We start from the raw sequence: 256863 nt of genomic DNA, 5'->3' as shown, positions 1-256863 counted from the left end.
GGCCGGCGGGGAGAGCAGGGTGACGTCAAGGGGCCGAGCGGCGTTTCCGATTGGCCGGCCATATGGAGCGATGATAGTGAGACTGAAGGTCTCCACAGCGACAGCCAATCAGAAGTAAAGCACGCCTTTCATAAGGTTTTCATAAATGGGGAGGTTCCACCTTAATAAATACTTATGAGGACATAAGTTTTAGATATACATAAACCTGTATTTAAAAAAATAAAATAAAAATAAAATAAAATAAGAAAAGCAGTCTTTTTATTAATAACAATGCCCTATTTTTTTAATTTCATTTTAGAGAAAATGCCTTTTATTAGACTATGGAGAAAACTTAATATTCTTTCATTTAAAGTCCTTTTTGTTTAATCTTACTTTTCGAGTCACATATTTTTTAAAGGATGTATTTTTTTCAGAAGAAAGAAAAATGTAAGAAAAAAAAATCAAGATTAGTTTTTGTTAGATAAAAAAAATGATATTTTTTTTAGTAAACATTTATCAAGAAAAAGTCTTGTGTTTTAGGGGTTAGTTTTTGCGGGTGAAAAAGTAATCTTTTTAAAAGAAAAAGTCTTCAGAGAAAAACATTTATTTTTGTAAAAAGGATCAAAATTTTTGAGGAAATAGATCACATTTTGAGATTTCTTGGCTGAGAAAAAGCATATTTTGTAAAAAAAAAAAAAAAAAAAAAAAAAAAAGTCATTCCTCGATAAGGATCCTGTTTTGGGAGAAAAAAAATCCATTTTATTTTTACTTTTATTTATATTTTTTATTCTTTTCTTAGAAAAATATTGTTTTTTGAGGAAAAAATATTGCCAACATTTTTTGGGAAGCCTTATTTTTCAAGAAGTGCAAAAAACAAAAAACAAAAGTCATTTTACGAGAAAAGGGGGGCCTAAGGAAAAATAAAACAATTTGCCTTATTTTTTCGAGAAAAAAGTTGTACAGTATTTTCCATCGGGTGTGCCAAAACATACTCCTCTGTAGGACCAATCATACTTCAATGTTTTGTCACTGCGTCCATGAACGGTGCTGAAGACATGACAAAAAATAATGAGCAAGCAAGCAAACAATCATTTAACATTCGGGTGCTCTCAAACGCTCTTAAAGATTACAAGTCGAGTATGGCTTTCATAAGGGGCGAGGTTCCCCCTTAAAAAGTACTTTAATTAACCCCAAATAAAGTTCAGATGTCCTAGTAAGCTTTTCAGGACATTTTTGTACTCACATCTCATGGCACAAGCCACACAAGGTCCAAAGTTTTTTTTCTCTCTTTTGTCTTCCCCAAATTGAGCTGAACAGGTTGTAGACCACATTCATTCATGGGGGGTCTCAAAATTATTTATTTTGGTCTCATTTTTTCAATCCCAACAACCTGGCATTTGAAAAGGGGTGTGTCAGCTTTTTACAGAAATTGGACAATAAGTACAAGACAATCCATTTAAATAGTTTACTGATTTGGCAAAGTTGTTAAAAACAGATCACTATGTCATTTCACAGCTTTTTTTTTTTTTTTTTTTTAAATACAAGAAGCATATGATTTATTAATAATGCTCTACAAAACATGTAGTGTGAAACATATCCAAAGTCATTAAGCCTACACGACAGTCCTCGATATACAGTTGACGAAACATATGCACCGAAAGCAGTTACTAGAAAGGGAGGAAGGGGAAAAAAATATGCTAAGAGTTTGGTCACTTTCGGGAAATAAAGATGCAGCTGGAAATTTGGCACATTCATAACATGTCAGTTTATAGGGTTAGTCCATTAGAGAGGTGAGCTCGGGGCAGGGGAGCACATGCAGTGAGCAAACTTGGCTGCCGAGCAACAGTAATGCACGTGCTATACTGTACGACCTCTCAGAAGACCTACCACCCCCTTTCAGGCTGGCATGCGTTTGGCAACGGGCTTCACTCAGGCTTCTCTTCTCCATATTCTTTTCCAGAAAAAAACCCCTCATATTTTTGAGTGAAAGTTAGAGGAAAAAAGGTGTATTTTTTTTTTTTTTTTGCAAAAAATGTCCTATTTTTTATAGAGAAAAAAAAGGCAAAATTTTAAAGAAAAAAAAGCCTATTTCTTTCCCTATTTATTTTCTTTTTTTCAAGAAGTCCTATTTTTCTTGTCTATTTTTAGAAAACTTTGTTGGGGAGAAAGTGAAGATAATTATTTTGGTGAAAAACTAAAAAAAACCAAAAAAACTTAATGTACATTTTTAGAAATGTCAGTCTGAGAAAAAGCAATATTATAATTTTTTTTACAAGAAAAAAAACCTAATGTTTTTAAAAAAGTTATATTTATGATAATTTCTTTATAAGAATTTTTTTCCCCCCCAGAAAAAGAGTTGTATTTTTAAGACAAATTTGGGGGGGGGGGAAATGTGTATTGTTTCAAGAAAAATGTCATTTTGTTTGTGGGAAAAACAGGTAATTTTCCCTGGGGGAAAAATGCCATAGTTGAACTAAAAATTGGACAAAAAAACCCCAACATTTTAACAAAAAGATTTAGGGGAGAATTATTTTTTGTGTGAAAAAAGTAATTTTGTTAGGAAAGTCAAATTTTCAAGAAAAAGGCCATACTTTGAGGAAGTAACTTTGCCAAGACAAATGTAACAATTTTGAAAAAAAAAAAAAAGCATTTGTCTTTTATATATAGATATATATATATAAAAAGCATTGTTTTTCAGGAAAATTATTTTTGGGGAGAAAAAGTCTAATTTCCTGTCGGGTACGGCGAAAGGTGTTCCTCTTTAGAAACATCCACTGTTATGTTTCGTCACTGTTTCCATTTAGGACGCTAAAGGCATCACGAAAAGGAAGGAGGAAGTGGCCAGCCGTTTAAACATTCGGGCGCTCTTGAACGCTCTCAAAAGATCAGAGGGCAAGCACGGTGCATTCATGCGGCGGTCGACTCAAAATGCACACACACAGGCTCACAAGCGATGGAGAACTTTTGAAGGCAAGCGCATAAATACGCAAAGACACTCCAGCGATGAGAAGATTTTCATAGTCCCACTTCTAGAGCAGCAGCCTCCCCTCTAGCAAATGTTAGCACTTTTAGTAGCTTCATGTCAGTAGTCATTGGGCAACAGTGCCTGGCTGCACCCCCTTGTTGGCCAGGCCGGGTCGCCTGTCCACCCGCCCGTGACGGGATTAAAACACAGGTTCAAACCCTCCCTACGCTCACGTTATGTGCAAAAAAATCTTCACGGTGACCAACATCATCACCACTGTCTTGGCACTCGTCGACGTCAGTGAGCAACGTGCAAACGTCGCGTTAGACGACGACAGATCCCCCATGAGAATTCAGCAGGAAACTGCAACTTCGGCTTCTAATCAGCGACAGGCGTTGCTGGCAGTCATAAGGGCTTGTCGATCACAGTCACACCTACCAATAAAAAAAAAAAAAAAAAAAAAAAGAAATAATTTTTTTTCAAGAAGTCATGTTTTGAGGAAAAAGTCATACCGCCGTTGCTCAGATGTTTTGTTTTTTTTTTGCTTTAACTTGAGAGCAAAAAAATGACATGGATGCATGGGTCACAACAAGCAATTGTGAACAAGTCTTCCAAAAACCGGCCTTCAAGCTGTTTATTGCCACTCCCAGTTGAAGTGTACTGTGACAGTAAACATCAAATAAACCACATAACGCCTCACGGAAGAAGAATGTGTCATTAGATTGCCTTTCATCCTACCATTAAAAATGGTTTATTTTGTACAACCCACCCGCATAACTGCGTCCCGTGCTCATGCAGCTAGGCAGCAGTGTCCACTTGTCCGAGTTGGGGTTGTAGAACTCCACCGACGCCAAATTACAGCTGCCATCGTCGCCACCCACCACGTACAGCAGGTTGTTGACAGCGCACACGCCTGCAACACACGAAACATCATGCGGCCGCCATCTTGTCAGCGTGTTATGGAAAGCTGTTTTGAGAATTTATTCATTATCAGTTTTAAGTCCGTGTTTTCATTCATTGATATATCATTCTACGCTCTTTGTAGTCACTAGTCAGACAACTCAGGACAAGTAGAACGACTGTCTTACTTGTAACATATTTTCCACTACTGTATGACATTTTTGAGCACCAGTAGAATGAATAGGGCGCACTAGTAGAGCAACTAAATGTGACTAGTGAGGCAAAACTGTGCACTAGTCGACAACTATGTGGTACTTGTACTCCTAGTGACATTTTTAAATTCCACAAGATCTCCCGCTTTACTACAAAACCCGATTCCATCGAAATTGGCATGTTGTGTAAAATGTAAATAAGAACAGAAAACAATGATTTGCAATTTTTGACCTATATCAGGGACCTCGTTTGATGTGTGTCCTGCGTCTGAGATGCACAAACATTAGCAGGGACGCACGCATGAGGCATATAACACGGCAACATTCCTAAAATAAATACAAATAAAAAAATAACAGTGATATTAAAATGTACGACATCTGATTTAAAAACAATGACATATCCCAAATGTTTTCGAGTACATACATGGTGTTTTTTTTTTTTAAATTCATTCAATTTGGCAGGCTTTAAGACATTTTTTGGCCCTCTTTAGTGGGTTAATGACTCTATACCTACTCTATGTGCCAAATGTTTAATATTTGTTTAGGTGCAATTTTTGCGAACAGAACCTGAGTCTGATTTACATATATTTTTTATCTCAAACTTTTCTTTATTGTTCCACATTTAAAGGCCAATTTTCAATGTTCTTTAGAATTCAAAGTTAATTGTTATTAAAAAGGATGTACAGTGTTCCCTCGCCACTTCGCGCTTCACGGCTTCAGTGCTTTGGGGGTTTTTGCAAAATATTCATTAAAAAATAATATATCGGCAGCCATATTGCGGAAAGATGCGTTGTTTCATGTTGATGTGAGCGAGAGGTTTCCCTGCATGCCAAACAAAGAGATGAGTGGACTGTCTGTACTGTACGGGCACTCATACAAGGCGTGTGATTGGTTCCCGGCGCGACATCGACCAATGAGAGCACGAGTGGATTTATCCCGTGAGCTGATTGGTTGGGCATCATCGCAAATCCTCGGGCAAATCCTACTTTGCGGTTTTTCGCCTTTCGCGGGGGGTTTTGGTCCCAATTACCCGCGAAAAACGAGGGAACACTGTACTTGAATTATTATGCTCTATAATATTATATCAGTGGCATAAAAAAAAACCCATCAATGATACTGTCAATCAATATATTGAGAGAGAGCAAGCGCAATGCATACAAATTGTACAAATAAAAATCTGCAATATAGCAGGACCGAGAAGCAACAACCGTTATATGGCGGAGGATTACTGTATATCCGGGTTAGTCACATGACGTTCCGCATATAGCGGAGTGTACTGGTAAATAGACCTAAAGCTGGATATCAAGGAACCATTTGAAACGGCTTGCCATTGTGGGGCGCTCCCTCCCCAGCCGGCCTCACCTGCATTACGGCGACACATGTTCATGTCGGCTACCTGCCGCCAACTGTTGGAGGCCGGGTCGTACACTTCGCAGCTCTTCCTCACCAAGGGGCCGTCATGGCCGCCCACGGCGTAGAGCAAACCCTTCAGCATGCTCACGCCTGGCACAGGAAAAAAAATCTGTTTAAAAGGGCAAAACCATAAAGGTGGAAGATGAAGAAGAAAAGGTCACCTGCACCGCTGCGTCGCGTGCCCATCTCGGCAATGTAGCTCCACGTGTTGCTTTTGGGGTTGTAGGCTTCCACGGTGCTCAGACATTGTCTGGTGGCCCCGTCATAACCACCAACGGCATACAAGATCCCTGACAAATACACAAAATACATACCTTTACTGTGGTACCTTGATTTATGAGTTTAATCCCTTCCGTGACAATGCTCTTAACACAAAACATCTGTGTCACAAATCACCTTTCACCATTAAAATTAATGGGAATGACTTTAATCTGTTCCAGCCCTCCTAAAAATACCAACAATTTTTTTGTAACATGTTTATTGATAAGACAAATAGCACTCTACACTATTTTATTTAAAAAAATCCATACAGTAATAACATAATTAAATATAATGTAAAGAATTAAACAGTTTGTGCATCATGATTTCATACTTCAATACCAATTGACATTGTGCGGCTCCCTCCGGTGTGCATGTCTTGGCCACCAGGGGCCAATACATCATTTATGCAATAAACACTTGATGATGGTCTCTTCTAAGTAAGTTGTAATAATATAAATCTGTATTTGCAGAGGATAGAGAATGTGAGTATTGTTATATCATCTGCCTACATATGTTGCGATACTGTATATGTTCAAATCAGGGTTACAATTACTGCAACATCAATGCTAGTTTCGGTAGCCTGTATATTGGGTTTTGCATTGTGTTAACATTACGCTCGCAGACTTTCCTAATTTATGTGGTTTGGTAAAATACTAGAGCTGTGCACAAATCAGTGGTGAGACAAATGGGCCTGCAAAAGCAATCATCGAATCATAACAAATCTTAGAATATCATAACACTTACTTTATTCTGACAATAGCTGCAACTGCGGTCACCCTTGCATTTACTTCAAAAAAAGAAAAACATATTTCACAATTTTTAGCCTGTTTATTGTCAACACAATTTTGAATTACCGCATTGTTTCTGTGTTTGCGCATTGTTGAAGTACGTTTTTGCACTCATGGATCACAGATGCAAACAGCGAGACGATGATCTCCGCATAAGGAGGCAACTAATAGCTGAGCCCGAGCAGCTGCACGGATATTCATTGCAGCGCCACAACCAAAGCAGTCATCGCTAGAGGGGGACGGAGACCGCGGCAGAATGAATGGAACAAAGTTGACCCAAAACAGCGTGGCAGATGACGAGAGCTAACTGGCTAGCCAGCCAGCTGGTCTCAGGCAACGTGGATTGACAGACAAGCTGAGACAGGCGCAAATGCAACACGGGTTCTACTTTGGGCCACGGTACGGCGATGGATGCCGGTTAAAGTAGGCTATTTTAAACTAAAAAGAAAAACTTTTCTGGAGAGAGAAGCAGTAGCCAAAATGCACCACTGTACTCTTTTTAGTTCAATAGATGGTTTTCAAATCATCAAATTGGATTTTTCATTTGTTGCACTACGACATCTGTTTATGTCCAGTGAGCAAAGGGTCAGCTGTTACAATCCCGACTTCGATTGTCCACTGTCCAAGTGTCCTTGGGCAAGACACTGACCCCAAGTTGCTCCCGGTGGGCCTGGCAGCACCTTGCCTGGCAGCAGCTGCCCATTGGTGTATGAATGTGTGCGTGAACGTGAGCCGCTATAAAGCGCTTTGGGGACCATGATGGCGCAGATAAAGCGCTATATAATGTACCATTTATTGCAGAATAGTAAAAGGAGTAACGAATTAATTCCGATTCGGAAGTCATTCGTCAGTGTCAACATGAATAACGAATCGGGATTTAGAGCGAGAGTCTGAGCCCTATTAAACACACGTTTGTCATATGCTTAGTTTGACAGTAAGCTTCACCTAGGAGGTGCAATAAAAAGCTTGAAGCAAACACTTGCCAACGTTTTTTGAAGAATTGTTCACTATCTGCCTAACTGCTGCTTGCTGTGATGTTCACTGCCAACATCTCGCACTTGTAACTCATCTTTTGCTTGCAAGTGAAAGCAAAACAATAATAATAATAATAATAATCAGTTGGGCGACGGCTTGAAAAACACAAGTCAATTCACTCATAAATTGGGTTACCACTGTAGCGATGTATTTTGTATAAAAAGGAGAATGTAAAGAAATAAACTGGTTTCACAAAGCATTTTTACCGTACGTCTTGTTATGGTCATGTGTTGGATGTGTGCCATTAAGGGCGTGGCCTAGTGGGTGACAGCAGGAACTGGAGTCAGGTTGGCTGGGTTAGTCTGCGTGTGAGTGTCTAGGTGTGAGCTGTGGCCTACAGCAGCTCCTTGCGAGTGTTCTCATTTTGTATTTGTGTGTTTGACTGTTTGTCCTGTTCAATAAAGAGCCGGAAGCACTTGCCCTCCTTGCCCACATGCGAGGGCATTAGAGTACCTTAAATGCTAAACTTTTGTTCATTTCACTCGAGCGGCGGCATAGCCGAAGCTCGCTCGTACCTCAAATTTTGCCTCGAATGTTGGGGCACTGGCACTCACCATTAACAACACCCACTCCCACGCTGCTACGTCGCGTGCTCATGGGCAAGACGTGGAACCACTCGTCCGTCTTGGCGTTGTACGCCTCAACGGTGGACAGACCTGCCAAGATGCACCGCAACAAGGTTGAGCAAGAGAAGCCACTGCCAAGGCAGAAAAAACAAGCGAGATAGAGGTAGATTGCTCTATCCAGCTAGACTACTGATGCTTCATGCTAGAGTAAATCTCTCTCTACAGTGGGTACGTAAAGTATTCAGACCCCCTTAAAATTTTCACTCTTTTTTATATTGCAGCCATTTGCTAAAATCATTTAAGTTAATTTTTTTCCTCATTAAGGAGCACACAGCACACCATATTGACGGAACAAAGCTTTCCGTACCCACTGTATATTTCCCTATAAAGGAGAAATATAGCAAGATACAGAACTAATATTTTTCAATATAATATTGATTTAAGTGAAAAATTTTAATGTCAATGTAAATTTGTTTTAAATAAATTAGTTTTTTTTTGAAAGTATGAAATAAATGCTGTAAATGTAGTTTTAAAAAAGCCCAAAATAACTATTTGTCAATTAAAATGAAATAAAATGACAAAACAAAAGTGAAGCTTGTTCAATAGTCCTTAACAGCTTGTGTTGCCTTCAGCCCACAAAGTTCAAGGGTACCATGCAATCAGAATCCAATTTTGTTTCTACTGTTTCGTGTATAATATAGGTCAAAATTTGTATGTTTGACCTGGTTTAAGTTTGACATCCATGCAGTTTGTCGATTTAATGTAAAAGTCTTTGAACACTAATACTGCTTGCAAACAACAGGATTTGAAATCTCCAATTGTGCGATGTGGTTTCGCCAAATCATAGCCAAGTATCTGCCTACTTCGTGGTTGCTACACGTCCACTCATCTTGGGAAAAAGTGCTTAGTGACAAGCGGCGTCAAAGCTTAAACTTTTTTATCACCTGCCAAACTCAGAGGAGTTGAATAAATGGCTTCAATTTATATTGGGAGAAATTGCTAAGCATTTCAGAACCACAATTGTGCTGTTTTCAGGCCTATTTCGTGGAGGACGGTTCCTTAAATAAACTTTCATACACTACTGGAATTGCATTTCGGAGTTTGAAGCGAGCGAGCCAGCTGGGCAGCTGCCACGCCACCGGGCCATGTAAGTACAGTACAGTACGTATATAAAAGCAAATGTATTCCGGTTTACAACAATACTTAACTATTGTTGAATGTACTGCGGTCACCGTTGCCAATATGCGCAATAGATGAACGCCGTGGTGCAAGCCGGTGATGTTATAATGATCAAATGGGGCCTGCTTTCAAAATATCCTCCTCTCTTTGACTTCACCCATGTGACCCGTCCCCTCGTCTGTGGGTTGTGACTTGTGAGTAGTGGGCGAACAATCCAAAGCTTAGCGAATTCTGATTCACGATGACATCAAGACAGAAATTAATGCGAGGTCTCTATGAATGCGAGATATCAGCATTCGCCAATGGCTAATCAGAGCTGTTTTCCATATATAAATTAGGGAAGATGAGTGATCCAATCAGAGCAAAGCTCATGTACATGTCCCATAATAATGAAAAATCAATCGTCTCAACTGCCAGGCATACAAAGACCAAAGGCAATAGCTAGAAATATGACTGTCTGGCCATTTTAAACCAAAATTATCTTGCAAACCAGATAATAGGACATCAAAGATGATCAAAAATAATGGAAAAAACATCTGATGGCACAGCACCTTTCAAGTATAAATAACACACTCACACAAATGCAGTAGCGGGTGATGGTACCTGTGCTTCCGTCGAAGCCCCCCACAGCGTACAAAAGGCCGTTGAGCACGGCGGCCCCTAGTGTGGATCGGCGGTCTTGCATGCTGCTGACGCTTGTCCAGCGGTCCATCAAGGGGTCGTAACAGTCCACCGTACGCACACGTAGGGAACCGTTGAAGCCCCCCACGGCATAAACACAAGTGCCCACGTACACTACGCCTGAACACAACACAGCAAATACAAATATTCCTTTAAACATTGAACAACTAAAATATTGTGTTCAATGCCTTTTATATTGAAAACAGACTTAAATGGACTACAAATTTAACTCCCCATATGCATTTTATATTTAATACAGAGTAGTATGTGTTTAACAAACATGTATCTTCATGTGTTAGCAATACTACTATAGCTACTGCCAAATTTGAATACAGTCCTTTAGTTTTTTGTTGTGGAACGATGGATGACTGGTTAGAGCGTCTGCCTCACAGTTCTGAGGACCTTGGTTCAATCCCCGGCCCTGCCTGTGTGGAGTTTGCATGTTCTCCCCGTGCCTGCGTGGATTTTCTCCGGGCACTCCGGTTAATTGAAGACTCTAAATTGCCCGTAGGTGTGAATGTGAGTGTGGATGGTTGGTTGTTTGTATGTATGTGCCCTGCGATTGGCTGGCAACCAGTTCAGGGTGTACCCCGCCTCCTGCCCTAAGATAGCTGGGATAGGCTCCAAGCACTCCCGCGATCAGCGGCTCAGAAAATGGAAGCATGGATAGTATTTTGTTTTGAAATTGTTCTTATGTACATTGTTTAGTTATGGGGGCTTTCTATTTATATATTTATAAAATGTTCTTTTTTTATCTTTTACATTCTTTGTATAATAGGAGGAAGACTAGCAAAAGACTAGCAAAAATTTTATTTCTCAGTGTTACCGTTATGTTTTTACTGTGCACATGAAAATCTTGAATCTGCAATTTGCATTTACTGCAGAGCAGTGATTCAACAGAAATCATTTCAACAATCGTCTTGCAAGATGCATTTTATATTCAATACAGATCAGTGATGTAACAAAAAAAAAAACTTGTTTAATGTATTTTATATTTAATAAAGAGCAGTGATTTAACTTAGTGTTTGAATAAACTTGTACCATAAGACGTATCTTATATTTGATACAGAGCACTGATTGAATTGACAAATTGTTCATATATATATGTGTTGTTTTTTGAGTAATTCCCAAGCTGGTGTACCCCCCCTTTTTTTTTTTTTTTTTTTTTTAATAAGCGGCCTATGGGTCAGTTACAATTCTGCCTAGCACCACGGACCATGCAATTGTGGAAAATAGGGAAAATAACAACAAACCCGGTATCATAATTAATTCTGAATAATTTGCATTGTATCAAAGCTTATTAAACAAGCATCCTTGGATCCCGTGTTAATAGTAAGCAAGCTATTATTATTATTATTATTAGCATTAGCCTCCTTGGCTTACTACCTGCTCTACACCTGCGGGTGGGCAGCTCGGCCACCTGGTACCAGCGCTGCTCCTCAAAGTCGTAACATTCCACACTGCGAATGGCCTTGGGCGCCTGGCCGCCGACCACCACCATGACCTGAACCCAAGCAGCAGGTTGAGTGAAGACGTTTTGTTTCTCCAAATGTGATGGTTAAACTGGTTTATTTGATACCTTAGGGCAACAGGCGGGGGTTCGGATGCGCGTGCGTGCAGTCTTCATGAGCGCTCGCTGGTCAGCGGGCAGCAGGTGGTACTTCATGGCCTCGATCAAGTAGTCCTTACACGCGCTGCTGTTCTTGATGAGGGACTCCTCCTCCACGCGCTGACATCATAAACAGAAATATATACATAAATCAGTTGATAAAATGTATTTTCAGGAGTTGATCATTTCTCGTGGTATGTTGGTTTATGCCCCAACTTGTGACTTTTTCGAGTTGTCGCTTGGCTGTTTTTTTGCTTTGTGCCGTAAACCAAAAGTTAAGCTACGAACTTTCAGATACGTTGCCGCTCGAATGAAGTGAAAAAAGCCATTGTAATGCCCCCTCGCATGTGGGCAAGGAAACCCACAGTTGCACAGGCACGTTCAGCTGTTCATTGAACGGGACAAACAGTTAAACTCACTAATCGCTCGTCTAAAAGCATAAAAGCATAATTGCGTAATACCTCTTTGCTGTTGTCCAATTCGATCAAGTTGGATTGATCGAACTGGACTCTTCTTGTTTGTTCATTCTTTTTTTTGTTCTTGTTTTCCAAAAATCTTCAAACATGACTTGGGCAATTATGCTATTAGGCTAATGAAGTACAAAATGAGACCACTCGCAAGGAACAGTGCCGACTCACTGTGGCACGCCTCTTAAAGGCACACTTCCAATACAAAATACTACATTACGTATGATAATTACACTTAATAAAACCATTTTATTTATTTATTTTTAGATTCTCTTTTATTATATTTTGTTTTTATACAATACATTGCCATTTCGCTTTACTGAACTACCTCACCAACAGGTAACATAAAACGGTTGTTTTTTGGGGGGAGGGATGGAACAGATTAATGGCATTTAAATACATTTCAATGTGGAAAATGGATTTCATAAGAGTAAACTGAGTTACTGTACGAGCTTGGTCACGGAATGGATCAAACTCGTAAGTCAAGGGACCACTGTAAAGTGGAACCACTATCTGCATCCACTTTGTGAAGCCGATTGACCATTTTGCCCCATTTAGGAAATAATGGAAGTAGATATTAGCTTAGTCAGCAATGTTCTTTGACCAATTTTAGTGTTATTGCTATTATCGCAACGTGACTTTCCTAAACGGAGAGGATGGTCTGAGCATGCGGCGTCGCTTGAATGTATGCTTCAAACTATGGCAGAACAACTGCGTGCACAACCTCTGTCGCTCTCCCAAAAAACGCTAAGCAGGTGAGAATGGGACGGCATCTCATTTATTAATTAAACAGGCAAGAAAATGTAGAAATGAATTACACAAAAACAAAACACAAAAAAATAAATAGAAAGACACAAAAACACACAAATATCACAAACTAACACACACAAAAACAGAAAAATAAAAACAAAACACAATCGGACGCAAAAACAAAATACAAGTCCCACAAAATCACACAAGGCAAAAAAATATATAATTAAATAAAAACCACAAACAAAACAAAAAAAAACAAGAAAAAACAAGCACACATACAAAACAAAAATAGTATTTTAGCATTCTTGACTGTCACACTGTCTTTTTTTCTGTCGGAATAAGAGCTCTGAAAAGCCAAAGAAAAAGATAACCCAAAGTTAATCCTTATATGCTGGTCGAACTGAAGTCTAGTGGCAGTTTTTGCCGAATAGCATTTTGAGGTCACAGTTGAAAATCTTCAAAACAAACAAAAATTAACATTAACCAAGCAGGCAAAATGTGGCAAGTTGTCGCTCAAAAACAAATAAATAAATAAATAGTAGTTAAAGACTGGGGTGATACCTGCACCAGGTATTCTCTGGTGAGCAGGGGCAGGCGCACGTGCTCCATGAGGTGGGCCAAGTGCTCCTGGCGCACATCTTTGTCATGGTTGACCCACGCGATGACCGATTCAAAGACCTACACATTCACAACAACGTCAGGTGCGTTACTCTTGCCAGTGTGCATGTGTTGCGTGTGCGTACTTTCTCCTCTGTGGGAATGGCGAGTTTGTCGCTGGCGATGAGGCTGGAAACCTGCTCCATGCCCAGATTGAGGAACTCCTCGCTGCCGACCACCTCAGTGAAGTGTTGCTCTGACACGACAACAATAACCTTTCATTACACAGCACGTGCGGCAAATACAATGCCTGCCTAAAATAGATGCCCCTTTTCTCCCGTAAGAAAAAAAACAGGTATGTGTAATTATCTCAGTTCATAGACGCTATTGTTTCACATTGACATTTAAGAGTTAACTGCTGAGCCCCTTTGAAGTTAGTTGCTAACAAAAAACAGCAGCAAAAAAACCAACCCCAAAAAACAATGACAAAAACACCCCCCCAAAAAATACACAAAGAAAAACTAAACCCACACAAACAGCTAAAGCACCTGCGTAGCAGTTGGCCTGCGTGAGTAGTTGCGAGCAAGCGTGCAGGTCAGCGAAGGCTCGTATGCCCAAGCAGTTGGACGGGTGCAGCTGAGAGCTCAGGAAGTCGCAGCACGCCTTCCTCACCTCATTCAGCTGCAGGAGACCCGCGGCCGGCAGCAGAGCCTAACAAAAGCACGCGCACATCCACCCAAACAGACATACAGACAGACACACACATATAGCCCGACAGTCTTGTCAGTTTTACAGTAAACTTCAACAGAGAGTGACAGATGCAATACAACTTTGTTGTATTGCATCTGTCCTACCTGCATGTCCTACCTGCACATTCTCCTCTGTGACTTGTATCTCCGCAGTGTAGATGTAGTCCACTAGGAGTCCCAGAGTCCACCCGTCCATCTCCTTTATCCTCACGCGCTTGGCTCGGCTCTCCGTCATCTCCCCTGTTGCACATAAACCATTTTGCTTCCTCGTAGGGAACCTAGAAAAAGGTGTCAAAGGAATGGAAGGGTACCTGTGAACATGGCGTGGAAGTACGGGCTCCCGGCGGCAAGCACCACGCGGTGAGCGGCGATCTCCACGTCCTCCGCTACGATTGTGACGTCACACAACGAGCTTTGACTGTGGGTGAAGGACATACAATGGATAGAAAGTCAAAACACACCAGATGTTTGTGGAAAAAAAGAGATTCAAATAAATAATTTTCAACATATGAAATAATTTTCAACATACTATGTTGTGTTTTTTTAAGTCCTTTGATGACAGATTTAAGAATGAAGTGGCAGATTTAAGAACAGATGTCGACCAAAATTATTGGAAAATTGAGATTTAGTGTTGGACGGAAGCTACTATGCTTTCTCAGCACTGTCAACGCAGCTTTGAACAAGTTACGAAACAAGCTAAATGAGCAAAAGACAATTGTGGACTGACTTATTAGTACCTGCGCAGCTCGTTCATGACTTTGAAAGCCTTCCTCATGTGTCGAGGGTTGAGCGTGACCGCACCTTGTCTCTCCACGCCGTCCTCTTTGTCCAGAGCCTGTGGACAAAGCCTTGTGCACCTGTAACATGCACACACGCATTGCAATACCCAACAGAGATGAAGTCACACTCCATATCGCACATTACAGAAACAAACAAACACCCCGCCTCCTCCCTCATCTGCAATTGAGTAAAGCCTCCCCAGGCCACTATATGAGGAAATATAATAAATGTGGACAGTGTATCAATTTGTGCACAAGTATTTACAGTATTCTTTTATACTGTACATACACTACTTGCAAAGAGTTCAGGATATTGGGCTTTCGGGTGAAATTTCAGACTGAACCTAAAATGCACTTTAACCGCTACAGGTCGACTTAATTTGACCTGTTGCAAACTTTGAACAAGTCCAATTATTGAATGCTTCAGTACTTTTTGCACAACTTGCCATTGTCTAACAAGTATCTGAACGGCAAAATTCGCAACAGGTGTTTGATCCCTGACAAGTTCAGAGGACTTCTATGCCTTTCTGTGACTCCTTCAGCCTTCCTGTATCCTTGTTGCAACGTGCTGATGTCATTGATTCATGAATGGACCAATAAATTTTCAAAGATGTCCACTTCTATGCCTTTTGCTGACCGTTCCAGTCGCTCTGTATCTCCGTCGCAACTTGCTGAAGACAATTTCAACCAGGGGTGTCAAACTCATTTTTGTTGTGGGACACATAGTTATGGTTTCCCTCAGAGGGGTGTTATGACTGTGGAACCATATAAATGTGTATGCTGAATTATTAGATTATTTGGTGTTTTATAAACCCATGTGGGCTGGGTGTACATTTGTATGCATGACATGAATTATTTTTTTTTTTTTTCAAAAATTTGGTGTTTTCTTATATTCGCTTGGTTTTCATACAGTTGAAAAGGTCCAAATGCTTAACTATTTCATACAGTTGAAAAGGTCCAAATGCTTATCTTATTTTAATATTCTTGCAATTTCTCAATGCTATTAAAAATGAGGAGAATTTGAAACTTTGATGCAGAAGAACATTAAATAAATGCAAATGAATAGCTTCCAAGGGCCATATGAAATAATGTAGTGTCCCATAGAAGGCCCCCGGGCCTTGAGTTTGACAGATTGCTAAACTCAAATCTAAACTGCGCATTCGTGTTCTGCTAAAATAAAATACGTACAACAAAGTGTGGTTAGTGGTAAAATAGTAGTAGAAAATAGAAATAGTAATATAGATTTGTATAAAAAAGAAAAAGAAAAAAAATTGGAATGCCTCACGATGCACAAATAGCACAAATTAAAATGCCCTGGAAGCACTCGTGTCATTACTTTGTCACATGGCACACCCACACAGCCATTAAAAAAAAAGGTGGAAAAAAAATCCCAAATAACAAGAAAACATTTCGGCAAGAAGATGCTAATGCAGGTTTCCAACCACCAGCACTTCTTTTGCCACCTCCCCCACGCCGCCTCTAATGCGGCACCATCCGTCACACGTCAACAGCAAACGTCAACACACACGTTCTCATTTAATTACACACGAGTTCTACTTACAGTGGATGCGTGTCCATCATTCCGCTTGTATTCAACGGCTGCACACTTGGCCCTGCGGCATGCACCATTCCATACCCGCGCGGTGTCTTCGTCCTCCTGGTCCCGGGTCGCGGGTGTGGTGACGGGGTGGTTAGTTACACTGGAGCCCGACCGCGGTGACTCTGCGAGCGGACACGGAAGCTGAGGCGAACCGGCTAGCCTGGGAGGAGAAGAGGGAGCTAGCTACTAAGCTAACAACTTCGGACAAGGGGAGTGACTGGAAGGCTAAAGGGGAGGTTTTTTTTAATGTGCCCCCCGTGTGTCCCTCCTTGTTGCTGGGTGTGTTTGTGTGAGAGAGGACGGGCGAAGCTACATAATATTTTTTTTTCCTCCATTCTCTTTACTGCCCGAGACGCACAAACAAAGAGGAGACATGTCGGCAAAGAGGGTTCTCGAGACGCCTACAAGGAGTCGCTCAAGGAAAGCACAGCGTCACACAGTGGTGGATGTGCGTTAGTGCATGGGCACCATGTTGTCACCCACCTTATGCTGAGTGTATGCAGTGTTGGGGATGTATATTTTTAATATCTATCTAATATAGATAATCAGATTTGTTTTTCACAATAGAAGACGTGTTTAATCTCAACAAGGGGATATTACAAGAAAAATGCAATTTGAAATGAGAAAAAATATATATTTAAAAAAATTGTAATATTATGTGAAAAAGGGGATTTTAGCATTGTCACAATTACACTCATTTTAAAAAAGTAATTTAAGAGAAAAGAAATGCAATACTCGGGGGAGTAAGTAATTAGGAAAAATAATGGCTATTATGAGGAAAATAAGTAAAATAAATCCTTTTATGACAAAAAGATGGGATTTTACTGGAATAGTCGTAGTATTATGATAATTTATTTTTATAATTTTCAAGAAAACTAAAACTAAACAAAATTGTTGAATATGTGAAAAAAATTTAATTTCTTTACAAAAAAGTGGTCAGCGAAGAAAAAAAGTATTTACAAAGAAAACAAATGTGTGAATAAAATAAAAGACAATGAGAAAAATCGTAGTAATTTTACATTAATGTCACAATATAAAAAAAAATTCATTCTGTAAAGAAAAATCAGAACATTATAAGAGGAAGGGAAAACAATATTTTAATTATTATTTTTGGACATAGACGAGTGTATTAAGTAGCATTTATCCAACCACACTCATTCAACTGAGATCTAAAAATCACTTAAAGTTGAAAGAATTCAAAAGGTTGGTCTTACCGTCTCACACACACACAATCATGAGATAAAACAGTCATGTTGCACATACAAAATGGCACCCTATAATGACTGAACGGGAGATAAGTCAAGTCAAACAGTTGGTCTTATCAATGTATATATATATACACACACAAGCTTGAGTTAAACAAGTCATTTTACAATACGGACAACTCACACATCAACTACTGTTGCTGATTTAAGCACGCCAACCCAGTTTCATGTGGAGATTAGCTCACCAGAGCCTCTTTGTTCTCCCCCCTCTCATCCATCTGTGAGTAGTGCAAACTGAGACAGATGATAGCTGTGAAGACGGCCAGAACAAGTCTGTCATGGTGTGAAGTCACCCAATGCATCTGAAGTGAGATGATGTCAGGAAAAAAACGGAAAAAAAACATGCAGACACTCTTGTCAGTGTTGAACATGAGCTCATTCGGACACAGCAGACATTAGGAGGAACTGGCCTTTAAATCTCAGTCTTTAACATAGGGGCGTCCAAACTTTAAACTGAGGACCTCAAATAGAAAAATCGAAGGATCAAAGAGCCACATTGAAATTCTCCGCATTAATACCTATATGTTGTCTACACACAGAAACAGAGAATAAGAAAATGAGTTATACTCTATGAGAAACACACAATAGTGTGAGATCAAAAGCTGTCATTTTTTTACCAAACCTGAATATTATGAAAAAAAAGGGTGAAATTATTAAACTATTAGAATGGTTGCAATTATACAAGCAGTAAAGTTGCAACTTATAAGAAAAAGGATGCTATATTTGGAGAAAAAATATTTTGGGAGAATAACGTACAATATGAGAGAAAACGTTGTCACAATGTTGAAATAAATAACATTTTAATTGTAATTTTTACGAGAATAGAATTGCAGTATGATTAAAAAAATATATATTTCAAGAAGGGAAAAACATGAGAAATAATTTTTCATGACAAAAGTTGCAACATTACAAAAATGTGAGTACTGTATTATGAGGAAAAAAGAGAATTAAGTTACAATATTATTTTACAAAAAATATCAAGAATACATCAGAATATTATGAGGAAAGAAGTTACATTTTTCTTTAAAAACAGTTACAATGAGTAAAAAATGTGAAGGGGGAAAAAAGATGGGAGAAATATTTTTACAAAAAGAGAATATTACAACACCAAAATTGGAACGTGGAAAAAAAGCTATAATTTTTAGAGTGGCAATGAGGATTTTTTCCCTCATTTTAATTTTAAATTAATATTACCAGAAAGTCAATAGAATATTATGAGAAAACAAATTGTAATTTCAAGAGGGAGTGGGAAAAAAAAGTCCTGAGCTTACAAGAACACCATACATTACAAGAACAATTTCGACTGCTTTATTTTTTATTGTAGTATAACAACTTCAATCTCGTAATTTTACAGCCTCAGTCTTATAATATTCCACATTTTTCCTTCATCTTAATACTCCCATTTGTCCAGTGAGTGGTCAATGCTGTTCCACTCCGATCCTTTAGGTGGCAGTATTGTCCATTCCGAATTGGGATCCAACGGCCTACTACTGTTGTTGTTGTTGTTGTTTTTAACCCTCGCCATTGCAGCTCAATTTTTTTCTGGATTAGGTTGGTCACAGCCCCACTTGGCCTCAAGCCATGTAGCCGAAAGTCAACCCGCACTGACAAATGTCGGCCCACGCACGTCTAGACAAATTTATAAATTTTTTATTTTTTTTCCCCCCACCTTATATGAGTTGTCCTTGGCAGAGGTAATAACACATATAACAAATCTCCAGTTCAGTGCATTTCATCAAGTCTGCATCGTGATTTGACTTTTGTGCATAGTCCAAAAGCATCCCATTAGTTTGGCTTTAAAGGTGCAGGGAGGCAAGCTAGCGGACGCCTGCTCCAAGAACGCCAGGGGTCCGGGGGGCGGCAGGTCGCTGGGCTTGCGGTGCTGCATACTGACGTCCTCCAGCACTTGCTGCCAGTGATGCAGCTTGGACAAGTGCTTCTGCACCAGCATCTCCTTCCTCTGGAGCTCGTTGCGCAACTCGGACACGTCCTGGAAGGCAAAGCGAGAGCGTAAAGACGCAAGATTTGGCCGGCCAAGTCGAGTGTTGACGCAATGGAGTCGACTCCTCTGATACCTTGAGTACGAGTTGGGCTGCAGCCACCCAATATTCTACCGATTATCCCATAGATTAATCGGATAAAAATTATTTTGCATTATTAAACAGCAATAGGGGGATTAATCGGATAAATAAAATATTTTGGATTATTAAACAGCAATAGGGGTTATGCACAACCAACGTCCGCATTTGGCAAAACAAGACGAACGACTTCCTTCTAATCAGGTAAACAATAATAATATAAAACATTACCTCCTTAACCACCTGCTCTGGCTTCTGCACAGACAACTGAAGCCTCTTCTGCAGGAAGAAGCACTCCGTCTGCCGGGCCACGTCCAGGAACTTTTGAATGCACTGGTCCACACCTGTAACAAACACAAACTACTAATTTAAAGATCCAAATGCTCACTAAGACGTGAGATTACCGTTACACATGACGAAAGATGCGTTCACTGACCGGTTCGGATCTCCTCCTGGTCAGTTCCGTTCACGTAGTCTTGGCTTACTAACGACGCGAAACATGCCTGAAAAAGAAATGAAATGGTTAAATGTTTTTTTTTAATTGCACTCAATTTAGCTCATTAATCATTCTGTAAAGTTGTTGAAATAGAGTAAAGTTGGTATATTAAGAGACGACAGAAACGGCTATGCTAAAACCAGTTAGCACTAGCAGCTAGCTTTCTTTAACTTCTTTAGCGATTTACCTCGAACGAGGCCTCCAGTTCGTCCACCAGCGTGTTGCTTCCTTGACTCCGGTTCGCCGGACCGGGGAATCCGGGCTGGCCCGGGCCACCCGCGCCGGTTACAGGGTGCGCGGTTGGCGGCTGCTGACCGGGGAACATACCGCTCATGGACGACGCCATTACCGGTGGCCCGAAAAGAGTGTGAGGCAGAGTTCCGGATTCGGTTTACGCATGCGTAAATTCTGCTCATACACCAACGTGCCAACGTTGTGGCCATCTTGGTAAGGGCAAGCTTCCCATCAAAGCCAATTCATGTACATTTAAAAATAAACTAAACTAAATAAAAATTTAACTTTAAAGTCGACTTTAAAGTTCAATAAGCAGACATTTCATTATAATAATAATGAAATGTTATTGTATAATAATCAATTCATAAATTCCTTTTAAAACATTGGTAATGAGGAAAACAGTAATTGAACATAAGCAGATTGATTTAACATTTTCACCAGTAGGTGACACTGTTGAAGTAATTGTTCCTCTACCCTCAGCAACTGATGCAATAAACAGATATAAATGAGTCTTTTTTGAAAAGATATTTTAAGATACTGAATCAATTTAAAGATGACTGGTTTACTTATTAATTGTGTTCATTCATAAATACAAATTATACAAATAACTAGACAAAGAAGCCTTCTTGTACATGTTTATTACCATTTAATTTTCTGAAAACCTCGATACAAGATCGTTGTATTTTGACAGTCACAAAAAAATGCATACTTGCACATTTTTATTAAATGTTTTAAATATTGAATTCATTTAATGACTATTAATTGAATTAATTGTATTTTCAATAAACAAAGACAAATGAGAAAAAGAACTAGATATAAAAGCCATCGTGAACACGTCGCTTTAATGTTATATTAAAATAATTATTTTATTCATGAATTGTGTTTATTAATGATTTAATACTAAGTCATAAAATACTGCAACTAAATTTTAAAAAGCCACCTTGAACACATTGTTTATTACCATTTAATTTTCTGAAAACGTGGATACAAGCTCAAAAGACGGCGTTTTGATATTTACAAAACAATACAATAAAACAAATATTGCACATACAATGTGATTATTAGCTAAATTAACATTTATAATGTAACAAACATAACACTACAAAGCTGCAAGACCAAAAATAAAAATATGGAGTCAGAAAATGTCTGTTTATGTTTATCGTGGCTCAAGTATAAAACTAGTAAAAACAAAAACAAAAAAAAACAAACAAACAAACAAACAAACACAAAAAGACCCAACCAAACAAACACAAATTAAAAAACAAAAAAACAAAACAAAAAACGAGAACATAGCCAGCTATCTCTCATATTTGGCTGAAGAAAACATTGGGAATACAAAAATAACAAACATTAATTTGCATTTTCAACAATAAAGTCCCCTGGCCCATTTTCTAAATATTTGCTACGTGCTTTATTAATTAATTTGATTTGTTAGTTTAGTGAATTCAGGCCTTCCGTAAAGTCAACACTTTGCTAGTAGTGGAACATTGAAACTCAAACAGACCAACAAATTAGAATTCCACATTTAGCTGGAAAATAAAAAATACAATTTCAAAAATTCAGCAAGAATTTAGTGCGGAAATCAGAAATGTAACTTAAAATTTGAAGGCAATAATGGTCAGAAAATGGAGCAAAACTGTCGGTTGAAAATCAAGACTTTCGTGAAATTTGACCCAAAATTTCAAAGAAATTGTGGTCCAAATATTTCACACAATATTTGCTTAAAAATCAAATAAGAACTTAACGTGAACAATTTGGACGGTTTTCTTCATGGTTCAAGGAAACTCTTATCTGAAAGTCATACAAATTTAGCAAGAATTATTGGGAAATGTGCACTCAAACGACACGCTCAAATGTTTCACAACAGTTTAGCTTGAAATGGGAACATTTTAGCGAACCTTTCAAGAAAACTACAGTCAGAAATTTTAAGAAAAACTATCAGTTAGCTAAAAAAGTAGAACTTTGACCTCAAATTTAAAACATTGGACGATAATTTCGTGCAAAGATACATACATCAGACATGTATGTTTTATTTTATTTGGAACACTAATTTCCGCGCGAGTTGCGGGAGGTCGGAATAGTTTGAGCTAGTCTCTTTTTCAGAAATAGTTTTCTCATGTTTGACAACCTTTTATGGACGTCATTTTACACGAACTTGACACTACTTAATTACAACATGCTATTTAAATATTTTAAAAAGGTAAAAATTGGTATGTATTCTCTTTTTCGTTTTTCGTTTTTTTCACTCTTAAAACCATATAGTACTGCATGTAGACCACATGAAATTTTAGCACAAATTTCTGATGTTTGAGCAAAATTGTTGTACAAATTTTGGAAATTCCAAATTGTTGGAACTAGCTACATTTTTAAAGTACTTTCTGACATTTCACAAACTTTTATGGTTCTCCTTTTTGCGCTAATGTGACAATACTTATAACATGACCTGAAAACGATTTAAACTTTTAACAAGGGCAAAAGGATTTTTTTTCAATTGGATTACCCTATACAGCAGTATGAAGACTTGAAATTTAAGCTTACATTTCTGATGTTTGAACAAAAGTGTTACATGACTTTTGGAAATTCAGAATTGTCCGATGGACAATGGACATCCTTTTGCACTTAATTACTACAAACATTTAACAATTAGGCTAAAAAGGGCGAAGGTTTGCATGTATTGCGTTGTCGGAAAACCATATATAGTATGTAGACCACTTAAAGTGTAATTATCAAATTTCTGATGTCTGAGCAGAATTGTCGTACGACTTTCCTGAATTTGAAATTGTCCAAACTGGCAAAATATTACAAATAGGTTTTTGATGTTTTACACATTTTGCTAGACTTCCTTTCAGTCCAACATGACACTATTTACTTACATCATGACCTGTACACTATAAAAAGTTTTCTATGTATTATTTTTTTCGCGTTTTTTTGTTGTTTTACAATTGGAAAAAAAATCTAAGAAGCTGGCTGATGTTGCTCATTTTGAAAACAGGCTACCTACGGCTCAAACAGTCTTATGTAATGTTTTTTGTTGTCATATGTATATATATGTTTTTAGCACTGCAGCTTGCGTATGCTGCGCGAAATCCTCTTGAAGTCGCGGCGTCCCTTCTGCCAGCGCTTGAGCGAGGTGACCACTAGGCGTCCGTCGTCCATCTTCTGGCCGACCACCAGGTAGGCAGCGTTGATGTCGTTGATCTCATCGCAGACGCAGCGCAGACCGTCTTTGAGCCACAGCGCCGTCTTTCGCAGGTCGCGCTCGCTCACGCCGTGCAGCTTGTAGATGGTCTTGCTCTTGTTCTCCGGCACGATCCTGGTGTCGCCGTCCATGTACGAGATCTCCTTCACTTTAATTTTCAGAGCTCGAGAACAGAATAATATCATCGTCACAATTCAAATAGCCTTGGTGCTTGGGAAAAAAGAAAACATAATTCAGTGGAAACTCCAAAGTCCGACACAATCTGAGGCTACTAGCTTTTTATTTATTCCCGTAAAATTGGCTGAGCGACAGCTGAAAAACTTGTATGTCGGTACCACTGCATATTTCCAATCACAACAACGTTAATACTGAAGCATTGTCAACCGTAAATGAAATGAATGTTGGAGTGTTTGCTTACCAAAGTCGTTTTTACACAAATTGTCCACTATTTCGTTGTCATTTTCATCGCGTTCCTTGCAGGCATCACACACTCTGGGCACTGAAACACCAACAAACAAAAAGAAAAAGTGACTTGAAGCAGAAAATGGAGTGCACTCCCTCGCTGCAACCAGCAGAGGCGCTGTCGAGTCACTCTCGACGAGTTTGGAAATCATGACAAATACAAAATTGAAGTTGCTTAGTGAAGTTGCTGCTTTAAATAGTAAATTGTATTGTCTATCTATTAGACTTTTACATAGCTGGACTTTTTTTTCGAATGAAGTTGTAAAATGACTACATTAAATTATAATTTTGGGGGAGAAAATTCCTGGAATATTATGAGATATTTCCTCTTTGAAAAGAAAATTTCGTTCTTGTCAAAATGAGAATTTTTTTTTCTTCTTCTTTTTGTTTTGTTTCTAGAAAAATAGCGTTTTTTCCCCTAAAAAATGTGCCCTTTCCTAGTGCAACCTTTTTTTCTTGAAGAAATTAGCAATTTTCCCTAAAAAAACATCACTTTATTCTTGTCAAACTGTCAATTATTTTTTCTCAAAGCAGTACCATTATTTTTTAAAGATTTTGTTTTTACCCCTGGAAAAAAAGAACACAAATTCTCCTCAGAGGTGACTTGTTTTGTGAATTATTCTTTTAAAAAATGACTTCCACTATTGCTTTTCTTTTTGTAAAAAACAAATAAACAAACAATCAAACAAACACTCTTTTTCAAGAAGAAATACAACCTACATTTGTCAGATTAACATTTTATCTTGAAAAAAAACATTTTATTCTTGTCAAAGTATGACTGTTTTTTTTTCTTGTGAAAATACGACTTTATTTTCAGAAGATTATGATAACTTTATTCTTGTTGGTTATGGCTTGTTGAAACAACTTTTTTTAATAACCATTAAAAAAACAATTTCTTTACAGTGTGGCCTCAATACTCCTCATTATATTTGTTAAATATGACTTCTTTCTTGATAATTGCACAACCCCCAAAACAGCCAAATCTTCTGAAAAGCTGTGTAGAATTAAAAACAGCTTTGTTCTAAAAACATTGTTTTTGTTTTTTCATTATTATTTTTCCTAAATTTCTTTTCCATTTTATTTGACTTTAAAAAAAAACCCATAAAGGATTCTTCTCGAACCCCCCCTTATATTTGATCAGATTATGACTTTTTTTCTGTGCCAATGCTCTTCTTTCTTTACCTTTTCCCTTCAAAAATGTAAATATTCCATAAAGAGTTAATCGTTTTTTTTTTTGTCAAAAAGGTAATAAATATATTCTCAGAGTATAAGTCTTTTTTCCTTTCCAGTGTCGCCTTCTCATATTAATGATTTATGAATTTTTCTCTTGAAAAAAATCCAACCATATTTTTGTCAGATCATGAATTATTTTCTTGAAAAATTCTCTTCCCCCCACAAATATATTTTTACAAAAAAAATATATATTTTTTGAGATACAAACAATTTTTGTTCTCAAAGATGCAGTTTAAAAAAAATTCTCCCAAAACTTTAAAAAAAACTTTTCATTTGACTTTTTTTTCAAGAAAAAACATTCTTTTCGAAAAAAGTAACCACATTTTTGTTTTTATCCGATTTCTTTTTTTATTTACTTTTTTTCTGAAAATGTTCTCCAAAAATAATCAACCTGTTTTATTCTCAAAACAAAATATACATAGTATGATTTATTATATTTGATATATACTCATAGTATAACTGTTCCTTTCCAGTGTGGCATTGATAGTCCTTGGCATATTTATGATATATGACTTTTTTTTCCTTGAAAAAAATGCAACCTTATTCTCATCAGAACATGAATTATTTTCTCAAAAAAGGCAATATTTTTTTTCAAAACACTGTATTTGTTACTTGAAAAGAAGTTTATGTTTTTGAAGAAAAACATTCTTCTCCAAAAAATAACCTTATTTTTGATCAAATTTAAATGTTTCTCTTTGTTTTTTTTCCAAAGTTAAAATCTGTTTCCCCCTCTCTGTTAAATCAGAGATCAACAATTTTTTTTTTCCAAGAATTTTTTTTCTTACCCCCCTCCTCAAAATAGAACATGTACTCTAATAGTATCATTTTTGTTTCCTTTCTAGTGTGGCCTTCATACTCCTTTGCATATAATAATTATGCATTACACTTATATAGCACTTTTCTATTAATATAATATTAATAAAATATGGCTTTGATAAAAGAATCAAAGGAGTAAAAGTAAAGTAAAGTAAACCCCCCTCCATCATGGGTGTTGCCTCCACGATAAGTGAAATCCGCAAAATATAAATACCCTATTTAAACACATCCTCGGCATGTTTTTATAACATCTATGGCATTTTTTCTTTAACACACTTTTAAAACAATACAAACACATTTGAACACATATATTGAGAGTGAGCAATTGCAAAGGATGACAAAGAAAATGCACAAATATTGTAAAAAAAAAAAGAGTGACAACAGTAATAACTAACTGACAAAAAAAAAGTGACATACAGGGCCTGCAAAAACGGCGATCTAGCGGGGGTTTAGTGTACCTTCTTTGGTGACGGGCACCATATTGCGGAGGTCGGCGGGCGGGATGCAGAGGTCGTTGTCGTCGTCGGCGGGGAAGGCCTGGCAGTCCAACATGGGGGGCCAGGGGAAGCCGAAGGCGGCCATGATGGGCGCGCAGCCTCGCTTGACGCCCTCGCACAGCGAGCGGCACGGCCGGACGGCCTCGTCCAGGTCGGGTAGGCAGACGGGCGCGAAGAGCGAGCACAGGAACTTGCGGGTGTCCGGGTGGCAGCGCTTGTGCACCAGCGGGATCCACGAGGACGCCTGCTGCACCGCCTCGCTCATGCTCTCGTGGCCCAGCAGGTTGGGCAGACGCATGTCGCTGTACTCCATGTCCCGGCACAGCTGCAACGAGGCCGGGATGGCCTTGCACTGGCTGCGCTTGAACGGCCGCTCCTCCTCTTGCAGGGGCCCGCCGAAGTCGAACGGGCCCTGAGCCGCGGCCGCCTCCAGGGACGTCAGCAGCAGAGCCAGAGCCAAAGCCGGCATCATCGTGTGTATGCGTGTGTCAGTGGACCGGGTGTGTGCTGCTGGGGAGACTTTTAATTCAGCGAAACCTCTGGGAGGAGTCCAAACACATTCTGCGGGGACCAGGGGCGTCGCTAAGAGGGTCATACAGTAGCTAAGAAGGACATTTTCACATCAATACGTTTTTGTTCTGGATTAAAAAAAAATAGATGAAATCTGCAAAGGATCGACCAAATATTTATTTGATCATTTATACAATTGAAACCAAAAGTTTACATAGACTACATAAAAAGACACATACACTTTTTTCTCTCTCACTATTTGACATGAAATCAAAAAAAACTTGAAAAACTGCTCCTGTTTTTGGTCAATTAGGATTACCAAAATTATTCAATTTGGTAAATGTGAGAGTAATAAGAGAAGGATTTTTTAAAAACATTTCTCATTACTTCGTCAAAGTCAGAAGTTTATGTACATTTCATTAGTATTTGGTACCATTTGCCTTTAAACGGCATCAAATAGGTATACGCCAGAAGCTTCTGACAATAGTTGGCAGAAATTTCCTCCTGACAGAACTGGTGTAATTGAGCCAAGTTTGTAGGCCACCTTGCTTGCACATGCCTTTTCAACTCTGCCCGTACATTTTCAATATTTAACCCTATAGGCTTGAGATCAGGGCTTGGCGATGGCCACTCCAAACATTGACACAAGTAGTATTTTTTTTTTTATTTTAAAAAGTGAAATAGAAAACACCACTTAATTCTAAAAAAAAGTATCACTTTATTTTCTTTCAGATTATTAGTTCTTGAAAAAAAATTCAACTTTTTTTTCCAAATGCTTTTTTTATAAAAAAATTGCAAATTACTTTTTCTAAATTGTTTTCGACTTTCTTCTCGTCAGATTACGACTTTTCCCCCAAATAAGAGTTTAACTTTGTGAGTGACAGCTAATTTTAGCACAAGTCTTATTTTTATTCCAATCTCATTTCCCAGCCTTCATGCTGGAAATCATAACAAAGCTCGCTTGACGTGTTCGCTTCACTGCTGTCAAATTAGCGAAGCCGTCTGTCTCTCGCGGACTGTTTTTAGAGGCGTGCTGCAAATAGTTGGGAAATGTCAACTGTGGCGTTTAAGTCCGCTCAATGGAGCGTTCATTTTCCATCATTAGGAATATTGTGGTGCACCTCAGCGCACCCGGTGGTGGGTGCGGGGTGCGGGGTGCTGGGTGGTGGGGAGGTGAAACCCAATCTGGGCTCCACACTTCTGCTTTTTCTCAGGCTCCAACTCCTCGTTTCCTCTCTGGAGAATGGGGGGGTGGGGGGGGGGGGAACAAAAACAAACAAACAAACAAACAAACAAACACACACACACACACAAAAACCTCCAACAACTCATTGGTTTGCGTGCGACGTTTGTCGGAATTTGTCGCTAAACACTTCAGTGGATCCAAAAACCAGCAAACTGCATATATATATATTTGTGTTGTGACCATTGCAACATTTTTTTTTTTTTTAAATTGGAAAATACAACTTAATTCCCAAAATGTAAGATTTTATTCTGGTCAAATTGGGACTTTTATAGTTTCTAAAATATTTGTGACTTTTTTCTCAGGAAAATCCACCCAAATTTCGCGAATAATTTTTTCTAAAAACCGCAACCTTAGTTATTGTCAGACAAAGACTTTTTTCTTGAAATATATGAATCAATGCTCAAATAATTCAATTATATATGATATTACTGTAAAAATGACTTTGTTCTCAAACCAATACAACTTCTCCAGAAAAAAAAACTACTTAATTCTCAAAAAATACGACTTTTGTTAAAAAGTATTGTCTGTTTTTTTAAAAGGATGTTTTTCTTGAAAAAAAAAGAATTCTGAAAAAATAATACATTTAGTCTTTCTCCTTTTCTTTAAGAGTACTTACAGTATTTCTAATACCAAAATGCAAATGGATTTTGTTTTCAATGTCTTTTCACACTACAATTAAGGACAAGAAATGGTCTGCACGAGACAAATCTGCAACATGAATCACCTTGGCTTCATTGTTGAAGTTAAGGCCGAGTGTTTTATCGTTTTCACGTTTTAAGACTAACAGTGCTTAACTTCATTTTACACTTGGAAATGACCAAGAGGAGACTTTGTGTTAACAACGTACAGGCCGTCAAAGGTTTGATGTAAACTGATCCGAGGCCTGCGTTTACAGGCTCGCCAGAGGGTTCTCATTACTATTCTGTGTGTGCGTGTGTGTGTGTGTGTGTGTGTGTGTGTGCAGCATCGCAGTCCATTGGTGTAAGCACCTTCTTCCTGCACCACCTCTCCAAATTCAAGAGGCTAAATGACAGCCACAAAAACCTAGATGACATATGCGCCACCTTTTAATGAAAGCCAACAAAAAGGCTCCAGAATCACTTCAAAAGAACCTGTCGGCCAAAAGATCTCAAAAAGATGTAACAAAATGACACAGGCCAAAGAAATTCAAGAACCGATGAGAAATAAAAGTATTCGCCAGCTATCAGTTTGGAAAGTGTGACAAAGCCCTTTCTAGGGCTTTAGGATTCCAGCAAACCACGGTCAGAGCCATTGTCCACAAATGGAGAAATAAATGGAACAGTGGTGCACGTTCCCAGGAGTGGCTGGCCTACAAAAATTACCCCAAGAGCACAGCAAACGACTCATCCAGGAGATCACAAAGGAACCCAGGAAAACATCTAAACAATTGCTGGCCTCCCTTGGCTCTGTGAAGGTGAGTGTTCATGATTCAACAATAAGAAAGAGACAGGGCAAAAATGGCATCCATGGTAGTGTCAACATGAAAACAACTGCTGGCCAAAAATAATATAAAGGCTCATCTTACTTTTGTAAAAAATAAAAACATCAGCAACAACAACAAAAAAAAACATCCAAATGATCCCTAAGACTTTTGGGAGAATATTCTACGAGACGAAATTTGAACTTTTTGGAAGGTGTGTGTCTCGTTACATCTGGCGTAAATGTAAAACAGCATTTCCGAAAAAGAACATCATACCAACCAGTCAAACATGAAAAGAAAATGCTAATTTTGAGATACATGCTTGTTTGTCAGGTACAAAAACGGAGATACATGTTTGTGTGTTGGATTGAAATACAAACTAACTGCAGTATTTGGAGGTGCAGTTTTTTTTTGTTCAGATTAAAATGCCCGCCGGGACCTGGTGTGACAGGCACCCTTGAGTCAGGGGTTAGGTCCTTTGAACCCTGACCCTCACTTAAAGTGGCTGCTGACCTTTACGCTGGGAAGCTTCTTAAATATATGTGACTATGTTTTACGACCAAAGTACACACTCATTCTCACGGCGGCTCTTTTGGGAATGATCGCCACCTGATCTGCACCGCATACTGAGAAAAGACCCCCGACAGCCCCCTCCAAATTGGAACATTTCACTTTTCTTTGTTTTGGGACACTCAATTTTTCATTTTTGATAGCGTCTCTACGCTGTGGGCATTGCTATGATATGTTGCAATGTATTAACTATTCTAAAAACTTGGGAGTTCAGTGCGCATCAGAGGATTAACCCCGCTTGCGCGTCGCTTTTTAATTTTCGGCTTTTATTGCGACGCTTATTCCGAAAGAAGGCGTGGGATTGTCAATTACTGTGACGTAAAAAGGAGTTAACTACCGTAAAACGTAGTAAACAAAACAAATTGTTCAACCCTTCAAATCGAACATTTGCCTTTTTGTAAACACTGAAGACGATTTAGAGTCTTCGACGACCCTAACCGAAGACGATTCCCAAACAGATTCGGAGTCTCCGATCGCAAAGTAGATGTTTTCGTAGAAACAGTTTATTTTGAGTATTTGATGACACTAATGTATGTCTTTTCACAAATACTTAAGACAAATAAGTGTCCAACAAACCTCACGCACATGTTTTGGCAAACAACTAAGGTATTTTGGGGAAAAAAATGCCATTTAGTCTTCCGCAAACTTAGCGAGCATTTTTGGAAATATAAAATAAATAATAAAATACTTCGAACCTGACATACTGCCTGTGTATTCGTAAACATCAAAGACAATTTCGCGCCTTCGATGAACTGTCAAATTTTCATGAATACTGAAGACGATTTAGAGTCTTCAATTGTCAAGTACGTCTTCAAACCTAACATGCGTTTACGACAATTCAGAAGACAAGTTCGAGTTTTTGACTGATGCAACGTACGCTTTCGCAAACATCAAAGACAATTTAGTCTTCAATGAACCTAACGTACTTTTATGCAAACATCAAAGATAATTTAGAGTCTTCCATAATCCTACTCTTCAGGTTTTGAAATGATGCTAAGCTAACAGTTTGTAACAACTGAGGTCTCCGCTAACCTCAAACGTCCAAGGTTTTTTTTTTTTTTTTTTTTTTTTTTTTTTTTTTTTTGCATTGTGACTGCTGACAGGATTGGGCATGCAGTTTCGGGACTAAACACGAATGGACATTGCTCATTTTTTCGCGGAATTTGCAAATCATGTTCGACCTATATTTAATTGAATACACTACAAAGACAATATATTTAATGTTCAAACTGATAAACTTGATTGTTTTTAGCAAATAATCATTAACTTTGAATTTTATGGCTGCAACACGTTCCAAAAAAGCTGGGACAGGGTCATGTTTACCACTGTGTTACATCGCCTTTTCTTTTAACAGCATTCAATAAATGTTTGGGAACTGAGGACACTAATTGTTGAAGCTTTGTAGGTGGAATTCTTTCCCAATCTTGCTTGATGTACAGCTTCAGATGTTCAACAGTCCGGGGTGTCCGTTGTCGTAATTTACGTTTCATAATGCGCCACACATTTTCAATGGGAGACAGGCCTGGACTGCAGGCAGGCCAGTCTAGTACCCGCATTCTTTTACTACGAAGCCGCGCTAATGTAACACGTGCAGAATGTGGTTTGGCATTGTCTTGCTGAAATAAGCAGGGGCGTCCATGAAAAAGATGTTGTTTGGATGGCAGCATATGTTTCTCCAAAACCTGTATGTCCCTTTCAGCATTACTGGTGCCTTCACAGATGTGTAACTTACCCATGCCATTGGCACTACCACAGCCCCATACCATCACAGATGCTTTGCGTCCATAACAGTCCGGATAGTTCTTTGCCTCTTTGGCCCGGAGGACACGACTTCCACAATTTCCAAAAACAATTTGAAATGTGGACTCGTCGGACCACAGAACACTTTTCCACTTTGCATCAGTCCATCTTAGATGAGCTCGGGCCCAGAGAAGCCGGCGGCGTTTCTGGGTGTTGTTGATTAATGGCTTTTGCTTTGCATAGTAGAGTTTCAAGTTGCACTTATGGATGTAGCACAGAATTGTATTTGCTGACATTGGTTTTCTGAAGTGTTCCTGAGCCCATGTGGTGATATCCTTTACACATTGATGTCGGTTTTTGATGCAGTGCCGCCTGAGGATTTGAAAGTCACGGGCATTCAATGTTGGTTTTCGGCCTTGCCGCTTACATGCAGTGATTTCCCCAGATTCTCTGAACCTTTTGATGATATTATGGACCGTAGATGATGAAATCCCTAAATTCCTTGCAATTGTACGTTGAGGAACATTGTCCTTAAAATGTTGGACTATTTTCTCACACACTTGTTCACAAAGAGGTGAACCTCGCCCCATCTTAACTTGTGAATGACTGAGCAATTCAGGGAAGCTCCTTTTATACCCAATCATGGCCCCCTACCTGTTCCCAGTTAGCCTGTTCACCTGTGGGATGTTCCAAACAGGTGTTTGATGAGCATTCCTCAACTTTCTCAGTCTTTTGTGCCACCTGTCCCAGCTTTTTTGGAACGTGTTGCAGCCATAAAATTCAAAGTTAATGATTATTTGCTAAAAACATTTAAGTTTATCAGTTTGAAAATTAAATATATTGTCTTTGTAGTGTATTCAATTAAATATAGGTCGAACATGATTTGCAAATCATTGTATTCTGTTTTTATTTATGTTTAACACCACGCCCCAACTTCATTGGAATTGGGGTTGTACATTCCAAACGTGGTCGTTGCTGGAATCCGCATCTGGTGATTACGACTTGAGAGTTGAAACGGAAAAGTGACGAACTTGCTTTGCGTCAAACACAGAAGAGCAGAACGCTTTGTTGGCCCACTTTCAGCTTCTGTTCCTCTGCCAACAGAGCGCAAGAGTGAAATCTAGACGTCCTTTCCCCCCCCTCGCACTATACACTCCAGATGGACAAAGGCGAGAGGCTGACTGATCAGCTGTCAATCACAGGACTGACACATCCAGACACGCAAACGTCCATGCCTGCAAACTGTTTCGTCTTCAGTGACTCTAAACGTATGCGTTTTTATTGACATCAACGACACTTTATACTCTTCAATTAACTTTACGCGTTTTTGTAAACATTGAAGACGATTTAGTCTTTGACACACAACATATGCGTTTTTTTTAAAACATCAAAGACGAGATCGTCGTCGACAAATCTCATGTCAATAGATCAAAGGCAGTTTGCAGTCTTAGAACGGACCAAATGTATAAACCACGTACAGCAACGAATCTTTAATACGATTTTTCACTAAACACAATTTAGTCTTCGATGAACATACTGTATTATGTTTTCGTAAACAACAAAGACAATATAGTGTTCAATGATCCTTGTAATGTTTTCCACAACGCAAATCCAATGAAGTTGGGACATTGTGTTAAACATAAATAATAACAGAATATATTATTTGCAAATCATGTTCAACATATATTTAATTGAATACACTACAAAGACAATATATTTAATGTTCAAACTGATAAACTGAATTGTTTTTAGCAAATAATCATGAACTTAGAATTTTATGGCTGCAACACGTTCCCAAAAAGCTGGGACAGGGTCATGTTTACCACTGTGTTACATCACCTTTTCTTTTAACAACATTCAATAAATGTTTGGGAAATGAGGACACTAATTGTTGAAGCTTTATTGGTGGAATTCTTTCCCATTCTTGCTTGATGTACAGCTTCAGCTGTTCAACAGTCCGGGGTCTCCGTTGTCGTATTTTACGTTTCGTAATGCGCCACACATTTTCAATGGGAGACAGGTCTGGACTGCAGGCAGGCCAGTCTAGTACCTGCTCTCTTTTACTACGATGCCATGTTGTTGTAACACGTGCAGAATGTGTTTTGGCATTGTCTTGCTGAAATAAGCAGGGTCGTCCATGAAAAAGACGTTGCTTGGATGGCAGCATATGTTTCTCCAAAACCTTTCAGCATTAATGAAGTGTAAGTTACCCATGCCATTGGAACTAACACAGCCCCATACCATCACAGATGCTGGCTTTTGAACTTTGCGCCCATAACAGTCCGGATGGTTCTTTTCCTCTTTGGCCCGGAGGACACGACATCCACAATTTCCAAAAACAAAATCGGACCACAGAACACCTTTTCACTTTGCATCAGTCCATCTTAGATGAGCTCGGGCCCAGAGAAGCCGGCGGCGTTTCTGGGTGTTGTGGATAAATGGCTTTTGCATTGCATAGTAGATTTTCAAGTTGCACTTACGGCTTCAGTGCCGAACTGTATTTACTGACAGTGTTCCTGAGCCCATGTGGTGATATCCTTTACACATTGATGTCGGTTTTTGATGCAGTGCCGCCTGAGGGATAGAAGGTCAACATTAAATATCTTGTCTTTGTAGTGCATTCAATTAAATATAGGTTGAACATGATTTGAAAATCATTGTATTCTGTTTTTATTTATGTGTAACACAACGTCCCAACTTCATTGGAATTGGGGTTGTAAACATCAAAGACAATTTACTGTCTTCAACAGACATTTTTTGAACAATAAAGAATTTATAGTCTTCATTGAACCATATATGTTTTTTGTGAACATCAAAGACAATTTACAGCCTGACAAATCTTATGTGCATATTTCAAGAACAACTTGCATGCGTGAATCTGATGTCCTGATGCATTTTGTAAACATCAAAGGCAAATTACAGTGTTCAATGAACCGAATGAAGTTTTTGTGAACATCAAAGAAAATTTCAAGAACTTAGTGAACCTAACTTAACTTTTTTGTAAACAAAGACAATTAACAGTCCTAGAACCAACCTTACATACATGTTTGAACACTAAAAGTTAGTGTTTAATTAACCTAATGTATACATTTTAAAAACATCGAAGACAATTTAGTCTTCAATGCACCCTACGTTAACCTTTTGACTGGTAATAATTCAGTTTTCAATTAACCTGACGTACGTGTCTTGTTAACATAAAAAACAAATAGGAGTGTTCACTGAACCTTTGTTTTCTAAACATGAATGACAATTTAGAGCACTCTGTAATCCTGACGTACATCTTTTTGGAAACATCAAAGACAATTTACGGCATGGCCACAAATTCACGTACCTAAATATCCATTATAACGTACATTAGGAGAACAGTCGGTTGTTGAAGTTTCTCAAATCCGCACTCACGCTTTTATGCGTCACATCAAATGAACTCAACATGTGGTCCTAATTGGGTCCTGTTTAATGCCTCTTAATTTGCCTTGCCGAAAAACAGCCGGGGTCCACTGTTATTCTCGAAAGCCATTTTTAGACAGGGGTGCTTTAGAGTCAGGGACACATAGGAAGGGTCTCGGGGGTTGCTTAGGGGTTGGGGGCAGGGGGGTTGGAAAAACTTGACCCTGAAGTTGTTTGGCCCACCCCTTTTGGTTCCCAACAAAAGCTTAAATGTATGTCAAACCTGAGTTTGTGAGGGGCATCCATCTTCTACGATGCTTTAAAAGAGGAGGGGACAGGGGTTGGGGGTTGTGGGGTGGGGGTGGGGTGTGTGTGTGTGTTAGACGTCCTACAGACCCCATCCATCACTGAAGGATTTTTGGAGTGGAAGAGGAGGGGGCGTGGGGGGCAGTGGGGGGTCACCTGCCCCTCTGTTTCCAACTCCCAAACAACCCTTACTGCTTTCCACAAGGGTTCAGAGGTCACCTGACGTGGTCGTCACCGACACTCTTTTAAAGAGTTGACATTCACACTTTATTTCAGTTTAAAAAAAAATTGTGTAAAAATAGTCGATATATATATTATGTAAATATATTTTTTTCCTTTGTTCAAATTTAAGTAATTAATTTATAAATTGACACCCCTTTTTCTGTTCCCTTGTATTTTTTACTTTTTCAATTAAATGATTTCAAATGTTCAAACTGGCAGTACAGTCAATATATTTAAAATAATATATTATTTTTGGAAAAAAATAAATTTATAAATATTTAGCATATAAACATTTACATTTTTATATTACTTTATAATTTGAAAAAATGGATGGACGGATGATTTTTGCTCCCTTTTTTGCTATTTTGAAAATGTAATTTTTATGAATATGCAATGTATTATACTGTATATATATTAAAATACAAAATATATTTATAATACTATAGTAATACATTATAAGAACATAACCTTTTTTAAAAAATACATTATTGTACTTATCTTGATATTTATATAATAAAAACATCATATATATTTTACTTTTTTAGAATTTACTGTATGTTTCAAATTTTATCTACAAATTGGCATTCATTCTGCTCCCTTTGATTCTTTTTCATTTTAATATTTTCATATTATCCATCCATCCATTCTCTGCGCCTATCCTAGCTGTCTCTGGGCGAGAGGCGGAGTACACCCTGAACTGGTCGCCAGCCAATCGCAGGGCACATCGAAACAAACAAACATTCACACTCACATTCACACTTACTGGCAATTTACAGTCTTCAATCAACCTACCATGCTTGTTTTTGGGAGGTGGGAGGAAACCGGAGTACCTGGAAAAAACCCACGCAGGCACGGGGAGAACATGAAATCTCCACACAGAGATTTGATTCCCACAACCTCAGAATTATGTGTGTGGCTAAGCAATCATCCACTGTGCCACGATTTTCATATTATGAATATATTAAATATATTATACTAGTGCAGTGCAAATGAAAAGAAACTAATGTTTTATTCAAAACATTTGTACTCTTTTAAAAATTATATAATTATAAATATATTAATATCATAAATATTGTAAATTAACGTTACTCTACATATAGTACACATTCATAAAATATGTCCATATAAACATAAATATACGCATATAAAAATGTGAAATGTATTTCTAGCATTAAAAAGTCTATTAAATACATTTGCATATATTATTGATGTTGCATATGATTGCATTTGGATATATTTTTTGGATGATGATGATATATTTATAGAAATCTAATAATACATTTTCAAATTATTTACACTTTATAAAGCAAAAAAATTCTTCAATATGTGACAAGATGAATAAAGGGAACAAAAACAGATACGCACTCGTGCCACATTTGGACCATCTGTTTTATATCATGTAGCAGCAGAAGCACAAAAAAAAAACAAAAAAAAAAACCCACGACTTGAGTGATTTGATTGGATCCAAATGTGACGCTTGAGGCTGCTTCGTGTATCCAACTTTGACCCGCTTTCTCCTGAACGCCTGCCGCCAACTTAACTTCCCCCCTGCACCAACGCCCCCCCCACCCTCCAGCCAGCAGCCTTGGCTAAAATGTGCTCTCAGGTTATATTCTGACAGCTAAAGTTTCCAAAAAAATATTACAGTAACCCTTGCTGGGTTCAAACTGTGAAAAAAAGAATCAGACGTGACAAAATAAACATACTTCCTATTGTCCAAAAGCTGGCATATAGCGGCTCACATTTGCAAAACCTGAGATAGGTGTTGTCTAATATACTTATTTAGTAGCCATTTTATGTAATCAGCATTGTAAAAAGATGTTTGACAGATCTTACATACATCTGACGTGTAAATACTGGACAATTTTTCTTTCGCAAACCTAACGTGCATGTTTTAGTTAACAACACCGAAACATCAGATTCAGTCTTTGCCGAACTTAATATACACATTTTCGTAAACGCTGAAAATCATTTAGATTCTTAAAATCTAACATATGGGCATATATAAACATCGTTTGCACATTTAGTCTTCAATAAACCAAATTTTAGTAAATGTTTAAGACAATTTAGTCTACCACGAACTAAAACTACTGTTTTCAAAAAATACAGACGACGATCTAGTATTCGAACTTAACCTAATATGCGTTTTTTGGATGCCAAGGCTTCAGCGAATCTAATGCAAGCATTTTGGAAAGATGCTTTAGTCTTCGATAAACCTGAGGTGTCTTTTAGTAAAAACTGAAGATGATTTAGAGGCTTTCGAACGCAACGTACGCATTTACGTAAACATCAATGATGCTTTGGAGTCTTCGATAATCATAATATGGGCTTTTTCATAAATGAAGATAATTTAGGTTTTCAAACCTCCATCCATCCATCCATTTTCTGAGCCGATTCTCGTCACTTGGGTTGCGGGCATGCTGGAGCCTATCCCAGCTGTCATCAGGCAGGAGGCGGGGTACACCCTGAACTGGTTGCCAGCCAATTGCAGGGCACATAGAAACCAACAACCATCCGCACTCACATTCACACCTACGGGCAATTTAGAGTCTCCACTTAATGCATGTTTTTGGGATGTGGGAGGAAACCAGAGTGCCCAGAGAAAACCCACGCAGGCACGGGGAGAACATGCAAACTCCACACAGGTGGGGCCGGGGATTGAACCCGGGTCCTCAGAACTGTGAGGCTGACGCACTAACCAGTCGGCCACCATGCCGCCTGTTTTCAAACCTAAAAAATGCATTTTTGTAAACATGTGAGTCGATTTAGTCCTGGGTGAATTTACCAATCTTGTTGTTGTGATTGCTGTGGATGATTTAGTCTTTGAACTTAATCTAATTTTTTTTTTTTTCATAAACATTTGAGATGCTTTAGAGTTCTCAACAAACCTAGTATACGCATTTTAAGCAAACAACACTAAAACTTTGTAATTCTTGAATGAAACTCTGTCTGGCGGAAACCCCCTGTTTTGGTCAATATCATAATTTTCCACAAATTGATACTGTAGGTCAGTGCTGTCTGTTATTATTTTTTCTTTTTTTACAAAGTGTTTACCAATTTAACACATTCACTGCCATTGACGGCTTTAGAAGTCAAATATCCCTGTTAACTGGGAAGGCTGGCAGTGGATGAGTTAAAATGTTAAAAATGTCTTGCTCTCTTTGACGATGCAATGTTAATGCCTCAACAAACATGCCTTTTTTTTGGTTGGTTTGGTTTGGCTGAAAAGTGATGGCTTTGAAGATACAAGGATTTGGAGGCGATACATGATTTCTTAAGCACTGAAGACAATTTAGATTCTTCACACCGAATACCTGTGATGAATGTAACACAGGCTTTTTCTTAAATACTGACATCGATTTAGTGTCACCTAACCTGATGTAGGCATTTTTGTAAACATCAAAAATAAGTCTGAGCATTCAAAGACACTAACGTAGGTGTTTTCGTAAACAACAATGATGCTTTAGAGTCTTCGAAACTAAACATTGAAGATGCTTTGACGTCTTAAATGAACCTACCCAACCTGTTTTCAGTAACACTCAAGATCATTTAAAGGATTCAAACCTAATTTACGTATTTTAGTAAATACTGAATACAATGTGGAATCTTCAGCGAATCTCACATACAGTATGTGTTTTCGTAAACCTCATCAACAAATTTAAAGTCCTTGACCAACATAATGTGTTTTTGGTACAGGAACACAATAGATGTTATGAGGTTGGAATATGAGCTGCTCTGAAAGCGCTTGATGTTATTTTATAATGACGTTGAATGATAACACGCCAGCTTCTCCGGGGTCCATCAGGAGCATGCGGAAAGCATTGAGGGCGATGTTCCACATGGTTTTCATGAGAGGCGGGGTAAGGAGCGCTGTGATTAATTACCTCCACCAAGGAGGTCATGCGTGCTTTCCGTGCTATTTGTTTGTTTGCGTGTCCATCAACGGGATTGCACAAACGCCCACCGCCGGAGGAAGAGGCGGGGGTCCCACACGTTCAAACTGTACTCATATTGCCCTTCATCTCTGTTAAATGTATGGTGCTGCCATTGTCCTTCCTGTTAAAACATTGCTCACCATTGCATTGTTACTGTACAACTACAACATTAAAGCACAACACAAACATTTTTTCATCTTTCGTCATCGATGTTGAAACAATGTATCATCAGCATTAAAGCAATTGTACTACAGTAGTTTTCCATAATTTGTCAGCAACATTAAAGCATCTACAAATATCTATCATAATTAAGGCACGGCGGACGACTGGTTAGAGCGTCTGCCTCACAGTTCTGAGGACCGGGGTTCCTTCCTTTGCATGTTCTCCTCGTGCCTGTGTGGGTTTTCTCCGGGCACTCCGGTTTACTCCCACATCCCAAAAACATGCATGGTAGGTTCATTGACTACTCTAAATTGCCTGTAGGTGTGAATGTGAGTGCAAATGGTTGTTTGTTTGTATGTGCCCTGCGATTGGCTGGCAACCAGTTCAGGGTGTACCTCGCCTCCTGCCCGAAGATAGCTGGGATAGGCTCCAGCACGCCCGCGACCCTAGTGAGGAGAAGCGGCTCAGAAAATGGATGGATGGATAATTAAACCACCAACACAATGTATCGTCAACATTTGAGCATGTACACTGTTTTTTTTGTCTTTTTGTACATATTACATATTGTAAAATATACTGTATGTAATTGCATCATAAAACTGTTCTTATGAATGAATGCCATTTATGAGAATGCAAGTGAGCTAGCTGTTGATCAGCGTTGCCCAGGAACCGTACTAGCACAAGACACGGGGGCGCGTCACTTAAATGACAATGACATAGATCAAATATAAACAGAATTGTTCCATATCTAACACACCATCGCGCCATCAAGATGACTGCAGTTGTTGCAAGCGGTGCTTTCAGATAAACGCCCAAGCCGCCACGCAGCATGTTTGAGGCCGCTAGCAGCAGCCATCGGAGGCTCGGAGCACGCGGGCCAATCAAAACGGCCAATATGCTGTTTCACCTTCCCGAGGCGCTAGACTTACTACAGGCTCCGGAGCACACAAGTGGAAACCCACTTAAGTCTTGGCAGAATACGCACAAGGCCAGATGAGAGGTAACGCCCACATTTTAGGGTTACCCCACCCAAAGCGCGCACATGGCCAGAAGACACGCAAGTGATGGACTGTGGACGGCAGAATTGGCGCAGAGGGAAAAGGGCGGGGAGCATGTGGGAGAATATAACCCTTTCAGAATACATCATCAATATTAAAGCACATACACTATGTTACAGTATGTTTAAGTTTTCCCCGTCATTTTATTTTCCAAATGCAACCAAGCACTTTTTCTAAACGTTGCCCACCGACTGACTGAGTGTGTGATAGCGATCTACTTAAGGCCAGCTGTGTGTGTGTGTGTGTGTGCGCGCGCTATGGGAAGGGGTGTACCTGACACTCCCCCGCCCATCCCCCACCCCCACTCGAAAAGCTTTTTTCTATTTGGCCAGATCACCTGATACGGTGGGAGATCTCCATTGGAACCACAAATAGGAGAAAAAGAGCGAAGCCGCACACCGACGCGAGTCAATAAATAAGGGCGCACCTCCGGGTGATTACATGGAAGGTCATGGCTGCAGTGTTTATTGTCTCTACTGAGACGTCTGGTAGAGATTTCAGCAGCTGCACGCCTCAATGTTTGCTTGGCCTGCACAGTAAAATAGGGGAGGGACACTGGATGAACTTCCACCATTTAGTATTATTCTTGATGCATATAGATATCCATATTGCAGAGTAACATGACATTTGTATGAAATAAAATATCCCCCTCTCTTTTTATTTTCACCCTGGTCCCCTTTCAGATCAAGTTCCCTATCAGCGGGCCAACAAGCGAACGCTTGGTGAATTGTACTTCTCTATGAATGCTTACGCTTGGCTGCCCCAAGCCACTAGACCCTTCATATCGCCGAGAAACAATCCGAGCAAAACTGTTTTTCTGCATTTAAATTAGAATAACAGCAATCCAATCAGGACAAAATCCGGCACTCATGGGCTAGACTCAGGGTGCTGAAACAGCAGCCTTGACAGTACCCCCCACTCCCACGGGCGCGCCACACGGCGCACGAGCCAAGCATCCGGGGTGGACACGATGGAAGTGTCCGGATCAAGGACTTGCACAGGATCAACCGCGCAGGGACCCAACTCCACTCCTCCAGACCATAGCCCTCCCAGTCAACCAGGTACTGGAGGCCGCGATCCCGGCGACGCACATCCAGGAGCCTGTCCACGGCCCAAGCGGGATGACCACCGACCACCAAGGGAGGAGGAGGGAGTGGCACAGAGGACTGGAAGAAACCGGTTTTATCAGGGAAACATCGAAGGTGGGGTGAATGTGGCGTGAGGCAGGGAGCTTAAGGCGTACCGCACATGGATTTACCACAGCCACAATCTCATAGGGGCCAATGAAACGGAAGGGGACAGTTTTTTTGATTCAACCTTGGGTGAGAGATGCTTCGTACTGAGCCACACTTTCTGACCAACCGTGTAAGTGGCCGCAGGGATGCGTCGACGTTTGGCTTGTACCTGAGACATGGCAGAGAAGGGCAGCGCGGGGCTGCTTCCAGACCTTGGAGCACCGGCATATGTGGGCCTGCACTGAAGGAACTGCAAGCTCAGGCTTCTGCGATGGGAACAGTGGAGGTTGGTAGCCTAAGGAGCATTGAAAAAGGGAGATGGCCAAGGAGGTGATGGGCAGCAAATTATGGGCATCCTCAACCCAGGCAAGGTGGGTGCTCCATGAAGCGGGACGAGACTGGGATATGCAACAGAGTGCTGTCTCCAGCTGTTGATTGGTGCGCTCACATTGCCCATTAGTCTGAGGATGATAGCAAGAGGATAGACCAACACCTATACCAAGCGCTGTGCAAACCGGTCTCCAAACCTGCGAGGTGAATTGGGGCCCGCTGTCAGAGACTATATCAGATGGGATGCCATGCAGGCGGAAAACGTGCTGGACCAACAGGTCGGCAGTCTTCTTGGGAGATGGAAGCTTAGAAAGTGCCAGGAAGTGTGCTGCTTTGGAAAACCTGTCCAGCACAGTGAGAATGACTGTGTTCCCATTTGACAGGGGAAGCCCAGAAACAAAGTCCAGGACGATGTCCGACCAAGGGCGTCTGGGAATGGGAAGCGGACGCAGTAAACCAGAGCTTGGTTTAGTGGATGTCTTATTTTGAGTCCATACTGTGCATGCAGAAACAAATGACCAGGTGTCATCTTCCATGGTAGGCCACCAGAAGCGTTGCAGAAGCGTTGCAGGTTCGCAAGCAGTTCTCATGACAGAAATTGCTCCATGAGGTGATCTTGGGCACGGTCCAGTCGATGCTGGGGTTATGGAGCCTCCGCCAAGGCAAGCCAAGCACGATTGGAACTTGAAGACAAGGGAAAACATGAAAACTTAAAGTCTCAAGATGGTTACCTGATAGCTTCAGGGAAACGGGAGCAGTCTCTTGCTGGATATGGGTGATCAGCGGGCTTCTTGGGAGTGGTCAGAGCCTGAAGATGAATTTTCATCAGTTTAACTCGGCGGTGGTCAATGAGATTCTCGTCAGCTCCAGAGTCTACAAGGGCTAAAAAGTGGGCAGAGACAGATCATTCCAGCAGATGGTTTTCTTCTGAAAATGGACAGAAGAGGAGGAACTTGCATTCTGACTCACCAACTCTTCCTTTATTGGAGAGTCTGCCAGTTTGATGGACGTGTGGGACAGTTTGCGATGTAGTGGCCCGCCTCTCCACAATACAAGCACAGATTAGAGGTTCTCCTGCGTGTTTTATCCAAACTTGAGAGTTTTGTTCGGCCAAGTTGCATGGGTTCACTGATCTCGGGAATCTCTTTTCATCTCCATGGAAAAGGAAGAGTATGACACACAGACGGCTGACCATTTCTCCCATTCCGCCGTGGCCCACGAGAGCGCTGTACCCCGGAGACAGCCGATTGAACTGCGGTTGCTGTTCAAACACAAGTGAACACTGGACCAAAAAGGCGTGACAAGACCCTAGATTGCCGTCGTAAGGGGCTGGTGCGGGTACATACGGTTCACGCATTACGTGGGTGAGGGGGCAGTGGGAGCGGTGGATGCTGCAGCAGGCGGCCGTGCGCAAGGTTGGAGTGAGGCAAATTGATTTTGGAGGTATGTGAGAGCTTGGGAGAAGTTACATACCTTTTGAATCAGCAGGGTGAGGGCTTGGTTGTGTTGCTCCAAAAGCATGCTCTGTCCGGTAACTGTTTGGCGAAGGGGATCCGTCTCCGCTGGGTCCATGACAGGCCAGACTATGCTGTCAGGATTCAGGTTGCAAGTTGGACCCAGATGCAGAGAGGACAGGGAGGTGAGTTTGAGGTTTATTGCAGCTTGGAAGTGAACAAAGGAACTCCGAGAACTAAATCCGGGATTGGCAGGGTTCCAACGAAGACCGGTCTGGCAGGGTAGTAGCCCGGTTGTCGGTGGGCCGCAAGAGGTGAGCACTGGTTTGCAGAGAGCAAGGGTAGATGGCAGACTGGGGACAAAGAACAAGAATTAGGTCGAGGTAACTCACTAGGTCTTCAGGAAGCAAAAGGGCTACAAACTCAACGTAGAGCGTTGATAGTCTGGCGACAAGATGGCGCCTACCAGTGTGGCCGCCTCGGTAACGCGGTCTCTAGTATTGTCTTTGTTTTTGTGTTTTTCGTCCGTCTTTGGAGACCTTACACGACTCACTTACACAAGGGGAGACCTGCTAACCATCAAGGAGGCTACTCCGGACTTTCTGTCACCAATTTTCGAAAATCCGCTCAGTTTTTTCCCCGAGTTACTCACCGGAGCGGCGTCCGCGGTTTTCGGCGCATGGATGCGGAAGCGACGCCACAGAGGAAAACGAGCCGGCATTCAGGTGAAACTCCGCAAGAGAGGACACAGATTGGCGTTCCCGTCGATCCACCTCGCGAATGTACGCTCCCTACCCAACAAAATGGACGAGCTTCATCTTCTGTTAAAGACCAGTAAAGACTTCGGACGTTCCGCGGCCATGTGCTTCACGGAGACCTGGCTTTGCGACGCTGTACCCGATGGCGCCGTCACGCATCCCGGCTTCAACATTCATCGAGCGGACCGCGACAGGGAATCATCGGGAAAAACGAAGGGCGGCGGGATATGCCTCCATATAAACGAAAAATGGTGTACGGACGTCACGGTGCTCAGCACACACTGCAGCCCGCATTTGGAGTCGCTGTTTCTGAACTGTAAACCATTTTACTCGCCACGTGAGTTTGCATCGTTTATACTGGCTGGAGTCTATATCACACCGCAAGCTAACACGAGCGCCGCATTGCTAACGCTCGCCGAACAGGTCAACGAAATTGAAAAAAAACACCCTGACTCACCCCTCATTATTCTCGGGGACTTTAACAAAGCTAAACTCAACCACGAACTCCCTAAATACAAGCAGCACATCGACTGTCCTACCAGGGAAAATAATACTTTAGACCACTGCTACACTACGGTAAAAAACGCATACCGTGCTATACCTCGTGCAGCCCTGGGCTCGTCTGATCACTGCTTAATTCACTTAATACCGACGTACAAGCAAGAACTTAAATGTGCGAAGCCTACAGTGAAAACAGTCAAAAAGTGGACCAATGAAGCAAAGATGGAACTTCAAAGCTGTTTAGACTGCACAGACTGGAGTGTCTTTGAAAATTCAGCTGGCAGCCTGGATGAATATACGGACACTGTCACATCCTATATCAATTTCTGTGAAGAGGTTTGTGTACCAACAAAATCATTTCGGACATTCAACAACAACAAGCCGTGGTTCACTGCTAAACTTAAGCAGCTTCGCCAAGCTAAGGAAGATGCATATCAGAGCGGGGACAGGGCCCTGTATAATCGAGCTAGAAACCAGCTTACTAAAGAAATTAACATTGCAAAGAGGATCTATGCAGCAAAGTTGGAAAAACAGTTTAGCGCGAACGACTCGAAATCAGTCTGGCGTGCATTCCAATCGCTGACTAATTACAAGCGACGATCCCCCCAAGCTGAGAACAATAGCACACTAGCCAACGACTTGAATACCTTTTATTGCAGATTTGAAAAGGACAGTTTCACTCCACACACCCACCCGGCCGCACCCGCGACCACAACCACACCTCTGACTTCTGCGTTAACCATCCATGAACAGGATGTGAGACGCATCTTCAAACAACAGAAGATTAACAAAGCAACAGGACCGGACCATGTGTCCCCATCCTGCCTCAAAGTCTGCGCGGACCAGCTCGCTCCAGTCTTCACTCAGATCTTTAACAGATCTTTGGAAATGTGCGAAGTTCCATCCTGCTTCAAACGCTCCACCATCATTCCAGTCCCCAAGAAACCTGCAATCTCTGGTCTGAATGACTACAGGCCTGTCGCTTTGACATCTGTGGTCATTAAGTCCTTTGAACGTCTCGTGCTGGACCACCTCAAGAGTGTCACAGGTCCCTTGCTGGACCCCCTGCAGTTTGCCTACCAAGCAAACAGGTCTGCGGATGATGCAGTCAACATGGGACTGCACTTCATCCTAGAACACCTCGACAGTGCAGGGACCTACGCGAGGATCCTGTTCGTGGACTTCAGCTCAGCGTTCAACACCATCATCCCTGAACTCCTTTCAACCAAGCTTCTCCAGCTCAGCGTCTCACCTGCCATCTGCCAGTGGATTTACAGCTTTCTGACGGGCAGGACACAGCAGGTCAGGCTGGGGGAGGCCACCTCATCCACACGCAGCATCAGCACTGGGGCGCCCCAAGGTTGTGTCCTCTCTCCGCTGCTCTTCTCTCTCTACACGAACGACTGCACCTCAGCGAACCCGACTGTCAAGCTCCTGAAGTTTGCAGATGACACCACTGTCATCGGCCTCATCAAGGACGGTGACGAGTCTGCATATCGACAGGAAGCGGAGCGGCTGGAGCTGTGGTGCGGGCGACACAACCTGGAGCTGAACACGCTCAAGACGGTAGAGATGATCGTGGACTTCAGGAGGCATCCTTCGCCACAGCTGCCCCTCACGTTGTCCAGCTGCCTTGTGTCAACCGTCGAGACCTTCAAGTTCCTGGGAATTACAATCTCTCAGGACCTGAAGTGGGCGAACAACATCAACTCCGTCCTCAAAAAGGCCCAGCAGAGGATGTACTTCCTGCGGCTTCTGAGAAAGCACGGCCTGCCACCGGAGCTGCTGAGACAGTTCTACACAGCGGTCATCGAATCGGTCCTGTGGTCTTCCATCACAGTCTGGTTTGGTGCTGCTACAAAAAAGGACAAACTCCGACTGCAACGGACAATCAAAACTGCTGAAAGGATTGTCGGTACCCCCCTACCCACCATTGAGGACTTGCACGCTGCCAGAACTAAGACAAGGGCGTGCAAAATCCTCTCGGACCGTCTGCACCCCGGTCACCGGCTCTTCCAGCTCCTTCCCTCAGGTAGGCGCTACCGATCAACGCAAACTAGAACTAGTAGACATTCCAACAGCTTCTTCCCTCTTGCGATCAACTTCTTAAACACCTAACCTATAATTCCATTACAACAAGCTGGCCATTTTTTGACTTGAGTTCGTTGTCACATTTCTGTGGGGCCAATTATGTATTACTCGTGCACTCACTGTAGTTGTCTCGCCATGCTGCACTATTTGCATATACTGGCCACTCATGCCAGAGTAGCATCTGCTCCATTTGCACACTGATTGAGGAGTATCTGTAACATTTGCACAACCGACATTGTCCCAGATGATCGCACTACTCGTCACTTTAAACCGCATACACTCCTTGAAGTCTCAGCGCCCTTTGCACAATGGTCATTGCACCGGACTATTGCAATATTAGTCGTTCGAACTGCTCTAAGTGCTAGAGGACTCTGCATCTTTTTGCACAATTGTTTTTTGTCAATGTCTTTATGTCCCCAAAGTGTTCTGTAAATTGACTGTTTGTTGTACTAGAGCGGCTCCAACTACCGGAGACAAATTCCTTGTGTGTTTGGACATACTTGGCAAATAAAGATGATTCTGATTCTGATTCTGATTCTGACAAGTTGGGAGTCCCACAGCGTCTTAAGAGCAGTCAGGTGTAGGATGACAAGGTACAGCTGCTAGACTCCAACACGTCAACCCTGCAAAGCACTCATGACACACACACAAACACACACGCACGCACGCACGCGCACACACACACACACACACACACACAACCGGGCTGGACTCAAGGTGCTGAAACAGCAGCCCTGACAATATGTCTGCGGACCTCACTGATCTATATCACCTCCGATGATCGTTGGAAGAGGGCCAGTCTGCCATATTGGCAAACACGCCAGCGAGCTTTGCACTTGCACGAAACTCAAGATACGCCACCATTTGTAATCCAGTGCACATTGCTCAGTCGACAAAAATAGAGTCCTTTGTATTTGCATTCAAACTACATATTTGGTAATTTGTCATAGAGAATAAAGCACTAACCTACGTACTTGGTCATTCATCATCAACATTAAAATACTTAAACCATGTATTTATTATTTTTGACGTTAAAGCCCTTAGGATGTGATCATTTGTCATCAATATTAAAGCACGTAAAATATATGCATTATATGCTCAAATAGCTTAAAAAAATATCTTTGGAAGGTCACACATCAAAACAGACATTACATATAAAACACCTTTAAATAATGAATACTTTATATAAAATAATTTTGTCATGTTTTTTTAATGAATTAATGATACCACAGAACAAGGTTGCTTAGGTTACTAACTTTAACCCAACCCTTGATATTTCTAAAACCAACAACCACGTGAACAAACTTTTTAAGTTCATACAAAACAAGCAATTAAATGTTGCGTCATAATATATTTGCCCTTCATTTAAAAGCGTAATTAAAAAAATTGTGGGGAATATTGCAAGTTTCATTTCCTTCAGGAGTGTGGTAATCAATTTTGAGATGAACTTCCTTCTGTATGTCGGGATTGTGAGTATGAAGTATGATATGGTGATAAAAGTGAAAAAAAGAAGACTAAGGTAGTTTACACCTATACATTCATACGTAAAAGTATTTTGTTGTTTTTTTAATCCATGATTTGATGATGACACTCAGTAGAAGACAAACCTCCACCAAGGCAAAAACAAAAAAAAGAAAAAAAGTCATTTGTCTTTGTCAGATAACAGACTTCTTCCTTCACGGAGAATGACAAATAGAAGGGCCATTGCTATATCTGGGAATAGCTTTTTTTTCTTGGTTACAAAGCTATGTTTTACAAACTGAATGCACTAAAGCTAAAAGTCTTGTTCATACTTGGATTTCTGCCTCTAGCAGGCTTGCGGTGAGGGGCCCAGAGTCCAGTCTGATATCCCCCACCCCGCCGTCAGTTACGACCGGAGAGATAGTGAGCGATGACAGTGACTGGGAGAATGTGGGCGTCATGGCTGTCGGCGTGAGTCCCGTGTTCCTAGTCAAGGGGGAGTAGGCGTACTTGGGGTAGGAGGGCCGCCGCCTCAGGCTGGGTGCCCGAGAGGGTTTGTAGGGTGGCACGGTCTGCAACCCCGGCCGGGCCACGGATGTTATGAGTGGAGGCGGGTGCGGCAGGTCCTCGCGGCCCCCTTGGAGCTCCTGGTCCGGCAGCATCCCGATGTCCGTGAAGACCGACGCCAGGGTCTGGAAGCATGGCTCCCAGTCCAGCAGATAGTCCCATGTGTAGCCCCCATCCAGACGCTCCAGAAAAGACAGAGAATCTGCAGATTTCCCCTCTAAATCCCTTTCTCTAATTCTTACAAGTAGACTCTTGCCTCCTCCTTCCTCTTTGAAGTGGTGCAGACTTTCTGCGCTGGCCATCTCCGACACCAAACACATACCGACTGATAAAAACTGTCCTAGCCCCACATCCACAGAGCGACAGGATGCGGCATCCCCATCCGGGTTTTCCAAGGTCCGGTCCTCGGCTTGTTCATGGCAGGGGTACTCGTTGATCCACTTGATCTCCTGATCCTCAGCCGTCTCGCCTTCCGCCGAGCCGCGGCCGCTCCAGGTGGACGGCGTGTGGCAGTTGGACGCATCACAGTTTTTCATTAAGATTCTAGGTTTCATACCCTGCAGAGAGATGGCACAATCTGGTTAGTGGCAGGCTTTCTGAGGGTATCCTCTTTACACTACTTATTTGGTCATCATCAACATTAAAACACTTACATGAAGTACTTGACTATCATCAACATTAAAGCACTTACACAGTTTTTCATTAAAATGCCAGGTTTCATGCCCTGCAGAGAGAAGGCAGAGTCTGGTTGCTTCAGGTTGGTTTCCATCTTTTTGAGGCCGGCCTCTTTGACTTTGAATCTGAGCACCAGGCCAACAAAGACAATAAGGAAGAGCAGAACTATGGCAAATGAGATGCTCAGACTGAGCATGTGGCCGTTGAGAGGCAGCCTGATGTGCTCCTCGGCTGAGCTGGAGACATTGACAAAAACTTGACAGGAAGTTCTCCTGGACCCCTGTCGGGGACTCCTGGCGGACACGGACAGCTCTAGCACGTCCTCATTGCTCCGTCTGCGGAACATGGGTCGCGACGCATAGATGGCTCCGACGGTTTTGTTGATAGAGAAGAATGGCGGTGGGTCCAGGAGGGAGTACTCCACGATACCATCCACGCCTACGTCCTGATCTAGTGCCATCACAAAGCCGACGGTGTCCCCGGGCTTGGCGACTCCTGGAAGGAGGAAGCGGTACTGCTTCTCGGTGAAGATGGGGCTGAACTCATCCACTCCTTTGACGAAAATTTGCACTCGGACTGTCGCCGCCTTTGCGCCTTTGTCCTGAGCTTCCACAACCAAGCAATATTTGCTCTCATGTTCATAGTCCAATGTCTGCCTGGTACGAATGTCACCAGTGCGGGGGTCCACGGCCAAGGGAGACTCTTTCCTCTCTACCCCGTCAAAATCCGTGAAACAGGAGGACAAGACGGAGTAGGTAAGTTGTCCATAGACGCCCATGTCTTTGTCGACACCCCGGATGGAGCAGACATGGGTGAATGCCGGGAGGTTCTCCAGCACGGAGCAGTTAAACGTAGGGAACAGGAAGTAGGGACTGTTGTCGTTCTCGTCCAACACCATGATAAAAACCATGGTGAATGCCACTTTCCGATCATCCGGAGAGTCGCTGCTATCAGACACTCGGATGGTGAGGGTGTATTCTGAGTCTTCCTCGTAGTCTAAGGAGGTGTTGACCACCAGAACTCCAGACTCAGGATCCAGCTTGAGGTGTCCTCCACTGTTCCCAGAGATGATGTCGTAGTGCAGCAGACCGTTGGCTCCCAGATCGGGATCACTCGCATTGACCTGAGCCAGGCTGGTGCCCACGTGGCAGTTTTCGCTAACTTGAACGTGATACTCTGTACTCGCAAAAAACGGCGCGTTGTCATTACAGTCCAATACAGTCACCATGACAACAACTGAGCTGTTTAGACGTGGCATCCCTCGATCAGAAACACTCACTGTGAGCGCGTAGCTCTCTACGGTCTCGCGGTCCAGCGGGCCACATATTACCAGCTGGCCGACATTTTTCATCCGATTCTCCACCTGTGTTGATTTGACTTCTAAACAGAAACGCCTCTCCTCATTTCCTGCAACAAGGGCATAGTCCAGATGTGTGTTTTCGGAGCTCCAGTCTTGGTCGGACGCAAAGAGGGTCAGGAGCGTGGTAGCAAACGGTGCATCCTCTGAGACGGTGATGGTGTAGATGTCCTGGCTGAAGAGTGGCGTGTGGTCATTGGTGTCCAGGATTAGCACGTCAACTGAGGTAACAGTAGAGAGGACAGGATCTCCTCCGTCTTGGGCCTCAATGAGAAGACGTATGGGGTTGCTGTTCGCGGTGGCTTTGATGGGTTTATTGGTGTAAATTGATCCTGAAAGACAAAATAAAGGGTTAGCACTACAAGCTGGAATGGCAACTGGCTTGGCAATCATTTTATAGCGTTTATCGTTGTTTTCACGTGAAACCTTCAAAAATAATAAAATAAAAAACCTTGGATTTAACTATAGACAAAACAGTTACCAGTCAATTGTCACAATTGGCATAGGAGTGATATACGGGTTGATCGTCACAAGTGGAAAAGGAGCTCAATGTCGTGAGGTACTGAGGCTGAGCTACCCTTGAGCAAGGCACCGCATGCCCCTTTCTGGCTCGCTTTTCCACTTCAAAATAGTACCATGGGAAACTGCAAAAACACCTTTTCCCCCCCAGGTCTGTGTGGGTTTTGACAATGTGTTTATGTGCAACCTTTTAAAGTACAAAGATAAATGCTTGTCATGAAGTCAACATACCTGAAGTAAGGGAGGAAGTATTACTGGTCAATTATTGTACCGTCCCGACTGGCATCGGGGTTCTGGATAAACTTCAGCAAGGTTTCTAATGCCATTCCTTATTGTCATTCCAGAATGGGACAGTGGGAACAAAAAACACTGCACTGAACACGAGGGTTTCCTGTATTTACGACTCGGCAGTAATGAGGCAAACGTTATCTGAGGGCTGCAGCCAAGTGGAGACTGTGATACAGTCACAGCAACATGCTAAGCTAACGTTAGCCGTATACAAATCTGCCCAACCAGCAGTGGCTTTCGTCCTCCATGTCTCACAAATAGTACATTTGTAGTACATATTTGTGTGTACCCTGTAAGTAAGTGTGCCCTGCAGTGGAAAAAGGGCATGCCCAAATGTGAAAAATGATCTCTATTTATATAAAGTGTTAGGACCGCTAATATGGTCCCATAACACATGAACTGTTAACATATCCTTTCTCTTGTTAGCATTACTCGTGTGACTCCTTTATTTTAACCAAAACCATGTGTAGATCATTACAACACACTCGAGTGGCAGTAACGTATTACCCCGCCAACCGATTTATTATCCGGCTTCAGTGCCCTGCTCTGCCGAATTTTCGACATGTTGACTTGATTAATTTTCAAGTGAATGGAAGGAGGCCATTTTACCAAGAGAAGTCCTGTATTGGATGACAGTATCAGTTACACTTTTTGCACTCCTCAACAAGAAGACAGGCGAATGCATTGTGCTCATATTTAATGTTAAGGTTCTTAAAGCCATGAATTACTTTATTTAATTTTTTTGAAGTGTTGCTTATAGGTAAGCTATATGAACATGAATTAAAAATAACCAAACCAAACCACCAAAAGCTACTTGGTGGTGATTCTTTACCAAGGGACATGCATTCCAGAATTTTCAGTAGATTATGCAGATCCGTGTGTTTTGACAATTTTCCAAAAACACAAAAGAACCCTGGATCCGCCCATATACCAAAGAATTAGCATTCACTGTCCTAACTGGCACAGGGGTTCATTGCCGGAGTTGGGATTGGGGTTCATTGTCGTAAGTGACATAGGTTTTTATTGTTGTAAATTTCATAGGTTTTCATTACTGCAACTGGCACAGCGGTTTGTTGTTGTAACTTTGTTTCGTCACAACTGGCATAGGGCTACTTTTTTACAATTGGCATAGCGGTTCTGGCATAGGGCTGAATTTCCCCTTAACCATGGCTCGTTAAGGTTCTTACCAGAGTGCGGTTGGACGTAAAAGCCTTGTAAAAGAGATGAGAGCAGCCTGTAGGTGATCTTGCCATTGAGTCCAGAGTCTTTGTCGGTGGCAGACACATTCATGACAAATGTGTCCGCCTGAGCCAGTTCGGACAACTCCACCTTGAACAAAGAAGGAATAAGCAGACATATGACACACACTTACCGACACTGTACCCCAGATAATTGCTGAATGATGCCTCATCCACTTGAATGAACGCCACACCTCAAATTATGCCACATTTCCTTAAATTGAGGCCTAAGCTATTATAGACGCCATGCCTCAAGAGTCATCCTTCGTCCAGTAGAATAATTCATTAGATTGATTAGATAAACACCATATCTCAAATGTGTGCCACAGCTCCTTAGATCTGCTCATACAGACCTCATAGTACAAATACTCAATAGTGCATTTTCCACCTAAATGATTAAACACCTAAAATCATGCCTTAATTATTTCGTGGCCTTCACTCTTACTGTACATGTCGCATCGTCCATTTGAATACATTAACAGCATACCTCAAATCATGCCATAGTACCTGATATTGTGGCCTCCGGCGCGCCTATTGATGCAGTGTGATCAAAAAATCCAATTAAATCTTGTTTATTATAATAAACGCAGATATGTGCCATATTTCCTTAAGTAGTGGATTCCAAGTCCCAGGAAATTGCCAAGCTGTGCGTAATAAACTGTAACATATAAACGGTGCACCTCAAAACATGGCACCATGTCTCCTTAAAGAATGGCCTTCACTCTTACAGACACTGTGCCCCACATAAACACTGATGTCCATCATCAATTTGAATAAATAAAGGTCACACCTTGACTTTTTCACACAAACCTGGTATGAGACCTGGTTGAAGACGGGGCTGTTGTCATTGACATCCAACACCTGGACTTTCAAATCTCCAGAGGTCTGGTGGAGGGAGTCTGATGCCCAGATGGTCAGCGTGAGCTCGGCCTCTTCCTCAAAATCCAAAGCTCGGGTTAGTGTGACCACACCTGTGTAACGGTCCACAGCGAAGGCACCTTCGACGGCGGCATTGCCCACAAAGCTGTAGGTGATGGCCTGGCTGAGGTCCACGTCATTTGCCGTCAACTGCGTCACAACGTACCCCGCAGGTAGATCTATTGGATACAGTAGGCTGCATGACGATATTCAGTTTTTAAGGTCCTGTCAGTGGGTGGTGGTCTTACTCTCGGATATGAGCACAGACTCCATGGGGGGGATGGCGGGACTGTTGTCATTGACATCCACCACTTGGAGCCAGATGATGGCCGTACTGCTGAGTGGAGGGTTCCCCTTGTCTGACGCCTGCACCACCAGCCTGGAATGTGACCATAAATCATACCATTCATCCATTCATCTCTCCGAGCTGACTTTTGGCAAAAGAAGTGAAGAATTCCTTGCAATAAAATATAATCAATGGCATATAAAGCTACTCCAATGTTATGCGATAGCATCCATAGTTATTAAATACAATTTCTTCAATAGGGTTATGGATTATTAGAGCCTATCCGAGCTGACTTTTGTTGAGAGAACCAGCGTACATCCTGTACTGGTAGCGAATCAATTGCATATAAATCTTATCCAATGCAAAATGGTAACCTAACTGGAGCCTATCCCAGCTGACTTTTGACGAGAGAAGCAGGGTACACCCTGATTAATCGGCAACCATATGCAATATGATACCATCCCTTTTTTATTTTCGATATATCGCTAGTTCTTATTAGGGTCCTGGGGAAATGGAGGCTACCCAAGCTGACTTTGTCGATAGAAGCAAATTAAAACACTGGACTGGTCACCAGTAAATTGCATATAAAGCTACACCAATGCAATACATTACCACACATTTTCTCATCTGCTTGTCCTCATTAAAGTGGCAGCTAACTGTATCCTATCCTATATGACTTTTGGTGAGAGAAGTGTGGTACACTCACTGGTCGCTAGCCAATTGCAGGTCATATATAGACTAACAATCTTTCACATTCACTTTCACACCAATGAATCTAAAGTCTTAACACATGATTCACACCCTGGACCAATCATTAGATTTTCTGAGTTGTGTTATCGCACTTGTATGAAGACGTGATCTCGCGATCCAACATCGCGTTGGTGGCGAGGATTCCGCGAACTGAGTCCAGAATGAAAGCGCCGTTATGGTTCCCGGAGATGATGGAAAACTCGATTTGCCCGTTTGTCCCGCTGTCGGCGTCATAGGCGAAAACCTGCAGGGAATATGACAAGATTGGCCGTGCACTAGCTTGTATGTGAAACACTTTCAGAATGTGGAAGGTGCTCTAAAAAAGTTAGGGACAGATTGATCTAAGACCTTGAGGGAAGTTAAACCATTCATCCATGTTCTGTACCACTTATCCTCCTCAGCGTCACGGGGAGCTGGAGCCTATCCTAGGGTCCCCAGTCAGTCGCAGAGCACATCGAGAGTCAGACAACTATTCACTCTCACATTCACACCATTACTGAGTGGGAACTGAACCCACGTGGCCTGCACCAAAGTCGGGCGAATGTACAACTACAGGGACGTTAAACCCTTCAGGATTTTGTTAAAATCAGGCATAAAGGTACAATTCTGAAGGTGAACGTCATCAAAGTATGAGTAAATTTGACCAAAATAGCTTATTTCAAACCATAATGGCCGACTGAATATCAAAATAGCTGATTTCAAACCATAATGAGCGACTGAATATTTTATTTCGGGCGTATGTCCTTGAGAATTTTTTGTGCGTCCTGTTATGATTGACATGTCAACCCAATTTCATGTCTATCATTGAAACTGCTGTCAGGTGCTTATTTTTTTCCAGCTTTCTAGGGGAGGAGTTTCGTTTAAGCTCCCAGAAATACTTTCAAAAATTGGTGAGTTTTGGAGCATGTTGAAGCACCCGAAAAAGGTGATTCATTGGTCAAATAAAAACAAATGTCCTTGGTTTGATAACCAGAGAATGGTGGATAATATGGTGAGACCAGTTGTGAACCCAGGTCTAGAGTCCAATTTAAGTGTTGAAGGAACCTTTTGGGGGGGTGCATCTGCAGATTGCATAGGCCGACTATGTAAATCCAGTTCTTGTTCTTACCATGTCATAAAAACAATACTATCATCTGTCCATTTTACTGTACCATACCTACCTGCTTGATGTAGGTGTTGCTCACTTGACCCTCCCACACGGCGGTCCGGTAGGGATCACGTTCAAAGACGGGGGCATTATCGTTGTCGTCCCGAAGGGTGACATCCACCCTGCAGTGGGCCGTCTGCCGCCCATTCTCCGCCAGGACCATCAGCTCCACTCGAGGGCTCGTTTCAAAGTCCAATGCGTTGTCCTTCTGTACTCGAATCTCACCTGACACAATGACAACCCAGTTCAGTGAAAATACTGTTTCAGGGAAGTAGCAAAAGCCGTTGCCGGCTGGGTGAGTCTTCCCCAGGGTGGGCGCTATCTATCCAGAATAGAATAGAACTTTATTGTCACTGTTACAGGAACAATGACAATCTGTGAGTCATCTCACAACTGCAGTGCTGAGGTCAAAAAAACATATATATATATATATATAAAAGCACACAATTATCATAACAGTACCAATTACAGAAAATACAGTTATTAACATTAGGGACAATGTCCTTAATATGATGTGGTTATAGTGTCATTATTTACATTTCTACCAAATTCCACATTGCTATGTGAAACTGGCTTTTTGGGGATGAATTCTTTTATAAATTCTGGAGGGCAGTACTGAGCCAAAGCAACCGCTTTGAACCAAAATGGCAGACCTCCAGTACATTTTCAAGTATGGCTTCTTGAGACTTTCTTCTTGGTCTCCTCATGATTGACATATCTACTAAATTCCATGCTTTGGTCTCCTCATGATTGACATATCTACTAAATTCCATGCTGCTAAATGAAAGGGGCTTTTTGGGACTGAATTCATTTTGATATTCTGGAGGGCGCCACGAAGCCAAAATGACTGCTTTAAACCAAAATGGCACACTTCCGGTGCAGTTTCAAGTGTGGCTTCTTATGAGTTTTTTTTGTTGGTCTACTCACAATAGATGTCAACCAAATTGTTGTGTTTGACCATCTTTCGGTGAGCTGAACTGTGAAGTTAACGTGGCGTACCTGTTCTTGTGGGTTTTATACTGATGGTAGAACTTAAATGTCATAGTTGTTGTGTCTCTTACCTTTGAATTGCAAACCTTGCTGGTTGCCATTCTATATTTCCCGAAAACACAAATGTACGTAATAATTTTCAGAGCTCCCTGTACGATATTTCTTTCGTGAGGTTACCTCTGCGCACTGTATAATATCATACTGGTGGGATTCCTGGTTTGTGCACCACACCCAAAAATAACGTTAAAAAAAAACAAAAACCAAAAAGGAAATGGCACGCTATCTTGAAAATGCTGTTTTTCAAATGTAAACAGGCAAGGATTGTCAAGTCATGAAGTGTAGCAAAGTCCAAAGTCATGAATACCACTCAAAGTCAATTCGAGTCTTTCATAAGTTTTAGTCAAGCAAGTCCCCAGCCCTAAAATTGCCGACTAAGTCTCACTCCAGTCAAATCATGTGACACGAGTCCCCCACCTGTGGGAAGCAGTACAATAAACAAAAAGAACATGAGTATCTCCTTATTCTCTCATATCAAGAAGATGTTATGGCAGGCTGGAACACGATCCCCAATTGTGTGGGCTGGAAACAATTTAGAGGTAAAGTGGATGATTTGATCATGGCAAAGAAAGAGAGCACAGATATTTTTGTGGCAAAGATTGCTTTGTGGATGGCGTTGTGGAAAATAAAATGGCTGATTAGAAGATAATTTGAAATTAGCATATTGGCAGTAGCATGAGGAAGGCTACAGTTGCTACTACTCCTGTGTGTTGTTACCTGTGTGGGAATCAATGGAAAAAATGTCCCTGGAGAATATGGCATATGAGATCCTTTCAAATTGGCCATCTAATTGTTCGCGGGCATCAACCGTCGCAATCCACGTTCCTGGAAAACACAATTCATGATGTAATCACGCAAAGAAGCCCTTGTACCCCTAAAGTTGGTCGGCGTAGACCGTCATCAGACAAAAGATGTTTAGTCAAAACAAAATGGCAGACTTCCTATGTGGTTTTGGATATGGCTTATTGAGAATTTTTTTGTGGGATTACTCATAATATACTGGATATGACTCCCAAATGTTGTGTTGGTGAATAAAACTGGTTTCGGGGGCTGAATTGTTTTTATATTCTGGATGGCGCTACTGAGTCAAAATGGCTCCTTCAAACCAAAATGGTAGACTTCATTTCTTTTCAGGCATGGCTTCTTTTAGTTACTTTTTTGTGGGTCTACTCATGATATACATACTTATCAAATTTCATGTGGTAAATTGAAACTGGCTTTAGTCATTCTGAAGGCTGCTAACAAGCCAAAATTCCTGCTTCAAACCAAAATGGCAGACTTTCTGTTTCTCCGGGCATGGCTTCTTGAGACATTTTTGTGGCTCTACTCATGGTAGACATCTCCACCATATTTAATGTTGCTAAGTGGAGCTGACTTCGAGATTAAATTGTTTGCAAAATTCTGGAGAGTGCTACTGAGCCAAAATTGTAGGCTTCCAGTGCGTTTTCAAGCATGGATTTTTGAGACTTTTTTGTGGGTCTACTCATGACAGACATACATGATACATGCATTAACAGATGAAAAATTATTTAAGAAAACATTACAATTCTAAAACTAAAAACATTGCCGGGATACGAACTAAAATGTGTTCACCCAAAAGCGAAAACTGAAACCCGGAAAATAAAGGTGACACTTACCCGCCTTGCTGTTTTCCACGATGGTAGAGTTGTAGACCTTGTTTGTGAAATGCAAGTCTTCGAATTCGCCTTTGAGGTGGACAAACACCAGGCAGCTGGAAGTCTGCGCAGGATTTCCCTGATCCGATACTGCCACCCACAACTTCCTGCCGGAGAACCCCGATCTCACCCACCGCCTCATTGAGATTTCCCCTGTCTCTTCGTTTATGTCAAAGAGGTTCTCGTCGTTGTCAGGCAGGAAAAAACGTATAGTCCCGTTGGGGCCCCGGTCGGCGTCTCTCGCCTTTACTGTGGCGACCACTTGGTTCGGAAGCGTCTCGGTGGAGACTATTGCATTGACGGGACTGTTCTCGCAGATGGGAGCATTGTCATTGACGTCATCTACCAGGACAATCACGGATGCTACTGAGCTCAATGGGCCTTCATTTCCGCAGTCTGTCGCCAGCACCTTGAGGGAGAACTGGGCCCTGGTTTCCCGGTCCAGGTTCCTGGTTGTTAGGATTGCACCGGTGGAGGGATCGACAGAAAAGGCACCCTGGCTGCCATCGTCCATCAGCGAGTACATAACGTCCCCATTGGTCCCGTGATCGGGGTCCAGGGCGGTGACGCTAAGGACCAGTGTCCCAGCTGGTAGATCCTCACCGATGGAGGCATGGTAGCTGTCTCGGGTGAAGGCTGGGGCATTGTCGTTCTGGTCCAGGAGAAGCAGTTGTAGCTGGGTGGTGGAGCTGAGCTGGGCGGGGCCACCGTCATGGGCTTGGATGGTCAGTATATAGATCTGATGGTCCTCGCGGTTCAGAATCTGAAGGGTCTTGATGGCCCCTGAGTAGCGGTCGATAGCGAAAACACCGTGGTCCTCGCCTGAAGACAATCACAGAGGTTACAGTGTGAGGTTATCAAAAAAATGAATTTTCTTAGCAGCTGTGACTTTTTTTACACGCAGGGTGGGAAAAGTGAGTATCAAGTATTACGATTTCAAAACCCCGTTTTGGCAGCTTTCTGGTGTGATGTGTAAAAACTAGCAGATAATTGTTTTTGACAGTACAGAGCAGGAGATGCGAGGTGGTAAACTTCAAACTCGTCCCGACGACTTTGACACAGCGGAACTGAATCTGTCTTGTATGTCAAATAAAATAGTTGTCAACGGTGACAATTGCTTTGGAAGCCGGTCAATGTCCTTACCTAGGATGGAGTAGCGAATGGTGCCGTTCTCGCCAACATCTGGGTCGGAAGCCTGGGCGGTGTGCAGGACACCGGGTGGCAGGTTTTCCAGAAGACTGATCTGGATGGACGACTGTGAGAAGCCTGGCGGGTTGTCGTTATCGTCCAGCACCGAACACAACACCGTGGCGATGCTCGAAAGGGGCCGCGGGCCGCTGTCACGGGCCTGGACTGAGGACAGGAATCGGCATAAAGTCCACGCGAACTGAACCTCCTTTATTTTTTGACACTTTCTGTCTTTGCCTTCACACTTTGCTATGGTAAAATATCCAGCATAATTCTGGTGGGCTTTAATGTCTTTTGGCCTTTTGTGTTATTGCATGTCATTGTGAGGTCTACGGTGGACAAAAGTATTGGGACACACTCCTACCGATATTTTGCTGCGGGAAATGGCCCGACATGATTCTGGCAGCTTTTCAGTACATTTGGTCGTTGACATTATTTCATTGCGTTATCAGGTCATGTGAACAAATGTATTGGGACATACTCGCAATTGTGAACTTTACATACTTTTTTTATTAGCAGCTGAACGTCTTTAACTTTTTGACACATTCTATCTTTGCTTTCACTTTTTCTCAACATATTTGACTATTTTTCTCAGAAAAAAGCCTGATCTGATTCTGGACCACGTTTACATGAATCTGTCTTGCCTGTTATTATATTTCATTATCACTTCTAATGTGGACAAAAAAAACTGCTGGCTTCGACTTTTGTTTTTATTAGCAGCTGAACCTCATTTACTTTTTGTCATATTTCCTCTTTGCATTCACCTCTCCTCCACATATTTGAGTATTTCGCTCTAGTAAAGAGCCCGCCAAGATTCTGGCACCGCTTCACGTGATTCGGCCTTTCCTGTTATTACATTTCATGATCTGGTCTAAATGTTCACCATGCTGACTGATAGCCCATCTGAAAACAGTTTGCTGCTGCATGGGTGATATTAATGTGTGATGGGAGGAGTGGGGATGGTTTGTCCTACCTCGCAGGGTAAACTGTGGCTGGTGCTCTCGGTCCAGGAAAGCCGATGTGGTGATCAGGCCGGTGTAAGGGTTGATGCTGAAGAGCTCAAAGCCGGGACCCGGTAACAGACAGTACCTCACCACAGCGTTCTCCTCTGGGGAATGCAATCACCAAGTGTGAAACATCCTTCACGAACAACAAAATGTCACGTGCTAGCTAATGTACGGACTACACGAATTTTCACTTTTGTTAAAGAAATGTATCTGTATTTGTATAATCCACAACCCTACTCTCTGCAGAATGGTAGCGTCCTTTTAGCCTAATCTGAACATGTTTGTCTTCTTTTAGTCACATTTCTTTGATAAAAAAAGAAGCTTTTTGACAAACAAAGTTGTATTTTTGAGAAGAAGTAATATTTTTCAACAATTAATTCATAATTGTTAAATAAAATAATATAAATGAGCTAGAAATTTTTTTTTTTTAAATATTACTAGACAATGAAACAGCATTTTGAGTCTTCTGAATGCCCTGGATATATAGTACTGTATTGACCGTATTGATTTTTTTGTTTTTTGCTTGATGAATCAAATTACTTTCGCAATAAACTACATTTTTTAATTGAAAAGTCACTTTTTTTAAAATAATGTTTTTGACAAAAAAAATATTATTTTTTTCAGTAAAAATGTCGTATTTTTCCAGTTATTTCTTTTGACAAAAAAAGTCTAAATTGTATTTTTTCCACGGATTAAAAAAAAAAGAAGCTTTTTCAATAATAAAATCTTTACTATATTTAAAAAAGACTTTCCTGGTAAAAAAAAAAAAAAAAAGATCGTCTAATCCTAACATCCTGGTCAATAATCGCAGATGACGACCACAGACGTTTATTGGCACAGATGGCTCGGATTATCGACATCATCGCCAGAGGAGACCTTTGAGACCCCCCCCCCCCCCCCCCCCCCCACACACACACACACACGCCCCTCACCCCTGAGTAGGAGCCCCCTGCTTGCTGTTTTTGGACTCTACTCACCCCCAAGAATGTTTGTGAGAACCCCCTGGTGACACCACCCTGCACCCCCTACACACACACACACGCACCCCCACTCCTGTCTAAATAGCAACAGCTCTTAAACAGAGCTGCACTGTCGGTAGCAACAGGTAAAAAAAAATGGGATTGGGAAGGCCCCCCGTGTTAAAATAAACACCTGTGATTAGGGGTTAGACGTGTGAGATTATTTCTAGTCATTCTGTTTATTTCTATGGTGCAATGTGTCGGTTTTTCACGAATAGCTGGCAAGGAACGACTGCATTACTGTAAATGTATTGACACGTCGCTACAATGAATGCATCACTGACCGTACCATGGACCTTTTTTTTAGTCTGTGGATTATTTATACATGTTCAACTGAGTTCAACTGTGTAAGGTGGCGGTAGTTTTCATGAATAAAATAATTATTCGGCAGCACGGTGGCCGATTGGTTAGAGCGTCAGCCTCACAGTTCTGAGGACCGGGGTTCAATCCCTGGCCCCGCCTGTGTGGAGTTTGCGTGTTCTCCCTGTGCCTGCGTGGGTTTTCTCCGGGCACTCCGGTTTCCTCCCACATCCCCAAAACATGCATGAATTGGAGACTCTAAATTGCTCGTAGGTGTGAATGTGAGTGCGACTGGTTGCTTGTTTGTATGTGCCCTGTGATTGGCTGGCAACCAGTTCAGGGTGTACCCCGCCTCCTGCCCGATGATAGCTGGGATAGGCTCCAGCACGCCCGCGACCCTAGTGAGGAGAAGTGGCTCAGAAAATGGATGGATGGATAATAATTATTCATGACGTGCCCATGCGTTTCATGGACTTTTTTGAATATGAGAAAGTTTTTTGTACTTTCTGGATTATTTCGAGTCATTGTATTTATTGCACGGTGGTGGTGGTTTTCATGAATAACTGGCGAGAGGTGAGAGCATGCTAATCATAGTATCATAGTAACATGTACAAGCACATGTGCCCATGCATGTCATGCACTTTTTCTTTTACTCTGGATTACTTCTCGTCATTTTGTTTATTTCTGTTGTGCACAGTGGTGGATTTCATGAATAACTGGCAAGAGGAGAGAACATATTAATTAATGGACAGTACGTTGCATGTACTGTGTGTGTCCATGCAAGCTCTTTGTCGATTAGTTCTACCCATTTTGTTTATGTCTACTGTGCAAGGTTGACTATATGATGATTAATGATGATTAACTATGAAAGTATGGGCCTGTGTGTGACATGGACTTTTTTGACTCTGGATTATTTCTAGTCATTTTGTTTATTTCAATTGTGCAAGGTGCAAGTTATCATGAATCACTGGGAAGGAAAGATCGTGTTACAGTGATTGTCAGTGGAAATGCGTCTTAAAAGTACCTGAATCCTCATCGGTGGCGGACACTTGGACCACCAACTCTCCGGGCTCCCTGTTCTCTGCTACCCTGGCAGTGTAGACGTCCTGACTGAAGACAGGTGGACGGTCGTTGACATCGACCACCTCCACCGTCAGCGTCTGACTGGATGAAAGCGGAGGCAGGCCGGCGTCTACCGCGCCCACGCTCAGCCGGTGGAAACGTGCTGTCTCGAAGTCCAGCGGTGCTGAGAGCCACAAGAGGCCTGCACAGTGCATGTATTGATGTCAGCTTTGAGTTGAGTGCTTTCAAAAGGTACACTATCCTAGTAGGATGGGTTTTCAATTCAATTCAGTTAATTCATTCATTCATTCATCTTCCTTCCCGCTTCTCCTCACTAGGGTCGCGCGCGTGCTGGAGCCTATCCCAGCTATCTTCGGGCGAGAGGCGGGGTACACCGTGAACTGGTCGACAACCAATCGCAGTGCACATATAAACAAACAACCATTCGCACTCACATTCACACCTACGTGCAATTTAGAGCAATTCAGTTCAATTCAATTTAATTCAATTCAACTTTATTTATAAAGCCCTTTAAAAAACATGAAACATAAAACATGAACAATAAATATAATAATAACATGATTGAAGTTTCCACTGACCACTGACTAGTATGATGGCAAATTGTCACTTGCAATGTGCAAGCTGAGGTTTGAATGTAAACAAACAAGTGCAGTTTTGTAACAGCCATTAGTTTGTCCATTGGCAAGTAACACAGACAGAGAAAATCCTTTTAGGTTCAAATCTCCTTTCCAATTTAGTCCTCCTTCCCACTTTACATCATTTCAGTGCCAGCTTTGGTCATGCTCTATAGCTCCTGCGCGATAACAAATATTTTTGAAATCAAGTAATCAGTAAGAGTTATTTTTTAAAGGAACAATCAGTTTATTTTTTCTAGGGAACTGTGGCAACACTGGTAGTAGGTAAGTAGGTAGGTTCTAGAAAGCATCTAGGTTGGTTAGGTGGGTCAGGAGATAAGCATGTACGTAAGCATGTAGAAAAATAGGTAATTAGATAGGTAAGTTGGATAGATTGCTAGTAATTAAGTATAGGTAGAACTGCAGGTAGGTATGGAGATTGGTAGGTAGTTGGTACTGTAGGTAGGTAGTATGTAGCAGCTACGTAGATGTGTCTGTACGTAGTAAGTAAGTAGGTGGGTAGGTAGATAGGTAAACAGATAGTAGTTAAGTAGGTAGGTCGTAGGTAGGGGGGGGTAGGTGGCTGGCAAGGTTATCAGTAAGTCAATTCAGTGGCTATGTTAGGTGGATTGGTAGCAGATAGGTAGGTAGGTTAGGTGGATAGGTAGGTAGGTAGTAAGTAAGTAATAGCAGGTTGGTAGGTACATTAGGTAGATGGGTAGTGAATAGGCAGGGAGATAAGAAGGTAGGTAACAGGAAGGTAGTATGTAGCAGGTGGGTGGGTAGATAGGTTATGCGGGTCAGTAGGTATTTTTTATTTTTTTTAAATTAACAGTAATCATTAATCAATTGTACCTGTTTTTTCCTCCAGAGTGAACAACCCTCTCTGGTTTCCTGCCAGGATGACATAGGACACCGTCCCGTTTTCCTGCTCGTCTGCATCCGCTGCCAAAAAATGGTGCACTAGACTCCCTTCTGCCGCGTCTTCTGCCAACTGCACCACATCCGCCGACTCAAACGCAGGAGGATTATCGTTGACGTCCAGCAAAAAGACCCTCGCCGTCACCGACACGTGCCTACGCTCTACCCGCTTCTCGGCTTGGTCACTGGCGGTTACGGTGAAGGCGTAGTTGGGGCTCGCCTCCCGGTCCAGGGATGCAGCCACGGTCAATCTACCGGTCCGAGGGTTCATGTGGAAGGGGAAGCCCGGGGGCGAGGTGAGGGAGTACCGCAAGGCGCTGTTGGGGTATGTCCCGTCCCCGTCTCTAGCACCAAAAGCAAACGCCAGGGATCCGAGGGCGGCGTCCTCCCTCAACGCGAACACTACCATTTTGTCGGGGAACCACGGTGGGTGGTCGTTCACATCCTCTACCGTCACAAATACCCTCATTGTTATGTTCCCACCAGCGTTGTCCTCGGCGAACGCAGTAAGCGAGTATTGGGCATCCTCCTCGTAGTCCAGAGACCGGTGGATGTAGATGTCGCCCGACTGGGAGTTGACACCGAAGTGGGAGTCTTTGTCATCCCCCGTGATGGAGTAGCCCACTTTCTTTCCAGTAGACACAATGCGAACAGAACCAATCACGGTGCCCAGAGAAGCGTCTTCTCTGACCCACAGACATCTTGCGACTGGTGGGGAGGCTTGTCCGGACTGGGCCTCTGACCCATACACCTGAAAGGGATGTATTACTGTGAGATTTATTAGTTAATTGGTAGGTAGTAGGTGGATAACCCTAACCCCTAAGATTCCCACGCCATTGGATACTATACAATGTGGGTGGCCATCAGGGTGGCCGAGTTTAAGTCTAGGGTGGCTGCGGCCATCTCTGGCAACACTCTGGTTCTGCCCCTGGGTGAAGTTGGTACCATGTAGGTGGGTAAATAGGTAATAACTGTAGGGAGGTAGGTAGAACGCAAGTAGGTTAAAGGTAGGTAGATGGGTATGTACTTTAGTAGGCAGGTAGGTATACGTATTATGTAAGTAGGTAGATAGGTTGTAGATAGGTATTAACCAAGTAGGGAGGTAGGCAGGTTAAAGGTTGGTTAGTAGTAGGTAGGTAAATAGGAGGTTAAGTCGGTAGTTAATATGTAGGTAGTTTAGATGTAGTGGTTAGATAGGCGTGTAGATAGGTACTTAGTAAGGAGGTATTATATAGGTAGGAGAGAGTAAGTTGATACAGTAAATAAATAGGTAGTCAGTAGTTAGGAAGGCAGTAGTTAAGAGGGCTGTAGGTAAAAGGTAAATAGTTTGTAGGTGAGTAGGTAGGTAGGTAGGTAGGTAGTAAATAGGTAGAAAGGCAGGCAAGGTAGAAGGCTGGTGGGATAAAGGTAGGCAGATGCAGGAAATAAGCACATAGGTATTAAGTAAATAGGTAGGTATTGAGGAAGTAAGTTACTAAGTAGGTAGGCGATAGGTACAAGGCAGGAAGGTTAAATGGACGTAGAAGAATAGGTAGAAGGTAGGTAGGCAAATAGGTCATTATTAGATAAATAGTTAGGTATAGCTTGATTGTAGGTAACTGGGTAGGTAAGTAGGTTGTAGTTAGTTAGTAGGAAGATAGTAGGTAGGTGTTTAGTCAGTAGGTATACGGTAGGTCTTCAGTAAATTGGTGGGTAGTAGGAATGTTGTAGGTAGGAAGGTACTTAGTCGGCAGCTAGTGGGTAAGGAGGACCCTTCACCATAAACGTGTACATACTTTACAAGGGCTATCAATCCTTTCATCCATTATCTCTGCTACTCATCCTGTTTAGGTTCTAAGGGAGCTGGAGCCTATCCCAGCTGACTTTTGGGCAAAAGGCGGCACACACCCAGGACCAGTCGCCAGCAGTGGCAGAGCACATATAGATTACAGACAACCATTCACTCTCACATTGACACTGAATGGAACTGAACCAGGGGTACAAGGGATAAAAGTGTCAAATGTTACCCTCTGGTGGCAAACCTGTGCAATAGGTTGACGTGCAGTTCAATGTTGTAAACCTAGTAAAGCCACAAGTGTACCTGCACGTGAATGAGTGCAGTGTTCTCTTGGGGCGGTGATCCGCCGTCCCTGGCCGTCACTTTGAGGATATAAATTGTTTCTCCGCTCCGCTTGAACAGCGACGTTGTCCTGATGTCTGCGGTCTTTCCGTCAATCTCGAAACGTCTCAAACGTTGACCTTCTGCGCCGACTGACACGCCCACACACAAAAGGGTCAAGAAATGTTCTATGTCTATGTTTAATAGCAACAACTTAGATTCAGTATGGAGGATTTACCAGTCAGCAATGTGAAAGTGACTGTTCCATTTTCTCCCACATCCAAATCTTTGGCAAATACATTTGTTACAAAGGATCCTGTTGGTAATCCGGAAGATATCTGCAATTAAAAAAACACACACTTAAATGTAAAACATTGCCTGTCCATTCACATACACACGTAATGCCCACCTGGAGATTGCGTTCTTTGCTAGCCGGCAGGTGCCTGAACTGTGGCGCGTTGTCGTTGACGTCAGTGACCAGGATGTGGACGCTGGCAGTGGCGTTGCGTCGTGGGTTGCCCCGGTCTGCAACCATTACCTCCAGGGTGTGATGGCTCTGCTGTTCCCTATCCAACGCCACCCAGTTGACGATCTCGCCTGCACATGACAGGAAGTTGAGGCCGTACGACAGGAAGCTCAGGACGCGCCATAAAAACAAGACAGTTGCTTGTAGGTACTTGGGTAGCTTGAGGTCGACACCGTGCCGAGGTTCACTATAATATATTGCAAAGCATTTCCCCCTCCTGTATTTCTATTAAATAACTATGTGGCAAGTGGCGACCCTACAGTTGCGTAGAATTAATTAGTATTAAGAGTTTTGCAAGTTCCGACTGTCTGCGTGGTCATGACATTATCTGGCTGTGATTGGATGAGCGAGTTTTTGAATGTAATTGGATGAACGAGGGCGGCACGGTGGGCGACTGGTTAGAGCGTCAGCCTCACAGTTCTGAGGACCCGGGTTCAATCCTGGGCCCCGCCTGTGTGGCGTTTGCATGTTCTCCCCATGTCTGCGTGGGTTTTCTCCGGGCACTCCGGTTTCCTCCCACATCCCAAAAACATGCATAAATTGGAGACTCTAAATTGCCCGTAGGTGTGAATGTGAGTGCGGATGGTTGTTTGTTTGTATGTGCCCTGCGATTGGCTGGCAACCAGTTCAGGGTGTACCCCGCCTCCTGCCCGATGACAGCTGGGATAGGCTCCAGCACGCCCGCGACCCTAGTGAGGAAAAGCAGCTCAGAAAATGGATGGATGGATGGATGAACGAGTCGAGGGGTGGGGCCTGGAGGTGCACACAGCGGGTTGAAAACTGAAAAAATATTATGAATGACGTCATGGATTAGTCATCACCTCAGCGTCAATTACAAAAATCTGAAGATGTTTAACCCCTAATCGGAAGGTAGTTAGCAAGTAGGAATTTAGGAAGTAACTTGTTAGTAGGGAGTACTAAGCATGTGCACTAAGTACAGTAGGTAGGTAGGTGGGTAGGTAGGTAGCTAGGTAAGTAGATTGGTATACAGATAGGTAGGTAGGTAGTAAGAGGGTCATAGGTAGGTAAGTCATCGGTCGTTAGTAGGTTGGTAAAGTCGTATATAAGGAGCTAGTTATTATGTAGGTGGGTATATAAGCAGACAATTGCACTTTACCCGTTTCGGAATTGATGCGGAAGAACTTCCCATCCGAGAGCAGGATGTACGACAGCTGTGCATTTTTCCCAGAGTCCCGGTCAGTGGCCGTGACTTGTCCCACCTGACCCTGTGGTGACGGCCCCTCCGGCAGGACCAAGTAGTACGTGTCCCTGCTGAAAACCGGCGAGTTGTCATTGACGTCCAGCACCAGAACCACCACCCTAGCCGTAGCGTTGGCTTCGCCCGCCGTGGCGACCACTCTGAAGCGATAGGCCGATTCCCGCTCATAGTCCAAATTGTCAGAGAGGTACAACCAACCGGTTCTGGGATGGATCCGAAAGGGAACCGGAGGGAAGCCCGCTTCCCCTTCCAGGGAGTAAACCGGGGCGGCAGTGTTGGAGGAGGCCCCGCGGATGCGGTGGGCGCTGACCTGTATGATCCTAGAGTCCCTGTGGTAGGCCTCGCCTATCTCCACCTGGTAGACCAGCGTCTCGAAGGCCAGGCCGTCACCCAGAGAAGCCTTGTCCACGTTCACAGTGAGCGCCAGGGTAGCACTGCGTGGGGGATCGCCACCGTCTTCGGCCGTGATTTCCAACAGAATCGGGCTTAAAACAAAACAGAAAAAATAGGAATAATTTTAGCAATAGGTCAGGAAAATTTGTACAACATAGCTAGCATTGACACCTCACTAATGTTTTATAACTATTATATTTTCACAACCTACACCTAAAGAATTATGGCATTTATTGTTTTAAGACAAACCCCATAACCAGTAACATAATCCCCCGATATTCTCGGCGATAAGTGAGATAACTGAAAAACTGTTAGAAATTAGGAAAAATTTCTATAGTAACGGTCCTCTGGGTACTATGCTGGCCATTTGTGTTCACCCAACTTCCCTTTTATGAACTATTTTAGCAGCGTTAATGCAAATGCAATTAACCTTCCCAAGGGTGGGAATTTTCATCCGATTTTGCCTTTTCCAATTTGAGCTCTTTAAAAAAAAACTATTTAAAAACTTTCCAACATTAATGTGACCTATACCCTGTACAACTCAATAGAAAGAAATGTGCTCATTGTTGCACATCGGTGAACACCTTCTGATAACTGGGGATATGGCTGTGTTCAGAATTTACCAATCACATTCAACCTCATGTTAAACGGGAGTTGGCACACAACTGCTAGCATTTAAAGTGACTCTACTTTAACCCAGACAAAGTTCAGCTGTTCTAGTAGACTTTTCCTGACATTAAAAAATATATATATTTCCAGAAGAAGCCTGAAGGTTTTGTGGTAACTCTTTCTGGTATTTGGAACTGTTCATAATTCTCTCCCCTTGAGTAAGGCCCCAGTGCTGAAAAAAAAAAAAAAACTTTGTTCCTCCCCGACATCCGAAGGTCTTATAGAGGTCTTATCACCTCAACATGGGATTTCCTTGACACCAATTACTACTTCCCTATTAGCCTGGACTTTGGCACCATCTTATTGCACCTTAGAAAAAAATGTCCAAGTGACGATTGTAACTCCAAAAACCAATAAGTTGGGGCACTCATAAATCAAGGTACCACTGTATTTTTTCTTGGTTGGATTTCAGTTATTGTGGTGAAGTCATACCTTTCCTGCGGGTCTGCCGTCAGGCTTTGGTTTAGTGTCACCGTTCCGAGGTTTGGGTCCACTGCGAAGACCCCACTGTAGCGACTACCTCTCAAGTGATAGGTCACCCGCGCGTTGGCGCCACTGTCATCATCGTGGGCGTGGGCGATGTAGAACGTGGTTCCCGACCTGGCGTTTTCTGACACGAAGACGGCGTCCTGGTCTTTGTGGAAGACGGGTGCCGCGTCGTTGACGTCGGCAACGGTGATGTTGACCCATGTGCCGCCATACACTGGGGAGGACTGGGCGTAGGCCTGGAGGAAGAGCAGGGTGTACGGTAGACTCTCGTGGTCCAGAGGGTGCACTGTGCTGATCAGGCCCGACTTGGTGTCCACAGCGAACAGACCCCGTGGGTCACCGGATGAGATGCGGTAGGATACGGATTCTGCTGAGTCTGTGAAGAAAAAGATGACTTAAAGCAATGGGACCACCCCCAAACCTGTGGACCAGATAGTGCTCTCTGGGTCCTCCAGTTTGGAGTGCTTTTGGATTGTATAGGGCCACTTTAGTCCTCGCTCATCTTTGGCCATGTTGAATAAAGACAATAACAAGATATAAATCTATTAACATTGCAGAAAAGATAAAGATCTGTCTGTCCATTTACATAAAGGATCAAGTAAACAGTAGCGGGTGTACCTAACAACGAAGTTTTCCACACGAAGCAATGAGTAATTACAGTGGAATTAATCCATTGAATTAACTGTTTGTCGCATCACGCATTTATAAGATTAGAGACTAGTTTAATGACGCCTCGGACAAACATTTCTGATGTAAGCTTTAACACATTAATCCATTAATTAATTAAGTGGCCTCACGAGACTGGTCTGCTGTCATTAAGCTTCAGCCTTCACACACTGCCAGGTTTGTTTTTTCTATCTCACACACATAAGCACACATGCATTTGTCGGTACTCTGCGTGGTCGTCTATCGTTTGTTATCTGTTGAGCTTCTTAAAGGGGATTAGAGATTAAAGAGCAGCCTTCCTGTTTGGCTCTTCATGTCTGGAAAACACACAGGCACTTTTTAAACGGCAGAAATGTGTACATAGTCTCCAATGTTGATGAAAATGGTTCTGTTTGATGTTTATGTGTACATCAGGTATGTTAAAGACTCTTTAATTGTCTTAATGTTAAGAAAATGTTAATGATGTTAACCAAAATGGTACGTCAAAGACTCATCGTTGTCTTTGATGTTTAGAAAAACATGTCCATACATTTCATTTAAGACTAAATTGTATTTTATGTTAAAAAAAATGCATAGGTACAGCAGAGACTTCATTGTCATTGATGGTTGGAAAAACGTACGTAGGATTCATTGTCGGCTAAATAGTCTTATGTTTAGAAAAAACGTCTGTTACGTATGTCAAAGAGTAATTAGTTTTCAATGTTTACAAGAATGTATACTTAAGGGTTTATTGAAGATGTAGTTGTCTTGATGTTTAAACAAATGTATGTAGCTACATCAGTCTCTTCATTGTCTTAAATATTTTAAAAAATGGAGCACATGTGGGCAGCACGGTGGAAGACTGGTTAGAGCGTCAGCCTCACAGTTCTGAGGACCGGGGTTCAATCCCCGGCCCCGCCTGTGTGGATTTTGCATGTTTTCCCTGTGCCTGCGTGGGTTTTCTCTGGGCACTCCGGTTTCCTCCCACATCCCCAAAATATGCACGGTAGGTTAATTGACAACTCTAAATTGCCCGTAGGTGTGAATGTGAGTGCGAATGGTTGTTTGTTTGTATGTGCCCTGCGATTGGCTGGCAACCAGTTCAGGGTGTATCCCGCCTCCTGCCCGATGATAGCTGGGTTAGGCTCCAGCACGCCCCCGACCCTAGTGAGGAGAAGCAGCTCAGAAAATGGACGGATGGATGGAGTACATGTGAAGCCCACATTGTCTTTGATGTTTCCGGGACGGATGAATTGACTCACGTAATAAAACGTACCCGATGGGTTGGTGGCACGCACGATGCCCACGCTGGTGCCCGGTGGGGCGTCCTCTGGTATGGTGAAGGCGTAACGTGCCGTATGGAACACGGCCGGCGCGTGGGTGCTTGCCAGGACGTGAACGGTCACCTGGGCTGGTCGGGCCGATGACACGCCCCCGCCGTCCTGCGCGGCGATGGCCAGCTTGATGCTGGCGGCACCAAAGTGGGTCAGAGAGGACGTGAGGTACAGCAGTCCTGTAGGGAACACACAACCAAGGATTGATCTGAATGAGACAAAGACAATGTACTCTTCAGAGATTTGCAAACACCAAAATCCAAACGTGTGTTTCATAAATATATGGTCATAATATTTAACTCATTTAGTTATTTATTTAAACTTAATTTAACCAAGTCGGGAAATTGGGAACAGTTTCTCATTTACAATGCTGACCTAACTGCAGACAACAGGGCAAAAAGGCAAAACATATGCAATAACAAATAAACACAATAAAAGCAAATAAATACACAACAAACTATAGAATGTGATGGAGTTACATATTGCATAGATACTGTACGTTACATTAGATTATAGCAGATAAATAAACTGTTCATAACAGGCTAAATAAAAACAGGTGCAGCGGTCAGGTACAATATCCCTGACAAATGTTTTAAACGATACTGTAATCAAATTAGGTGATTTTAATGTTTTGCGCAATCTTTACTCTGGAGTCAAACTGCTGCTTCCGTAAATGCTCATCTGTTAAGTAAAAATCAAGCTCTGCTTCCTGCTGTCGGTAGGACTTACGCACACTAAGTCGTCAGGTTTATCCCGCTGTTTTGATTACCTGTTTGTTTATCGAGGGCAAACAGATCTGACAGGTCGCCGGGCAGGATGTGGTAGGTGACGCAACCGAAGCGACCCGCGTCGGCATCGGTGGCGACCACTCCGAGCATCTCCGTGCCGGGCGGCGCGTGACTGCTGATGCTGGTGGCGTAACGCTCGGGGTTGAACACCGGCGCGTTGTCGTTGAGGTCTTGGATCTCAATGTGAACGTACGTGTGCGCACTGAGGCCTCCCTAGCAAGCCAAGAGCCAAAAATGAACAGCAACAACAATAATGTAATAGCTTTAGTAAGAAGTCACCTGTTTTCTCAAACATCAAAGGTGATTAAAGTCTTTAAGGTAGGCTTTAAGGCTTTAAGGTACTTTAGTTAGACATTTTGTAAACACCGTTGAATATTAAAGTCTTTGAAGTAGCTAGTTAACATCGAAGACGATTTAGTCTTCAATGAATCATCAAAGACAATGAAAACATCAAATAAGGACCATTACCATTTCATGTACCTCATGTAAGCATTTCTGTAAACATCAAAGTAAATACATATTTAACCTACCTAATGTATACATTTTCAAAAACATCAAAGCCATTTTAGTCTTTGAGTCTTTTTTTCTCAACACTACAGACAATGGACGGTCTTTGACGATCCCAAAGCATTTTCTCAAACAAAAACAATTTACTCTTCAACGAACCATTCCTGCGGATTCTCATAATCATCAAAGACAATGAAGTCTTTGACAAAGGTAACGTACACAAGTTTGTAAACATCAAAAACAATTTGTCTTCAATGAACCATTGGTGTGGGTTCTTCTCAACATCAAAGACAATCAGTCTTTGATGTACCTTATGAATGCATTTTTGTAACCCCCAAAATTAAGTCTTTCACATTACAAACATATTCATTTCTGCAAACATGGAAGACAATTTATTCTTTAATGAACCCCTAGATATGCGTTTTCCTAAATCTCACAGACCTTTAATAAGAGTCTGTTTTTTTGTGTGTGTAAATATCGAAGACCATTTAGTCTTCAATTGACCCTACGTACATCTTTTTATGAACACCAAAGACAAATATAGTCTTTGACAAACCTATAGTACCTTCTTTGTAAAAACGTCAGACTCATCAATGATGCTAATGTACATCTTTTCGTAAATATCAAAGACAATTTTGATTTGGCAATGAGCCTATGTCTAACATATACAGACCGGATCCTCTGCCCTGACCAGGATGTCGTGGACAGTCTGTCCGGTGTCTCTATCGATGTCCTTAGAGACGCACAGCTCTCCAGTCTGCGAGTTGATGTAGAACAGGTTCTGGTCCTGATCTGACTCCGCAAAGTTATCAGGCAGGGAGTAGACCAGAACACTAAACTCTGGACCATCTGCGTCGTTGGCCACAACCTACAAAAAAAAATACAGGAAATGCTACTAGTTTGGTGTCCATTTTCATAGACGATTTAGTCTTCAATGAACTGAGCACACATTTCAGCATCAAATAAAAACGTTTTCGGAAACATTTGCTGCAATCTTTTCGTCAGTGAACGTAACATATGATGTTTTCAAACATCAAAGACAATTTAGTGTTGAATGATTCTAACGTAATGCTGTAAATATTGGCAACAATTCAATCCTCAACAAACCTCACGTACGTTTTTGTGAACGTCAATGACAGTTTTGACATCGACGAACCCCGTGTACATTTTCACAAACACTGACGACAAACTAATCTTCAATGAACACCGTGTATGTGTTTTTGTAAACATCAAAGACAATTTAGTCTTCATTTTTTTGCAAAAATACCGAAAGCAATTTTGTCTTCATTGAACCTCACGTACACAACAATTCAGTCCTCAACCAACTTAGTGCATGCATTTTGTAAACAGGAAAGACGAACGTTTTCTTGAACCTTATGTGTCTTTGTCAACATTAAAGAAGAAGATTAAATCATGTGTGTGTTTCTTTAAACATGAAAGACAAGTTATACATCACCAAACATAGCATGTGCATTTTTGTGAACACCAAAGACAATTGAGTAACACAGAGCTACCACCAATGCGGTTACGCTTTGACCGGGTAGCGCACTCAATAAACACCTTTGATCTGAGCGAGTTAGTTTTAGGTCCCATTGCATTTGTGACCAAAGATGCATTTGTAGAGTCCACAATGAGCCGTAAATGTAATATTGCCAGGTCAGTCCACCAAGCTAGGGAGAACCCCATCCACATTCGCATTCTGATTGCACACAAAACAAGAAAAACCCTGTCCTTGATTTTCTCTACTTTTATATATTAAAATGCTGATATCTTTTTAGCTTTTATTACGCATTCTGTCAGCTCGTCAGCAAAATTTAGTCGTTATTGAACGAAGCATCCACAGTTTCACAAACAACAGTTTTGTCCTCGGTGAACCTAGTGTACGTGTTTTTGTACAGTTCAAAGACAATTGAGAGTCTTCAACGAAGCTTGTATATGTTTTTTTGTACACATCAAAGACAATTTAGAATCTTAAGAAACCAAACATGTTTTTATAAACAATGGAGACAGTTTGGTCTTCATTGAACATGAGGTACACATTTTGTAAACATTGCCAACAATTTAGCACTCAATTTATCTAACGTGCTTGTTTTCATAAACATCGAAGACCATTTAGTCTTCATTGAACCTAATGTACGTGTTTTTGTAAACATCCAAAACAATTTTGTGTGTGGGATTCTAGTACATACTTGTAAAAAACAGGTTCCAGGGCTACTATGTTCTGTCACGTTGGCATTGTAGAGTTTCTGCTGGAACACTGGCTCGTTGTCATTGACGTCATCCAACGCCAGGGTGACGGTGGCGGTGGTCGACCTGGCCGGTTCCCCTCGGTCTTCCGCGACCACCAGGAACAAACACACCTCCGGCTGCCTCTCCCGGTCTAGGTCTCCGGTTGTGATGACCAGGCCAGACTCTGCATCCACGCTGACCAGGCAGTCCCAGTTGGACTTGAGGACTGAGTAAGTAATATCAGCGTTGACTCCCTGGTCCGAGTCCTGGGCCTCCAGCTGGATGACTGAAGTGCCCTTGGGGGCATCTTCGGAGACACGGATCACAAACATGTCTTTATTAAAGACTGGGGCCCAATCGTTGGCGTCGGACACTTTCACGAGAAGCACCGCCTCGCTGCTTAAAGGGGGGCTCCCGAGATCCGATGCTAGGACCCTCAACTTGTAAAGATCCTTCTCTTCCCTGTCAAGCTGGGCACAGACGCACAAGGCATAAAGGAAGTCTTCCGTTTGCTTGAGGGTGAACTTGCCGTCGCCGCCCTCGAGGCGGACTGACACGATCTCCTTTTGGCCATCCGGGTCTGACACGGAAATCCGGGCCACATAGTCTCCGATCTCAGCAGCCTCGGAGACCAGGGCATCTCCACTCTCACTTAGGAATAGCACGCTAACAGTGGGGCTGTTGTCGTTGACGTTTAGGACTTTCACAACCACCAGGGTGCTGCTGGACTCTGGCTGCAATCCGTTATCTCTGGCTGTGATGATCAACTCGTGGAAAGTCTGCATAAACCCACAGTAACATACAGTAAGAGTTTTTGTGTGTTGAGGAGTTTCATATAGTGCTTGGCCGCCATCTTGTGTCATGAATAGGCAATTACATACCTTTTGAGGGGGAGTCAGTGACTCGCGGATTTCCGTTATTCGCGGCAGGGCTCTGTTTCTATTCACTGTATTAAAGAGACTAAGGGCTCTGTTTTTGTAGGTGGCGCAGCTTTGTTTGAGCTTGGCGCATCTTGATTTTCATGCAAGCGCAAGACTCGCTGCCTGTGTTTGCCACTTTGGCAGCTCCAAGCTGGGCGTATTGGTTGACCGAGGGCATGATGCGCTTGGCTGAGTGAGATTTTGGTTTCAGCTGGCAGGTTTTGGCGCAGGTGATCTTACGCGATTGTGGTAAATTTGATCGGGGCGCATGTAGGCAGACAGACAAGTGAGCTCTGTGGTTATGCATTGTGGATGACAGACTTATTTCAACAGTAGGCAAATCAGTTTCTTCTTCCGCCAAGTCACAGACTGTCAGTGCGCAACCCGCGCGCTGCATTTAAAGGAAATAAGAGGAGTCGCTTTAACTCGACAGGAAAGATTGAAGACGATTGTGATGATGCCCATTCCAGTGCAGACATGCCACTTTTAATTAAATGTGCTGGGCTATGCCAGTTCACAAAATTACCAACATCAGGTCTAACTCACCTCCTTGCAGAGGTACGCGAAGTGCAGGGCTGGATTTACGGCAGTCACTAAAGTAGAGCCCTTTTTGTTAACCCTACTGTTGTGTTTGATGTTTTCTTTTTTGGGGGGGAGGGGCGCCTGTAACAGAATGACTGATGATTTGATTTGAGATGAGTGATTTGTGTTACGAGCGTGGTCACGGAATGAATTCAACTTGTAAGTCAAGGTACCACTTAGGGACAACTAACTGCAACTAACGATTATTTTAATAACCGATTAGTGTGTTGATTATTTGTTTCGATTAGTAATTAATTTATTCACATGTAAATTTTCAAATTGACAGTGCAGAAAATGCACAAACAATAATAAATTGTAATAATTGTCATAATAAATATATTATGATTGAGTTTTTTTTCTGGCAAAAATGTTGATAATTGTTTTCCAAAGTAAAAGCAGATGTTTGCAAATGTCTTATTTTCATCAAACACAATGATGATCAGTTTGCTTTCATGAATGACTAGAAAAATCTGAGAATATTTACTGTTGAGAGGCTGAAAATAAAGAGGATTTAAACGATGTTAAACAATATCTCTAAACAATGATGTATTTTCAAAATAGTAATTTGATCGATTAGTTGTCAATTAATTGAGTCGGCGATATGTATACTCCACCTGTGCTTCAAAATCCAGTGGCTTGTTGAGAAAAACCATGCCGGTGGTCTCATCAACAGAGAAGAAATCGTCGGGGTTGCTTTGTCGCCGGTTGATCTCGTAGCTGACCCTGGCGTTGTCGCCTTGGTCCCTGTCCGTGGCATGAACTTGGCACACAGAAGACCCGACTGGAGCATTTTCCGCTATGGACGCTTGATACTTGGTCCGGTTGAACATAGGCGGGTTGTCATTCTCATCCAGGACCCAGATGTTGACCCGCAGAATCCCTATTCGGGCGGGGATGCCGCCGTCGAAGGCCTCCACGGTTAGAGTGTAAAAGTCCTCAGCTTCTCTGTCCAATCTCTGGGCCAGAAACAGATCCAGGCTAAGGTGGTTTCTGGCACTGTGCTGCTCCAGCCGGAAGAGCTCCCCCATGTGGGCCTCTCGGATACGGTATCCCTGGGTGCCAAACTCCCCCTCATCCTGGTCCCGAGCTCCTTCTAGTTGGAAGCGGCTACCAGACGGGCTCAACTCGGATACCCTTAGGTCCACGTCCTCCGAGGGGAACGCCGGTGAATTGTCATTGATGTCCTCCACGTTTATGCTCACTCTGACCACCTCCCCCGCCAGGGTGGCCGCCACAAAGTCGTAGCTCCCACGGGTCTCTCGATCGAGAACCGTCGCTGTGGAGATGATCCCGGTGTCGGGGTCGATCTCCAGATCGCGGAATACGTGCGAGTCCCGGCTCTCGGAGATGAAGAAACCGAGAGTCGGCCGGCTCAGACTGGTCGCCAGGTCGCCAACCACGGTGTGAGCGGGGAGCCCCTCCGGGACGGAGAGCGTCAGGTTGGAGACGTTGGCCTGCGAGGGGGCGCACAGGAGCGCCAGAACCAGCACCGTATACGAACTTTGCTGGTACATTTAAAAAAAAATTTTTTTTTACAAATTAGATCAGGGGTGCCCAAACTTGCTTTTTCCTGCAGCCACACATAAAAATCCAGCAATACAAGGGCCACTTTGACATTCTTCAGCTGTAATTTGTTTAACACACTAAAACCGAACCATTAGCATTGATAAAGATATGCAAATATTGATGTTTTTTAAAAATATATAAATAAGTGGTTTTCAAACGTTTTACACAAAGTGCCGCCTAAAAAACTACGTGGCTCTCCAGGTACCACCATCATGACCAACATTTAAATTCAGTAGCATGGTAGGCCTAATTGTTCATCAAAAACAAGACAGAGGTTTTAGTCCTAAAAGGTATAGTCAATATTATTAATACTCCACTAAAATTAGGAAAATTAACAGAATTAACAGAAAAAGAAATGGCCTGAATAATGTTTAAAAACAAACCATTCCTAAAGATGAAATGCAAATATATTGAACTTACAAGTTAAATAAAAGTGAACTGTACTTAGGGAGTGAATCTTCACGTCCCACTAGAGGAAACCTGCAAACCACTACCACACTTCAGTCAATGATATAGATTATCTATATTTGTTAAAAAACAAAACAAAAACAAAACAAAAACAGCTAGGCGATGAAGCAAAAAGTCAATGATTGTTCAGGATTTTTGGATAGCCAACAGCCCTGTATCCCATTAGAATAGATCAGCCTCTGCACTGAGCTAGGCAGAATCACATCTCTATCTATATTTTAGAACCAAAACAAGAGCAATCTGTATTAAAGCTCACCTTGACACAGAGCAGAAAGTGTTGCAAAACTTTGCGATTCTGAGGCGCGTCTTACCGAATGATGTGCCATTGGTGGAAAACAAGGGAGAAAAAGAGACGAATGAATTCCTTCTTTTTCTCTTCTCCCGACTTGCAACCCAATACGTCGTACAATGCAGGCAAATGACGTGGACTGTGTCGATTGGTAATTTTAGTGTATGCCGACGGTTACTAAATAACTGAGTTTGGACACTCCTGGATTAGATTAAAAATAACAAAATCATAAAGTTGGTTTCCAGTTGAAATGTTTGCGCACATGTCCGGGGCGAGCTCCTCCGTGGATGCACCCCCACCCCGGCTAATTGCATGGCCCCATCTGTGCTGCCTCTTGCCAATGCCACAAAGCTAATCAGGCCACCAGATTACGCCGCCACCAGACGTCACGGTGCACTGAGGGTGTCCATGAAGAGGACAAACACGAAGAGGACACACTGTAACACATGCAACAAGAAGAATACAAATAATTGATTTCAACAATTGAGTCATCCCTCGTGTTGTGTTGTGTTGTTAGTCAAATTGACCCAACTAATGCTGTTCTGTTGCTGGTCAAATTAACCCATTTTATAATTAACTGTCCCATTATATTAGTCAAACTGACCCATTTTGAAGTTGACCCTTGTACTATGTTGCGGGTCAAATACTTTACCTTTCAGCTGTCCCATCAGGGGTCACCGCAGCGCATCATCCTTTTCTTGCATATGCGTATCTCCTGCAACATCCTCTCCACTACAGCTGCACTCGTGTCTTCCCTCACTACATCTTTCTGTCTCCCCTGCCTCTTTTAAACATCATGCGGCAAGTAACTACATGTGGGCTCTCTACTTGCTACTTGAGCAAGGTTTATTGCAGTGGTGTCAGAAGTGGGATCCAGTGGCTCCTGAAAAAATATATATACATATATTAATATACAACCTGGTTGAGCTTTCCTTGACAATGTTGGAGGAAAAAGGTACAATAATGGTTTGCAGAGGCAGAGGAATAATACTGTAGAGGACTTCAAAAATAGGTCGATGCAGAATTTCTGCCTCGAAGCTGCGCCTGGACAAAAGAAAAAAGAAAAAAGGTTCCACCAGAACCAATGTTTCGCACGGACAATTATTGCAGAAGGACACAGTGCTGGGCTACTGATAAACCTTGCCAAAAATGAAGGAGGAGCGTCTGTAAGTGATTTTTAAGACACTGTTAGATCTGTAACATACATATAACATGATGTATGAGTGAGCTAAATGGTAGTTAGCGTTTTTTTTTTAATACCTATAATGGTAATTGCTACCGAGCTAATGCTAACTGCGAATGCTAACTGACTAGCAAAGGCTGATTTGTTGTGTCAAATTCTGTACAGAGTTTATACCATACACTCAGTACCAACATATGCAGTTTAAGAACAGAAGTCCAGCCCTCATAAATGAGAATAAAATGCATTTTAGTAGTTAAAAAAAAATTCAAAATTGGGGGTTGAGGGGCTACAATTACTCAAGTACTCGACACACTAGGATTATCGATCCTAAAAAGATTTGATCATGACAACCCTAGCAGATTTACGTTTTTTTTTCTAAATAATAAAAAAATATGTTTTTTGTCAGGTGGAGATAACGTACAGGATTGTTGTTTGTCAGATTAAAACATATTTTAAAAAAAGCACAACTCTCAGAGAGTTGCATGTTTTCTGTCAGAAGAGAGCAGATGCTTGTTTGTTGATGATGTTACATGAAAAAAACGTAACAAAAATTGGAAATGTCTTTTTATCTCAGCTAAAATTTGGCCTTTCTTTTTTTTGCCAAAGAAAAGGGAAAAATAAAATATGCCTGTGTGTAGATGGGGGGAAAAAAATGGAGATAGTATCGTGAAAAAGTAATGTAACAGTCCCCCTTGTTAAATCATGAATTAAGTGTGACTAATCACCTTTTTTGGGTTCATTTTCACTGACCACACCCAAACATGATTTCCTCCAGACCTGTTTAAACAAGAAATTACTTAAATAGAACCTGTTTGACAAAATGAAGTCATGATCCCAAAAAACTCCAACAAAATGCCACGGTCCTCAAAAATTCAAGTACAGATGAGAAAGATTCGATCATGACAACCCTATTTTGAGCCACATGATAGTGATGCTTGGCAAGAGACCAGTTCACTTTACATATTGCAACAGGTGATTTAAACACCAGGCCTAAGACACTCAAAGAGGCTATTGAGCTCTCATTGGAAATGGAATTTCTTCCGAGCCAAGCAACTCCTGAGGCTCGAGTAATGGCCGTGTGGCTAGCTAAGTCTGGCAGTGAAGAGCAGATGGGTGTATTGTTGGGTATGGTTCAAGGGTTGAGACAGAAAGTGCGATACCTTCAGGCTGCTGTGCGAAAGCATACAATCCACCCCAAAATTACTAATTGACTCCAAGCCACCTCCTAAGTAGGTGTGGTTAGCGATCACGAAGGGAGGGGTTGACCTGGTTCGTCACCGAGGAGATGTGTCAGCGGCATAAAGTAGAGGGATGGGAAATTGGGAATCCTGGGGAATTGGCACACTATGTGTCAGTTTGTTTCTCTGGCGTGTCTAGTGTTGGACGTGTCATACCAAGAGATCCAACTCTGGTTTGACTTCCTTCGTACGAGCTGGCGATTGATTTTGGAAGAAAAGGATGTAGAGTGATCGGTAAACTTTCAGTTAGTTTAGAAGGACAAATAAAGGAGAACGTTAATAGATCTGTTGTAACAGGCTGTTGAAACACAGGTACCAAGATTTGCTATAAAATTATAAAAAAAAAAATTTTTTTTAAATGACATAATGATATTGATTACATTTTTATATTATTTCTTTAAAATCAATGTTTAATAATCAATAAATTGAGCAAATAGTTATCACAGAACATAATCACGAGTTGATAATTATTCAGATCTTTTTTTTTAATTTCTGAGTCATGAGTTCAAAGTTTGGTGTTCTTACTCTGTGTACTAAGTCGTGTTTGCCAATTAATGGTTAACCAAATCGGTTTGCCAGTGCATGAAGTGGGATGGTACAAACTGTTTTTTTTTAAACAAACAAAAACATTATTTGTGTGTTGTGTGACTCTGAAAAAATAAAATAAATAAAGGACAAGACACTCTATGCAAAGTATAGTAAGCAGTTCCAGAACATTACCAGGAACAAGGTTTTAGACACATTCCATGTGAAACATGGAGGAGGCTCGCTCAGGGTTTTTTTTTAGACCCCTCCCAGGCAAGAAGGACCATGCCCCCCCACCCACCCACCCCAAAATGGCTATGAAGGGGAGGTTTGAGATGGGTCTATAGCTTGCAATGTACTATGCTCTGCTTCTGTTCTGGGGTCTGTTTTGCTCCACATGGTGTTTTATTTGCAACCGGCACAGGGTCTCTTGAATTTGTGCAGCGTACAACAAAATAGCAGGTCTTTCAAACCGTTTCCTATACCTAATTTAGAGGAGACTCACTTCTGTTCTGGGGACTGTTTTGCTGCACCCAAGACAGATGGCATATTTCCATTATTCTATTACAAATGATTAAAGTCAGTCAAGTATGGGGGAAAAAATAAAACTTTATTCAGAGCTCCAAACAATAATGAACAGCAACAACAGTGTTCCCTTATTATTAGATTATTCCTTTACGCCAAACTGCTTCACATTCACCTGCTGTCCGCTGCCTGTCGCGATGCGAGTTACAGGGATGATCTTCATGGTGGTCTCCTTCAGGGAGTACCAGCGGTTGTGCCACGTCACCCAGATGACGCCGTTGTCGTAGCCGAACTCACCGGTGTCCTTCTCTGTGTACCGCCCACCTGTATGAAGACAAGCGCGGAGCTTAGGAAAGGGATGTCCAATCCGTTTCCACTGAGGGTCACATCCAAAAAAATGAAAGAATGAGGCCGCATCACCTCGTGTTTTGGAAACACACTCAAACCAATCCAATTCACCCTAGATTAACGTATGTTAAGCAGCTAAATCTATTGAAAAATAAAATAATTCTCAGGTTGGTGTTATCGGTGGCAAAGCAAAACGTTATTAGTATTAGTGTAATCTCGTGTAGCATTCTAAATGTAGTTTTAGTTTTTAATCCAGAAAGTCTTGTGAGATCTTTTAAAATTAAAATGTGTTATTTGTTTATTTAAGTAAAGAATATTTCTAGGTCTATATAGATTTATTTAATTTTTTTACAGCTGTGGTTGTTGTTAAAGTGCTCTAGAAATAAAGTCGAGTTTAAAAAATAAATAAATAGTATGATATCTTATGTTAACATTTTAACACAACAAATAAAAAAAGTGACATGTAACATTTAAGAATCCATACATTTTTTTTTCTTTTTGGGGGGGATCCTATGCGCAATTATTCAATGAAAAATTCACCTATTTGGGGCTTTCGAGAGTGTTATTTGTACTCTTTCTGTAATTCTAAAATGCAACAAGATGGCCACAAAGACCTGGATAATAGCAAAGTAGTAACTGGTGTCAAGGACTTATTTTGAGGGGATACAGGAAGGAGCTAAATTTAGCCTGGGTGGTAAGCGGAGGTTTCGGAGAGTCTTTAACATGTGTGTGTTTTTGCTGTCCGTCTGTACGTCCGTCTATCATTTCAGCGTCAATACTTTTTTTACTTCTACTTAGATAAAGGGGTTGAATTAGTCTTTTTTTTGGACACAAGTACCTGTACATCTACTCAAATACAGAGTGTCACAACTTTTTATAAGTCTGGCGTCAGGAGAAAGTGACCCACCCTGGTAGTATTTGCCGTTTAAATGGGCAGCGTGGCACCGGTTCATCCACCAGCCCGAGCCGTCCTGCAAGGCGCAGTTGCCGTCGTACTTGTCGTTGTCCTTGTCGAAGGTGCTGAACTGCATGCCGTTGTGTGACGTGAAGAACTTGTCGCTGGGATCGTCGCCGAAGTCGAAGCCGTTGAAGGCGTCGCCGGCGTCGCCGCCGAAGTAGTAGCCGTAGGTCAAGCGATACATGTCGATCTCCGGCGAGACCCGGAACATGGCGTAGTCGGCATATCTGGAAGGGAAGTTCAGAGGAGGCGTCTGTTTGCTTTGTCTTTATCTGTTATCGTGTTTGTGTGTGGGTGTGAGGCGGGTGGCGGGGACAGGGGAGCTGAAAAGGGGAGGAAAGTGATGACATGTTCCTAGAAAATAGTATCGACACCCCTCTATTTACAGTCTAGTTATTAATTTATTTTATTTTATCCCCCCCCCAATCCGGACCTTCTGTGTAGTACTGAATTGTGCTGCAACATGCGGGCAGCGCTGAGGTCAACTGGAAGAGATGCAGCATGATTAAAAACAAGAGCAAGAAGCAGACAAGGTCTCACACTAACTTCCAGTAATATTTATTGTTCCCTCAGAGCAGAGAGAATTATATACCTGGGAGGGGGTTTCATCCTCTGTTGCTGCATTGTGTTAAAGTAGCAATTGTTTGAAGTTTTTAATCACCGTAACGTCGGTGCTAATTCGTTAGCCCGTCCATGAGGGTTCGCATAAGATGTTAGCATTAAGCAAGCAGGTTTTTGTTAGATGAAATAACATGGCTCGGTTGAGCATTTTTGTGTTTAGATAGACAATGTTTAATTGTCTTGTTTTAGTTGTCAGTTTTACAGTAACTTTCCACTGGGATTGACAAATAAACAGCATGAAGTAAGCCCGCTATGCTTCTTATCTGCTTCTTATTTGAAGAACTATGAGAGTGAGAGCGTAAGAATTACGGAATACTTTAAAAAGTATTACTCATAATATTAGGCTTTACACGATCAGGAATTTTTGGCCCTATCACCGATCACCAAGTTTAAAAAAAAACGATAACCCATCACAAGATGGAGCAATGTGTCCGTTTACATGACTTGTTCATTTATTGTATATACTTGTGTACTTTATGACTTGTTCATTTATTGTCTATAGTTGTGTACTGTATACTGAGTACTGTATCCATCCATCCATCCATCCATCCATTTTTTTGTACCGCTGATCCTCACAAGGGTCACGGGCGTGCTGGAGCCCATCCCAGCTCAAAATGATTCTCTAGCATTTTAGACAAAAGTTAAAACATCAATGACCTCTAGGGGGCATTCAAGGATTGGCCACTGGCATAAATTTAGGTCAGATCAACATTACATCCATTGGTCCATCCATTTTCTTTACCGCTTATCCTCACTAGGGTCGCGGGCTGCTTGAGCCTATCCCAGCTATCTTAGGGCGGGAGGGGGGGTACAAACGTAATATTTCTATGTTCTGTCTATGTCACGGTTGTTCACCTTTCGCAGGTGGGTTTGGAATGGTGCCTATCCCGAAGCAGACGCTCTAACCAGTCGGCCACCGTACCGCCAAGTATTTATTATTAAAATATATTTTAGTAGGAGAGCAGTATAGTACTGAAACTATATCGACTAAGTCTTCAATGAACAACATAGTGACAATAGAAAATGGCAAAATAACAACTTCGAAACAATTCAAGATGCGAGCAATTTTCTGGAAGGTAACTTGTTCATAAGTTGGACAGTCAGTCTTTTCAATGTGCGCCATTAAAGCGGTTTGGCCCAAATTCCTGGCGATTCCCCAGTGTCGGGGGCGTACCTTTTGTTGCCGTCCCAATCGACCAGCTCTATTCTTAACACCACTGGGATGTTGCTGCTCACGGACAGCAGGTGGATCTTCTCGTTGCCGAGCCAGAACTCGGTGCTGTCGTCAGGGGAGAGGTAGCCGAAGCCCTCTTTGTACTGGATCCAGTCCTTGTGGAAGTCCACACTACCATCCTGCCTCTGCAAATGCAATAAAACACGAATTATCAGAACACTGAAACGTAGGCAAATGGTAACTTGGATATAGTCATCGTTTTGACCCAGAGAAACTACTGTACAGACAGAAAACCGCTTTGAAATTCTTATAAGGTGACAAGATGAACCAATGTGGTTTGACCATACAGTACCTACACTACCCAGCACCCTTTAGGTTCCATTGTTTCAGTCCACTACCGTATGCATTTTCTGAGCCATTTCTATTGTCAAAAGCAATTGTAAGACATATTTCAGTTTCTAGAGTGGTCCAAAATATCCGACTCGTATCGGCCATACTTTTCAGCACCTTTACGTCGGGGTATTGTCGCAGTATAACGGAATGTACTTCTTGGGCATTTCTATTGTCAAAAGTCGTGAAGGGACCAAAATTACAGCTCCTCTGTACCTTGTGACTAATTGACACCGTTCCAATAGGGCGATACGGTACATTTCCCGAAGCGGTAAGGTTTGGTTCAAATTGGTACAGTATTTTCTTTTTTATCAAAGAAGGATCCAAATAAAAGATCCGCTATACCTTCCGACTGTTTGGCAGTTTAATGTTAGGGTAAGAGTTATTTTGGTTTGAAAAGGGACAGTACAGTTTGGGAAGATACGAACTCTCTGGATGACTGTGAAGCCGCGCCCGGAGCTGTCAATCTCGCAGTAGACCAGGAACTGTTGAGTAGCTTGGGCCGGTTTTACGTAGTAAATTCCACTGACGGTGGCACCTTTGTTGGCGATATCTTGGCAATCTGGTGCAAAAACATAAAAAAGTAACGTGGTAATTTTGTGAGGCTAAGCGGCTCAGGAAATGGATGGATATATATATATAAATCACTCATAATGTTAGTCATTTTAAATGTAATTCAAATGGTAATCTGAACTGAAAAAGGGGTTATGCCCTCTTTTAAAATGAAGGAAACAAATATTTAAAGCGTATCTTCCACTTGAACTTTAGACAGGACACGACAAAACTGGACAAGTAAATTAAGTTCGATAGATCTATCGTTCTATTAATAGCTAGCTTCATCCCATGAGGGAAATTAAATAATTTGAAAGTTAATAAAAAATAAAATAATATATTCATTATTAGCACACTTATAATTGGATTAATTTCATTTACAACTGTAAAAACCTACAATGTGCTTGTTACTACTACTGTTTAACTTCCACTGATGAAGCGTATTGATTTTTGCTGACTAAACACTGAAAGGGACACATGTTGGGAAACAATCTCAAGGTGACTTTTTTTTTTTTTTGGGGGAGGCGGCTTGTTTTTGTCATTGTTGTTCTTGTTGTACCTGTTCCTGTGGTGGGCTGAATCTCAACCGTGTCCTTGCAGGGTTGGCTGCACGTCTTCTGCAGCTGACTAGAGAGCATCTTCAAGTCTGTCATTCTCCTCTCGTTAGTGGCGACGGCATCCTCCAGATCGCTGTGACAGTGATGTAAAATCATCATTTTAAAATGTGCACAAAATGTTTTAACTTCAATTGGCGTATTTCGCTTAATGTCACTTCAGAAATAAAGTGAGAAAAAGTAAGTCGTAGCATAAAATTTTCATCGAATAACTGAAAACGTACTGTGGATCGGTTTTGAAAGGGCAATAAACTAAGCCCCGCCCCCCTTGACAACTGGCTTTGAAAGTACAAACACTTTTCTCAGCTTCCCAGTTTTCTTATAAAGGTTCAATGTACTTTTTTTAATCAAATTTGTTTTGATAAATAAATGTGGATTTTAAAATATATTAAATATATAAATTCTGTATATAATAAGTACATATTATTGAATGATGTAAATGTTCTATATATTAAAATATATTTTTATTTTGTTGTTAAAATGACTCGCAAGGACTCGAAACTCAAGGTGTAGGACTTGCAACTTGACTCGGTACTTGTGGGCAAAGACGAGAGACAAACTTGTGACTTGCAAACAATGACCTGGTCCCACCTCTGCTATGTTGCACTTTGACCTGAGTTTAAAAGTATTGGGAAAAATATTTTTTAACTAAAATTTAATTACAATTATTTTTTCAGTTTTGTTCCACTATCTTATTAAACATTTGGGCCATGCAGCCAAGTTCAAATCTTCCATGATAATACATGCCAGAGTTATTTTAGAGAAAGGAATTAAATAGTGGCCTGTTGCACTTGGAATCAATTTTGTAAATCTGGAGCAAATATTTTAAAATGGAAAAAAAAAACAACAAAAAAAACCCTCAATCCACTTCGACTGTCTTGTTACACATGTAACCTAATGTTTAAACATTAGGTTACATGTGGAACAAGGTTCAAATATTACATAATCATCAATGGCAAAGTTATTTTGGAGGAAGGAGTGCAGTAGTTTTAAACTTTGACCCAAGTTTAAAAATCCAGTAAAATATTTTTTAAATGTAAAAAGTAGGCATGGCCAAGTACCGATACCTTATTTCAAGGTGTCGGGTACACGTGGAGGATGCCGATACCACCCACCAATACTAAGGCAAAACATTTTGACACAGATTCAGTCCTCGCTAGTAGTTGGCGCTACAATGCAGCAGTTTGATACGTCAGCAAATCTTCGAGTGCGTCAGAAAGAAAGAAAGGTATTGTTCCCTATTTTCTGTAATTGTGTTAATTGAAATTTGATGTGTCAGAAGCACTAATGGTATCGGCACAATAGGGTAAAAGCATTTCTCCTGGCCTTATTTTTGTCTCTTCTCAATATTATTTCATTAAATGTGATTTTTTTTCTTTGCATATATTATACCCTCATTCCCATTGTATTTCCTATACGTCATACACATACGACACACCTTATTTCACCTTATTTGTCCAACTGAAAATGTATGGTGTACCAATGAAACGAACATAAAACAGAGGTTTATTCAACTTACAATATTTGCTTCTCTTGGTCAATGATGGTCCTCTCAAAGCGGATCACGTCATCCAGCATACTGGACGACCTTTTGAAGAACACGTCTACAAAGCAAAGTTGACACAATGAATTTGTGCTTTGGTCAACGTTCAGTCCAGAAAACGATTGATCCACTATACCACGCAATCACAATAGTAACCTGATATTATAGCTGGCCAAAAATCACAATATACTGTACTGTGTAACTGATGTAATGTCTTTTTTTAACAAGGAAATTGGTACTCTATAATATTGATATTATAATATTGCTCTTCTTTGTTCATCTGTATTCACATTGTCAGGATGCGATGATATAATTGTTTTTTTTTCACAGATGATAAAGATTACATTCCTGTGAATATTGTGATATTGTCTGTCTCCGTGTGTTGCAAATATCCAGGTTTTGCCTACCTTGATATCGCATAATGTACTCTTTATAATATTAACAGTGGCAAAATATCGTATCGCAAGTTACCCGGAGATCCCCATCTATAACTGAAACTGTACCCTGAGAGATATTGCTGTAATTGAGATAATATCGGCGAACTCTCCGAATATCATATCGCATGTTCCTCTTGAGATTCATAGCCCAAGTTGATCCTGGGAGGTATTGTTGTATTGTGATATTATCATTGGAAAATGTTGTAATGGAGTATAATTGTTAGCCCGTGTGCTTATGGAGTTTCCCATTGTATGTTAGCATTCATGTAGAAGAGCCTATGTGGTTGCTTTAAAAACACGTGTAATTCTCTTTGTTTTATATTTAGTTTGACAGCAAATCTTCAGCTGGCAATAAAGATTTTTTGGAAGAAAATGTGCCAATTATATTTGCCCAACTGCCGCTTTTTGTGAAGTGAGTTGAGTCACCTGCTACCATACAGCGCTTGTATCTCAAAGTTGCGCTCGCACGTCAAAGCAAAAAAAAAAAAAAAAGACCAATCGACAGCTTTTATCTCGAAAGTCACTCGTATCTGAAGGCACCACTGTAGATGGTGCCACCATTAGTTCTCTGACCTGTTGGCTGATTTTCTTCCCTTATATTCAATATCGCACAATTGCTGTACCGTGACATTATCTTTATGAAAATCACAATACTGTACAATACTGAGAGATATCGTTGTAGATGGAAAAATGAGTCACTTACCGGGCTGGCTGTTCTTCTGGACCGTTTGGACGCTGTCTTTCATGTAAATGACACGTTCTTCCGCTCCCTGCGTCAGGTTGGCAATGTTATCCATCTCTTTTTGCATATTGTCCAGGGTCTCGTGGACCCTGGTCGTGTATTCGTTCATGTAGTCAGCCACCCCGCACGTGGTGGGACAGTACTTGCCCTGCAACGGCGACCGAACGCATTGGTAACGGTGACGACAGTTAGAGAGCCGCCGGGCGATTTTGGACGCGTACTCACAAAGCCTTCGTTGGGGTGGCACATCATGGTGTTGTCATTTCGGATGCCGATGTTGTCTCCTCTGATTTGCTGGGGGAAAAAAGCACATTTAAAGGGAGGTGAGTGTTTGAGGAAGTGCAGCAGGTTTTAATTCCCTTTGCTATTCTCTATGTTTGACATCACACTTTTCCTTGGATTCAAGCTTCAAAAAGTCATATTTTTTTATTTGTGAAAAAAAAAGTTATTTTCTTTTCAGAAAAACCTGTATTCTTACAGGGGGGAAAAAGTCTTGTTGTGAAAATGTCATACTTTTAAAATTAAAAAAATGCATGTTTTTGTGAAAAAGCACTTTTTTTTTTAAGAGGAATTTTATTTTCATTGAATGTCGGATTTGTTTCATCAATAAGTAGTATTAAAAAAAATTATATCCTGACAAGAATATGATTTTTTTTCTGCCATTCATATTTCTTTCACGAAAATGTATTTGTCTTAGAGGAAAAACTCATTTATTCAGCGTAAGTCGTAATTTTCCTGATTTTTTTTAAGGGGAAATGTTTCATGTTATGTATAATTATTTTGTTAATAAAATCTTCCATGAAGTAGTATTTTTTTCGAGAAAATCTACGAATAGGTGAATCCGTGAATATGCGGATATGACATAATTCCACAAGAAGTCTTTTTTTTTTTTTTTTAAGAAATAGTCATTTTTTGTTTTAGGAAAAAAAACTCATACTTATGTCCAAAGGTTGTAACTTTTCAAGAGCCAAAACCTGCAATCTAACGAGAAAAAAGTTATTTATTTTTTGAAAGATGCAACCTTTCATGAAAAAGTTGGATTTTTTTATTTAGAGAAAGAAAATCATAATCGAAAACCAGAAAATCACATATTTTTGAATGGTTTTTATTATTATTATTATTTTTAGAAAACTCAGATTTTTCAGTGAAGTCAGATTTTTCTGTGAAAAACAAAAGTCGTTGCCATATTCCTTAAAAAAAAATGTTTGTTACACGAAAATGTGTTTTTTTTCAGAACGGTTGAAAAAGCTTTTTTTTTTTCAAACTTACGGCGGAAGCCATGGAGAAAAGCAGGACGACTCCGGCGAAGGCCACCAGTGATGAAGCCATTTTGTGTCCTGGTCTTTGTCCTTTTTGCTGCGTGTAAAGCTTTTTGACTTGGTGGGAGAGGATATTTATTAGGGACAAGGTCCTCTGTGGTTCAAATGTAAATGCACACCCACACACACATTTGCACAAACACATGCACGCACGCATGCACACAGACACACACGCACACACTGACCACGACTCAAACGTTCATTCGGATCATTTCCCAGATTTGACTGTGTTGATGTGCCTTATATTATTGATAAATAAGTGAGAGATGTTCAACTTGTCATCGCTTTTTCCATCAAAGTTAAAATATATTAGATTATTTTTCTCACCCCCCCCCCCAAAAAACAAAAACAAAACACAGGTACAATAGCTCCTTGTAGATGCTGTCTTGAGATAAGTGTTTAATTTGTTCTGTGACCACGCTCATAACTCAAAATACTCGTATCTGAAATCGTCTTTCACCATTGTAATGAATGGCAATCCCATTAATCCGTGCCAGCCCCCTAACCCCCAAAAACAACAACACATTTTAATGAGAAAAATAGCACTCAATAATATTATACTTCATAAAAATAAAAATAAACAGTAATGAAAGAGTTAAAAATAATTTAACAGTTTTTGGCACACGGCATCTATTGAGTGCCCAGTGTGTGCGCCTTCTGGTGTGCCCGCTTTGGCCACCTGGGGGCAGTGTAAAACAGATGGGTGTACTGCTCATTGAGTTGTCTCAGCTGCTCTTAGCTCATTGGTACAACAGTATTATTAGTCGTTCTTTGTAGAGGATAAAGAATACAGTGGGGCAAAAAAGTAATTAGTTAGCCACCAATTGTGCAAGTTCTCCCACTTAAAATGTTGAGAGTGGCCTGTAATTTTCATCATCGGTATACCGCACCTATGAGAAAGAAAATGAGAAAAAAAATCCGGAAAGTCACATTGTCTGATTTTTAAAGAATTTATTAGCAATTTATGATGGATAATGAGTATTTTGTCACCTACAATCAAGCAAGATTTCTGGCTCTCACAGACCTGTAACAGCTTCTTTTAGAGGCCCCTCTATCCTCCACTCGTTACCTGTATTAATGGCACCTGTTTGAACTCGTTATCAGTACAAAAGACACCTGTCCACAACCTCAAACAGTCACACCCCAAACTTCACTATGGCCAAGACCAAAGCGCTGTCAAAGGACACCAGAAGCAAAATTGTAGACTTGCACCAGCCTGGGAAGACAATCTGCAATAGGTAAGAAACTTGGTGTGAAGAAATCAACTGTGGGAGCAATTATTAGAAAATGGAAGACGTACATGACCACTGATAAGCTCCCTCGATCTGGGGCTCCATGCAAGCTCTCACCTCGTGGGGTCAAAATGATCACAAGAACGGTGAGCAAAAATCCCCAGAACCACACGGGGGGACCTAGTGAATGACTTGCGGAGATGTGGGACCAAAGTAACAAAGGCTACCATCAGTAACACACTACGCCCAAGCCAGCACAAGTCCAGGCCCGTCTGAAGTTTGCTAGAGAGCATTTGGAAGATCCAGAAGACGATTTGGAGAATGTCATGTGGTCAGATAAAACCAAAATAGAACTTTTTGGTAAAAACTCAACTTGTGTTTGGAGGAGAAAGAATGCGGAGTTGCATCCAAAGTACACCATACCTACTGTGAAGCATGGGGGTGGAAACATCATGCTTTGGGGCTGTTTTTCTGCAAAGGGACCAAGACCACTGATCTATGTAAAGGAAAGAATGAATGGGGCCATGTATTGTGAGAATTTGATTGAAAACCTCCTTGCATCACCAAGGGCATTGAAGGTGAAACGTGGCTGGGTCTTTCAGCATGACAATGATCCCAAACACACCGCCTGGGCAATGAAAGAGTGGTTTCGTAAGAAGCATTTCAGGGTCCTGGAGTGGCCTAGCCAGTCTCAATATGACATGACTACTTTCTGGAAAAATGTGACTTTTTTTTCCACTTTTTTTTTTTTTTAAATCAAGAAAATACAATGTCTTTGTAAAAATACAAAACAAACCCTCAAACACTTCTCTTGAAAAATTACAGCACAAGTCTCAAATTTGGCACAAAATGTTTGAACAGTGAGGCCAGAAGAAGTGTGATGATAACCATTCATTCATTTTCCATACCAGTTATCCTCACTAGGGGCGTGCTGGAGCCTATCCCAGCTATCTTCGGGCGAGGGGCGGGGTACACCCTGGACAGGTCGCCAGCCAATTGCAGGATGATAACCATAGAATGTAAAAATTATTTTTATCTTGATAAACATTTATTCTTGTATAAATAAAAAAGGATTTTTCCTTTTAAAACCTGAATTTATTCTCATGAAATTATGATTAAAAAAAATTTTCATATACGATTATGACAAAAAGAAATTAACAAATTTCCACAGCAAAATATGACTTTTACCTTGAAAAATGCAAAAAAAAAAAAGTCGACAAAAAACATTCTCATGAGTCTCATTTGTTCTGTGAGAAATGTCTTTTTTTTAATATAGAAAATGGTTGATTTACATGTGTATATATATTTTCTTTAGCAAAAAAGTCTATATTCTTCCAAAAAATTACAATGCTCAAAAATGTTTTTTTTCCCCCTCTACAAAACAACGTCATTTACATAGTTCAGTTCAGTGTTTTTTTTTTCTTTCTATTTTGCTTTTAGTAGAAGGTGAAACCACAAGGGGGAGCTATACTACAAGTGAAGATGATGGATTCCACTGACTGTTGTTAGGAATCCCACTTCCGCATGTGACCCCACATGTGCGGAACAGGACACTGCCCGCTGCTACATGATTAGCTTGTGCATCGCGCGAAAGGTAGGCTACGCAGATGTAACGGTATGGCAATTCCAAATACATATCCCGTTAATTAATTTTGTCAGGTTTAGGGTGGGTTATGATTAGTGGGATTCATAATAACGCCGCCACACTGAAGTCACATACTTCTTTTCCCGTCTGGAAGCAGGAAGGAATTACTACCGGGATGCAGCAGCCAATCATATAGCAGGACCTTGTGGCCTGAAGCCAATCATATTGGAGCAGGGCGTGTCCTGCAAAGAACACAAGTGGGATTCTTAATAACACTTCACTGATGAGTCTCATGAGATCCACCTGCAATTTTTTTTGACTTAATTCCAGAAAGATTATGACGTGTTTTCATTGAAATGGAGTTCGAGATATGACATGATATAGCTTATTTAAATATGCCTTTTTTTTCCCTCACATCTTTTTGTAAGATTTTGTTTTCTAAACAAAAAAATCGAATTCCATGATGTTTGTAATGAGAAAATGAAGGAAATTCTTGAGAAAATACTTTTTCCTGAGAAAAAAAAGTATTCTGTATTCTTGTAAGATTGTGAACCATTCATTTGAAAAAAAACAAAAAAACTTTTAAACAATCTTATTCGTTTTGCGAACTATTTTTCCTCAAACAGCACTACTTTTAAAAAATTAAATATGTTCATCTCTTTTTTTAATTTGTATTAAAAAAACCTTATCTTGGAAAAATGAATACGATTTATTTTCCCCCATAAAAATAAACCATACCTTTTTTTTCTAATTTCTTCTAAATTTTCATTGAGCATATACAACTTCTTTCCTCAAATAGTTTTTTCGTGAAGATGTATTTTTTTTCCCTGAAAAAAACCTTTATTCTCATAAATGTATGACCTTTAATTAAAATGAGGAAATCTTTGTTGAAAAAAAATCTGCTTAAAGTTGTATTTTCATTTCAATAATGACTATGTCCCCTAAAAAATGTTTATTCTCAAAAGGTTATGATTTCCCCCCTCTATTTAAAAATTAAATTATCAAAAAGATGCAATTTTTACATAAAAAAAATAAATTCACATTTATTTCCCCCAAAACATTTTCTCTCAAAATGCATCTTTCTTTTCTTAAAATATGTAATTAAAACAAACAGTTTTATTAAAGCACACCTTTTTTTCCTGGAGAAAAATATATATTTTTTAAATGTATCTTGAAAAATATGACTTTTTCCTTAAAAAAAACTTAAAACTTTATTCACATTTTAAATTTTTTTAGAAAAAAAATTAAATAATAAAAGATATAAATCCCTCAGTCTAAAAAAACATAACTTTAAGTTTGTTTTCTATCTTGCGATCGTTTTTTTTTTTTTTTTTTACAGATAAATTACAATTTTACCTAAAGTAAGGAAATATTCCCCCCCCCCAAAATGACCAAATTCTCATTTAAAAAAAATCCTCCCTAAAAAATATATTTTCTCTTTAACCCCCTACAGTTTTTCCTTTGAAATTTACATTACAAAATAAAAAGCGAACTTTTTTGTTGTTTTTTTTACTTCCAATTAACATTACTTTATTCTCATATACCCAATTATTTCTTTTTACTTTGAAAAATGTGGATTCAGATTTTATTTCAACAAAAAAATATATTTCTTCCTAAAGAAATCCCCCAATTTTTTTTACTGACAATATAAAACTTTTTTTCCATAAAACATTTTCCTTCATTTCCCCCCCCCCCAAAAAATATATTTTTGGGCATTTTTCCCTAAAAAAAAAAAAAGACATTTTTCCCCTTCATAAATAAGTACAGCTTTGTTTCTTTAATAGAGAAGTATGCCCTTTTCAGGAAAAAACAAAAACAAAAAACCTCTCCTCCACTGCCAAGTGACTTTTTGCGTATTGCACGTACAGTACAAAATTGCTGTTGAACATACCCCAAAGCAAGCAGTGTGGCCCACTGGCCTCATGTTGACTTTGTGCGCTGAATCATACCTTGGCCTTCCCTCTGCATGACCTGCTTTTATGACATCCAGGCTCGAGGAGAAGACGGATGTCGAGGCTGAAGAGCGACCCGAGCGTGAACCGGCGGGCGGACCTAAACACCGCTGAACTTTATGTGAACTGGCGACCTCTTTGTGAGCATGCAGCAGCAGATGGAAAGTGTCTCCGTATGTGCCAGGGTGCATTTCCTAACTTTTGGCTGAACCTGTAGGCTCCCGGGCTGCACGCCTCCGCTGTTGACTCAAGCGTCAATGAGGCCAAAACATGCTGCTGACTCATCAACTTTAGGTTAGCGACGTTCCCGGCAGCAAATCTACAGCAGGTGTTTGCAAATGTTTCTGGTCGAGGGGAGAAGTGTTTCCAAGGACTTCCTGAAACTCCTCACGCTAATTAAACACAACTACCATGTGTGCTACTAAATGCCGTGGGAATTAAAAAGTTTCCTATTACCGAGGAGGACACTCACTAACTAACAAATGCACTTCATCAGGATCTGCAAAAAGGAACAAACAAATTGACTGACTGAGTGACTAACTAACCAACACGTTTTATCAAGACCTGCAAAAATGAAGTAATGACAGTATTTTGTTGCCATTTGTTCACTAAAGTGATTGAAAGTGAACTGGCAGCTGTGTCTATCCCAGTGATTTGCAACCTTTATGGAGCCAAGGCACATATTTTACAATTGTAAAATCTCACGGCACACCAACACACAAAAATGGCACAAAAAGTGGATACATTAATTACTGCATGGACATCCTGCCATCTAATAGAAGAGCGTTTATTTGTTGTCTGTCTGTCACTATGCCTCAAAGGCATAAATAGATGCACAAAGATACATTATTTCTTGGAAATAAATAATTTTTTGAGCAATTCAGTAAAATGTGATAATTTCCCACGGCACACCTGAAAAGCGCTCACGGCACACTGGTTGGGAATCACTGGTCTATCGTCTCTCTATCCAGACCACCTGTTATGGATTACAATTCCTTCTGACTAGCAGTGGTACGCTAAATGAAATTAGTTAACGATGTTTACTTTACCAGAGACGTGCAGGTTTGTGACTTAATTGTGGCAATAGGCACACAGCACTTCATTTTAAGTGTGAAATAATCCCAAAACTTTAGATTTTCTGTCTTTCACGCACGTCTTTTCACTTATTGCTACGTGACTCTGCAGTAACAATTTGTGTGGAAAAATAATCACCGCAAAACAGCGAATAATCCGCTATTTGAGTACGATATAAAAAATCAGCAATTTAACGAAGCCACAAGAATTGAACCGTGATATTGTAAGGGACGACTGTATTTCAAACTCCCCTGTTATACAGAAAACCTGCTCCAGCATAAGAAGTTATCCATCATTATTTCATGACTAAGCATCGGACCAAACAAACAAACAAAAAACCTAACAAACAAGAAAATAAAAAACAGTAGTGCTTTTGCCAGCATCTTGTGGCATCCATATTAAACCTTTTAGGGGGTGTCAATTACTCGCAGAAAGGGACCACTAACGCCCTGAAAAGTGGGGGCTGACGCTACTTGAACAATATGCTTTTTTTGTTCTTTATTCATTTATTCACACCCTTTGTTCTAAAAAAGCAAAAACAAAAAAACTGATTTTAATCACGTAGGGATGTCAGATTTGTGGGATGATAAATCACAATTATATCAGAGCTTTTAATTGGCTAAAAGCTAAGGTAGGGTGGAGTCATTGGTTTAGTATGTTTTATTTATGGACTGTTTATAATTATATGCCATAGTTTATTGGAAATTATTTTGTGCACTGCCAAGCTACGGCTCTGAACCCTGTTTGCAAACCACCGTTCTACAGTGTGCGACCGTTTGGGGTAAATCTCCCGCTCGGGAGAAGCGGGCCAAAGGTTGGACTGTGCGGCCGTCTCCGGGTTCAAGTGTCGGTCGCGGACGCTAAGCTAAGCTAAGCTAAGTCTGCTCAGCTGAAGATGGCGTGATGGCCAGAGAAAAAGCCTCTTGTTCACACTTTGTTGTCCCACCCCTTTGCCTGTCTTAAAAAAAAAAAAAAAAAAAAAACAGCAAACATTGCAAAAGGCTCACGCTAAGGCTAACGCCATACTTTAACCTTTGACACAGTACGCTCGCATCTGCTGGGGAGTCACTGCCCAACTTGGCCCTGATGCAAGTTGTCTACAACGGCCAATAACTCAAAAAGAAGTTCTTGATCTGCACTAAGACTCAATGACTAACAAACAAAAGAATAAACGAAGGATTGAATGAACGAATGAACAAATGAACGAAACAATCACTTACTTGAGTGGCTATAACATAACGCACAAGTGAACAGACGAATAAATGTATTTAAGAACTAACTAAAACTAAAACTTAATCTGGATCTGCACCAACTAACTGGATAAATGTAGAAGCAAACTTAGTCTGAATCTGCACCAACTAATGTGTAACTAACAACTCACAATTGACTAAACTAACTAACGATTAATCAAGCAATGGACCAACGGCATACTGTAACTTTGAACTCTAAATGAAACGTTTGTACGATCATTTTATGAGCAACTAAAGGATACAGAGTGACAGACGTGCATACGCAAGTACAAGAAAGTCAATATTGTCTTCTTATGAAGAGACTCCGCACAACGTTGACCGCACCCTGGCACACAAACATTGATGAGAGCGACAGCGGTGTTGATGTCAGTCTCATTCTTGTTTTCTTGGGAGGGGGCGTCCTTCTCTCTACATCATGAGTTCTCCAATGATGCCAATTAAACAGAACTACCACGTGTAGTCCTAAATGCCATAGCAATAAAATAGTAGCCTATTTTCGAGCGAAAAGTCCTAAAGTTACAACAACGAATTGATATTTTTCAATTAAACATTTTGATGGGACAAAAAGTTGTAATTTTACGAGAATAAAGTCAAATTTTTTTCCCCAAGATAAAATCACAATATAAACATCCATCGATCCATTTTCAACACCGCTTATCCTGGTTAGGGTCGCGGGACGTTGGAGCCTATCCGAGCTGACTTCGGGCGAAAGGCGGACTATACCCTGAACTGGTCGCCAGTCAGTCGCAGGGCACATATAGACACGGACAACCATTCGCACTCACATTCACACCCCCGTGAGGAAAAGCGGCTCAGAAAATGGATGGATGGATGATCTCGAGTTCCTGGGAATTACAGTCTCTCAGGTAGGCGCTATTGAACAATGCAAACTAAAACTAGCACACATTCCAACAGCTCCTTCCCTCTTGTCATTAACTTCTTAAACCGTTAACTTACAATTCCATTATCACATGCAGTCAATCTTGTCTTGAAATTGTTGTCACATCTCTGTCGGGACACTTCACCATAATTCATACACTCACTGTAGTAGTCTCGTCACTCTGCACTTTTTGCATATCGGTTGTTGACCAATACTGACCGCTCATGCTCGAGAACTATCTGCACCATTTGCACAATGGTCACTGTACCAGATTATTGCTCTATTAGTCATTTCAAACAGCTCTAAATTGCTAGAGGACTCTCATCATTTGCACAGCTGTCATTGTGTCAGCATTACCACATTACCGGTAACCTTTCATTGCTCAGTGACTCGCCGTAGTGTGTTTTGATGTTTTTATGTCTCAAAAGTATTTTTTCTTTGTCAAAATGGCTGTCTGTCGTCGTACTAGAGCGCCTCCAACTACCGGAAACAAATTCCTTGTGTGTTTTTGACATATTTGGCAAATTAAGATGATTCTTATTCTGAACATCTAAACTTTATTGAAATTGGGTTTTGTGATTTATTGCTAATAATTTTACAGATCCCCATGCTACAGATCATGGACTACCAGGGGACCTCAGTTTGAGAACCTGTGCTCTGCAGTATTTGGGTCAGCAAGCACTGAGCAGAGCCTACAGTTTCTATTGTGGGTAAAATGATGAGCGTGTCGTACAAAGCAAACAGGATTGTGCTCATCTGGACAAAAGGAATGTTTTTCACGGTTTTGAGAAAAGTGCAGCTTGGACCAATCCCCCTCCTCCTCCCCCTCCTCCTCCTCCTCCCCCCATCTTCCCTCCTCATCCTCATTCCCATTCCGGTCTGTTCTTGTTCGGATCACTGAATACAACAACCAGGATGACTACTGGGTGTCCCCCATGCCATGCCTGTTTGCCGGTTTCAATCTGAGGCGGGTGACCTTTTTTTCCAAGCATTTTTTACAGGCATAAATATGAAGGTTGAGGTTATGTTAGGGTTGAGGTTAAAGGTTGGGCTGTAGGTTAATGTTAGGTCTAAGGGTCAGTGAGTTGTGGGCTAGGGGATGGTTGTGGTTATAGTTACAGTGTTACCTTGAGATACGAGTTTAATTCATTCCTTGACCACGCATATAATTCAAAACGCGCATCATCTTTCCCTGTTGAGATGGAGGGAAATGCCGCTAACCTGTCCCAGCCTCCCCTCCCCCAAAAATATTTGTAATGTCTTATAAAATGAGAAAAATTAAACATATTTATATACAAATATGTAGTTACCCGGCGCCCCGGTGGATGACTGGTGAGCACATCTGCCTCCCCGCCTGCGTGGAGTTTGCATGTTCTCCCTGTGCCTGCGTGGGTTTTCTCCGGGCACTCCGGTTTCCTCCCACATCCCAAAAAACATGCATGAATTGGGGACTCTAAATTGCCCGTAGGTGTGAATGTGAGACGGAATGGCTGTTTGTTTCAATGTGCCCTGCGATTGGCTGGCGACCAGTTCAGAGTGTATCCCGCCTCTTGCCCCGAAGATTGCTGGGATAGGCTCCAGCACGCCCGCGACCCGTATGAGGAGAAGCGGAATGGAAGATGAATGAATGAATGAATGAATGAATGAAGTTACCCATGGTATACTATTAACTTTCCCTGCACCAATGATGATGATACTATGATGTTATTTATAATACACAATATACCTTATATAATAGAATTTTATACAACAATAACTTATTCATATAACAATTATAGTTTGCAATAAAAAGATCATCTTAATAACATAGTAATATATCAGTCGTGCTACAACTACCTACCGGTAAATCCGGGCTTGGTGATTAACCAAGCCCATCCTCTTCCTTGTACCTCTCTGGAAGTGTTTTTGTTTTACTTTTTTTGTTTGTTTTTTTGTTTTTTAAACTGGTGTTGAAGATACACATTTATTTTGTTCCAAATTTTCACACCACAGATGGGGGGGGGGGGGGGAATCATTGTTGCACAGTATTTGAGTACTTTGTCTTTAAATTCAATTCAGCAGATTATATATAGCTTTATAAATGAATTGTATAGTTTTAAAGTGAACTAGATCCGAACATTTTAAAACAGTGTAGGAACAACGGGTTTGTGCGGGGAAGACAATTTGCAAGTGTTTCAACTATCTCCTGAAAAGAAATTAAAATATGGTATAGTTTGGGATAGTGTGGTAATGGTTACGGTAGGGGTTAAGGTTAAGTTCATTTTAAGGTTAGGGCTATTGTTTAGGGGATTGTCATTTTCTGTTCAATGTCTCTCAGAGTAACAAAACTCATTTACAAAATCAATCCATTTCAAACAATTCTGAGAGAAGATAAACATTTCTTGCCATGTTTTTCTTTTTCTAAAAGCTATCAAGTGAGAAAAAAATGTAATCGTTTATGAGCGAGGAAAGCAATGTGACACCCCGTAAACATGAAAGCACTTTGAGCGAGTGCAGATGTGCAAGACTGTGAATTCTTCCGTGATATCACGTCGGTGGGAATACATCCTGAACATGGTCAATGGCATATTTGACTCAGTTTACTTACAAATACTTCACTTACACTCTGATCAGCTGTGTTTCAGCTGCCTAAAAGGTCTCAGTCGTGACGTTACATTACAAATGTATTGTAAATACAGTATATGTATATGCATGCAACTTGCTTGGATTCATTCTGAAGGAGCAGAGCAATGTGCTGCTTTCCAGTGATACAGTCACAGTAAGTAACCAGTTTAAACTAGAATATATGGCAATAACAGTTGAACATATTTTTTTTTTTTTTTTTTTTACTGGCTTCTGATTTCAAAAAGAGTTATCCATCAATTTGTTGTGTATATGTAATAATATGAGGCAATCATAGATTTATATGGGTTCATAGTCATAATGGCCCTCCGAGGGAAACCGTGACGACCATGCGGAACGCGACAAAAAATGAGTTTGACGCTCCTGACCTAAGGTTTGGGTTGACGGCTAAAACTTCAAATCAATAACTGTATGCTTTTATTTGTATTATTATTTCTTTTTTTGCTTTTTCTTTGTCTTTTTTTTTTTTTTTTTTACAACAAGGAGAGGGCCTCAGCAAGGGCCAGTTAATAGCGCTCAAAAATGTGACTTCAAACACGGCCCGCACAGTTAATTCAGCTTTTATGAACAGCACAGTTCGACCCTGCAACATATAATTTCCCTTTCCGTTATCCCTTTGTGCATGTATTAAATTATAACCATCCTTGTTGGTCTGGCACAGTTAGAGCCATGGAATATTCCGGAATGCTTGTGCAGACATCCTTTTTCATTTAGTTGGTGAAAAAGGTCACATTTTTTGCAAGAATCAAGCTAAACGTGACTTGTATGCTTTAATCTTGTTTTTGTGCATGTGCTGCTAAATCTCAACAAACAATAAAAACACACGCACGCACGCACGCACGCACACACACACACACGTGATGAAAAGCCTCTTGGTGGGCTGGATGTAAAAAATGGGGCGGGGGGGGGGGGGACTACTCCTCCTCATTCCTAATAAAAGGGGCTGTTCAGAAGCAATGTGAAAGAGAGTCACCATGATCAACTTATTCGCCTTCTTAGTGGAGAAACTCTCCCTCCTCTGCAACCTCAAAGTTCTGTTTTTCGGCTCTGCGCATGCGCACGAGCTTCCCACCCAGCCCCGGGGATCCAGCGGAGGTTCGCCTCCTCCGCCTCTCCACCGGGGCGACCTCCTGGAGGTACCCCGCACGCTCTTCACCCACTTCGGCGTGTACCTGGGCGACAATCGGGTGGCGCACCTCATCCCGGACCTCCTACCGGCGCTCACCGACGACCGACGGCGTTTGGCCACGGCGGTGACCAACGGGCGGCTGATCGCCGGATGTTTGTGCCGGCGCGCCACGGTGCGCGTGGACACCCTGGAGGACTTCGCGTACGGCTCCCGAATCCTGGTCAACCGCGCGGATGGAGCCGGGTCGGTGGGAGGAGGGGCGAAGAGGGCCAAGGCGCTGCCGGCGGAGGAGGTGGCCCGCCGGGCGGAGGCGCTGCTCGGCAGCTTCCCCTACAGTCTGCTGTGGAACAACTGCGAACACTTTGTCACCCACTGCAGATACGGACGCGCCGCCAGCCGACAGACGGAAGAGGTAGCCGCCTTGACTTGCGACTTTAAACCCTTCTTTGGCCACGCTCGTACTTCAAAACACCCGCATCTCAAATCATCTTTCCCCACACACAAAATTATCAAATGTTTTGGGTTTGGAAAAAAGAAATCGCACTCTACGGTGTTGTACTTTATAAATAACAACCAGTGGAACCCTGCTATTTGCAGGGGACGGGGACAGCGGGAACCACCGCGAATAGCCAAAATCCACAGATAATTGACACATGGTCTCAATGCATATATTTTGAAGCCACCAACATTTTGGATTAAGTGGGGATATTCCGCCAATAAGCGTATTCAGGCTTGGTTTCCCCCCCAAAAAGGAAAACAAAGGGGAAGAAAATGAAAAATAAATTCCATTTCCTCACAATCCAGAGCCAGAATTTTACAGAATTCCCCAAAACAAAACATGGCTTCCACGCCTGGTGATTTCGTTGTCATAGTTACCGCTCACGCCCGGTCTCGGTGACTTCCGTTCCCACTCCCAACGGACGTTGCAGTGAGGTTCGCTCCCGCTTCTGCTCAAGTCCGTGATCCATAGTGAAATTAGCTCCCATCCTGTGGGAATCCTGCAGGACCCAGAGGACCCAATGGGAATCCCGAAAAATGCCAACCTCTAATGCGCTGCGCGCCTTGGCCACCGGGGAATAATACAGACATAAATAACGTGTAGAAGAGTTTCAAAACGAAATGACTGTAAGCTGCAGCAATATAAGTTGTTTTGTGCAGGGGATAACAAAAAAAAAATGTCTGTCCGAATGACATATTGTCTGTCTACGTGTTTACTGCACCGGTAAAATATCCGTCGCTTAAAGGGTTATAACTACCGCAACATGGATGATAGTTTCATGAGCATGTCTATGGCGCTTTGCATAGTGTGTTAGCATTAAGCTAGCAGACTTTTGTAAGTTATGTGGTTTGGTTCCATACACAATGTGCAATTCTGTCTTTTTTTTCTTCTGTTTAAACTTCAGCTGAGACTGGCAATAAATAGCGTGAAGCAAGCACTTGGAATGCTTTTGGAAGAATTGTTCACTTGTTGGGAAGTTTGCTGCCACCATTTAGTGCTCGTAACTCAAATTTTTGCTCACAACTCAAGGCAAAAACAAAATCCTTTCAGAAAAAAAAAAAAGTCGGGTCACTCATAAGTCGAGATGTTGCTGTAATGTAGTGGTGCCTTACGTGTTTGATTTGTTCACTGACCAAGTTCAATAATATTTACCAGTATGTCAATTTAATTTCCCCATTGAAACAAATTTCAAATGCCATTAATCTGTTCCATCCCTCCCCAAAACGTTAGTTTTTATGAAGTGTTTTCAATATATATATATATATATATATATATATATATATATATATATTTTATTTTTTTATTTTTTATTTTTTAAATAGCACTGTCCTGTATAAAAACGTAATGAGGCATAATAAAAGAAAATGTAAAAAAACATTCCATGACTCTAACTTTCAGTCCAAGTACAAGGATAGTTAGAAATGGTACCTTGACTAACCTGTAATCCGTTCCGTGACCAAGCTTTACTCAATTTACTTGCATGTCAGAACAATTGTGCCCATTGAAATGAACTGAAAGTCCATTAATCCGTTCCAGCTTCCAAAAAACACAATTTGTAATGTTTTCAATTAAGAAACATAACACTGCATTGTATAAAAACATAATAAAACATAATAAAAGATCATGCAAAGAAATAAAGTGGTTTTGTAAAGTGTAATTAAGCTGAGAGTTACACTCACTCTAGTACAGCAAACACCCACATTTTCGTGGCTCAAGCATTTGCAAATTGATTAATTCGCAAAATGTTTCTGCGGACCCGCCTCTGCTATTGGCTGAAAAACTCACCCATTTGCTTTTTTTTGCTCAGGCAAAAGTAATACAAATATGACTTTATTGCCATCTCGTGGCATCTTGGTGCCAAAGAACTATGTTGAAGTGAGTTGAGGAGCTTCAGTTAGACTGAATTAGTGCTTCGCCGCCTTCTTGTGGCATCTTGGTGCCACTGAGCCGAAATGAGTCAAATTCTAATTTTAAACAATTTCTGTTTTTTTTTTGTTCCCTTCTAGTTTTGTGAGTGCATAAAATGGGTGATCAGAGATCGACGCAGCATCTTGGTGACAGGAATTCTGGGAATCATCTCCATGCTCTTTTGCGGCATGGCCGCCTCAACTACATTACCCACAATTCTTATCCCCTTCACTCTGTGGATGGCCGGTTAATTCACTTTTGCCCATGTTTATAGTTGACTCAGTGCCTTTGAAGTGTCTAATTTGAGGACATTTTTTCCCTGTGATGACAATAACTGGCTTATTTCGTTAAAGTGGATTTTTGTTGTTGTGTAAAAATGTGTACATAATAAAAATGTTATTTTTATGATTGTGTATTTGAGTGTGACTTGGAAACATCAAAGAGAATGCCTTCAACAACCCTTGCATACATTTTCATAAACATCAATTATGTTAAGTCTTCAAGTGACCTAGGATATTTTTCTTAAACATCAATTCGGTGTAGTCTTTGATGAACCTAGTGTGCATGTTTTTGTAAAAACACATCAAAGACAATCGAGCGTCATCAATGAAACTAGTGTTGTTGTTTTTTTTTGTCAGCACTTTGAACAACTCTGAGGCTTCGACAAAGTTATGTAGTTTTCATAAACACCAAAGTTTACGTAGAGTACTTCACTGGACCTAAGGTACAACGTTTTACAAACGTCAAAGACAATTTCGTCTTCAACAAGCTTTTAACATGTTTTGTCGACATCAAAGACAATTTAGAAACAAACCCAATGTAAATCTTTTCCAAATATCAAAGACAATTTCAACTAACAATGTTTTTTTTTTCCACAAAAATCAAAGACAATTTCATTTAGGCAAACCTAAAGTGTGTTTTCTGACACATCGAAGATAATATCATATCGGTGTTAACAAACTTAACGTCCATGTTTTGTAAACAGCAAAGACAACTTTGTCCTAGGTACACTTAATGGACGTGTCAACAAACGTCGAAGACAAACTTTAACGTCTCCATTTATGTAACGATCAAATACGATTCAGTCTTCAACAATCTGAACGTACGTGTTTTTGTGAACAACAAAGACAAGCTTTTCTTTAATAGATTTATTGTACGTGTTTTTTCGAATGACGATTTGTTCCTAATGATGGACACTTGATGTAACACCCTGCAAACGAGTCCCCCAAAAAGTTAATGCAGATGTTTTTCGTAAATATCAAAGACAATTTAGTCTTCAATAAAATGTTTTTTGTTAAAAGCGAAGACAAGTTTGTCTTCAACAAATGTAAATGATGTATTTTCGTAAACTTCAAAGACAAGTGAGTGTTGCGCAAACTTAACATGCACTTTGTTTTGTAAACATCAAAGACAATTTAGTGTTCCCCAAACTTCTCATACATTTTAGGTAAACATTAAAGACAATTTAGAGTTGAACAAACAACATGTTTTACCATCGACAATTTCACGTCTTTGATGACCCTAGTGTACATTTTTTGTGCACATCAACGACAATTTAGTCGTCAACAAACTCAATGTACGTGTTTTGGGAAACAAGACAATTTTGTCTTCAACAAATTTTTCACACTTGTTTTCCTAAACATCAAAGACAGTTTTGTCTTCAACAAACAATGTAAGAGTATTAAACAACGTCAAAGACAATTTTGAGACTTAATGTCCGTGTTTTCCTAAATATCAAAGACAATTTTTACTTCAACCAACATAACATACGTATTTTCAGAAACATTACCGACAGTCAAGAGTTGAAGACAAACCTAATGTACATTTTTCAACATCAATTCAATGTAACAAACTTGTTTTAGTTACAATCAAAGACATTTTTTAATGTATCTAAAGAAAAAATTAGCAATTTTTTTTTTTTTTACTTCAACAAAGGTAATGTATGCTTTTTCACAAAACAACAAAAACAACAACAACTGTTTTCACAAACATCAAAGAAAATGTTGTCTTCAACAAACTTATTCACCAATTCTTTTCACCAACATCAAAGACAATTTAGTGTTGAACTAAGTAAACGTCCATGTTTTTTGGAAACGTCATTGATTGTTTCCCAGTTTTTTAACCCAAACGTAGGTGTTTCTACATAGATGTCTAGACGACTCTAAAGTGCTGAATAATGACGAGAAGAATTCAAAACAAAAGCGGTTTATTTGCTGGCTTTGCTCAACCTTTTTCGGAACGAGGATTTTCTCCTGACGTGGAACCTCGACCTTAATACCCTCCAAATGAGTCCCCAATTTCACATTCCATAGCGGCCACAGAGTTCTTAGAGAAAGCTCCTTTCTGTCCAGTCCTGCCGGGATGTCGGCCAATTGCTAATCCCGACCCAATAAAAGCGCTCAGGTATGGGGCTCGTTCTCACATCCCCGTCATGTTCCTCTACCAGCTCCTCAGCTTCTTCTTCGCGACCTCCAAGAAGGAGGAGGACCCCGCCTCCGGGTACGACCTGTCCCTGTACAAGAGGGGCGATCTCCTGGAGGTACCCCGGACCCTCTTCACACACTTTGGCATCTATCTGGGCGACGGCCAGGTCGCCCACCTCATCCCGGACATTCTACCGGTTCTGACCCGCAACAAGGCGGCCGTGGCCGAGATGGTGACCAACAACCGGTTGCTTCTGGGCGTGGTGACCAAGGTGGCCAGCGTCCGGGTGGACTCGCTGCGGGACTTTGCGTACGGATCCCGGGTGCTGGTGAACCGAATGGACGCCGTGTGCAAGCAGCCGCCGCTGGACGCAGACGAGGTGGCCAGGAGAGCCGAGAAGCTGCTGGGCGCGGTGGCCTACAGCCTGCTGTGGTACAACTGTGAGCACTACGTCATGTACTGCAGATATGGCATGGCCATCAGCTACCAGACGTACCAGGTACCGTGTACGGAAACGTTTAGTACACAACTAAGATCGTTTAGTCTTACTGAAAGTACCTGACAAACCCAACCATTTTATTTTTTCTTAAACGTCAAAGACAATTTAGTCTTTTATCAACCTTAAGTATATGCATTGTTAGAAATCTAAGGAAATGTTGTCTTTGACCAAATGAATGATTGTTTTGATAAACATCAAAGACAACTGGGACTTTGCTGACCCTAACCCGAGTGTTTTTGTAAAAATCACAGAAAATGCTGGCTTGAATGAACCTAATGATGGTTCATTAAAGACAGTTTTTGAATCTTCAACAACCTAATGATTGTTTTTGTAAACATCAGAGACAATGTACAGTCTTTGGTGAACCTATTGTATATGGAAGCAAATCAAAGAAAGTTCGATGAACTTAACATGCATGATTTTGGTCACATCACATACAATGTTGTCGTGGATGAACATCAAATACTGTCTGTCTACAGTCTTTAATGAACATTGAAGAAAATCTAGTTTTGCGCAATTGTACCATATGTTGGTCTAAGACGATTTAGTCTCAAACAAACATTACATGGATATTTTTTTCAAGATTAGAATCTTAACAAACAACTCGTAAAAATCAAGGAAAAATGTGTCTTCGCTGAACCTAAAGTTAGTTCTTATAAACATCTAAGACAATTGAATGCTTTATGAATATACAATCTCCAACCCCAATTCCAATGAAGTTGGGACGTTGTGTTAAAAATAAATGAAAACAGAATACAATGATTTGCAAATCATGTTCAACCTATATTTAATTGAATACACTATAAATACAAGATATTTAATAGTCAAACTGATCAACTTTATTGTTTTGAGCAAATAATCATTAACTTAGAATTTTATGGCTGCAACACGTTCCAAAAAAAAAGCTGGGACAGGGTCATGTTTACCGATGTACATCATGTTACATCACCTTTTCTTTTAACAATATTCAATAAACGTATGGGAACTGAGGACACTCATTGTTGAAGCTTTGTAGGTGGAATTCTTTCCCATTCTTGCTTGATGTACAGTTTCAGCTGTTCAAGAGTCCGAGGTCTCCGTTGTCGTATTTTACGCTTCATAATGCGCCACACATTTTCAATGGCAGACAGGCCTGGACTGCATGCAGGCCAGTCTAGTACCTGCACTCTTTTACTACGAAGCCACGCTGTTGTAACACGTGCAGAAGGTGGTTTGGCATTGTCTTGCTGAAATAAGCAGAGACGTCCATGAAAAAGACGTTGCTTGGATGGCAGCATATGTTTCTCCAAAACCTGTATGCACCTTTCAGCATTAATGGTGCCTTCACAGATGTGTAAGTTACCCATGGCATTGGTACTAACACAGCCAGCCCCATACCATCACAGATGCTGGCTTTTGAACTTTGCGTCCATGGTTCCTTTCCTCTTTGATACCCAATCATGGCACCCACCTGTTCCCAATTAGCCTGTTCACCTGTGGGATGTTCCAAACAGGTGTTCAACTCAACTTTCTCAGTCTTTTTTGCCACCTGTCCCGGCTTTTTGGAACGTGTTGCAGCCATAAAGTTCTAAGTTAATGATTTTTTGCTAAAAACAATAAAGCTTATCAGTTTGAACATTAAATATCTTGTATTTGTAATGAATTAAATTAAATATAGGGTGAACATGATTTGAAGATCATTGTATTCTGTTTTTTTCATGTTTAACACAACGTCCCAATTTCATTGGAATTGGGGTTGTACATCTTTGTACAATAAATATTTTACGAACCAAAGGCTGGGTTCTTAAATTTCAAAGATAATATAGTCTTCGATTAACCTAACACACGTGTTTTCATAAACAGTGAAGACAGTTTAGAATCTTTAGTGAAACTAACGTACATTTTTTTTGCTTCTTGCAAACATCAAAGACAATTTAGCCTTCAATGTACGGTTTGAAAAAAAAAAGACAATTTAGATTTTATAAACATAGAGAACAGTTTAGAATCTTCGACAAAATAACATACATTTATGTAAACCCTGAACACAAGTTAGAGTATTTTTTTTTTTAAATTAGGTGAACTTAACGCACAGACTTAGGTCACTTGACTACTAATGACCATTTATTTACGTCCATGTTTACGAGGACTGCTTGTTCCTCAATACTTGTTAATCTCAATAGTGTTGTTGCTTCATCATGAAGCTGCTTGTGGGAGGTCACATGAAAAAGCTGAAGTTTTAAATTCCGTTGTTGATGCAAGCTCAGGTTGTGGGGGAAAAAAAAAAAGTGCTTAAGTGTGTGACTGTTCCTTTTGAATTCTGTTTTATTGCAGTTCTGCACGACGGTGCGGAAGATCGTGTGCAGCCGCACCAGCTCGTACGTTACGGCCTCGTGCGGCGCGGCCGTCCTGCTTTGCCTCGGCTGCGCCACGCCCGCAACCCTTTTGGGAACAATGTTGCTGTCCTTCACCATCTGGATGGCAGCGTAGAACAGGCCTCCGCAAAAACTCTCATTGTTGTTTTGCGAACCCAACATTTGTTTTTAGTTAACAACATCTAAGAAAGTGTGAAGTTTTTCAATGTAAACATGTATGTTAACATCAAATACCATTTAGAATCTTCAGCGAACCTAATGTGCGTTTTGTCAAATCTGAAGACAAGTCAGTCTTTGACAAACCTCGCATCCATATTTTCGGAAACATCAAAGACAATTTCGAGAAAACCTACTTCAAGTTTTTGTCGACGCCGAATAGAATTTAGTCTACATTTAACGTAACGTATGTGTGTTAGTAAATATCCAAGACATAAATACACACACATAAAAAAAGACTCATGAATATTATAAGTCTTTTTACAAACAGCAAAGAAGATTTTCAGCTCTAATTTTGTACGTGATTCCTCATCACTGACACCAGCTTTTCCTTTCCCCTTCCCCACATTCATCTCATTTGACAGATTCATTCCAAATACACGATAAAACCACGTTTTAAGGGCCGTCCTAAAATAAGTGCTTTTGTTATTGTCGATTTAGTTTGTGTTCTGTTAACATCAAGTGAAATTTTTTTTTCTTCCAAAAAGTCAATTCCCTCGCAACCCAGATGTACGTATGACTCCTCTGTTCCTTGATTCGTCATGTATCATGATTTGAGTACATTTACTATATATTATCGACATATTTTTTTTGTTTTGTATTGTTTATTTTATTATTATTATGTATTATTTTTTCATTGTATTCAAATGTTATGATTGATTCGATTTTGATGTATTCATATATTAATACATATATATGTAGAGTACACATTACTTATAAATATTCAAATATTGTGATACATAAGTTAAAATAAAAATATATCTTATTTGGGCATCAATATTTTTAAGTAAGATGTATGTATATTTTATTTTACGGAAATATAAAAAATAAGCTATATGCAGAATATCTTTCATTTTTTATATACAACATAGTTTCACTTTTCCAAATGGGCCTAATGTCGGTGTTATAACGCCGCCTGTAGTTTTATTTGTAAATTGTTTTATATTTGCCGCAAATGCTCATTTTAAAAATGTTTTTATTAGTTTTTTTTTTTTTTTTTTTTTTTAATGTTACAAATTGCCAAAATATAAAGGCAAGGGTTATAGTACCACCTGCTGGTTCGGCGTGTTCCTGACAGCCTAAAATAGCCTTTTAATGCAAAATAAAGAAATCAATAAAAGATGTATTTTTCAGAGGTCACTATAAAGACAATTCACGTTCTCGTGAGAAAAATCTTGTCGTCCCATGGTACCGTTTCTATTTATGACGTCATGCAAGTGATTCTGTGTCCATTAAAAATGCATTTCTACCTGCTTATTTTGATTTGTTTTGACTCAGTCCAAGTGAATCCCTACCGTGTTAAATATTAAATATTGAAAAAAAGCCTGGATGAAAAGTTAATGAACATTTTTACCACACTGCATGTGTACTACATTATATTATAATATATCATAATACACCGTGCCATGAAAAAGTACTCTATGTGTCCCCTTCTATATATGTATTTTTTGCATAGTTTACCCATTTAATTGTTTAAGATTATCAAACAAATATCAGACAAAGATAACCCAAGTAAACATGAGATGCATTTATTAAATGGTTATTTGATTTATTAAGGAAAAACAACTAAAAGTGTGAAAAAGTAATGGCCCCCGAAACTTAATAACTGGTTGGGCCATCCTCGACAGCGAAAACTAAAATCAAGCATTGTCTTCCTTGTTGAATAGTTTGAATTCAGCAAAAATGGAGGGTTTTCAAGCATCAACGGCCATTTTGAGTTCACAGCATTTCAGTTGACTGTGACTCGGCCACTCCAAAACCTTCATTTATTATTATTATTTTTTAGTCACTCAGAAGTTAACTTTGCTGGTGTGTTTTGGTGTTGTCTTGCTGCGGAGGCACTTTAATGTTGGCAGGTGTGCACTTACTCCTGTGTAACATGAGTTGGTCACGTTAACAGTGGGAAATGTTTAGAAATGATGTATCTTGCAATAACAATTTTTATTTGCATAAAAAAAAAAAATGCAATTTTAAACCCACTGTTATCGACAGTAAAAATTCCTGTTTACTTTTACATGTAGGTACATTTGCGTGTCCTTACTTATATATATATATATATATATATATATATATATATATGTATATATATTATTATTATTATTATTATTGAAGTAAAAAAATTAAATAAAATCTACTTGGATGAAATAAACAGCTGTCAGGAAAAGCCCACCCGAACAGCAAAACTCAATCTGGGGTTAATCAGAGGCACATTAAATGGTGGCAGGTGTGTGCTGACTTCCATTTAACATGAATTTAAATATGATTGGTTAATCAATTTCACACATTCTTTTGCGCTTAAGTAGATTTCAGAGTCTGTACTTTTATACTTAATTGAAAGAGAAAACAACAAAACAAAATCTTCAGGCTTCTGTTAGAAAGCCCAAAAAATAAAATAAAAAAAGAAGTCAGGAAAAGTTTGTTTGCACTTGTAGAGTGAATATTAAAAGTCTGCACACCCCTGTTTAAATGGCAGCTTTTTTTGTGATGGGAGAAGGAAAGCTTATTACAACATATGAACTTTATTTGGGGTTAATCAGAGCAAGTTTTTAACATGAGCTTAAATGTGATTAATTGGTGAATTGACAGTCAGCAAACCCCCCCCCAAAAAAAATCACACTTTCGTTTGTACCGAAGTACATTTCAGAGTCTGCACTTTTACACTTAAGTAAAGGAGTTGAATCAGTAAATACTTACACTTTGCGATATGCAGTATGCGACTTGACAGGGCTTCAGTGAGCCTTGAACTTGATTCATCCGAGTGGAGCAACATTGAAGCGAAGTACTAAAATCTCCAGGACGCATTGATTGAGGCGAGGTGAGGCTTTGAGTTGATCGACGCGCAGGTGCTCCCCCGCTGACCGCTTTCGAACACATTGGGCCTTTTTCCAGCTTGTTTTCCTTACTCGACGGCCATGGAATATGCCACCCACCTTTTAACACATGTTTTTCCCCACATGCATGTTATTCATTTGTGTTTATATTTGTTTGCGGTTTTGTTCCCTAACCGCCAAGCCTTCGAGGATGCCAGACTGGAAGGTTTCCCACAGTTGAGGCGGTGTGAAAGGATGCTCTCCAAAACAAAATGATGGCGACTCTTGTTTACTGGCAAACTGTAACGTGGGTGGGTGGGAACATTGCCAAGACGGTCGGGAGTTGTTACATTGCTAAGTCGCTAAGGTTTGTCGCATTTTTTTTTTTTTTGCTTAACGGATTTTGTTTTATTATTATACTTATTATAAATGAAAATATGATTTTCATTTATTTTATTTGTATTTTATGTAGGGTTTATTTTTTTCATTGGAATGAATATATTAATAAGAATAATAATAATATTGATTAGGATTACTTTAAATTGTCTTCTCCTTTTTCTTTCTGTCACTCCCCTTTAAAGGTCAGAGGACAAAGATGTTAAAAAAATGTCTTGATAACGCTACAACCCCTTTACAAACCACATCTGGCTTTTATGATGCAGAATGCCTCCTGCTGCTTTTTGCATCCAGCACCTTCCGGTCTTCGGCTCTATCCGGCGCTGTGACGTAACACGAGCCAAACAGCCCGTTCGTTCGGCCATGCTGTTGTTAAAAAACGTAAACACGCACGGTTTGACGACGCCAAGTTCAGTTGGGTGCTCCTGTGCGTCGAAATCCTCCACCTCCTCATATTCCAACACGTTGCTCGCCATTGCGTATAGAGTGTAGCGCGCCGTGTTCGGCAATTGCAACGTCACGTCCGGTAGCCCTTGCGGTGGATCGATTGCTCTTCGGGGATGTTCGGGTAGAGCTCCATACGCGTAATAAAAACCTCATTTTTAGCTCTACTGTAGTTGGCAAGCTGCTGGAAGTGACATGCGTGTAAAAGAGATATCGATTACCCATTCTGCTTGACCTAACAGCTGAACAGGACAGGTCAAAATTAAAAAATTAAAAAATAAACTTATTATAAATCATAACATGATAATTATTATAATTATTATTTATTTTTTCATGATTGCTCTAGTTGTATAAATATTATTATTGTCCTAGTAGCTATATACCTACAAATTATTACAATTATTATAATGTATTTTTAATATTACATTATAGTACATACAATATATTGCACTTAAATAATAGTACAATATCATTATTTCGTAATTACAATTGTTGCATTGATATTTATATTTTATTATTTATCGTGACTACGACCAAAACAACACAATTATTATTACTATGATGATGATGATTATTATTAGTATATTAGTACAGTTAGTCAACATTTTGCTTTTGTTAGTGGTGACATTTTCTTCACGTTGACTTGGCTGGATCAGTTAATGAAGTCAAAGGAGGACTCACTCAGCTAATTTGGTGGCCACAACGTCCAACGCCTCCAAATTGCCTTCCCCGCACTCAGACACCCATGTGGACTTTGATGATGATTTATGATTCCCTCATTGGCATTCATGAAAAAGCCTTGAGATTAACAGCGACGTAAACCTGCGCTTTAGAGCATTTTCTTTTAATGAAGTCACATTTTCATCGCTGGCCTGTGTAAATAAACGAGCACATTTCAAAGATGACTACAAGACGACTCATTAAGATGTAGCTACGTACACTCTCGGAAAAGACATTATTACATAACACCTCACACATGTAGTCTCATATGAAATGACATAATAGAGCCCCTGTCCTCCAAGGTTTTAGTGTGCGTGTGTGTGTGTGTGTCTGTGTGTGTGCGTGCGTGCGTGTGTGCATACTTCCATCTGGAGTCCAAGAATTTAATAATTCGATACACTCACAATTTAGAGTGCAACAGAAGCCTGCAGATGACGACAGATGTGATTTGGTGTTCTCAAATTTGTCGCGGAACACGGTAAGGCTTCAGGCTATGTCCCAAATGCATTTTTCAGCTAAAAAAAATGAATTAATCTAATTTATAGTCATCTGCAGGCTTCAGTTGCACAATTAATTTAGGTGTGTCGTGTCATTAAATTAGAATAAATATTCACCTTTATTGAGATGTACCTGTATATACAGTAAACATGGGTGGCTGACAGAATTAACTGCTTAGGTAATGAATGGATGATGCACGGATGCATGAATAACAATGGTTTAATGTGTTGGTGACATAAATGAGTGAATGTGTTAAATGCCAAAATGAATGGGTGAAGGAATGGCTGCATGGAGGGTTATGAATGAATGAATGGTTAAATGCATCAATGATAAATGGTTGAATGAATAAAATAAAATGAAACAAAATACAGTGCATTGTATGAAAGCATTTGCATATTATTATTAAATGAAATGAAATTGATGGTGTGTTTTTGATCTTTTGCTTATTTTTTATTCTCCACAACGCTGCTAAATGTGAGGAGATGCCGACCTGATTCATATTGTGAAAATAAAAGTTCGACGAAACTCCAAAACCCTAACAGTGCCAAAAAAGTACACTTACGTAACACACAACGATCTCGGACCGTCATGATTTAAATCAAATGAATTTAACTCATTCACTGCCAGCCTTCCCAGTTAACATGGATATTTGACTTCTCAAGCCGTCAATGGCAGTGAATATGTTAAATCAAATAGACATGGACTGAAAAATGTTGGTAATAGCAGAGCATGTAATGATGTAACGTGGGCGGTGGGTGACGTGCGGTGGTGGGTGGGCGGCGGCGGGGGGCTGTGATGTGCAGTCGGACCTCGTCGCCTTTTCACGCGGCTTCTCTGTGGAGAGGATGCTTCCATTCCGCTCTGCTTCTTTGCCTCCTCTTTCATCTTCGCCTGCACGTGGACAGCAGTAGTTACTTTCTCCTTGCGCATTGAGGTAAGACTTTAGAACAATGGGGAAAACAACAAAAAACAAACATACATTTCTCCATATTTTGTGTATTATATTTCGATTTTCTATCAGAGTGGACATTACGTGTCCTGTCTTATTGAAATACGAATGGAAAATGGCATTCCTTATCGGCACTCTTCGAACAGAACTGTCACCGGTCAGAAAGCTTTTTAAAGGCATTGTGAAAGAAGCTATGCTGCTGAACGTAGCATGTGTGCAGCTACACATGGCTCATTAGTCTCGGGGGTATATTCTTGCTTAAGTTGTAAAAGGTCTTGGGTCCAAATCTCAGGCCAACCTGGAAGCCCAAATTTAAGATTTAACCTTCAAATACCTATTAGTACTAATGTCAATGTTAGTCCTTGCTCTGCTGGATCCTCCAGCAGAGCAAGGCGGCGAGTCCAGAAAGCACATAACCGGTCCCAGAGCGGACACGTGCCACTTGCTCCTTAGGGCGGCTCTGCATCGCCTGCTGTGGTTTTGTAGCTGAATGTGATAAGACAGAATGTTCAGCAGAATCAGCAGCAGGAGGAAAAGGAGGAAGTGGAGTACCCGCCGAAAGCCGAAAACAGCGGCGTCTTCCCCACTGCATGACTTCCCGGTTGCAAGTTAAGGGTGCGGGCTTCTTAAGTGCACGACTGCTCTTTCTGTCTCTGTACCTCTGAAGATGCGCGTCGCAAAACAAACCTGCGTATATGCTCCAACCTAGGCTTTATGAAAGTTACCGGTGTCAAACTCAAGGCCCGGGGGACCGCATCCGGCCCGCCACAACAATTTATGAGGCCCGCGAAAACTGCCCTCTTAGTTTCTAAATAATATGGACCAGTCACGGGTACGGCGCGTTATTATGGAAGTGTATCTTTAAATATAGACAAATGTTAGCAAATGTTAGCTAGCCACGTCGGCAGAAAAAAAAATACGAATATGGAGTCACGGGTATGTGTTTTTATGCGCGTGAGCAGAGAGGTTTGGTGGTGACTCCAAACTGCATGCGTACACTCTTGGTGGATAAGAGGTATGGTTCTAACTTGCAGTGTGAAAGGTCACAGGTTAAAATCCTAGGTGAACCTGAACCTTAATTTAAGTTCTGACCACCATTTTTCAATTGGAACCTTTCAAACTGTCGTTGGTGGAATTGGATTTGGACAGACGACAGAGAATCGGAAAGAAGGAGGCACCCAAAGCGGAACTGGGGACCTCTTGAGCTGCATTTGAAGGGTTTAAGGGACTGTGCTGGTGAACCTGCCACGCAAGGAGCTCAGCATGCCTTGATGGTCTAGGAGTAGGATTCTTGATTTGGTTCCAAATGTCTGTGGTTCAAGTCTCAGATGAGGCCAAAAGACTCAATCCAAACTTTGGACTCCAATTTCATATTGGTACCTTTTACACAGAACAGTCACCAGGGACCGCTTTTATAAACCGTAAGCCGTAACCGTAACCGTAAAGTTACACGGGGTCTTAGCATTACTAACGGCAATGAAGTTATTTTTACATTTGTGCAAAATTGTTAGTTTGACGTTAAATGTGAAAATGTCGAACGTGGCGGTTCCGCAGGCCGGCTGATGGGGCTGGCCGCACCATGGATGTTGCCAACGCGAGCGAAGCGCAGCTGCCGTGGGCATCCGATCCCTCCTCTAATTGCTGCTGGGCCACGGCAGCGCCCCCCGGTGGCGGGGAGGCCTACCCGCACCTAGAGGACAGCACACACCTGCCGGGCGTGCGCGCGGCGCTCATCCTGGCATACAGCACCATCATCGCCCTGGGCGTGGTTGGCAACTCCACGGTGATCCACGTGGTTTTCCGTTTCCGCCGCCTGCGGACCGTCACCAACTTCTTCATCGCCAATCTGGCTTTGGCCGACCTCCTGGTGGCGTCCCTGTGCCTGCCTTTCACGCTGGCGTACACCCTGCGTGGCGAGTGGGCATTCGGCCGGGCGTTGTGCTTCGCCGTGCCCTGCGCTCAGGGCGCCGCCGTGCACGTGTCCACCATCACACTCAACGTCATCGCGGTGGACCGCCTCCGCAGCGTGGCGCGCCAACCGGCCGGCGCGCCGCGCATGTCCCGCCGAGGGTGCGGCGCTGTGGTGGCGATCACCTGGACGGTCAGCATACTACTCGCCAGCCCGCTGGCCGTCTTCCGTGAGTACGCCACCTTCCGCCTGGCGCCTGGCAAATCCATCCAGGTGTGCGCGGAGAAGTGGCCCGAAGAGGGTGGCAGCGCCCACTACAGCCTGGCCATGATGCTGGTGCAGTACGGCCTGCCTTTGGCTGTCAACACAGTGGCCTACGCGTGCATCTGGAGCAAGGTTAGAAGTTCGGACAGTGAACCCCCGCATATTTGTCATTCACCATTTGCCTATTCACATGTTTTTGGGGAACCTTCCATCCATCCATTTTCTTTACCGCTTATCCTCACTATCCTCCTGTATTTGCTGAAAAACTCACCAACTGTCGTAGAAAAACGTGAGTATTTGACATCCCCCTATTTTTTTTGTAACCCTAAATATCAGAGGTGGGAGTACGTCCCGCATACTAGTCAGAAAGTCTGTGATATCGTGCTTTCAGGTCAGATGTCAAGATGAGCCCAAAATGCACTGCAGTATGGGGGAGAGCCCTGGTGCAAAAAGCAAAACTATGCACATATCGAAAATCCACATCTGTAGATGCCACGAGATAGCAGCAAAGCACTACTTTCGTCTAAATGAAGCGCCTCGTTTCACTTCAACATAGTTCCTTGGCCACGATGACCAAAGATGGCGTCAAAGCAATACTTTTTTTGCTTTGGCCGGAGCACAAAAACAGTGAATAGGTGAGCTTTTCAGCGAAGAACCTAGGATAGGTTCGGTTCAAAAGAAAAGCTGTTTTTCCACTGCTGCCTTGAGATATGAGTGACCCGACTTCGGACGTTTTCGAGATATGAGCCGTAGTTCGGCTGAATTATTGCTGTGGCTCGCGAGCGTACATTTGAGATGAAGTGCTGCATGGTGGCAGAGAGCTCAACACAAAACACTTTACAGTAAGCAGTCATTTTGCAGATAGAGCAATTCATCAACGACAGGTTTCGAGCTGTTTAATGACATTCCCAGTTGAAGTTTACTGTCAAACGTAACTCAACAAAAAGATACAAATGCACATCGTGTATTTAAAATGACCACATCGCTTAGCCTGAGGAAAGTCTGTTTAGCGTAATACTAAAAAACGCAGAAATAACGAATAGCCTCGGTGTTGTGGTGTTGTAACCCTTAAGCAAGGGATACAAACTGCGCAGATAACGATACTCAAAGGCATGTATTCTTTATCATCTGCAAAGAACGGCAAATATTACTGAGGCTTAGTGAGGAGTTGTGACCGTCTCCATTTATATCCATATTACCGTATTATTCTGACCCCAGGTGGGCAAGGTGTGGACACCAGAAGAAGCAGCACAATGTCCATTGCATACTTTTGTCATTATTGTATGTTTATTATAAAGTACAATATGATCGAGTGCCATTTTGCTTATTAAAATCACATTTCAAACATTTTTGGTGGAGGCTGGAACACATATACAGTAAATGCATTTCCATTCATTTCGGTGGGTGAAGATGATTTGAGATATGAGAGTTTTGAGTTACAAGCATGGTCACGGAATGATTTACACTTGTATCTCAAGGCACTACTGCATTCGACATTTTATTCGTTTTGATTTTGGAAGAGAGTAAAAACCCGCCTATATTTGTTTTTCTTTTTAGCCCCAGTAAAGAAGACTTATGATTTTCTATGTGTTTCATCCAAAGAAGACATTTGTAAACATAAAATATTAGATTCTTGCATATTTTCCGACATGTTACAGACCAAATCGGTAACTGAATCACAATCAATTTAGCACGGTCACTTTGAAATAATGTCCTTAAAAAATAATTTTATATATATATGATTCATCGATGAATAAAAAAATAATAATGATAATAAATCGACAGATTCATTGATTTATAAAGTCATTGCTAGTTGTGGCCCTACTCATGTTAGTTTCATTTCACATGATGAAAATGTTCTTATTTTGCTATTCTAGTCTTTCGTTAACGACCTGACCTTTCTTTTCACTGGAGCCAGATGAACGCCAGCCGCTTGTCGCGCGCCCACCGCCGCCGTCGTAAGACCACCAAGATGCTGGTGACGGTGGTGGCCGTCTTCGCCGTCAGCTGGCTGCCGCTGCACGCCTTCCAGCTGGCCGTGGACATCGACGGCCGCGCGGTCTACATGGAGGAGTTCAAGCTGCTCTTCAGCGCCTTCCACGTGGTGGCCATGTGCTCCACCTTCGTCAACCCCATCCTGTACGGCTGGATGAACAGCAACTACAGGAGCGCCTTCCTGGACGTCTGCAGCTGCTACCGGTCCTTCAACAGACACAAAAAGACAAACAAAACGGCCTCTGCGCCAGCTTGCAAGTCCAATAAGGGTTAAGTCTCACTTTCCACGATCACGCGTACAGTGGTGCCTTGAGATGCAAGTTTAATGTGCACCTGTAGGTGCTACTGGCCCTTTAAAAGCTCCCAAACACAGACAAAATGGCGTCGACTTGAGCGAAAAGTCCCATTTTCGACCATCACATACAGTCTTGAATGATCTTGATCTCCAAGAACCCTATTGATTTTGAATGCTAACGACAGGAGCGACTTCCAGTCCAAGTGTTGGTGTCACCGCCCCTTTCAGAGCAACAAAAACAACAACAACAACAACAAAACAGACACGTTCATGTCTGTCTGAGTGACAAGTCCCCAACAGTTCCAAATCACACTTTCGACAATCCCGTGTACTCGCGAAGAACCCGTTTGGTTTTGAATAAAGTTCAATATTTAGCGAGGGATACGTACATGATCACTGCACCTGTTTTGAGCCTGCTATGTTTTAGTCACCATGTAAAAAATGTAAATACATTGTATTATGCAAATATGGAAGCATATCATATTATGTAAATATGTAGCTATATCATATTGTACAGTATATTGTATATGTATTTGCTTTTCTTTTGCTTCGCTTTACTCTGCTGTCTGCAGCCAGGTCAGCATTGTAAATGAGAATCTGTTCTCAGTTGCCTTACCTGGATGAATAAAGGTTAAATAAAGAAACAGAAAAAATGATCATGTTTTTATGAAATCCAAAATACTGAAAACAAATAGCAAAATATATATTACATATCTATATATAGCTTAGTGGTCTTACTTGAGTAAAACCTGATCTATTATTATTATTATTATTTTTATTATTATTGTTATGATGATGACGGTGGTGATGATGATGCTGATGATTAATATTGTTTTGGTCTTATTTGAGTAAAACTTGATCTATTATTATTATTATTATTGTTATGATGATGATTAATATTGTTTTTACTCACGACAAAATATCATTTTAAAATAGAAAATAGTTAATTTTATTATCGAATTTAAATATTTTAAAAATATCCAAAATCTATGTAAAATTCTGTTTATTTTTATTATTTTTTTCGTAGTAACACAACGAAACAAACAATACAATATTTATCACAACCGTTGCATAAAATAATTTGTGAATTTGTGAATACAAGAATACAATGTATAAGAATACAAAATAAGAATAGAAAAGAATAAGAATAAGAAAAGAATAAGTAAAATAAAGAATCAGAAAAATATTTTGAAAATAGAAGTATAGAAAAAATAAAATAAAAATAAATGTTTCATTGTTGAATTATAACTATTTTACAAAATCAACTATATTCACAATTAATGCAATTGCAATACATTTCCGACTATTTAATAACACATATTTAGATAACAAAATTCGTATAAACTAATAATTTACCATGACTAATTTATCCAGATTTCTATCACAAATATGAAGCCTGAAATCCAGCATTTGATTTTGTGGAAACGTGTCCTGTTTCAATGCGTCTACTCAGTTTATTCAGCCCATCCGGTAGACATGAACAAAAGACGTAGCTAATTAAGCGGCGCACGGTAACGGCATTATCTAACGGCGTACATAGCAGCCTGGACAGCACTTCCTGTGTGGCCGCTTTGTTTTGGCTCATGCGGGGCAAAAAAAATCCAAAAGATGCTTGTTGCCGTCAAAGTATGGACGTCAAAAGCAGAATAAAGACATGATTGAGCACATCCATGTCCGTCTCCCGGCTCCATATTTGTGCTTATTAATTTAATAGATTTGGGGTACATTGAGTTTTTTTTTTTCCCCTTGTTTTCTTCATACGAGCTCTTTGAGAGATGCAACATCAATGAGATGCTTTTCTTTCAAGTACACTATAATTGAATCGTATTAGTCAGAAGATGGATGGCCTCTAAATATGATTATATGATGACCTTCATGTTTCTGGGTATTACAGGCAGCTCCAATGTGAAATAGTCCTGTTTTCATATTTCTACAGAGGAATGGAAATGGTGACAAAATAGGGGAAAAGCAATAGAAAAATAGCGACATAACTGTTGGGATAAAATAAAAATGTATGCACAACATGAAATCTAAAGAAATGATGAATTTAAGATATATCCAAATAAATAGCCTTTGGGAACTGTGCGAATTTCATTTGATCAAATTATTTTGAAATATATTTGACGGTTAATTAAAATGAATTAAACATAAACATAAAATAAATACATGTGTAAAAATCTACATGCGCAGTCATTACAATTCTTGTGAAAATAATTCTTAATAATTCTTGAAAGAACGGAAATAGTGAGAAAATACATGAACTACTTAAATATGCAGTGGAGCCTTGAAATACGAGTTTAATTTGTTCCTTGACCATGCTCCTAACTCAAAACATTTGTATCTCAAATCATTTTCCCCCATTGAAATAAATGGGAATACCACTGTAAATATACTCTACATTAAAATGATATACAATATTCTCAGAAAGAAAACTTCAATACAATGATGTGATTTGTTGTATGTGATTAATTAGGATACGTGAGCAAAGTTAAATCCAAATAATAAACAGAAACATTGAAATAGTGAACAAAATACACTCAAAACGTTTATTAAGTTTATTTGTACAGAGTCTCAAGGGGCCTCACAGGCCCACAGTTCAGTTGTTGGGGGAAAAAGGAAGAAACCTTAAGAAGGGATCACAGAGGGAGGAATCCCCCTCCCAGGATGACCCGACTGCAGTGAGTGATTTTATCACATAGTGTGGTGCTTAAAATGTTGGTTAAAACAGCGGGAGAGTCCATTTAATGAAATGAAAATGAAGCGCTTCAGGGGAAGTGATTCTCCTCGGGACTTGAATCCTTACAGCAACAGCCTCACTTCGATCATCGCCACCGAGCCCCCTCTTCAAGCAGGACAGGAGTGTGGGGGGAGGAGAAGTGGCAGTAAAACAGGCCAAAATCCAGATGTCAAGGAGTAAGGCAGGCCGAGTGGTTTTTGCCTTGGGACTCTGCCATGGATGTGATTTTTGCCCAGTCTCTCCCTTATTGTTGTGTCATGAAAACTGACCTTAACTGAGGCAAGGGAGGCCTGCAGTTCTTTCGAAGTTGTCCTGAGTTCCTTTGAGGCCTCCTGGATGAGTCGTTGCTGTTCTCGTGGGGTAATCTTTGTAGGCCGTCCACTCCTGGAAAGGTTCACCACTGTTCCATAATTTCTCTGTTTGAGGATAATGATGCTCCCTATGGTTTGCTGGAATCCTAAAGCTTTCGAAGTGGCTTTGTAACCCTTTCCTGACTAATACATGTCAATTACTTTGCTTCTTGACTGTTCTCGAATTTCTGTGGATTGTGTCATTTTGTTGCAGCTTTTTGAGATCTTTTGTCCGACTTGATTTTGTCGGGACAGATTCTGTTGAGGTGAATTCTTGATTGAACAGGTCTGGAGGCCGTCGGGCTTGGGTGTGATCAGTGAAACATTGCGGTTAGTCACAAATAATTCATGATTTAACAAGGGGGGATATTACTTCTTCACAAGGAAGAAGTAATATAACTTTGAATAGTCTTTTTTCCTTTATAAATGAAACCACCATTTAAAAACAGCATTTTGAGTTCACTTGGGTTACATTTCTCGGATACATTTGTTTGATTGTTCTTGTTTTGTTTTTATTTTTTTATATTTAATATGTAACAGATAACAAACACTTTTGTGTGATGATTTTTAATGTGATTAATTTGGATGTTTGACTAAAGAAATGAGAGAAATGGAAATGATGAAAAATGCATGAAAAATATTACAATTAAAATCCATCGAAATAACTTCTATTAGATTAATATTTAAAAATCAAATTCCTTTCAGTCATGTATTTAGTCTTGTAAAATGCACACATTTTGTTGTTTAAATAAAATGACTAAAGAAATAAAAAAAGGAAATAGTTATATATTTCAGAATTTTTTTTGACTGATAATTTAAGATAAAACTATTGTGATTTATGTATTTTTAAATGTGATTATTTTGATGCTAGAGATTTAAAAAAAGACAAAAGGAAATAGAAATATATATATATATATATATATAATAGGAATACAAAAAAAGCATATTGAGGGCAGGATGAAGTCGTCTTTATTGGCTTGATGAAGAGTCACAAACAGGAAATGGGAAAAGATGGTAAACAGGAAGTGATGTCAGTGACGTAAGGGAAGACGGTGACCAGGAGGCATCCCTCAGGGTGGGGGGGGATGTTGGTGTGGGGGTGGGGGGTGGGGGACTGGCCGGGAGGGGGGGTTAGGTCACGGCCCAGATGTGATGTGGAACTACAGGTCTTGACTCTCGGGGGGTCTGCTCCTGGCACGGGCGTGCGCCTCGCAGTACAGCTCGCCCTCCACGAAGAAGTAACCTTTCTGCTTCAGGTTGACGTCGCAGTCGGCGCACACGAAGCAAGTCGGGTGGCGGAACTTGTCGCGAGCCTTCACCACAGTACCACTGGACCAGGGGGAAAAGAAAAAACATGACAGCACACGTCATTAGGGACACCCACGCTATCACAAAAAGCTGCATTTTACGAAGTCTTTATTCAACATTCCGTTACTCTCCATGGCTACTGGACCCACAACGTCAGGGGCTAGCATGTTGTTTAAGCTAGTATGCTAGCTGACACTATGGATGAGCCTCATGTGAAGGTGATTTGTCGGTGTAGAATAATTGAACTACTAAATACAGCCATTTATGTAAGATGGGCTTGTGTTGGCATACATTCTAGATGCATGGTGTTGATACATTATGACTTAAAACAGAGTTTAAGTGCTTTGCCGCCCTCTTGTGACATCTTACACTATTACAAGCCTTTCAGGCGTCAATTATTCGGGGATTTTCATGCTTTACGGCAGGCACGGCCCAGTCGCTATCACTGTAATGTAGTATTCTATTATAATTAGGGTTGGGCATCGAGAATCGAGAATCGAGAACCGATTGGAACTGAGACTAACATTCCGGTCCTCCCGGAATTGTTCAAATTTAAAAAATGTGGTTCCAAGTTTCAATGCCTACAGTCGCTGACCCCCAAGAAGAAAGTGGCGAAAACCAACGAAGAAGAACTCATCTTCTTAACTTAACTTTAACTTTGGTCAAATAAATGACGAGGCACCTCAGTGCAACACTTGGAATAAGATTATATTGTGCAAAGGGGGCTTGCACGACGCGCAGTCCGACGTGCTCCGAGCCTCAGGCTGCACCACGTGGAACTTCAGTGAGGTCAAATGGTTGGTTGCACTCTTGCACTGACGTTTTTTAGCGTTTATTTGAGTCTTGAAACTAACGTAAGAGCAGACGACAGAAAAAAAAAAAAAAAAAAAAAGCTTAGCATTGAGTTAAAACTTCACCAAAGGTTAAACTAGCAGATTTACATCACAATGAATTGGGACAAAAAAATTCACATAAACGTATCACAAACACCAACCTTATGGCTCATCGGTGGGTAGGTAAAAGAATCAACGTTTTATAGTATTTGGTTCCATTTATTACGCTTTTTCTCTTGCCGTCTAGGTTTACTTTCGTTTTCAAAATTCACCGGTGTGGTGTGAAATTACTTTACGTGCCAAAATGCTGACTTGCTGTGCATACCCTTCAAAGTAAAAGGCTATATAATTAAAACAGTAAGTCAAGTTAAAATTGTACATATAAACCATTCGACGTGATAAAACAGTCGCAAATAAAAATTTTAACAATGCTGTATTTAACTTTTAGCCGAAACATGAATGAATGAAGATTAATTAATTCATTAGTGCCACACACATTGCCTCTTAGTTCATAGGTTTGACAGTGATACTGGTTAGAAAGTAAAATGTTCATTTTCGTCTATGCTGCGGGCTGCTAAGAAAATGGATGTTCATAATTTGGACACCCTTTATTTGAACGACGCAAATGTTTTTTTTAACCCAGCCCCCTAAAAGAATCGGAATCGCTCAAATTCAAACGATGCCCAAACCTAATTATAATACAACATAATAATAGCATGTTAATGCGCACTCACACAATGCCATTTCCACACTTGTCGCAGATGGGAAGTTTCTGCAGGTTTCCAGCAGGTGCGCTGGGTTTGGTGGTGGGCGCCTTGACTGTCCTGGTCACCATTGGCTTGGTGCCTGCAGGAATAAATAACACTATAAATAACACACCACTTTTAATTGTAATTGTATGTATAAATGATTTCAAGCAATGATAAAGCCCCACTTTATCATTTTTCAAATAATTTGGATCCTAATACTTGCTTTTACGTTTGTTTTTCTTTTATTATCTATCATAAAATATTGATAGATTTGACAGATGTTTGTACTTAGACCACTATTGCGCTAAACCTTTTTCTAATCCCAGTTCGTTTCTTTTAGGCAACCTGGAAAAAAAATAATAAAATAAATAAAAATGACTGCGTTCAAACCTATGAAACTGAAGATGATGACAGTAAAAAAGTCCAAGCAATACGAGCCAATATGAATATACAATGTGAACCGAGTCAGAAATGACTACACAGGTATTTGTCAAAATGCTAAAATCTGAGGAAAACCACAAGTTCTGTAAAAACAAGTACCCAGAAGAATGAATCATTGCCAAATTACAAAGGTATAATTCTCAAAGAAGTTATTGCAAGCCATAAAACTTGACAAACAATGAAAACAAAATAATTTTTAAAAAAGGCGTTAGCCTACTGTAGTTGTTAGGGCTCAATTTCAACTGACCATCGCTCTCGATATATTCCTGTAGCGCCTTGAAGGATCCCGACTGTCGAGGTTGTGCAGGTTCCTCGTGGTCCTGCTGCAACATGCGAAAGACGTCGGAATCCTCGATGTTAGCCAACGTCCTCGGGCTGTGTGGACAAGTGCGCTAACATGTTAGCATGTCACCATTACACTCCAACCCCAATTCCAGTGACATTGGGACGTCGTGTTAAGCATAAATAAAAACAGAATACGATTGGCTGGCAACCGGTTCAGGGTCTACCCCGCCTCCTGCCCGATGATAGCTGAGATACGACCCAAGGAGCGGCTCGGAAAATGGATGGATGGAAAAACAGAATACAATGATTTGCAGATCATGTTCAACCTATATTTAATTGAATACACTACAAAGACAAGATATTTAATGTTCAAACTGATAAATGTTATTGTTTCAGCAAATAATCATTAACTTCGAAATTTTATGGCTGCAACACGTCCCCAGAAAGCTGGGACAGGGCGATGTTTACCACTGTGTTACATCACCTTTTCTTTGAACAACATTCAATAAACGTTTGGGAACTGAGGACACTCATCGTTGAAGCTTTGTGGGTGGAATTCTTTCCCATTCTCGCTTGATGTACAGCTTCAGCTGTTCAGCAGTCCGGGGTCTCCGTTGTCGTATTTTACGCTTCATGATGCGCCACACATTTTCAATGGGAGACAGGCCTGGACCAATGTTCCCTCTAAGCCCAGAGAAGCCGGCGGCGTTTCTGGCTGTTGTTGATAAATGGCTTTTGCTCTGTTAATGGTTAATGATTATTTGCTTAAAAACAATCAAGTGTATCAGTTTGAACACTAAATATCTTGTCTTTGTGGTGTATTCAATTAAAAAGAGGTTGAACATGATTTGCAAATCATTGTATTCTGTTGTTATTTATGTTTAACACAACGTCGCAACTTCATTGGAATTGTGTGTATATATATTAATCAATCCGCCCATGCTTGTATACATGTGTAACCTACAATGTACACGATTGCGTCATCCCACATGCCCTAAAATGCCTACCTGACGCATTTCCTGATATACTAAGAATGTCTCCTTATGCTTGGCGTGCTGCATCTAAGAAGGAAGTGGCCTGGAACAACTGATGTATTTCTACTTCACAAGGTTACGCAACACAAAAGCTTGGATTTATGCAAATCTATATCGTCATGGCGACACGTACATCAGACGAAAGACACACGACCGCAATACAAAGCCAGCATGGTCGCCATGCTCTTCTCAAACCTTTGAGAACTGCCTCAGAAAATTGTTTGCTCTGCAAGTACCACTAGCATGACCAACATTAAAAAGGATTTGCTAATGATTGTATTCCGTTTTTATTTACCCTTTACACAACGCCCACAATGGAAGTGGTACAGAAAATGGATGGATGGGTGGATTTTTTTTTTTTTTTTAATTGAAATTACTTTTCTGTGGAACAAATGTGATCAGTGTTGACCTGTTGGTCTTGGGCTGCACAAATCCTTTCATCTGTCCCTCCATGGCATCCTGGATGTTTCCGGAGGAATAGAGTCCAATGGGCGTGTTGTAGGTGGTGCTGACCACCTGACGTGTGTCGTCGATGTTGGCCGCCGCCACGAACGGCTGAGCTCGCCGGTTGTGCGCCACGCCGATGGGCTTGTACTCCTGCGCAAACGGTGAAAACTCATCACGCAAGGAAGTGATACATATACGCCGGTACCCAACGTACGGGTTTTTCCAGTTGTGAGCTGTGGCTCGTTCAATGTTTTTGCTTTGTGTTAGTAGCCAAAATTTGAGTTGCGAGTAGGGATGGGAATCAAAAACCGGTTCTTTTTAAGAACACATTTAGACATTCAATATTATAATATCAGTCATAGATTCTTTATCCTCTGCGAGGAGCTGAGAAAAGGTGAGAGGAGCTGAGACATCTATACTGGACTGACATCCTCTACAGTGTAGAGCTGTCTGTTTTTCCTTGCCCTGCCCCCAGGTGGCCAAGGCGGGCAACAGCACAATGGCCATTCAATTGATGCACATTAAAAATGAATGGGAGTTGGTTCTCCCCGTGCCTGCGTGGGTTTTCTCCAGGCACTCCGGTTTCCTCCCAGATCCCAAAAACATGCATTAATTGGAGACCCTAAATTGCCCGTAGGTGTGAATGTGAGTGCGAATGGTTGTTTGTTTCTATGTGCCCTGCGATTGGCTGGCGACCAGTTCAGGGTGTACCCCGCCTCTCGCCCGACGATAGCTGGGATAGGCTCCAGCATGCCCGCATCCCAAAGCACTATGCAGAACCAGTTTTTGTATTGTCATATCATATAATGATATATAATGATAATGACATCAATGATATCATACAGTGCGGTAAAAACGTTTTTTTTTGCATAGTTTCCCCACTTTAATGATTCATATTATTAAACAAAGACACCATAAACATAACATGCAGTTTTCAAATGGTGATTTTATGTTAAGAAGAAAAAAACTTCCCCTTGTTCAATCATGAATTAACTGTGGCTAATCACAATTTTTTGGAAAGCTGAGTTCATTTCACTGACCACAACCGAGCCCGAGTACCTCCAGATGTTCAATCAAGACATCGCTTAAATAGAATGAATCTGAATGATTCCCGAGACTTTTGGGAGAATATGATAGGGAATGGCGAGACGAAAGTTGAACTTTTTGGAATGTGTGTGTCTCATTAAATCTGGCATAAATGTAGCACAGAAAAAGAACATCATACAGACAGTCAAACGTGGCGGTGGTAGTGTGATGATCTTGGGCTGCTTTGCTCCTTCAGGACATGGACAACTAGCTGTGATTGATGGAACCATGAATTGTGCTCTTTAACAGAAAATCCTGAAGGAGAATGTTCGGCCATCAGTTTGTGCTAAAGCACACGCGGGTTCTGAATGGCTTAACAAAAAACAACAACAACAACAACAAATGAAGGTTTTGGAGTGGCCTAGTCAAGGGTCCGGACTTGAATCCATTTGAAATACTATGGCATGGCCTTAAAAAGCCTGTTCATGTTCGACACCCCGCAAGAAAATAAGAAGGGAGCAATTCAGGGATTCAATTCATTTCAATGGGGAACATTTATTTTATATATGTGTTACAAACTAGGACACAGAATGAATGCAACTCGTAAGTTAAGGTAGCACTGTTTGAGTGAGTAAAATCATTATTTGGATGTTTTCCTACAAACCTGCGACTCGGATTCCAGGTTCATCTTAAAGGGAATGACTTTGCCGTCCTCCGTCACCCGCGGCGACCACACTTTAGCTTCGCTTCTACAAGGAGCAAAAACATGTTTTTTCCAATAAAAAGAAAAAAGAAAAAAACCATGATGCTCAGATAGACATAGCAGTTTTTTTTTTAAAGTTTTATTTTCTTATAAAATTGTTGAAACAAATTTCAAGCTCTTTTTAAAATGGTAACAAACAATTGTAAACAAAACAAACATTTGGGGGGTTTCCCCCACACACATTTTTTAAAAAATCACATTTGGAAAATAAGTTTAAGAATGTTTATTTATTCTCAAGTTTAAGGACTTTCCTCTTTTTACATGCCACACAGAATGTTCCCAATTTTAAGAATGTTTTGAAATAATGAAAATGTTATTGTCGTTGGAAAATGAACTATAAAATGTTGACCAAAAAACACAAATTGGAATCTGTTTTAAAATGCTTATTTTATTTATTTATTTTTTTATTCTCAAAATTTCAAAACCAATTGTAAGCATTTTGGGTGGAATTTTTCCAGTGTTATCAAATATCTTTTTTGGGGACATTTTTATTGTGTTTTAAAAACTTAATGGATTGTTTAGGAAATATATATATATATATATATATATATATATATATATATATATATGATTTAATCTTAAAAATAATACCTACAAAATATGGGCTGAGGGACAAAAAATTGTAGCGAAGAAATATGCATTATGAACTCAGTCTGTCAAGTAACACGGGCCTGACATTCCAAAGTCTTGATCTTACATGTGTTTCCTTTCAAAGAAGAGATAAGACGAGAGAGCATTCACCTTTCCACAGTGAGCGTGAGGTGATCGGTGGCATCTTTGATTTTGTTCTGAGCGTCACAGTGCAGCATGTCGGCGCAGGACGCGCCCTCTATGGCCACGACCAGGTCGCCGGCGCAAAGGTTGGCCACTGCCGCCTTGCTGCCGGGTGTGATCTGCGGGTGCAGGAAGAGGAGATTGGTTAATTCGTCAACATCCTGACACCAAGAGGGGGTGCGCCACTATATCGCCGGCATCACAGTTCCCTAATTTGACTGATCTTAAATACAGTATTAACACTGAACCTACCTCTTCTGGCACCAGAAAAACAAAGTTTGTTTCAAGCTTTTTCCTTTCTTTAGTAATCCAAACATGGGTTGGTTTCACCAAAAACTCCAATTTCTGACCAAAAAGCGAAGTAATCAAGCTTTTGTCTCAAGCTCTCAGTGATACGGTAGATCATAATATACTGCTGAACAGGTTGGAAACGTGAGTAGGACTAAATGGAACAGTCATTAAATGGTTCAGGTCCTACCTGGAGGAAAGGAGTTATTTTATAACCATTGGAAGTGTTCAATCTCATCAAATGGCAATGACCTATTGGGTCCCTCAAGGGTCAGTTCTTGGACCCCTCCTGTGCAGCCTGTATATGCTACCCTTGGGGCAAATTCCTCAGAACTTTAAATTTGACTATCATAGCTATGCAGATGACACACAGTTATATCTAGCACTGTCTCCAGATGACCACAGTTCAATTGAGGTGTTGTGTCACTGTCTAAAATAGATACATAACTAGATGATCCAAAATGTTCTTCAATTAAACCACAATAAAACTGAGATAATTGTTTTAGGCAATAAAGAAAAGAGTATTGCTGTTAGTAAATACTTGGAGTCACTCTCCTTAAAAACCAAAGACCATGTCCGAAACCTTTGTGTACTGATAGATTCCGACCTGACTTACAACAGACATATCAAATCAATTACTAAAACCGCCTACTACCATTTGAAGAGCGTATCCAGAGTGAAGGCTTGCATATGCCAAGCAGACCAGGAGAAGCTCATCCATGCTTTTATCTCAAGTAGACTTGACTATTGTAATGGTCTTCTGACTGGACTCCCCAAAAAGAGCATTAAACAGCTGCAACTCATTCAGAATGCTGCAGCTCAGATTCTGACCAGAACAAAGAGGTTATAGCATATCACTCCAATTCTAAAGTCTTTAAACTGGCTTCCAGTCAGCTTTAGAATAGATTTTAAAGTTCTGCTACTGGTCTATAAATCACAAAATGTTTTAGGTCTTGAATACATGAAAGAAATGCTAATGAAAAATAAACCCAGTAGGCCTCTGAGATCGACAGACTTAGGTTAAATAGTGGAGCACAGACTCCAAAGTGAACATGGTGAAGCAGCATTTAGCTATTATGCTGCACACAAATCGAATAAGTTGCCAACAGAAGTGACGTCAGCCTCAAGTGTGAATGTTTTTAAGTCCAGGTTAAAAACTCTTCCCTTTTCTCATGCTTTTTAGAGCATTTGCACTTTTGAATGGTATTTCTTGCACTGTACCCTGTATTAGAGAAGATTAACAAGAGGTCGCAAAAGATCATCCCAAAAATTTCCAAAGACATTCCGGCTCCTGGTGCACTGGGAAGTGACCTTATTGCATTACTACACACATACACATAGGCACGCACACACACACGCACGCATGCACACACAATGAGGTCATGTGACTATAAATAAGGCCTTGATTTCCAAAGAGGGAGTGATGATCCATGGCACAGATCAGATGTTTTCCCGCTCGGAATGTCATAAACAGACAGAGGATTTTCTTTTTTTCTTTTGTTATGTTTCTTGTTTTTAATCCATTCTCTCCATGCACCTCATTTGTCAGGTACACATTTTTCGTTGTAAATTATGACCATCTTCTCCTGATTTACTCACTCACTCTGTTTTGTGTTCTCCTTTTTTAACCTCCACCAAGGAGCTTTATTCGCTTGTTTGCACATTAGCAAAAAAATGTAAAAATTATATATATATATATATATATATATACATATATATATATATATATATAACATGACATACAATTTCCTCAGTAACTCGTTAGCAAAACTCCAATCCAAAAAAAAGTGTTTATTAGCAAAAAATGACGTACAAAATATGATTTCCACAAAAACTTGTTAGATCAAAACACGTAAAATATCCGTATGCGCTCTGAACCTTTTTGCTAGCAAAAAGTATGTACGATATATGATTTTTACAAAACCTGTTTGTTAACAAAAAACTATTTAAAATTTCCACAGAAACTTTGCCACAAAAAAACGTGACATGCGATTACAATTTCTACAGATATTTGTTTGTTTGCAAAAAGATTGTAACAAACAAAAAAACAAAATGTTAAAATTGTAACTAAATTCTATGAAATGTTGTCAACGAGCAGAGAACGGATGTATGTAGAACCAAAAAGAAATTTTGTGTGAATCTGATGCAAACTATTTTTGCCCGAAATTTTCAACACTGAACATAATTTTTCAGTGTATGATACATATCTAAAAACAAATCTTAATGACAACATTCAGACATATAAACAGTTTGAGGCTGTGTTCTCGCTGTCATGTAGCCCAAATGAGCACGCAGCTGGTGAACATGAACCAGCATCTGGCAAACAAATAAGCAGATGTTTCCTCAAGGGATCACTTGAGTCTCTGGCACCATTAGAACATCCCAAAATAAACACCACCGCATACTGAAGCTGTGTGTTAACAGCTACAGTATATATATTTATATGCAGTGTATATATTTATGTATGTTTTGATATATTTATGTGCTGATAATGTGTCTGTATTGCGTTTACAGTTAAAGCAATTAGAGATGAAACGCCAAGAGCGAGTGGTAACACATCGCAGAATATCATAGCAGTTCCTAGCTACGACTTTCCAATGCCAATCCCTATTAAAACATAGACAAATATTTTTAATTACAAGTTGGTATTATTAATTATTAGTATTATATGTTGATTTTGAAAACTAAGTTTGTAATCTTGGAATTTTTTTTATTTTAAAAGGTGTATTTACATCCGATTTTTTTTCTTTTGAAATAAAAAAAAATAATGGTCAGTTAATTTTGGTAAAATAAATCCATCCATCCATTGTCAACACCGCTTATCCTGGTTAGGGTCGCGGGGCGCTGGAGCCTATCCCAGCTGACTTCGGGCGAAAGGCGGACTACACCCGGAACTGGTCGACAGTCAGTCGCAGGGCACATTCACACCGTCACTGAGTGGGAACTGATCCCACGCTGCCCGCAACAAAGTCAGGCGAGTGCACCACAACACACCATCAGTGACTTCCGGTAAAATAAATAAATAACAAAATAAATCGATATTTTCCCCCAAAACTGTCATTTTTGTAAAAAAAAAAAATAACAAAAAATTCTTCTCCATTATACACATTTGAAATATTTGGGACCAAATGGTTGACCAAACAAAACTTCACAAAACATGTATGAGTTTTGCTCATGAAATGCTTTTTTGATTCTGTCTGCTACATGACTGTACAACTGGCAATAAAGATCCTTGAATTATTTTTTAAGATCAAAGGCATTTAGACAATTAGAATTTTTGTGCTACTTCGTGGGTAATATTAATAATGCAATTTCTGTAGAAATTGCGTGTGAAGGCTGAAAAGCTAGCGCCGAATTGAAATGCTGCGGGATTATTTGAATTGTTGAATAAAGGAAAGTGAGACTCAATTGCTTTAACCGGTCGAGAAATGTGGTAGGGGGGAGGTAAATGTTTAAAATATCTTTTAATCTGAAAACTTTCAAGGAGTAGTGGTCGAGCCGTTGCAGCATCGTGCGCCGGAAGCCTTGACGAGCTGTGGAGGCACTTCAAATTAAAGTTTAACTATTCTTCGGGGGATTGCATCGATCGCAACTGGACCGTTCTGTTTGTCCATTTGTGATGGATATAATAAATATATAATTTAGAATGAAATAACTTTGGATGAATGAAAATAGTCACAGGTGAAAAAGCCTAACAAGGTATTTAAGTAAGTAGGACTTTTATTTTGAAGCTGGCCTACGCGCTGCGCTGGTGACCTCCGGTGTGGCCGCGGCGCTTTCTATGAACAATCTTGTTGCGGCTGGCTTGACTTCAACTTTTGGACTGGAAGCAGAGGTTGACCGCGTGATGGTTTCAACTCACACTTGCTAGAATACTGTCCCATCCATCATATAATCAACCCGTAGCCCAGCTAGTTATCGCAACATACAGGGGGCAGCCCGATATCCCGAGTTCCGGGTTTGGTCACGTGACGTTAATTTCAGTCAACAGCAGAGGGCGATATTACCCAAAATGGTCGCCTCCCAGAATAGGTGAAAATTGACGACAGAAACACAACATTCACAATACCGTGTTTCGACTAGTGGGGGCACATGCAATATATTCTTGCCCTTCACCTCCGCTTTAAAGTTGGCATGGTTTAAATTGGTCAAGAAATGTGGAAGAAGGAGGTCAATGTGTAAAACGCCTCTAAATTTGGGAATTTTATTGGGCGGAGTTTTGTTTTTTGTTTTTTTTGCCTGACAATTACCATACATGTGAGTGCTCATCAGCATTCACACAATTAAAATGCGCGTGTATCTCTTTAAGAAGAAATACAGCCATCATTTGTGTTTACATTCTGCTGGAGGCCCACAAAGACCAGGAGGTGATGTTCCTGTCCTAAAAAGGAAGTGGAGGCGTGCACGCACGCACGCACGCACGCGCACACACGCACACAGGCTTTGAAATGATGGCTCCAGTTGTTCCTGATGTCTTTGCCTAAAAATAGAGGGCACTGGTGATGGATTAGTAGATCGAATCGCGTCTAAATTGTTGTAATGTTCCTGGTCTTATGTCACTGTTCAAATGTTGTACATGCTGCTAATGTGTATTTGTACTTGACGTTATTTATGTCATGCATTTGTTCCACCCAAGTGAGCTTTTCTTCTCATCACTTCCAAAAAGGATGTCAGCTTTTCATTAGGTGGTTAGTTAGAAAGGAAGTCCAAGTGGAAAGTCTTTATGGATCCTTTTAGGCCACCGTGGTTGCGCATCATGTGGTTACACATCATATATACATGATGAAATGTAAACACATAATAAAGTGTTTGTTGCATTATACACTGTGCATACAGCATGTGGAAAACCACCATACAGTACCATATTGACCTAATGACAAATGTGCAATTTAGAAATCGCTTCATATGACAACCCAGATAGGTGACTGTTCCATAATTAAGTCCCAAACTGTAAATATGAAACTGTTCCAAAGTCAATATTATTTTATGTTCAAAAGTGTAACTATGAGTATAACGTTTTCAAAATGTCAGACAATCTCATAGATTTCCCCACAAGGTTTGAGACTACAGCCACATGTTTGAGACTGCAGCAGAATGGATATGACCGGAGCGAGCCAATCAAAAGTGTCAACTTTAGAAGGAGGAAACAATATGGGAAAAAAATAAAAAATAAATATTTTGTGGCCATTTTCAAATGCAACTAAAATTTTAATCATGGAAAATTCCCGAACTGTAATTTAATTACACTTTTTCTCCCAGTAAGACATACATTTTGTAATTAAATTGCATAATTAAGTTACATGTAAATAGTTACTCCCACATATGCTCACAAATTCTTGTGTGTGTAATCCAGCCCACTGGCATGAGTACATATGTATACAGTGGATATAAAAAGTCAACACCCCCCTGTTCAAATGCCACCTTTTTTGTGATGAAAAATGATACCAAATTAAATCATTCCAAAACGTTTCCCACCATTAATGTGACCTAAAACCTGTAAAGCCCAACTGAAATAAAGGAGGGGAAGTAAAAATAAACAACTGAGATAAGTGGGTTGCACAAGTGCGCACACCCTCTTTCAAACTGAGGATGAACCAATCACATTCAAACTCAGGATTCAGCACACACCTGCCACCATTTAAAGTGTCTCTATTTAACTCACAAAGTTCAGATGTTCTCTTAGGCTTTCATTTTATATTCATTATTTTCCCATTAAAAATATTTTTGTGTGGTCACATTAACAGTGGAAAAATCTTTGAAATGATCTATCTTGGTCTCATGTTCTTGAATCACCAAAATCATCTGGCATTTGACCAGGGGTGTGTAGACTTTTTATATCCACTCTATACGTGTGTATGTGAGAGTGTAATGTATGATGCTATTTGTATCTAAGCCGACAGCATACACACTGGCACAGGTGCAAAGTCACACCCTGTTGATAACCCCTCCCCTCACTTCCATAGGAACTTTTTGGGAAATAGAACATTCTGGAAAAGAGGGGGGAAAAAAATCTAATAAATAAACGTACCCTGGAGATGGTCAGTGGCTGGTTGAAGTCCTTGCCGCCCACCAGACGGAACCCCCAGGGGGCCGGTCCGTTTAGGACCACCTTGAACGGCATGGCCCCTTTAAACGGCGACGTCCTGACACACTGAAGGGAATCCGAGAGCACAGTGATATCAAAGAGAAGGCGAGGGGCTGAGGGGCGGTGGACATGGTCCCGCCCCCAAGCGGTACCCGCCGTTCTTGTTCGGGAATACTTCACTGACGTGAGGATGGGCCGTCCCCCTCCCCAACAAAAATCATCCCCAGACAGTTTAGTGACCCACCCTCCTCCCCTGTTCCCTTCCAGGCCCCCTCCTCGCTCCTCTCCTTTTTTGGTCTGCCCGCTCTTGTTTGGAGGTCGCACAGGATCATTTTGGACCAGCCAGCAATCTCCCCCCAAGCTTGGAGGGCCGCCTAGCATCCTTTCCTCAAACACTTCTAAAAAAGACTCAGTATGGATATTTTCTTGATGTTATTGGATTTGTAGTTTTTTTTAATTTGAATGGGATCCAAAAGAGTTCCAACTTATTATACAGTGGTGCTTCGCGATACGAGTGACCCGACTTACAAGTTTTTCGAGATACAAGCCATTGTCTGGACAATTTTTTGCTTTGACTTGCGATCAAAAATTTGAGATACGAGTGCTGTGAGGTGGCAGTGAACTCAACTCACTTCACAATTAGCAACAATTTGGCAGATAGTGAACAATTCTTCAAAAAAGAGATTTTAAGCTGTTCAGAGCCACTCTAAGTTCAACTTTACTGTCAAGCTACACATAAAAGAAAATTACATGTTGTGTATTTATAACACCCACACCTTAGCATTTCAGACCACTATCTTAATGCTAATGCTAAATAGCATACAGGTTGGGGTGCTGTAGCTCTTTAAGCAATTGACTGAACACTGAACGGTGCACAAACACACGTAGATATACAACAGTATTCAGTAATATATTCTTTATCCTCTGCGAAGAACAAGTAATATTAGTGCTGCAGTGATGAGCTGAAGGGGTTGAGATGTCTCAATGAAGTTTACCAGGTCGACCCAATACTGCCCCCCGGCGGCCAATGCAGACACACCAGAGTGGGCGGCACAAAGGCCAGCGTGATTTAAAAACATTTTTATAATTCCTTTAATTCTATTTAGTTATGTCATTATTTTTTTGAATTAAGGTAAGCTATTTTTCCTCATTAAAGAACACATTACAGTACAACATTCTTTGTTTTTTGGGGGAGGGTGGAACAAATTAATGGCATTTCTATTCATTTCGACAGGGGAAGGATGATTTGAGATACAAGTGTTTTGAGTTAAGAGCGTGGTCACAAATCAAATAACACTTGTATTACAACCCCAATTCCAATGAAGTTGGGACATTATGTTAAACACAAACAAAAACAGAATACAATGATTTGCAACTCATGTTCAACCTATATTTAATTGAATACACTACAAAGACAAGATACTTAATGTTCAAACATGGTAAACTTGATTGTTTTTAGAAAATAATCATTAACTTAGAATTTTATGGCTGTAACACATTCCAAAAAAGCTGGGACAGGTGGCAAAAAAGACTGAGAAAGTTGAGGAATGCTCATCAAACACCTGTTTGGAACATGCCACAGGTGAACAGGCTAATTGGGAACAGGTGGGTGCCATGATTGGGTATCAAAGGAGCTCCCCTGAATTGCTCACTCATTCACAAGCAAAGATGGGGCGAGGTTCACCTCTTTGTGAACAAGTGGGTGAGAAAATAGTCAAACACTTTAAGGAAATGTTCCTCAACGTACAATTGCAAGGAATTTAAGGATTTCATCATCGATGGTCCATAATATCATCAAAAGGTTCAGAGAATCGGGAGAAATCACTGCATGTAAGCGGCAAGGCCAAAAACCAACATTGAATGCTCGTGACCTTCGATCCCTCAGGCGGCACTGCATCAAAAGCCGACATCAATGTGTAAAGGATATCACCACATGGGCTCAGGTACACTTCAGAAAACCAATGTCAGTAAATACAGTTCGGCACTACATCCGTAAGTGCAACTTGAAACTCTACTATGCAAAGCAAAAGCCATTTATCAACAACACCCAAAAACGCCGCCGGCTTCTCTGGGCCCGAGCTCATCTAAGATGGACTGATGCAAAGTGGAAAAGTGTTCTGTGGTCCGACGAGTCCACATTTCAAATTGTTTTGGGATATTGTGGACGTCGTGTCCTCCAGGCCAAAGAGGAAAAGAACCATCCAGACTGTTCTGGACGCAAAATTCAAAAGCCAGCACCTGCGATGGTATGGGGCTGTGTTAGTGCCAATGGCATGGGTAACTTACCCATCTGTGAAGGCACCATTAATGCTGAAAGGTAAATACAGGTTTTGGAGAAACATATGCTGCCATCAAAGCAATGTCTTTTTCATGGACGCCCCTGCTTATTTCAGTAAGACAATGCCAAACCACTTCTGCACGTGTTACAACAGCGTGGCTTCCTACTAAAAGAGTGCGTGTACTAGACTGGCCTGCCTGCAGTCCAGACCTGTCTCACATTGAAAATGTGTGGCGCATTATGACGCGTAAAATACGACAACGGAGACCCCGGACTGTTGAACAGCTGAAGCTGTACGTCAAGTAAGAATGAGAAAGAATTTCACCTATAAAGCTTCAACAATTAGTGTCCTCATTTCCCAAACATTTATTGAATATTGTTAAAAGAAAAGGTGATGTAACATGATGTACATCGGTAAACATGTCCCTGTCCCAGCTTTTTTGGAAGGTGTTGTAGCCATAAAATTATAAGTTAATGATTATTTGCTAAAAACAATCAAGTTTATCAGGTTGAACATTAAATATATTGTCTTTGTCGTGTATTCAATTAAATATAGGTTGAACATGATTTGCAAATCATTGTATTCTGTTTTTATTTATGTTTAACACAACGTCCCAACTTCATTGGAATTGGGGTTGTACAAGGCACCACTGTATACAAAAAAAATTATTGCCATGTTGTTTTGCATACTTTTCATACTGACCTGGTCATTGCACCGGACTATTGCAATATTAGTCGTTCGAACTGCTCTAAGTGCTAGAGGACTCTGCATCTTTTTGCACACTTGTTTTTTGTCAATGTCTTTATGTCCTCAAAGTGTTCTGTAAATTGACTGTTTGTTGTACTAGAGCGGCTCCAACTACCGGAGACAAATTCCTTGCGTGTTTTGGACATACTTGGCAAATAAAGATGATTCTGATTCTGAAGTTATCGCAGAGGCATTTAAAGGGATTTTTTTTTTTTTTTAGTATTTTACAAAACACTCAGTGAAATCAGTGGCAATTAAAAGAGAAAATCTGAAACATTATTTTCTTCGGGGCGATTACATGAGCTCCATTATGGGATATTTGATGGTTTGATTTTTAGGTTGTATTTTTTTGTATGGGATCCAAAAGGGCCACAAAACTTTGTTGCTTGGCTCCTTTTCCTACAGTTCTAACAGAGAATTGTCACTCAAATTGCTGCTACATTGCATTAGCATAGTGCTCAACACAATGCTTTTCCCCCCTTTGTTTTCTTGAAGCCCCTTTTTAACTGTCATGAAGTTATTGCAGAGGCCTTTAAAAAAGCAGAAGTAAGGAAAATATTTATCACATCATGACAGGCATCCAGTTTGGCCCTCAAAGAACACTAAGACATGCAGGAGATGTGATTGTGTTAGCACCAAAGCTAACACACATGACATTGTCTATGTATTCTAGTTTGTACAACATATATGTAGTAGTGCTGACAGTATAGCATCTCTGATGTCACCATTTCTTAGTATTCTTTAATAGTTGATGGTTAGCCTAGATACCTGTCATGTGTTAGTGCTAATATTACCATTCACAGTTGTACAAACTCAATCAATCAATTTCATGTATGTTAGCGCTACAAACGAAAATAATCCAACAATGTTGTCCACCAGTATTAAAGAAGAAAATGAAATACAGCTGAGTGGTTTGCTGACACAATTACATGTTGTTGCTTTAAACTTGACACACTTCCAGTATTAAAATTACAAAAAAGACAACTTTAAATTCAAATTGTACGCATTTGACATTTCATAAAGAACAATAAAAAGAATATGATCATGAATCTAAGCATTTATTAATAATACAGCCCCATAAAATGCAAAGTAGAAATACTTGACTCGTGTGTGTGATGTGCTTACAAATAAGCTGTTTTCACGACATTAACATTATTCATGTTTTTTGCATTCATCACGTTACATACGCTAGTCTGTTTTTTAAGGCGGTGTTCAGTCATGAAAAAATTGCGTAAAAACACACAGAAGGTGGCGCTGTTGATGGGAAAAAAGGTGGCAAAAGAAGAAAAATAATAATACCAAAAGTGAGTGATCTTTTTTTTTATATATATATATATATAAAGCAGGTGGATCTTGGATAACATAAAAGGCTGAGAAAAAAAAAACCACACACACACACACACACACACTGAAATGTGAAAATGTGAGCAACAATGTGAATTTATGATAAAAAATAATATTCTAAGGTGCTTCAACAATAGTCAGTGTCCAAAAATAAAATAAAAAGCATTCGTGCAACGTTATAGCTAAGATGTGGCTGTAAATGTAGTACAAACGCTCCCTGGTGGAAAACCTGGAAATTTATCTAACCTGTATAACTAAACTGACAGCCTCCAATCTATATCTTATGTTAATTAGTGCAATATTGTATATTTGACAAAAAACACGTAGCTCCGAATTTTGAGTTAAAAAAAAAAAACTATAGCCGAAACACAAATCCTTTTTTCGTATTAAAAAAAAAAGGTAACATGCGCTCTGTTGGACATAATTACAGAAGGCAATTATCATTTAAAAAAAATAAAAAATAAAAATAATGGTTATCACCCTATTGTATGTCGTCACTGTATAATTATGTACACACACATCTCCCAACAAAGTTTATTTTTTTTTTTTGAAAAAAAAAAAGTTTGCTTTTCGGATACGAATGTCAAATATTTAGCCACATTCTGACCAAAAACTTCAAAATCTTTTGTAAAAATGTGTTTCAAAAAAACAAACAAATAAAAAAACTAACAAATATTGAATATTGTCAGTCTTCAAAAATGTAACTTAATTCAACATTTTTAGTTACATTTTTCTTTCAAGAACTGAAATAAGAGTAAATAATAAAAAAAATCTTATAAATAATAATAATAATTGTTAATAATAATTGTTAATAATAATAATTATTATAAAATTATTGATTTTCCAATATGTAAAAATAAAATATGGAGATACGTGCTTTTTCTGGGATGCTACCTAATTTACTTTATAAAAACAATCCTTCAAAAGTGGGTTCAGTTGCGTTAATTAAAAAAACAAAAACAACACTACAATCATACCCTAGCATTTGAGCGCTAATAAATACAACAACTAAAAAACTGGCAAGCCCCCCTTGCCCCGGAAAACCGACACACTTTCTCCTTCGGAGGTGAAATCTGATGTCAAACAAACAAACACAAATTGGTTAAAGTGCATAAACGCTAGTGGTGATGGTGAACCAGCAAAATTTGCGCACGTAACAGCACAAAATTTGTCATTGAATGTCTTTGGGGTACGGAAATTTTTGAACAAACAAATGAAAAATACGTGATGCTGCAAAAACACACGTGCACAAACACACGCACGCACAGACACACACACACACACACGCGCACACACACACACACACACACAAAAGCGTTTTTCCATCATTGTCATTTTTCGCCTTGTCTTTGACCATAAAGACAAGCGTACAAGAGTTAAAAACAAAAAAATTCTACCAACGAGGTCTTCTGTTGAAGTTGGCTAGTGAGAGTTGTGTTGCCACTCACACACACAAGACACACACACATCTTCTGTGCTGAGGAGGGTTTGGCGAGGAATTATTCACGGTAGTTGTTTGACGTAATTTCCTGGGAAGGTTCCGAACAACTTGCTTCGACGAGACGTCCCTGCGTAAACAATTAAAAACAATAAAATGCTTCCATGAATTTGATCTAAATTACACATTTTTCGATGGCAAAGGCGGTCAGTTATTAGCGTACTGAGGGTGCCATTTTACTTGTAAACTATAGGTTCATAGTGCCATCTATTGGCAACTTATTTAATTACAACATGCTGCTCAAACACACTGAATCCCCCCTCCCCCCAAAAAAACCCTCCACAAAACATCAAAATATGCAAATTTTACGTCACTGGTTCCAGTTCTTTGAAAAGAAATGAGCAATTGTGACACAGCGTGATTTTACTTCCAATTATAAAATAGAATATGGTAAAAAACAAAAATAAGTTAATTTACTTCATAAGTTCAATTCAGAAAGTGAAACTCAAATACATTGACATCCTGCATATTTGTGAGTCGGCATTTTATTAACCTATTCTATATTTGCTGTAAATCTTGTTTATTCGTTGTTTTTGTGCTGCAACCAAAGCAACAAAGGTATGACTTTGGCACCATCTTGTGGAACACTGATAGTGTTTTTCCGTCTGCGTTTGAGATGACCGTTTTGGTGGCGGTCCTTGAATGCACCTCGTGCACTGTCAAAACTGAAAGTCAAAGTATGTTTCAGTTATTTCTGCCAATACCGCTACTAATAGCTTGTGTAGTCAAAATTTTCCATATTCCCTAACATTTTCTATCGTGTGAATATGCCAAAATGGGACTTTAATGACTTTCTACTGTTTGTGTAAAGTGCTAGTCCACATATTTGTTTGCCCATATGTGATATGTCACGTCAGATTGTTATTCAGGCTAGTATGCTAGCTAATGCTATTGATGAGCCTCATGTGAAGTTGGTTTGCTTGTGGTGAAAAATTTAACTACAGAATACAGTTGCTTATGTAACATGGGTTCATGTTCTTTTTTACATTCCAGATCAGGGGTGTCAATCTCATTTTTTTGTCATGGGACACATTGTAGTTTATGGTTTCCCTCAGAGGGCTGTTATGACTGTGGAACCATATAAAAGTGTATGCTGTATTATTAGATTATTTGGTGTTTTATAAACCCATGTGGGCTGGGTGTACATTTGTATGCATGACAACATAATAAAATTTCACTCATTCAATCATTGTATAATTGCCTCATCGTATCATTAAATATACAGTGTAACCTCTGTTTTTGTATGCCCTAGTTTTCAACATTTATTTATTTATTTTTTTGCCAAAATTTTGTTTGTTTTCTTAAATTCGCTTGGTTTTCATACAGTTGAACAGGTCCAAATGCCAAACGCTTAACTTTACTCTTAACTTTCTCATTTTAATATTCTTGCCATTTCTCAATTTGCATTTTATGCTAATCGACTGATCGGCTTTGATGTCATAATTCGCCGATCCGATCGGCTCCGCAAAAGAAATGTACTCTGCGTTGCCATTGTCTACAGTATATTTTAATCCAAAAGCTGGTTTATTTTTAGCCTTGTCTTTTGACGTAGTACTGTAAATATCTGACAGCCAATAAAGTTATTTATAAAAAAACATGTCAGCGGTGTGGGACAGACAACACTTAATACACGGCTCAGACTACAAGACAAATTTGGTCTTTCACAATTGCACTATGTCAGACTACTGTAATAAAATCTTGTATTCCGAAACCACCGCTTCACGTCATTTACGATCACTGGTCAACTCAAATGCAACCTGATACACTCGTTACCAAGACGACGATAACAACAATCAATCACGTTGCGTATAAGAATGGGGAAAAACGTGTGCTGGTGGTCACCGGCGCTCAGGAGAGGACTTTTAATTACAGTAAGTTAGCACCCATTATTTCTGTCATGTTGTAATGTTGGTTTGACCTGACTGATTAGAGTACGTGACCTGAATAGATAATACTTTTGTTGAAGATACTCAGTACACAAGTATATACAGTAAATAAACAAGTCATTTAAATAGATAATAATAATTGCTCCATCTTGTGATCGGATCAGAGATCGTTTTTTTTTTTTTTTTTTTTTTTAAACAATTCAAAAAGTAAAATATATATTTGACCTTACAGGTAATGAAAAACTGCGATTGGCTGGCAACCAGTTCAGGGTGTACCCTGCCTCCTGCCCGATGATCGCTGTGATAGGCTCCAGCAATCCCGCGACCCTTGTGAGGATAAGCGGCTCAGAAAATGGATGGATGGAAGGTAATGAAAAAATTCAAAATAATATTACACTGGACAAGCCAAAAGTCACAAAAATATAGGAAAAACAAAACAAAAACACAGTTCAACATTTTTCTTCCCAATCAGCTGCAGACAGGGTAGAAGAGAACCTATTGTAGTTGTTTAAAAAAAAATCTCTCTCTCTCTCTCTCTCTCTCTCTCTCTCTCTCTCTCTCTCTCTCTCTCTCTCTCTCTATATATATATATATATATATATATATATATATCTTATACAGATTAATTGAACACATGGGAAAATATTTCAGAAAGTCAATTCCTTTCTAATTTAATTTACATATTAACCCTGTGGAACTTTTACCCAAAGCATGGTCTTATATTACCCTAGGACTTAATGGTCCTCCCAAAGGGATTCATTAAGACAATACATAGTTTTAATAATAACAATAAGTCGTCTTGTGTGTTTTTGCTTACCGACAAACCATCCGTCGTCACACTTCTCCATCACGTCGACAACGTCGCCCTCCCTCAACTCCAGCTCGTCCTCGTTGCGCGGCGCGTAGTTGTACACGGCCTGGAAGCTACATTGCAAGCAAACATCTATTGTTTATTAAACTTGATGGTTGGCATTTAATTGGCTTATTGACGTTAAAATTACACAAATACATTTTACACTGTCAACATGACTTACGGATCTCCTCCACCGTGGAGAGCTTCCTGAACTAATCGCTGAAAAAGAAATAAAATGTATTAGAAAACTTTCATTTAAAGTAGTATTTTGTTAACATAACATGACATAATGTAACGTAACATAACATAACAAAAGATGGCATCTGTAAAGCTGATGTTTACTTTGGAGTTAAGAGGAATATATAATATTGACAAAAAAATTAAAGATTAATTTAAAAAAATTTGTAATTACATTTTAAATTTAGTTTTACTGTACTAAAATGTATTTTAAATATTAGAAAGATTTGTCCGTCAAATGGAAAACTGTTTTTATTTGTGGAAAAACAGATTTAGAAAAAATATATTTTTAATAATAATGAGTTCAAATATATATATATATATATATATATATATATATATATATATATATATATATATATATATATATATACACACACACACATACATACATACAAAAAATATTTTTTAATTAATGAATTTTATAGATAGGCTCCAGCGCCCCATGACTCTAACCAGGGTGCTGAAAATGGATGGATGGATGAATTGAATAATCCATCCATCCATTTTCAACACCGCTTATCCTGGTTAGGGTCGCAGGACGCCACCTAAGGAGAACGCTGTAATTTATTGTGGAAAAACTAAAATTACAGCCAATATTACAACACTGACTCAAAAATAAATCAGCGATTTAAATGTTTGATTAGTAATAATTAAACAAATAATATACAAACAAAAAATAGAATTAATAACAAATGTGTTTATTAAATAGTGTAATAAAATGTATTTAAAAAAACCAAAACATTTCCACCTAATTGAACACTATTTGTGAAAATTTACTATTGAAATTTTACTTCAAAGAAAATTATGTCCAAAAATATATATATATTTTTGTGAACTAATTTACTGGTAAATAATATCGTAGTCGCAGTAGTAGTAGTAGTAATGCACTATTATATACAGTTTATTAAAATATAAACAATGTTATTAGAATTTTCTTCCATCCAATAGATTACTATAATTACTTCTTTTTATATTAACAAATATCATTGCATTTTATTAGAATGCAGGCCTATTTTTGGGCCTGTATGGAGTAACCCTCACGTACAAACAACAACAACAACAACACTTTCGGTAATAATTCTTCTGTACTTTGCACTTATTTGAAAATGCATGTTAACGAAGCGGTCTGGGACGACTTCCTCAAATGTGGCCACTTAAAAGCAACCCTACGCGACAATTTCAGCGAGCAGAGATCACCAAGAGACAAAGACGGGTCCCCCTACCCTCCGACCTCTAGCGGGCCTCCGAGACAAGATGGGGCTACGAGGCGGCTTTCCACCCACGACTGGATCCTGCTCCGCGGGCATACAAAAAGGTCAAAATGTATTTTCTGGCTTCCATAGCTAACCCACACTAAGCCACTCGCGTTCATGTCAAGCACACGCAAAAAGCCAAACGCCCACATGCCAACAATCACCAAAGTCAATCACGATGCAACCACCATCTGCGCAAACTTTGTATCTTTAACCACAAAATAATTTATGTTACTGGACAATTAGCAGTTAGCAGGCACATCATATTTTATAAAATCATAAATACTATGACATGATGTCGTCACACTTTGTGATGGACGTCATTACCACAAAACATGCAGACTGCAGAGTCGACGTGGCATCTGTAAAGCTGAAGTTTACAGCGGGTAGTTTAAGGAGAATCATTATAACACTGATGGAAAATTTGCAATAAAAAAAATTATGAACTAGTAATTTACTGTGTGTTATTATTTTAAAACACTAATGAACACTACATCTTTATTCATTTAATGGGTTTTAAAAAATGTAGAGTTGGATATTGCAGTAAAATGCTTTTATACAAATAAAAGGTCTTTCGCCAACAAACTTGGTTATTTGTGGATTAAGAAAATAGGAATGAGTTAAACAATATTTATAATATAATATTTTTAACAAACAATATTATTTAATGTTATTAAATATATTTATTGTTTTACAAATAAATGCTGCTATTTATTTGTGGAAAATGTGATATGATATAATATTATATGATTAGAAAACTGGCATATGTTTTGGAATATTTGATTCAAAATATAAACAATATTATTTAATATTATTATAAAAATGCATTTGTACTAATAAAGGCCTCTCCAACAGAACTCTATTGTCACTACACCGTTATTACTATATTATAATTATTTGTGGAATACTGATTACAAATATTTACTATTTTATTTATAGCAGAAAAATGCATTTGTACAAATAAAGGCATTTCCCCCAAACAAACTATATTGTTATTTATTTGTGGACAAATTATTTAATAAAGCATATTATTTGATATAAAAAAAGCATAAATGACTACTGAACTCTATCATTATAAACTATTACATAAATATCACAAAAAAAATTTAAACACCATATATTGGCAAAGTATATTTGTACAAAGGCCTGGCACTCTGCAGTTGAGTAAATACTGTAACTAGCCACACTGTGAGGTCCATAGATTAATCCACTCACTATTCCAAAACTAGCTGTTAGAATTCATCCTCAGCACGACCCTGACTCCAGTTTACCTTCACCTTGGGAGACCTGCGGCCCGTGTGGGGTACTGTGGGGGGAGAGCGGCAGGAAGTAAAGAGAAGGGGGGATGTGGACGAGGGAGACGTGGCAGGGTTGGGCGGAGTCAGTGCCTCTGGCGAGTGGAGGGGGGAGACAGAGGGAGAGTGCGAGAGGGGAGGTGACGTGGAGAAGATGGGGAGAGGCGGTGGGAAGGGAGAGGCCCGGGGAGAGTTCAAGGGTTGGGGTGAGGAGGATGACGGGTGGCCGGTGGGAGGAGAAGGTGAGTGAGTGGGGGGACAGACGTCAGCCTAGTGGGGGCAATGACACACAACACTGAATACAAAACTTCAACTGCATTTAAATAATTACTGAGTAGCCTCAGTAGGACAGGGAGGAAAATATTGAAATCTGTAGAATTAAAAAAAAAACGTTATTTATTATAATTCTTACTAATCATTACAATATTTAGATTTTATAATTATTTTTAATTAAAGATTCACAGTTCTCAAAACATCCTTCTTAATATGCATCATTATTTCTTATTATTATTATGAGAATTTGTCCAAATATTAAAATATATTATTATTATTGTTATTATTATTATTATTATTATTAAAGACTAAACATTAAAAAAATCTTCATTACTTAGGTTTTTTTCAAACTCAATTGTTGTTTATATATAAAAAAAGTTATTTTATTATTTAATATCATTATTGATATACAGTGTTCCCTCGCCACTTCGCGCTTCACATTTTGCGGCTTCAGTGCTTTTCCAAAATATTCATCAAAAAAATAAAATAAATAAATTCATCAAAAAAAAAAAAGAAAAAATACAGCCATATCAGCAGCTGTATTGCGGAAAGACGCGTTGTTTCATGTTGATGCACGAGAGAGAAGGTTTCCATGCATGCCAACAAAGAGATGAGTTGACTCAGAGGCTTTGTACATGCCTGTACTGTACTGTACATGCCACGGGCACTCACACAAGGCTCGTGATTGGCTCCCGGCGCCACATCGACCAATGAGAGCAAGAGTGGATTTATCCCGTGAGCTGCGCATCATCGCGGCCTCACCCAGCATCTTCCCTTGTTGTGTCACGCCTTTCTCGTCCACGCTGTTGACTGTCTCGTATACTAATCAAACTTTTTTTGATTATTTAAGCCCTTACAATGGCGCCTAAGCGCTGTGCCCCTGCGAAAGCTTCCTCCGAGGCGCCCAAGAGGAAGAAGAAGAAGATGACTATCAGCGAAAAAGTGAAACTTTTAGATTTGATCAAAGAGGGCAGAAGTTATGCATCTGTGGCACGCCATTATGGCGTGAATGAATCAAGCAAAAGAAAAAACAAAGACAACAACTACCCATCACCATGTTTTTCTCCAAGGTAAAACCCCAGCTACACCATCAGCGCCTCCAGCAGAAGAGTCTCTCAGTGAACCTAAAACCTAAAGTGAGAGCCTCTCCCCCGCCACCAACGCAAGCCTCTTCGCCTCTCTCAGAAAGCAATGTTGATGAATGTTAATTACTGTATAAGGTTTTATAATTAAAGATTTAAGTAAATACATGTACTGTTGTAATCTTTGTCTCAAATATGTAAAGTATAAATACTGTTTACATATTTTAAACATTCTGGTACACACATACACATGCACGAAAATTCCTCAGGGGCGGGGGCAAATCCTACTTCGTGGTTTTTCACCTTTCGCGGGGGGTTCTGGTCCCCATTAACCGCGAAAAACGGGGGATCACTGTATTTAGGATTTAAATAAACATTATTATTATTAATCTATTTTTTAAAATATCCGTCTCGACGATATGGCCTCTGCAGATGCCTTACCTCACACGCCTGATACTTTCTGCAATTGAGTAAATAAACACCCCTTGGTCAATATTTGAGGAGTATTAAAACAATTTTTCGCCCATAACGGCTACCAATTTGAGTACTCTACTTTGACAGTGGTCAACACACATTTCTGAGTAACAACTTAAAATGTTAAGTTCGTTTAAAAAAAAGTTAAAAGTCAAGAGATTATCAAGTTTTTCTTCTGAAAAATGTTAAAATGACACATTTCCACCTTGTCATTAAAATGTTTAAATAAATGACGAGTCGACTATAGTTTGAAGCCACTGTTTGCATATATGTCTACATTTGTTATTAAAATGTAAAATTATATATAGAAATATTTTCCTGCATGTCTCATCCAAGGTACTCCAGCTTTTTAAGACAAACTGTGTTTCCACAAGGCAGTACAGTTCAGTACGGTTTGAAACTCATCTCTCAAGCCTTGGCAGAGTAAAGTTGCAAAAACAAAAACAAAGACTTCAGGTCCAATATGGCGACTGGAGGCTGGGACAGCATCAATTGCTTTCAACACAAACAGTTGTGAGCAGTGAACCTTGGGTATTAAAGTTACCCCGATACCCGCACATCGGTATTAAATATTTTTTTTAAGTAACTTTCACGACAAAGGTGTACTGCGAAGGAAATAGGCATTGTAAATGTGGCTCACACATCACGGTTAGGGCTGCAGGAATTCAATATTTTTAGAATCCATTATCCTAGAGATTATCCCATCATTTCATCTGATAAAACTGGACTTTTCCTTATTAATCAATAAAATGTGCATGTAAGGTGCAGCTATTATTGTTGTCCACATGGGGTTGCCGTCCTCACATTCCACACTATAAACTAAAATCTGTGACTTTGAGTGTGTGTGGTCTTTTTTTTTTTAACATTAATGCATGTGTGATGTTAACCACAGTTAATAATAAATAAAAAATAAGTATTAACTTTAATGGTGAATAAGTAATTAAAGTGGACGATTTGTGTTGCAGATGTGGCTCACTAGTCTGTTTTATTACCAATGTAGCGCAAGTGCAAAAAGAAGTTGGCAGTACAAATTGTTTTGAAACTGTAATGACATACAGTAGGTGTAATGTGAAGGTGGTTCATCTTGCAGACGTGCCTCACATCTCATTTTAAAATATTGTTAATTTCGCAAGTGTAAAATAAGTTTACAACTATTATTAGTAAACTCAAAGTTTTAACTTGAATGAAAAAGTTGCACCTATCTTTTTTTCTACAAAAGAATAAACTTACGCGACATTAAAACGCTGTAATAGGATCTCTAAAACCCTAACAGCGTGTTTCCGTATGGATGTTATTGCCATGAGGCACAAAAGTGTATTGTAATATTATTTTACAAAGTCACAGGTCTGTAGGTCTCAAGCTCTAGTAGGTACCCCAACACTAAGGTTGGTAATGCAAAGTAGTAGACATCATTTTAAAAAGCGTACCTCAAAGGAGTAAACTGTAATGCTTGGTGGAAACAGGGATGTTTAAAAGAAAGCTCACACATGTTCTACCTGTATACTGAGCCTCCCTGTAAAAATCTCCTCATCCTCTCTAGCCACCTCATCTTCTTCCTGAATGAATAACTCTATAAACGCCTTCCCTCTAGTTGACGGAGACCTCTGAGACTCAACGAGGGATTCGCTCAGGATGTGTGCTGTTACACGTTTCTGTTCTGCTGATTCAATTGCTCGGGGTTTCGCTTCTGGCTGAGATTTTCGAAATTGGGCCTTATTTATAGAGTACACCGGTGACCGGTCCTGGTCATCCAGAATAACAGACAACAGGTCGTCGTAAGGGTCTGCGACACTGAGCTGGACATCAATGCGGCTATGTGACGTCATGGGCTCCGACACCGCTTTTGCCAACTTGCTTGGATTCGTTGCGCGCAATCGGTCGATCGAGCTTCGCCCACGAGAATGTGCGAGTGGACCTAAAACGCTGGAGGGATACTCGGGCGAGGCGGGTAGGAGCTCGTCCAAAGACGACGCGTCGTGACTGGGGAGCGGGGGCGGCATGGGCGTGGTCGAGAGGGAACGAGGCGGTGGGACATCCACAGTGAGGGAGAGCCACTCATAGGTGACTGCCCGCAGGTCGGGCCTTGTCAGCAGGGAGGATGGGTGGTCGCGGGCGGGGGTGGGGGAAGGAGGTGGTAGACCGTAGAATGTCTCCATGAGGAGGAAGTGGAAAAGAGGGAAGAGAGTAAACAGAAGGGAACACAGTGTGCATGTAATGCTATGATTTATTTACTCTCATTTGTAGAAAATATGCAATATATATATGTGTACTATTATAATACCGGTGGATTCAAGCAACAATAAATGCCCCTATTGTAATACAGTGGAATCTCTAAAATTTGATTGCAACTCACTTCCATAGTTGGATGGACATTTATTTTAGTGTATCAGAGTGGTTTTTATATGATTGATGGTAGGGGTGCTCCGATCAGGGGTTTATGCTGCCGATTCCGATACCGATCATCCATGAGTGAGATCTGATGATCACTTCCGATACCGTTCATATGGATTAGCTGTACATTTTTCAATTTATTTATGGTGAGTGGTACTGGCTATATATAATCCGACATGTTTGTTTGGGTTTGCTTTGTAGGTGCTGCGTGCCTATGCAGTGTGAAGGGGGATGCTACACTAGGGCTGGGTGATTATAGGAAAAAATAATAATCACGATTATTTTGATTAATATTGAAATCTAATCATGATTGATTATTCATATATTTGTAGTTGTAGTTATTTTACTATGAAAACAAAAATTTAACTGTAACTTAAAAGAACAACCAGCAAATAAATTAGTAACAAGTAAAATAATGTATTAAAATAATAGAAAAGCAAAACAACGAAAAATAAATAGTCAGGGCTAAAAACGTTTTTAGTCATGACTGTATTATCATGTGTAAAAAAAAAATCCTCTCATTATTGTGACATTTAACAAATGTGATTTTTTTTTTGTAATCTAATTGACCTAAACCAGGAAAAATTTAGTCTGATTTTTATACGGGTCAATGATCTGCTTTTCCTGCTGTGGGTGCCTTGGACTCTTAGGGGCAGTGTGGTGCGATCCATGCAAGAAGCTACTTGTTAACTGTAAGATAAAAAAAAAAAAAACAGAAGAGGAAAGTCACGTTATAATTTAAATAAACTCGTTTTTAACAGATTAGGAAGAATATATTCCTGTGAGTATTGTTATATCAACTGTCTGTATGTGTTACTACAGCGTTTGTGTGTGAATATTCAATATTTGAAGGTAAATCCCTCCCGTGATCACATGCTAATATTAGCTAGCCCGTCAATAGGGTTTTCCATTAATTGTTAGCATAAAATGGCGATTTCTAAAACAATGTCTTGGATTTTAATATAAAATGATGCAAATTGTTTTCTTGTGCGTTTAGTTTTACAGTCAACTCCAACTGGGGTGTCAATAAACAGTTTAAATCACAGTCAGATTTGGATTAATTACCTTGCCTTGCACTACACTGCACACATTCTCTGCAGGCTGCAAAGTATGAGCCACAGGTGATCGTTTTTTTGTGATTGACAATGAAAGGTATTGATAGATGAGCGCCGATCACGTGTTTTCTACGGAAATCAGCTGATCATGATCAGTGGCCGATCGATCGGAGCACCACTAATTGATGGGCAACCAGTCCATGGTGTACCCCGCTTCTCTCCCTTAAAGTCAGCCGGAATAGACCCCAGTTACTCGAGACCCTAAAAAGAACAAGCACTTGTGTCGGAAAATGGTTGGACGGGTGGTATCTTACTGCAGCATGTAGCCTTATACATGATTGACTGCCAACCAGTGCACAACGTTTTTTCCCCCCCCCAAATTAAGCTGGGACTGATTTAGACTGAAGGGCTAACGCAGAGTACAGCTTTCCTTAACATGATAACCGGGGCTTGTATTTGGTCTTCAGATTATACCCGTCAAATAGTATATCAGATCCGTGTGTGTGGACCATGCAACGGACACTTCGCCAAACACAAATACTGGCCACCACATGTGCCACTTATCACTGCAGCTCTGCGTAGCTTTTTAGCTTAGCTTTCCCCGGCCTACCTGCCAAATCGTGAGTGGAGAAACTCTGTGTTGGGGCAGGATTATGTAAATTCAACACACTGTGATGTCAAAGTCCTTCAAAAGTCACTCCATTTCACATTTCACACATTTGGGGTAATAGGCAGCTCACAAAAGACTTACTTGCTTGTGTAATTTCACACTTGATGGGTGGACAGCTAATTCCAATACAAGTAATCAAGTAAAAACAGCAATGATTTCCCCCAATATTCTTGTTTAAATTACAAATTGGGAGCTTTCGAGGTTCCACTGTACATGTCCCAAATGAGCCTCTCATCAATCCTGGTGTTGTGGTGACATTCCCTTACCTTGATGGGCGTGGAACTGGGTGTCCTGCTTCTATGGTATCCCTGGGGGTCCACGTGGTGGAGGTGGTGGGCAGAGGTCTTGGCGGGCGAGCGCTTGAGCAGGTCCACATAAGCCACAGGAAAGATGCCCTGTTTGGTCGTGTCTGGGATCTTGCCCTCGTACCAGTTCTGGTCCACCTGCCGCATAACGATCACCCTTTCGCCCTGTACACAGACACACACACACTTGTAACTTAATGTGCGATTGACCATCAGTTCAGGGTGTAACCTGCTTCTCTTGCAAAAAATAAGCTTAGGTTACCTGTGACCCTAATTAGGACAAGCAGAAGACGGATGGATGGTATTGTATTGGAGTAGATACATGATTGACTGGCGTACAGTCCAGAGTGTACCCCGCTTCTCTTGCCAAAAGTCAACTGGGATAGAGTACAATTACCCACAACTCTAATGAGGACAAGCGGTATAGAAAATGGATGAATGGGTGTTATAAATATCACATCAAAGTAGCTTTTTACATGAGCAACTGGTGTCCACTCCAGGGGGGTACACCATTTCTCACCAAAAAAATCATCTGGGCCTAACAAGAAGCTGTATAGAAAATAGGCGCGATATACGCGATTGACTGGCGTACAGTCCAGGGTGTACCCCACTTCTCTTGCCAAAATTCAGGTGGGATAAGCTTTGACTTCCGCCACACAAGCTACCTTTCGGAGAGACAACTCCACGTTTGTGTCGGCGTTGAAGTTGTAGCGAGCCACCGCCTCTCCAATCTCTCTGAGGTGGGCGGGCGGAGGCGGGCGGCTGGGCTGCTGCTTCTCCGAAGACGCCATCTTCTAAAGACATAGAATTAGAGTGTGAATGCCATATCATGCTATTCATACAGTTTGTGATTTTTGCTAGCTGTACACCCACCTCGACGTAAGCTATGGGGAATATCCCTACCCGGCCTCGGTGCTCGCCTTCGTACCAGTTGCTGTCGAGCTGCCTGATTATGTTCACCGCGTCCCCTTTCTTGAACGTTAACTCCCTGTAACGCAGTCGGGTTAATTTAAGCGTGAACAATGGGGCTTTACTCATTGGAGAGCAGGTGGCGTATGAATAGGAAAGACACAGTCAAAGCCATTCAGGTGTGATGGTGGGATGCGAAAATGCTGACATAAAAACGTGTAAAGTTTAATGGGGCGAGCGGCTATTTGCTGTCGGGTTAAGGCGTTCATGCTTCAAACCGTACTCACTTAGCCGTCTGCGCTTTAAAGTCGTAAATGGCTCGGGCGGGCTGCTTCTGATGGAGGAGAGAGAAGAGAATAAGTTGTGTCATCTGTTTATGAGACACCTAGAGGGAATAAAAGTGGGGGAGACAAAAAGGCAGCAAGTATTACCAGCAATAAGCACCACAACAATACAACCAATATTGCTAATGCTAACAAAGCTAGTTGTTGTCATTTGGGGGTTGGGCGGGACAAACAATAAGTCCTACCTCTCTGTCAGGAGTGGCTCTTCGATTCTGGGGCGTGTGGCGACCATCCATGGTGGAGTAACTCCTGGGCACATCCTGGTCTGTGATTGGCGAGAGACAAAACAGTACGCACAGTTAGCATAGCAACGACAAAAGGGACAAAGATGGGCATGCTCACTATATGGCTGATGATGTCATTCCAACAAGTACAGTACATACAGTAAAGGCATGAAACCTTGACATTAAAATCGGTGATTGGGATTCCCAAAATATGACAAAGACACACTTTTGATCAAATACATTTGCAAAAAAAATGAAATGAGGGGGGGGGAGATGATCAGTGACTGCAAAAAGACATATTACAAACAGATGGCTATGAATTGGACAACACCATTCTGATTAATACAGTAAACCCCCATTAATGGTATGGGCAAGGGACCAAGCCCTGCCCCGAATAGCGAAAAATCACAAATTCACACAAATCACCCCCTAAATTCTTTATAATACCTGGTTAAACGTGGCGAACGCTCTCCATAACTTCCACTAACTAACCAGACTAAACTTAGCTCCTCCCCCCACATACAAAGATGTTAGTCTTTCAGTCGAGATGTATCACTTGAACATACTTTTGTGACACCAATTACTACTTTCCTATTAGCTACGGCCTTGGTGCTGTCTTGTGGCATGGAAAGAGTTAGAAAGAGAAAAAAAAAAACTTTTTTCAGGAATAGCTGAGGATAGGTTCCTCAGAGTAAAAAAGAAAATAGGTGAATTTGTAAATGGCGAACTGCGAATAGGCGGGGGTTCACTGTATACTGTAAATACCCATGCATTGACAAGCTCCCAGTTGTTGGGATCGGATGCTGTCGTAGGCTTTGTAAATATGTTGAAAAAGCACAATAATGTGACCAAAGTGGTGAACATGGCAAAGAACACATGATTACTGCATCATCTCCACCTGAATAAAAAACACCATTCCCATTGCCATGCTCCTCCCCGTAATCATTACAGTTGGTGGTGTCCAAATGCCGTCCGTAACAGGCACTGACTGGCGACTGGAGTCGGGGGGACTGCAATTGTGGCGAGAGCGGATCTCCCCCTTGCGAGGCGTAACCGTCTGCGGTGACCTCGTGCCAACACCCCCTCCTTCCTGGCAACGAAGAGCTTCTTTCGGGCACGTTAGGCAGCAGCTCTGAGAGTATTCTCCTCAGGATGCTGTCGTCGGGGGTCCTGGCGCCCCTGTGGCCCCGCTCGGCTTGGATGTGCTCATAGATGTCTCTCAGGGCATTGTCCAGCGCTTCGTAGATAGCCTGCTTGGATTTTGGTCTGCTTGTGTGACCGCCACCACCGCTGCTGCCCTTTTTCTTGTGGAAAGGCACTGGGCTGACCAGGTAGGCCAGCTTGGACATGGACTGCTGGGACTCGTTCTGGACCTGGGAACGGCCACTGCGACTCAGCACCGAAGGTCTCTGAGGGTCCTGGCGGGCCCGCTGTCGCTCGTGACGAAGCATGGTGGTGAAGCGGGTGTAAGAGGCCGGGCAACGACCCTTGCAAGAGCTAATGAGGTGTCGGTGCTGGTAGCCCTGGCTCTGGCCGACACTCTGGTGACTAGGGTGGTGGTGGTGATGGCGGAGGCGGTGGTGCAGTGTGGCAGAGCCGTAAAAGCTCTCTGAGGACGTCAGTGAGCAGTGGTCAAAGTCGCTCTCACTGCAAAACGAAGAGCCCTCGACTTGGACAAAGTCGCTGAGGTCTGAGGCGATGGCATCCTGCTCGCTGTCAGAGTAGTCAGCTTGCGGCATCCGAGGGACGGGAGGAGCCAGATACGAGGCCCCATGATTGGGCTCCGGCTCCATGCGAGGCCGACCCTCAGGCGGGCTACGAGGTTTACGTGAGTGGTCCGTAGCGGGAGGTGGTGGTCTATTGCCTCTGTCGCCCTCCTCCAGTAAAGACTCGATTGAGAAACGACGTTTTGGAAAACTAGGGGTGCCGCCGCCACTGCTCGCTCGTGACGAAGAGTCGCCTGGCGTGGTGGCGCCCGATGCCACCTCGCTGTCCCCCAAATTGGGCATGGATTTGGACTTCTCAATGAGACTCTCGTACGTGGAGATGCGGTTGGGCACAGTGTCGCGCGGCACTTCCAAGCCGCCAGAGGGCACACAAGTGGAGAGCCGGTGCAGGTGCAGATGGGGCTGCTGCTCCAGCTCCAGGATGCGGGCGCGGACCGAACGGATCACCTCCGACGGTATCAGGTGGGCCCTGTCGATGTGATGCATCTTGCGGTAAAGCTTGAGGAAGCCCGGGGAGTCGTGCGGCAGCCGACGGCGGAGGCGGGGCACAGAACCACCAGACCTATTGGAGTCTGAACGGTTGCACAGCAATGAGCCAGCGCTTTCTGAGCGGCAGGCGCGCCGTCGGCTTGGACTGTCGCCCAGCAAGTCATCGCAGCTACGTGACCTGAGCTTGCTGCTGGGCGGTAGCGGCGGTGGAGCCTCCTCAGAGGAGACTCGCTTTGCCGCCTCCGGGTAATGGAGGGACACGGGGGGCAGTGAGGAGTGCCGGCAAGAACCAGGAGAGGTCAAAGTGTTTGAATACATGACGCATGCGGCCCCACCTTTTTTTAAGATGTCCCACAAGAGAGCAGCGTGGTGGGAGAAAAGAAGAAGAAGCAGGAAAGCATGTTAAGCAGTCGTAGCAAGCAAGAAAGGAGAAGAGGAAGGAGGAAGGAGGCAAAGCTTCCACAATCAAAACAAACTGGCAGTCATTCTAAGTTCATACCTTTGGTGCGTGAGGGCGAGGACGGTGAGGAGCGAACGACGGGCTTCTTGAGGGTGCTGCTGGCGTCTGGTGTTTTGGGTGACGCCGCCACTCGGCTCGGGTATGACAGAGTGCTCGCCTGGGAACCGGCAGGCTCTGACTTCCTTCTCTTTCTGTAGTCGCTGGCAGCACTGAAACACAGCGGTCAGTAATGACAACAACATCCCCGACGAATGAATGCATTCTGCATGCACAAGTATTAGGACACAGTCCACATATAGGATGGGAATATGGAAGCAGATGTGTAGATCCAAAATATAATATATATATTTTATAAAGACATAACATCCATGCTCTTTGTTGTGCATTTCATCTTTTAGAACTATTTGTTTTCGAACATTTTGGTACTTTTATTTAAATAATGTGCAATGCATTTCAACAATGATTTTTCTATTTTTTTATATACAGTTTTTTCCTATATTTATATTGTTAATGTTCAAACTGTGCATCATGTTACAGTGGCTTACAAGAATATTAAAATAATATTGATACAACAGACAGAATATTCATATTTTAGGAATAAAACCTTTTCCTAGTTTTTGATGAACACACTGGCCTACTATGCTACTGTATTTTAATGTTGATCATTATGGTGGTACTTGGAAAGCCAAGTATTTTTTCAAGTGGGACTTGGTGTAAAAGGTTTGAGACTAGGATACCTGCTTCTGACTGGAGCACATTTGGGTAAATTCTCTAGAAGTTCATGAAAGTATGTTTTCCTGAATTCAAACCAAAAAGCCAACTTGTCCTTGAGACTTATTCAGTCATCCCTTAATGACAGACGTGCCCACCAATTTTCGTGTTGCTCTGGGACAAATATGTTACTTATTTTCCAGGCTCATTGGGGGTTGTGTTTGGGTGCCCTAAAATAGAATAGAAAAATAGATTCCTGGCATATTGGAACAGAGCATCGATAAAGTTTTTCCAGTAGGGGCCACCTATCAATTCCGAAGAAGATGTTTCAGTGAGTAAATTAGACTTGTGTTTTCCGATGAGGCAAATCAAAATATGCCTACCAAATGTCACACTGCAAAGTGATACTGCCGTTGGGTGCTGAATTTCTGTGACTTTGTTGCGTTGACTTTTAGTGTTTTGTGTTTTATAGTGCTATAAACTGCCATGCTCTGTCCACACGCAATGATGAAAACTCAGCTTTCACATTTTAACATTACTCTAAATGTGACTGAATGTGTTCTTCAGTGTTTCTATGGTAATACAGTACATAATTATAAAAACTGATTACTGGGAAAATTATTATTTGTATAAGAATGCTTAGTGAAAACTCTGTATGATACCATCCATCCATCCATTTTCTACTGCTTATCCGAGGTCGTGTCGCGGGGGCAGTAGCTTTAGCAGGGACGCCCAGACTTCCCTCTCCCCAGCCACTTCATCCAGCGCTTCCGGGGGGATCCCGAGGCGTTTCCAGGCCAGCCAAAGGACGTAGTCTCTCCAGCGTGTCCTGGGTCGTCCCCGGGGTCTCCTCCCAGTGGGACGTGCCTGGAACACCTCACCAGGGAGGCATCCGGGAGGCATCCGAATCAGATGCCCCAGCCACCTCATCTAGAATAGACCTTACCAGGGAGGTTGAGGAGTGTGATCTCCGTCGTTGGAACACACCCTCCGGTCCCCCTTCTTAAAAGGGGGACCACCACCGCAGTCTGCCAATCCAGAGGCACTGTCCCCGATGTCCACGTGATGTTGCAGAGGCGTGTCAACCAGGACAGCCCTACAACATCCAGAGCCTTGAGGAACTCGGGGCGAATCTCATCCACCCCCGGGGCCTTGCCACCGAGGAAGTTTTTAACCACCTCGGTGACCTCAACCCCAGAGATAGGAGAGCCCGCCTCAGAGAACCCAGACTCTGCTCCCTCTTGGGAAGGCGTGTCGGTGGAATTGAGGAGGTCTTCGAAGTATTCTCCCCACCGGCTCACAACGTCCCGAGTCGAGGTCAGCAGCGCCCCATCCCCACTAACACAGTGTTGATGGTGCACTGCTTCCCCCTCCTGAGATGCCGGATGGTGGACCAGAATTTCCTTGAAGCGGTCCGGAAGACTTTCTCCATGGCCTTACCGAACTCCTCCCATACCCGAGTTTTTGCTTCAGCGACCACCAAAGCTGCATTCCGCTTGGCCAGCCGGTACCCATCAGCTGCCTCTGGAGTCCCACAGGCCAAAAAGGCCCGATAGGACTCCTTCAGCTTGACGGCATCCCTCACTGTTGGTGTCCACCAACGGGTTTGGGGATTGCCACCACGATAGGCACCAACCACCTTACGGCCACAGCTCCGGTCGGCCGCCTCAGCAATGGAGGCGCGGAACATGGTCCACTCGGACTCGATGTCACCCGCCTCTCCCGGAACATAAGCAAAGTTCTGTCAGAGGTGGGAGTTAAAACTCCTTTCTTACAGGGGATTCCGCCAGACGTTCCCATCAGACCCTAACAATACGTTTGGGCCTGCCACGTCGGACCGCCATCTTCCCCCACCATTGAGCCAACTCACACCAGGTGGTGATCAGTTGACAGCTCCCCCCCCTCTCTTCACCCGAGTGTCCACGACCACAAAGTCGATCATTGAACTGCGACCTAGGGTGTCCTGGTGCCAACTGCACGTGTGGACACCCTTATGCTTGAACATGGTGTTCGTTATGGACAATCCGTGATGAGCACATAAGTCCAATAGCAGAACACCGCTCGGGTTTTGATCGGAGGAGGGCGTTGCTCCCAATCACACCCTTCCAGGTCTCCCTGTCATTGCCCACGTGAGCATTGAAGTACCCCAGCAGAACGATGGAGTCCCCAGCGGGAGTGCTCTCCAGCACCCCCTCCAAGGACTCCAAAAAGGGTGGGTACTCTAAACTGCTGTTTGGTGCATAGGCACAAACAACAGTCAGGACCCGTCCCCCCACCCGAAGGCGGAAGGAGGCTACCCTCTCGTCCACCGGGGTGAACCCCAACATACAGGCACCGAGCCGGGGAGCAATAATTATACCCACACCTGCTCGGCGCCTCTCACCGTGGGCAACTCCAGAGTGGAAGAGAGTCCAACCCCTCTTGAGAGGACTGGTACCAGAGCCCAAGCTGTGCATGGAGGAGAGTCCGACGATATCGAGTCAGAATTTCTCGACCTCACACACCAGCTCGGGCTCCTTCCCTGCCAGAGAGGTGACATTCTACGTCCCTAGAGCCAGCTTCTGTAGCCGGGGAACGGATCGCCAAGGTCCCCGCCTTCGGCCACCGCCCAGTTCGTACTGCACCCGACCCTATGGCCCCTCCCACAGGTAGTGAGCCCATGGGAAGGTGTATGATACCAGTGTAATGATATGCAATTTTTTTTTTTTTGTAATATAAGAATAGATCAAATGTAATATTTTGTTAATGAAGTCAGCCATAGCTGCGAGCAATGAAAAGTTAATGTCCTTTCACCATCTTTCCTGTCATAATGTTACATGTTTTTGTTTGAACATTAAGGACAGAAGTCCTGTGTTTGTTTTAATTCCTCATTTAAAAAAAGACCATTTAAGCAAACATTTTTTTCTCATGTTTTTTAGATTGTAGGGTGAAAGCTACAGCTGGTGTCTAGTGTTGACTGAATGGGTGGCAACAATGGGAAAATGAAATGCCAATATTTTAAGGGGAATAGCCCATCAACAATATATTGAGAAAAAATGAAAAATCACTATGAACTAGTTAATTTTTGGAATGGTGAACTGAACTTTGAACTAGTTTGCGTAGAAAATGAACTTTCCCAACACTGTCCAATTCCAAAAGAATGTCTACGTGGAGGCCATGGTGAATGTGACGCATTGACGTGGTGGCCATGTGATAATGGTTATAGCTATTGTCTACTTTGCGTAGAGGGCAGCGCAGAAAGAGAGAGCGGCATGGCTGCAGTGTTAACTCCGAGGAATACAAAGCAAGTCTCAGGAGTCTCGAACATGCTATTTTTGGTACAGTAACAATTTTCTTGTCAGGTCATTCACCGTTGGCAACAGATTTGGAACTAGGAAGCACACTAATTCCTCGTGGCTCATGAAAGCCTCCCCTATGATGAGCACTGTACGTCAACAATGCCACTATAACCAAGCACAACGGCATGGTAAGTTTGGATAAAATGGGAAACCTTCAAACACGTTCAAGTTTTAAAAAAATATTTACTGACAATAACTTTGTACTGCACGAGGCATGTTAGGCCACACAAAAAAACAACTACAAAACAATAATGTTGCACTGTACAGTAATGTGGGTGCATAGGGCCTCAAAACGAAAACTGTTTCAATGTAACGGACAATCTGCAATATCGGACGAACCCCATCCCCTATTAGTCCGTTCTATCAAGGTTCCACTGTACCTACCAAAGTCTAGGTTCCGAATCGAATTTTGGCTGAATTTTTATAAAACTGTTTTGTAGATATTAATATTTCAGGGTGTACCCCACCTCTTGCTTGAAGTCATCTGAGATAGGCACTAGCACACCCACGACCCTAGTGAGAATAGCAGTTCAGAGAATGGATGGATGGATGGATTTTTCCACTACATCATTGCTTCTATACACTGGTAAATTTTGTATTTTCAGACATGGCTTCTTGAGACATTTTTTGCGGGTCTACTCATGATAGACGAGACTACCAAATTTCATGTTGCAAAGTGTAACTGGCTCAGGGGGCTGAATTTGTATCGAACAGTTTGTACATATTGATGTTTTCACACTACAGCATTGACTTCTTGGCATTGGCATTTTGTGCCGATCTAAAATGTCAAATGTGACCTTCCTATTGTGAACGAAACAGCATATTCATCGTATCCTATTTCTGCTCACTAGGGAGAGTGTCAGTTAAAAATCAGGGCGAAGGGAAAGGGAGAAGGACAGGGGAAGGATGGATGGAGTAGGAGGGGTAAGGATAAGAGGTGAAGGGGCACACTCAAAAGGTTTATTCCGCTTCAGAGAGCAAGGAAAATATAATGCTTATATAGTCTTGCGTTACATGATCAAATAAAGGCTGATATTAACATCTATCACCAAAAGGGGAGCAATAACAAGGACAAAAGCACAGCGCTCAGTCAGAGCATGGAACAGTGATGTTGACAAGATGGGGGGGAGGGGCAAGCTGGAAGGGGACAAAAATAAAAGAAACAAGGGGTTGTTACCTCGCGAGTCTCTCTGGGGGCTTGTCGACAGGAGCGACCAGCAGGGTTGCCTGGAAGAAAGAAAAAGATACAAAAAAGGAAAAAATTAGCCAGGTTGATGAGGGGTCAACAAAAGGTGGAGTGGCTCCCAAGAGCACCGTAGACTGCACGCGCCTCTGGATGTGTCACATTGAAAAGGCTCCCCCTGCCCCCCAGGCGTAACGGAGATGATGGTTCCACGTGGTGCACCTGAGCAGAAACGAAGCACTGCTCGGGCTCTGTACGGCCACTCTGAAGAATGAAGGTGAATTAGCAAAGGAGCTAAGCTAAGGGTGGGGGTCAAATGCTGCTTCATAAGCATGGACCGGATCAACTGGAATAGACCTGAATAAGGAAGTATCATTTAAAACTATAACAAACTGTAAACAAAGGCAACTCATGGTGTTTCACCATTCTGTTTCTTTACAGTCATAAATAATTATAATATAATATATAATATACATATGTTGTGTTTTTGCTACATAAAACACCGCTGACCATTGTACCTACGCCTTATTCACCTCTGTATCCAGAGTACTGTATCTATTTATTCATGCACGCATACATTCATTAAAGTAGATGTGATCATTCGCTTCTGTATATTTACAGTACATACAGCAGCATACATTTAGATTCTAATACGTGATGGCTCTGCAATGTTGTACGTCCATATTCCAGGAAGGTTTTAACAACATATAACGCTGATGACTATTTTTTGCTACTGTTTTTTTTTTTGCTACATTCACTTTTGCATAAAAGTTTCTATTTATTTATGTAGACACTGACATGTGATTGACATTGCTTTTTCTTTGGCTTTTTTTGCAATACTCATTCCCAAACGTGAGAAGAGACGAAAAAGGATACACTGGGTACACAGACATAACACACTAGCATCACCAGGCACGTCAGTTGTTAAGGTACATTTTTATGTTTTGAAGAGTGGTTAACATCTTCTATATGCATTGCATTTCCTCTCGGAACATTGAAATGTCATTGTATAGTATTCCGTTCACCATTGGCATTTGTTTTGGAAGCCCCGTTCACATTACATTGCTGCAACACTACATTAGTCACACACATTATTTACCTCGATGCGCTGGCGAGCCGAGATGTCTGGATTATAATCCAGCCGTTTTTTAGGAGGCTTGAGCGGCAGGGATGAGCGTGGGAGGCAGGAGGAAGGGGAGGAGGAAGAGGAGGAAGGTGAAGATGAGGTGAAGGAGGAGAAGCAGCGGTGGCATCATGGGGAGCGGGAAATGTGGAAAAGAGTGGACACCCATTAGAGAAATTGGACATTTACAAATGAATTAATCTCTAAATCACACATGCTCATACACACCAAATGGTCACTTCCTTAGGTGCACATAAGGAGCCTCATGAAATCCAATACCAGAAGTGTATGAAAAACTACGCTTGTAATAGGTAATAATTCTCACTTTTGATTGAATGTCAAAAGTCATCTCATGTCGCTAAACAGAGTAACCAAAATGTTAGAAACAGCTCTCATTGGGGTAGTACAACCACAATAATTATAATCCCATATTATCGCGCTACTCGTCACTTTAAACTGCATACACTCCTTGAAATTTCAGCGAGTCAGTGACTGTTTTTCTCAATGTCTTTATGTCTCAAAAGTGTTCTCCGTCAATTGACTGTCTGTTGTCGTACTCGAGCAGCTCCAACTACCGGAGACAAATTGCTTGTGTGTTTTTTTGGACATACTTGGCAAAATAAAGATAATTCTGATTCTGATAATACGCACATAGTTAAGGCTTAAAATGATACTCAATAAATACATGTACATTCAAAATACTATTGCGACTACTACTTTTTACAATAATAACATCCATGTACTATATTCATGCGGGTGGTATCTAATGCAGCATTTTTTGGTGAACAGGTGGTGTTTGAGGAAAAAACAAAACATTACATTATGACCAAATAACATGACTGTAGTAAATGAATACGTTTATAAAAAATATATATGATTTGAATTATTATTTTACATTTGTAATGAATTGTTTGTTAATGTTGAATGCTTTGTTGAACAATTTGAGTTTGAGGATTTAGTAACTATGCCTATTACTTTACACATAGAGTGCATACATATACACATTATATATACCGGTATTACATTGTAGTATATTGCATTTTAAAACTCATTTTTATTAGATTTTATACTTAATCAATTTAATAAATATAATTGCCATTATTTGGACTTAAAACATTTATATTGTGTTTTGTTTTTCCATTTAAAGTACACCATATATTAGTGTAATGTATTTTACATTCATTATACGTTTAATTGCATCGAATTTGGACCTTTTCATTCTTCTCTGATTGGCTGGGAGGAATCACATGGTTTGTCTGCCTTATAATGAGGGTACATTTGAAGTCACCAAAGGTTCCTTATCCTATGAAGTGGAATTATTACCCGTGTAAAGGGAGGTCTTGTATTGGATGTACCTAATGAAGTAACCAGCAAGTGCATATAAACACACACGCACACGTGGCCATGCAATGTGAGATCTGTAAGCAAAACCAAAGGCTGAGTCAAACACTGCAATATATTATTGTCTAAACGGTATTACTCTTAAATCCAGCAGAGGGCGCAAAAGCCATTATGCTTGTCTCGAAAGCGGCCTTCCAATAGCATCTAACATGAGGCAAATGAATAGGAATAAGTTAATGCAACCAATTACTTATCATTGCTTTTCTGCGCTTCTGTGTGCAGTGGAACCTCCAAAGTTGAATCCCGCTAAACCTCAGGAAATTGTTGCATTCTGTATCTGTATACACATAACAATGATGGTGGTGGTGTTTGGGTGTTGGGAGGGGGGCATCTTAGAGGTATTGTGGAAGGGGTACTGAATCTGGAACAGATTCTTTCCATTTCCATTATTTGATATGTTATATTCACACTCCTGTTCTGGTTTTCCACTCTTCCCTTTGACACGGTCACCATCCCGCCTCTGATACCAAATCCCAAGCCGTCATCCCCCCATTACTTCTCAGTGCCTTTCACTTGGGTAAAGTTGGGTAAAAGCCATTTTTTGATCGGCGGTGTGAAAGGGGGTTGTGACTCTGGAACAGACCATATTAATTTCAATTATTTGTAATGGGAATCTTTTTTCTTCAACTTCACATTCCAGCCCTGGCTTTCCGGTATTCCCTTTCACAGTCGCTGTTCCGACTCTCATACTATCTCCGAAGTCATGATATTGCCAGGTTGTCTTCGTTGTCCCGATTGAATGTTGGTACCTTTCAAACAGACAAACAACAGCCAGGGAAAAAAAAAGTTTTGACTGGCAGTGCAAGAGGGCCTACTTAGTGTAGAATGGATTCTTTCCATTATTCTGAGGCAGTCTCTTCACAGAGAACAGCAAAAGCCTGGAAAATGCCGGGGAAAAACCCAGCGTTGCGTGTGAAAGGAGCAACTGACTCTGGAAAGGATTCTTATTTAAATTCAATTGTTTGTTAATTGAATTTGTCCTGGATTTCCAACATTCCATGTCACACAGTCTCTGTCCTACCTAATACTAACTCAGAAGTTGGGAAATTGACAGGTTGGCTTTGTCGTCCCTCCGTTCTATGTCAGTGCCCATCACACATAACGACAACTGGTAAAAGGCCAGCTTTGAGGCAGTATGTAAGGGGCTACTCCGGTATGACTCGTGCTAAAAACCTTCGAGGTTCCACTGTATAATTTTTGTACATAAAAGTCCTAAATAAAAATGACAGGTTTGAGTATGAATATATCAATACCTGCTTGCCAACAAACTAAAAAACAACAAATTAAATCCAGAAAAGACAGTCTGTTGGTGGGGCATAGCGGAGTCACAGCACCAAACAAACTACTACATCATGCCCACATACAGTAGCTAGCCCCACCGAGTGTACTAGTGCACACACACACACACAAATAATATATATACATATTAACAAAACCACAAGGTTGGTGTGGAGAAAAAGTGAGTGCAAAGTCCTAGAAGGTGAGCGAGGGCTCAAGAGTAGCTGGGCCGATAGCTAACTTACCGGGCGGCCAAACTCCAGCTCGGAAAAGAACTTATACCAAGGCTCGTTCTCTAAATCTACGTCATCATAGGTCTGGAAAAAAAATGTGACAGTGGGAAGAGAGACAAGAAAGAAGAAGGAAGTATGGAGAGAAGTCACATAAATATGGAGTGTGGAGGTGGATGTGGACCTCGGGTGAAGATTTGGAAACAAAAAGAAATAAAAGGCTATTCAAAAATTGTTTACTAGGTATAGTTAATATGGTGGAACATGGAACTCAAACAGTTTCGTGGTCAAACGACTCAGAATTAAACTTCAAATTCTGTGGGCCTACGAATGTGAACAGTTTGGTGGTTAAAAGACCTGGAATTCAAGCAAAAATTAAGTTCCCCTTGGAAGTCGAATGGTTCAATGGTGAAAGGACTCGGAATTCGACCAAAACCAACAAAGATTTCAGAGCTCTAACAGTTTGTTGGTCAAAAGATTCAGAATTTAAAGTCGACAGAAATCGCAAAAATATGTTTACTGAAGATTGTTAATAGTCACATTTTAAATACAGGGGGGCACATTGCACATAAATTAAAAAATGTACAAAAATGTTTGAAATCAAATAATTCTAAAAGATTAAATGCAATTTTATTGTACTTCACAGAGCAAACAGCATGAATGTTATGTCTTCTTATGTCTTTATGTTTTTTGCAACTACACATCTGGAACCTTGGAACCCAAAAGATTTGGTGGTCAAAAGACACGTAATTTGACCTAAAATTCCATGGACCGACGACCTCCGAACAGTTCATGGTCCAAAGACTCGGAAAACAAGCGCTTTAGTGGTCCAATGACTCAGAATTCAACCTAAAACTCCTTGGACCTCAGAATGGTTTGTGATCAAAATCCCTCAGACAAGTTTGTCATAAAAGGACCCCTGAAAATGGTCAAAATGACCTTAAAATAGAAGGGCATGGATTCTTAAGACTTTTTTTGTGGGTCTACTCATGATTGACACGTCTACCAAATTTCATTTTGCCGCGTGTGGCTTCGGGGGCTGAATTTTCAAATCTCATCATATTTTTTCATAAATATACTATGGCACCTCGAGACCTTTTAAATAGGGAAATTATTATCCACAATAACACTTCTATTGTTAAAATGTTTTATTGTTCTAATCCTATTCCTGCACAGATGCCAGGGCGTGTTTTTTGTTGCAGTCATCTCGCTTAACTGTGGTTTTGAGGGAACGATGAGTCAGCCTAAAAAGCAGCGAGGCTTGGTGGTGGCTGCTGACAGCACTGTAAGCAACACACACAAAAGCAACACAATGATGAGTGTGATAGAAAAAAAAAAAAAAGATGTTTACGCAGCGTTATAACTAAGAAGCAGAGCATGGCCATTCATGAAGAGTAGTAAACACGACGCTCGCGAGTGGGCCGAGTGTTTATTTGTCTATCGGGGTGACTCACGTTACTGTACTCGCTACGTTATGAAATCCATCCATTTTCAACACCGCTTATCCTGGTTAGGGTCGCGGAGCACTGGAGCCTATCCCAGCTGACTTCGGACCAAAGGCGGACTACACCCTGAACTGGTCGCCAGTTAGTCGCAGGGCTGTTATGAAACAATTGTCTACCAATAGAAGGTGCAAGTAACTCTTTTGCTGTCCACAGTAAATAGGCCACAGTAGGCCTCCAAAAGGGAAGTAAAATGACAGCACCAGCAAGTATGCTATAATGGCATGAATGATGCCATTATAGCATACTTAAATGATATATAAACCCTCATCATATAAAGCGTCAACACAAATAAGTGAGTAGAGAATGGCTAATAAACTTAGTACGGTATATCAACATGGCTTCATGTTGACTTGCTAATTGTCATCGTGTTTTAATTTTACATAGCCCAATGCTTATGTGTTTTTTTCCCCTTGTAAACATGAAATTGTATTTTGTAATGTAAAAGAGAATTGTTGGAAGAACATCTCCTTTAAATGGAAGCCATTTAATTGTGGAAAAACTTACATGTAGAATTTTCTGCCATCAGAAAATATTTTTTAAAATATTAAAATATGAGACTAAAATAATATGATTACAAAAAAACTATATGTATTATATTAAAGACAGTCGTTAGAAAATCTTTTCAATGGAATATACGAAATGTCACTGTGGAAAACGTTTTTTTTCACACTTTCTGCTGTCTGGAACTATTAGTTAAAAACATGTTTTTATGAAAATTATACAAAATCGTAATTGTTAACTGATGGATCCAACTTTTTAACTTCAAATTTAATATTTATTTCCTTTAAACATTAAATTAAATGTTTACCTGAAAGAGAATAAAAAGTAAATGTCATCATGGAAAAAGTTAGCCTTTTTTTGTGTCTGGAATTATTGTGAAAAATATTTAAAGAATATAATACTGCACAGTGGTGCATTGAGATACAAGTGACTTGACTTACATGTTTTTCGAGATACGAGCTGTCGTTTGGCTGATTTATTTTGCTTTGATTTAGCGAGTACAAATTTGAGATACTAGCGCTGTATGGTGGCGGTCAACTCAACTCACTTCTAAACAAGCAGAGGTTTGGCAGATAGAATTAGTGAGCAATTCTTCAAAAAAGAGGCAGCATGTGATAGTGCAGATAAAGCGCAATATATGTGCAGTCCATTTCTGCTGCGGGAAATTATTGTGAATGAAAAATATAAAAACATTATTACAAAAACTATAATTGAATTAATTGCCCAAATATTTCAACAAGTAATTAAAAAAAACTCATCTGTACATAATTCTACGGAGTTGATCACATTTGCTATCATAAATATATTTATTAAATAATTATAAAAAATACTTACGGGTCTTTCATGCTCTAAAATGGAGGACTTCCCTGGCTCGTACTCAAAAATACTCCTTGGCTCAGCGCGGTACTTTCTTGTGTCCACTTTCCTGTCGGGTGGACCCCATTCATTCCTATAGAGAAGAACCATTAAGCCCCCCCAAAAAGTCAAAATTCATGTGAGACGCGAATATTCTCTCACATATCTGGTGTGTCACGGTCACTGTCTCTGGCCCTCAGCTGGAGCAGGGAGGGCGGCGGCGGTGGTGGGGGAGGAGGCACGGGTGACGGCGAAGGAGAGGGATTCCGGGCGGCCAGGTTTTGCCCGCTGCTGTCTGACAGGCTCTTTGCGAGCGGCCTGTAGGTATGTGTACGTGGGGGCGGGTGGGCCAAGGTGGCGCTTGGTGGCATGCTGTATTCATCTATTAAAGATCCAACATTATATTAGACTAAATGACTTATTTTTATGATTCATGTATCATAAAGCATAGCTCACCGTTGTTAACGATAGCAAATGTTGCACTGTAAGTGTCCGAATAGTCGTCATCTGAAAAGTAATGTGCATATTAGTCCGTTTCTAAATACAGAAGAAACACATGACTGTAGACGACCACCAGTGGCGGTTTCTGGCATGTGCATTACGTGTGTCATCACAGCGCGGCACTGCTCGGGGTGGCAACGTGTCCCAAAATAATAATGAAAAAAAAAAAAAGCTTATTGAATCGAAAAAAAAAATTATATTGTGCAATGCATGACTTGTCATTCATTGCCGTTTGTATGTGAAATTTGCAACCCCTTGTGGAGTCGCCCTCTGTAGAAGAGTTGCCTTTTTAAAGTTCATATTGATAACAACCCACTTGAGGTCAACCATGTCCCAGGATCATTTAACTGGCCACTACTGAGGACCACTAATAGTCCTAAGAATCAACTACAGAACCCAATTTAATGCTACTGCTAACCCAAAGAGCAGCATTTACCAAAGCGGCGTAACAGTTTAAGTGTGGAGTCCTACCGCATGTTTTTCAGTATTAAAGATGATCCTACGGAAACGGAGTATCTAGCAACAATTCCAGTAGATTCTGACGTTATGTGGTCGCTCCAAAGTGTTGTGTGTGTCCGTTTGTGTTGAGGGAGACTTACAGGTTCCACCTAGCCTGCCTTCTAGTTTATTTTAGGTTGTACAGGTTTTTAGGCTACAGAATGCTGCTGTCATGTAAATCAACACCCAAAACAATGAAAATAAGCGCCTAAAATTACCTTCCCATGCTTCATTTCCTAAAATGAAAAACAACTATTAATGTTGTACTTTCCTAAAAAGAATAACATCTATTTTAATTAAAGGAGGTCAGACAAAATATGTGTCGCATAAAAATACAAATCTCGAACCGTCACACCAGTACCTCTGCATGTCTTGCTAGGCATTGCTAATTTCCTAAAAATAAGACAAATTATTGATGCTACACTTCTCTAAAAAGAAAAGTGTCATACAAAATGTACCTTGAAAGACAATAATCCAAAAGCCTACCATTCAGACAAGGGACTGCTCACCACAAAATGTATCGTTCTTTTACTAAAAAGAAGACAAAGTATTGACGTTGGACTTTACTAAAAGTAAAAACATTACCTAATGGGGTCATACAAAGTATGCCTCTAAAATTGCATTAAAAAAATCCAAAAGTCGAAACGTCACGCAAAGTACCTCCACACACTGTATCTGACAAGGCAACGTTAATTTCCTAAAAAGAAGATACATTATTGACTCTGCAATTTCCTAAAAAGAAATGTTGAGACTTTTACAGTCTCAACTGTAAAGAGACAAATGTTGAGACTTTTACAGTCTCAACATTTGGGAGACGTCCCTCAGAGCTTTCACTACACTTATTAAGGTCATATAAAATATGCATCTAAAGTTGCACCAAAATCTCAAGTTAAACAGTCATGCAAGAAACTGCATATATCAGAAGGCACAGTTCATTTCCTAAAAAGAAGACAAACTATTGGTGTTGGATGTTCCTTAAAATTAAAACATTAATTTAATAAGGTCATACAAAATATGCCTCTAAAGTCGTATACAAATCGCCAAGTCGAACAATCACACGAGACTCACCATATCTCGTAAGGCACCATTAATTTCCTAAAGAGAAGACAAACTACTGATGATGCACCTTCCAAAATAGAAACGATTAAAGCTCCTGAGTTTTTAATCTCAACATTTCGCAGATGTCTCTTTTAGCATTTGCTTTGCTTTTTCCACTGCAAGTTAGAACACCCCCCCCCAAAAAAAATCCTCACTTTATTTGTCCAGTCCTGTGCTCTGACCATGACATTCCCCTATTGGCCTCGCTATATTTAGTATTGTATGCCAGCCAACATCCACGCCTCCCCCTAACCACACACACTTTTCATGCCTTGATCAGCCAGCTGTGGCGCTTTAAACTTCTCCCACGTTTCCACTTTCCAGAGAAAACTGATAAAAATGAGCCTTTGACTTCTTGCTTTTGAGGTCAACAGCACCCCACTGAGGCAACTTGCTTGTCATTATTCATCAGGACCAACACAAACACACGCACAATTACACAAAAGTTGTGCATTTGTATTTGTAGCCCGAGCTGTCAAGAACAAAAAAGCCCTTTACCGGACATTCGCAGTCAGACCCTCTAAATTGGGGCACTTGTCCCAGGAGGGATTGTGTCTTATTAGAGAGTCTTCACCACCAGACTAATGAGTTCTGGCTAGGGGCACGAGGGTGGGGGAATTCTTTGTGGGGTGGGGGTAGTATTAACGAAAAAATTCCCCACACAAAGAATGGGAGCTTCTGAGGGTCATGGTGCAGTCAAGTTAACCTACCCGCTTTGTGGACCTTGTGGATTTGTTTGAACATGGTCTTGTACCAGTCCTTGGGCCGATCCACTGTCTATGTGGGGAGGGAAAAAAATGCATGTTAGCATAGCAACTATTAACACATCACCATATTATCAAGTCACATGTGTAAGTGTATCTGATTACAGGGCGAGATATGAAATAGCTATCAATCAACCTCGTAAGTGTGTTCTGTAGTAGGTTTCTATCCGGATAAATGCTGGCATTTGATCACTTCTCATGTGTGATATTATCTGACTAAAATTATCTTGATAAATGTCAGCATAGCAAATGTTAGCATTTTCTCATTTTTTATTTGTAAGAGTCTTTCACTAGAGGGCAAAATTTAGAACACTTTCAGTGCAGCTCCGTATGAAAGATGCTGTCTGGTTGGCATAGCAACTGATAGCAAGCATGTTAGTGTTTAATTGGTTTGTATGTGTTATCATATCTGATTACTCATTCATTGCCATTGGTGGCTATCAAAGTCAAATATCAATATTAACTGGGAGGGCTGGCAGTGAATGAGTTTTTAAGGGTATGATGGAAATTACTTATCAAACTGCCTAGTATGCGCAGTTCTGTATAAAAGTTGTTGACTGGATAAATGTTAGCAGCAATTAGCATTTTATACATTCTTATGTGCAATAGAACCTGTCTTACGGGCATGATGAGAAATACCTATCAATCTACCTAAGCAGAGCTCTATGCTAAAGTTGCTATTTGCTTTTGAACAATAATCCATAATATACTATCTCACTAGAGGGAAAGAGCTAAAACACTTTCTCACACACACACACACACACACACACACACACACACACACAAACACACACTCAGTGCAGTTCTGTATTAAAGCTGCTATCTCGAAAAATGATAGCATAGCAGTTGTTAGCATGTTAGCATCTGATAAATTCTTATGTGTATTAATACCCAAATAGAGGGCAACATGTAAAATCCTGACTTATTTGCCGTAGCACTCCCTGGTCTATAAATCTCTGCTACATTTATCCAAGGTACATTCAGATTCATTTAAATTGGTTTGTATTTTTATGTATTTATTTATTGTTTGTCCTGTTCGGCTGTCAGGTCATGCAGAAAGGAGGATCTCTATCCCTTTTATGACGGAACAGTTTTACGGTGCTACAGTGGAGTTTTTCGGCTGCCTCTGCGGTTCTTTGTATTCTGATGGATTTTTATTGAAAATCTCAGGCGGACAGAACAAAGTTTTAAAGGGGAGTGACAGAAAAAAAACAAAAGGGAGAGAGTGATAAGATAACTCAATAATATAGGAAGAGTGGACAACAAAAGACAGGACATTAGCTGTAAGAAAGAAGAGGAAAGTAAATCATTATATGCGAAATACAATGACACATTAGATTTGAGTGTTGTATGGGGCAGTAGTGCTCCACCCTGTGAAGGAAGGACAAGGACAGGAGGGGAATTGGTTTCTATTGAATGGTTGATGGAATATCATTGGTAAGAAACATGTAAAGTGCTTTGTATGTAACACAAATGACCATCTGCTGCTCTGCTATATACATGAGCAAGTCTGACATTTTACAGAAAGTGTCTTATGTGTGTCTTTGGACGCACACTGCACATCCAAAGAGATACTCACACTTAATGCTGCCTTTATTCAGTAGCACTAAAAACTGTGTTTGGCCTCGCCTCAGTAAAAACTCCACAGAGAGGGAGAGTGTTGGACTGAGCATGTAAGCGCCGAGACTGGGGCCAATTACCACTTCACTCTCCACGGTTACCAAATAGAGAGGCCACAAAAATGTTTGTCTGCTAACAATAAGACGTGTCTGCTTTTCTGCAGGACTCCTCGAGTTTCTTTTCATCATTTTAGCAGCTAGTTATTCTTGTAACTCAATTAACAAGGGTCCTCAAGAAGACATAACTGTACAGATGTGCTAATCCTCTACAGAAGTTGACACAATTTTCTACCAACTGTCATAATAATGTCATTATCGATTATGACAGTACAGTGGTGCCTGGAGATACAAGTGACTCGATTTACGAGTTTTTTGAGATAGGAGCCATCATTCAACCATTTTTTTTGCATTGACTTCCGGATAAAACTTTAAGATATGAGCACTGTATGGTGGCAGTAAACTCAACTCAACTCAATTCACAACAAGAGGAGTCTGGCAGATAGTGAATAATTCTTTAAAAAAAAAAAAAAAAAAAAAAGTCCTTAAGCTATTTATTTCCACTCCCAGTTGAAGTTTACTGTTTAGTTTACATAAAACAGATAATTACCATGTTTGTTTGACTTTTGAAGGCATATTTTTCCAGAAATAGTAGCATTTTTGGGGTGCTGGACTGTACTGACAAATGAATAGGTCTGTGACCATGACAATCAATTTGATTGATACAGATCTAGATCGTGTCAAAAGTTCACCGTGCGGATGGCAATGGGAATGCCCGACTCGTCCACTGGTCCGATGCCTTCATAATGGGGGGCTTTGATGATGGACACTTTGGTTTCCTCCTCGGAGAAGCTGGCAATGGGCACGGTGCTTCTGAAGCTGGCATTGCCCGACACCACTGACTCTCTGGTGTATGCCTCGCTGACTTCTAAAACAGAAAATACAGAGAATACAGTGGTACCTTGTTTTACCTAGTACTTCTGTATGTGCTATACTGAGGCAGAAAGAGTCGATATAGCCAAGGGCTAATGTAATATAATTTCTAAGCTGCAGATCTGTGTCCATTAAAACATGGAGTAGCTGCTTTTAGAGGGGAAAGCCTGGAGAAAAACCCCAAAAACTGTGAAGAATATTAGGCCCAGTAAAGAAAAATGTAGTAATTAAGGAAAGTGTTTATTTGTTTATAATCTATTTTATTATGCTATTATTGTATGTTTTCATACAGTACGATACTGTACGGTAGGGGTTGAATGGCTAAAGATGTTTTTTTGTAGTTGACTATAATGTGATGAAATTTAAGTTACAGTCGATTAGTCGATGACATCTTTCACCTGTTTATTTTTTCAGCATAGTACAGCGGTCCACGGACCGGTTTCACATAAATACATATTTCGACGGAACAGCATAGAGATAAAAAAAAAAAAAAAAAAAAAAAGATTACAAATACTCGGAATTACGCTGAATATAGATGTAATTATTGGGAGCCCTGGTTATGTTTTTCTATTTAACGAGCTGGTCTCATCTTGTGTTTTCAGAATCAGAATCATCTTTATTTGCCAAGTATGTCCAAAACACACAAGGAATTTGTCTCCGGTAGTTGGAGCCGCTCTAGTACAACAAACAGTCAATTTACAGAACACTTTGGGGACATAAAGACATTGACAAAAAACAATTGTGCAAAAAGATGCAGAGTCCTCTACCACTTAGAGCAGTTCGAACGACTAATATTGCAATAGTCCGGTGCAATGACCATTGTGCAAAGGGCGCTGAGACTTCAAGGAGTGTATGCGGTTTAAAGTGACAAGCATTTAAAGCATATCATGCTATAAGATGGGTCATTGTAGCAAATGCGCCATAAAAAGCATTTATCTGTTTCACTCTTTATATTTCACATGTGCTTTCATTGTAGAGTGGAACCTCAGGTTACGAGCGACCCACTTCAAGAGCAATTTGGGTTACACCCCAAATTTTCTGAAAAAAATGACCTCTACCAATGTACTATTTTCGATTTGAGAATGGTCTTGGTAGGGACAAACTGAAGGCTCTCTCCTGCAGTAAGCTGAAAACTAGTTATCGGATCTGCTGCTGAAGGTGGAACGCAGTTGGGCATGTAGGCAGAAGTCCCACCTCCGCATCCTCAATCATCCAATCACAAATCTAATGGCGGCCACATATGTCATTTTCTGAAAAACATTTTACTTTCATCAAAAAAATACTATTTACAGTTTGCAGGTTATATATTGAATTGTAAAGTCTCTTTAATTAATACAACAAACGGCTAATGTCGGCGTTATCACATCTAAATAGTTAGCCGCGCATGTTGTCACTAGGCGGAAGTTCCGCGGACGCACATTCACTCAATCACAGATGCGAGCAGCAGCCGCATTGTTTATGAATTAACAAGGAAGTAGGTGTGTAGAACCTTTGCTAAACAAGTAAACAAAGGGCTAAATAGTCAAAATGGCTGCTAAGAATAGGGAAACTGCTAAAGCTAGTGTTAAGAAACACAATAGATAAGTGGAAAGATCGGCGCTGTGCTTCTTGCGTTGTGTAACCATCATTGACCGTGCAACATGCAACACAAGTAAGGTAGGATACTGTATCTTCGTTGTTGTATTTAACTCTTTATTAGACTGACAACAAAAGAAAGCGCCTGCAGAGGTTATCAAAAAAGTGATAAAAATTATCAAAAGAAATGTGCAGCAAATTGGATAACATAGCAATTCTTCTTTCTTCTTCTTTTCCTTTCGGCTTGTCCCTTTAGGGGTCGCCACCGCGTGTCATCCTTTTCCACGTAAGCCTGTAATCTCCTGCATCCTCCTTTCGAACACCAACTGCCCTCATGTCTTCCCTCACGACATCCATCAACCTTCTCTTTGGTCTTCCTCTCGCTCTCTTGCCTGGTAGCTCCATCCTCATCATCCTTCTACCAATATACTCACTATTTCTCCTCTGGACGTGTCCAAACCATTGAAGTCTGCTCTCTCTAACTTTGTCTCCAAAACATCGAATCTCTGCTGTCCCTCTGATGAGCTAATTTCTAATTTTATCCAACCTGGTCACCTAAGAGCGAACCTCAACATCTTCATTTCCACCACCTCCAGCTTTGCTTCCCGTTGTCTCTTCAGTGCCACTGTCTCTAATCCGTACATCATGGCTGGCCTCACCACTGTTTTATAAATTTTGCCCTTCATCTTAGCAGAGACTCTTCTGTCACATAACACCCCTGACACCTTCCTCCACCCGTTCCAACCTGCTTGGACCCGTTTCTTCACTTCCTGACCACACTCACCATTGGTCTGGACGGTTGACCCCAAGTATTTAAAGTCCTCCACCCTTGCTATCTCTTCTCCCTGTAGCCCCACTCTTCCCCCGACCCCCTCTTATTCATGTACGTATATTCTGTCTTACTTCGGCTAATCTTCATTCCTCTGCTTTCCAGTGCATGCCTCCATCTTTCTAACTGTTCCTCCACCTGCTCCCTGCAGATCACAATGTCATCTGCTAACATCATGGTCCACGGGGATTCCAGTCTAACCTCATCTGTCAGCCTATCCATCACCACTGCAAGAGGCTCAGGGCTGATGCAGTCCCACCTCCACCTTAAATTCGTCTGTCACACCTACAGCACACCTCACCACTGTTCTGCTCCCCTCGTACATGTCCTGTATTATTCTAACATACTTCTCTGCCACTCTAGACTTCTGCATGCAGTACCACATGCCATACTGGCACCAGTCAACATATTTCCATCTCTATCCTTAATCACCCTAACCTGCTGCACATCCTTCCCATCTCTATCCCTCTGTCTGGCCAACCTGTATAGATCATTTTCTCCTTCTTTAGTGTCCAACCTGGCATACATGTCATCATACGCCTCTTGTTTGGCTTTTGCCACCTCTACCTTTGCCCTATGTCGCATCTCAATGTATACCTTTCGCCTCTCCTCGGTCCTCTCAGTGTCCCACTTCTTCTGAGCTAACCTTTTTCCTTGTATGATTTCCTGTACTGTGAGGTTCCACCACCAAGTCTCCTCCTCTCCTTTCCTGCCAGAAGATACACCAAGTACTCTCCTGCCTGCCTCTCTGATCACCTTGGCTGCAGTGGTCCAGTCTTCTGGAAGCTCCTCCTGTCCACCGAGAGCTTGTCTCACCTCTTCCCGAAAAGCTGCACAACACTCGTCCTGTCTCAGCTTCCACCACATGGTTCTCTGCTCTGCCTTTGTCTTCCTAATCTTCCTCCCCACCACCAGAGTCATCTTACACACCACCATCCTATGCTGGTTAGCCACACTCTCCCTACCACTACCTTACAGTCGGTAACCTCCTTCAGATTACATCGTCTGCACAAGATGTAATCCACCTGCGTGCTTCTACCTCTGCTCTTATAGGTCACCCTATGTTCCTGCCTCTTCTGGAAAAAAGTGTTCACTACAGCCATTTGCATCCTTTTTGCAAAGTCTACCACCATCTGTCCCTCAAGGTTCCTTTCCTGGATGCCGTACTTACCCATCACTTCTTCATCACCCCTATTTCCTTCCCCAACATGACAATCTGCACCAATCACGACTCTCTCTCTGTCTGAGATGCTCAGAACTACTTCGTCTAGTATTAATATTTAATAATATTTAAGACTATTATATTTATATTTTATATGTATTATATTTAATAATATTTTAAGACTAGCGGCAATGGAATATCCGAAGCTTGCGAGGTTAACAACTATTCTCATCCATCATCTTCTTACTGTTGAACTTTCGGACCCACGCAGATATACGAAGACTGTGTCGCCTTATTGGGCTGACATTTCCCTGCTCCACAGAGCGTTTTAGTTCGGCGAAAAAAAGCAGGTGGGCAAGTCAAAATTCTTCTGTAAATTTGCCAAATGGAAGATGAGCTGCTAAAAACACGTGATTAGCAACTTCAAGATTTAAACGTCGATGCAGAATAATAAAGTTGACTCATCGACGAGTTGGTTCAAACACTACTGTGCATAGCTATTTTTCTTATTAATAAAAATTTAAAAAAATATATTTTTGGGAGGTTCAATGAGGAACGTTGATTTGAGATACGAGTGAGTTACTAGCATGGTCACAGAACAAATTAAACTCGTAAGTCAAGGTACCATTGTATTAGAAAAAGAAAACACTGACTTTAATACAATACAACTCAGCACCAGGCGGCACGGTGGACGACTGGTTAGCACATCTGCCTCACAGTTCTGAGTGCCTGCATGTCTTTTCACCGGGTACTCCGGCTTCCCCCAACATCCCAAAAACAAGCATGGTAGGTTCATTGACGACTCTAAATTGTCTGTAGGTTCGAATGTGAGTGTGAATGGTTGTTTGTTTGTATGTGCCCTGCGATTGGCTGGCGACCGGTTCCTGGTGTACCCCGCCTCTCGCCCGAAGATAGCTGGGATAGGTTCCAGCACGCCCACGACCTTAGTGAGGATAAGTGGTAAGGAAAATGGATGGATGGATGGACTCAGCGCCATTTGCACAATTGTCATTGTATCAGCAGTACCACATTACTGGTACCTTTTCATTGTGTTTTTATGTCCTAAATGTATATTTTGGCATCACGGCTGTTTGTTGTCATACGAGAGTGGCTCAAACTTCCAGAGACAACTTTCTTGTGTGTATTAACATACTTGGTCAATAAAGATGATTCTGATTATTCGTCATTCGTAAGCATCTCACCAGAGCTCTGGCTCTGCCTCAGGAGTCCGGTGCGAAGCGAGGTGGGTGGCGGCGGGTAAGATGGTGGCGAAAGCGGTCTCGGTGCATGCACCGTTCCCCCATTCATGGCATGAGAGAGCACCTGGCCCTGTGAGGGGTGCCACAAACAAGATAATCAATGAAAATGGTAGTTTTACAACTTCTTTGTGCTATAAAAATGACGGAGGGCTGATTCTGGGAGGACAGTCATAAAATTAAACAGCAATAGTCAACAGACATACAATTCTTCCTTGAGTTTAGTTATGAGGTCAAGCACACACACAGTGGACATGATGGAAGGCTCCTCTGAAGGAAGCTCTTCCATCCAATGTAAGACAGCAACACATTATTTCACATTAAAAAGGCATTTAAAAAATTATTGCGTTAGTCACTGATGATAGTATTGCCAAATGAAAAGTACAACTACAATGCATTTCTACTTCTATTGGTGACAATGAGATTAAGAGGCACCAAAAGCTTGAATTTCTGTGTATAGCATCTCAGACATCCTGTATTTCCTCAAATAGTGAATGGCACATTTGTTTACTCAACCGCAGAGAGTAGCTGGCATTCATTTTTAAGTGAGGCATGGCGCTCATTTGAGAGGAGGCCTTTATTTATCCAAATGTTTGTGTCAGGTCAGAGCTAGAATTGTTACTTCCATGTTGCAATGGGAATGGATGTGTAAATGCACAGTTTGCATTTGCGACATGGCTTTAAGAGCATGCTGATGAGTACTTAGGTTAGTTTAGGTAGATGCTTTATTGATTCTGAAAGGAAATTGTGGTAGGTAAGGTAGAAAATTTATTGACAACTGATCATTAACACATTCTGGGATTCCATTTGTCATTAGATAGATGGTACCATACTTGCGGCATGGAATTTAGGTCATGCTGCTAAGCATTAATGTTAGGTAAATACTTTGATCAGGAACAAAATTCATTAATTCTGTTTGTTACTTTATTGATCCTAAAAGAAAATTCTGGAATTCTGCTTGTAGTTAGGTATAGGCCAACTACTGCACTTGTAGCATGGCTGTAAGATAGTAAATACTGATGAGTATTTAGGTTTGGTAGAAACATTATTGATCCTTTAAGTAAATTCTGGCAATCTGTTTGTCTTTGTTCGACTGCCATTCTATTTATCCCAAAAGGAAATTCTGGAATCTTGTTTGCCGTTCATTTAGGTAGGTACTACTTGCGGCACAGCTGTACGACCATGCGGATGAGCATTTACGCAAGGTAGAAATTGTATGGATCCTGAACACAATTCTCCAATTCTATTTGTTTTTAGGTAAATAACTTTATTGATCCTGAAATGAAATTTTACCTCACAAAATGCACACTTTCTGCAATGCTATAAGACCAAGTTGGAAGATATTTTACCGATCCTGAAGTACATTCTGGAATTCCATTTGTTTTGTGAGGTTTAAACTTTATTGATTCTGAACTGAGTTGATCCCGTTTGTTGTTAGGTCAAAACCTTTTTAATCGTGAAACACAGGTTTGCTTCATAGTTGCACTTGCAGGACTGCTGTAAGACAATTTTTAAACACACATTATTGATCCTGAAGGAAATATTGGATTTCTGTATGCCGTTCGGTTTGGTGGGTACTACTGCACTTGCAGCATGGTTGTACGACCGTGTTGATGCATATTTAGTTTAGGTAGAAACTACACTTATCCTGAACGAAATTCTGGAATGCTGTATGGCGATAGGTTTGGTAGAAACCTGAGTGAGTGGATAATGTACCCAATTAGGGAATGACGTCTTACAGCAGAGGCCACCTTTTAGGAATATACCCTAAATACTTATTTAGGAGTTAAAGAAGTGGTCTGCTTGCACCATTAGATGACAAGTAGGACTGGCTAGGATTGAACATGCGACTTAGATGTAATTTTCCTTTCTTGGTTTTTGAATTTATGATACAAACCCAGAATAGAAAGGCATGTGTTAGAACTGGAGCGTTACACAGAAAGGAACACAGAGCAGAGCTTTGAGTGGAGAGGCGTTGCAATGACAGGGTGGTGGGCTAAAGTCTGGAATCAAGCAGGTAGTTTAGAACAGAAAATTAGTGGCAGATAAAAGCAACACATGGCGGTGTGGCTATCCGAGTGAGTTGGCAGAGCGTCTGTTTTGGGTAAATGCGGTGGTGACTTGCTGGGATAATAATTACGTTAGTGACACTGGCTGTTGCAGCGGCTGTTAGCGCGTCGTCGGGGCCAGCAGCAGCAGCGGCTGTGAAGACCGAGACGTGGCTGAGGGTGGGCGATGGCGTGGGCGAGGCGCTGGGCGAGTCCAGGCTACAGATCTGCAATTCGTCCAGCAGACCCGCCGTGGAGGAGGAGTAGTGGCTGAGAGCCGAGACCGTCACGGGAGAGGCGGGGGGCGATGTGGTGACGGTAGCGACATACGGGCTGGGTGACAGCCCCTTGGACATTAGGCCCGACAGGTAGTTGAGGGATTCGGAGCTGTGGCTGAGAAAGGGGGAGTGACGTGCTGTTGAGTCAAGGGAGACGGGGCCCTGGTGATGAGGGGGGAGGAAGGAAGAAAGCTTAGTGGCATTCCTCATTAGCAGTGCTGTCACAAGGCATGAGTGGAAATAACACAGTGAAGTGTCATGACGCTGCAGCGGGTCTTCATTGATTAATGCTGTGGATGGAAAAGGCTTTGTTAGTCTAAGTGCAAATACACTACATGGACACAAGGATTGGGACCAATTGGTAGTGTAGTGGTTCACGAAGCTGACAAAAACCTTGGAGAAAATGGAAATGAAGACAGCCACAGTCAATCTAATAACGTCACTTAGGGTCAATCTGACTGTGCATTGCTGCGGTACTCATCTGCAGAGGGTGCTGGTGCATAGTCGTACAAATGCTTGTGTAAGGGCGGTCAATGTCTGTCAATCGGTTGACAGAAATGTGTTACTTCCATGTTGAAGAATTGAATATCTAAGTGTCTCTCAGAGTTTGCAGAGTCCACACTTGCTGCACACCTGTAAGACCGTGCAGATGAGTATTTGCAGTAGATCAGGTGCCTCACAGAGTTTGCAAGTTTGCATTAGCTGCATCGCTATAAGAACTGGCAGGTAAGTATTTTCATTAGGTCGCCATACTGAACTGAACAATACAACCTAGGTGGAAACGTGGCTATAGAAAAGGTACTGTACATGTCAATGTAATTTCTGATTGCAGTTTGCATTTAGTTTTCTGCGCTGTGACATCTGTTTACATTTAGTCTGACTGTGCCATGATTGGCTGGCTTTTCAGACCCTGTTAATACAGTCACCGGGCGGTCTTCCATTTGAATCGAAAGAGCAAATTATTATTCACTCTATACGTTAACTATTAGCGTTTCAACCTGATCAGCCGTGTCCATATAATGTACTTCACACTGACTTTCACACATTAAATGTAATACAGAGTAGTGGGTCAGACCAGCTGCTTACACATAAAAAGAACCAGTTAGTTTACTTGCTTGTATGGCAGCACCAAGAATGAAAACAAAAGGGCAATACATAAGATTTCACATACTACATACTGTAGATATCCCGCAAAATTATCCCTCTTTGGCCTATCACACAGCACCCAGGAAAGAGAGGATATTGTCTACTAATGACAAGTGAGGGTGTGTGTTGCTCTTTCTTCCACCTTGATGCCACCAAGGTGATGTATTATTTGTCATCTTAAATTTGAGTTGTGCTGTCTGTTTCTTGTACCAACAGCTCAGCAGGAGAAGATCTTGGTGGGACAGCTTGAGGAGACTTCAAGTCTTGAGCTGGATCTAAACTTGATAGTGGTTGAATCTGGATCGTCGCGGGCTTGTTTGAAGGCTCTGGATGTTTCAGGCTTTCCGGGAACAATTTGACACACAGTGAGGAGGTCCTTGTGGAGGGCTGAGGACGGGTGGTCGGGTGGGGCGCAGTAGTAGGGGGCGGGTGACTACCTCTTGTCTCAAAGTTAAGGTGTTCAGGCGGGTCTGGGATGGTGACGGGGGTCAGTGTCAGGCAGGATACTTTACGTTCCTGAGCTTGCGCATTAGTTGAAGCGTCATTCGGGACACTGGGTACAAGTTGTAGTAGGTTAGCGCTGGTTTTTGAGTGTGAAGAAGTGCTACTAAAAGTGCAGGACTCTTTTAAAACCGCTTCCTCTTTGTGGGAGAATGTTAGCTTAGTTCCGGTGCTCAGGTCGTTAGCAAGCATGGTGAGCGAACTGTAGGCCGATGGGTCAGGTCTGGTGGGAGTGTAATGGAAACTATCTCTTCGTGAAGGGGGAGAGAGTACGTGATTGTCATCCTTATGGATCAAATCAAAGTTAAAAAAAAAAAGAAAAACAGTACGATTATAGTCACATCACATGAACTCCTTTCAAGACAAAAAAACGGATATCAAAGCCAAAATATGTCAATTTCCATTTCAGACGTTTTACCTGTGACTTTCTGTCCTGCAGGTTGGGCCTGACGCTGCGAAAGCCTTTGGCGGCCAGTGACGAGCTGATTGTGTCGCTGTTCTTAAGACCATCGGTTGCACTGCGAGACCGCCAAGAATCTGGATTGGGTTGGTTTGATTAGCATCAGTAGACAAACACAAGATCAACAGTGATCACTGAAGAGACCGTGCATAAAACGCAAGAGACTTACTGAAGTCTGATGAGTGAGGATCACTCCCTGGGGAACAGAGAGACAGAGAGACACCACGTCACGAAAATCAAAGTTTCTATCTGGAAGATTGCAAGGAAATTCAGTTCAATGGTGGGATGAATACAATTAGTTTCATTTTAAAACACATTTTTCCCAAAGGAAACAATGGAAAGCGATATAATCCATTCCAGACCATCATAAAATCTTTAAAGTGGTACCTTGAGATACAAGGACCCAACTTTTTTAGATACCAGTAGTTCATCGATTGCTTTTTTTTGTTGCTTTGACTTACGAGCTCTATGGTGGCAGATTACTCAATTCACTTCACAACAAGCAGCAGATTGGCAGCTATAATTCATAAATATTCTTTAAAAAAGTGGCATTTAGCTGATTGCCACTTTTAGTTGAAGAATACTGTCAAACTAAATATAAAACAAAGAGAATTACACATGTATTTAAAGCAACCACATAGCCTCCGCTGTACATCATTTATTTATGTATATGATATATGTAAAAACAAACACTGGCTAAACATGGGATATGGTCATCTTTGGTAGCCTTTGAAAACGTTATATTGTAGACATGTAATATTTCTACAGGTGCTTTGTCCCGGCCTTTAGTTACCTAAACCGGAAGGAAGTGGTTCGTCCTGTTTTGCCGAATGCGGAAGTTGGTTGCACATAACCCCTCACTGTATGTTTTTATTACCATTACAGAGGGGTATTTTTCTCATTAAAATACGAATAGCAAAAATGTGTTTTTTGGTGGGGAGGCTGGAACAGATTCAGTATTTCCATTCATTTCAATGGTGAAAGGCGATTTGAGATAAGAGTGTTTTGAGACATCACCGTATTAACTTTAAGGGCAATGTTTGAAGTAACATTTTTTGGTGGAATTCAATGGAAAATATCAATTTCAGGGGGTGTTACACATTAGAGGTTCTACTAAATTTGCAACAATGAATCCAGATTCCAACACTGCACCACAACAAATCCAACACAGCTTAAGTGACCCTGAATAAAGTGCACTGAAACAGCTTTTGTTGCAACATGGCCCTTTTCTTTCAAGACTAAATCCCCACTCTTGATTGTGGCTTGTTGTTGTTGATTTTTTGTTTCCTAAATCCTGCAGGTGCATGACTCTGGTTGTTTGGACCCTAAAAACTTTGGTCTGACAAAATTTGTACAAGTAATTCTATGTAACATTCATTTATATTCATTTCTATGTAACATTCATTTATATGTATTTCCTGTATATTGTACCTACTGTAAATAAAATATTTCCTCAAATAGTTGGACAAATTAAAGGATAGAGTGTTACATTGTTTTGTGGAAACGGCATCTTTAACATCGATAAGCATTCCAGTAGACTGACATGTGGCCGCTATACAATGTTGTCTGGGTCCATGTTTATGTTCCTTGCAGCTAGATTACTTAAGCATTTTTCTCCAGAATAATTATTTTTAAGATCCAGTTTACCATAACATTGCAAACTCTATTCCTCTTCTTTTTTTTTTATTATTTAAAAAAAAATATGCAGCAAAAGGATAACATGATGAACAAGTAGTTAGCATGTCTGGTTTACAGTTCTGAAGTTCGGGGTTTGAATCTCAGGGTTATAATCTATCCTTTTTGTGTGCCGTTTGCAATGTTTTCTCCATGCTTGTATGGGGTTTCTCCTGGTACTCTGGCCACCTCACAGATTCTCAAAACATGCATGTAAGTTAATTGAAGACAAATATTCAATTGTTGTTTGTCCATTGTGATTGACTGGTGACCAGTCCAGGGTTTTCCCCCCATCCCCTCGCCCAACATCAGTTAGGATAGGCTTCAGCTCACCTGTGAACCTAATGAGAACAAGAGCTATAGAAAAATGGATGGATGAATGTATTAGGAGAAAATATGATACATTCCTAGTAATACTGTAAATGCCACCCATGAGCCAATGCATGTAACATAAGCACTGGAATTGAGGGGAAAAAAAACACGAAGATTTATTATATAAATAGGAGGAAACCACAAGGGGCTGTCGAAGAACATGACATATGGGAGCTGTCCTAAGTTTAACGACCAGCATGACATGATTTAGAACTAAAAATAACCCCTAAAGGTTGATGATATGAAGCAAAAGGGAACAAAATAACATTGCAAAAATAAGAGCAGTCAACATTGCACAAGCAGCTATATTAAAAAAATTGGCCCATACATTGGTGGGAGCCTTGTTCTGTATTCAAAAAGGATACATCAATTTGGGTCGTGCAAGTGTTAGTACCTGAGGCCAGATTGGGTGAGCTCTGGACCCTCTTCATGGGCGAGAGCGTGAGCGTAACAGCCACACTTTTGCGAGCACATCCGCCACTATCTGAGAACATCACAGCCGGGTGGTCACATGCACGGCAAACACACGACAGATACACACAAATGCAACAAATAAAGCACATGCAATTTAGCTCATGTAATGATTCTCCATTCTCTTTGACCTCCTTGGAGGAGGAGGAAGAAAAAAAAACACACACACATACAGGTAGGTAAACACCAGCAGGGTTTGTTTAGATTTTTTGGGCCAGTTGTCAGGTGTGGTGGTACACCCACTTTGTTTGAGTCTTGAAGAGAGTGCATGGCTCAAAGTCTGTGAAAGTCTGGTATACAATGTAAAATCAACAGCAGCATGCTAGCAGGAGAGGGGTGTGGTTAAAGGGTTGTGGTGCAGAGGAGAGGGGTACACCAAATCTGTCGAGGGGTTGTGTGACCTAAAACACAGACTCTTTCCACAATGTAAAACGCATGTAGGAGCATGCGAAACAGGCTTTGTTTTTACTTATTTTCTTGAGTATGGTTTTGGAGTTAAGATGCAAGGGATAGGGGTGGGACACCTCTGTCGGTGTGTTGCAAGGGGTGTAGGGCTTATAATAAAGTTTGGGAAGGGCTGTTCTATGATGTAAAATCAATGTAGGTATAGACTAAACAGGTTTTTTTACAGTTGTATTGGTGGGCTCGAGGTGTGGTGGTGCACCAACTCAGTTGGGGTGTTGAAAGGGGAGAAGCATGACGTAAAGGTTTGGGGAGGGCTGTTTCATGATGTAAAATCAATGTAGGTATACACTACAGGGCTTGTTTAGAATTTTTCTTGAGTGGGGATGGGGTGGTGCTGGGTGGTTGTGGTGTCGTGTATAGGGGTGCGCCAACTCTCTTGGGCTGTTGTCGGCGTAAACAACCTGAGCCTTGGCAGACTGGGCATGTAGATTTTAAAGATGAAGTAGTCTTGAAGTCTGCTCGGGACGACTGCCAAGTGTAGCTTTGGAAAAGTATTCATGGTGGAGTACATCACACAGGCAGAGAGCAACAGGTTCTCAGTGAAATATCACTGAACCCAATATGGACCAATGCCAGAGTGGGGAATTACACTTGCAAACTAACTGCTTTGAAAAGAGGGTCCAAATAATACCAATATAAAGACATTATGGTTCAAATGAATGGACTGGATGACATTTTATGCATACCTGTATTCATATTGGAGAGCACTTCTTAAGAGATTCAACGCTAGGCAACACACCTTCCTGCAAAAACACCAACAAAATACACATCTTAAATGAGATTTAAATGGATCTCAAGTAGTGTGTAAGTGGAAATTAAATTAAATACCGTGAGTGGAAGCACGATGATCGATGTCACTCAAAATTAAACCAAATGTTTTTGGGAGATTTCTTTTAATTAAAAAATAAAAACAGCAACAAAAAAAATTATTTCTGTTTCCAACCATCCATTTTCTTCCGCTTATCCGAGGTCGGGTCGCGGGGGCAGTAGCCTTAGCAGGGACGCCTAGACTTCCCTCTCCCCAGCCACTTCATCAAGCTCTTCCAGGGGGATCCTGAGGCATTTCTAGACCAGCCGGGAGACATAGTCTCTTCAGCGTGTCCTGGGTCGTCCCCGGGGTCTCCTCCCGGTGGGACAGGCCCAGTACACCTCACCAGGGAGGCGTCCAGGAGGCATCCTAATCAGATGCCCGACCCACCTCATCTGGCTCCTCTCAAAGTGGAGGAGCAGCGGCTCTACTCTGAGCCCCACCCGGATGACTGAGCTTCTCACCCTATCTCTATCCTATCTGTGTTTTGGTGTAAAAAAAATAAATAAAAGGACATACATTTATTATTATTATTATTTTTTTTAAATCGGACTGCAACAATAACGTGAAAATTCTAATTCTTAAAAATTTAACGTCATCTGTCCATCTATTGCAGTAAATCCCAACCACTGTGCCGAGGAAAATGATCCAATTTCACTTCATTGGTCCAAAAATTATTATTTATTTACTACAAATAGCATATATGTATTCATCTATCTAGGCCAACAATGTATAGTGACAGGCAGAACAATTAAATGCTCTTCCACTAGATGGCAGAAGGTATAATTAACCAAATCCACTTGTTGCCATTCATACAACAGAATAATAGCTAACTGAACTAGCCTAGATTTCACACTGGGTAAGTAAATTTGTTCGTAAATTCAGACGAGATCCTCATTATTTCAGTATATTTAGAGTAGTTTTAGTGACATTTTTGACTGGTGGTGTGGCATGAGAATTTTTCAATGTAAAATATGTGCCTTGGCTGAATAAAGGTTGGGAATACACTGGAATAGTAATGTAGCGTTCAAATCTAGTCGCAATGAGACAAAATCTGTTTGAGAAGTTCGTCATTAAAGGACCTCTGGATAAGGCCAAAATAACACTAAAATGGCCACCCAAATGCATTGGATTCCAATTTAGCGGTTACATTTTTTTCCTATTTTACCTCTTTTGTGTTTGACTTTTGCCATAGCATATGGGTCAAACAGGAAGCCGATAAAGAACGCAATGTTCATCACCCCCATTACTCTTTTCTCTCGCTATAAGAAGATGTGTAGCTAAAGGTGGCACAGCCAGTATGGCTGAAATTGAAATCCGAAAAGGCCCAGCGGAGGCTGCCCGCCGTATCTGTGAGTGGGATATCATGGTAGCATATAACGTGCACATACTATAATGTGACAGGTTAGAGTGACTGCTGCAGGGATCACACATTGCTTGCTATGTACGTAAATGACCCTGACATGTATCACATGGCTAACATTGTTGTGACACTCAGTTTCATTGTTGACTTTGTGGTGACAGATAAATACTGCACTAAAAAAAGGGGTGAGGAACACATTTATTATGGCGAGACATCAAACTTCACGGCCAAGCTTCGCCCATACTCAATGATGAAAACTCAAATTCTTCGCAATTCAGCATTGTCCATCTGTCTAGCATACATGTTAAAATTTGGTCGCAATTGGACAAACTCTCTAGAACATGTTCGGCTCTGAAGAACCCCTGGAAACAGCCTAAATGAGCCTAAACTGGCCGCTTCAAACCAAAATGGCAGACATCCTGTATCTTTTTGGGCATGGGTTCTTTAAATATTCTTGTGTGTCTACTAATGATAGTCAAGCCTGCTAAATTTCATGCTGGTAACCGAAACTGGCTTTTTTTTTAAAATTGCAGGGGCTACCAAGACAATTTTCAGGGTTCACAACCTCCTACTAAAACATGCACTTTAACCTGGAATGAAGACACAATGATAGAAACTGAAATCTTTCGTAATTTAGTCTCATCTCGTGTCTTTTCAGCGTCTGGTATGGATGGTTCAAAAGGCAAACAAATCTATAGGACAAGTTTGCCTTTGAAGATCTCCTGGAAATGGCCAAAATCACCATACAACGGCTGCTTTAAATGAAAATGGAAGAATTCCTGTCTTTTCAGGAATGGCTTTTTGAGACTATTTTGTTGGACTACTCACTTGTGACTCCTACCAAATATAAATTTAACCTGGATGAACTAGGCCAGTGGTCCCCAACCACCGGTCCGCAGTGAAGGAATGAGCAATTTATATAATTTCTGTTGTATTTCAATTCGTGTGTCAATGTGTTTTATTTTGAAAATTGACCGTATCTTCTCCGCCGCAACAGCTACGCGTCTCAATTGACAGGTCGAGACTGCACAGAACGCTTCCGTTTCCGGTCCCAGCCGGCTCGAACGCTTCTGTTTCCAGTCCGAGCGGGCTGGCTAACGGCGGCAGAGCTCAAAGAACAAAATAATTTCATAAACTAATTCAGTTCATTACGTTTACTGGAAAGATTTGTTCTTTTGAACGAAACGTTCGCAAACGAAACAACACTATATCAGGATTCCTTTTTAGATACGGGTTTATCTCTCACGCACCAAGCCTGCACTGATACAGATACAGTCGTAGATTGCTGCTCGACACAGGCAGAACTTATTTTTACGGAGTTAAAAGTCTACTCTCATTGAGGAGCTACGGAACTGCAGTCTGGTCTGGCTGCCGACAACAACTCTGACTCCCACTCCTCGATCGCGCCAACAATGGAGAAAATGCTTACTCTAAACCGGTCCGTTGTGCGAAGAAGGTTGGGGAACACTGAACTAGACTATAAAATATGGGTACATTTTGAATGTCCATCCATCAATCCATTTTCTGAGCCGCTTCTCCTCACTAGGGTCGCGGGCGTCCTGGAGCCTATCCCAGCTATCACCCTGAACTGGTCGCCAGCCAATCACAGAGCACAAACAAACAAACAACCATTCGCACTCAAAGTCACACCTATGGGTAATTTAGAGTCTCCAATTAATGCATGTTTTTGGGATGTGGGAGTAGTGCCCGGAGAAAACCCATGCAGGCACGGGGAGAACATGCAAACTCCACACAGGCGGGGCCGGGGATTGAACCCCGGTCCTCAGAACTGTGAGGCTGACGCTCTAACCAGTCAGCCACCGTGCCGCCCATTTTGAATGTAACTGCAACAAAGACGACACGGAAACACAGTTGATCTAGTAGAACTGAGTTTTTAACTCAAATCGGCTATTTAACGTCAGCTATCTGTTCGGCCAACGTGGTCCAAATTTGGTCAGAATCGGACGAAATCTCTAGAATAATTTTGTTTTAAAAGACAGCTGTAAATGGCCAAAATGAACCTAAAATGGCTACTTCAAGCCAAAATGCTACCAAATGGTACAGCACATAAACTGCTAGCCTCATTACAGATTGACATGTTGAAAGGTCGGCTTACGACGGGGTTCATTTTGGGAAAAGGCATGTGGCCGTATTCCGACATGAATGCTAAGTGCCTCAGTTACCAACTGAAGGGATAACGTGCACATCGTAAAGCTTGCTGACACATTTATAGCCTCGATTGAGACAAAAATCGAGGCTAACGTCATACAGGAGTATAAATGGCTAAGAGGACCACCGTATTAGAACATCATGGTGCCTATAGACTGTGACAAAGCATTCCCCCAGCAGCCACAGAATTCACAAATGACTACCTCGCGGTTGCAGATTCACATTACACACGCTAACACAAATAGCAGCACTTTTATACCGTGTGAAGCATCATCATTCATATATCCTCTATATTAAGACCGCATATATTTTCCCAAAATATAGCAGAAAATTTATTAGCCCCTTGCCAGTTGCCGTTTTTAGTCTTTTACACTTTTGTTTTTGAAACGTCTTCATATAAAATGTACTTAGTTTTACACGAATTGCAACAATTTGATGCTATTTCCATTATTGCCAATGGGAATTTTGTTTTAATAGGCACAATCAAATCTGAGATATTGTAGCTATATAACCGATTTCCACAAAACTTGCAAAGCTGCGAGGAAGAACCCATTAAATTGTGGTGTGGATCCGAAAAAAAGATGCAGATCCGGAAAGTATTTTTTTCTTTCTGCTTTTGTAAAGAAAATATTTTTTTAGCTTACATTTTTTTCTTTGATTTGTCAATCCAAAGGTATGACTCGTAGTGGCAAAATTAACTGTGATTATAATCAGGACTGTTAAGCCTTGGTGGCTCTCCTTGTAGTTTTTTTTTCTGTAGGAAGTGTCAGTTATATGAAGAGACGGGACATAAAATGCTAGTAGAGGGGGAGAAAATATCAATACTTAATGTACGGAACATTTTATAAGACGCTGAGTCTACATCAAGCCGTGTGTTGTGGGATACTTTCAGCCTCTGGAGACCCAATCTTCACCTTCTCACGCAGTCCCTCGTAAATCTATCTCTGAGCACCACACACACGCACACACACACACGGACTGGGTAAATCATGAGGGTGGCGTCACTAGCTGTCGGAATCTAAATCATGGTCAGCTTATAAACAGTATCGTGTTTCTTGGGGACAGATCTGCGGCGTCACAGCAGCTGGGTCTGTGGTGTGAATGTTATGGCTGGACTGACTTGGAGGAAACCCATTGAACAGCCTAAACACACCTTCTGAAGCTCACCAAATTTTGCAGCCATGGCAATCTGGTTTGGTTAGGGTATGCGGGTCTGACACGCAAAAATTTGCTCGGCAGCACGCCTTGGAATTTTGGGAAAATTCAGCCCCCGAAGCCAGTTTCACTTAGGAACATGAAATCTATCAGGCATGAGTATCACGAGAAGACCCATAAAAAAAGTCTCAGGAAGGCATGCCTAAAAAATACAGCAACTTTGCCATTTTGGTTTGAAGCGGCTCATTTTGGTCATTTCCAGGGCTCCTTCAAAAACAAAGCTGTTCAAGACATTTTGTCCGTCTGCTACAAAAATTTGTACCATGTAAAGGTATTCTGGACAGATGGAAGACCCTCAATAGTGGACGATTTGTGTGTTTGTCATTGTTTATTCATTGGAGTCAAAATGTTGCAGTTGTAACCCCAAAAAAATGGTTCAGAAGCTACCCTTGGAATTGAAAATCCAGCCCCTGAAGTGTCCCTTAGCATCATGAAACATGATAAGCATGTCTATCATGAGTGTCAGACCCACAAAAAAGTCTCAAGAACGCATGCCTGAAAAAACACAAGAAGTCTGCAATTTTGGCCATTTCCAGGGCCCTTCAAAGACTACTAAATTTGCTACTAAATTTGTACTGTACACTGTAAACATTGTATCTGAAATCATCTTTTCCCTTTGAAATAATCGAAATGCCAATCCGTTCAAGCCTACCCCCCCCCTCTCCAAAACAAAAGGATTTTAAAATTTTTTTAATGAGTAAAAATGGGACTGTATAATATTGTACTTCATTCAAACATACAGTAATGACAGTTACTTAGAATTCAACAGTTTCTCACACTGCGTCAAGTGAATGGCCATTGTGCTGCTCTTTCTGGTGTGCCCGCCTTGGACAGACAGACAGACAAACTGATATACTGTTCATTGAGACGTCTCAAATCCTTGCCGCTCATTAGTACTGCACTAATATTAGTTGTTCTTCACAGAGGATAAATAATATGACTGTGAGTACTGTTCTATTTTCTGTCTACATGTTGCTTCACCACTGGAGCTCTATTAGGGGTGCTAATGCTATTTAGCATTACCATTAAGCTAGCGGAATAAAAAGGCTAAGCTATGTGTTTTTTTAAACATACACAAGGTGTAATTCTCTTTGTTTTATGTTTGTCAGTAAACTTCAGTTGGGAGTGGCAATAGCTTGAAGCCTCTTTTCTGAAGAATTGTTCACTATTTGCCAAAGTGCTACTTATTTTGAAGTTGAGTTGAGTTCACTGCCATTATACAGCGCTCGTATATCAAGTCTGAGTCAAAGCAAAAAATGTTTTGCCCCCCCAACGACAGCTTGTCCATCCATCCATTTTCTGAGCCGCTTCTCCTCACTATGGCCGTGGGCGTGCTGGAGCCCATCCCAGCCATCATCGGGCAGGAGGCGGGGTACACCCTGAACTGGTTGCCAGCCAATCGCAGGGCACATACAAACAAACAACCATTTGCACTCACATTCACACCTTCGGGCAATTTAGAATTGTCAATTAACCTACCAAGCATGTTTTTGGGATGTGGGAGGAAACCGGAGTGCCCAGAGAAAACCCACGCAGGCACGGGGAGAACATGCAAACTCCACACAGGCGGGGCCGGGGATTGAACCCCGGTCCTCAGAACTGTGAGGCGGACGCAGTGCTCACCGTGCCGACGACAGCTTGTATCTAGAAAATGTTTTAAGTCAAGTCACTCGTATTTCAAGGCACTATATATAGTAGATGGCGGGGCAATGATAAATTGCGATGGATGAGTTCATTATTGCGTGTGGACGTAGCATGGTGGCGAAGTTTGAGGACTTGTTATAAAACAAGGAACTCAACAATTGGCTTGATGATTGGAATTCTGTTGAAAATTCAACCCTCAATGCCATATAAAGGTTTGTCAGATTGCTACCAAAGTTGAACCTCGTATACTAGACAAATGTGCGATGCTAAATTGTGACAAATTTTAGTTTTCGGCATTGTGTGTAGCCGGAGAATGAGGATGTAAGTTTTTTTAACTTGTCGTAAAACTCAATAACTCAACTCCACCATGTCATAGCTTGAGCAAACGTATTCTGTTTTTTACACGTCCAACATATCTATTATGTGTACATAACTTTCAGATCTGCCAGTTATTTTGAATCCCAGGCCTAGCTTTGTTTTGACCACAAAAATGCATCCCCTAAAATAACTGGGATGCATTGCCGTATTTAAAAGAATGAAGGCCTTCTTGCCTTATTTGGAAAGGTTTTTCTTCCTGTCGTCTAGTTTGAAGACCCGCCATGTCTCTGAGGACATCCATGTCATATCCCTGGGGGACATGATTGGCCTGACGGATTCCAAATATAAGATTTTACACAAAGATTTCAGTGATATCGAGCTGACATACTTAGTACAGAACACAGGAACATCTGTGTAACATTGGAGTTCCTCGTCGGCACAGTCTTAAAATACATTTGCTAATGAGCTTAATCTGTTGACATCCTTTGGGTATGTCTCAGTCCACAGAACCACACAGGGGTCAGGACCCTTGAGGTTGTATAGCTTATCTCTCATGTTCACTCTTGCCTCCTCTTTACGTTTACATAAATACATCCACCCATTTGTCAAGTATACACGGTTATAATTTGGTAGCAATAGGACAAAAGTTTTTCTTTGAAAACACCTGAAAATGACCATGCTCAATTCAAACCAAAACGGCAGACTTCCTTTGACGTTGGCACTTTATTGTGCATTTACTACCTATGATTGACATATAAATCTCTTCAGAGAGGGACCTTCATCATGCAAGAAATTTGTGGAGACCAATCTCATTTTGACAAGAAAATGGTACACAACATAAACAACGTGCCTGAAAACTCCCCAATTGTTTGCAAAGGGCCTGTACCCTGATATAAATATAGGTACAGTGGAACCATGGTTTTCATGATTAATACGTTATAGAAAGTCTGACTAAAACTTAATCGTAGGAAATCCAAACCAGTATTTCCCAGAGGAAATAATGTAAATCAAATTAATCAGTTCTAGACACCCAAACATAGAAACAAAAAATACAATTTAGATAGAATAACTACACCGTTACTTACAAAAACATCCATCCATCCATTTTCTGTACCGCCTTATCCTCACAAGGGTCGCAGGCGTGCTGGAGCCTATCTGACAGAATGTGTTATGCAGATATTGTATGAGTCTTGCAGAGCAGACCAGAAGGGTTATTTCTTTGCATTGTTAATAAAAACTTGTATTGTGGAATATGCCTTGCCGTCTGTATCCCTTATATATATTTTTTCTTTTTTTGCTTCCGATGACCTCATGAATACACATCAATTCTAGGAAATATATGGTGGGTCGTGTGTTTTTGTACAAAAACTTAGTCGATGTATGAAAACCGGGGCAAAATTTCAACAGAAAATAAATAAATAAAAATCATATGAAAACTAGAGCATAACAAATCTGTAGTTCCACAGACATGACTTAAGGGCCCAATCTCAAAATTTGACAGAAAGGTGGTTTGAAGCAGCCATTTTTGTCAAATTCCAGGGCTCTACCTTTGGACATACTAAAGAATTTGACCAAATGAGCAGCGATTGGAAGCAGATATCGATGGATGAGCGATGCTAAATTGTGAGCATCGATGTAAAGTGGGCAGAGCATGGCGTCAAATTTAGACATTTCCTGGATTCACCATCTAAAACAGGCTGCGAGGCCTGTTCGTCAGTGAACTCAGAATCGGTCATAGTTAATGGCTAACAAAGTCAACATAAAGTTGAATATCCTAGGATGACGTCATCACTCGGTTATTAAAACAAAGATGTCTCAGTGGTGTTCTGGCGTTATAATGATGCTTTGTCAAAAGCGGAACAACTAAAATGTCACATAATACAGTCAAAATCCTCATAAAGTGAACTACTGCACATGGCTGGTTTTCATTCACACTAAGTTTTTGAGCACGTGCAGCTGTGACTTTTTCATTTTACAGTCTCACGGTTATTACACTTGCATATGATTATGCATGCTGGTCTTCTTTGTGGTCTACCAGAGCCCAAATTGCACTTGCTGGATAAACCGCAGCAAATTCAGGCCTTTCGATGACTCGAAAGTAACTCTCTTACTCAGCGAACAAGAAAGAGTTCAAAGCAAAGTTGAAAATTACAATTTCCCATTTTTTATTCATCCATCCATTTTCAAAACCGCTTATCAATCACACAAAATTTTGCTTATTTTACATTAGTATACAATTTTCTCCTTACTTTTATGACAATTTCATAAGTTAAATTGTTAAACAAAAAGTAAGACAAATAAACGCCTCCCTTAAACAGGTACTAACCAATTAAGTCAGTTCACAGATACGATTGTTGAAGCACACTAACATTAAACAAACAGTTAACTGCAGAACCCATTTGAACTCAGTTGCTAACCAAAACAGCAGTCACTAGGAAGCATATTAACAGTCTCTGTGGAATCTTGTTTATACTAGTCCTATTTAATTTGTTTTATGCTCCAGTTTTGCTTGACCTAAATTGCTATAGTACTTACATTGTTGAATATTATTCCAAAAATGCTTTAGAAATAAAGACCCCCCCTTTAATCCTTTGAACTCCACTTGGTTATAGAGAGTTTTTAGCATTTTACATGTCTGCGTCCTCCATCACATTCCCTTGTGAGGCAGGAGGATTAACCCGAACCTTAACCCAAGCATAATCATTGCAAGGGAAGGGAGAATCATGACCTTATTTGCTACTTCACACTCCAAGTAGCTCAGCCAGTGTCAAACATTTCACTGAGGTTTTGCTTTTTCTGTCCCCCTCCATGATTCCACATAGTAAATGTTCAACCACAATGCAATGGAAAGTATGCGATACCTGAGCTGGCATTTAGAGCACACACTGCAGTCTTTGACCAAACAGTGCAGTGAAAATAGAGTAGTGAAACTGTCACTTTAATGGCAAGGACATAACGTGGTGAGTCGCATAAGTTTACCACTGTTAAAATTATAAGGTCAGTATATTAAAGTTCAGGAGTAACCTGAACCTTTGATGCTGGATAGACTGAAATCTTGTGAATTTTGTTGAGGTTTTGTGAGGTTTTGGTGGTGTTCAACAGCTGTGCCCATTTGACAACCGTTGCTAACCAAAACGCATCTAAATAGCCTCTTAGGTTAATTTTGTTTGAAAATTTGACTGCAGGGTTGGAGTTAGTTTGATTTTCGAAGTTCTGCCATAGAATAAAAAAAAAAAAAGTTTGATTCTAGCTTTTCCCGTTATTTAATAATCAGCAGTAGAACATGGGTTGGTTACACCGGCAACAATATTGATTCCTGACCAAAAAGCAGAAAAATCTAGCTTCTTTTTTTTTTAAAGAAACAGGTCAAGCAGAAGAGTGACTTTGACGCTAATATTCTTTACTTTTGTGATGCCTCTAACTATAAAATAACAAAAAACAATATTGAAAAAAAGCTTATTGGTGAATGAATTCATTTTTGTTTCTTGAGGTCAGCTTGGGTAGGTGTGCCAATGATATGCTAAACAGAATTTCTATGCAAAAAACAACGTTAGTCGTCGATCGGGTTTTTAATCAGCATGCTGTATATCTAAAGGCAGTATAACCAAAGCAATCCAATGATCTTCTCCGCTTGTTTTTAGATGTTTTTAATCAGCTACTACTGCCACTAGCTGAACAACAGCCACGTTCAACAAAGTCCTTGTTATCTGCCTTGTTTGTTCAACCTCACCACTCATTAGCGGACCCCCCGGGGAGGACGATACACTGACCCCTACCCGCCGGTCCACCCGTCTATGGCGCAAGCCACACAGAGGCCGTGTGTTCGACTGATTGCGTCACAAGAGCCGCTAACGAGCAAAGGGAGCACTAATGCAATTATGCAATGACAACCCCAGCGACTCGCTCTCTCTGGAGTTAAGGGTGCGGAAGGAGACGGATTACATGTGACAAGTTGTGGCATCTTGTCGTTTCTACACACGGCTTCTGGACAGCAGCAGAGAGAGTGGAGGGCAAAACATAAAAAGCAAGTGTGCCAGTGGATTGAATGTACAGTAGATTGCAAAGAAGGAACACATAGTTTCTATAGAAGATAACAGTTTCCAGGATAATTTAAGATGTCTGTCTGATGTTAAGGTTATATATACAGTGCCACCAGATTCACACCCCTACACTTTTTCTACATTTTGCTATGTTACAGACTTATTCTAAAGCTGATTTGAGTATAGTTTTCTTTTTTTTTAAATCTTCATAAAATATCCCATAATGACAAAGTGAAAACATATTTTCAGATAGTTGTGCAAATGTATTGAAAATATAAACATGTAAACATAATAGGTACATAAGTATTCACACCCTTGGCTGAATATTTTGTTGAAACACCTTTGGCAACAATCACAGCCTCAAGTATTGCGTATGTCTCTACGAGCTTGGCACACCTGCTTTAGAAATAAAGGGACATTTTCTCCCGTTCTTCTCTGCAGATCCTCTCAAGGTCAGCCAGATTGGATGGGCAGTGTCGGTGGACAGCCATTTTTAGGTCTTTCCAGGGATGTTCGATTGGATTCAAGTCCAGGCTCTGGCTGGGCCACTCGAGGACATTCACAGGCTGCTCCTGAAGCCACTCCTTTGTCATCTCGGCTGTGTGCTTTGGGTCATTTCATGTCGCAAGGTGAATCGACACCTGAGTTTGAGTTCCAGAGCACAAGTTCTCTTGAAGAATTTCTCTATATTTACGGATTGCTCGCCCAGTTCCTGCATAAGAAAAACAGCCCCACAGCATGATGCTGCCACCACCATGCTTCACAGTAGGTATGGTTTAGCCAGGTGATGAGCAGTGCCTCTTCTTCTCCAGATATGACGCTTGCAATTCAGGCCAAAAAGTTCTATTTTGGTTTCATCAGACCAGAGAATTTTGTTTCTGCAGGTCTGGGAATCCTTAAGGTGCCTTTTGGCAAACTCCAAGCGGGCTGCCATGTGCCTTTTAGTGAGAAGTGGCTTCAGTCGCTACCATAAAGGCCTGATTGGTGGCGTGCGTTAGTAAAGGTTGACCTTCTGAATGGCTCTCCAATCCCCTCAAGGGAACACTGGAGCTCTGCCATAGTGACCATAGGGTTCTTGTTCACCTCTCTGACCAAGGCCCTTCTTCCCCAGTTACTCAGCTTGGTTGGACGGCAAGATTTAAGAAGGGTCCCGGTGGTTCCAAACTTCTTCCATTTCCGAATAACCGAGACTACAGTGCTTTTCGGGACCTTCAATGTTGCTGAAATTCTTTTGTATCCTTCCCCAGATTTGTGCCTTGACACAATCCGGTCTTGGAGGTCTGCATACAATTTCTTAGACTTCATTGCTTGGTTTCTGCTCTGATATGCACTACCAACTATGAGACCTTATATAGAAAGGTGTGTGCCATTCCAAATGATGTACAATAAACTGACTTTACCACAGGTGGACTCCATTCAAGTTGTAGAAGCCTCTCAAGGATGATCAGTGGAAATCAGATACACCTGAGCTTAAGTTTGAGTGTCATAGTAAAGGGTGTGTATAAATATGTAACTATTATGTTTGAATGTTTACATTTTTTAAATAAATTTACACAAATGTTTGAAAATATGTTTTTACTTTGTCATTATGGGATACTTTATGTAGATTTGTTTTTTTAAAAGAAAACTACACTCAAAGCAGCTTTAGAATAAATCTGTAACATAGCAAAATGTGGAAAATGTGAAGGGGTGTGAATACTTTGTGGTGGCACTGTGTGTGTGTGTGTGTGTGTGTGTATATATAATATATATATATATATATATATGTTACAATTATCTGACAGCTAAAGTTAGCCTACTAATACATACCACCAAAGATTTAGATATTGTTTATCTTTAACTAAAAAGTTTGGATTTGAGAACATTTTATATGAAGTCATTAAGAGCCTTCTTGAGGATTATCAAAAAACAAGTGAATAATTTCAACATTTACTTTAATTGAAGAACATTAATTAACATTTAATAGTTTACCATTTGAATCGCTTTTATATGCACATCTTGGTGATGAAATGTGTCACTCGTGTCACTCCACTATCTCTATATTCGGCTGACACTGACAGCAGTGCTACTGCTACTGACAAGAGCATCATTATACAGTATTAAATTTTTACAAGGCATGAAGTTAAATCAAAAAGTCAATATTCTACTGTGATTGACGGCTTTTCTTTTTACATTTCAATAGTATAATAAAGCTTTACAGTACTCTTCATATAAATTTATCATAACATTTAGGTCTGGCCTACAGGAAAGAGTTATTTGTTGGCTATAACCACGATGTTGTGTTGGTCATACTATAGAATTATTTATTTTTTTGTGTTTAGTGAATAATCTTGAAGATAAACTTCCTCCCAAAAAAATCGCCTGCTAAATCGCAATCGTAATATTTGTTTAAAAGAAACAAGAAAAAACACTCACAATTAAGAGTATTTTCCCAAATCGTTCAGCCTACACTCCTGATTGATGAGTAGGTAGTTTTAATTGGGCCCACATCTTTAAAGCTTTTTGGCTTAGTTCCCAGTGACGAGGCCTGGCTAAGTGTGGCTAAAGGTTAAGCCACATGAACACACGTGATGTTGTGGATAACTACACACAAGTGTGGCTAGGAGACTTTATACTGTTTCATGACCCCGTCCGTGCCAACCCTGCTTCACTATATCTGCCCCTTCTCAAGCAAAATATTAGCAGGTGTTGATGTTATTGACTTTTGTTGTTGCTTTCTGCTATCCCTCTTTTCCCTGTCTGTCTGCTCTCATATAACATAAAAACAGGTGTTATTGGTATTGTTGTCTTCCATTGCTTTTTGTTGTTTTTCTTCTCCCCTATCTGTCGCTTCACAAGTTACCTGTGGTATTGTTATTGTTGTCCTTTGTTTTTGCTTTTCATTGTCTCTCATTGCTTTCTGTCTGCTCTGAAACGACATCCAAGGAGTTATTGCTATAGTTGTCTTTTACTGCTTTTTGTAATGTCTCTTTTCTCCGTCAGCCTCGCCTGAAACCACATACTAGCAGAAGTTGTTGCCGTCCTTTTTTATTGCTTTTTGTCTCTCTTTTATCTGCTTGTACTCTTCAACTACTTCAAGCAGGTGTTGTGGTTGTTATTGTTATCTTTTGCTATTGCTTTTTCATATAGGTGGTGTATGTCTGTACCCTCTAAAATAATAAAGTAGCAGATGCTGCTCTTGGTGCTCTTTTCATTGCGTTTGTTGTCCTTTCTCTCTGTCTGTCCCCCATCAACCATGTACTGTCTGGCGACATTCCAAATAAATTCCAAAACAAACTCGCTTGTCGCACAGCATATCTGTTGGTACAATAAGACAGAACGAGCACCCGTTGCTGAAAGGAAAAGAGGGGGGAAAAAATTAAGAGAAAAAAATATATATTTTCTTTAGAAACAATACACTAGCAATATTTCACAACGACTAATGTTTACAGCGTCAGAAAGCCCTGGGCTGCAAACAACATGGTATCAAAGATCAGATAAAGCGAGCTAAAGGACAAACTAAGTAAGGTACAGTACATACTGTATAGCACGAAGCACCACATATAAAAAAAACAAGATACTTTAAGTATTAAAATGGCTACAAAAGACAACAATTAATATTATTAATTAATTAATAGACATGCCACTAGACATCCTTAATGCTTTTTGTGTTAGCGCTACGTCCATTTCCAGTTTTATGGTGGTCATCACACTTTTCCAAACACACTTGTGGATTTTAAATACAGAAGTCTCGTTTGACTCGCTTGTGTATTTTTGGTCGGTTTTCAAACAGCATAACGTACAGTACAGAGCTCCCCTGCTTTTCGCAGGCAATAGGGACCAACTAATGCCATGAATGGCGAAAATCCACGAGTAATTGACCCCCTCCACAAAAGGTTTATAAGTGCCTATAGATGTCACAAGATGGTGAAAAAGTACTATTGTACACAAAGCTCCTCAACTCACTTCAACATAGTTCCTTGGCACCAAGATGCAACCGGATAGCGCCAAAGCAATCCGTTTGCTATTAGACAATGAAAAGGAGAGGTGTTTTAGCAAACAACTACAGGTACAGCTTCCCAGGAAAAAAAATCTGAGACTCTGTGACTATGCAGGGAAATAATGCATTGTTATTTATGAGGTTATTGCTTCTCGTGTAAACCATTTGAGAGCAGAAACAAACAACTGAAGTAATACATGAAAAATCAGGTCTCCAAGCTCTTCCAGCTCAAATCTGAAATTAATATTTTACTCTGTATGCAATGCAACAAGAAAGCTTTTTTTTTTTTTTTTTGTGTGTGTAGGCGAAAATAGCTCTCTCACCCTGGCTCTATTTACGTGAGCAAACTATTCCAATAACAGTTTGTCATTTGAAGTCCACTCAAAGTGAACACCTATCAGCAGCATTCCGCATGCATAGTCAAGATTCCTCAGGTACCGGTGTTAAGTGTCGGGCACGGAGATAAGAGTGACTTGATTAGCAGGGAGTGCTGCTATATTTACTGCCGTTAGATAAGACCATTTGCCCTCTTAAGGTTGTCTAGGGCAGTGCAATAGTATAGGAGGTTCTGAAGCTCCTTTTGGACTGACTGTATAAGCCAACATTTTTCCGCCTATGCCACTGTTCTGTATAAACGGCACTGACACAGATTGGTGGGACAAAGTCATCATCCTGGCAATATATGAACTTTTCTGCGTAAAATCAGGTTTTGCAGCTTTAAGCTTGAAGTTATGATTTTTGTTTTAATAATTTTTCAAAGCTACTTCAAATCAAATTTAAGACCTCTCCTTCACAAAGTATGATCAATGATGACCATGGGTGTTGGCGAACAGAATTATATCCCAGAATTTAACATTTTTAAGAAACGCTTGAGATCATCTTTTAAGATTAAGTTAATATTTTAAAGACCTTTTCTACCGCTTGTATCAAACTTAGGACCACTCCTACATATAACCATTAGGAGTGGGATTTGTTCATGAATTAAGGTTTTGTGATATTTTTGACTGTTAAGATTTTTTTAATACTATTTTAAGGCCATTTCCATTAAACGGGTTCTCTCCATCATTAAATGTGATGATTAAAAGTGGGTGTATTTCTTTTTATAAAGTCACATTTTTATATAATAAAATAAAATATTGCAATATCTTTCACTGACTTTTTTTCCAAACTTAACTAAACTAACTAAATGTAAGACCACTCCTTCAGTAAACAGAAACACTAGAACTAGGCAAAACAAGTTAAAAATCACATCCATAACTTTCAAATGTTTTACAAACTTTTCAGATAATGTTTTAAACCAGGTTAGGTCCTTTTTTACGGATCACATTCAGTAAACACGACAATTAGGCACTCCGGTTTCCTCCCACATCCCAAAAACATGCGTGGTAGGTTGATTGAGGACTCTAAAATTGCCCATAGGTGTGAATGTGACTGCGAACTGTTGTTTGTTTCTATGTGCCCCGCTATTGGCTGGCGACCGGTTCAGGGTGTACCCCACCTCCCGCCCGAAGATAGCTGGGAGAGGCTCCAGCAGCCCGCGACCCTAGTGAGGATAAGCGGTAAAGGAAATGGATGGATGGATGAATTAAAGTGATTTATTATCAACCAATTTCAGGGCGGTATGGTGGATGACTGGTTACCAAATCTGCCTGACAGTTCTGAAGACTGGGTTCACTGGTGAACTTTTCCTCCCCGTGCCTGCATAGGTACACTGGTTTCCTCCCACATTCCATAAACCTCCCACATTCCATAAACATGCATGGTAGGTTAATTGACAACTCTGAATTGCACGCAGGTGTGAATGTGAGTGTGAATTGTTGTTTGTCCTGCAAGTGGCTGGCAACCAGTTCAAGGTGTACCCCGCCTCACGCCCAGAGTTAGCTGAGATAGGCACCAAGCACGCCCGTGACCCTCGTATCAGCGGTACAGAAAATGGATGGAAGGATAAACCGATTTAAGATTTTTTGAGGCACGGTGGCCGACTGGTTAGAGCGTCTGCCTCACAGTTCTGAGGAGCGGGATTCAATCCCCGGTACCGCCTGTGTGGAGTTTGCATGTTCTCCCCGTGCCTGTGTGAGTTTTCTCCGGGCACTCCGGTTTCCTCCCACATTCCAAAAACATGCATGGTAGGTTAATTGACAACTCTAAATTACCCGTAGGTGTGAATGTGAGTGCGGACGTTTGTTTGTTTGTATGTGCCCTGCGATTGGCTGGCAACCAGTTCAGGGTATACCCCACCTCCTGCCCAATGATAGCTGGGATAGGCTCCAGCACGCCCGCGACCCTAGCTCAAAAAATGGATGGAAGATTTTTTGAAACTTTTTCAAGGATCCTTTAACAAAAATGAAATGGCAAAGGCAAATCCTTGAGTTACAGCAATTTTTGTTAACCTCTTAATGGTAGACTGAAAAGCCAACAGAGGATCTTTCTGTTGCAGCACTTTTGCAGAATCGCTGCGTAAACAGAGGCAAAATGTCGCATAAAAGGTTTTAGGGGAGACAAACGATTGATTTGTCAGGAATGTTTGCGCGAATAGCATATCACTGTGCGAACCAAATGAAAACAAGCCCTCAGCACACATCTACAGGGGGATTGAGGTAACATTCCTAAACACCCCTGAGAGTGCACTCCTAATGGAGGCATCGCTGCGATGGCTTTTGTCGAGCATGAAAAACTGTGCAATAAAAGCCAGAAGTAGGGGATAGAAAATAAGATTCCAAGATGAAAAGGTAAGGGTATCGTTTTTAATATACAACTTTTCATGTCTCTTTAAACTTGTAAAATAGAAAAAAATAAGGTTGGCACAAGAAGTTCATTTTGTTTTAATACATTCATAATTACAAACGGGAATTTAATTTTTACTGAACTTTAAAAAGATCAATTTGAATAACAACATAACAGGAGAGTTAACAAACAAATCTCTACTTTAAACGATAAAAATAAAATAAAGATATTTTTGAGCCAAGTTGACATCGCAAACTGTTTGAAAATGCTAAAGAAAATTAATAAAGATATTGATTTACATCAAAACACTTTACTGGAGATTTACATTTTCTGTATTTTTTGCTTCGCAAGCCTTTTTATTTGTATTTGTATTTAAACTTTATTCAACCATGAGAATTTACAATGACGACTTTAACAAATGAGCGAAGTTCTTCAGGAAAACTTTCAATCTTGACACTCCTGTGACAGATTCCTTTTTAAATCCTAAATTGTTAGACGAGATGAATAGAATTCCACTTTTTTGCTACATGAGTCATCAAGGCAATTATGTTCCTAAATGATTACCTCTTAAATCCAAAGCCAGAAGCCTGGGTATTGTTTTCAAACATTTAACCCCTGGGATGACCACCCGGCCGGCTAGGTGCAACATTCCGGAGAAGCTTAAACTCTTACCGTCATAAAACCAAAAAGAGGGGAGGCTTTTAATGATGTAAAGACGTCCCACACGTATCCTTGTAACTCTAGTTTTCCTCCCTTCTTCCTGATGGTTGTAATGAGTCTACCGTCCTGTTCAGGCTGTATTCAGACATGTGTTAAAAGCTCGGAATGGACAGGAGAGAGAGAGAGTGAGAAGAGAGTTCCCTGTTTGGGTGAAGCGGTGATCAGATCCTGCTATTTACAGACACAGGCGTGCTTGTCTGTGACATTGGAACGTTACCCCCCACCACCACACACTGTGTCAGGGTCTCACACTTTATTTTATCACATTCCATACAGTCACGCTAGCCACTGACCTATGCCAATGTACAACATATAGTAAATTGCTAATGCAAATTAGAAGAGGGGAAAACGGCAGTTGTGGGAAGTTACATAGTATTTGTACTTCATTCTTTTACTGCATTTTCAGGTACCCTATCCTGCTTACGAGTTTTTCAAGATATGAGCTGTCAATGGGGCAATTTTCTTTGCTTTGACTTGTGAGCGCAAATTTGAGGTACGATCGCTGTATGATGGCAGGAGACTCAACTCATTTCACAACAAGCGGCAGCTTGAAAGATATAATACGTATATAATTAGTAATTATTCTTTAAAAAGGAGGCTTCAAGCTGGTTATTGCCTCTCTCAGCTGAAGTTTACGTTCAAACTAAACGTAAAACAGAGAATTACATGTGTATTTAAAAAAAAAAAAACACATAGCCTCTGCTACCTTAATGCTAACACACAATGGGCAACTCCATAGGTATACGGGCTAAAACTTTGCATCCATGTGGCAGTGTTGTTACGCTGTAAGCAACAGATATCTTAACACAAACAGTGGATCAACACATGTAGAAAGATAATATAATACTCACAGGTACCTATTATTTATCCTCTGCGAAGAACGACTAATCTTACTGCCATACTGAAAAGCAGAGAGAGGAGCTGAGCCTCCAGTACAGCATAGCCGTGTGTCTGTCGCATACTGCCCCCGGGTGGCCAAAGCGCACAGACCAGAATGAGCAGCACAGTGTGCATTGCAGAAGAATGTGTGACAAAACCTGTTTAATTCTATATTACGTCATTACTTGATGTTTTTTTTAATAAAGTATATTATTACAGAGTGCTATTTGTCTGAATAAAACAAAAACATTACAAAAAAAATTGTTTTTTTGGGAGAATGGAACAGATTAAGGGCATTTCCATTCATTTAAATAGGAAAAGATGATTGGAATTACAAATGTCTATACTACGTCATTACTTGATGTTTTTTTAATAAAGTATATTATTACAGAGTGCTATTTGTCTGAATAAAACAAAAACATTACAAAAAAATTGTTTTTTTGGGAGAATGGAACAGATTAAGGGCATTTCCATTCATTTAAATAGGAAAAGATGATTGGAGATACAAATGTCTATACTACGTCATTACTTGATGTTTTTTTTAATAAAGTATATTATTACAGAGTGCTATTTGTCTGAATAAAACAAAAACATTACAAACAAATTTTTTTTGGGGGGAGAATGGAACAGATTAAGGGCATTCCATTCATTTAAATAGGAAAAGATGATTGGAGATACAAATGTTTTCAGTTTATTTTTCAGGATTTTGAGGTGACTTGAGGCCCCGTATCCAACTCGAACAGCTCTACGCTCAGCAGCATCAGAATCCCATCACCAGATTTACTTTGAAGAACCCAAACAAAACCAATCTGTACTAACCTCTTACCGAAGGATGTGTCATTGGTTGAAAACAAGGAAGTAAGAAATGAGAACGAACTGCAGTGGACCCTAGCAAAAATCTGTGAATAAATTGAGGCTCAGTCTATCCATCCATCCATCCATCCATCCATTTTCTTTACCGCTTCTCCTCACTAGGGTCGCAGGCGTGCTGGAGCCTATCACAGCTATCTTCAGGGCGAGAGGCGGGGTACACCCTGAACTGTTCGCCAGCCAATCGCAGGGCACATAGAAACAGACGACCCTTCGCACTCACATTCACACCTACGGGCAATTTAGAGTCTTCAATCTACCTACAATGCATGTTTTTGGGATGTGGGAGGAAACCGGAGTTCCCGGAGAAAACCCACGCAGGCACGGGGAGAACATGCAAACTCCACACAGGTGGGGCCGGAATTTGAACCCCAGTCCTCAGAACTGTGAGCCAGATGCTTGCTTTTTTGTAGGTTTTCTGCAATACTTTATGCAAACAGATCGACAGATAAAGTCAAGCAAGGAATCCACATTACATTGTTTTGCTTTTTCTCTGGCTGTCCTGTGAAACATACTCCAAAAGAGGGAGCAGCAACTGCTTCAAAATCTGAATAAATGTGAGATGGAGTTACTGAGGTAGTGTATCTATGCAGATTGTGTCTCACTACGGATACATTTAACTTGCTCATACGTCGACTCGCCTCACGTCGTTGATTATTTTACTGCTGTGTAAGTCATCCGGGAGCATATATATTTGGACGTGACCACACGCAGGCCAACTATACACACAGTCAGACCTGAAGACGGGGTCCTATTCCCAGAAGGATGATGTAACGACTGCTATTAGGATCTCATATTAAGACCCCTGACACCTAAAACCAATCCGAGCGGCTACTGTGCAGCGCACCGTCTGCGACTGCAGCCACCGCCTCGTCCCTTCGCAGCACTGGACCAAAGAAAATGAAGTAACAATGTGTGCAGAGAAGGCACAATGCGAGGGAAAATGGATAGTGTATAGTAATGAAGCATGTACGTATCACTTTAAAAACAAGAGCTGCAAAAGACAAAAACATGAATACAGGTGGGTAGAAATATAAAATAGTCAATAATACGCATTTTGATGTTAAGTCAGTTTTTGGAAAACTCCAGCCAAAACACCATAGTCTTTGGGTGTATTTTTGTGTTGAGTTTTTAAGGTGACTAAGCGTCTTTGAGAGTTGAGTTTTGAAGATGACTACGCATCTTTGAGGTTTAAGTTTATAGGGCTACTATGAGCGTCTTGGGGTGGTATGGTTTTCAGGTGACTACACATCTTGGAGTGTCAGTAGCAGTTTTAAGGTGACTAAAACATCTTCAAATGCCGTTGAGAGTTGAGTTGTTAAGTCGACTAAGCGTCTTTGAGTGTCTTGGAGTTTTTAAGGCAAAGGACTATAAGTATCTAGGAGTGGAGATTTTTTGTGTCTCTGAGAGTTTAGTTTTTAAGGCAACAAAGTTTCAGTGTCTTTGAGTGTTGAGTAAGGCGACTAAAATGACTGAGTGATAACTAAGTGTCTTTGATTGTTGACTTTTAAGTCGATTAGGCTTCTTTTGAGTTTTTTGTTTTTAAGGTGCCTAGCAGTCTTTCAGTAGGAGTTGTCTCAATCCAATCATATTCAATTTTAAGTTGATCAATATCGGCTGAATAAAGGTAAGATTTTATTATTTTTCAGAATTTTGAAAAAGTCACGTGACAAAATAATCCTGAGGTACAAACCTTTAGCAAAATTGAACAGAAATAGCTTAGTCTTATATTTCACAATGCAATATTTCAGGGCTTTTAAGAACTGTATTTTAAGAGTGAAAGTAACTGAGCCGGTTTCAGGCGACAGTCTGCGCGTCTGCAGCCAGCCACAGTCCTATATGTAGTGGGCGGTGCCTCCCAAAAAGTGTTACTCCCAAAGGCGTGCTCAGAGAAGAGAAAGAAAAGGCCACAAGCGTTCTCACTTGTCCACAGTTTGTTAAGAAAAAAGAGCCACTGAGTGAGATGTAGAAACATGTTGCTTACATAGACGACAGTTAGGGCAAGCTGAAAGATGCTATAAACTATGTCTGCAAAGCCTGATATAATATACAGTGTGGCCAAACAGCCCGCTGAATGGCATCGTCAAAGAGTTAAAAGAGTGACAGGTTAGTGTAACGTTGGCAATCCTGGGCTGTCCAGTCACACCTGGGCCTGCCACAGTGTCGCTGGTTGGAAGACGAGTGAGGTTTCACACCGTACATCTGCACAGCCTTGCTGGCTCCAGTTACATTCGCTAATGTGATGCTTTAAACGACTTACAGTAGCTTCAAATAAAAGTGGAAATTGTGGCAAGCAAACTTGTGCCCCACAGGTTGCATTTGACCAGGCAATTAATCCATCGTGTTTTTTAGAGATGCGCAGAGTCGAGTAGTCATGCACCAATTACACATCTGCATTGAATCATTATACATTTAAAAAAGACTTTTATATGTAAATGTATTGTCTACTATGGAAGAAATCAAATCCATATAAATATATACATACACGCGTGTGTGTGTGTGTATATATATATATATATAGAGAGAGAGAGAGAGAGAGAGAGAGAAGAGAGAGAGAGAGAGAGAGAGAGAGAGAGAGAGCGCAAGAACAAGCATCTTTTAATGTTGAGTTTTTAAGGTGACTACGCCTCATCCCTGTTGTACAAGACACCCACCATTTATCATTTCTATAACTATAGCAATTACTATAGTGTTTTCGTACTAGCCCTGGTTTCATTAGTTGGTGTTTAACACAAATTGACAGAATGTCCTAGTTAGCCGGTTATTGCAGTCAGCTGTAGCGCTAAACTGCGATGCAAATGTGACTCCAGCTTTATCAGACAGGACAAAGCAACGACATCACCTTAGGCTTAATATGCAAATCAGTCATGTTGCCACAGGCATACAGAGGTCAAAAAAAGGGCATCCACACAGTGGTAAAAAGTAAAAAAAAAATAAACTGGTGGCTCGACAAGTGTGTTGGTGACAAAGCGGTAATGCGGGGGAATCAAATCGACACAGGCACACTTGGCCAAGGGATCCTGGCGCCGCTCGGGCAGCAACAGCCAGGACGTGACGACCAGAACAGCTGCAGTTTCCCAGACCTCCTGCTCACGTGCCAGGGATCACGGAGGAATGGCGAAAAGCTGACAAGCGATGGGCGCTAATGATGTAACCTCCAGAGCTATCAGGGGACCAATAAAACACAGAAAGGGGGCCAAAGTCCCCCATTAACGACTTAGCATTGACGGCTAGCTGAGCAAAAGGATGTGATGACACATCATTTTTAAGCCATACCCACCAGTAATGTTTATGGACCAAAGACAAAGACCACTTAATTGAATACATACATGTATTTCAATGCATCGTATTTCCTCAAATAGTAGCTATCCTGCTACATACTATACCCGTCTTGGAGTGTCTTTGAATGTTGAGTTTTGTAGGTGACTAAGTGACTTAGTGTGGCATTTTTAAGACGCCTAAGTGTCTCTGAGAGTTTAGTTTTTAAGGCAACTTTAAAGCTAAAGTATGTAACTACCGGTAGTTTTTTGTTTAAATCAAAGTCCTTTTCACCCAAGGCACTATGAAAGATGACACGATTTTAGTATTCTATCGTATATATTTAGTGACTACTGTATTAATTCTCACGCTGGCTCACTTGGTAGCGCACCGAAAAATGACGTGGCGGAAATGACACCTTTTACCAAGCAGTTGGTGGAGCGCAGCCCATTGTCTCAGGGTTATAACATATTATTTTAATGTTTTGTAGCTGAAAATAATCATACAATAATTATTGTGTAAAGTGAAAAATAATCGTCGCAAACATACTCCACAAATCTTTTCGAGGATGTCTCTTTCTCTGTTTTGAATATGTTGAGCAAAAAAAACATCTTTCCAAGGACCACTTTGCTGCCCAGACATGTGCCTGACGTAAAATACATGCAAGGGATAAACTGCGGCAGTAATAGGGAATGACTTAACTCTGTCTGCATTATACTGCCTGAGATATTTCTGTCTGATATTTCATCACAAACGCAGACATCATCGATGATTAAAAAAAAAAATAATAATAAAAAACAATTTTTTAAAAAGCCGTCTGCCACAAACGGAATACACACATCTTCCCAAGGATGCCTTAGCTGCCCAACAAGGTGCCTGACGTAAAAGAAACAAAATTCATACCGTCCAAGCAATGCATGCAAAAAAAGAAATAATAATAATAAAACAATAATAATAATAATAGGGGAATTTCCAACAATTGCCTCTTCCAAAGAATCCATCTTTTCCCCCCACTGGCTGTCCTTCAAAAGAGAATAAAAATGTAGAATAAGCATTTAGACATCTCTTTGAGTGTTTAGTTTTTAAAGTGACTAAAAGTGCCTTGGAGTGTCCTTGAGTGTTGAGTTTTAAAGGCAACTTTAAGCATTTTAAGGGTCTTTTTCTTTACTGCATGCTGTAAACAGAGTTCCTCACACAGGATTAAAGATGATCTCATGTTATGTCTCTTTAATTAAAGTTCCAGTAGACACGTACAGCTGGTCCAGCCACGATGTTGTGTTCATGTTATTAGCTTGGCCCAGTCAACCTCGTTTCTTCATGTTTCGCTACCGTACTTCACATAAGTCATTTTAAGCTTGTTTTAAACTCACGTTTCACTTGCACAAGCTCCAAACTGATGTATCTACCCATCTGCAGTTGAGTAAATAAACATTCCCTGGCACCTATTTGCGTAAATATGGTATTTAAGAGCGGCCTTCCTGTGGCGTCAACCCCTTTGGTAGTGTCACTTTGTGTTTTTCTTTGAGGTTTCCTTTTTCCTTGAATTTAATCTATTAATTCTACCAAATGGCAATAACAAATGGATATTATCTATGAAACAGAGCATGCGTGCGTTAAGGCACCAGAAAAAATACAAAATAAATAAAAATAAAAAACTTTGTCAACAGTCAGCAGTCTAATCTCCAAAGGATTATGTCATTAAAGCTAAAGTTCAGGCGGTATCATTTGTACCAGTGAGTCTGTAAGCTTTTCAAGGGCAACTTGAGCCGTAATATCGGCTTCTGGATTTTTTTTAAAAAATAAAATACACTTGAGGGTCTGAAATTCAGAATTCTGCCCACATTTTCCCCAAAAAAATATTCCCCTAAAGTGTGACAAAACTTTGCCGTTCAAACGGCATCATTCAGCAACCTCAGTTTCTTTGCGTTTACCTTCTTTGGTTAAATTTCTTTAGGTGAACTTTTTTACACTGGTGAAATAACAGCTCCTTTCATGGTACCAGTTAAAAAAAGGCATTTTTCCCTCCTTGATACCCACTGTCGCTGGTTAACAGCAAGAAATGGGGGCACGAAGTCGACCTGGCACTTATTCGTCGACTAGAAGTGTCACTGGCGTGGCCTTTGAATTTTGAGTTATTATGACTATTAAGTGTCTTTGATAGGCCTGTCACTATAACAACTATATCGACTTATAGTTTCATAAATAAAACGGACACGAGTTTTTCCAGACTCGATAAATTGTCATCGTTGTGGTGTCCCAGGCGGCTCACGCAGCTCTGTCCAATACTCCACAGCCATGCTCCATGTGCAGCGCATAGCACACAACAGAGACACTTAAGGGAAAGTTGACTGTTTATCATTTTCGCTAGCCCACGAGCTAACAAGGTAGCGTATTAAGAAGCTAAACAGCTCGCTCAATCGCAGCGACGTCATTTAATACGTCAGCGCCAGCGTCAGTTGTTGTGTGTGTTAGTCCCAAATTAACAGAGAAACAGGAAAGTTCACTGTTTATTAAGGATAACCCACAGATTATTCAGTCAGTAGTTGACTACAGCGAATGTATTTGATTGACAGGTGAAGGGCTTGTCTCCTGCGCCTTCAGAGAACCAACCACACAGTCTTGCAACTTGAGGGCGGGCCTTATTTTTCATGATTTCAGAGGCAGGAAAAAAAAAACAACGGCCTTATCATTAATCATCACAGTTTTTTGTGAAAATATGTCATCCTCCACAATTTGTTATCGTGACAGGACTAGTCTTTGAGTTTCTTTAACATTTTGAGGTGAATATAAGCATTTTTTGAGTGTTGAGGTTTTAAGGTAACTACAAGCAATTTGGTGTCTTGGAGTGTTAAGATTTTAAGGTGATGAAGCGTCCACTAGTTACACCACTAGTATAGCACAGTGCCAGGAGAGAGGTGAAGTCTGACACCAAACATTCACCCCTTTTGCCATGCATTGAAAGCTTTTGTCCAACAAGTCTATTTACTTAATATCCTGTCTTCGTTGATTTCTGTGTAAAAGGCAAAGGCGGCTAAATGTCATGTCTCCTGTTAACGGCTTGGATTCTGCAATTTTTGCACGAAAGCGTACTAAAACGTAATTTCCCATAAAAACATGATGATGGCAACATTGTGACCGAGGACCAGATTATTGCTGTCCCCATTATTTTTTATGGTAAAAATCTTAAATTATAACAGTTACCACACACACACACACACACACAAACTCACATACTCACACACTCAATCCAAACAAACTGGCAGGTCCACCTCTGTTTACAAGCAAGACTTGTAATGGCTACAATGCATAAAATCTGTCTTTAAGTTATTTTACTAGCATAAATGCCGGCCCAGGCGATATAAAACAGTTATACTACATTAAATACTACATCACTGATACTTTGCAGAATAGCACACAGACCAGGTAGGCCACAATGGGAGTGGCGTGACGTTCCTGGAGTGATAGTGTTACACTTTTCCCACTCTCCCGGATCGTCACCTCCCACCACCACCATTCAGACGGCTCTGACAGATAAACCTTCTTGTTTTACCAACACCTCTTCATACCAGTTATACCAGTAAGTTTCAATTGATGTCATGAGGGTCCAAATATCATAGGAAATGTGTTATTTTGTACAGCCAAGTTGGAATTCCTTTAACAATTAAAAATAAGAGGGTTAAACAGAGGGTAAATAGTCGAGTAGCATAGTGGTAGATTACCACAATGTATCTGTTTAACACACTGAGGTGTTTAGTGGTTCTTAAAGTAGGGTCCCCGGAGCCTAAACTTGTGGCTCTACAAAATAATTTGCATTAAGATACGGTATTACGTTTAATCATTAAACAAAAGCATACAAACAATAGTTACATATTAGGGCCTGCGTGCCAATAACACAAACACACCAAACCAATGGATAGATGGAAATTAAAAACTTGGATTTAATTATATTTGTCTGCATTGGATTATATTTGTCTGATATTTACATTTGTTTGATGATCTTAAACATTAAAGTGTGGAAAATATGCAGAAGTATAAGAATATGAGACGGGGGCCAATACTTTTTCACGGCACTGTATATACACATATGTTTAACTTGTGAATCATTACCCTTATATTGAATGCATGGATGTATTTTACAGTATGCAGCCTGATGACTATAGCGATTATGCGACACTGAAGGATTAAACCAGCCAATCTGACCATTAGTAGGCTTTTGTTTACGGTATCACTCCACGTCTTAATCCTTCCGGTGCTTAAAGAAGAGAACAGACGGATCCTTTTAGTGTATGTATATGTGTGTATGTATGTATGTGTGCGTGTGCGTGTGTGTGTGTGTGTGTGTGTGTGTGTGTGTATATATATATATATATATATATATATATATATATATATATATATATATATATATATATATATATATATATATATATATATATATAATCTCTCTTCTATAAATGTAAAAAAAAAATAAAAAAATAAAAAAAAGAGGAAAAAGAGCGGCTCAATTGAACGCACCGCGTAGACAACACAAGCGACCTCGGCCGGCTTGCTTGTGCTCGTCTGTCCCGGTCTCTGGGGCGGACATCCAAGGGTCACTTCGGCTAGTAGTCGCGCGTAAAAAGAAATTCAAATAAATTGAAATCATATTAATTTGCTTGAATAGTGGTTGAAGAAACAAAAATTCAAAAAAAGATGACGATAGGTGAGGTGAGGTGAGGTGAGGTAAGGTAAGGTGCCTACCTTAGCAAAGCAGCCTTGTCCTGGCTAGCTTGTCGGCGTTCTCCATGTCACACAATAAGACCTCACTTTAACACTCAATCACGCACGTAAACAACACCGCACACCCGCGAGGAGCGAACGAGGCAAGCGGCCGTCCACCTGCTGACTAGTAGCCTGCCTGGTGGATTCAATGAGGGAGACAACTCCCACCTCTCAAATGGAGGAAGAGGGGGGTTAGTCACCGGGTGGTCGGATAGCAATGCGGCTAAATTGTATGGTGCCCCCGCCCGTTGCTCCCTCGCTCGCCCTTCGGCTTCCACTCTTCTCCTGCCTGGTCTCTATCTCTCCCTGGCGACGAGGGCAAGCACCCTCACGGGAGGAGGAGAATGCGAGAGCATGGCCTTTTACGAACACCGCTACCGTCAGCCGCCCCCCGCCCCAATGTTCCGTGTGTGTGTGAGTATTGACCAATATTGCGCAAAATGGCTTCTCTATGTTGTACTGTCTATCAAGAGCCTAAGCAAGGTGCGCTGTAACCATGGCAACGGGCAACAGTTAGCCTGTTAGCAACTTTTTACTAACACCAAGAGTTGTGAAAACCCTTATTTTGTGAACACGTTATTCCTATTATCCTCTTTATTGCTATTTTATTATTATTCCTCCATGTTTTTCACGATTACATCCACATTTCTCAAAATCAAACTTCAACATGTTCCAAGCTATTTTTCTCATTCCAAAAAGTCCCACATTTCTCACAATTCCACATTTTTCACCTCAAAATTCAGCATTTTCAACAACATATTCTACATTTTTCAGCAATATAATTTCCATATGAGAGCATATTCAACATGATTCCCTTTCTTTAAATCCCCTTCCATTTCTTACATTTTAACATGCCGTCTTTCACTCGTGTGACTAAACAGCCTTGTTTATATACACCATGGATACCACAAGCCCACCACATCCCACAATGTAACACTGCATTCACTTTGCATTGTGGGATAAGGCAGTCATTTTGGGTTAGCGGTAGCCAGGCGAACATAAACAGCAGGAGTGGAGCTATGGGGTGGCCAGGAGTGGCCGCGACCACCCTAAAATAAGCCCACAGAATATTTTCTGGCTGTCCCACTGGTAAACAATACTGTAGGCTGGAAAGCTAAGATGTTACTTAGTGGTTTATTTGCAAACGCAACAAATTTGTTGTTTCTTCATAATAAAGTTTGTTTTTACCCATTATTGTTCACCACACACCAATTCAAACAAAGGTGTAGATATCCATCCATTTTCTGTACCGCTTATCCTCACTAGGGTCGCAGGTGTGCTGGAGCCTATCCCAGCTATCTTCAGGCAAGCGGCGGGGCCCACCCTGAGCTGGTCGCCAGCCAATCGCAGGGCACATATAAAGAAACAACCATTCGCACTCACATTCACACCTAAGGGCAATTTAGTGTCTTCCAATTATCAATTATTCATGCTTTTGAAATGTGGGAGGAAAACAGAGTACCCGGAGAAAACCCACGCAGGTACGGGGAAAACATGCAAACCTTGAACCCCGGTCCTCAGAACTGTGAGGCAGATGTGCTAACCAGCCGACCACCGTGCCGCAGGTGTAGGTATAACTTTGTATATTCTTATAACTTGAATGGATTAAGTCTATTCATTTAAATGAGAAACATTACCTTGGTTTGAGAACATTTCAGTTTGTGATCAGGTCATGGAACAAATACAATTTGTAAGGTTCCATTGTATTTGAAAATCATCTGCATATTTACATATATATTTAAATAAAGTTAATCTAGAAATTAGTAAACGTATTGGTTAAGTAGAGCCAGAGGTTTCTTCAATCACATCGCTACCTTACGACCCACCTTCCTGTGCCATGATTGGCCAGCATTTCAAGCACAGGATAATCATTGGATGGCCTCACAAGCCAATCATTATAGCAGCACCACCATCTCAAAGTGTATTTCATAGTTGTTGTTTTTTTTATTAGCAAAGACTAAAAAGAACTTACATTATTCAACCAAAATGACATTTCTGGAAGACTTTTTCATTTTATTTTTGTTAACTAAAAAAAATATATTTTGTCAGCCACAGAAACCAAGAATGGTGTTTTTTTAAGGGGTTCAAATTTAAGAGCGTTATTGATAGTTGGGGCAGTACGGTGGACGACTGGTTAGCACATCTGCCTCACAGTTCTGAGGACCCGGGTTCAAATCGGGCCTCGCCTGTGTGGAGTTTACATGTTTTCCTCGTGCCTGTGTGAGTTTTCTCCGGGTACTCCGGTTTCCTGTCTTCTTTAAGATGTCTTCTTTACCGCAATACACGCTGCCTCAAAGCAGACGTGGTATCTGTAAAGCTAGATTCTATGTTGGCATAAGAATCAGCATTTGGTTAACTTGCCAAATTGTGTTGTTCTTTTTCTTTGGATTTTTTTTATATCACCAATGAATGCAAAGAGGGAAAATATGATGGAAGCACTAGAAATTTAACTTAATGCGACATAGGTAAGGTTCTGGCTATTCTTTCAATATCAGTTGCATGCATTCATTTTACCCAGCAGCTAACACATCTGCCTCACAGTTCTGAGGTCCGGGGTTCAAATCCCGCCCCCGCCTGTGTGGAGTTTGCATGTTCTCAACGTGCCTGGATGGGTTTTCTCCGAGCACTCCGGTTTCCTCCCACATCCCAAAAACATGCAGGGTAGGTTGATTGAAGACTCTAAATTGTCCCTAGGTGTGAATGTGAGTGCGAATGGTTGTGCCCTGCGATTGGCTGGCGACCGGTTCAGGGTTTACCCCGCCTCCCGCCCGAAGATAGCTGGGATAGGCTCCAGCACGCCCGCGACCCTAGTGAGGATAAGCGGAACGGATGATGAATGACTGAATGAACTTTATTACAACCACAGCTATAACTTCATCCACATCAAGCTCATATTAAAGCCCTCTTGGCTCTTTTCACATGCATAGATGCCATCCATAAAGTGAAACCAGCAGCCCGGCACACCAGTGTTGTTTTTATCGGAGCGTCCTCACATCTTTTCACTCTCAAAGGGATCCACATTTGGAACAACTGATATGGTGAAGTTCAGCAGTCTGGTCAGTGTTAGAAGGCGGCGTGATGGTCCTAAATGGGGTATGAGTACATGATGTTATGGTCTGGCAATGATATCATATCAGCGCCATTTATTAGTGCGCTTTAATGTCTTAAGAGCAAGTTAACTGCCTCATGTCTGCAGCACTTGTATCATGTCTCCATCTTTTATTGAGTATAATAAGTTAATAACACAATCATTGGTGTTATTATTATTATTAATATATTAATATTGTTATTGTTATTATTATTATTATTAATATATTATCATTAATAATAATAACAATACTAATATATTAATAGTAATAATAATAATAAGAAGAAGAAGTGGTGTTTTTAGGTTTTAGATTAATAGAGCACAATTTTAACTACCGATGACTTGTTCCCCTCCTTGAGCCGTCACCTTATGGTGGTGGAGGGGTTTGTGTGTCCCAATGATCCTAGGAGTTCTCTGGGGCTTTATGCCCCTGGTAGGGTCACCCATGGCAAACAGGTCCTAGGTGAGGGACCAGACAAAGCAGGGCTCAAAGACCCCTTATGATGATGACAAACAATGGACTCAGTTTTCCCTTGCCCAGACGCGGGTCACCGGGGCCTCCCTCTGGAGCCAGGCCAGCCTGGAAGTGGGGCTCGAAGGCAAGCGCCTGGTGGCCGGGCCTGCACCCATGGGGCCCGGCCGGGCAGGGTACGCACAACCAGTCTACATGTGTTTTGTAGACTTGGAGAAGGCATTCAATCGTGTCCCTCGGGGAGTCCCGTGGGGGTTGCTTCGGGAATATGGGGTTCCGAACACCCTGATACGGGCTGTTCGGTCCCTGTATGACCGGAGTCAGAGTTTGGTCCGCATATCTGGCAGTAAGTCGGACTCGTTCTTGGTGAGGGTTGGACTCTGCCAAGGCTGCCCTTTATCACCGATTCTGTTCATAACATGGACAGAATTTCAAGGCGAGCCTTCATATGTTGGCGGATAAACGCTGTATTTGGCAACCGATTCAGTTTGGCCACGGCGCCATTCATGGCAGGCACATCACAGCCTCGTGTGAACGCGAAGTGCGTTCATGGCCACTGCTTAAATGGGAGTGCACGTGTTCTTCGGTGGTTCTTTTGTAATACAGTAGATAACTGAGACCAATTATTACTAGGGAAATTATTGTTTGTATCAGAATGCTTTAGTTACGACTGTATGATCACACTGTCATGATACAGAATTTATTTTGTTTTGTAATGTAAGAATCGATGAAATCTAATATTTTGTTAATATAGCCAGCCAGAGCTTCGAGGAGTGCAAAGTTATCAATAATCAATTTCACCAAACGTTTCGTTCCTGTCATATTGTTGCATGTCTTCGTTTACCCATTAAGGACAAATGTCCTTTTTTTGTCTTAATTCCTCACTTTAAAAAACACCATACAACCAACAAGTTTTTCCTCATGTTTTTGGAGATTGTAGGGTGAAAGCTGCAGCTGGCTACTCGTGTGGACTGAATAGGTGGCAACATATTGAGAGAAAACAAAAAAGAACTATGAACTGGTACTTTTTTGGAATGGTAAACTTAGTTCAAAAGTTTGTATTATGAACTACAAAGTGAACTATTTCATTTTCAGAACAGTGAACTGAACTTTGAACTCATTGTTGTACAAAATGAACTTTCCCAACACTGGCCAGCAACCTGTTCAGCTGCCTTGTGAATCTTTTGGTTTAGCATGTAGCTAATTGTTTTAGCAATACAGCCCTGACTTATCATGTATGCAATTTGTAGGGATAGGTAGGAATAAAACACAAACACAAAATTTTGAAACAATCAGTCAAATGCCTCAAATCATTGAAGGCTCACTTAATTGGCACTTGTTGCTAGGCAGAATTAATAAGGCTCTATTGTAACCTGTCGCTATGCAGAATTCATAGGGCTTGGTTATAACTGCCCGCTTGCTTGACACCAGGCAGAATTCGTAGGGCTCGATGAGAACTGGCTGCACGCTTGTCGATAGCCGGGCAGTTATAATTGTATCCTGCGAATTCCGGCTAGCGACAAGTGGCCGCGCACATGTTATTATGCCCTATAAATTCTGCGTAGTGATAAGTGGGTAGGAAATTGTAATAAAATACTAAATCTAACTAGCAAGAGAGAATGGGCAGTTATACTTGAGCCCTACGAAGTCTGCCTGGTGGTAAGTGAGTGGGCAGTTATAATTGAGTCCTGTGAACTTTGGCTAGCGACTGGCTAATGGGCAGTTTTAATTGTGCCCTACGAATTCTGCCTAACAACATGTGACCGGGGTGTTATAATTGCGATTGCCGTGATTTCCTGTGGGAAAATTGTTTATAAATTGTTTTCCTTTGTCATCTGCATCCACATTCATTGATGTATTTCCTGTCATGCTTCTTCTTTGGCACTTCATCTCACTTGTGCAGCCAGGATTGTCATGCACCTCTCTTCTTTCTCCTTTTGAGGGCATGAAGCAGGGAAGCTGGTGTGTGTTATGCAATGCACCTTTTAACGTCTGCCAAAGCACAACTAGCGATAGACAGTGCCCTATTATATTATTATTATTATTATTATTATGATTACACTTTTAGGCCAAGACTGGCATCTGCTGAATCCGCTGCCAAGCTGTACTGTAGGTGTTGTTTGGGCCCTTGCTGGAAGGGTGCATCTGCAAAGGTTGAATCGAGCCAACTGGATTCTCCTTGGTTGTTGAATTTGTATTTCTTGTTTTCCTAAAATGTTAAAAACAATTACTTAGGCAATTAGGCTTCGACATGAGAAAAATAACTCGTCTTTAGGAATAGTACATATTTTCCCTAAAGTCGTGAAAACATTTTCAAAACCACAATTCCTGTGTTTATGGGGGTTTTTTTTGTATACTTTTCCTGTTTTATGGTTATCATCCCACTTTTCCTCACTGGAACCCTTCTATGGTGAAGTCACAAAAAATATATATAAAACATCCGAAGAAAAACAAAACAACAGCCAGACAGCTTTTTGTTTTTTAGTATTTTGTTTATTTTTAATATTATATTTTTATTTGTTTTTCTTTCATTTTTAAACTAATCTATGTTTTTAAAAATTTTGTTTAATTTGTGTTTTATTCACTCGCTTTTATTCATTAAATTATTTTCAAAATGCCTTTTTATAAAATTTTATTTTATTGTTTTGTCATTATTGTATTTCAATGTTTCAATTATATTTGTATTCAGTGTTTATTTTTATTATTTTTTATTTATTTTTATATTTTAGCATTACTATATTTATTACTATTAAAATTTTTGATCAGAGCTATTTTACATTGATTTAACAATCAATTTTCTTGAATGCTTATCCTCACTTTGTTGTAGCCAATTACAGCCACTACTCTTTAAATGCTGTCTGTAGTTACAAAAACAACAATATTAGCAAAACAACAGTCAGGCAGATTTTCCTGTGTATCCTGTTAGGTTATGACATGTTTACTCTTTGGTACGCTTCTGTTGTGACTTCATAAACCAAGTAAAATAAGGTGTAGAAAAACTAAAAACACTTTTGGAAGAAATTATTTATATGCTAACTGAGCTAAATCCCTCACCCAATGCATTGAATTATGCGTAGTTGCTAAAATCACTAGCATTTAGTAACTAATGAGCCTGCTAGAGGAAAATATTTATCAAAACAAATGTTTGGAATTCCTTCCCTGATTGTGCTCAGGTAAAGCTGCAAATCCTATTGGTAGATTTTTGGCTTCTGTAATCAAGAAATGGGTCAATTAATCCAATTAATTAAGGGGGAAGGGGGGGAGAGCAACAGAAGGAGATTAAAGACCCTCGTGCAGCAAGCATTGGTACAATCCAAATATATGTAGACATTTGGGGTGAATGAGTTAGCAGACTGCTTTTAGGATCCTGTCGTCTTACATCATTGTTGTGTCTTTGCAGGATTTTTAAGGATGACGAATTTGACCCTGAATCTTCCCTGTTCCTTTTTAGGAAACATAACTTCGATGATGACCCACAAGAACCTCTGTCTGTTCAGCCAGGAAGACATCAACAATGAAGGAAGTTAAGGTCTTTTTACTTTGTTTGTCGAAACAAAACATCCACTTATGTCAAAACTGCTAGCACTGGAAAATATTTAACAGAAAATTGAAATTAAATCATAAATAAAAATACATGATTTTATTTGGATATCAAAAGTGAGTTTTCTTTTTATCTGCCTAATAAAGTAACCAGAGGCTAAGTACAGGGCATGTGGAAAGTATTCTCAGTGTTTCACTTTTTCAATATTTTGTTATGTTACAGTTTTCTTAAGAAATTGATTTAATTCATTTTATTCCTAAAAATTCTATGCCCAAGACCCCGCAAATATGTTATGCAAAAAGATATTTTTATTTTTTTTTGTGTGTGTGAAATTTATTAAAAAATATAAAAGAAAATCACATCCCTTGCCATGAAGGTCCAAACTGAGCCCAGACTTGCATCCGATGAATGATGAACTTAATCCATTTTGTGATAAGGCTATAATATAACAAAATGCGGAAAAGTAAAGCACTCTGAACACTGAGTCAGGGGTGTCAAACCTATTGTAGTTAAGGGGTCACATACAGCCAAGTTTGATTGGTTGATGGAAGTGAGCCAGACCAGTAATCATCATTTTCAACATTTATCAACAGAAATAACAATATATTGGTGTTTTTTCCTTTGTTTTATTGCAAAGCAATACAAGTGCACTGTGCAGGGTTTACACACACACACACACACACACACGCACACATATATATATATATATATAATTTCATATGTACTTGTGGCTAGAAAGCAAAGCATGGAGAGTCTCTGTTGCTGAAATGCAAGCATGCAGTCAGTGAATGGGACAATTGATAATTGTGAACAGCCTCTCAAAGTATCCACACACTCTCCTTGTTGTCGCCTGTTTTCTCGTCTTTGTGGCCATACACTTCTTCTTTGACACCCATGCCATGTTTTTGTGGTTCAAAGAAAAATAATACAGTACAGTTTATTGTATGTGGAGCCCCAAGGGTCAGTTTTTCCGTTGCAGCAGGTCTAAGTCACAGGTATTGGGGACCGAAAAATATTTAGTATTTCACTTTAAAATGAAATGAATTTATGACGAGGTATGGATTATTTTAACACCCATTTTCCACATGCATAATAATTCTCAAAACCTAAATTGACTCCCAAAACTAATTACCGCAGAATTGCTGGAGTATTTTCTTACTTTCAAATTCATCCTGTGGGCCGGATAGAACTAACTTGGCACCCGTTATAGAGATGCAGAAGTGACACTGACAGTTATTGAACATATGCATACAAAGAAGAAGAAGAGAGCTGTAGACTCACTTTTTATTATAATAAACTCTTCCCAGAGACACACACACATGCAGCAATTGCCGCCCAAATTTATCCCTTACTCTGCTGCTTCCAAGTGTTCTCCGAATTCCTAATTTGTGTTAGTTTTGGATTCAATAACAACCAAAACACAGATGCTCTGAAGCTCCTATTAGTCTGCTGCTTGGGTCTACTTTAGTATTATTTATTTACCACATTGTCGTGTTTGCTTTTGACAGGTTTCCAGCAGTCGAGTCACTGGAGCAAAGCCCCTGGCTGCGTAATCCGCCTGAGTTTAGAAGCGGACTAAACCATTCAGGTGCCTTCTATCCCAGGACGGTTGTGCTCTATTAATCTGCAGGAGGGAGGATAAATAGGTAAAAGGTGAACTGATGCAATAAGTCAGTCTTGCGTGTGGCCGAGGAGAGTGGAGAAATGTTAGTTGTCAGGGATTACCAGAGTGTGGCGCACCCCTGTTGAGCACAAGTGCCCTCCAGGGGGTGTGCGGGATTAAAAATTTGTATGATAATTACATTTTTGTGATGTTTTTTTTTTTTTTTTTGGCAATGCCTTTTTCACAAAACAAAATATTAAAAATGAACATTTCCTCTGTATGATTGAAAAGTTTCCTTTAAAAATATTACCAATTCAATAAAAAATATATTTTTCTTTCATGACATAAAAGCAACCATCTATGTACGGGGCTGCTGCACACGAGCCAAAACAGAATGATCTGCTGTGCACTGTGCAGGGTTCACACACACACACACAGCATTATTGGCATTCTTAATTTGCATACAAGTGTAAAAATAGGTTAACCACTGTAAATAGTAAAAGATATTAAACCCAAAATAAATTTCCTACCATGAAGCCTTCAAGCCACAACATGTAAACCATGTAAAACAAAACAAAACAATGGCAGACAGCATGAAGGTAGCAGATGATTTGTGGATTTGTGCTGACCTCTAGTGGACTTTTTTTACCTTTTTTTTTTAGCAACCCCAGCCAGAGTTTCCAAACAAATTCGCCTGTTTAATCTATCCATCGTCATTAGGGTCCCGGTTAAACTGTAGCCGATCCCACATGACTTTTGGCGAGAGGCAGGGTACACCTTGGACTGGGTGACAGCCAATCGCATGGCACATGTAGACAACCAACCATTCCACACTCACGTTCACACTAAAGGAAAATTTAGACTCTTCAATGAACCAAATGAATGCCTTTGAAATGTGGGAGGAAGACAGAGTAGCATGAGAAAACACCCTCAAGCATGGGGAGAACATTCAAACACCACACAGGAAGGTTGAAGCCTGAATTTGAACACCAGACCTCTGAAATCCTCTAAGGCGGATGTGCGCATTACTTGGCTAATTCGTTTTAAACTTAAATTTTTTTTATAAATTAAATCTAGAAAAACGCTTTTATAATGTAATGGTACAAACCACCACCCCATAAATGCTGTATATACAATCTGTAGACTATCATAAAACTAACAAATGCAGAAACTCCCCTTATGCTCAATACTGAGTATTAAAAGTAAAGAAAACAAAAAAGAACAACTCAATGGATTTCGGTAAATGCATGATCATTTGTTTCTGACTGAAAAAAAAAAAACAATTGGTATACTGCACCAACTGCATCATGTAAAAGTATTTAAAAAATCCATAACATAAAAATATAGTAATAAAATAGACAGTATAATATCATTCTGATTTGTCAATGTCTTTTTGATTTTGCAAAAACTCCCTCATTCGTGGTATAGTAAATGTATTGACCTGGCTGCGACACAAGGGGCTAAAAGGGGGGGAAACATTTAAATAATAAAATTCCCTTATACGTCATATATGTCACACACACACACCAAATTGTTATGATTTAGCCATAACAGATGAAAATAATACAACTTTACATCAGGGCTACAGTATGAATAACTAAACTTACATTAATGCTCAAGAAAACAACTCATAATAAAAATTGTTACGCAACACCCACGCCTTCCGTATGGGTAGTCCCCTATTCATTCATTCACACATGCAGTTAAAGTGTGTCAAAACAGTTTTTATTTGTTGTTCTCCCACGCGCAACTGTGTGTGTGTGCCCGCGCGTGTGTGTCAAGGGCAAAGTGTGTCAAAGCACCGCCCACTCAAGAAGCTGCAGTAGTTTTTACTTTTGTTTTAACTGGATTCTGTCTTTGTAAATGACGGTTTCTGAAGGAGTCAAAATGGACGCCCAGCAGACAAGTTTCCTCTTGCCACCTTGTCCTTGAAAAGAAAACTGGTAAGTGTTTTCTGTCTGTGTGCCTCCCAAAGAAGAAGTGAAAGCGGAATTAAAAATCTCATGTCCGTATTTGTTTGCTCTTACAAAGGTTGATAATTGAAATCTACGCACTGTTGAGGAAATAAGACTTCTCCATTTGGAAACCATGAGCTGCGGAGACTGGAAAAACCTGGTAAGAACTCGGAGGAAATGACAATAGTATATTTATGTCGAACATAAAAGTTGTAGCTCATTTTGCATTGCGTTAAATAATGAAGTGATGCGTCACAAAAATACACAAGGGGATTGATTGTACTGCATGTGTGACTTTGTACAGCATCACTGGCAAACTGAAAGCCAAATTGTGTCATTTTCCCCCCAAATACCACCAAAAAAGAAATTCATAGCAACATTATTGAAGTTGTTTTAAATTCTTCTTAGAACGACGACAACATTTTTAAAAACGGAGAAAAATGTGGCGTTAGATGCTTTTTGTTGAAAATGAAAAGCTTATTGAAATTATGTCTTATGGTCCTTTTGTTAGGTGACACACTGTGTAAAAACACCTCACATTTTCTTTTTGTAAAAACACTCAAAATGTGAAGATCTATGCTTTTTGTTGATGATAGGCTCTTTGAAATATTTTCAAGTTACTTTTGCCTGTTTGTTAACAAGCAGGCTGTGTTGTCTTTTAATCTGCAGATGAAAAACATCCCAAAATGTTTTGTTTTGGATAACAAAATGGGGGGAAATGAATTTTTTTTTTGAGATACCTGCTTTATGTTGTCAATGATATACTTATTGAAACAATTCCACAATAACTGTTGGACAGTGTATTTGTTAGCGAGCTGTTTATTTATTTAAAAAAAATATATATATATTTGAAAAACAACTATTATCCAATAACAAGAACTGCAAATACAGTATATGGGGTGTTGCCGTACAATACTTTGTCTTGACAACACTAACCTTATTGAAACCATTCCACACTGACTGCTGTCCCCTTTTACATTGCCCCTTTTTTCTTTTTTTTCTTTTTTTCCCCCACTATTTCACCTTCAGATGCATTATGAAAGCCATAACAGAATATTCAGAATATATCCCCCTTTGACTTATATATATATATAATGAAAAATTTGGCGACAGTAGCTGGGATTTTTCCACCTTTTCCCCCCTGTGGTTGATCTGTATTAACTGCACTGACATGGAATAGGGTGACGGAATTTCCACATTTGGGGGTAGCATCAGAGCCATAACAGAGACTGGACGACACCTCCCTAACGGTATGTTCCAGTTCCTGATCCACGGTTGTCGGCGGCATTACCCTTTTTGACATCACTGGTGAAATGCTTTCATCACTTTAGGACTTAATCTTTTAGGGCAGTGTTTCTCAAAATGTGGCAACACTAATGGTACGCAGGCTACCTCTAGTGGTGCGCAAAAGAATCACCGCCTAAGTATATTTACAGTATTTATATCCAATCTTTAACTTTTATGTACAATACATTTTAATTACATGATTATTTAAGTGCACCTTTTGGATTTTCCTAAATTTAAACACAGTCTTAATGTCCAAGCTGTGCATAATGTGACAGTGGCTTACAATAATATTAAATGTACTTTTTAGGAATAAAACCTCTGTCTTGTTTTAATAAGCACATAGCCCTTATACACTACTGTATTTTAATGTTGGTCATGATGGGGGTACTTGGAGAGCTAAATAGGTTTTTGGGGTCGTACTTGGTGTAAGTTTTAGAACCACTGCTTTAAGGGGAAAAAAAACATTTTGCTGACATTTTTCCCTGAACATTTTGGCTGACCTCAATGTTTTTCCAACTTTTTGGGGCCTACAGCTGTAGACAGTTGTAGGGGACACTGATCACTGATTTTTGAATGTTTTTTTAGTTCTTCCCAAGAGACACTCGAAAATCTTTTCCTTGTCATCCCTACAGGCATCCCTTCTGTACCACTTCATGCTGGTTTTCCTCGTTGAGGCCTCCCAGAAGATGACCTCTTGTCGCATCCGAGGCACCAAAGCCGACTGCAGCCGCCTGAGCCTGGCCGCTGTGCCGCCCGACCTCCCTGGCAATATCACCAGCTTGGATCTGTCCCACAACCGACTGAGCCAGATTCCGCCTGCCTCCCTGGCCCCATACGCAGATCTCCTGCACCTGGACGTCAGCTTCAACAGCCTCAAAAGCCTGGATGGTGGGCTGTGCCGGGCGCTGCCCCTGCTGCAGACTCTCAACGTGGACCACAACGAGGTGCACGTCATCCAGGAGGAGGATGTGAGGGCCTGTGGCAGCCTGACCAGGTTTTGCTTGTCGAGCAACAGACTGAAGCTGAAAGGGGAAGCCTTTGCCGGGCTGCAGGTACTCAGATCCGCAATCTGGTTGCTTTCGGACCACTCTGTCTTACCTCGAGGTCGTAATAAGTCACATACAGTAAGTGGAATGTCATAAGTAAATCTCAAGTATTGACCCTCACATTTCAAGCAAGTCCCAAGTTACTGTGGAAAAATATCAAGAAAGCCAAGTCGAGTTCCCACTAAGTCAAGTCATTACTCGGGTTAAGCAAGTCATAAGTCATCATACAATCTTGCTCATTCAAAACATACATTACTCACAAAAAGCTTGGGATATTTGGCTTTTGGGTGAAATATCTGGATGCAACTAAAATACTGGACTATCAATTGGGTTTTTCACTGACTGTTAGCATTAAGCTGTCCATTTCTAAAAAGATCATGTGTCTTGTATATAAATATACAATGTGATTAATTTGTTTTGTTGCGTGTTTGGTTTTACAGCAGACTACCCCTGGGGTGTCATTGAACAGTTTAAAGCACGCTCAGTGAGGGCAGAAGCTGTGTTTATATGACGGGCTTTCCAGATAAGAAGCTAATCACTGAGGGGGTGGGGTTGGAGCACCACTGATGTAATCTTTAGAGATTCAACTTGACTTAGGTCAAGTTGAATCTCATGAATACCACTCAAAGTCAAGTCTATCATAGGTTTAAACAAGCAAGTCCCAAGTCCTAAAATTAGCTACCTATAGTAAGTCTGGCTAAAGTCAAGTCATGTGACTCCCGACCTCTGCCTTGTAGAGTCTGACATTCTTGGATGTGTCCAAAAACAACCTCAACTCAGCCAAGCTGGGTTCCAGGCCTCAGATGCCTGACCTGTTTGAGCTCAGGCTGGGATTCAACACATTCTCGACTTTGGCCAAGGACGACTTTGCTCTCTTTAGCCACTCAGCGTCTCTGCAGGTCCTCAACCTGGAATCTTCCACCATCAAGACGGTAAGGGGCAATTATGAATTTTCTTTTCACTTTTATGCTATTACAATGCTCCTGTGCATTGGGGCCGAGTGGGACAGTACATCGAGAAATGGGGCAGCCTGTTGTGGTGTGGCGCTTGACAACCGCTTTGTAATGTGTATTGCCGCCATCAACGGGACTACAGTGGAACAGTAGCGGCTGGGACGTCATGAATTTTCAATCAAGTGTGTCATATGGAGTCATTTATACTGTAGTGGTTACATAGCTGACTTTAGTGCAACATTGAGGGCTCAAAGTCGCTTAGTGATAGCCTGCAAACCAGTCCAGCAAGTAGTCCCGCCCTTTAGTGCTGTAAACTTGAACATAATAAGACGTTCAGAAAACAGACGTTTCACAGAGTTGACTTCAGTGCAGCTGGCATAGGTTCAATTCCGAAGCAGCTGTGACTGACTGGAGACCCGTCCAGGGTTTTGTCTGACTTTCATGCGAATTAATGGGTTAGACTGGGCGTTGTAACCCTGAACAGGATAGGTTTGGTGGTTCACATAGTTGACTTCCATGCAGCTGGCGTGGCATCTATTCTCATTCAATGTCCCTGTTGCATTAACCCTGTGATTAACTGGCAATCAGTCCTAGATTAGACTGCACTGAAAATGTTGGGTTGTAAATTTACAGTAAATAACTGGCTACTAGTTGTACTTAGCATACAGTAGAACTAACCATGATGTCACTCTATCGCACGCAACCCACAATCAAGGTTTCATGAAAATTGAGTGCAACATTATTGGAACCGGACAGTTAAAGACACATTCAACAAACTATACATAAACACACATGATTCAAGTTATGTTAATCCTTTTCCCATCCATTTTCTGTACCGCTTTATCCTCACTAGGGTCACGGGCGTGCTGGAGCCTATCCCAGCTATCTTCGGCGAGAGGCGGGGTACACCCTGAACTGGTCTCCAGCCAATCGCAGGGCACATATAAACAAACAACCATTCACACTCACATTCACACCTACGGGCAATTTAGAGTCTTCAGTCAACCTACAACGCATGTTTTTGGGATGGGGGAGGAAACTGGAGTGCCCGGAGAAATCCACGCAGGCACGGGGAGAACATGCAAACTCCACATAGTCAAGGCCGGGATTTGAATCCCTGTAACATTTTCAACACCACTTATCCTGGTTAGGGTCGCTGGGCGCTGGAGCCTATCCCAGCCGACTTAGGGCGAAAGGCGGACTACACCCTGAACTGGTCGCCAATCAGTCGCAGGACACATATAGACACGGATATCCATTCACACTCACATTCACATTCACATCATCACTGAGCGGGAACTGAACTCACGCTGCCCGCACCAGAGTTCGGCGAGTGTACCCCTACACCGTCAGTGACTTGTTAATCCTTTTTGTTGATGCGAAATGAACAATACGGAATAATGGCCTTATTATGGTAACAGTTCAACATTGCATTGCGCAAATCATGCTCCCAACCAAGCTGCTTCACAATTCACCGTTGCTACAATATAATGTAATCAAAGCATAAATTGATTTAATTCAGCCACTAACAGTGAGCTAAAGATAAAAAGGGTTAGGATGCCCAATCCCACAATGCATCACAGTTCAAACTTATTCAAATTTTACATGAATTTATTGTTATAACAAAAAATTGTCTCATACAATATTTTATTTTGAAATAACACAGAAAAATTGTGATTTCACAATAAAATCCTTGATATGCTATTTTACTGTGAGATATTACAATAAAACAGCGATTTCACAATCCAATTCTCGATACAGTATTTTACTGTGAAATAATAAATTATTGTTAAAGCCTGCCATCCACATTTTACAGTGTATCATAGCCTTGAAAAGGATGAGCTGTAAAAAAGTGATGGAAGTGTAATTGTTCTGACTGACTTTACTGTACGGCTGATGTGAGGTCCATTCCAATGCGATGTCCTAGTCACAATTGCCCTGTAGTTGACCGCCAACCAGTCCTAGTGTACATGGAATTTATTCTCATGTAATGTCCCAGTCGCAATGGGTCAGTAATCTAGTGGCGACCAGTCCGGGATGCAGTCTGCCTTTGCCACTAAATCATGAGTTAATCTGGGAGTTGTAACCATAAAAGGATACGTGGTCCAGCAAAACAGTGATTCGCATAGATGCTATTCAGACTGCTGGCATGGGATTGATTCCCATTCATTGCCCCCCTTGCAATTGCCCTGTGATTAACCAGTGACCAGTCATGGGTGTACAGTGGTGTGAAAAAGTGTTTGCCACCTTGATTTACTACTTTACTGTGAGATATTACAATAAAAGAGAGATTTCACAATGCAATTCTCAATACAGTATTTTACTATGAAATCAAATATTGTTAAAGCCTGCCATCCACATTTTAGAGTGTGGGTGTCATAGCGTTGAAAATGATAAGCTGTAAAAAAGTGATGTTAAAACTATTAAAACACAACTTGCTTTATCATACCTGAGTTCAATTTCTCTCGCCACACCCAGGCCTGATGCTGCCCGACCTGTTCAAATCAAGAAATCAATTAAATAGGACCTGGCTGACAATGTGAAGTGGAGCAAAGGATCCTCAAAAGCTAGACATCATGCTGAGATCTAAAGAAATTCAGGAACAAATGAGAAAGAAAGTAATTGAGAAATATCAGTGTGAAAAAGGTTTTAAAGCCATTTCTAAAGCTTTGGGACTCCAGTGAACTGCACTGAGAGCCATTATCCACAAATGGCAAACAGAACAGTGGTGAATCTTTCCAACATTACCCCAAGAGCGCAGCGACCACTCATCCAAGAGGTCAAAAAAGACCCCACGACAACATCCCAAGAACTGCAGGCTTCACTTGCCTCAGTTAAGGTCAGTGTTCATTACTTCACCAGAGGAAAGAGACTGGGCAAAAATGGCTTGCATGACAGAGTTCCAAGACGAAAACCACTGATGAGCAAAAATAACATTAAGGCTTATTTCAATTTTGCCAGAAGACATCTTGATGATCCCCAAAATCTTTGGGAAAATATTCTGTAGTCTGACAAGACAAAAATTGAACCTTTTAGAATGTGTGTCCCATTACATCTGGCGTAAAAGTATTTCAGAAAAAGAACATCATACCAACAGTAAAATATGGGGTGTTAGTATGATGGTCTGGGGCTGTGTTGTTGCTTCAGGACCTGGGCTGTGATAAATGGAACCATGAATTCTGGTCTCTACCAAAAAAAGCAGAAATGAACTTGGGTTCTGCAGCAGGACAATGATCCAAAACACACCAGCATGTCCACCGCTGACTAACTGAAGAAAAACAAAATGAAGACTTTGGAGTGGCCTTGTCAAAGTCCTGACCTGAATCCTATTGAGGTGCTCTGGCATGACCTTAAAAAGGCAGTTCATGCTGGAAAACCCACCAATGTGGCTGAATTACAACAATTCTGCAAAGATGAGTGGGCCAAAATCCCTCCACCGCGCTGTAAGAGACTCATTGCAAGTTATCGCAAATTCTTGATTGCAGTTGTTGCTGCTAAGGCTGGCCCAAGCAGTTGTTAATTTTAGGAGGCAAAAAAAAAAATTGTTTTTGTTTCTGTCCCAAAATAATAACCTTCATTTAAAAACTGGTCACTGATGGTGTAGTGGTACACTCGCCTGACTTTGGTACGGGCAGCATGGGTTCAGTTCCCACTCAGTGACAGTGTGGATTTGAGTGCGAATGGTTGTCTGTGTCGTTATGTTCCCTGCGGCTGACTGGTGACCAGTTCAGGGTGTAGTCCGCCTTTCGCCCAAAGTCCGCTGGCATAAGCTCCCGCGACCCTAACCAGGATAAGTGGTGTTGAAAATGGATGAATGGATTTCCAAACTGCTTTTGGTGTTTACTTGTGTTGTCTTTGATTCATATTTAAATTTGTTTGATGATGGAAAACATTTAACAGTGACAAACGTGCAAAAAAAAAAGGAAATCAGGAAGGGCCTTACCACTTTTTAACACCACTGTAGTTTTCCCTGAGCCTCAAAACAGACTGGGTTTGTAGCACTGAATAGGATGTGCGCATCATACAATACAAGTTTAGTGATTCAGGTAGCTGCTGTTTATATATTTCTCTGCAGGTGGAGCCTGGTTCCTTCCAGCCAATTTCCCACTTGCGTACCTTAATCATGGATGGGAGCAACATGGGAACGACGGCTATCTCCAAACTATGCTCTGCGCTGTCAGGAACGTCTATCCAGACATTGTCCCTACAAAGAATGAAGCTGGTCACGCTCACCAACGCCACCTTCAAAGATTTGCAGGAAACCAACCTAACCTTCCTGGACCTCTCCAACAATGGCTTGGGTAAAATCGAAGAGGGCTCGTTCCGGTGGCTCAGCAAACTGGATGCGCTTGTTTTGTCAAACAACAACATCAAGCACTTAGCCAAGCAGACCTTTCAAGGTCTTGACAGTTTGAACCAGCTGGACTTGAGGAAAGCTCTGGTGAAAAGTCATACCTCCGCAAGGCCAATCATCGATGACTTCTCCTTCCAGCCATTGGGCGCCATGGAGACTTTGTGTCTGCAGTGGACTTCGGCGCGGTTGATAACCGAGCACACCTTCACAGGCTTGAAAAGTCTAAAAGAACTCGACCTTAGCTGGAGCAGCTACGCGTCGCTGAAAAACATCTCCAACAAGACGCTGATTTCGCTGGGTGGGTCACTGCTACTGAAGCTCAACCTGACGGCGACAGCCATGATGCAGATTCAACATGGTGCTTTCGCCCATTTGGGTAACCTCACCCATCTTCTTCTGAATTTCAATTTCATCAAGCAGACTCTGAGCGGGACAGAGTTCCAAGGCTTGGATCGACTCCAGGAGCTTCACCTCTCCTTCAATCACCAGACGATCAACCTCAGCTCCATGTCGTTTGTCAGCGTTCCCCTTCTCAGGGTCCTGACACTGTGCAAAAGCCTCACGGCCACGTCCTTGAACTTGGATCCTTCTCCATTCGAGCCCTTGTCCAACCTCGTCTACTTGGACCTGAGCAACAATAACATTGCCAATTTGAGAGCCAGCCTGCTGAACAGACTCGTGAGCCTGAAGGTTCTCAAGCTGCAACACAATAACCTGGCGCGGTTGTGGAAGGCGGCCAATCTGGGAGGGCCGGTGTTCTACCTGAAGGGTTTGGAGAAAATGACGAGCCTGCAGATGGACAGCAACGGGTTCGATGAGATCCCTGCGGAGGCGCTGACCGGGCTGAGTAACCTGCGTGAGCTCAGCCTTAGCAACAATCTGCTCAATAACCTGAAGGACTCTGTGTTCGACAGCCTGACCTCCCTGAAGGTCTTACACCTCCAGAGGAACCTAATCACGGCTGTGAGACCCGAGGTGTTCCGGACTCCCCTGGCCAACCTGAGCTATCTCCTCATGGATAGGAATCCCTTCGACTGCACGTGTGAGAGCATCTTGTGGTTCGTGACATGGTTGAACACCACCAACATTCCCGGCTGGAGTGGACAGTACATGTGCAACACGCCGCTGGCTTATTTCAACCGCCCCGTTGCAGATTTCGACACCCTCTCCTGCAAGGACATGGCGCCATTCCAGGCACTCTACATCCTCAGCAGTACCCTAGTGGGGTTGCTGACCGTGACAGCCCTTCTGCTGCGCTTCCATGGCTGGAGGATCCAGTTCCACTGGAACGTCCTGGTCAACCGGGCTTTGGGCTTCAGTGATACCAGAGCGGAGGAGGGCCGGCAGTATGAATACGACGCTTACATCATCCACGCCGAAGTGGACACCAGCTGGGTGGAGAGAGCCCTGATGCCCCTTGAGGTCGATACATGCAGGTTTTGCCTGGAAGACCGGGATTCGATGCCAGGAATGTCCCAGCTGGAGTCCATCGTGGCAAACCTGAGGAACTCCAGGAAAATTATTTTTGTTGTCACCGAAAGCCTCCTCAGCGATCCATGGTGCAACCGGTAAATCGTTTTTGTTTTTCCATATCCACTTTTGTAAAAGTTGTACCAGTTATCAGAAGTTACTGATACCATTAACTTCCAATAAAAGGACTACTGTAAATCCTGCTCAATTTTTACAGGTCAAAAATAAGACTTCACAAAGCCATCATAAATGCCCAAAAGTAAGAGTACAATCAATATTTTCAAAAATGTTTGTAGGATAAAATAGAAATATCACAAATCCCCCCCAAAGTTGTGTAACTGAAAATTATCCTACATAAAATCCTTGAACGTTCCGCTGGTTAACATTAAACTACTGTTAAACCCCCAAAAATTGCACAGATTAAAATACAGTGATCCCTCGTTTTTCGCGGTTAATGGGGACCAGAACCCCACACAAAAGGTGAAAAACCGCGAAGTAGGATTTGCCCCCCTAGGAATTTTCGTGTATGTGTATGTGGTACCAGAATGTTTAAAATGTGTAAACAGTTTTTATACTTTACAGATTTGAGACAAAGATTACAACAGTACACATATTTACTTAAATCTTTAATTATCAAACCTTATACAGTAATTAACATTGATCAACATTGCCTTCTGAGAGAGGCGAAGAGGCTTGCGTTGGTGGGGGAGGAGAGGCTCTCACTTGACTCGTAGAGGCTTTAGGTCCACTCGGAGACTCTTCTGCTGGAGGCGCTGATGGTGTAGCTGGGGATTTACCTTGGAGAAAAACATGGTCCTGGGTAGTTGTTGTCTTTGTTTTTTCTTTTGCTTCAAAATTACCCTGTACAAGGACATAACCCCGTCTCTTATCACGCGGAGTTACCACACGTTTCGCGTCCTTATTGAAGCAGTTTTGCAGAGGCACAGCGCTTAGGCGCCATTGTAAGGGCTTAACTAATCAAAAAAGGTTATCGCTTCAACAAAAAAAGTTTTCACGAACACAACACTAAGATACAGTATGCGAGACAGTCAACAGCGTGGACGAGACTGGCGAGACACAACAATGGAAGCTGCTGGATGAGGCTGCGATGATGCGCAGCCAATCAGCTCTCGGGATAAATCCACTCGTGCTCTCATTGGTCGATATCACGCCGGGAACCAATCACGCGCCTTGTCTGAGTGCCCGTGGCATGTACAGTGCAGTACAGGCATGTACAAAACCTCTGAGTCAACTCATCTCTTTGTTTGGCATGCAGGGAAAACTTCTCTCGCGTGCATCAACATGAAACAACACGTCTTTCCCCAATATGGCTGCTGATATGCTGTAGTTTTTCATTTTTATTTTTTGATGAATAATTTTTTTTTTGGATGAATATTTTGGAAAAACCCGCAAAGCACTGAAGCCGCAAAACATGACGGGCGAATGGGCGAGGGAACACTGTATAACAACTGTAAATTCTTTAAATCTTGCACGGGTTAAGGTTAAGAATGCCGAAAATCCCCTTTAAATTGTGCAGGTCTATCGTAAATCCCCCCAAATTTGTACTGGTTGAAATAAACCAACCGTAAATACTACAACAGTTGAGCAAGTAATTCCCCAAAAAGTTGCAAAAGAAGACTACTGTAAATCCTACAGGTTAAACATAAAACTACTGTAAATTCTCAAAAAGTTTCACAGGTGAAATAAGACTTCCGAAAATCCCCCATAAATTGCACAGATTAAAATAACAAAAATTCCGGAGGTGACCAATACCCTAAATCTCCCGAAAGTTGCGAATCTTAACATAAAACTACCAGAAATCCCACAAAAGTTGCAAAAGCTAAAATAAGATTACCGCAATTCCCACAAAAGTTGCACAGATATATTTTTTCATTTAACTTTTGTTTCGCTCCATGCAGCTTCAAGGCCCATCATGCATTGCATCAGGTGATGGAGGCCAGCAGGGACTCTGTGATCCTGGTGTTCCTACAGGACGTACATGACTACAAACTATCGCACTCGCTCTTCCTGCGCCGCGGGATGCTGAGGAAACGCTGCGTCCTTCACTGGCCCGTCTACAAGGAGCGAGTGGTCGCCTTCCGCCAGAAGCTCCTCATCGCTCTCGGAATGACCAATCGATTCCCACCACTGCTTTGAACAAGTGGTCGCGCAAATTGGGGAATTTTTTTGGTTTTGTTTTTGTTTTTTTACTCTGTGACACTATGTGCTCTGATGGGACATTTCATTTGGTACACTTGCACAAGTATACAAGTCTAATTTTTGGTTGACATGTTCCTAATGTTTTGTCCAGTAAAGAGCGTTTACATCATATTGTAATTTGGGGGGGAAATGCTTAAATAGCTATATTAATTGATGAGATGCTTTTTGTGACATAATAAATCATGGATTTATTTCAATTTTAGTGTTATTTTATGCAGTGATCTAATAAAAAAAGACATGATATTTTTCTTATCCACTGTTAAGAATATTACTACCATTTTGCTGACAAATTGTAGCCTCCACATTTCAAACTCATGGTGACATCTAGTGGCTATTCACATTTACTTCGCCCTACAGCTTGTGCATTAAACAGAAAAATACATTCATTCTTGCTTGTCCGCATTAGGGTGGGGCTGAAGTGGACCTATCCCAAATGACTTTTAGAGAGAGAAGCGGGGTACACCATTGTATTGTGCATCCATCCGTTATCTATTCTGCTTGTCCTCGTTAGGGTCACGGGAGAGCTGGAGCCTATCCCAGCTGACTTTTGGTGAGAGACGTGGAGTAGACCCCGGACTGGTCACCAATCAATCGTCTATAAAGCTACTCAAATGTGTTACGATAACATCCATCTTTGGGTAGGCATTACATACGGGATATCCAGTAGACGGTATAAATTCGGCCTAAAGTATAGATTTTGACTCTGCCGACCAATCGCGATAACGCTTGTTGGTGACATAATCACATCTACAGTACCTAAGCGAAAATGGCTTCGAGCACGTCTGACCACTTGCCAGCACTGATTATTATTATTATTTTTTTAAACCGGCTGATTAAAATACGAAAAGTCCATGTCTAACAGTCATCCATTCTCCCAGCTTTCCTGGCTGCTTAGGAACAACCGTGGGAATGCTCAGCGCTGCGCTATCTTGCGCCGCAGCAGCTAGCTCCGAGCTGCAGCTGGACAGCTGGCGCTGTTAGACACAGTCCGTCCACAATGCAGAGCCGCTCCTCCAAGTCACTCATCCTCCCCTCTATGGCGGCAAATAAGCAAGACTTCTGACAAGTATTTGTATCACTAAAATAGACAGAGTAGTAATTAACAGAAGAAGCCATGGAAGCCATGCTAAACACTAAACTATTGTGGAATGTACTGCAGTTCCGAAACCCCAGAATAAGTACTCAGGTGGTACTGGTATCTTACACTTTTCACAGAGGTGGCTGTAACTTTGTTACAGAGGAGAGTAACCATTTATGGATAGCAAATTAGCGTCTGCATTAACAAGTCTCTAGAGAGGAAATAATAATAATACAGCAACACAGTAAACACACACGAAAAGTCGGAAACCCGGAAATTAAGATCTCCCTTGAAGATTCCTTGATTCCCTGTCTCGGGGCTCCCTACTAGCCACCAGCCAGCAACAACCAGTAAGGGGCCTTCAGTGACATGTTATTTTCATGTCTAAGCAGTGCTTTGTCATTGATATCAGAATCAGAATCATCTTTATTTGCCAAGTATGTCCAAAACACACAAGGAATTTGTCTCCGGTAGTTGGAGCCGCTCTAGTACAACAGACAGTCAATTTACAGAACACTTTGGGGACATAAAGACATTGACAAAAAACAATTGTGCAAAAAGATGCAGAGTCCTCTAGCACTTAGAGCAGTTCAAACGACTAATATTGCAATAGTCCGGTGCAATGACCATTGTGCAATATCAGCCACCTCTCAGGGCCCCCTTCAGCTCAGGGGCCCTAGGCAATTGCCTAGTTTGCCTGCCGTATTGCAAAGTCTATAATCATTACATAAACATTCAACTTTCAGCGCGTTGACCTATTTATATTTAAAGAAAATCAGCGCAAAGGGCGGCTGGGCCAGCCCCTCCCATGATACATGTGACCACCCTGCCTGCTTCTTGTTACATAAAACCCCGCCTGCCTCCAACCACTACTGCACAACTACAGCCAAGCAACATGGTAATCATCCCCGCCAGTGTGTCCACATCATTGCTGGGTGTCGGCCTGCTTCTGGCCCTGGTGGCGCTCACCTACAAACAACTGAGCTGCTACCTGAGAAATTGGGTGGTCATGAAGCCCATCCCGGCTGTAAGCCGCACATACCCGTTCGTTGGCAACGCACTGGAGTTAAAGACGGATGCGGTGGGTGAGTGATTGCCATAGTCTGGATGTCACCAAGTCCAGCAACTGCCTTTTTGTTGTTGTATATTTTCTTATTTTCAATGAAACAAAAGTCATAATGCTGCAATAAGACATTTATATTTTTAGAGGAAACATTTTTTAATCTTTGTAAAAGCAAAAACATATTTTGATGGGGTAAAAAGTCGTAATTTGCGAGAATAAAGTCATATTTTTCAAGATAAAGTCGTAATGCTCTGATAACAACTTCATATTTTTTTTAATTTTAATGCTGTCAGAGTAACATTACCCCCCCCCCCCCCCCCCCAAAGTTGAAATCTTTACAAGAACAGTCATATTTTTCCAAGATAATTTTATGTTACAATAACAAATTCAATTTTTTTTGTTTAGCCTTTTAATTGACCTTAAACTAAGGTCAGGAGAAGTATTTGGTTCCCCATACAGTTCGTTGGTATGCACCTTTTTGAAATCATACGACAATTTATTGCAAATTATTTTGCAGACCCCTAAGCTGTGGCTCCTGGACCCTAGTGTGAGAACCCCATGTGTACACAAACAATGTTTATCTTGTGTTGCAGATTTCTTCCGGCAAATTCAGGGTTATGCAGAAGAGTTCTGCAATGCGCCGCTAATCAAACTTTGGCTTGGGATGGTGCCATTTGTGATTCTCTATCATGCCGAGACTGTTGAGGTGCAGTGTGTGTGTATATATATTTCACATTTTGTTTCGTTACAGCCAAGGGTATTTCCAGACCCCCCCTTGGGCACCAGGCATTAAAAAGTAATGGAAAGCATATGTTTTTATTGTCACACTGATGGGATTCGTAGTGGTGGTGTGTAGGGAAAAAAGTAGGTTGACTCAAGTGCAGACCAGCACACAAGGAGCGCAGGTGTAAAAGGGAATCTCAAAAAGGTGCTTTGAGATATGAGTGACCCAATTTACGAGTTTCTTGAGACAAAAACTGTTATTGGACCAATATTTTGCTTTGACTTGCGTGTGCAAACATGAGAAACGAGCACTATGTGGTGGCAGTGAACTGAAGTCACTTCACAACGAGCAGCATTTTGGCAAATGGTCAACAATTCTTCAAAAAGAAGCATCAAGCTGTTTCATGTCAATCCCAGTTGCACATATACCATCAAACTAAAAATAAAACAAAGAGAAATTACCAATTGTGTATTTAAAGCAAGGGTTAGCCTTAAATCCACGACGCTTACACATAATGGGAAACACATATACAGTATACCCTTTGAGCTGCTGATATTTGAACACAAACGGTGGAGGACATATTTAGACATTTAATATAAGAGTACACACAGTCATATATTCTTTATCCTCTGAATCTTTGAATCACCTTTTATTGTCATGAAAATGCATGCATGCACACGAAATTTGTTCTCTGCATTTAACCCATCACAGTGAACACATGTTAGTGGAATACACTGGAGCAGGGGGCAGCTGAAACGCCCGGGGAGCATTTCGGGGTATCAGTGTCTTGCTCAAGGAGACCACAGCCGTGAGTCCAGGGGATGTTGGCGGATGGTCCAGTCGGGGTCTTGAACCGAGGATACTGTATGTCTGTCTGTCTTATACTGCCCGCAGGTGGCCAAGACGGCGCAGTAGCACAATGGCCATTCAATTGATGCAAAGTGTGACAAAAACTGTTGAATTATTTTTGTCATTTGTAATGTTTTTTTTTGTCTGCTTCTTTGTGGGAGGGGGGGGGGGGGGATCAGTAGTCTCTCGGGGCCTCTATTCACCACTAACACCCTGTAAGGGACCCTATGCAAGCAATACCCCACATGGTTGCAGTGTTTAAAGCAGTGCCATTGTTTGGTCATTGATGTGGGCCAATGTGAACCATCCCTGCAGACAATTCCTTTGACTTCATGCTTGTGGTTTGTCAAATGAGGGACCTTTTTAGACGGGTGTGTGCCTTTCCAAATCATGTCCAATCCACTGAATTTACCACAGGTGAACTACAATTAAGTAGTAAAAAAAAACATCTCTAGGATAAACAGTGGAAACAGGTTAAACCTGCGCTCAATTTATAGTTCAATGGCTGTGAATATTTAAATGCAATTTCTCATTTATTTCTATTACATTTGCAAAGATCTCCCCCCAAAATGTTGTCATATTGTCATTACTAGTTATTGTGTGTATAATTTTTAAAAATGAAAATATTGTATTATTGAATGAGGCTACAACTTAACAAAATGTCAAAAAGATTTCCAGATGCTCTATGTTTTATGTCACGTTACTGTACTAACATTTTTGTATGCCTTTCCCCCCCCCCCCCCAGCTAATCGTGAGCAACCCTGTTCACATGGACAAATCCGGCATCTACAGCTTCCTCCATCCCTGGCTTGGAACTGGTCTGCTCACCAGGTATGGAAGTATCAAACTGACGTCATTTTACACCTACATTAAATGGCATAGGCAACAACGCTTCATAATTCAGTATCACCAATGCGGTGAGGATACCTGCTTCTGATTGGAGTTCATTTAGGCATATTCCCAAGTAGGAGTTTGTCAAAGTTCTGGAATTCGTCGGAAAACTTCATGAACTATCTCACGGGGCTGAATTTACTAACACTAGTTGAACTTTTGACAGCACGGGCCCGAAGTGGCGGGAGCGGCGCAAGATGCTGACCCCAACATTCCACTTCACCATTCTGCAGGACTTCCTGGAAGTGATGAATGAGCAAGCTGAGGTCCTGGTGAACAAGCTGGCCTCCCAGGCAGGCAGAGGCCCCTTCAACTGCTTCAACTATGTCACGCTGTGCGCCCTGGACATCATCTGTGGTCAGTGTACTAGGACAGCTTAGCAACTTGTGTCAGAGCGCTCCACTGCCACAAACCCCACCGCGCCCCTTCCAAAAAAAAAGAAAAAAAAAAAGGACGAGGAGAGATGGCAGGAATAGAAAATCAGACACACACTCAACAAAAACAAAACAACAGTAGCCTACATGTACTGATAAGACTACTATAACACTATTATTACATCTAACTAATACACATTAGCTTAACAACTGAATAGCGACTGTGTGAAATACAAAACCACAAATTTGCTAAATAACCAAACCTGACAACAGAAGGAGAAGGCGAGTCAAAAAGTATTTTAAATTCACAACCATGAACAGAAATAAATAGCATGTGACATTGTCCCCTAATTGCAAGAAATAATTCATGGGGCAGAATCAATTGTGCCCCAAAGCCCAAGAAAATAAATGCCGTTTACGATTCGTCCCTGGCTACGCTATTTCCTTCTAAATTTGGTCGGGTAGGGAATCCCTCCGCCCCACATTGCCAACAAAAGAACGAGTCAGACTGCAGGAACATGTAGTCAGAAAAGCACATGACAAGGAAATACCCCCCCCCCCAAAAAAAACAAAAAAAACCTCTGTAGGGATTGCAGAATTAATTTCAGATGTTATTCTGTATTAAATATAAAAAACAAATTGACCAAAAAAAGTAAGCCCGACAACAGGAAGATATTCTGATAAAAAAGTCTAATCAAAAGGTTTACCAAATTCATTTAAAAACAAAATGTGTTTATCTACAATCATCATATTAGCCCATTGTTCATTTATTCATTCATTCGTTCATTTCCTGGACCGCTTAACCTCACTAGGGTCACGAGCGCGCTGTAGCCTATCGCAGCTATCTTCGGGCGAGAGGCAGGGTACACCCTGAACTGGCCTCCAGGCAACCGCAGGGCACATATAAACAAACAACCATTCACATTCACACCTACGGGCAATTTAGAGTCTCCAATGAACCTACTTTGCATGTTTTTGTGATGTGGGAGGCAACCGGAGTACCTGGAGAAAACCCACGCAGGCACGGGGAGAACATGCAAACGCCACACAGGCGAGGCCGGATTTGAACCCGGGTCCTCAGAACTGTGAGGCAGATGTCCTAATCAGCCGTATTAAATAGAACACTACTAATTCACAAGTCTATAACAATAAAAATGACAAAAATACATCACATTGATGACTTGTCTTGTTGTTGGGCAGAAATGACGGGGTAGACTCAAGTGTGCCCAAAAACCCAATAAAATAAATACAGTTCTCGGATTAGCCCTTATTTTTATTTTTATTTAGCGAATTTTAAGTTATGTAGGGCAGGGGACACTTCTGATCCCACATTTCAAATAAAGGACAGGGAAAGACAGTAAGTTATTAATTTCACAATATGGCATCTCTTTCCAGAAACCGCCATGGGAAGAAAAATATACGCACAAAGCAATTCCGAGTCAGAGTACGTCCAGAGTGTCTACAAGTAAGTTTAAGTATGCATTTTATTTTTGTATGCATTGCATAATTTGAGGAAATATTGCAATGCAGTCGTGTTTGTTTTAGAATGAGTGACATCATCAGTCGCAGACAGAGGGCGCCATGGTTTTGGCCCGAATTTACGTACAAATACTTTGGCGAGGGTAACGTGCACGACAGCACACTCAAATTGCTACATTCCTTCACGTATGAGGTAAGAGCCCAATTTGATTCTTATATTTATTTTTTATGATTAATATTTAATTTTCTATATTTAATTTACAAAGTGGTGATTGCATTGCATGCAGCCAAGAACCTATGATGATAAAATAACAATTCTTTCAGTGACTAAGGAGAGGATAGCAAGCTACAACCCCAATTCCAATGAAGTTAGGACGTTGTGTTAAACATAAATAAAAACAGAATACAATGATTTGCAAATCATGTTCAACCTGTATTTAATTGAACACACTACAAAGACAAGATATGTAACGTTAAAACAGATAAACTTGATTGTTTTTAGCAAATAATCATTAACTTGGAATTTTATGGCTGCAACACGTTCCCAAAAAAGCTGGGACAGGTGGCAAAAAAGACTGAGAAAGTTGAGGAATGCTCATCAAACACCTGTTTGGAACATCCCGCAGGTGAACAGGCTAACTGGGAACAGGTGGGGGCCACGATTGGGTATAAAAGGAGCTTCCCTGAATTGCTCAGTCATTCACAAGCAAAGATGGGGAGAGGTTCACCTCTTCGTGAACTACTGCGTGAGAAAATAGTCGAACAGTTTAAGGACAATGTTCCTCAACGTACAATTGCAAGGAATTTAGGGATTTCATCATCTACGGTCCATAATATCATCAAAAGGTTCAGAGAATCTGGGGAAATCACTGCATGTAAGCGGCAAGGCCGAAAACCAACATTGAATGCCCGTGACCTTCGATCCCTCGGGCGGCACTGCATCAAAAACCGACATCAATGTGTAAAGGATATCACCACATGGGCTCAGGAACACTTCAGAAAACCCAATGTCAGTAAATACAGTTCGGCGCTACATCGGTAAGCGCAACTTATAACTCTGCTATGAAAAGCAAAAGCCATTCATCAACACCGAGAAACGCCGCCGGCTTCTCTGGGCCCGAGCTCATCTAAGATGGACCGACGCAAAGTGGAAAAGTGTTCTGTGACCCCGGACTGTTGAACGGCTGAAGCTGTCCATCAAGCAAGAATGGGAAAGAATACCACCTACAAAGCTTCAACAATTAGTGTCCTCAGTTCCCAAACGTTTATTGAATATTGTTAAAAGAAAAGGTGATGTAACATGACGTACATCGGTAAACATAACCCTGTCCCAGCTTTTTTGGAACGTGTTGCAGCCGTAAAATTCTAAGTTGATGATTATTTGCGAAAAATAATAAAGTTTATCAGTTTGAACATTAAATATCTTGTGTTTGTAGTGTATTCAATTAAATCTAGGTTGAACATGATTTGCGATCATTGCATTCAGTTTTTATTTATGTTTAACACAATGTCCCAACTTCATTGGAATTGGGGTTGGAGATAGCTAGCCATAAATTCTATTAGCTAGCTTACTAACTGGCTTAAGCTACCTTATTTTTAAATAAACTGTTCCTGCCGTTTGTCCTTGTTGTTTATTGGCTTCATGGGAAAGGGGAGTCCTCTGCCCCGAGTTGCAAAACAAAACAAAAAAACAGGAAAAAAAAAACAAAACAAAAAACAGGAAGTGATGAACTGCTTTCACAATCGATTCTGCCTGTGAAGTCTGCCTAGCAACAACACTGTGATGTCACCAGGGGGGGAAAAAAACAACAACACCCTCATTGTCTTTATTCTGTTGTGGGGTACTTGGTTTTTGTAGTTTTGCATTTAATACAGAATAGTGATGACATTGTTAAATTAATGTATATGTTTTATAATTCCTAAAAATTGGTTTTGGGGGGAATTTCCCTGCCTAACTTCCAGTACCTGCCATTTCTTTCTGTCTTTTATTGGCAATGTCGGGCAGGCGAACCCTCTGCCTGAATTTGCTAAGGAAAAAGCATATCTTGGTGATTTATATGGCGATGCTTGGTTCTTATGGATACTTGTTTTTATCAAAATGAAAAAAAAAAAGAAACAAACTGGGATTAGGCAAAAGGTTTAGTGCCATAGTGGTCTAAACCCAAACGTCTGTCAAATCTGTCAATATTTCATGAAAGAGGATAAATAACATTCACTTATACTAACATGCAGATGCACTGGCACCAGAGTTAAGCAATACATACTTTCTGAATCATCTATCAATGTCGGAACCTCACAGTTTCATCGGCGTTGCCATCTTGGAAATGGATTTGTCCTCTCCATGTCAAAATTGATTAAGAACAGTATTCATCTGAAATATAGCTTTTATCTATTCATTTCTGCACTTAATTTAAAAATGACAAAATTGAGTTAGCCTACTCCAGTTCTCAGAGGTTAATTTCTACTTCCATTGTTTCCTATGGGGGAACATTTGAGATCTCAGTTCAGGGAGCCACAAAGGAATGAACTGTGCTTATTTCCCTTCCCATGATTTCCTGTCAGGTGATTCGGGAGCGAGCAGAGAGTCTGCTTCTGGAGGACGAGTCTGACACCAGGAAGAGACGAGCGTTCCTCGACATGCTGCTAAAGACCAAAGACGAGGATGGAAAGACCATGAGCCACCAGGACATCCAGGAGGAAGTGGACACCTTCATGTTCAGGGTTACTACTTCCTGTTTTTTTTCCCTGTTCATTAATTTATTAATGAAATATACTTGAGTCAAGACGTTTTTTAACATTTATCCCATACAGTATATACAGTACATCAAAATATGGGTGTTTTTTAGATTAAAAATAAATAAATAAAATGAATTCACAAATGAGAAGTGCAACTGGACACAATATTACCACACTCGTTCAGTCTACTGGAGAAAAAAATAAAATAAATCAATAAACAACAATACACATGTAGTAAATAAATGAGCACATAATTCTTACAAATAACTAACTGGCTTGTTGGAATAAAAAAAAAAAATAATATATATATATATAAACGTGTTTATTGATTATTGATTTGTTATTATCTTTTGCTGGTTCTATAGTTATTTTATTTGTGGTATTAACATTAACATTATTTTTAAAGTCATTACCAATAATTAAAATGTACAAGTATTTAAAACTATTAATAAAATACACAAGAACCTTCAGGCCTCTGTTACCCTATATATATATATATATATATATATATATATATAGGGTATGTACAACTGTACTGCATCACACTGTGAGCTGTTCCTAATATAGCATCTGCAGTTCCTAATAGTGTCTCCAGCATGGACCTCATCCATCCATCCATCCATTTTCTGAGCCGCTTCTCCTCACTAGGGTCGCGGGCGTGCTGGAGCCTATCCCAGCTGTCATCGGGCAGGAGGCGGGGTACACCCCGAACTGGCTGCCGGCCAATCGCAGGGCACATAGAAACAAACCACCATCCGCACTCACATTCACACCTACGGGCAATTTAGAGTCTCCAATTAATGCATGTTTTTGGGAAGTGGGAGGAAACCTGGAGTGCCCGGAGAAAACCCACGCAGGCACGGGGAGATCATGCAAACTCCACACAGGCGGGGCCGGGGATTGAACCCGGGTCCTCAGAACTGTGAGGCTGACGCTCTAACCAGTCGGCCACCGTGCACAACAAGTAATTTACGCATCAAAGTAATGCTAATAGATTTTAAAAACACAAAAATGCTAATCACTGATTAGTGATAGTAAAACTTTTTTTTATAGTGATAATATACACTAAACATCTCCATAGTTTGCATATATATGTTTCTATTGCATCGAAATTATGTTTGTAGATTAATGTGTTGTTGTTGCAGGGCCACGACACGACGGCAGCCTCCATGAATTGGGCCCTTCACCTGCTGGGCTCTCACCCTGACGTGCACCGCAAAGTTCAACACGAGCTTCAGGAAGTGTTTGGTAATACACACACACACACACACACACACACACACACACACACACACACACACTGACTCATTTCCTCTAATGTGTTTGTTTGGAGTTGAGCTTCAGGCAAATGACAGCTGTGAAGAGCCAAAAAGCCAAAACAAACAGCATGATTCAGTTATGCTCTCAGCTGCTTTAAAGTGTTTTGCGAGGTTCCATATGAATGGAGAGGTGTCGAGGGATTGGGGTGTGCCATCTATGTTGGGGTGTTGAATGAGGGTGCATGGTGTAAACAGCTTAAAGTTCTCTCACTTAGATGTCAACATCGCTATATACTAAGGATGTGTGCCCTAAAAACTGTGGGCAATGTTGTTATGTGACATAAAACCAACATACAGTGGCTATAAAGCGATAGGCGTGAGGTGCCTAAAATGTTTGGAAAGGTTTTTTCTACCAGTTTTTTTGTTCTGTTTTCGCTTTTTAGTGGGTTGGGTATTGGATTTGTTTGACATTTTTTCCCCACAGCGGAGCAATTTGTGTTCCTGGTAATTGGGGTGCGCCAACTCTGTTGGGGTTTTGACAAGGGGTGTGCGGTTTAAAAAGTGTATATAAGGCTGTTCTATGATGTAAAAATCAATGTAGCTCCTGTATATGCTCAAAAGGGTTTCTTTGGATATTTTAAGGCGGTGAGGTGGCTTGGCATGTTGGGTATAGAGGTGCACCAACTCTCTTGGAGTGTTGAGGGTGGTGCATGGGTAATAACGTTTCTGAGAGTGTAATAAGGTTTGTAGTGCTGAAGATAGGGGTACGCCAACTTTGTTGGGGTGCTGAAGGGGTGCGTGGCTCAAAAAGTTTGGGAAAGACTGTTCGTCAATGAAAATGTATTTGAGGGTGGTTTTGGAGGTAAGGTTGTTTGTGGGGCCAGAGATAGGGTTGCGCCAACTCTGTTGGGGTTCTGAAAGGGGGTGCACAGTTTAAAAAGTGTGTGAAAAGCTGTTTTATGATGTACAAATGAATGTAGCTTTTGGCCAAGCAGGGTTTGTTCGGATTTTTTTCTGGTGGCAAGGTGGTTGTTGAAGGCGGTGCATGTCTTTCAAAGTTTTTTCCTGTGTCTAAAGGTGCGTCGGAACGTCTGGCCAGCATGGAGGACCTGAAGCAGCTCAAGTACTTGGAGTGCGTCATTAAAGAGGCCTTGCGCCTGTATCCCTCCGTCCCCTTCTTCGCACGCAACCTCTGTGAAGATACAAATATCAGTATGTATAACACTGAGGCTCAAAAAGTGTCAGGAAATGTTGAACTTGAAGTGAAATTATAGGAATATCTTTTTTTTTATTTTTTATTTTTTATTTTTTTTTAAAAGCCTCACTCATTAGCTCTGAGCTCATGTTGCTCGCTACATGTTTGCGTTAAAGTGGTTGCAAAATGTGTTTGACGCCTTGTAGAATGAACATGAACATCTTTTTCACAAAGAAATAACTGTTGTGTATATTGTTATGAAAAAAAGTGCTCTGATGTTAGCAACCATGCTAATAGCTAAACCGGGACACATGGAACATTTTTAGAGCTAAAATTAGTGCTAATTCATTGAATAGTTAATAGCGTGCTCCTTCCCGAGGTCGCCAAGATGCGCCCATTTACAGTGGTCATTGAGGGGCAAAAAGTAGGAATGTGTTTTAAGCTGCTCTCTACTTTTTGTTAATTAGCCTAGCTCATTCTAGCGCATCTGACGCTTAGGTTCCAACATCTTGAATCAGAATCAATGTGAATATCCTTTTCATCAAGGAATAAATCTGTGTGTGTATGTGTGTTTGATAAACCTGCTTTGATATTAGCATCCTTGCTAACTGCTATGATATGTGCCCAAGTATGGTGGCCATTGAGGCACGAAAAGTAGTAATGTGATTTCTAGCTGTTTTCAATTTTTTTGTAAAATAGCCTCATTCGTACTACTTCGACTAAGGCTAGCCTTAGCTCTGGTGTCTGTTTGCTGTAATATTTTTGCAATAAGGTGATCACGTAAGTGTTTCCGACATCTCATAGATTTAACATCCATCCATTTTCTGAGCCGCTTCTCCACACTAGGGTTGTGGGCGTACTGGAGCCCATCCCAGCTATCACACCCCGAACTGGTTGCCAGCCAATCGCAGGGCACATACAAACAAACAACCATTCACACTCACATTCACAATTCTACGGGCAATTTAGAGTTGTCAATTAACCTACCATACATGTTTTTGGGATGTGGGAGGAAACCGGAGTGCCCGGAGAAAACCCACGCAGGCACGGGGAGAACATGCAAACTCCACACAGACGGACGGGCCGGGGATTGAGCCCTGGTCCTCAGAACCGTGGCGCCTAGACTTAACATGAACATCTTTTTCATAAGGAATAATTGTGTGTGGATGTGTCATCTTATAAATAGTCTTTGGTGTTAGCATCCATGCTAATTGCTACAATATACGTCGAAGTGTAATGGCCAAAACGGGACAAAAAGTAGAAATATGATTTCTAGCTAGCTGGAGCTTACAGCCTCGCTCATTCTCCAACCATTGACGTTGCCAACTCTGGATGTTTTTAAAGGGCGTAGCGTAAGTTAAAAGAAATAATTTTTGTGTATTTCACCAGACGGTTTTAAAGTTCCCAAAGACGCCAACGCCGTCATCGTCACCTACGCTCTCCACCGAGATCCTCGCTACTTCCCCAAGCCTGAGGAGTTCCGGCCCGAACGCTTCCTGCCCGAAAATTCAGCGAGGAGGCCTCCCTATGCATACATCCCCTTCTCTGCCGGACTCCGCAATTGCATCGGTACGAACAGAACTCGATCGGTCTCCTCGTGCTTAGGTTAATGTAGATTCTAGTACTAAAGATGATACTAATACTTCTCCTCATGTTAATGCTAATGTTGATGGTAATGCTTCTCCTCATGCTCATGCTAATTCTTCTCTGCATGCTAATGCTTCTCATTTTGCTAATGCTAATATGTCTCCTCATGGTAATGCAAATTTTATTGCCACTTATGTTTGAAAAGAACAAAAGAATGAAATGATAATATTAATGCTAATGTTGATGCTAATTTTAATGCTAATGCTTCTCCTTATGCTAAAGGTTCTCCTCATGCTGATGCTAATTGTAAGTCTCCTCCACATGCTAATTTTAATGCTACGGTAATTTTAATGCTCATGTTAATGATAATGCATCTGCTCCTGCTAATGTTGCTCCTTATGGTAACGCTCATTTCTTCATACTCATGCTACTGTTAATGCTAGCTAATGCTAATTGTTGTCGTACTGCTAATTTTAATACTAATGCTTCTCCTCATGATAATGCTAATGCTTCTTCTCATGCTAATGCCGATGCTAATGTTAATGCATAGTCTCACGCTAATGCTAACATTAATACTAATCTGGATGCAAATATCAATGCTTCTCTTAATGCTAATGTTAATGCCAAGGTTTTTCCTCATGCTAATGCTAATGCTAATGCTTCTCCTCATGCTAATGCTTTAGTCTGGCATTGTTTTCAAATCTGGTAGGTCAGCGTTTCGCCATCATGGAGGAAAAAGTGGTGTTGTCATCCATTTTGCGCCAATTCAACGTGAAAGCTGAGCAATCACGCGAGGAGCTGCGTCCGACTGCTGAGCTCATCCTGCGGCCCGAGCACGGCATCTGGATCCAGTTGGAAAAGCGCGTAAAAAGCCCAGCCGACGCTTCTCATTTGAGAAAAGAAAAAATTGCGAAAGAATGAAATGCGACATTTGAGTCTTTGGTTGTTGTTGGTTTTTAAAAAAAAATATTTGCTCAGTATGAAGAAGTGCTAGATATACATTTCTGTCTGTTTAGATATGTAAATTAGTGAAGATATTTGTGATTTGTGTCAAAATTGTATTGTATATTGTAATCCAATTAGAAGCATGGAATGTAAATGACCAATTTTCCAATTCCACTAAAATTTAAAAAATATATTTGTAGCCATTATATATTTAGTGATTCTATATTACTTTAATACTGCATATTTTAAAAGTCAAATTAAAATATTTGTCATGGTGATTATCCCCAAGGCATTTTCTTAAACACGTTTCTATTTACTTTATCAAAATGCTCCGAACACTTCATAATCCTTTCACCAATTCATGCTGAAATTTTGAAATAATTATTATGTCCTAAGGCACATTTAGTTATTTTCTTTTAAAACTATATACTTTAACATTCAAATGTGAAATTTCTTGTGTTTTTCCCCTGTGGCAATTTATTTTAACATTTAATTTATTTTTGATATATTTTTTTCAATGCACCAAAAGGTTTATAATCATTTTTCCAATTGTAGACTGCATATTTTGTAAATTAAAATTCAAAATTTTCTTCTGTGATACAGTATCGTACTACTACACATTTGACAATACAAATGATTTTTTT

General features: G+C 40.8%; 12 protein-coding genes and 1 long non-coding RNA gene across 31 annotated transcripts; 6 read left to right on the top strand and 7 right to left on the bottom strand.

Moving 5' to 3' along the window:
• Positions 1–1331: 1331 nt before the first annotated feature.
• On the bottom strand, positions 1332–16922 carry klhl2 (kelch-like family member 2). Of its 2 annotated transcripts, XM_061680359.1 has the most exons (15): positions 16495–16922; positions 14892–15011; positions 14466–14572; positions 14273–14394; positions 13954–14116; positions 13552–13661; positions 13370–13486; positions 11559–11708; positions 11366–11483; positions 9902–10099; positions 8108–8209; positions 5631–5759; positions 5419–5559; positions 3714–3857; positions 1332–3378 (listed from the first exon to the last, which is right to left on the bottom strand). In XM_061680359.1, the coding sequence occupies exons 1-15, from the start codon at positions 16560–16562 to the stop codon at positions 3350–3352; spliced, it is 1818 nt and encodes a 605-aa protein (XP_061536343.1). In that variant the 5' UTR covers positions 16563–16922; the 3' UTR covers positions 1332–3349. The 2 variants fall into 2 exon arrangements, with proteins under 2 accessions (XP_061536343.1, XP_061536344.1); XM_061680360.1 differs by lacking the exon at positions 8108–8209.
• Positions 16923–18738: 1816 nt separating this feature from the next.
• med28 (mediator complex subunit 28) lies at positions 18739–20732 on the bottom strand. Its single transcript, XM_061679574.1, is given in 5 exon segments — positions 18739–19613; positions 19615–19788; positions 20108–20220; positions 20313–20379; positions 20560–20732. Coding segments are annotated over 5 exon segments (543 nt in total). The 5' UTR covers positions 20719–20732; the 3' UTR covers positions 18739–19583.
• Positions 20733–21848: 1116 nt separating this feature from the next.
• Positions 21849–27283, bottom strand: sfrp2 (secreted frizzled-related protein 2). The gene is made up of 3 exons (XM_061679573.1): positions 26775–27283; positions 24224–24304; positions 21849–23968 (listed from the first exon to the last, which is right to left on the bottom strand). The coding sequence occupies exons 1-3, from the start codon at positions 27280–27282 to the stop codon at positions 23661–23663; spliced, it is 897 nt and encodes a 298-aa protein (XP_061535557.1). The 5' UTR covers position 27283; the 3' UTR covers positions 21849–23660.
• A 21616-nt stretch (positions 27284–48899) lies between these two features.
• On the bottom strand, positions 48900–80876 carry dchs2 (dachsous cadherin-related 2). The gene is made up of 24 exons (XM_061679872.1): positions 80565–80876; positions 78834–79724; positions 76678–77496; positions 75162–75356; positions 73963–74194; positions 73136–73372; positions 71158–71590; positions 69562–70148; positions 68328–68515; positions 68157–68256; positions 67901–68070; positions 65755–66571; positions 64227–64466; positions 61850–61984; positions 60832–61041; positions 59650–60510; positions 58730–58837; positions 56979–57190; positions 55911–56062; positions 55031–55161; positions 54675–54961; positions 53814–53955; positions 50479–52151; positions 48900–50344 (listed from the first exon to the last, which is right to left on the bottom strand). The coding sequence occupies exons 1-24, from the start codon at positions 80577–80579 to the stop codon at positions 49547–49549; spliced, it is 9633 nt and encodes a 3210-aa protein (XP_061535856.1). The 5' UTR covers positions 80580–80876; the 3' UTR covers positions 48900–49546.
• Positions 80877–84116: 3240 nt separating this feature from the next.
• On the bottom strand, positions 84117–92747 carry fgg (fibrinogen gamma chain). Its single transcript, XM_061679899.1, has 9 exons — positions 92662–92747; positions 91618–91686; positions 91354–91540; positions 90190–90274; positions 88616–88746; positions 87933–88066; positions 87115–87299; positions 85269–85546; positions 84117–84337 (listed from the first exon to the last, which is right to left on the bottom strand). The coding sequence occupies exons 1-9, from the start codon at positions 92719–92721 to the stop codon at positions 84156–84158; spliced, it is 1311 nt and encodes a 436-aa protein (XP_061535883.1). The 5' UTR covers positions 92722–92747; the 3' UTR covers positions 84117–84155.
• An 11533-nt stretch (positions 92748–104280) lies between these two features.
• LOC133404187 (lecithin retinol acyltransferase-like) lies at positions 104281–107194 on the top strand. Its single transcript, XM_061679861.1, has 2 exons — positions 104281–104847; positions 106941–107194. The coding sequence occupies exons 1-2, from the start codon at positions 104281–104283 to the stop codon at positions 107091–107093; spliced, it is 720 nt and encodes a 239-aa protein (XP_061535845.1). The 3' UTR covers positions 107094–107194.
• A 2076-nt stretch (positions 107195–109270) lies between these two features.
• On the top strand, positions 109271–113585 carry LOC133404151 (lecithin retinol acyltransferase-like). The gene is made up of 2 exons (XM_061679801.1): positions 109271–109765; positions 112076–113585. The coding sequence occupies exons 1-2, from the start codon at positions 109274–109276 to the stop codon at positions 112229–112231; spliced, it is 648 nt and encodes a 215-aa protein (XP_061535785.1). The 5' UTR covers positions 109271–109273; the 3' UTR covers positions 112232–113585.
• Positions 113586–119728: 6143 nt separating this feature from the next.
• On the top strand, positions 119729–122725 carry npy2r (neuropeptide Y receptor Y2). The gene is made up of 2 exons (XM_061679980.1): positions 119729–120454; positions 122241–122725. The coding sequence occupies exons 1-2, from the start codon at positions 119729–119731 to the stop codon at positions 122589–122591; spliced, it is 1077 nt and encodes a 358-aa protein (XP_061535964.1). The 3' UTR covers positions 122592–122725.
• A 3920-nt stretch (positions 122726–126645) lies between these two features.
• Positions 126646–139916, bottom strand: LOC133404134 (PDZ and LIM domain protein 3-like). Its single transcript, XM_061679768.1, has 7 exons — positions 139676–139916; positions 133327–133478; positions 132487–132571; positions 130759–130946; positions 129278–129405; positions 128575–128686; positions 126646–127028 (listed from the first exon to the last, which is right to left on the bottom strand). The coding sequence occupies exons 1-7, from the start codon at positions 139766–139768 to the stop codon at positions 126860–126862; spliced, it is 927 nt and encodes a 308-aa protein (XP_061535752.1). The 5' UTR covers positions 139769–139916; the 3' UTR covers positions 126646–126859.
• A 4216-nt stretch (positions 139917–144132) lies between these two features.
• Positions 144133–220450, bottom strand: sorbs2a (sorbin and SH3 domain containing 2a). Of its 16 annotated transcripts, XM_061678568.1 has the most exons (26): positions 190761–190860; positions 188490–188516; positions 188279–188397; positions 186028–186375; positions 183834–183960; positions 178885–179060; positions 176463–176529; positions 174112–174162; positions 173818–174037; positions 173635–173749; positions 170810–170881; positions 167862–167918; positions 166757–166806; positions 161570–161739; positions 159753–161405; positions 158816–158895; positions 158574–158671; positions 158251–158365; positions 158043–158171; positions 157339–157542; positions 154453–155106; positions 151104–151397; positions 149803–149871; positions 148521–148558; positions 148304–148410; positions 144133–145670 (listed from the first exon to the last, which is right to left on the bottom strand). In XM_061678568.1, exons 1-26 carry the CDS (start codon positions 190858–190860, stop codon positions 145606–145608), a joined length of 5205 nt encoding a protein of 1734 aa, XP_061534552.1. In that variant the 3' UTR covers positions 144133–145605. The 16 variants fall into 16 exon arrangements, with proteins under 16 accessions (XP_061534552.1, XP_061534551.1, XP_061534538.1 ...); XM_061678567.1 differs by lacking the exons at positions 149803–149871; positions 151104–151397; positions 154453–155106 and adding exons at positions 191989–192045; positions 220030–220450 and having other exon boundaries at positions 190761–190850; XM_061678554.1 differs by lacking the exons at positions 144133–145670; positions 148304–148410; positions 148521–148558; positions 149803–149871 and adding exons at positions 191989–192045; positions 219805–219890; positions 220030–220450 and having other exon boundaries at positions 151300–155106; positions 190761–190850.
• Positions 218783–228806, top strand: LOC133403581 (uncharacterized). The gene is made up of 3 exons (XR_009768712.1): positions 218783–218866; positions 227062–227139; positions 228660–228806. It is a non-coding gene; the product is annotated as an uncharacterized LOC133403581 (long non-coding RNA).
• A 1637-nt stretch (positions 228807–230443) lies between these two features.
• Positions 230444–242342, top strand: tlr3 (toll-like receptor 3). 3 transcript variants are annotated; one of them, XM_061678958.1, is made up of 6 exons: positions 230444–230697; positions 230786–230869; positions 232629–233120; positions 233780–233974; positions 238071–239917; positions 241739–242340. In XM_061678958.1, the coding sequence occupies exons 2-6, from the start codon at positions 230843–230845 to the stop codon at positions 241974–241976; spliced, it is 2799 nt and encodes a 932-aa protein (XP_061534942.1). In that variant the 5' UTR covers positions 230444–230697; positions 230786–230842; the 3' UTR covers positions 241977–242340. The 3 variants fall into 3 exon arrangements, with proteins under 3 accessions (XP_061534942.1, XP_061534943.1, XP_061534945.1); XM_061678959.1 differs by having other exon boundaries at positions 230445–230697; positions 232629–233048; positions 241739–242338; XM_061678961.1 differs by lacking the exons at positions 230444–230697; positions 230786–230869; positions 232629–233120; positions 233780–233974 and adding an exon at positions 236479–236834 and having other exon boundaries at positions 241739–242342.
• LOC133403760 (cytochrome P450 4V2) lies at positions 236842–256612 on the top strand. Its single transcript, XM_061678962.1, has 12 exons — positions 236842–237438; positions 244004–244202; positions 244774–244886; positions 246499–246584; positions 246811–247001; positions 248414–248483; positions 248564–248690; positions 251060–251218; positions 252379–252481; positions 253570–253704; positions 255077–255256; positions 255984–256612. Exons 1-12 carry the CDS (start codon positions 237340–237342, stop codon positions 256193–256195), a joined length of 1674 nt encoding a protein of 557 aa, XP_061534946.1. The 5' UTR covers positions 236842–237339; the 3' UTR covers positions 256196–256612.
• Positions 256613–256863: the final 251 nt, after the last annotated feature.

Source organism: Phycodurus eques, chromosome 6 (assembly GCF_024500275.1).
Source record: "Phycodurus eques isolate BA_2022a chromosome 6, UOR_Pequ_1.1, whole genome shotgun sequence".
NCBI classification, from domain to species: domain Eukaryota; kingdom Metazoa; phylum Chordata; class Actinopteri; order Syngnathiformes; family Syngnathidae; genus Phycodurus; species Phycodurus eques.
This window is presented reverse-complemented; position numbering and strand designations above follow the sequence as displayed.

Bases quoted from the DNA above. Each gene is read 5' to 3' on its own strand.
- fgg (XM_061679899.1), bottom strand. From the start codon at position 92,721: ATGGCTTCATCACTGGTGGCCTTCGCCGGAGTCGTCCTGCTTTTCTCC. The intron at 85,547-87,114 runs GTACGCCCCCGA...CTTCCCTTCCAG, and splicing joins GATTGGGACGGCAACAAAAG to ATATGCCGACTACGCCATGT. The intron at 84,338-85,268 runs GTGGGTCACTTT...GTCTTCATACAG, and splicing joins AAACGGCAAATACTACCAGG to GTGGGCGGTACACAGAGAAG.
- LOC133404187 (XM_061679861.1), top strand. From the start codon at position 104,281: ATGATCAACTTATTCGCCTTCTTAGTGGAGAAACTCTCCCTCCTCTGC. The intron at 104,848-106,940 runs GTAGCCGCCTTG...GTTCCCTTCTAG, and splicing joins CCAGCCGACAGACGGAAGAG to TTTTGTGAGTGCATAAAATG.
- LOC133404151 (XM_061679801.1), top strand. From the start codon at position 109,274: ATGTTCCTCTACCAGCTCCTCAGCTTCTTCTTCGCGACCTCCAAGAAG. The intron at 109,766-112,075 runs GTACCGTGTACG...GTTTTATTGCAG, and splicing joins TCAGCTACCAGACGTACCAG to TTCTGCACGACGGTGCGGAA.
- tlr3 (XM_061678958.1), top strand. From the start codon at position 230,843: ATGAGCTGCGGAGACTGGAAAAACCTG. The intron at 230,870-232,628 runs GTAAGAACTCGG...TCATCCCTACAG, and splicing joins GCGGAGACTGGAAAAACCTG to GCATCCCTTCTGTACCACTT. The intron at 233,975-238,070 runs GTAAGGGGCAAT...ATTTCTCTGCAG, and splicing joins AATCTTCCACCATCAAGACG to GTGGAGCCTGGTTCCTTCCA.
- LOC133404134 (XM_061679768.1), bottom strand. From the start codon at position 139,768: ATGCCGTTCAAGGTGGTCCTAAACGGACCGGCCCCCTGGGGGTTCCGT. The intron at 130,947-132,486 runs GTTTGTAGGAAA...CCGTTTGCGCAG, and splicing joins ACCTGGAATCCGAGTCGCAG to GAGTACAAGCCCATCGGCGT. The intron at 129,406-130,758 runs GTCAACACTGAT...TTGTCCACACAG, and splicing joins GTGCAGCCCAAGACCAACAG to CCCGAGGACGTTGGCTAACA.
- npy2r (XM_061679980.1), top strand. From the start codon at position 119,729: ATGGATGTTGCCAACGCGAGCGAAGCGCAGCTGCCGTGGGCATCCGAT. The intron at 120,455-122,240 runs GTTAGAAGTTCG...CACTGGAGCCAG, and splicing joins ACGCGTGCATCTGGAGCAAG to ATGAACGCCAGCCGCTTGTC.
- klhl2 (XM_061680359.1), bottom strand. From the start codon at position 16,562: ATGGTGCATGCCGCAGGGCCAAGTGTGCAGCCGTTGAATACAAGCGGA. The intron at 15,012-16,494 runs GTAAGTAGAACT...TGCATGTTACAG, and splicing joins ATGATGGACACGCATCCACT to GTGCACAAGGCTTTGTCCAC. The intron at 10,100-11,365 runs GTAGTAAGCCAA...TGTTGTGTTCAG, and splicing joins CACCCGCAGGTGTAGAGCAG to GCGTAGTGTACGTGGGCACT.
- sfrp2 (XM_061679573.1), bottom strand. From the start codon at position 27,282: ATGCCGGCTTTGGCTCTGGCTCTGCTGCTGACGTCCCTGGAGGCGGCC. The intron at 24,305-26,774 runs GTACACTAAACC...TTGGTGTTTCAG, and splicing joins GGTGCCCGTCACCAAAGAAG to TGCCCAGAGTGTGTGATGCC. The intron at 23,969-24,223 runs GTAAGCAAACAC...TCTGTTCTCGAG, and splicing joins TTTGTGTAAAAACGACTTTG to CTCTGAAAATTAAAGTGAAG.
- dchs2 (XM_061679872.1), bottom strand. The intron at 73,373-73,962 runs GTAATCAAAACA...TGTTCCCTACAG, and splicing joins TGCCCTCGATAAACAAACAG to GACTGCTGTACCTCACGTCC. The intron at 56,063-56,978 runs GTAGGTATGGTA...TATTCCCTGCAG, and splicing joins GCAACACCTACATCAAGCAG to GTTTTCGCCTATGACGCCGA.
- LOC133403760 (XM_061678962.1), top strand. From the start codon at position 237,340: ATGACCTTAAAAAGGCAGTTCATGCTGGAAAACCCACCAATGTGGCTG. The intron at 247,002-248,413 runs GTCAGTGTACTA...ATCTCTTTCCAG, and splicing joins CGCCCTGGACATCATCTGTG to AAACCGCCATGGGAAGAAAA. The intron at 253,705-255,076 runs GTATGTATAACA...GTATTTCACCAG, and splicing joins CTGTGAAGATACAAATATCA to ACGGTTTTAAAGTTCCCAAA.
- sorbs2a (XM_061678568.1), bottom strand. From the start codon at position 190,860: ATGTTCTCAGATAGTGGCGGATGTGCTCGCAAAAGTGTGGCTGTTACG. The intron at 186,376-188,278 runs GTAAAACGTCTG...CCTCATCACCAG, and splicing joins TGCAGGACAGAAAGTCACAG to GGCCCCGTCTCCCTTGACTC. The intron at 148,411-148,520 runs GTAAGTCATGTT...CTTGCAATGTAG, and splicing joins CTCCACGGTGGAGGAGATCC to CTTCCAGGCCGTGTACAACT.